This window comes from Oncorhynchus clarkii, chromosome 7 (assembly GCF_045791955.1).
Source record: "Oncorhynchus clarkii lewisi isolate Uvic-CL-2024 chromosome 7, UVic_Ocla_1.0, whole genome shotgun sequence".
Lineage (NCBI taxonomy): Eukaryota > Metazoa > Chordata > Actinopteri > Salmoniformes > Salmonidae > Oncorhynchus > Oncorhynchus clarkii.
The window spans coordinates 87,672,482-87,930,985 of record NC_092153.1 but is presented as its reverse complement, the minus strand read 5'-3'; the positions used below and the strand labels follow the sequence as shown (position 1 = coordinate 87,930,985).

Genomic DNA, 258,504 nt, shown 5'->3' with positions numbered 1-258,504 from the left:
ACACTTCTGGGGTGTATTCATTAGTCAGATTCCGTTGCAAAATGTTTATTAGTCTGTTGCGAAACCGTTTATTGTTGACGTTTACTATCTAGGAACCAAATTGAAGGAAACAGGATCTAACAAGGAAGGACCTACATTAATTTGTCCAATAGAAAGTCTTGTTTTCGTTTGAAGTAACAGTTTCCATTGCAACACATTTTGTAACAGACTAAACATTTTGCAACGGAAACCCGACTAATGAATACACCCTTGGGGTTTAAGAACCAAACAGAAGTAAAAATAGGAAAAGGAATGAAACGTGGCGGGATTAACCTGAATTTGTCCAATAGAAAACTCTTGTTTGCGTTTTCCTTTGAAGTAAATGGTTTCTGTTGTAAAAAACACTTTGCAACAGAATCGGGGTAATAATTACACCCCTGCGCCACAGATAGAACAACGATGTTTCACCAGATGTATAAATCTAAAGCATCCGGTTGGCGTTTCCACTCACTGCTAAATATGGTGAAGAGAGGAAGCCCAGTGGCGGGCCCATTGGAAACGACAGTCTGATACACTGGTGGCAGAATCTGTGTAGCTTGTTCTACAGGCTAAACCCAATGAGGTAGGCTGACGGCGACGTCGGAGAGTCGGAAATGGCGGGGAGTAGTGCGAATGAAATGGAGGAAATGGAGAACAAGTTGGTAAAGCAACAGCTGTGATGGAATGTGAACAATATGGGTGTCAGTTCTGATGGAGAAAAGGTTGAAGAGCAACATCTGTGATGGAATGTGACACGAGCCTACCAGACAAGCTAAATAACTTCTATGCTCGATTCGAGGCAAGCAACACTGAAGCGTGCATGAGAGCATCAGCTCTCCCGGACGACTGTGTGATCACGCTCTCCGTTGCCAATCTGAGTAAGACCTGGGCCTGCTGTCAGACTGATGGATCTTACATGGATGTACCTGTAGTAAGTGGGCCTGCTGTCAGACTGATGGAGCTGACATGGATGTACCTGTAGTAAGTGGGCCTACTGTCAGGACTGGTGCTTCTGATGGCCCTGGCATGGTTTGGAGACCTGTTCAGAAATCTGGTGCTCATGAATGTAGACTGTCAAAGGACACTTTGATAATGAATAAAGTTGACTTCATAGCCTTTATTGGTAAGGTTATCAATACGACTCGGGTTGTGGAAAGCAGAAATGCCAAGTCGAAGGTTATTGTGGAGAAGGCAAAGGAGATATTGGGGGTAACAGATATTACTGTTGAAATGATTGTTGACATGCTGAATAATCCTAAGGGTGGAGTTATTTGCAATGACGGCCTACCAAAGGGCAAAGGCCTCCAGCAGGGACGGGGGCTGGGATAATAAAAAAATATATATAAATATAGGACAAAACACACATCACGACAAGAGACAACACAACACTACATAAAGAGAGCCTTAAGACAACAACATAGCAAGGTAGCAACACATGGCAACACAACATGGTACAAACATAATTGGGCACAGACAACAGCATTACAGTACCTTTTTTGCTCATGTTTTGGTTCCCCGTGTCGATAACCTGAAATGTAAGAGAATGTGAGATATATGGTAGCCTAATCTTTGGCATTTTGTAATAATTTACAATATTGATAGTCAAGGGGTGTTGCTGCGCATGTTTCGGCCGGCAGGGGGAGCCGCTCGCTCCAGTGGTTGCCCTCACGAGTCTCCCTCTACAGTGGCTCGTGCTAACCTGACTAGTCAGTTTGAACAGGAGTGCCAAGCCATCTAAAAACAAAACATTTTAAACGTTGTCATTACGGTGAGCGAGTTAGAAAGCATAGGATATGACACCAAGTTAGGCGGAGTGTAATGATATGATTGTTGTTATTTCTTAATAATGTTTTCATAGTTCAATTCATTTATAAAAGTATGTTAGCATAAAAGCTAACGTCGGCTAAAATTAGCTCCAGTCAAGCTAGCCTGTCGTAGTCGTGGCGACAGAACCAACGAAAGTTCTCACAGTGTAAGCAAAGGGAAGCGTTGTAGCTTGCTGTTTTTAAGGATATGTTGAGAATTACATGATGAACATGTATCTATTAGATATGATAGTAAATAGTAAAAAAATAATAGTATAAAAAGTTGTTGTTGGCTATTTACAATTGTACAAGAGTAGTCAAGTCAGTTGAATGAGAGAGAACCAACTGAGAACTGTATTGAAGAGAGAAGCACCAGATGAACTATTTTAAATCGTCAAGGTTTCAGACTTTTGTGCGAAACCGCAACATTCAAAAGAGGCTACAAAGAAAACTAATGGGACTGTGTTGACTTCAAAATCGGGGGCGTGAACTAGGTTTCTATTCAAACGTTGATCGACATGGTAATGGCTCTATAGTATTGGAGAAAAAACGAACCCTCCGTTACTTCGGGACGTGTCATGTCGTAAAGTACAGCACGCATAAAGCAACTATTTCTGTCTTACAATCTCTCTCCACCAGGTGTAGCACTACTCTCATCCTTTCAAAACAAGAAATGGACAGTACCTAGTCATTTTTTGCGTCATCATTGCATGCGATCATCATTCTCAAAGCCGCTGTTTATTTCTAAGATCACTTTAGCACCGCCCTAAATACCCGATTCAAATTCGACACAAACTTTCAAATAGGTATGTAATGACACATTATATAAACTCTTTATAGTGTTTCATTTACATTTTAGAGGCGATAAGGTGATAAGTTGGACAGATCGAGTGATAAAAATCTATTTTCCCACACAACATCTCCTTCTCACTATCACGCATTAGTTTCGCTTCCCCACCTGCCATTTTTTTAAAGACCCGACGGGGCTCATTGCCTGCTTGAATTATGCAGAAACGGGCAGTGTTTAGGTCATGTAATTGATTCTGTTGGAAAGGGGAGAAATTGTGCTTTACAATGGTATTGACATTACAGTTGTTCTGGAAGTATTACGTTTTGGGGGCGCTAAAATAAGGGCAATTGTACGGACCAAGGCGATGTACGAGTTTACGTTACCATAAATTACTACGTTTTTGGTCACTTTATCTGAAAAACGGTGGGACACAGACCATCATAATACATTGTAAACAAATACCATGCTTTCATGTTTCACTACATGCTGGTAGTACAAAACAATGGTATATTTTAAAAAACTAACATTTTTGGTCAGTACCATAGCAGGAAAATAACATGGTACAGTGGGGGAAAAAGTATTTAGTCAGCCACCAATTGTACAAGTTCTCCCACTTAAAAAGATGAGAGAGGCCTGTAATTTCCATCATAGGTACACTTCAGCTATGACAGACAAAATGACAAAAAAAATCCTTAAAATCACATTGTAAGATTTTTTATGAATTTATTTGCAAATTAGGGTGGAAAATAAGTATTTGGTCAATAACAAAAGTTTATCTCAATACTTTGTTATACAGTGGGGCAAAATGTATTTAGTCAGCCACCAATTGTGCAAGTTCTCCCACTTAAAAAGACGAGAGGCCTGTAATTTTCATCATAGGTACACTTCAACTATGACAGACAAAATGAGCATTTTTTTTCTCCAGAAAATCACATTGTAGGATTTTTTATGAATTTATTTGCAAATTATGGTGGAAAATAAGTATTTGGTCAATAACAAAAGTTTATCTCAATACGAGGTCAAACGTTTTCTGTAAGTCTTCACAAGGTTTTCGCACACTGTTGCTGGTATTTTGGCCCATTCCTCCATGCAGATCTCCTCTAGAGCAGTGATGTTTTGGGGCTGTTGCTGGGCAACACGGACTTTCAACTCCCTCCAAAGATTTTCTATGGGGTTGAGATCTGGAGACTGGCTAGGCCACTCCAGGACCTTGAAATGCTTCTTACGAAGCCACTCCTTCGTTGCCCGGGCGGTGTGTTTGGGATCATTGTCATGCTGAAAGACCCAGCCACGTTTCATCTTCAATGCCCTTGCTGATGGAAGGAGGTTTTCACTCAAAATCTCACGATACATGGCCCCATTCATTCTTTCCTTTACACGGATCAGTCATTCTGGTCCCTTTGCAGAAAAAAAGCCCCAAAGCATGATGTTTCCACCCCCATGCTTCACAGTAGGCATGGTGTTCTTTGGATGCAACTCGGCATTCTATGTCCTCCAAACACGACGAGTTGAGTTTTTACCAAAAAGTTATATTTTGGTTTCATCTGACCACATGAGATTCTCCCAATCTTCTTCTGGATCATCCAAATGCTCTCTAGCAAACTTCAGACGGGCCTGGACATGTACTGGCTTAAGCAGGGGGTCACGTCTGGCACTGCAGGATTTGAGTCCCTGGCGGCGTAGTGTGTTACTGATGGTAGGCTTTGTTACTTTGGTCCCAGCTCTCTGCAGGTCATTCGCTAGGTCCCCCCATGTGGTTCTGGGATTTTTGCTCACCGTTCTTGTGATCATTTTGACCCCACGGGTTGAGATCTTGCGTGGAGCCCCAGATCGAGGGACGTTATCAGTGGTCTTGTATGTCTTCCATTTCCCAATAATTGGTCCCACAGTTGATTTCTTCAAACCAAGCTGCTTACCTATTGCAGATTCAGTCTTCCCAGCCTGGTGCAGGTCTACAATTTTGTTTCTGGTGTCCTTTGACAGCTCTTTGGTCTTGGCCATAGTGGAGTTTGGAATGTGACTGTTTGAGGTTGTGGACAGGTGTCTTTTATACTGATAACAAGTTCAAACAGGTACCATTAATACAGGTAACGAGTGGAGGACAGAGGAGCCTCTTAAAAAAGAAGTTACAGGTCTGTGAGAGCCAGAAATCTTGCTTGTTTGTAGGTGACCAAATACTTATTTTCCACCATAATTTGCAAATAAATTCATTAAAAATCCTACAATGTGATTTCTGGATTTTTGTTTCTCCATTTTGTCTGTCATAGTTGAAGTGTACCTATGATGAAAATTACAGGCCTCTCTCATCTTTTTAAGTGGGAGAACTTGCACAATTGGTGGCTGACTAAATACTTTTTTTGCCCCACTGTATAACCATGGTCGTTTTTTCATTGTACCACCATTGTACATTTTTGTAAGGGATAACTCGAAGTGGATTAGTGATGATTTATTGTTTTTCTTCAGTCCAGAGGGAGCGGGCGCTCCTGATCATGTGATTAGGGACAAGAAATTACTTGCTTTTCTCTCCAGAGCAGGAAGCCATTGAAAGGTGTGGTGATGGGGTGCCATTAAGTGTTGAGGAGGATCAGTTGAACAAAACAAAAGAGATAATTGTGGACTTCAGGAAACAGCAGAGGGAGCACCCCCCTATCCACATCGATGGGACAGTAGTGGAGAGGGTAGTAAGTTTTAAGTTCCTCGGTGTACACATCAAGAAACAAACTGAATTGGTCCACCCACACAGACAGCATCGTGAAGAAGGCGCAGCAGCGCCTCTTCAACCTCAGGAGACTGAAGAAATTTGGCTTGTCACCAAAAGCACTCACAAACTTCTACAGATGCACAATCGAGAGCATCCTGTCGGGCTGTATCACCGCCTGGTACGGCAACTTCTCCACCCACAACTGTAAGGCTCTCCAGAGGGTAGTGAGGTCTGCACAACGCATCACCGGGGGCAAACAGGAAGGCCATAAAGGCCATCAAGGACAACAACCACCCGAGCCACTGCATGTTCACCCCGCTATCATCCAGAAGGCGAGGTCAGTACAGGTGCATCAAAGCAGGGACCGAGAGACTGAAAAACAGCTTCTATCTCAAGGCCATCAGACTGTTAAACAGCCACCACTAACATTGAGTGGCTGCTGCCAACATATTGACTCAACTCCAGCCACTTTAATAATGGGAATTGATGTAAAATATATCACTAGCCACTTTAAACTATGCTACTTAATATAATGTTTACATACCCTACATTACTTATCTCATATGTATATGTATATACTGTACTCTATATCATCTACTGCATCTTTATGTAATACATTTTAAACTATGCCACTTTGTTTACATACCCTACATTACTCATCTCATATGTATGTACTGTACTCGATAGCATCTACTGCATCTTACCTATACCGTTCTGTACCATCACTCATTCATATATCTTTATGTACATATTCTTTATCTCTTTACACTTGTGTGTATAAGGTAGTAGTTTTGAAATTGTTAGGTTAGATTACTCGTTGGTTACTACTGCATTGTTGGAACTAGAAGCACAAGCATTTCACTACACTCGCATTAACATCTGCTAACCATGTGTATGTGACCAATACACTTGATTTGATTTGATTTAAAGTAGGTGGCGGTGTATGCACCTAAAAGTTGGATGCATTCAATTCCTAAAGAAGAAGAAGCCCAGGTGCCAGCAGTGGGAGAAGATGGAGCGAGATTCTGCACATTTTCTTATTAATTAAACATTTGATTTCCATACAGTTTTCTGTTCCCAAAACTAGAATCTGTTACGAACAGTGGACTGCGTTTTGTAGACTTGACCTTTTCCCAAAGTTTCTAAAAAGTGAGATGTTTAGAAGGTGTGCATGGGCGAATTGAGTTATTGCACACGCACATTTCACAGAGTAGGTGTTCCCTAACAGAAATATGCAAATACATGATAGAACGCGTCAATACGATCTCGCTAGCTCGTGCTTGGCTCTCCCCATTTCCTTGCTTATTCTGCCCAGTCTACATTGGGTTAGTTATAAAAAATCTTTGCCTGTACTCCTGCCTTGTCTTCTCTGGGTTTGCTCCTCCAACCCAAAGGGTTGCCAAAGGCAGTTTAACAAAGTACTGAGTAAAGGGTCTGAATACTTATGTACATGTGATATTTCTGTTTTTTATTTCTTATTTGCAAAAAAAAATCCTAAAACCGGTTTTTGCTTTTTCATTACGGGGTATTGTATGTATTTCTGCTGTTTCCCTGTCAATGTTAATTTAAATATCACCAGCTTTTCTGCTGTTTCCCTGTTAATGTTTATTTAAATATCACCAGCTTTTCTGCTGTTTCCCTGTTAATGTTAATTTAAATATCACCAGCTTTTCTGCTGTTTCCCTGTCAATGTTTATTTAAATATCACCAGCTTTTCTGCTGTTTCCCTGTCAATGTTTATTTAAATATCACCAGCTTTTCTGCTGTTTCCCTGTAAATGTTTATTTAAATATCACCAGCTTTTCTGCTGTTTCCCTGTCAATGTTAATTTAAATATCACCAGCTTTTCTGCTGTTTCCCTGTCAATGTTTATTTAAATATCACCAGCTTTTCTGCTGTTTCCCTGTTAATGTTTATTTAAATATCACCAGCTTTTCTGCTGTTTCCCTGTTAATGTTTATTTAAATATCACCAGCTTTTCTGCTGTTTCCCTGTTAATGTTAATTTAAATATCACCAGCTTTTCTGCTGTTTCCCTGTTAATGTTTATTTAAATATCACCAGCTTTTCTGCTGTTTCCCTGTTAATGTTAATTTAAATATCACCAGCTTTTCTGCTGTTTCCCTGTTAATGTTTATTTAAATATCACCAGCTTTTCTGCTGTTTCCCTGTTAATGTTTATTTAAATATCACCACTTTTATAATTCTACATTGTCATTCTTAATGTTGTATATTAAACAAAACAATTGAATAGCATAAATATATCCTTCTGTTTTCTTTAAAAAATGAGTTTTCAATTATTTCCATTTGTTTAACATTGTGTGGTTTGCATAATAATACAGACAGCAGTACTGTGAAGTTTTATTGGAAGTGTTATTGACAGGTATTTTATGACATTAACAACAAAACAAATGCATCATATAGCAAGTGAAACAAAGTACTACGATGTCCTTACTGTCAGTACTGTAGATAACATCAGAAACAGATGTCTTCAACTAGCAGGTTCTGTATATTTTACCGTATCTAAGACTCAATCAGATCAAATATTAACCGACATGCCACCAGAGGTCTCTTCCCAGTCCCCATGTCCAGAACAGACTATGGGAGGCACACAGTACTACATAGAGCCATGACTACATGGAAACTCTTCCACTTCAAGTAACTGATGCAAGCAGTAAAATTAGATTTAAAAAACAGATACAAATGCACCTTATGGAACACCGGGGACTGTGAAAAAACACAAACATAGGCACAGACACATGCATACACACACGTACACATGGATTTTGTGTTGTAGATATGTGGTAGTAGAGTAGGGACCTGAGGGCACACAAGGTGTTGTGAAATCTGTTTATATTGTAATGTTTTTACAATTGTATAACTGTCTTAATTTTCCTGGACCCCAGGAAGAGTAGCTGCAAATATAAACCGGGCCAAGCTTCCTGTCGTCCAGGACCTCTATACTAGGCGGTGTCAGAGGAAGGCCCTAAATATGGTCAAAGACTCCAGCCTCCCAATCCTAGGCTGTTCTCTCTGCTATCGCATGGCAAGCGGTACAGGAGCGCCAAGTCTAGGTCCAAAAGGCTCCTTAACAACTTCTACCCCCAAGCCATTAGACTGCCGAGCAGAGACTCAAGTTGCTACCCGGACTATTTGCATTCACCCCCTTTTTTAAGCTGCTGCTACTGGCTGTTTATTATCTATGCATAGACAATTTACCCCTACCTACATGTACATATTACCTCAACTACCTCGACTAACCTGTACCCCTGCACATTGACTCTGTACCTATACCTCCTGTATATAGCCTCGTTATGGTTATTTTATTGTGTTACTTTTTTAAATACTTTATTTAATTTTTTTATGTATTTTTGTAGCAAATATTTTCTTACTTAAAAAAAAAACTGCATTGTTGGTTACGGGCTTGTAGGTAAGCATTTCATTCATACCTGTTGTATTCGGCGCATGTAACAAAGACAATTTGATTTGATAGCCAACACTGATGCTTTGGTGGTGTTGGAGGTGGAGTTGCATTGGAGCTGTCAAATCGGTGAGCAGCTGCTCTTGTGTTCAATGTGGGGATTTGATTCATCTGGCTCGGGCGCCTGGGTTTTAGCCTGGGTTTTAGCCTGGGTTTTAGCCTGGGTTTTAGCCTGGGTTTTAGCTGTGTTTTGCACCGGATGAAAGTTGATTGCATTCATTCTGGGAACCAGGCTGCCTCCCGGGCGTGAGCCAGGTGCCCCATTCAAAGCCCATGGCAAAGACGGCTCAAAACAAAACTGAAGTAAATCATTTAATTAATTAATGGAGGAGTAAGTGATTGCTTTTGATAAAAACGCTTTATCTGCCTTCCCAATGAAAACCAGTTTGAAAATTCAAGCCTACATTTATATTTTATGTTAAATAGATGTATGTTTCTGGACAATGCACCACGCTGCCTTGTTGACTGAGTGGCGCAGATTACTGTTCCATTTGAGAAGGCCTCTCCTCCCTCATTTCTTTTGCCCGTTGACGTCACGGGCCATAGACCGGTGCCCCACGGCTCAGCATTATCAAATCCTCCCATTGTCACGAAGCCACACCCGTCCCACTTGCGTTAGAAGTTCAGAAGGAGAAAGTGTAGGCTATATAGAAATAATGACGCTCAAATTGAAAATCATGAAACTAAATAATGAGGATTTCTAACATCCTAATGGAGGTGTAGATTACATCTCACATTATAGTGTTGGAACTTGTAAACAAGACATGAGATATATCTCAATTGACTCTGCAGCAAATGGCAATGTCTGCTTTAGGTATAATGCCGGGAGCCGTTTTGGATTTGACAGCTCTAATGCAGTTCCATCTTCAACACCGTCAAAACATCAGCTAAAGTGAATCTGATTGAAATGGGCCTGGAGGTTCTAATGAGAATGCTGTAGTTAAAGGAAGAAAATCAACAGTTCTATAACTTCTCTTAACAGAGGCATAGAAAGGAACATGACAGATATACGGTACACTATATATACAAAAGTATGTAGACACCCCTTCAAATTAGTGGATTTGGCTATTTCAGCCACACCCGTTGCTGACAGGTGTATAAAATCGAGCACACAGCCATGTAATCTCCATAGACAAACATTAGCAGTAGAAGGGCCTTACTGAAGAGCTCAGTGACTTTCAACGTGGCACCGTCATAGGGTTCCACCTTTCCAACAAGTCAGTTAGTCAAATTTCTGTCCTGCTTGAGCTGCCCTGGTCAACTCTAAGGGCTGTTATTTAAAAAAAAAAAAATATTATTTTTTAATAATTACTTATTACAAAAAACACAGGGAAGGGGTAACATTAAAGTATTAGAACATGAAGGACAACCAATACAGCATCAAGACACTATCAAACATGTATCAGTCTTTCTGCAACAGAGCCATCCTAATGTGTGAGGGTGCATGTGCATGATAGTGATATAAAATAAATATCATATGTAATTTCCTTTTTCATGATCACAATCTGTGAAACCCAAACCCTCCAAGATCCCCCCACAGTTCCCCAATAGCTGTCCCTCAACCATTCGAGACCCCTCCCACAGTCCACCCCAGAAGAAAAAAATATATACAAAAAATATATACAATTGATACAAAAGACAGAAGAAAACAGCGAACAACAATGCAAAATAAAACAAAATAACTCATTTAAAACAAAGGACATCAAGGACAACTGAAATCATAACAGCAATGCCTACTTTATATGTTTTTGTGCATGTCTGGCACTATTACATGTATGTGTGTGTTCTTATATGTGTTTATTTGAATGAGAGTGTGTGTATATGCATGTGTACAAACACCTGCACTGCATCAGCCTCAGGCAAACCGGCATTAGTTGTAAAAACTCTGCCCCTCAGTGTCATTCAAATGTACTTTTATTATGTTTATTTAGACTTTTTTTCCCCTTTATCTTTTAACCATCATTCTATCTCTCACACAGCAACTCCACTCCCACTTGTCTCCAATTCCACATACCAACCCTCAGCTTCCCTCAGCCCATCCCATTTATCTCTGTTGGTCACCCACTTCGTGTTTCTACGCAACACATATCTTTCAACAATGCTATAATGTTTAACGTACAATTTCAGTCTATCTAATCGAATAGAATCTACAGATTGCGTGTTGAAGATAAATACTTTAACTAAGAGTATTAGTATATTAGTAATTAACTGACCCGGTCTCTCCAGATCTCCTAACAGTACTATTTCTAGGGTCAATTTTAGATCAGCCATTCCTGAACCAGAGACCAGAAACAGGGCTACCTGGGAGCAATACCAAAAAAAATGGTCTATTGATTCTGTATCCTCACAACAAAATATGCAGAGCTTCAATGATTTTATGCCCCAAATATTCAACATTTTGTTGGTGGCAAGAATTCTATGTAATAATTTTAGCTGAAAAGCACAAAGTCTTAAATCTTGCGTTTTATATATCAACTCATACTCATGGTACAACTGTGCCAAACAGATTGCAAATAGTTGGGAAGAGATTTTTGATGTACCGATTTCATGGTACAGGGTTTATGGCCCGTGACGTCAACGGACGTCAACGGGCAACGGACGTCAACGGGCATAAAATCGGTACATCAAAAATCTCTTCCCAACTATTTGCAATCTGTTTGGCACAGTTGTCAACATCCTGGTCCTCAAATGGAATTGGTATACTTTCCTATTTATGCTATTTTTATTCCTCCGCCAGTTTGATCCTTTATATTGGGCAGACAGATCAGTTGGCTACCTCCTCCCGCTGCCACCTGCCTCCTCCAGTTTTGATCCTTTATATTGGGCAGACAGACCAGTTCCCTACCTCCTCCCGCTGCCACCCGCCTCCTCCATTTTTGGGGCAATGCTGTACTCAATTGGTTGTACTCTTGGATTGAGCAGACCTTCCCGTACAATTCTGATAACTCCATGAAGGACATAACTCTTCCATTCCAATTTACAATATAATTTAAGAACAAAATACCCTTTTCAAACATCTTTCCCATAAATACAGGTATTTTATCAACCAGCACATTTGAGTTCAGCCATAATATTTGTTGTAATATTTGTTTTATCTTTTCAGGGGGAGGAAATTGAAATTGTAGCCAGCTCTGCAATGTTTGTTTGAAAAAGACAGATACTTTGAAAAAAGTATAATTTTCAATTAATCGAAAATGAGACATGGCAATCTGCACAAAGACAAAAATGCCATTTTTAAACAATGGATGAGCTTTTCTTATTAATCTACTTGAGAATTTAGGGTTAAAATAAAACTTTTGAATGAGTGAAGCTTTTAGAGAGAGGTTTAGTGCTTTTATATTTAATTATCTCAACCCACCCAATTCATATTCATTATATAGATAGGCACGTTATATTTTGTCTAGTTTAGCGTCCCAGATAAAGTGAAATATTTTTTGCTCATATGATTTGAAAAACGAATCATCAGGAGTAGGCAGCGCCATAAGTAAGTGAGTAAACTGAGATATGACTAAGGAGTTAATCAGGGCAATTTTTCCATAAATAGACAGGTATTTACCTCTCCATGGTTGCAGGATCTTGTCTATTTTTACAAGGTTTCTATTGAAATTCATTGTGGAAAGCTTATTTATATAAGCTTTATATAAGTCTACTTCACCATCAGCCCATTTTATAGGTAAGCTGCAAGGTAATGTAAAAGTTGTATTTTTTAAGGATCCAATACGTAATATTGTACACTTATCATAATTAGGTTTTAGTCCAGAGAGTGCAGAAAAGTTATCTAGATCTTTAATGAGACATTGCAGGGATCTAACTTAAGGACTTAACATAAAACTTGAGTCATCAGCATACATGGACACCTTTGTTTTTAAGCCTTGGATTTCCTCTAATGTTGTTATTGGATCTGATTTTAATAGCTAGCATTTCGATGGCCATTAACAAATAGATATGGTGACAGCGGACACCCTTGTTTAACTCCTCTTGACAATTCAAAACTCTATGAGAAGTAGCCATTATTTACTATTTTACACCTGGGGTTGCTATACATTATTTTTACCCATTTTATAAGAGAATTACGTAACTTGAAAAAATCTAGGCATTTATAAATAAAATCCAGTCTTACTTTATCAAATGCCTTTTCAAAATCTGCTATAAATACCATTCCTGGCTTCTTATATGTTTCATGATGTTCTATGATTTCTAGTAGTTGTCGTATATTATCTGCAATGTATCGTCCATGTAAAAAACCTGTCTGATCAGGATGAACAATACCTGGTAAAACCCTTTTAATTCTGAGTGCTCTGCATTTTGCTAGTATTTTTGCATCACAACATTGAAGTGTAAGGGGACTCCAGTTTTTTAGATAGACTGGGTCTTTATATTTGCCATCTGGGTCTTGTTTTAATAATAGAGAAATCAGACCTTCCTGCCGAGTACGTGACAGACTACCATTTCTATAGGAGTAGTTAAAACAATCTAACAATGGAGCTTTTAGTATATCAAAAAATATTTGATATACCTCTACCGGTATGCCATCAAGCCCTGGGGTTTTTCCAGACTGAAAGGATTTAATAGCCTCAAAAAGTTCTTCCTCTGTAATTTGGCCTTCACACTGATCTTTCTGTACATTTGTTCATTTTCCATTTTTTATATTATTTGGAAAGAATTCCTTACCATGATCTTCATTCAGTGGGAGAGGATGAGACGGAAAAGAGAACATCTGCCTAAAATAATTAGCTTCCTCTTTTAAAATATAATTTGGAGAATTATAGATGACTCCGTCTTCAGTAACGAGTTTCTGCAAATTATTTTTGTTAGTGTTCCTGTATTGGAGATTCAGGAATCATTTTGTGCATTTCTCTCCATATTCCATCCAGTTTGCTTTATTTTTGTAATAGATTACATTGGTTCGTTCTTGAATAAGTTCTTCAAGTTATTTTTGTTTTTTCTCTAACTTATTTTGTATCTCTGTAGTATCGTTTTTATTGCTATCTACCTGTACTATTAGTTCATGGATTTCCCTTGTTAGTCTTGTCTCTTTAGCCAGAAACTGCTTTTTTATTATTGATGAAAATTGAATTTAATGACCCCTGAAGGTACATTTAAAGGTATCCCAAACAATAAGGGGATTTGCTGAACCTATATTATACTGTATATATCTTATCCTATATATATTATTTTGTCTTAGTTAAAAATAAGTTGTCCTCCAGTAAACTTTGATTAAATTTCCAATATCTGGGTCCACGTGGAAAATCTACTAGTTATGTGAATGCCAATTAGATGATGATCTGATCGTATTCTGTCTCCTATTAAAAACTTTTTTTTAACCTTTGATGCAAGAGAGAAAGAGACAAGAAAGTAGTCAAGACGACTAGCTTGATTAAGTCTCCATGTATATCTCACTAGGTCGGGTTTTTTTTAGTCTCCAAATATCCACTATTTCTAATGTGTCCATAATATTTGTGATTTCCTTAACGGCACGGTGATGATAGTCTGTAGAGTGATTACCTTAACGGTCCATTGAGGTACTTGACACTGTTATTGTCACACCCTGGCCACAGAGAGGCTTTTATTCTCTATTTTGTTTAGGCCAGGGTGTGACTAGGGTGGGCATTCTATGTTCAGTTTCTATGTTTTGTATTTCTTTGTTGTTTGGCCGTGTGGTTCTCAATCAGAGGCAGCTGTCTACCGTTGTCTCTGATTGAGAACCATACTTAGGTAGCTTTTTCCCACATGGGTTTTGTGGGTAGTTGTTTTCTGTTTTGTGTCTTTCTGCACCAGACAGAACTGTTTCGGTTTCGTTCGTTCTCTTCATTGTTTTTTTTGTTAATCAGTGTTCAGTTCAAATAATAAAGATGAACATGTACCACGCTGCACCTTGGTCCTCCACTCCTTCCAACAGCCGTTACAGTTATAGTCTCCTACCATAAAGATTAGATAATTTGTTGCCTGTAAGTTCAATAAATTGGTATAAATGTTTTCGAAGAAGTGTGGATCATCCTGATTTGGACCATATAGATTAATGAGATTTTTCGGCCACTTTCATATACAAAAGGATCCACTTTCCTTGAGAATCAATCCTGATTATTTGCACATTCAGATTAAAATTTTTGTTAATTAATATCATCACACCCTTTGAGTTCCTTTGTACATGACAGAAAATTCATTTTTCTACGCAACTTCATCTAAGGATGTAGAGTGAGTTTCTTGTAAACAGTATATGTTATGTTCATTTTCATTTAGCCATGTAAAGACTGATCTTTTTTTATAATCTTCCAAACCATTACAATTATAACTAGCTATACTTATTTCACCCCTTACCATAAATAGATACTATTATCAGGCTAAATTGACCATAATTAGAGCTTGTAAAGTTATTGCCATCAGAGGTATTATGAAGGTCAAAACTAGAGCTTTCAAATGTCTGATATTTAGAAATAGGTTCTAGCAATATTTTTTTATTCCCTTGCCTGTTTGCCTGTGAGCCAATGCCACAATGTAAAAAAAAAATTAGACAAATTATGTGTGTAACAAATCTGAGTAGGTTGATGTGTATGATGTTGGATCTAATATAATGAGAGAGTAAGACTAGTATAAGAGTAAGACTATAATGTGTGATGTTCAAATAAATAACAACTCTGCCAATTTGCATGTTTGAGTGTCTATGTGTGTAACATGTAGTGTGTACAGCCTTAATATTCATAATTGTAATCCATATCGTATCACCATCATAGTTGCATCATAATTACCTTTAACATAATTGAAAAACACATCCCAGCATTTCCATAGCAATTTACGTTTCACATGATCATGAAAGAGACCTTGCATTACTCTAGAGACGGCTTCACTACAGTACAAATTTATTCCGTACAATATGTTATTATTCCCCAATGACCCTACTCTGATATCGTCCCCTTGCTTGTTGTAAACATATATAAACTTGTAGACAAATACATAAAAAAGATAGACAAACAATAAACACATTAAATTATAAAACAGTTCTCGACAATAGAGAGGGAGAGAAGAGAAAAGAGAGAAAGAGAGAGTGAGAGAAGAGAGCGAGATCAGGTGTGTGTGTATGTATAAGTCTGTATGTGTAAGCAAGCAAGTTGAGTACGTGTGTGTTCATATTCACTTCATAATGTTCAGATATTTTAAACAGTTCCCATACCTTTTTTTCGTAACCTGAAGTCCCTGTATAATTTAGTACAGCCATGGTGTTATCTCGGAGCTGTCTCGGAACAGCTGTCCATCTATAAAGAGTTTGTCCACAATGATAAAGGCACGCCTACCATCCTTCCTTTGTTGTCTTTGTACCGGATACAGTCTCTTATGACGTTCGTTTATATCCTTTGGAAATTGGTCATTGAGACTGAATTTGGTCCCTTTAAGCTCCCTTCCTCTGCTTTTGATCAGCTCCTTTTGTTGGTAGTGTTCAAATTTTGCGATGATCGGTCGGGGACCCTTGGTCTTGTAGCTCCGAGCTCCAAGTCTGTACCCGGTGAAAAGCCACCTTGTTTACAGTCTCTATAGGAAGTTGCAATGCGGATTTCATGAATTCTCTGATTGCGTCCTCAGGAATACCAGAAAAAAATAGATTTTCACGCTACGACTTTGTATGTCTAGTAGCGTCTCCTTCATCACCCTGTTTTCCCTGAGTAGACAATCCATGTTGGAATCGTGGATTTTTACCTTGGCTGTGAGTGTCTTGTTTTCTATTTGGAGCCTGAGAATTTCACCGGGCCTGAACTCCAAACTCCCCCTCAGCTCTGCTACCTCCTCACACAACTTTTCCATTGTTGCATAGATTCCAGCCAGAGCACTAGCCTCTATCTCAATGGTAAGTAAATCGTCCGTGTCTGTAGATGAATTTGTTTTTCTTTTTTTTGTTGGGTTAAAGTTATTTTGTGAGGTGGTCGGATCTTTCCACGAAGGAGTATGTTGTTCCTCCATAGCGTAAAGCTGTTGGTACTCGTAGATTCCCTCAGGATCTGCTTGGTATCCAGATTGGCTCTATACTGCAACCAGTTGTTTTACGAGAAGATAACAGTGAGTCTTTCCCACGACGATGACAGGTGTCTGTAGTACAGCCAGTTAGCACTCGTGGAATCCACGCAACAAAAAGGAGCACAAACTTACAGTCCCAGCCGTAAAGGCTAACTGCGTTGTAGAAAAGTTTTAATGTTAACAACAAACTGAGTGTAGACAGTACAGTGTCCTGTTGGGTGCTCTGATGACGTTTCTCTCTCATCAGCTAAGTGCTGTTATTGTGAAGTGGAAACATCTAGGAGCAATCATGGCAATAACAGAAGTGATAGACCACACAAACTCACAGAACGGGACTGCAAAGTGCTGAAGGGCGTAAAAATTGTCTGTCCTCAGTTGCAACACTCACCACCGAATTCAACATTTTCTCTGGAAGCAACGTCAGCACAATAACTATTAGTCGGGAGCTTCATGAAATGGGTTTCCATGGCCAAGCAGCCGCACACAAGCCTAAGATCACCATGCACAATGCCAAGCGTCGGCTGGAGTGTTGTGACGCTCGCCGCCAATGGACTCTGGAGCAGTGGAAACGCGTTCTCTGGAGTGATGAATCACGCTTCACCATCTGGCAGGCCAATGGATGAATCTGGGTTTGGCGGATGCCAGGAGAACGCTACCTGCCCCAATGCATACTTCCAACTGTAAAGTTTGGTGGATGAGGTATAATGGTCTGGGGCTGTTTTTCATGGTTCGGGCTCCTTAGTTCTAGAGAAGGAAAAGCTTAATGCTATAGCATACAATTACATTTTAGACAATTCTGTGCTTTCAACTTTGTGGCAACAGTTTGGGGAAGGCCCTTTCCTGTTTCAGCATGACAATACCCCCAGGCACAAAGCGAGGTCCATACAGAAATGATTTGTCGATAACGGAAGAACTTGACTGACCTGCACAGAGCCCTGATCTCAACCCCATCGAACACCTTTGGGATGAGTTGGAACAAAGACTGCAAACCAGGCCTAATCACACATCATCAGTGCCCGATCTCACTAATGCTCTTGTGGCTGAATGGAAGCGAGTCCTTGCAGCAATGTTCCAACATCTAGTGGAAAGCCTTCCAGGAAGAGTGGATGCTGTTATGGCAGCAAAGGGAGGACCAACTCCATACGGATGTCCATGGTTTTGGAATGAGATGTTTGATGAGCAGGTGTCCACATACTTTTGGCCATGTAGTGTAAATAATGCTGTACATTATGGTCTGACCAGGAACCAATTGTAGTTACTGAAGTTCCCCTGGGCGCTGACGTGAGAAGGCTTGGACCCTGGCATGGGGAAAATCTCAATTGCATGCGTCCTCTCTCGTCTCCTTCTCAAAACCTACTTGAGGAAAAGGTCAGAGGGGAGGGACATCTGGGTTTGTCAATCAATGGGTTTTGAGAAGGAGACGAGGAGAGAGGACGCAAGGAGTATGCAATTTAAATGTTTCCCATGCCAGGGTCAAAGCCTCTTCACCTCACAGCCCAGGGGAACTTCAGTAACTACTAGGGTTGTTCAGTAACTACTAGCGTTGTTGAGGGACTGTGTTCTCTCCAGAGGGTTGCTGAGGGAATGCGGTCTCTCCAGAGGGTTGCTGAGGGAATGAGTTCTCTCCAGAGGGTTGCCGAGGGACTGAGTTCTCTTCAGAGGGTTGCCGAGGGACTGTGTTCTCTAAAAAAGGTTGCTGAGGGACTGTGTTCTCTAAAAAAGGTTGCTGAGGGACTGTGTTCTCTTCAGAGGGTTGCTGAGGGACTGAGTTCTCTCCAGAGGGTTGCTGAGGGACTGTGGTCTCTCCAGAGGGTTGCTGAGGACTGTGTTCTTTCCAGAGGGTTGCAGAGGGACTGCGTTCTCTCCAGAGGGTTGCCGAGGGACTGGGTTCTCTCCAGAGGGTCGCTGAGGGACTGTGTTCTCTCCAGAGGGTTGCCGAGGGACTGGGTTCTCTCCAGAGGGTCGCTGAGGGACTGTGTTCTCTCCAGAGGGTTGCCGAGGGACTGGGTTCTCTCTAGAGGGTTGCCGAGGGACTGCGTTCTCTCCAGAGGGTTGTCGAGGGACTGAGTTCTCTACAGAGGGTTGCCGAGGGACTGAGTTCTCGCCAGAGGGTTGCCGAGGGACTGAGTTCTCGCCAGAGGATTGCTGAGGGACTGTGTTCTCTCCAGAGGGTTGCTGAGGGACTGTGTTCTCTCCAGAGTTCCGCTGGTGGTCAAGACCTCACAGGCAGCCAGCTCGTGGTACAGAGCATTCAGAACCTCCAGAATGTGGTCTTTCCCTGAGAGAGAGGAGATAGATGGTTTATATCTATGTTATTGGTTAAAGAGACTCTGTCTGAGAGAGAGAGGAGATAAAACATATATATATATATATATATATATATATCTCCTAAGGCAGTCTCTTTGTCCAATAAAATATACAGTAGTAGTCAAATGTTTCGACAAACCTACACATTCAAGGGTTCATTTTTTATTTGTACTATTTTCTACATTGTAGAATAATAGTGAAGACATCAAACTATGAAATAACACATATGGAATGATGTAGTAACCAAAAAAGAAACAGACAGAACCTCACCCAGAGAGCTGTGCATGTCAGTGTGTTAGACAGAGAGAACCTCACCCAGAGAGCTGCACATGTCAGTGTGTTTGACAGACAGAACCTCACCCAGAGAGCTGTGCATGTCAGTGTGTTAGACAGACAGAACCTCACCCAGAGAGCTGTGCATGTCAGTGTGTTAGACAGACAGAACCTCACCCAGAGAGCTGTGCATGTCAGTGTGTTAGACAGACAGAACCTCACCCAGAGAGCTGTGCATGTCAGTGTGTTAGACAAACAGAACCTCACCCAGAGAGCTGCACATGTCAGTGTGTTATACAGACAGAACCTCACCCAGAGAGCTGCACATGTCTGTGTGTTAGACAGACAGAACCTAACCCAGAGAGCTGTGCATGTCAGTGTGTTAGACAGACAGAACCTCACCCAGAGAGCTGCACATGTCAGTGTGTTAGACAGACAGAACCTCACCCAGGGAGCTGCTCATGTCAGTGTGTTAGACAGACAGAACCTCACCAAGAGAGCTGTGCATGTCAGTGTGTTAGACAGACAGAACCTCACCCAGAGAGCTGCACATGTCAGTGTGTTAGACAGACAGAACCTCACACAAAGAGCTGCACATGTCAGTGTGTTATACAGACAGAACCTCACCCAGAGAGCTGTACATGTCAGTGTGTTAGACAGAACCACACCCAGAGACCTGCACATGTCAGTGTGTTAGACAGACAGAACCTCACCCAGAGAGCTGCACATGTCAGTGTGTTAGACAGACAGAACCTCACCCAGAGAGCTGCACATGTCAGTGTGTTAGACAGACAGAACCTCACCCAGAGAGCTGCACATGTCTGTGTGTTAGACAGACAGAACCTAACCCAGAGAGCTGTGCATGTCAGTGTGTTAGACAGACAGAACCTCACCCAGAGAGCTGCACATGTCAGTGTGTTAGACAGACAGAACCTCACCCAGGGAGCTGCTCATGTCAGTGTGTTAGACAGACAGAACCTCACCAAGAGAGCTGTGCATGTCAGTGTGTTAGACAGACAGAACCTCACCCAGAGAGCTGCACATGTCAGTGTGTTAGACAGACAGAACCTCACACAAAGAGCTGCACATGTCAGTGTGTTAGACAGACAGAACCTCACCCAGAGAGCTGCACATGTCAGTGTGTTAGACAGACAGAACCTCACCCAGAGAGCTGTACATGTCAGTGTGTTAGACAGACAGAACCTCACCCAGAGAGCTGTGCATGTCAGTGTGTTAGACAGACAGAACCTCACCCAGAGAGCTGTACATGTCAGTGCGTTAGACAGACAGAACCTCACCCAAAGAGCTGCACATGTCAGTGTATTAGACAGAACCTCACCCAGAGAGCTGCACATGTCAGTGTGTTAGACAGACAGAACCTCACCCAGAGAGCTGCGCATGTCAGTGTGTTAGACAGACAGATCCTCACCCAGGGAGCTGCTCATGTCAGTGTGTTAGACAGACATAACCTCACCAAGAGAGCTGTGCATGTCAGTGTGTTAGACAGACAGAACCTCACCCAGAGAGCTGCGCATGTCAGTGTGTTAGACAGACAGAACCTCACCCAGAGAGCTGTGCATGTCAGTGTGTTAGACAGACAGAACCTCACCCAGAGAGCTGTACATGTCAGTGCGTTAGACAGACAGAACCTCACCCAAAGAGCTGCACATGTCAGTGTGTTAGACAGAACCTCACCCAGAGAGCTGCACATGTCAGTGTGTTAGACAGACAGAACCTCACCCAGAGAGCTGTGCATGTCAGTGTGTTAGACAGACAGAACCTCACCAAGAGAGCTGCACATGTCAGTGTGTTAGACAGACAGAACCTCACCCAGAGAGCTGCACATGTCAGTGTGTTAGACAGACAGAACCTCACCCAGAGAGCTGCACATGTCAGTGTGTTAGACACACAGAATCTCAACCAGAGAGCTGTACATGTCAGTGTGTTAGACAGACAGATCCTCACCCAGAGAGCTGTGCATGTCAGTGTGTTAGACAAACAGAACCTCACCCAGAGAGCTGCACATGTCAGTGTGTTAGACAGACAGAACCTCACCCAGGGAGCTGCTCATGTCAGTGTGTTAGACAGACAGAACCTCACCAAGAGAGCTGTGCATGTCAGTGTGTTAGACAGACAGAACCTCACCCAGAGAGCTGCACATGTCAGTGTGTTAGACAGACAGAACCTCACACAAAGAGCTGCACATGTCAGTGTGTTATACAGACAGAACCTCACCCAGAGAGCTGTACATGTCAGTGTGTTAGACAGAACCACACCCAGAGACCTGCACATGTCAGTGTGTTAGACAGACAGAACCTCACCCAGAGAGCTGCACATGTCAGTGTGTTAGACAGACAGAACCTCACCCAGAGAGCTGCACATGTCAGTGTGTTAGACAGACAGAACCTCACCCAGAGAGCTGCACATGTCTGTGTGTTAGACAGACAGAACCTAACCCAGAGAGCTGTGCATGTCAGTGTGTTAGACAGACAGAACCTCACCCAGAGAGCTGCACATGTCAGTGTGTTAGACAGACAGAACCTCACCCAGGGAGCTGCTCATGTCAGTGTGTTAGACAGACAGAACCTCACCAAGAGAGCTGTGCATGTCAGTGTGTTAGACAGACAGAACCTCACCCAGAGAGCTGCACATGTCAGTGTGTTAGACAGACAGAACCTCACACAAAGAGCTGCACATGTCAGTGTGTTATACAGACAGAACCTCACCCAGAGAGCTGTACATGTCAGTGTGTTAGACAGAACCACACCCAGAGACCTGCACATGTCAGTGTGTTAGACAGACAGAACCTCACCCAGAGAGCTGCACATGTCAGTGTGTTAGACAGACAGAACCTCACCCAGAGAGCTGCACATGTCAGTGTGTTAGACAGACAGAACCTCACCCAGAGAGCTGCACATGTCTGTGTGTTAGACAGACAGAACCTAACCCAGAGAGCTGTGCATGTCAGTGTGTTAGACAGACAGAACCTCACCCAGAGAGCTGCACATGTCAGTGTGTTAGACAGACAGAACCTCACCCAGGGAGCTGCTCATGTCAGTGTGTTAGACAGACAGAACCTCACCAAGAGAGCTGTGCATGTCAGTGTGTTAGACAGACAGAACCTCACCCAGAGAGCTGCACATGTCAGTGTGTTAGACAGACAGAACCTCACACAAAGAGCTGCACATGTCAGTGTGTTAGACAGACAGAACCTCACCCAGAGAGCTGCACATGTCAGTGTGTTAGACAGACAGAACCTCACCCAGAGAGCTGTACATGTCAGTGTGTTAGACAGACAGAACCTCACCCAGAGAGCTGTGCATGTCAGTGTGTTAGACAGACAGAACCTCACCCAGAGAGCTGTACATGTCAGTGCGTTAGACAGACAGAACCTCACCCAAAGAGCTGCACATGTCAGTGTATTAGACAGAACCTCACCCAGAGAGCTGCACATGTCAGTGTGTTAGACAGACAGAACCTCACCCAGAGAGCTGCGCATGTCAGTGTGTTAGACAGACAGATCCTCACCCAGGGAGCTGCTCATGTCAGTGTGTTAGACAGACATAACCTCACCAAGAGAGCTGTGCATGTCAGTGTGTTAGACAGACAGAACCTCACCCAGAGAGCTGCGCATGTCAGTGTGTTAGACAGACAGAACCTCACCCAGAGAGCTGTGCATGTCAGTGTGTTAGACAGACAGAACCTCACCCAGAGAGCTGTACATGTCAGTGCGTTAGACAGACAGAACCTCACCCAAAGAGCTGCACATGTCAGTGTGTTAGACAGAACCTCACCCAGAGAGCTGCACATGTCAGTGTGTTAGACAGACAGAACCTCACCCAGAGAGCTGTGCATGTCAGTGTGTTAGACAGACAGAACCTCACCAAGAGAGCTGCACATGTCAGTGTGTTAGACAGACAGAACCTCACCCAGAGAGCTGCACATGTCAGTGTGTTAGACAGACAGAACCTCACCCAGAGAGCTGCACATGTCAGTGTGTTAGACACACAGAATCTCAACCAGAGAGCTGTACATGTCAGTGTGTTAGACAGACAGATCCTCACCCAGAGAGCTGTGCATGTCAGTGTGTTAGACAAACAGAACCTCACCCAGAGAGCTGCACATGTCAGTGTGTTAGACAGACAGAACCTCACCCAGGGAGCTGCTCATGTCAGTGTGTTAGACAGACAGAACCTCACCAAGAGAGCTGTGCATGTCAGTGTGTTAGACAGACAGAACCTCACCCAGAGAGCTGCACATGTCAGTGTGTTAGACAGACAGAACCTCACACAAAGAGCTGCACATGTCAGTGTGTTATACAGACAGAACCTCACCCAGAGAGCTGTACATGTCAGTGTGTTAGACAGAACCACACCCAGAGACCTGCACATGTCAGTGTGTTAGACAGACAGAACCTCACCCAGAGAGCTGCACATGTCAGTGTGTTAGACAGACAGAACCTCACCCAGAGAGCTGCACATGTCAGTGTGTTAGACAGACAGAACCTCACCCAGAGAGCTGCACATGTCTGTGTGTTAGACAGACAGAACCTAACCCAGAGAGCTGTGCATGTCAGTGTGTTAGACAGACAGAACCTCACCCAGAGAGCTGCACATGTCAGTGTGTTAGACAGACAGAACCTCACCCAGGGAGCTGCTCATGTCAGTGTGTTAGACAGACAGAACCTCACCAAGAGAGCTGTGCATGTCAGTGTGTTAGACAGACAGAACCTCACCCAGAGAGCTGCACATGTCAGTGTGTTAGACAGACAGAACCTCACACAAAGAGCTGCACATGTCAGTGTGTTATACAGACAGAACCTCACCCAGAGAGCTGTACATGTCAGTGTGTTAGACAGAACCACACCCAGAGACCTGCACATGTCAGTGTGTTAGACAGACAGAACCTCACCCAGAGAGCTGCACATGTCAGTGTGTTAGACAGACAGAACCTCACCCAGAGAGCTGTACATGTCAGTGTGTTAGACAGACAGAACCTCACCCAGAGAGCTGTGCATGTCAGTGTGTTAGACAGACAGAACCTCACCCAGAGAGCTGTACATGTCAGTGCGTTAGACAGACAGAACCTCACCCAAAGAGCTGCACATGTCAGTGTATTAGACAGAACCTCACCCAGAGAGCTGCACATGTCAGTGTGTTAGACAGACAGAACCTCAACCAGAGAGCTGCGCATGTCAGTGTGTTAGACAGACAGAACCTCACCCAGGGAGCTGCTCATGTCAGTGTGTTAGATAGACATAACCTCACCAAGAGAGCTGTGCATGTCAGTGTGTTAGACAGACAGAACCTCACCCAGAGAGCTGCGCATGTCAGTGTGTTAGACAGACAGAACCTCACCCAGAGAGCTGTGCATGTCAGTGTGTTAGACAGACAGAACCTCACCCAGAGAGCTGTACATGTCAGTGCGTTAGACAGACAGAACCTCACCCAAAGAGCTGCACATGTCAGTGTGTTAGACAGAACCTCACCCAGAGAGCTGCACATGTCAGTGTGTTAGACAGACAGAACCTCACCCAGAGAGCTGTGCATGTCAGTGTGTTAGACAGACAGAACCTCACCAAGAGAGCTGCACATGTCAGTGTGTTAGACAGACAGAACCTCACCCAGAGAGCTGCACATGTCAGTGTGTTAGACAGACAGAACCTCACCCAGAGAGCTGCACATGTCAGTGTGTTAGACACACAGAATCTCAACCAGAGAGCTGTACATGTCAGTGTGTTAGACAGACAGATCCTCACCCATAGAGCTGCACATGTCAGTGTGTTAGACAGACAGAACCTCACCCAGAGAGCTGCACATGTCAGTGTGTTAGACAGACAGAACCTCACCCAGAGAGCTGTCCATGTCAGTGTGTTAGACAGACAGAACCTCACCCAGAGAGCTGCACATGTCAGTGTGTTAGACAGACAGAACCTCACCCAGGGAGCTGCTCATGTCAGTGTGTTAGACAGACATAACCTCACCAAGAGAGCTGTGCATGTCAGTGTGTTAGACAGACAGAACCTCACCCAGAGAGCTGCACATGTCAGTGTGTTAGACAGACAGAACCTCACCCAAAGAGCTGCACGTCAGTGTGTTAGACAGACATAACCTCACCCAGAGAGCAGTACATGTCAGTGTGTTAGACAGAACCACACCCAGAGACCTGCACATGTCAGTGTGTTAGACAGACAGAACCTCACCCAGAGAGCTGCACATGTCAGTGTGTTAGACAGACAGAACCTCACCCAGAGAGCTGCACATGTCAGTGTGTTAGACAAACAGAACCTCACCCAGAGAGCTGTGCATGTCAGTGTGTTAGACAGACAGAACCTCACCCAGAGAGCTGCACATGTCAGTGTGTTAGACAGAGAGAACCTCACCCAGAGAGCTGCGCATGTCAGTGTGTTAGACAGACAGAACCTCACCCAGAGAGCTGTGCATGTCAGTGTGTTAGACAGACAGAACCTCACCCAGAGAGCTGTACATGTCAGTGCGTTAGACAGACAGAACTTCACCCAAAGAGCTGCACATGTCAGTGTGTTAGACAGAACTTCACCCAGAGAGCTGCACATGTCAGTGTGTTAGACAGACAGAACCTCACCCAGAGAGCTGTGCATGTCAGTGTGTTAGACAGACAGAACCTCACCCAGAGAGCTGCACATGTCAGTGTGTTAGACAGACAGAACCTCACCCAGGGAGCTGCTCATGTCAGTGTGTTAGACAGACATAACCTCACCAAGAGAGCTGTGCATGTCAGTGTGTTAGACAGACAGAACCTCACCCAGAGAGCTGCACATGTCAGTGTGTTAGACAGACAGAACCTCACCCAAAGAGCTGCACGTCAGTGTGTTAGACAGACATAACCTCACCCAGAGAGCAGTACATGTCAGTGTGTTAGACAGAACCACACCCAGAGACCTGCACATGTCAGTGTGTTAGACAGACAGAACCTCACCCAGAGAGCTGCACATGTCAGTGTGTTAGACAGACAGAACCTCACCCAGAGAGCTGCACATGTCAGTGTGTTAGACAAACAGAACCTCACCCAGAGAGCTGTGCATGTCAGTGTGTTAGACAGACAGAACCTCACCCAGAGAGCTGCACATGTCAGTGTGTTAGACAGAGAGAACCTCACCCAGAGAGCTGCGCATGTCAGTGTGTTAGACAGACAGAACCTCACCCAGAGAGCTGTGCATGTCAGTGTGTTAGACAGACAGAACCTCACCCAGAGAGCTGTACATGTCAGTGCGTTAGACAGACAGAACCTCACCCAAAGAGCTGCACATGTCAGTGTGTTAGACAGAACTTCACCCAGAGAGCTGCACATGTCAGTGTGTTAGACAGACAGAACCTCACCCAGAGAGCTGTGCATGTCAGTGTGTTAGACAGACAGAACCTCACCAAGAGAGCTGCACATGTCAGTGTGTTAGACAGACAGAACCTCACCCAGAGAGCTGCACATGTCAGTGTGTTAGACAGACAGAACCTCACCCAGAGAGCTGCACATGTCAGTGTGTTAGACACACAGAACCTCAACCAGAGAGCTGTACATGTCAGTGTGTTAGACAGACAGAACCTCATCCATAGAGCTGCACATGTCAGTGTGTTAGACAGACAGAACCTCACCCAGAGAGCTGCACATGTCAGTGTGTTAGACAGACAGAACCTCACCCAGATAGCTGCACATGTCAGTGTGTTAGACAGACATAACCTCACCCAGAGAGCAGTACATGTCAGTGTGTTAGACAGAACCACACCCAGAGAGCTGCACATGTCAGTGTGTTAGACAGACAGAACCTCACCCAGAGAGCTGCACATGTCAGTGTGTTAGACAGACAGAACCTCACCCAGAGAGCTGTACATGTCAGTGTGTTAGACAGACAGAACCTCACCCAGAGAGCTGCACATGTCAAGGTGTTAGACAGACAGAACCTCACCCAGAGAGCTGCACATGTCAGTGTGTTAGACAGATAGTAAGACTAACCCTAACCCTAACCTCACCCAGAGAGCTGTGTACCTTTAACCACACTGCTAACCCTAATGCCTAACCCTAACCCTAATGCCTAACCCTAATCCTAATATCTAACTCTAACCTTAAATTAAGACCAAATAGCAAATGTTTGTTTTAATAATTTTTACAATTTTGACTTTGCAATTGGCCCATCTAGCAGAAATCGCTCAGTTCTGCCTCAAGGACAAGACTCATCCCAATAAACGTCAACCTGTGTATATTTGACTGTAACGTCCCACCTAGCCATCTTAAGATGAATGCACTAACTGGAAGTTGCTCTAGATAAGAGCATATGCTAAATTACCAAAATGTCAAATTTTATTTTTTTACATATAGATCTCATATTACTGTATTGAATACATTTTTTATTTAAAAAAATGTTAACGTCAAAAAGTATAATTTCTACAGTTCTTTATCAAAAATGTAGTGCAGGCGGATAAATAGCATTTAGCAAAAAAAACACAAGTATTTTACTCTGAAATGAAACCATCAATTGATCAATTTTAAACAAATACATGTCTGTCATTGAAAACCCCATGCCATGATTAATTAGTGAAAAAACACACTAATCCATTTCACAAGTTATTTAAACAATAAAAGCAAATTTACCAAATATACCATATTTCCATTCTGAAAATGGATATATAGATTTTCTGGGAAAAAACGCAATTTATAGTCAGTCCCTCCAGGATTCCGCAAAGATTTTTTTGATATCAGCGTGCTTAAATGCTTGATTTTACTGCTGCAATTATGACATTTTGCATGGCAATAAGCAATGATTCTGTCCAAATTGTCACGAAAATGTGCTGATGAGGGAAAAAGTTAGTTGCCGTGTACTGAACCATATTATGCGGTAAATGTGGGTTGATTGGTTGAAATTGCGAGCCCTCTTTTTGTACTGTGGCGATGGATCATGCAATAAAATTGCGATGATTAGACTCCTTCATGCTGAAATAGTTCGGTGATTGGTCAAAGATGCCCTTTCATAATATACGGGGAATTGTTGATTTTGTAAAAAACTTGGCAATCGCAGAGTCCTGGAGGAGTTTACTGCTTGTATTTCTCTTATTATTGATGTTTCACATGTTGTTATTGGTGTGTAGTAATGTTTCACATGTTGTTATTGGTGTGTAGTGATGTTTCACATGTTGTTATTGGTGTGTAGTAATGTTTCACATGTTGATATTGGTGTGTAGTGATGATCATGTTTCACATGTTGTTATTGGTGTGTAGTGATGTTTCACATGTTGTTATTGGTGTGTAGTGATGATCATGTTGTTATTGATGTGTAGTGATGTTTCACATGTTGTTATTGGTGTGTAGTGATGTTTCACATGTTGATATTGGTGTGTAGTGATGTTTCACATGTTGTTATTGGTGTGTAGTGATGTTTCACATGTTGTTATTGGTGTGTAGTGATGTTTCACATGTTGTTATTGGTGTGTAGTGATGTTTCACATGTTGTTATTGGTGTGTAGTGATGTTTCACATGTTGTTATTGGTGTGTAGTGATGTTTCACATGTTATTGGTGTGTAATGATGTTTCACATGTTGTTATTGGTGTGTAGGGATGTTTCACATGTTGTTATTGGTGTGTAGTGATGTTTCACATGTTGCTATTGGTGTGTAGTGATGTTTCACATGTTGATATTGGTGTGTAGGGATGTTTCACATGTTGTTATTGGTGTGTAGTGATGTTTCACATGTTGTTATTGGTGTGTAGTGATGATCATGTTTCACCTGTTGTTATTGGTGTGTAGTGATGATCATGTTTCACATGTTGTTGTTGGTGTGTAGTGATGTTTCACATGTTGTTATTGGTGTGTAGTGATGTTTCACATGTTGTTATTGGTGTGTAGTGATGATCATGTTTCACATGTTGTTATTGGTGTGTAGTGATGATCATGTTTCACATGTTGATATTGGTGTGTAGTGTTGTTTCACATGTTGTTATTGGTGTGTAGTGATGATCATGTTTCACATGTTGTTATTGGTGTGTAGTGATGTTTCACATGTTGTTATTGGTGTGTAGGGATGTTTCACATGTTGTTATTGGTGTGTAGTAATGTTTCACATGTTGATATTGGTGTGTAGTGATGATCATGTTTCACATGTTGTTATTGGTGTGTAGTGATGATCATGTTTCACATGTTGTTATTGGTGTGTAGTGATGATCATGTTTCACATGTTGTTATTGGTGTGTAGTGATGATCATGTTTCACAAAGCCAACATTGATGTTATTGGTGTGTAGTGTATCATGCAGCTGTAGAGACAGGGATGGAAATGAAGGGCTCTATTCAACCCGTATGGCCGAAGTGCAGCGCTATGGTAAGCTTGAAATGTAAAGGTAATTTTCGATTCATTCAAACCCACCATAGCAATGTTTGCATCCTGTGACCACACTTCTAATTCTGAAAAGTGAAAACACACTAACGTTCAAAGTTTGGGGTCACTTAGACATTTACCTTTATTTGAAAGAAAAGCAAAATTTTTTGTCCATTAAATAACATCACATTGATTAGAAATACAGTGTAGACATTGTTCATGTTGTAAATGACTATTGTAGCTGGAAACAGCTGATTTTTATGGAATATCTACATAGGCGTACAGAGGCCCATTATCAGCAACCATCACTCCTGTGTTCCAATGGTACGTTGTGTTAGCTAATGCAAGTTTATCATTTTAAAAGGCTAATTGATCATTAGAAAACCATTTTGCAATTATGTTAGCACAGCTGAAAACTGTTTTCCTGATTAAAGAAGCAATAAAACTGGCCTTCTTCAGACTAGTTGAGTATCTGGAGCATCAGCATTTGTGGTTTCGACTACAGGCTCAAAAAGGCCAGAAAGAAAGTATTTTCTTCTGAAACTCGTCACTCTATTCTTGTTCTGAGAAATGAAGGCTATTCCAAGTGAGAAACTGCCAAGAAACTGAAGATCTCGTGCATCGCTGTGTACTACATCTTTCACGGAACAGAGCAAACTGGCACTAACCAGAATAGAAAGAGGAGTGGGGGGCCCCGGTGTACATCTGAGCAAGAGGAAAAGTACATTAGAGTGTCTAGTTTGAGAAACGGACACAAGTCCTCAATATCTCAGACTGGCCAATAAAATAAAAGATTAAGATGGGCAAAATAACATAGACAATGGACAGAGGAAGTCAACTCCCAGAGTTGCCTCTTCACTGTTGACGTTGAGCCGTTTCCAAATACAATAGTCATTTACAACATTAACAATGTCTACACTGTAGACATTTCTAAGTGACCACAAACGTATGAACGGTAGTGCACCTGTGAGGGGTGTCACCCTGGTAGTAGTTGTAGGTTGTTATACAGTACCCAGTAGTAGTTGTAGGTTGTTATACAGTACCCAGTAGTAGTTGTAGGTTGTTATACAGTACCCAGTAGTAGTTGTAGGTTGTTATACAGTACCCAGTATTAGTTGTAGGTTGTTATACAGTACCCAGTAGTAGTTGTATTTCCACCATTCCCGTGGATTACCAGTAAAGCCCGGGCTACTTCGCGGCTACCGCACCGACCATATGACTGCAGGGATTGATCTTCTGCCTGGCACCACTCCGCCCCGGGGATGACTGTACCCTCTGTAGGGTCCGGAGACCAAGGATATGGAGACCTATATTGAGGACTCCCTAGCTGCTGGGTTCATCCGTTGTTCTGCCTCTCCAGCCGGCACAGGGTTCTTCTTTGTGGAGAAGAAGGACAAAACCCTGCGCCCGTGCATCGACTACCGAGGTCTCAACGACATCATGGTGAAGAACCGCTACCTGCTGCCTCTCATCTCCTCGGCCTTCGAGCCACTCCAGGGAGCCACCGTGTTCTCCAAGCTGGACCTACAGAACGCCTACCACCTGGTGTGGAGACGGGAAGGGGATGAGTGGAAAACTGCCTTCAACGTGGCCAGTGGTCACTAAGAGTATCTGGTCATGCTTTTTGGCCTCACCAACGCCCCTGCTGTGTTCCAGGCTCCAGGCTGGTTAATGATGTTCTCCGCGACATGTTGAACCGGTTCGTCTTCGTCTACCTCGATGACAACCTCGTCTTCTCCCGCTCCACCCAAGAACACTTCCGACAGGTTCTCCAACATCTCCTGGAGCTTTTTGGAAAAGCAGAAAAATGCGAATTCCATCGCTCCACCATCCCCTTCCTTGGTTACATCATCGCTGCAGGGAATGTACAGATGGATCCCAGGAAGGTGAGAGCAGTAGTTAGTGGATTGGCCCCAGCCTACATTCAGAGTACAGCTGCAGCGTTTCCTGGGATTTACAACTTTTACAGCCGCTTTATCCGGGGCTACAGACCCTGGCGTCCCCCCTGTCTGCACTCACCTCTCCTAAGGCTTTGTTCACATGGTCCCCAGCTGCTGAACGGTCATTCTGGCATCTCAAACACCGCTTCACCACAGCTCCCATCTTAGTTCATCCTGACCCGTCCCACCGGTTAGTGGTGGAACCGATGCTTCGAATGTCGGAGTGGGGGCTGTCCTGTCCCAGCGGTCGGCCCTGGACCTCAAGTTACATCCCTGCACCTTCTTCTCCCACCACCTTAACGCCACGGGGAGGAACTACAATATGGGGAATCGTGAGCTTCTCGCAGTGAAGATGGCGCTGGAGGAGTGGAGGCACTGGCTGGAGGGGGCGGAACATCCTTTCATTGTGTGGACCAACCACAAGAACCTGGAATATCTCTGTATTGCCAAGCGCCCCAATTCCAGGCAAGCTAGGTGGGCCCTACTGTTCACCTGGTTCAACTTCTCCCTCTCATACCATCCGGGATCCAAGAATGTCAAGCCGGATACGCTGTCATGCCGCTATAGCCCCACGGCTACTACCTCTGAACCATCCGTCCCACTTTGCGCCTGGCAACGGCACTCAGCTGGGGAATAGGGAAGCACGTTCGTGAGGCGCAGCGTTCCCAGCCGAACCCTGAAGGGGCCTTGATAACCTGACGCGGTCCCACTCCTCCAGGCTTGGGGAATAGGGAAGCACGTTCGTGAGGCGCAGCGTTCCCAGCCGAACCCTGAGGGGGCCTTGATAACCTGACGCGGTCCCACTCCTCCAGGCTTGGGGAATAGGGAAGCACGTTCGTGAGGCGCAGCATTCCCAGCCGAACCCTGAGGGGGCCTTGATAACCTGACGCTGTCCCACTCCTCCAGGCTTGGGGAATAGGGAAGCACGTTCGTGAGTCGCAGCGTTCCCAGCCGAACCTTGAGGGGGCCTTGATAACCTGACGCGGTCCCACTCCTCCAGGCTTGGGGAATAGGGAAGCACTTTCGTGAGGCGCAGCGTTCCCAGCCGAACCCTGAGGGGGCCTTGATAACCTGACGCGGTCCCACTCCTCCAGGCTTGCCTGCCACCCGGGCTCCAGTCACACCCTGGCTTTTGTGCGACAACGCTTTTGGTGGCCTACCATGGTCCCTGACATCTCGCATTCATCGCCGCTTGCATGGTTTGTGAACAAAACAAGACTCCTCAGCAAACTCCGACTGGTCTCCTCCAACCTCTGCCGGTCGCTCACCGTCCCTGGTCTCATATCCCCCTGGACTTTGTCACAGGTCTTCTCGCACCTGATGGCATCACCACCATCCTGACTGTGGTGGATCGGTTTTCCAAAGCCGCCCACTTCATTCCTCTCCAAAACTACCCTCTGCCAAAGAGACGGCCCAGTTCATGGTGCAGCACGTCTTCCGGATCTGAGTTAATTTGGGGTTCTATTTAATCTGTATCGCTGAAATGTTACAATTTAAAGGGAATTTCTGATTGAGCCGATATGCATCATTTCCCGTGAATGCAGTCTACTCTAATGCTGGAACATTTTCTTAAATGTCAATCAGGCTACAATGCAGAACTTCAGCTTTACAGATTGAATTGAGTCCCAGTAGAAAATGTGCCCAACTAGCCCGGGTGCCCAAAAAGTTATGGTCTACTGGCCTGGCTGGCCAGTCGATTCCATCTAGGTTCCATCTGTGGTATAGTAACTACAGTATAATTAATGTTACTACATCATGGTCACTACCTGATTTCAATGGGCAGTACTATTCTGCGTTGAGGGCTGTGGTATAGTAACTACTACTCACCATGTTGTGGGTCGCTGCAGGACTCCAAGGTTCTCAGTAAGATCTTCCCCAGGGAGCGTCGGGACACGTTCAGGTCTCTGAGCTGGTGGAGGAGCTGTAGAACATCCAGCAACTTCTCCTCCACTAGGGACAGACACACCTATAGGACCAACACAACAATTAAATATATGATATGTATGATGGACAGAAACATATCAATATGTTATAACAACAATATAAAGCATGTATACTAGACCTGTCTTCTCAGCTTATATACAGTGGGGCAAAAAAGTATTTAGTCAGCCACCAATTGTGCAAGTTCTCCCACTTAAAAAGATGAGAGAGGCCTGTAATTTTTATCATAGGTACACTTCAACTATGACAGACAAAATGAGAAAAAAAATCCAGATATTCACATTGTAGGATTTTTAATGAATTTATTTGCAAATTATGGTGGAAAATAAGTACCAGTCAAAAGTTTGGACACACCTAGGCATTCCAGAGTTTTTCTTTATTGTGTCTTTGTGAGACGTAGAGTAAGTGAAAGGATGATCTCTGCATGTGTCATTCCAACCGTGAAGCATGGAGGGGGAGGTGTGATGGTGTGAGGGAGCTTTGCTGGTGACACTGTGGGTGATTTATTTAGAATTCAAGGCACACTTAACCAGCATGGCTACCACAGCATTATGCAGCGATACGCCATACCATCTGGTTTGCACTTAGAGGGACTATCATATGATTTTCAACAGGACAATGACCCAACACACCTCCAGGCTGTCTAATGGCTTTTTGACCAAGAAGGAGAGCAATGAAGTGCTGCATCAGATCACCTGGACTCCACAATCATCTGACCTCAACCCAATTGAGATGGTTTGGGATGAGTTGGACCGCACAGTGAAGGAAAAGCAGCCAACAAGTGTTCAGCATATGAGGGAACTCCTTCCAGACTGTTGAAGCTGGTTGAGAGAATACCAAGAGTGTGCAAAGCTGTCATCAAGGCGGCTACTTTGAAGAATATAAAATATAAAATGTATTTTGATTTGTTTAACACTTTTTTTGGTTACTATATTTGATTTGATTTATACCACCTTTATGACCAGAAAGAAAGTACTTTCAGTCTGGAAGACAAGTACATTAGAGTGTCTATTTGAGAAACAGACGCCTCACAAGTCCTCAACTGGCAGCTTCATTAAATAGTACCCGCAAAATAACGTCAACAGTGAAGATCCGACTCTGGGATGCTGGCCGGTAGTGTATATAAAGTGCATTTAGAAAGTATTCAGACCCCTTGACTTCCAAATGTTGTTACGTTTATTCTAAAATAGATTAAAATGTGTTTTTTTCCTCATCAATCTACATACAATTGTTTTTATTTAACCTTAATTTAACTAGGCAAGTCAGTTAAGAACAAATTCTTATTTACAATGATGCCCTACCCTGGCCAAACTTGGACGACGCTGGACAATTGTGCTTCGCCCATTCAAGGCCAGTTGTGATACACTCTGGATTTGAACCAGGTTGTCTGTTGTAACCCCTCTAGCACTAGAGATGCAGTGTCTTAGACCACTGCACCACTTGGGAGCATTACCACATAAGGACAAAGAAAAAACAGGCTTTTAGAATTTTTTCCAAATGTAACAACACATCCACCACGCTAATCCTCACCAAAATACGTCATGAAGAGGGCACGACAACTCATCTTCCCCTTAGGAGGCTGAAAAGATTTGGCATGGGCCCTCAGATCCTCAAAAAGTTCTACAGCTGTGCCATAGAAAATATCTTGACTGGCTGCATCACCACTTGGTATGGCACTACATACGCTGCTCACACACACACACACACTACATACGCTGCTCACACACACACACACACTACATACGCTGCTCACACACACACACACACTACATACGCTGCTCACACACACACACACACACTACATACGCTGCTCACACACACACATGCATATTGGTGCCACACACACTCACACAGATACATTTCAGACTCTTTCATACTCACCATATACACTGCTGTTACTCTGTTTATTATCGATCCTGATTGTCTAGTCACTTTACCCCTACCTACATGTACATATTACCTACCCTACTGCCAACACTGCTGTTACTCTGTTTATTATCTATCCTGATTGTCTAGTCAATTTACCCCTACCTACATGTACATATTACCTACCCTACTACCAACACTGCCGTTACTCTGTTTATTATCTATCCTGATTATTTAGTCACTTTACCCCTACCTACATGTACATATTACCAACACTGCTGTTACTCTGTTTATTATCTATCCTGATTGTCTAGTCACTTTACCCCTACCTACATGTACATATTACCTACCCTACTGCCAACACTGCTGTTACTCTGTTTATTATCTATCCTGATTGTCTAGTCAATTTACCCCTACCTACATGTACATATTACCTACCCTACTACCAACACAGCTGTTACTCTGTTTATTATCTATCCTGATTGTCTAGTCACTTTACCCCTACCTACATGTACATATTACCTACCCTACCACCAACACTGCTGTTACTCTGTTTATTATCTATCCTGATTGTCTAGTCACTTTACCCCTACCTACATGTACATATTACCAACACTGCTGTTACTCTGTTTATTATCTATCCTGATTAACTAGTCACTTTTACCGCGATCTACATGTACAGTACATGCTGTATTACCCCATTACTACCTCGTACCCCTGCACATTAATTCAGTACTGGTACTCCTTGTATATAGCCTCATTACTACCTCGTACCCCTGCACATTAATTCAGTACTGGTTCTCCTTGTATATATCCTCATTACTACCTCGTACCCCTCCACATTGACTCAGTACCGGTACTTCTTGTATATAGGCTCATTACTACCTCGTACCCCTCCACATTGACTCAGTACCGGTACTTCTTGTATATAGCCTCATTACTACGTCGTACCACTGCACATTCATTCAGTACTAGTACTCCTTGTACAGTTGAAGTCGGAAGTTTACATACACTTAGGTTGGAGACATTAAAACTTGTTTTTCATCCACTCCACAAATGTCTTGTTAACAAACTATAGTTTTGGCAAGTCGGTTAGGACATCTACTTTGTGCATGACACAAGTAATTTTTCCAACAATTGTTTACAGACAAATTATTTCACTTAAAAATTCACTGTATCACAATTCCAGTGGGCTCGAAGTTTACATACACTAAGTTGACTGTGTCTTTAAATAGCTTGGAAAATTCCAGAAAATTATGTCATGGCTTTAGAAGCTTCTGATAGGCTAATTGACATTATTTGAGTCAATTGGAGGTGTACCTGTAGATGTATTTCAAGGCCTACCTTCAAACTCAGTGCCTCTTTGCTTGACATCATGGGAATATCAAAAGAAATCAGCCAAGACCTCAGAAAAAAATTGTAGACCTTCACAAGTCTGGTTCATCCTTGGGAGCAATTTCCAAACACCTGAAGGTACCACGTTCATCTGAACAAACAATAGTACGCAAGTATAAACACCTTGTGACCACGCAGCCGTCATACTGCTCAGGAAGGAGACGCATTCTGTCTCCTAGAGATGAACGTACTTTGATTTGAAAAATGCAAATCAATCCCAGAACAACAGCAAAGGACCTTGTGAAGATGCTGGAGGAAACAGGTACAAAAGTATCTATATCCACAGTAAAACAAGTCCTATATCGACATAACCTGAAAGCCCGCTCAGCAAGGAAGAAGCCACTGCTTCAAAACTGCCATAAAAAAGCCAGACTACGGTTTGCAACTGCACATGTGGTCAAAGATCATACTTTTTGGAGAAATGTCCTCTTGTCTGATGAAACAAAAATAGAACTGTTTGGCCATAATGACCATCGTAATGTGTGAAGGAAAAAGGGGGACGCTTGCAAGCTGAAGAACACCATCCCAACCGTGAAGCATGGGGGTGGCAGCATCATGTTGTGGGGTGCTTTGCTGCAGGAGGGTCTGGTGCACTTCACAAAATAGATGGCTTCATGAAAATGATGTGGATATATTGAAGCAACATCTCAAGACATCAGTCAGGAAGTTAAAGCTTTGTCACAAATGGGTCTTCCAAATGGACACTGACCCCAAGCATACTTCCAAAGTTGTAGCAAAATGGCTTAAGGACAACAAAGTCAAGGTAATGGAGTGGCCATCACAAAGCCCTGACCTCAATCCCATAGAAAATTTGTGGGCAGAACTGAAAAAGTGTGTGCGAACAAGGAGGCCTACAAACCTGATTCAGCTACACAAGCTCTGTCAGGAGGAATGGGCCAAAATTCACCCAACTTATTGTGGGAAGCTTGTGGAAGGCTACCCGAAACGTTTGACCCAAGTTAAACAATTTAAAGGCAATGCTACCAAATACTAATTGAGTGTATGTAAACTTCTGACCCACTGGGAATGTGATGAAAGAAATAAAAGCTGAAATAAATAATTCTCTCAATTATTATTCTGACATTTCACATTCTTAAAATAAAGTGGTGATCCTAACTGACATAAAACAGGGAATTTTTACTAGGATTAAATGTCAGGAATTGTGAAAAACGGAGTTTAAATGTATTTGGCTAAGGTGTATGTAAACTTCCGACTTCAACTTTATATATCCTCATTACTACCTCTTACCCCTCCACATTGACTCAGTACTGGTACTTTTTGTATATATCCTGATTACTACTTCGTACCCCTCCACATTGACTCAGTACTGGTACTTTTTGTATATATCCTCATTACTACCTCGTACCCCTCCGCATTGACTCAGTACCGGTACGTTTTGTATATATCCTCATTACTACCTCGTACCCCTCCACATTGACTCAGTACTGGTACTTTTTGTATATATCCTCATTACTACCTCGTACCCCTCCACATTGACTCAGTACTGGTCCTGTTTGTATATATCCTCATTACTACCTCGTACCCCTCCACATTGACTCAGTACTGGTCCTGTTTGTATATATCCTCATTACTACCTCGTACCCCTCCACATTGACTCAGTACTGGTCCTGTTTGTATATATCCTCATTACTACCTCGTACCCCTCCACATTGACTCAGTACCGGTACTTTTTGTGTATATCCTCATTACTACCTCGTACCCCTCCACATTGACTCAGTACCGGTACGTTTTGTATATATCCTCATTACTACCGCGTACCCCTCCACATTGACTCAGTACCGGTACTTTTTGTATATATCCTCATTACTACCTCAAACCCCTCCACATTGACTCAGTACTGGTCCTGTTTGTATATATCCTCATTACTACCTCGTACCCCTCCACATTGACTCAGTACCGGTACTTTTTGTATATATCCTCATTACTACCTCGTACCCCTCCACATTGACTCAGTACCGGTACGTTTTGTATATATCCTCATTACTACCTCGTACCCCTCCACATTGACTCAGTACCGGTACTTTTTGTATATATCCTCATTACTACCTCAAACCCCTCCACATTGACTCAGTACTGGTCCTGTTTGTATATATCCTCATTACTACCTCGTACCCCTCCACATTGACTCAGTACCGGTACTTTTTGTATATATCCTCATTACTACCTCGTACCCCTCCACATTGACTAAGTACCGGTACGTTTTGTATATATCCTCATTACTACCGTGTACCCCTCCACATTGACTCAGTACCGGTACTTTTTGTGTATATCCTCATTACTACCTCGTACCCCTCCACATTGACTCAGTACCGGTACGTTTTGTATATATCCTCATTACTACCGCGTACCCCTCCACATTGACTCAGTACCGGTACTTTTTGTATATATCCTCATTACTACCTCAAACCCCTCCACATTGACTCAGTACTGGTCCTGTTTGTATATATCCTCATTACTACCTCGTACCCCTCCACATTGACTCAGTACCGGTACTTTTTGTATATATCCTCATTACTACCTCGTACCCCTCCACATTGACTCAGTACCGGTACGTTTTGTATATATCCTCATTACTACCTCGTACCCCTCCACATTGACTCAGTACCGGTACTTTTTGTATATATCCTCATTACTACCTCAAACCCCTCCACATTGACTCAGTACTGGTCCTGTTTGTATATATCCTCATTACTACCTCGTACCCCTCCACATTGACTCAGTACCGGTACTTTTTGTATATATCCTCATTACTACCTCGTACCCCTCCACATTGACTAAGTACCGGTACGTTTTGTATATATCCTCATTACTACCGCGTACCCCTCCACATTGACTCAGTACTGGTTCTCCTTGTATATATCCTCATTACTACCTCGTACCCCTCCACATTGACTCAGTACCGGTACTTTTTGTATATATCCTCATTACTACCTCGTACCCCTCCACATTGACTCAGTACCGGTACGTTTTGTATATATCCTCATTACTACCTCGTACCCCTCCACATTGACTCAGTACTGGTCCTGTTTGTATATATCCTCATTACTACCTCGTACCCCTCCACATTGACTCAGTACTGGTCCTGTTTGTATATATCCTCATTACTACCTCGTACCCCTCCACATTGACTCAGTACCGGTACTTTTTGTGTATATCCTCATTACTACCTCGTACCCCTCCACATTGACTCAGTACCGGTACGTTTTGTATATATCCTCATTACTACCGCGTACCCCTCCACATTGACTCAGTACTGGTACTTTTTGTATATATCCTCATTACTACCTCGTACCCCTCCACATTGACTCAGTACCGGTACTTCTTGTATATAGCCTCATTACTACCTCGTACCCCTCCACATTGACTCAGTACCGGTACTTTTTGTATATATCCTCATTACTACCTCAAACCCCTCCACATTGACTCAGTACTGGTCCTGTTTGTATATATCCTCATTACTACCTCGTACCCCTCCACATTGACTCAGTACCGGTACTTTTTGTATATATCCTCATTACTACCTCGTACCCCTCCACATTGACTCAGTACCGGTACGTTTTGTATATATCCTCATTACTACCGCGTACCCCTCCACATTGACTCAGTACTGGTTCTCCTTGTATATATCCTCATTACTACCTCTTACCCCTCCACATTGACTCAGTACTGGTCCTGTTTGTATATATCCTCATTACTACCTCGTACCCCTCCACATTGACTCAGTACCGGTACTTTTTGTATATATCCTCATTACTACCTCGTACCGCTCCACATTGACTCAGTACCGGTACGTTTTGTATATATCCTCATTACTACCTCGTACCCCTCCACATTGACTCAGTACCGGTACTTTTTGTATATATCCTCATTACTACCTCAAACCCCTCCACATTGACTCAGTACTGGTCCTGTTTGTATATATCCTCATTACTACCTCGTACCCCTCCACATTGACTCAGTACCGGTACTTTTTGTATATATCCTCATTACTACCTCGTACCCCTCCACATTGACTCAGTACCGGTACGTTTTGTATATAGCCTCATTATTGGTTTTACTGTGTTAGTATTTCCTTTTTATTTAGCAAATGTAATTTTTATTTTTTTAACTGCGTTGTTGGGAAAGGGCTTGTAAAGTAAGTATTTCACTGTAAAGTCTACACCTGTTGTATTCGGCGCATGTGATCAATAAAATTTGATTTGATTTCTTAACACACTCAAACTGTTGCGCATGGCACTTACTACCATACCCCGTTCAAAGTAACTTAAATCTATTGTCTTGCCCATTTACCCTCTGAATGGCAGACACACACAATCCATGTCTCTATTGCCTCCAGGCTTAACAATCCTTCAACCCATCTCCCCCCTTCATCTACACTGATTGACATCAATAAGGGATCATAGCTTTCACCTGGTCACTCTATGTCATGGAAAGTGCAGGTGTTCCTAATGTTTTGTACACTCAGTGTATATAACATATATCCAACCTATAGATAACACAAAACAATGTACGTACTCTTTCTGTCTCCAGCATCTGTAGTTCTGTCTGTAGCAGCTGTAGTTCTGTCTGTAGCAGCTCTGCCTCCTCAGCTTTCTGTTGTAACACCTGGACCAGACTGTCTTTCATCTGGAAAATACATACATTTTACATTACATAGTGTACTAATAGCTTACTAAGCACCTAGTAGAACAGCTCCTATACTACATGGCCAGGTCTGACCCAATCATGTCAAATAAAGTATATGGTCCCACCTCACATGCAACCTAGAGTACCTACAGTATAATGCAAAACAGTACAGTACATGTCAACAGCCTACAGTATAGTATAGTACATGTCAACAACCTACAGTATAGTACAGTACAGTACATGTCAACAACCTACAGTATAGTACAGTACAAGTCAACAACCTACAGTATAGTATAGTACAGTACAGTACATGTCAACAGCCTACAGTATAGTATAGTACAGTACATGTCAACAACCTACAGTATAGTATAGTACAGTACAGTACATGTCAACAGCCTACCGTATAGTACAGTACAGTACATGTCAACAACCTACAGTATAGTATAGTACATGTTAACAACCTACAGTATAGTACAGTACAGTACATGTCAACAACCTACAGTATAGTACAGTACAGTACATGTCAACAACATACAGTATAGTAAAAGTACAATATAGTACCTACAATATAGTACATGTCAACAACCTGCAGTACCTACAGTATAGCACGTCAACAACAAAACTTCCTGTTCAGACTTCTGTTTATGTTAACCAAAGATGTTTATAACTAACCCAAGATAGACCAGAGCCTGTCATTTCCAATGAGAGCAAATTAATCATAGCAAGGTGGGCAGAGTCAAGCACGAGCTAATGAGATCCTATTGGTGCGTTCTAGCATTTATTTGCATATTTCCATTAGGGAACGCCTACTCTGTCAAGTGCACCCGTGCAAAACTCAATTTGCCCTTGCACTCCTTCTAAACAACCCAATTTTTTTGAAACATTTACAATGAGTAAAGTCTACAAAACGCAGTCCACTTGGTTAGTTTACATTTTTTACATTTTAGTCATTTAGCAGTTGCTCTTATCCAAAGCGACTTACAGTTAGTGTATTTATCATAAGATATACTATATATATATATACACATGTATGTGGACTCCCCTTCAAAGGATTGGATTCTTCTATTTCAGACACACCCATTGCTGACCAGTGGAAAAATCGAGCACACAGCCATGCAAGCTCCTTAGACAAACATTGGCAGTGGAATGGCCTTACTGAAGAGCTCAGTGGCTTTCAATGTGGTACCGTCATAGGATGCCACTTTTCCAACAAGTCAGTTCGTCAAATATCTCCCCTGCTAGAGCTGCCCTGGTCAATTGTAAGTGCTGTTATTGTGAAGTGGAAATGTCTAAGAGCAACAACGGTTCAGCCGTGAAGTGGTAGGCCACACAAGCTCACCAAGTGCTCACCGAGTGCTGTAGCAAGTATGTAGCATGTAAAAATCTTCTGTCCCCTGGTTGCAACACTAACTAACAAGTTCCAAACTGCATCTGGAAGCAAAATCAGCACAAGAACTGTTCGACGGGAGCGTCATGAAATTAGTTTCCATGGCCAAGCATCTGCACACAAGCCTAAGATCACCATACGCAATGCCAAGCGTTGGCTGGTGGTGTAAAGCTCGCCGCCAATGGACTCTGGGGCGTTGGAAAGACATTATCTGGAGGGATGAATCACACTTCACCATCTGGCAGTCCAATGGACAAATCTGGGTTTGGTGCCAGGACAATGCTACCTGCCCCAATGCATAGTGCCAACTGTAAAGTTTGGTAGAGGAGGAATAATGGTCTGGAGCTGTTTTTCATGGTTCGGGCTAGGCCCCTTAGTTCCAGTGAAGGGATATCTTAATGCCACAGCACACAATGACAGTCCAGATGATTCTTTGCTTCCAACTTTGTGGCAACAGTTTGGCGAAGCCCCTTTCCTGTTTCAGCATGACATTGCCCGCGTGCAGAAATGGTTTGTCGAGATCGGTGTGGAAGCACTTGACTGGCCTGCACAGAACCCTGACCTCAACCCCATCGAACACCTTTGACTACTTTTGACCACTTTAACGATGTCAACTAAACTATAGCAGAATCTTAAGTTTTATCGGGAAAGTGCCTCACGTACTTGGTTCTCATTCCCCAGATGAGTGCAGCCACCAGACACGAGGTAGGAAGGATGGTCTCGGGGTCCAAGGGTGTAGTAGCATGGCAATAGCGACGTGAAAGCGCATCCGTCTTAACATTCAGGGGGGAGAAGATGGTAATGTTGAACCGAGTGAAAAGCAGGGCCCATCGAGCTTGCCTGGAGTTGAGATGCTTGGCAGTGCAGAGATATTCCAGGTTCTTGTGATCTGTCCACACAAATAATGGATGTTCCGCCCCCTCTAACCAGTGCCTCCACTCCTCCAATGCCATCACCGCGAGTAGTTCTCGATTTCCCACATCATACTTCCTTTCCATGGCGTTAAGACGATGGGGAAAGAAGATGCAGGGATGCAGCTTTAGGTCCAGGGCAGAACGCTGGGACAGGACAGCCCCCACTCCGATGACCGAAGCGTCGACCTCCACCACGAACTGACAGGACAGGTCCAGATGGATTATTATGGAAGCTGTGGTGAAGCGGTGCTTTAGGTCCAGGAACGCCCGGTCAGCCACGTGAACAGGAATTTAGGAGAGGTGAGTGCTGAAAGGGGGAAAGCTAGGGTGCTGTAACCCTGGATAAAACAGAGATAGAAATGGGAAACCCCTGAAGAGTTGTAGCTGCACTTTGGAAGTGGGTTGAGGCCAATCCACCACCGCTCTCACCTTTCCGGAATCCATCTGCACATTACCAGCAGCGATGATGTTGTGGCGAAATCCTGCACGGAGCCTTCACTGTTCACTGCCACTTTAAGAGCGCATCAGCAGTAAAGAAGAAGGAAATAAAGACAGTTTTTTCAGCTCTTTGGGGAGGAGCTCTTGGTTGGCGCGACAGTTTGATTGTGTGTGCTGTGCTGCAGAAGTTTTGTTTATTTTCAGAGTGTGTAGTTTATAAAGTATTTAACTCAATCATCGGTGTGACAGTTCTAGGTCGTGGTTGTTTTCGTTTGGGACCGCGCCCGTTATGGATCGCATGGATTAGTAGCAACATTGTTGCGAAGCTTTGACATACAAACCAACAAACCATCGAAAGGTCAGACAGTACACCTACACGCCTGAAGACCACAGCTAAGATCTCTCTTGTTCTCTTTCTCTTCCCGCTATTGTTCCAGTGCTTTACCCTGCAACAGACTTTCTATTTTTTCAAATGCACTTCCCATTGAAGTTCATTAGAGCTGGACTATTATTGCCCTGCCAGAAGTATTTGGGTGGACATTTTAGTTTAAAGTGAGGTTGCTTGCCAGTTGTGTATTATTATTTGAACTGTATTGAGGTGGGGTGTACTAATGACATGTGGCCGAGAAGATTGTGGACATTTTTAAGGCCTTTGTGTCTATGAACACCCCCCACATTCATACCCTCTGCACTCCTCCACTGGACGATAATACAGATGATTGCAAATCCTCTGTTGATGACTGGGTTCTTTCTTGTATGAAGTTGCTGTTCAATTGCTCTGCCATTATTAGTATTATTATTATTGTATGAGGTATTCTTGTTGGGGTTACCCCTGTGCTGTGATGTGGGTTTTATAGGGTGTGTATTCTCTTTTCTCTTCACTGGCTATCTGGTAAACAGGCTACACTTTAGGCAGTCTCTTCTGCTGATGTGTGTGGATCTGGTAGTGGTACTCTCTCTATTCTACTATTTTCCTTTCGGCATGGTTAATACCTGCCGAACAAAATCTTTATCTTTACCCCTCTCAAATAAATACCACTACAATGTATCCTAGGAAGGAGATGATGGAGCGATGGAATTTGTATTTTTCTGCTTTTACCCAGCTCTGATACCAGGTTAGTGTCCATGAAACTCTCATCGACCCGAGTCAATGAGTACCCGGAGAGATTTCAACTGGTTGTCCCACAGCTGGACTAGCAGAATATTTTTTCTTCTTTCACGACTCTGACGAGCCCGAGGTGAAGGATATATGGCTCCCTCGGGAACAGGCCCCAAGCCCTGTGATCTGCGTGAAGAGGAGGCGGAGAAAGAGAGGCCGTAGAGCGGGCTGCCTTCTGAGGAGTCGGAGGCGATCGAATAAACCCCCACTTCCCTCAATTCTGCTAGCAAACATGCAATCTTTGGACAATAAAATGGAAGAGTTATTGTGAAGATTAAACTACCAACGGGACATTAAAAACTGTAACATCTTATGCTTCATGGAGTTGTGGCTAAACGATGACAATACCAACATACAGCTGGCTCATTATACAATGTACCTGCAACATAGAACAGTAGCATCTGGTAAGACAAGGGGCTGCGGTCTATGTATTTTTGTAAACAACAGCTGGTGCACGATATCTAAGGAAGTCTCAAGCTATTGCTCGCCTGAGGTAGAGCATCTCATGATAAGCTGCAGACCACATTACCTACCGAGTGTTTTCATCTATATTCTTTGTAACTGTTTACATACCACCATAGTCAGAGGCTGGCACTATAAGACAGCATTGAATGAGCTGTATTCTGCCATAGGCAAACAATAAAATCCTCACCCAGAGACGGCGCTCCTAGTAGCCAGGGACTTTAATGCAGGGAAACTTAAACCAGTTTTACCAAATTTCTATCAGCATGTTAAATGTGCAACCAGGGAAAATAACTCTGGACCACCTATACTCCACACACAGAGACGCATACAAAGCTCTCCCTCGCCCTCCATTTGTCAAATCTGACCATAATTCCATCCTCCTGATTCCTGCTTACAAGCAAAAATTAAAGCAGGAATCACCAGTGATTAGATCAATAAAAAAGTGGTCAGATGAAGCAGGTGCTAAGCTACAGGACTGTTGTATGTTACAGACTGGAATATGTTCCGGGATTCCTCAAATGACATTGAGGAGTACACCACATCTATCACTGCCTTCATCAATAAGTGCACCGATGACGTCGTCCCCACAGTGACTGTACGTACATACCCCAGCCAGAAGCCATGGATTACAGGCAGCACCCGCACTGAGCTAAAGGGTAGAGCTGCCGATTTCAAAAAGCGGGACTCTAACCCGGAAGCTTATAAGAAATCCCGGTAAGCCCTCAGACAAACCATCAAACAGGCAAAGCAATACAGGACTAAGATCGAGTTGTACTACACCGGCTCTGATGCTTGTCGGATGTGGCAGGAGCTGCAAACCATTACAGACTACAAAGGGAAGCACAGCTGAGAGCTGCCCAGTGACACAAGCCTGCCGGACGAGCTAAACTACTTCTATGCTCGCTTCGAGGCAAATGACACTGAAACATGCATGAGGACACCAGCTGTACAGGAAGACTGTGTGATCACCCTCTCCGCAGCCGATGTGAGTATGACCTTTAGACAGGTCAACATTCACAAGGCCGCAGGGTCAGACGGATTACCAGGACGTGTACTCAAAGCATGCGCTGACCAACTAGCAAGTGTCTTCACTGACATTTTCAACCACTCCCTGTTCGAGTCTGTAATACCAACATGTTTTAAGCAGACCACTATAGTCCCATGTGCCCAAGAACACAAAGGAAACCTGCCTAAATGACTACTGACCCGTAGCACTCACGTTTGTAGCCATGAAGAGCTTTGAAAGGCTGGTCATGGCTCACATTAACACCATCATCCCAGAAACCCTAGACACACTCCAATTTGCATACCGTCCCAACAGATCCACAGATGATGCAGTCTCTATTGCACTCCACACTGCCATTTCCCACCTGGACAAAAGGAACACCTATGTGAGAATGCTACATAAACTACAGCTTAGCGTTCAACAACATAGTTCCCTCAAAGCTCATCACTAAGCTAAGCACCCTGGGACAAACACCTCCCTCTGCAACTGGATCCTGGACTTCCTGACGTGCTGCCCCCAGGTGGTAAGGGTAGGCAACACATCCACCACACTGATCCTCAACACAGGGGCCCCTCAGGGGTGCGTGCTCAGCCCCCTCCTGTACTCCCTGTTCACTCATGACTGAATGGCCAGGCACTACTCCAATACCATCATTAAATTTGCAGATGACACAACAGTGGTTGGCCTGATCACCCACAATAACGAGACCGCCTATAGGGAGGAGGTCAGAGACATGGCTGTGTGGTGCCAGGACAACAACCTCTCCCTCAACGTGATCAAGACAAAGGGGATGATTGTGGACTACAGGAAAAAGAAGACCGAGCACGCCCCCATTATCATCGACGGGGCTGCAGTGGAGCAGGTTGAGAGCTTCCAGTTCCTTGGTGTCCACATCACCAACAAACTAACATGGTCCAAGCTCACCATGACAGTCGTGAAGCGGCACGACAAAACCCATTCCCCTTCAGGAGACTGAAAAGATTTGGCATGGGTCCTCAGATCCTTTAAAGGTTCTACAGCTGCACCATCGAGAGCATCCTGATTGGTTGCATCACTACCTGCTATGGCAACAGCTCGGCCTCCGACCGCAAGGCACTACAGAGGGTACTGCGAATGGCCAAGTGAATCACCAGGGCCAAGCTTCCTGCCATCCAGGACCTCTATACCAGGCGGTGTCAGAGGAAGGCCCTAAAAATTGTCAAAGACTCCAGCCACCCTAGTCATAGACTGTTCTCTCTGCTACCACACGGCAAACGGTACCGGAGCACCAAGTCTAGGTCCAAGTGGCTTCTAGACAGCTTCTACCCCCAAGCCATAAGACTCCTGAACATCTAGTCAAATGGCTACCCAGAATATTTGCATTGCCCCGTCTATAACTGTCTGCTCCCCCGTTTGATCCCTGTGTCAGCATTAATGTCGTTATGTGTTCTGGTCCAGACGCTGTCCTGTCCTGTTCCATGTCCGTTGATAATTAAATGTTCACTCCCTGTACCTGCTTCTCATCTCTACCAGCATCTATCCATACAAAGACTTGTTCTAGAGCTGGCCCGCTGGCACAAACTGAGCAATCGGTGTAGAGTGGCCTTGGTCAGGGAGGTGACCAAGAACACGATGGTCTCTCTGACAGAGCTCCAGAGTTCCTCTGTGGAGATGGGAGAACCTTCCAGAAGGACAACCACCAATCAGGCCTTTATTGTAGAGTGGCCAGATGGAAGCCACGCCTCAGTAAAAGGCACATGACAGCCCTCTTGGAGTGTGCCAAAAGGCATCTAAATGACTCTCAGACCATGTGAATCAAGATTCTCTGGTCTGATGAAACCAAGATTGAACTCTTTGGCCTGAATGTCAAGCATCACTCGGGAGGCCCATAGTTGACTTAGTTTACGTGCTATAGTTGACAAAGTTTACATAGTTAATCTGCTATAGTTGACATTGTTCATATGCTATAGTTGACATTGTTCATATGCTATAGTTGACATAGTTAATGTGCTATAGTTGACATAGTTTACGTGCTATGATTGACATCCTTAATCTGCTATAGTTGACATTGTTCATTTTCTATAGTTGACGTAGTTAATTGACTATAGTTAACATGCTATAGTTAACGTGCTATAGTTGACATCATTAACTATGTCAATTGTAGCAGATTAACTATCTCATCTATAGCACATTAACTATGTCAACTCTAGCAGATCTATATCAGCAATATCTCATGAACTATGTCAACTATAGCACATTAACTATGTCAACTATAGCGCGTTAACTATAGTCAATGAACTACATCAACTATAGCAAATTAACTATGTCAACTATAGCAGATTAAGGATGTCAATCATAGTTTACGTGCTATGTAAATTCTAGCAGATTAACTTTGTCATCTATAGCAGATTAACTATGTCAACTATAGCAGATTAACTATGTCAACTATAGCAGATTAACAATGTCAACTATAGCAGATTAACTATGTCAACTATAGCAGATTAACTATGTCAACTATAGCAGATTAACTATGTCAACTATAGCAGATTAACTATGTCAACTATAGCTGTCACGTTCTGACCTTAGTTCCTTTGTTATGTCTTTGTTTTAGTATGGTCAGGGCGTGAGTTGGGTGGGTTGTCTATGTTCCTTTTCTATGTTGTGTTTGCGTTAGGCCTGGTATGGTTCTCAATCAGAGGCAGGTGTTTTTAGTTAGTTGTCTCTGATTGAGAATCATACTTAGGTAGCCTTTTCCCACTTGTGTTTTGTGGGTGTTTATTTTCTGTCTAGTGTATTTTGTCACTTTACAGAACTGTTTCGGTTTTGTTTCTCTATCTTTATTATTTTGTTTAGTGTTCTGAGTTTAAATAAATATCATCATGAACACATACCACGCTGCGCTTTGGTCCTCACCTCATTCCAACGACAATCGTTACAATAGCAGATTAACTATGTCAACTATAGCAGATTAACTATGTCAACTATAGCAGATTAAATATGTCAATTTTAGCACTGAACTTGTTCTTAAAAAGTGGTCACCACTCACAGCAGATGGTTAACATGAACAGATGTTTAGGGCTGTTGCCTGTAGGTACTATAGACCTCAGAGATCAAATGTAAAGAACGCCTCATTTTCTCCAACATGTTGGGTGAAAACTCCAACAGGCTCTAACCAGCAGGAATCATTCTGCTCTAGCAGAAGGGTTTGAAGGGTGAAGGGTGTTTGTGGTCAACACACACAGGAAACCAGCTGTGCTTCAGTCAGGGTGGCTCAGTTCACTACTGGCTGGGGTTAGGGATGGGGTTTAAGGCTCAGGCTGGGAGGCTGAGGCTGGGGAGCTGGGCTGAGGCTGGGGGCTGGGCTGAGGCTGGGTGTCTGGGAGCTGGGCTGGGGCTGGGTGGCTGAGAGCTGGGAGCTGGGCTGGGGCTGGGTGTCTGGGAGCTGGGAGCTGGGCTGAGGCTGGGTGACAAAGAGCTGGGCTGAAGATGTGTGGATGAGAGCTGGTCTTAGGCTGGGGAGCTTGGAGTTGGGCTAAGGCTGGGTGGCTGGGAGCTGGGCTGAGGCTGGGTGGCTGGGAGCTGGGCTGAGGCTGGATGGCTGGGAGCTGGGCTGAGGTTGGGTGGCTGAGAGCTTGTAGTTGGGATAAGACTGGGTGGCTGAGAGCTTGGAGTTGGGCTAAGGCTGGGTGGCTGGGAGCTGGGCTAAGGCTGGGTGGCTGGGAGCTGGGCTAAGGCTGGGTGGCTGGGAGCTGGGCTAAGGCTGGGTGGCTGGGAGCAGGGCTAAGGCTGGGTGGCTGGGAGTTGGGCTGAGGCTGGGTAGCTGAGAGCTTGTAGTTGGGATAAGAATGGGTGGCTGAGAGCTGGGCTGAGGCTGGGTGGCTGAGAGCTTGGAGTTGGGCTGAGGCTGGGTGACTGGGAGCTGGGCTGAGGCTGGGTGGCTGAGAGTAGGGCTGAAGTTTGGCTGAGGCTGGGTGGCTGAGAGCGGGGTTGGGTGGCAAGGAGCTGGGCTGAGGCTGGGTGACTGATAGCTGGTAGTTGGGCTGAAGCTGGGTGGCTGAAAGCTGGGAGCTGGGAGGAGTCTAGGTGGCTGGGAGCTGGGCTGAGACTGGGTGGCTGAGAGCTGGGTGGCTGAGAACTGGGCTGAGGCTGGGTGGCTGAGAGCTGGGTGGCTGAGAACTGGGTTGAGGCTGGGTGGCTGAGAACTGGTTTGAGGCTGGGTGGCTGAGAGCTGGGAGGCTGAGAACTGGGCTGAGGCTGGAGCTTGGTGCTATTTGGAAGGAGGGCTGTGCCACTCTCTGCAGTCTTCTCCTCTTTGAAGCCCAAGTCTTCCATATCAACCTCCAGCAGGTTGTTTAGTTCCCAGTCTTTCATATTAACCTCCAGCAGGCTGTTCAGTTCCCAGTCTTTCATATTAACCTCCAGCAGGCTGTTCAGTTCCCAGTCTTTCATATCAACCTCCAGCAGGCTGTTCAGTTCCCAGTCGTTCATATCAACCTCCAACAGGCTGTTCAGTTCCCAGTCTTTCTTTCATATCAACCTCCAGCAGGCTGTTTAGTTCCCAGTCTTTCATAATAACCTCCAGCAGGCTGTTCAGTTCCCAGTCTTTCATATTAACCTCCAGCAGGCTGTTCAGTTCCCAGTCTTTCATATCAACCTCCAGCAGGCTGTTCAGTTCCCAGTCGTTCATATCAACCTCCAACAGGCTGTTCAGTTCCCAGTCTTTCTTTCATATCAACCTCCAGCAGGCTGTTTAGTTCCCAGTCTTTCATAATAACCTCCAGCAGGCTGTTTAGTTCCCAGTCTTTCATATCAACCTCCAGCAGGCTGTTCAGTTCCCAGTCTTTCATATCAACCTCCAGCAGGCTGTTCAGTTCCCAGTCTTTGCCTCCTCCTCTAGTCTTTAATACATTTTACACCAGAACCAACAGTCCTCAGAATGATGACAACGAACTGAGAGTCAAAACATCATGTATGCCGTGTCTTGGTTGTTCACGTCAGTGGCTCCAGTTGTACCAGTTGTAGCTCACCACACATGTTCTGCTTTGAGTGTGTGTACGTGCACGTGTGTGTACCTGGCCCATGTCCATCTGTAACTGTTGTGCCTGGGTCTCCTTCTGCTCCAACTTTTTATTCAGCCTCGTCACCTTCTCTAAGAGCTCTACCACCGCACTCCTCCTCTCCTTACTCCTCTCCTCCTCCTCCTCTCCTCCTCCTCTTGTGCTCTCCTCACTCCTCCTGGAACCACTGAAGAGGGACATCAGTTTCTTCATAGCCTTGTCATCACACCTAAGGGACAGGAGAGACAGAGGCAGGTCAATTACATACAGGTTAGGGTTATGGTCCCCATTTTTCACATAAACATGTGTGTGTGAGAGGCTAATGCGTGTGTGTTTATACCTATGTGTGAGTGCATGTGTCTATGCGTCTGTGTGTGTGCTTCTCTGTGTGTGTGTGTGTGTGTGTGTGTGTGTGCATTATCCTGTGTATGTGTGTGTGTGCTGTGTACCTGTCTCCGCAGCAGGACAGTCTGGTGAGGATCCTCTTCATTTCGTCCATCTGTCTCTGTTGTTCACCTGTCCCCAACACACATCAACATTAATTAACATTAATTAATACACACGTTTACATTTAACACATGTTCATGTGAAAAGCCATCCCAAACATGCACACACACTAAACCTGTTCTCACCTGTCCACTTTTCCTCGTCGTCGTCTGATGCTGCCTGGCCTTCTACTGACCGGAACAACTGCTCCTGACCTGGAGGACAGAACACACACATTAACACACATAGACGTCAGAAAAACAAACAAACCCCTCGTGGTGTCTTACTGTTATCTGGAGTTGTCTCAGAGCGGCCGGTGGGGGACCGGCGGTCCTGTTGGTTGTCTAGGCAACACCTCTGGACTGGTCCGCAGGCTCCGCCCACCTGCTTATTTGCCCTTGTGCACCCTGAGAGCTGTAATGTAGACACCTCCGACCTGGGAGAGAACAGTCAAAGTGATATAATATATATACAGAACAGAAATATAAATGCAACATGCAACAATTTATAATATTTTACTGAGTTACAGTTCATATGAGGAAATCAGTCAATTGAAATACATTCATTAGGCTGTAATCTATGGATTTCAGATGACTGAGAATACAGATATGCACCTGTTGGTCACAGATAACTTTTAAAAAGGTAGGGGTAAAGATCAGAAAACCAGTCGGTATCTGGTGTGATCACCATTTGCCTCCTGCAGCACGACACATCTCCTTCTCATATTGATCAGGCTGTTGATTGTGGCCTGTGAAATGTTGTCCCACTCCACTTCAATGCCTGTGTGAAGTGCTGGAAGGTGGTGGGAACTGGAACACTCTGTCGTACACGTCGATCCAGAGCATCCCGAACATGCTCAATGGGTGACATGTCTGGTGAGTGGGTGACAATGGGTGACAAGAACTGGGACATTTTCAGCTTCCAGGAATTGTGTACAGATCCTTGTGACATGGGTCCATGCATTGTCATGCTGAAACATGAGGTGATGGCGGCGGATGAATGGCACAACAATGGGCCTCAGGATCTTGTCACAATATCTCATTCAAATTGCCATCAATAAAATGCAATTGTGTTTGTTGTCCATAGCTTATGCCTGCCCATACCATAACCACACCATCACCCTGAGGCACTCTGTTCACAACGTTGATATCAGCAAACCACTCGCACACACGACGCCATACATGCTGTTTGCCATCTGCCCGGTACAGTTGAAACCAGGATTCATCCGTGAAGTGCACACTTCTCCAGCGTGCCAGTGGCCATCGAAGGTGAGCATTTGCCAAATGAAGTTGGTTACGATGCCAAACTACATTCAGGTCAAGACCCTGGTGAGGACAACGAGCACCCAGATGAGCTTCCCTGAGACGGTTTCTGACAGTTTGTGTGTGAAATTCTTCCGCAAACCCACAGTTTCATCAGCAGTCTGGGTGGCTCGTCTCAGACGATCCCGCAGGTGAAGAAGACAGACGTGGAGGTCTTGGACTGGAGTAGTTACACGTGGTCTTTGGTTGTGAGGCAGTTTGAACATACTGCCAAATTCTCTAAAATGATGTTGTAGGAGGCTTATGGTAGAGAAATTAACATTCATGGAGATTCCTGCAGTCAGCATGCCAGTTGCACATTCCCCCAAAACTCATTGTGTTGTGTGACAAAACAGCACATTGTGCACCTGTGTAATGATCACGCTGTTTCATCAGCTTCTTGATATGCCACACCTGGCAGATAATGCTCACTAACAGGGATGTAAACACATTTTGTGCATATGGAACATTTCTGGGATCTTTTATTTCAGTTCATAAAACATGGAACCAATACTTTACGTGTTGCGTTTATGTTTTTGTTCAGTATAAATATACACAGTGTAAATATATTCTGATTCTATTGCCACTTAGAATCAGGCTAGTACCTGCAGCTGAACAGATCTTCATGGAGCCATTGACTTAACACAGGCCCATTGGGCATAGTGAAGGAGAAAACATTGAACATTTTCTTGTACAGAACAAGAGCTCCGTATACATTGACACAATCAATCCAAGACATTGCCTGACATCAAAGAGGGTATTCCGTAACATGAGCATCTACAATCACCATCATCCTTTAATAGGAGCTGTGATATACTTAGCTCTTTATAGGGCTGCCTGTGATATACTGTAGCTAGCTATTTGATCTGGGTGGAGTACTATAATTGGGATAAGGTTTTCATCTTTAGTTGAAGGCGTTTTAGAAACTTTGTCTGCTAGAATAGTTTTGCTGAGGAGAGTTGTGAGGTTAAAAACAATGACATGAACTGGATCAAACTGAAAACCAGGAGAACACACAGACAACATGGTTAATCCAACCATCCATAAGGCTCTGTTTTAGTCTAACATGAAAACAACTTATCCAGCTAACAACCATTTAACCATCTAGTTGTTTTTCTTTACATTTAAACTCCAAATTCAAAGTGTCTTATTCAGAACACATTCCCACTACAGTTCTCTAGCATTCAGCATTTATTTACATTTTCCAGTTCTTTCTCTTTCTCTCTCTCTCTCCTTCTGTCTGGTGTTCTGTGTCGGAGGAAATCCGATAGGGGGCCTGGGAGAATCACTGTAAGTGTTTCCAGATGACAACGTCCTGCCGCGTGTGTGTGTGTCGGTGGGTGTGCATGTATGTGTCTTGCCAAGAACAAAATCAGAGAAAGCTGTTTCTCAGAAGCTTGGATATACAGCCTCCAGCCAGTTACCCAGCAAGCCAGTTACCCAGCAAGCCAGTAACCCAGCCAGATAGTTACCCAGCAAGCCAGTAACCCAGCCAGACAGTTACCCAGCAAGCCAGTAACCCAGCCAGACATTACCCAGCCAGACAGTTACCCAGGCAGTCAGTAACCCAGCAAGACAGTTACCCAGCAAGCCAGTAACCCAGCCAGACAGTTACCCAGCAAGCCAGTAACCCAGCCAGACAGTTACCCAGCCATCCAGCCTGTAACAAGGCCAGACATTTACCCAGACAGACAGTTACCCAGCCAGCCTGTAACCCAGCCAAACTGCCAGACAGTTAACCAACCAGCCAGCCTGTAACACAGCCAGACAGTTACCCAGCAACACAGACAGCCAGACAGTTACCCAGCCAGACAGCCTGTAACACAGCCAGACAGTTACCCAGCCAGCCAGCCTGTAACAGAGCCAGACAGTTACCCAGCCAGACAGTAACCCAGCCTGCCATCCAGTAACCCAGAAAGTAACCCAGCCAGCTAGACAGTAACCCAGCCTGCCATCCAGTAACCCAGAAAGTAACCCAGCCAGCTAGACAGTAACCCAGCCTGCCATCCAGTAACCCAGAAAGTAACCCAGCCAGCTAGACAGTAACCCAGCCTGCCAGCCTGTAACCCAGAAAGTAACCCAGCCAGCTAGACAGTTACCCAGCCTGCCATCCAGTAACTCAGAAAGTAACCCAGCCAGCTAGACAGTAACCCAGCCTGCCATCCAGTAACCCAGAAAGTAACCCAGCCAGCTAGAGTTACCCAGCCAGCCAGCCAGCCAGTAACCCAGAAAGTAACCCAGCCAGCTAGACAGTAACCCAGCCTGCCATCCAGTAACCCAGAAAGTAACCCAGCCAGGTAGACAGTAACCCAGCCTGCCATCCAGTAACCCAGAAAGTAACCCAGCCAGCTAGACAGTTACCCAGCCTGCCATCCAGTAACCCAGAAAGTAACCCAGCCAGCTAGACAGTAACCCAGCCTGCCATCCAGTAACCCAGAAAGTAACCCAGCCAGCTAGACAGTAACCCAGCCTGCCATCCAGTAACCCAGAAAGTAACCCAGCCAGACAGACAGTAACCCAGAAAGTAACCCAGCCAGCTAGACAGTAACCCAGAAAGTAACCGAGCCAGCTAGACAGTAACCCAGCCTGCCATCCAGTAACCCAGAAAGTAACCCAGCCAGCTAGACAGTAACCCAGAAAGTAACCCAGCCAGCTAGACAGTAACCCAGCCTGCCATCCAGTAACCCAGAAAGTAACCCAGCCAGCTAGACAGTTTCCCAGCCTGCCATCCAGTAACACAGAAAGTAACCCAGCCAGCTAGACAGTAACCCAGCCTGCCATCCAGTAACCCAGAAAGTAACCCAGCCAGCTAGACAGTAACCCAGCCTGCCATCCAGTAACCCAGAAAGTAACCCAGCCAGCTAGAGTTACCCAGCCAGCCAGCCAGCCAGGAACACAGGCAAACAGCCAGGCAGTTACCCAGCCTGCCATCCAGTAACACAGGCAAACAGCCAGGCAGTTACCCAGCCAGCCAGTAACCTAGCCAAACAGCCAGGCAGTTACCCAGCCTGCCATCCAGTAACACAGGCAAACAGCCAGACAGTTACCCAGCCTGCCATCCAGTAACCCAGAAAGTAACCCAGCCAGCCAGACAGTTACCCAGCCAGCCAGCCAGTAACACAGGCAAACAGCCATACAGTTACCCAGCCTGCCAGATCAATCATTCAGCATTTATTCAAATGTTCCAGTTCTTTCTCTTTCTCTCGCTCTCTCCTTTCATCTGGTGTTCTGTGTCAGAGGAAATACAATAGGGGAGCTGGGAGAATCCAGATGTCAACGTCCTGCCGCGTGTGTGTGTTGGTGAGTGTATGTGTCTTGCCAAGAACAAAATCAGAGAAAGCAGTTTCTCAGCAGCTTGGCTATACAAACACCAGTCTGTAACACAGCCAGACAGTTACCCAACCATCCAGCCAACCAGCGAGTAACCCAGCCAGACAGTTACTCTGCCAGCCACCAACACAACCAGGCAGTTACCCAGCCACCCAGACAGCCATCATGTAATTTTACTTACCTATTGTTCACCTAATACATTTTTTGCACCATTGGTTAGAGCCTGTAAGTAAGCATTTCACTGTAAGGTTACCCTGCCAGCCACCAACAGGGTTTGGACCAGGCTGACTCTATGCTGTAGGATCAGCCACAGTACAGAAACAGCCTGACTCTATACTGTAGGATCAGCCACAGTACAGAAACAGCCTGACTCTATACTGTAGGATCAGCCACAGTACAGAAACAGCCTGACTCTATACTGTAGGATCAGCCACAGTACAGAAACAGCCTGACTCTATACTGTAGGATCAGCCACAGTACAGAAACAGCCTGACTCTATACTGTGGGAACAACTAGGGAAAGATGTACAACTGAATGCATTCAACTGAAATGTGTCTTCCAGATTGAACCCAACCCATCTGAATCAGAGAGGTGCGGGGGGCTGCCTTAATCGACATCCACATCTTTGGCACCCGGGGAACAGTGGGTTAACTGCCTTGCTTAGGGGTAGAACGATAGACTTTTACCTTGTCAGCTCTGGGATCCAGCAATCTTTCGGTTACTGGCCCAACGCTCTAACCACTAGGCTACCTGCCACCCCTACTGTACAGCCACAGGGTTAGGGTTATATCCTGTTGGAACCAGACTGACTGTATGCTGTAGGATCAACTACAGTTGAAGTTGACTCTGTGGATATAAAACATTTTAATGTGTAGTTTAGAGCTAGGGCTCTGTGGATATAAAACATAGCATAGTGATGTGTAGTTTAGAGCTAGGGCTCTGTGGATATAACACATTTTAATGTGTAGTTTAGAGCTAGGGCTCTGTGGATATAAAACATAGCATAGTGATGTGTAGTTTAGAGCTAGGGCTCTGTGGGTATAAAACATAGCATAGTGATGTGTAGTTTAGAGCTAGGGCTCTGTGGGTATAAAACCTAGCAGAAAAACCTACTGATATTTCCAACTACTTTAATCACTTTTTCATTGGGATGGCAGGTAGCCTAGTGGTTAGAGCGGGGAGGCAGGTAGCCTAGTGGTTAGAGGGGGGAGGCAGGTAGCCTAGTGGTTAGAGGGGGAGGCAGGTAGCCTAGTGGTTAGAGGGGGGAGGCAGGTAGCCTAGTGGTTAGAGGGGGGAGGCAGGTAGCCTAGTGGTTAGAGGGGGAGGCAGGTAGACTAGTGGTTAGAGGGGGAGGCAGGTAGCCTAGTGGTTAGAGGGGGGAGGCAGGTAGACTAGTGGTTAGAGGGGGGAGGCAGGTAGACTAGTGGTTAGAGGGGGAGGCAGGTAGACTAGTGGTTAGAGGGGGGAGGCAGGTAGACTAGTGGTTAGAGGGGGGAGGCAGGTAGACTAGTGGTTAGAGGGGGAGGCAGGTAGACTAGTGGTTAGAGGGGGAGGCAGGTAGCCTAGTGGTTAGAGGGGGGAGGCAGGTAGCCTAGTGGTTAGAGGGGGGAGGCAGGTAGCCTAGTGGTTAGAGGGGGGAGGCAGGTAGACTAGTGGTTAGAGGGGGAGGCAGGTAGCCTAGTGGTTAGAGGGGGGAGGCAGGTAGCCTAGTGGTTAGAGGGGGGAGGCAGGTAGCCTAGTGGTTAGAGGGGGGAGGCAGGTAGCCTAGTGGTTAGAGGGGGGAGGCAGGTAGCCTAGTGGTTAGAGGGGGGAGGCAGGTAGCCTAGTGGTTAGAGGGGGGAGGCAGGTAGCCTAGTGGTTAGAGGGGGGAGGATGGTAGCCTAGTGGTTAGAGGGGGGAGGAAGGTAGCCTAGTGGTTAGAGGGGGGAGGCAGGTAGCCTAGTGGTTAGAAGGGGGAGGCAGGTAGCCTAGTGGTTAGAGAGGGGAGGCAGGTAGCCTAGTGGTTAGAGGGGGGAGGCAGGTAGCCTAGTGGTTAGAGGGGGGGGGGGGGAGCAGATAGCCAAGTGGTTAGAGGGGGGAGGCAGGTAGCCTAGTGGTTACACCAGACTCCTATAGAGACCACCCCACCACCAATACACCAGACTCCTATAGAGGCCACCACACCACCACCACTACACCAGACTCCTATAGGGCCACCCCACCACCACCCCACCACCACTACACCAGACTCCTATAGAGGCCACCCCACCACCACTACACCAGACTCCTATAGAGGACACCCCACCACCACTACACCAGACTCCTATAGAGGACACCCCACCACCACTACACCAGACTCCTATAGAGGCCACCCCCCCACCACCACTACACCAGACTCCTATAGGGGCCACCCCACCACCACTACACCAGACTCCTATAGGGGTCACCCCACCACCACTACACCTCCACTACACCAGACTCCTAGAAGGCCACCCCACCACCACTACACCAGACTCCTATTGAGAACACCCCACAACCACTACACCAGACTCCTATAGGGGCCACCCCACCACCACTACACTAGACTCCTATAGGGGCCACCCCACCACCACCACACAAGACTCCTATAGGGGCCACCCCACCACCACCACACCAGACTCCTATAGGGGCCACCCCACCACCACCCCACCTCCACTACACCAGACTCCTATAGAGGCCACCCCACCACCACCACACCAGACCCATATAGGGGCCACCCCAACACCACCACTACACCAGACTCCTATAGGGGCCACCCCACCACCACTACACCAGACTCCTATAGAGGCCACCCCATCACCACTACACCAGACTCCCATAGAGGACACCCCACCACCACTACACAAGACTCCTATAGAGGCCACCCCCCCACCACCACTACACCAGACTCCTATAGGGGCCACCCCACCACCACTACACCAGACTCCTATAGAGGCCACCCCACCACCACTACACCAGACTCCTATAGAGGCCACCCCACCACCATTACACCACACTCGTATAGGGGCCACCACACCACCACCACACCAGACTCCTATAGGGGCCACCCTACCACCACCCCACCTCCACTACACCAGACTCCAATAGAGGCCACCCCACCACCACTACACCAGACTCCTATAGGGCCACCCCACCACCACTACACCAGACTCCTATAGAGGCCACCCCACCACCACTACACCAGACTCCTATAGAGGCCGCCCCACCACCACTACACCAGACTCCTATAGGGGCCACCCCACCACCACTACACCAGACTCCTATAGAGGCCACCCCACCACCACCACTACACCAGACTCCTATAGAGGCCACCCCACCACCACTAAACCAGACTCCCATAGAGGCCACCCCACCACCACTACACCAGACTCCTGTAGAGGCCACCCCACCACCACCCCACCTCCACTACACCAGACTCCTATAGAGGCCGCCCCACCACCACTACACCAGACTCCTATAGGGGCCACCCCACCACCACCACACCTCCACTACACCAGACTCCTATAGAGGCCACCCCACCACCACTACACCAGACTCCTATAGAGGCCACCCCACCACCACTACACACTACACCAGACTCCTATAGAGGCCACCCCACCACCACTACACCAGACTCCTATAGGGGCCACCCCACCACCACCCCACCTCCACTACACCAGACTCCTATAGAGACCACCCCACCACCACTATACCAGCCTCCTATAGAGACCACCCCACCACCACTACACCAGACTCCTATAGAGACCACCCCACCACCACTATACCAGCCTCCTATAGAGACCACCCCACCACCACTACACCAGACTCCTATAGAGACCACCCCACCACCACTACACCAGACTCCTATAGAGGCAAACCCACCACCACTACACCAGACTCCTATAGGGGCCACCCCACCACCACTACACCAGACTCCTATAGAGGCCACCCCACCACCACTACACCAGACTCCTATAGGGGCCACCCCACCACCACTACACCAGACTCCTATAAAGGCCACCCCACCACCACCACTACACCAGACTCCTATAGAGGCCACCCCACCACCACTACACCAGACTCCTATAGAGGCCACCCCACCACCACTACACCAGACTCCTGTAGAGGCCACCCCACCACCACCCCACCTCCACTACACCAGACTCCTATAGAGGCCACCCCACCACCACTACACCATACTTCTATAGAGGCCACCCCACCCCACCACCACCACTACACCAGACTCCTATAGGGGCCACCCCACCACCACCCCACCTCCACTACACCAGACTCCTATAGAGGCCACCCCACCACCACTACACCAGACTCCTATAGAGGCCAGCCCAACACCACTACACCAGACTCCTATAGGGGCCACCCCACCAACACTACACCAGACTCCTATAGAGATAACCCCACCACCACTACACCAGACTCCTATAGAGGCCACCCCACCACCACTACACCAGACTCCTATAGAGGCCACCCCACCACCACTACACCAGACTCCTATAGGGGCCACCCCACCACCACTACACCAGACTCCTATAGAGGCCACCCCACCACCACCACTACACCAGACTCCTATAGAGGCCACCCCACCACCACTACACCAGACTCCTATAGAGGCCACCCCACCACCACTACACCAGACTCCTGTAGAGGCCACCCCACCACCACCCCACCTCCACTACACCAGACTCCTATAGAGGCCACCCCACCACCACTACACCAGACTTCTATAGAGGCCACCCCACCACCACCACTACACCAGACTCCTATAGGGGCCACCCCACCACCACCCCACCTCCACTACACCAGACTCCTATAGAGGCCACCCCACCACCACTACACCAGACTCCTATAGAGGCCACCCACCACCACAACACCAGACTCCTATAGAGACCACCCCACAGCCACTACACCAGACTCCTATAGAGGCCACCCCACCACCACCACTACACCAGACTCCTATAGGGGCCAACCCCACCACCACTACACCAGACTCCTATAGAGATAACCCCACCACCACTACACCAGACTCCTATAGAGGCCACCCCACCACCACTACACCAGACTCCTATAGAGGCCACCCCACCACCACCACACCAGACTCCTATAGGGGCAAACCCACCACCACCCCACCACAACTACACCAGACTCCTATAGAGGCCACCCCACCACCACTACACCAGACTCCTATAGAGGCCACCCCACCACCACTACACCAGACTCCTATAGAGGCCACCCCACCACCACTACACCAGAATCCTATAGGGGCAAACCCACCACCACCCCACCACCACTACACCAGACTCCTATAGGGCCACCCCACCACCACCACTACTACACCAGCCTCCTATAGAGGCCACCCCACCACCACTATACCAGACTCCTATAGAGGCCACCCCACCACCACTACAAAAGACTCCAATAGGGGCCACCCCACCACCACTATACCAGACTCATATAGAGGCCACCCCACCACCACTACACCAGAGTCCTATAGAGGTCACTCCACCACCTCTACACCAGACTCCTATAGAGGCCACCCCACCACCACTACACCAGACTCCTATAGAGGCCACCCCACCACCACTACACCAGACTCCTATAGAGGCCACCCCACCACCACAACACCAGACTCCTATAGGGGCAAACCCACCACCACCCCACCACCACTACACCAGACTCCTATAGAGGCCACCACACCACCAATACAAAAGACTCCTATAGGGGCCACCCCACCACCACTACACCAGACTCCTATAGAGGCCACCCCACCACCACCACACCAGACTCCTATAGGGGCAAACCCACCACCACCCCACCACCACTACACCAGACTCATATAGAGGCCACCCCACCACCACTACACCAGACTCCTATAGAGGCCACCCCACCACCACTACACCAGACTCATATAGAGGCTACACCACCACCACTAGACCAGACTCCTATAGGTGCCACCCACCACCAATACACCAGACTCCTATAGAGGCCACCCCACCACCACCACACCAGACTCCTATAGGGGCAAACCCACCACCACCCCACCACCACTACACCAGACTCATATAGAGGCCACCCCACCACCACTACACCAGACTCCTATAGAGGCCACCCCACCACCACTACACCAGACTCATATAGAGGCCACACCACCACCACTACACCAGACTCCTATAGGTGCCACCCCACCACCACTACACCAGACTCCTATAGAGGCCACCCCACCACCACCACTACACACTACACCAGACTCCTATAGGGCCATCCCACCACCACCCCACCACCACTACACCAGACTCCTATAGGCCACCCCACCACCACCCCACCACCACTACACCAGACTCCTAAAGGGGCCACCCCTCCACCACTACACCAGAGTCCTATAGAGGTCACTCCACCACCTCTACACCAGACTCCTATAGAGGCCACCCCACCACCACTACACCAGACTCCTATAGAGACCACCCCACCACCACTACACCAGACTCCTATAGAGGCCACCCCACCACCACCACTACACCAGACTCCTATAGGGGCCACCCCACCACCACTAGACCAGACTCCTATAGAGACCACCCCACCACCACCACACCAGAATCCTATAGGGGCAAACCCACCACCACCCCACCACCACTACACCAGACTCCTATAGAGGCCACCCCACCACCACTACACCAGACTCATATAGGGGCCACCCCACAACCACTACACCAGACTCCTATAGAGGCCCCCCACCACCACTACACCAGACTCCTATAGGGGCAAACCCACCACCACCCCACCACCACTACACCAGACTCCTATAGGGCCACCCCACCACCACCCCACCACCACTACACCAGACTCCTATAGGGGCCACCCCACCACCACTACACCAGACTCCTATAGGGGCCCCCCACCACCACTACACCAGACTCCTATAGAGGCCACCCCACCACCACTACACCAGACTCCTATAGAGGCCACCCCACCACCACTACACCAGACTCCTATAGAGGCCACCCCACCACCACTACACCAGAATCCTATAGGGGCAAACCCACCACCACCCCACCACCACTACACCAGACTCCTATAGGGCCACCCCACCACCACCACTACTACACCAGCCTCCTATAGAGGCCACCCCACCACCACTATACCAGACTCCTATAGAGGCCACCCCACCACCACTACAAAAGACTCCAATAGGGGCCACCCCACCACCACTATACCAGACTCATATAGAGGCCACCCCACCACCACTACACCAGAGTCCTATAGAGGTCACTCCACCACCTCTACACCAGTCTCCTATAGAGGCCACCCCACCACCACTACACCAGACTCCTATAGAGGCCACCCCACCACCACTACACCAGACTCCTATAGAGGCCACCCCACCACCACCACTACACCAGACTCCTATAGGGGCCACCCCACCACCACTACACCAGACTCCTATAGAGACCACCCCACCATCACTACACCAGACTCCTATAGGGGCCACCCCACCACCACCACACCAGACTCCTATAGAGACCACCCCACCACCACTACACCAGACTCCTATAGAGGCCACCCCACCACCACTACATCAGACTCCTATAGAGGCCACCCCACCACCACTACACCAGACTCATATAGAGGCCACACCACCACCACTACACCAGACTCCTATAGAGGCCACCCCACCACCACTACACCAGACTCCTATAAGGGCAAACCCACCACTACCCCACCACCACTACACCAGACTCCTATAGGGCCACCCCACCACCTCCCCACCACCACTACACCAGACTCCAATAGAGGCCACCCCACCACCACTATATCAGCCTCCTATAGAGGCCACCCCACCACCACTACACCAGACTCCTATAGAGGCCACCCCACCACCACTACACCAGACTCCTATAGAGGCCACCCCACCACCACTATACCAGCCTCCTATAGAGGCCACCCCACCACCACTACACCAGACTCTTATAGGGCCACCCCACCACCACCACACCAGACTCCTATAGAGGCCACCCCCCCACCACCACTACACCAGACTCCTATAGGGGCAAACCCACCACCACCCCACCACCACTACACCAGACTCCTATAGGGCCACCCCACCACCACCCCACCACCACTACACCAGACTCCTATAGGGGCCACCCCACCACCACTACACCAGACTCCTATAGGGGCCCCCCACCACCACTACACCAGACTCCTATAGAGGCCACCCCACCACCACTACACCAGACTCCTATAGAGGCCACCCCACCACCACTACACCAGACTCCTATAGAGGCCACCCCACCACCACTACACCAGAATCCTATAGGGGCAAACCCACCACCACCCCACCATCACTACACCAGACTCCAATAGGGCCACCCCACCACCACCACTACTACACCAGCCTCCTATAGGGGCCACCCCACCACCACTACACCAGACTCCTATTGAGACCACCCCACCACCACTACACCAGACTCCTATAGGGGCCACCCCACCACCACCACACCAGACTCCTATAGAGACCACCCCACCACCACTACACCAGACTCCTATAGAGGCCACCCCACCACCACTACATCAGACTCCTATAGAGGCCACCCCACCACCACTACACCAGACTCCTATAGAGGCCACCCCACCACCACCACTACACCAGACTCCTATAGGGGCCACCCCACCACCACTACACCAGACTCCTATAGAGACCACCCCACCACCACTACACCAGACTCCTATAGGGGCCACCCCACCACCACCACACCAGACTCCTATAGAGACCACCCCACCACCACTACACCAGACTCCTATAGAGGCCACCCCACCACCACTACATCAGACTCCTATAGAGGCCACCCCACCACCACTACACCAGACTCATATAGAGGCCACACCACCACCACTACACCAGACTCCTATAGAGGCCACCCCACCACCACTACACCAGACTCCTATAAGGGCAAACCCACCACTACCCCACCACCACTACACCAGACTCCTATAGGGCCACCCCACCACCTCCCCACCACCACTACACCAGACTCCAATAGAGGCCACCCCACCACCACTATATCAGCCTCCTATAGAGGCCACCCCACCACCACTATACCAGACTCCTATAGGGGCCACCCCACCACCACCACACCAGACTCCTATAGAGACCACCCCACCACCACTACACCAGACTCCTATAGAGGCCACCCCACCACCACTACATCAGACTCCTATAGAGGCCACCCCACCACCACTACACCAGACTCATATAGAGGCCACACCACCACCACTACACCAGACTCCTATAGAGGCCACCCCACCACCACTACACCAGACTCCTATAAGGGCAAACCCACCACTACCCCACCACCACTACACCAGACTCCTATAGGGCCACCCCACCACCTCCCCACCACCACTACACCAGACTCCAATAGAGGCCACCCCACCACCACTATATCAGCCTCCTATAGAGGCCACCCCACCACCACTACACCAGACTCCTATAGAGGCCACCCCACCACCACTACACCAGACTCCTATAGAGGCCACCCCACCACCACTATACCAGCCTCCTATAGAGGCCACCCCACCACCACTACACCAGACTCTTATAGGGCCACCCCACCACCACCACACCAGACTCCTATAGAGGCCACCCCCCCACCACCACTACACCAGACTCCTATAGGGGCAAACCCACCACCACCCCACCACCACTACACCAGACTCCTATAGGGCCACCCCACCACCACCCCACCACCACTACACCAGACTCCTATAGGGGCCACCCCACCACCACTACACCAGACTCCTATAGGGGCCCCCCACCACCACTACACCAGACTCCTATAGAGGCCACCCCACCACCACTACACCAGACTCCTATAGAGGCCACCCCACCACCACTACACCAGACTCCTATAGAGGCCACCCCACCACCACTACACCAGAATCCTATAGGGGCAAACCCACCACCACCCCACCACCACTACACCAGACTCCTATAGGGCCACCCCACCACCACCACTACTACACCAGCCTCCTATAGAGGCCACCCCACCACCACTATACCAGACTCCTATAGAGGCCACCCCACCACCACTACAAAAGACTCCAATAGGGGCCACCCCACCACCACTATACCAGACTCATATAGAGGCCACCCCACCACCACTACACCAGAGTCCTATAGAGGTCACTCCACCACCTCTACACCAGACTCCTATAGAGGCCACCCCACCACCACTACACCAGACTCCTATAGAGGCCACCCCACCACCACTACACCAGACTCCTATAGAGGCCACCCCACCACCACCACTACACCAGACTCCTATAGGGGCCACCCCACCACCACTACACCAGACTCCTATAGAGACCACCCCACCACCACTACACCAGACTCCTATAGGGGCCACCCCACCACCACCACACCAGACTCCTATAGAGACCACCCCACCACCACTACACCAGACTCCTATAGAGGCCACCCCACCACCACTACATCAGACTCCTATAGAGGCCACCCCACCACCACTACACCAGACTCATATAGAGGCCACACCACCACCACTACACCAGACTCCTATAGAGACCACCCCACCACCACTACACCAGACTCCTATAAGGGCAAACCCACCACTACCCCACCACCACTACACCAGACTCCTATAGGGCCACCCCACCACCTCCCCACCACCACTACACCAGCCTCCAATAGAGGCCACCCCACCACCACTATATCAGCCTCCTATAGAGGCCACCCCACCACCACTATACCAGACTCCTATAGAGGCCACCCCACCACCACTACACCAGACTCCTATAGAGGCCACCCCACCACCACTACACCAGACTCCTATAGAGGCCACCCCACCACCACTATACCAGCCTCCTATAGAGGCCACCCCACCACCACTACACCAGACTCTTATAGGGCCACCCCACCACCACCACACCAGACTCCTATAGAGGCCACCCCACCACCACTACACCAGACTCCTATAGAGGCCACCCCACCACCACTACACCAGAGTCCTATAGAGGCCACCCCACCACCACTACACCAGACTCTTATAGGGCCACCCCACCACCACCACACCAGACTCCTATAGAGGCCACCCCCCCACCACCACTACACCAGACTCCTATAGAGGCTACCCCACCACCACTATATCAGCCACCTATAGAGGCCACCCCACCACCACTACACCAGACTCCTATAGAGGCCACCCCCCACCACCACTACACCAGACTCCTATAGAGGCCACCCCACCACCACTATATCAGCCTCCTATAGAGGCCACCCCACCACCACTATACCAGACTGCTAAAGAGGTTACCCCACCACCACTACACCAGACTCCTATAGAGGCCACCCCACCACCACTATACCAGCCTCCTATAGAGGCCACCCCACCACCACTACACCAGACTCCTATAGAGGCCACCCCACCACCACTACACCAGACTCCTATAGAGGCCACCCCCCCACCACCACTACACCAGACTCCTATAGAGGCCACCCCACCACCACTATACCAGCCTCCTATAGAGGCCACCCCACCACCACTACACCAGACTCCTATAGAGGCCACCCCACCACCACAACACCAGACTCCTATAGGGGCAAACCCACCACCACCCCACCACCACTACACCAGACTCCTATAGAGGCCACCACACCACCAATACAAAAGACTCCAATAGGGGCCACCCCACCACCACTATACCAGACTCATATAGAGGCCACCCCACCACCACTACACCAGAGTCCAATAGAGGTCACTCCACCACCTCTACACCAGACTCCTATAGAGGCCACCCCACCACCACTACACCAGACTCCTATAGAGGCCACCCCACCACCACTACACCAGACTCCTATAGAGGCCACCCCACCACCACCACTACACCAGACTCCTATAGGGGCCACCCCACCACCACTACACCAGACTCCTATAGAGACCACCCCACCACCACTACACCAGACTCCTATAGGGGCCACCCCACCACCACCACACCAGACTCCTATAGAGTCCACCCCACCACCACTACACCAGACTCCTATAGAGGCCACCCCACCACCACTACATCAGACTCCTATAGAGGCCACCCCACCACCACTACACCAGACTCATATAGAGGCCACACCACCACCACTACACCAGACTCCTATAGAGGCCACCCCACCACCACTACACCAGACTCCTATAAGGGCAAACCCACCACCACCCCACCACCACTACACCAGACTCCTATAGGGCCACCCCACCACCTCCCCACCACCACTACACCAGACTCCAATAGAGGCCACCCCACCACCACTATATCAGCCTCCTATAGAGGCCACCCCACCACCACTACACCAGAGTCCTATAAAGGTCACTCCACCACCTCTACACCAGACTCCTATAGAGGCCACCCCACCACCACTACACCAGACTCCTATAGAGGCCACCCCACCACCACTACACCAGACTCCTATAGAGGCCACCCCACCACCACCACTACACCAGACTCCTATAGGGGCCACCCCACCACCACTACACCAGACTCCTATAGAGACCACCCCACCACCACTACACCAGACTCCTATAGGGGCCACCCCACCACCACCACACCAGACTCCTATAGAGACCACCCCACCACCACTACACCAGACTCCTATAGAGGCCACCCCACCACCACTACATCAGACTCCTATAGAGGACACCCCACCACCACTACACCAGACTCATATAGAGGCCACACCACCACCACTACACCAGACTCCTATAGAGGCCACCCCACCACCACTACACCAGACTCCTATAAGGGCAAACCCACCACCACCCCACCACCACTACACCAGACTCCTATAGGGCCACCCCACCACCTCCCCACCACCACTACACCAGACTCCAATAGAGGCCACCCCACCACCACTATATCAGCCTCCTATAGAGGCCACCCCACCACCACTACACCAGACTCCTATAGAGGCCACCCCACCACCACTATACCAGCCTCCTATAGAGGCCACCCCACCACCACTACACCAGACTCCTATAGAGGCCACCCCACCACCACTACACCAGACTCCTATAGAGGCCACCCCACCACCACTACACCAGACTCCTATAGAGGCCACCCCACCACCACTACACCAGACTCCTATAGAGGCCACCCCACCACCACTACACCAGACTCTTATAGGGCCACCCCACCACCACCACACCAGACTCCTATAGAGGCCACCCCCCCACCACCACTACACCAGACTCCTATAGAGGCTACCCCACCACCACTATATCAGCCACCTATAGAGGCCACCCCACCACCACTACACCAGACTCCTATAGAGGCCACCCCCCACCACCACTACACCAGACTCCTATAGAGGCCACCCCACCACCACTATATCAGCCTCCTATAGAGGCCACCCCACCACCACTATACCAGACTGCTAAAGAGGTTACCCCACCACCACTACACCAGACTCCTATAGAGGCCACCCCACCACCACTATACCAGCCTCCTATAGAGGCCACCCCACCACCACTACACCAGACTCCTATAGAGGCCACCCCACCACCACTACACCAGACTCCTATAGAGGCCACCCCCCCACCACCACTACACCAGTCTCCTATAGAGGCCACCCCACCACCACTATACCAGCCTCCTATAGAGGCCACCCCACCACCACTACACCAGACTCCTATAGAGGCCACCCCACCACCACAACACCAGACTCCTATAGGGGCAAACCCACCACCACCCCACCACCACTACACCAGACTCCTATAGAGGCCACCCCACCACCACTATACCAGCCTCCTATAGAGGCCACCCCACCGCCACTACACCAGACTCCTATAGAGGCCACCCCACCACCACTACACCAGACTCATATAGAGGCCACCCCACCACCACTACACCAGACTCCTATAGAGGCCACCCCACCACCACTACACCAGACTCATATAGAGGCTACACCACCACCACTAGACCAGACTCCTATAGGTGCCACCCCACCACCAATACACCAGACTCCTATAGAGGCCACCCCACCACCACCACACCAGACTCCTATAGGGGCAAACCCACCACCACCCCACCACCACTACACCAGACTCATATAGAGGCCACCCCACCACCACTACACCAGACTCCTATAGAGGCCACCCCACCACCACTACACCAGACTCATATAGAGGCCACACCACCACCACTACACCAGACTCCTATAGGTGCCACCCCACCACCACTACACCAGACTCCTATAGAGGCCACCCCACCACCACCACTACACACTACACCAGACTCCTATAGGGCCATCCCACCACCACCCCACCACCACTACACCAGACTCCTATAGGCCACCCCACCACCACCCCACCACCACTACAACAGACTCCTAAAGGGGCCACCCCTCCACCACTACACCAGAGTCCTATAGAGGTCACTCCACCACCTCTACACCAGACTCCTATAGAGGCCACCCCACCACCACTACACCAGACTCCTATAGAGACCACCCCACCACCACTACACCAGACTCCTATAGAGGCCACCCCACCACCACCACTACACCAGACTCCTATAGGGGCCACCCCACCACCACTAGACCAGACTCCTATAGAGACCACCCCACCACCACCACACCAGAATCCTATAGGGGCAAACCCACCACCACCCCACCACCACTACACCAGACTCCTATAGAGGCCACCCCACCACCACTACACCAGACTCATATAGGGGCCACCCCACAACCACTACACCAGACTCCTATAGAGGCCCCCCACCACCACTACACCAGACTCCTATAGGGGCAAACCCACCACCACCCCACCAACACCACTACACCAGACTCTTATAGGGCCACCCCACCACCACCACACCAGACTCCTATAGAGGCCACCCCCCCACCACCACTACACCAGACTCCTATAGAGGCTACCCCACCACCACTATATCAGCCACCTATAGAGGCCACCCCACCACCACTACACCAGACTCCTATAGAGGCCACCCCCCACCACCACTACACCAGACTCCTATAGAGGCCACCCCACCACCACTATATCAGCCTCCTATAGAGGCCACCCCACCACCACTATACCAGACTGCTAAAGAGGTTACCCCACCACCACTACACCAGACTCCTATAGAGGCCACCCCACCACCACTATACCAGCCTCCTATAGAGGCCACCCCACCACCACTACACCAGACTCCTATAGAGGCCACCCCACCACCACTAAACCAGACTCCTATAGAGGCCACCCCCCCACCACCACTACACCAGACTCCTATAGAGGCCACCCCACCACCACTATACCAGCCTCCTATAGAGGCCACCCCACCACCACTACACCAGACTCCTATAGAGGCCACCCCACCACCACAACACCAGACTCCTATAGGGGCAAACCCACCACCACCCCACCACCACTACACCAGACTCCTATAGGGCCACCCCACCACCTCCCCACCACCACTACACCAGACTCCAATAGAGGCCACCCCACCACCACTATATCAGCCTCCTATAGAGGCCACCCCACCACCACTATACCAGACTCCTATAGAGGCCACCCCACCACCACTACACCAGACTCCTATAGAGGCCACCCCACCACCACTACACCAGACTCCTATAGAGGCCACCCCCCAACCACCTCTACACCAGACTCCTATAGAGGCCACCACCCCACCACCTCTACACCAGACTCCTATAGAGGTCACTCCACCACCACTACACCAGACTCATTCACCTAGGTAGAACTGGACCTATAGTAGAGGAATAACATATAGAGTAACTGAAGCTTTTTTCCTGAAGGTACAGTCATGTTAACCTGTAGTAGAGGATCTCCTGCTCCAGCTGCTGGATGTGTCTCTGTAGGACTGGTACTCTGCTGACTTTAGCCTCCAGCTCTTTGACCTTCCCCATTCCACTGACCAGCGCCTGACGGGCATCCTCCACCTTCCTCCTCATGTCCCCCTGCTCCACCTGCAGTTGCCTGTTACACCCCTCTAACTCCGACACTGCCTCCCGCGACGACCTCAGCTCTTGCTCCAGCTTTTTATTAAACAGAATGGCCTCCTCCACCTGGCCAATCCGAGAGCTGTGGATCGGGTCAATCTCATGGAGGAGGCTCTGCAGGCTAGTGTACAGGCTACTGGTCTTCAGGCTAGAGTACTGGCTGGGGTCATGCTGGCTGCTGGGATTGCTGCTTTGGGTCGTCTTGATGTGGCTGAGGTTGTGGGTCTTGGTGTTCCCATGGCAGTTGTTGCTGCTGTGGGTCGTCCGGACAGAAAGTTTGTGATGAGCGATGAAGCAGCCGCCCTCTGATTCGTGTTTGGAGTGGCTCTTCAACAGTCCTACCTGGGAGGGGACAGACAGACAACAGTAGGCTATGGCCAGTTCAGTGATGGGGGGATAATAGCCTGCTAAAACATAGCTTTTCCAATGCCAACTTTCTCATAAACATATTCATTTGAAAGTGTCAGTGTCTCTATTCTAAAACTTCATGATCCTTTACAGGGCTATGTTTTGTTACAGACTCAAAGCCTCCCATCAACACATAATAATAACAATACCACTGATGCCCATCTGGATACCCTTACCTGTAGTGCCAGGGAGCGGGCATCACTGCTCTGTAGAGCCGCCCTCATATCCTCCACCAGCTCCCTCAGACTGGCATTCTCATCCTGTAGTTTAGTTATCCTTTCCTCTGCTTCCTCCAGAGCCACAATCTCCTCGTAACACTCCCGGGTGCAGGAGGCGCGCAGCTGCCGACAGCCGGGCAAATGTCTATCTGAGTTCGGTGACGATCCCCGGCTCTCTCTCCCACCGGTCCCCAGAGATAGCATCTTCTTTCGCCGCCTCAGAGGGATCCTCAGGCGGATCTGAGTCTCTATATGCTCGCTGTCTTTCCCGACCAGTAACCTCCCGTTCTCATACTGGGACCCAGCCTTGGTGCTGAAGTATCCGCAGAGTTTAGCGTGGAACTGCCTGAAGGTAAACTCACTGGGCAGATTATCCAGGACCCCCACACACTCCTCCGACTCAGAGTCTTTGTTCAACCCCAAGATCTCACACAGAATATTAAAGTCCTCCATGGATATCTTCCCATCTCCTGTACAGTCCATGTGGTGGAAGATCTCCTGCAGATACTGATCCAGTCCGGTCGCCAGAACTATAATTTCGTTCTCTACTCCCCGATCCAGTCCGTAGTGGTAAGCCAGGGTACTCGCTATCCATTGTGTCCTGCGGGCGGGTCGGCCGTACAGATCACAACTATCTTTAACCAATATTTTATCCATTCTTTTCAAATCAGTACAAATCCATTGATGAGAAGAAAACAAGTTGTGTATCAGTGATCATGTTGTAGCATCCTGTGTCCATGTTCTCTTTTCCGTGACTGAATAAAAGTGTATTTCTGCAGAGGAGCTCTTTGTGCGCGCAGGGCGTTTCTTTGAAGCGAGTTTTGGCTCAGCCCCTCAACACATATATACTGGGGCGACATTTGAAATGGTTTCCTCGAAAGTAGAGAAAAAAAATGTATGCTTTTCACGTTCACATCTTTCTAACGCAGGCTAGCCTACATTACACTATACTACAGAGTAGAACACATCATATTTTATAGAATAGAAAGCAAAATGAAATAAAATAATGGGATAGAATACAATACAATGTGCAATATCATATTGCGACCTGATAATAACGGTCCTGACATGTAGCTTATTTGAAACAATAGGGTTTAAACCAATCAACTGCTGTTCTATTGAGTTAGACCAGTTGATTAGCAGTTGGGACTGATGTCTGGTGGACCAACAGATATCAATGCGGCTTCATTGTTCTGTAATTGAGTCCTTGAGGGGGGTAATGGTTTGAAAAGCCTAAGTGGTATTCATGCACGAAACAAAATATTGAATGATTTAAAGATTTTGTTATAATAGTTTCTAACAGGTTGAAAAAAGTAATTGCTGAAAATAATGACAGTCTTAAATTACTAAAATATTGTGTGGGTTGTTTGTATTTTTTGTAAAAACATTGTTTGTTTTAGCATCAGAATAGTCTAGAATCTTTTATCTAGTTCATAATTATCAGGATAATAGCAATGCTTGATTCTTCTAATCTAATCGGGCTTTCAAAGTTTCAGTTCGTTCCGGATTGGCCATTGTGATAAATAATATCCATTTATTATGATATATTATGATGTCACAATGTAACTTTCACTCACCGCAACATTGTTACAAACAATTTGAGACACTGGCGATTGTAACGTTATCACGTTGTTGTCGCAACACTGGTTGCTAAGGTGACGTAAACAGTTCATGTGACATCCTACCGCATTTGATGTTATTCCGCCAAAGATGAAACCGTGATTCTACGTAATTATGAAAATAATTAGGCTATATACCATGTATCAGTGATGATATTGGTAAAAGATTTAAGGGACACAAACTGAAATAGCTGCCGAACTGCACCTCCAGTCTACCAAAGAGCTAAGGACTATTTCGTGTAGCGGTAAGTAGGAAGGTGATTCACAGAAAAGTTGACATGTAATTTTACTCAGATGATGTGAAAATGATGTGCCTGAAGGATCGGTAGGATCACCAACCCACACAGGCAAGCAGGACATTAAACGGTAGGCTTGTGCATTGTGAATTATGATTTTAAAAGTTGCATAATAATGTAGAGCTGTATCTTGTATTGTTGTATGCGTAGCATTTACTCATTGTTGTTAGGAGTGTAGAGCATGACATTTGTTATTTTAAGAATAAAATAATGAACATTTACTTTGTTTGGCTGCAACGTAATTTATTATATTTATTTATATTTATTTTTGACGAAGTTAGAAATAACAATATTTGTTCCCTTGGCAGGTCTGTTATTCAGTCAGTAACGTTACATTGTCTATTAACCAGATAAAGCTGTGACTGAACCATGGAGTCCAGATCGCTGTGTGAGGAACCAGACTCCAAGAGCTCTCTACCCTGTCCCTCTCCACCAGACTCTGATTTGGGGGAGGACACAGAGACAGAAGGGTGTGGGAGAGACAGGGACAGGGAGGACATGTTCCCAGGGGGACAAGAACATAGAGACCAGGACAGGTCATATTCGGAGTCCAGCTCACCTGTGGATGTCATCGTTACGACAGACAGCAAAGACATACCCGATGACCTGACCAGTACAAACAGCAAAGATGGCTCCCATGTCGTCAAATGGACTGTCAGCATTGTTATAGCCATTCCTAAAGGTACACTACCATATATTGGGACTATACATATTACGACAGGCAAGCACATTATAAATAGAAATGTCAACACAAAATACAGTAGCACCCACAAACACATTGGCAAACAGCAGAATTGCGCAGCATTTGAATTCACAAACATTAATTTTATAGAAAACAGAGAAGAAAATCAATGTTACTTGTTTATAGTTACTAAAATTATAGCATACACACAAGAGTCCTTGACATCACCCCTAACTGTCCCCTATATCATAGAGCTACATTACCCCTATTTGTATATCACCCATATCTGTCCCCTATCTGTCCCCTATATCATAGAGCTACATTACCCCTATATGTATATCACCCCTATCTGTCCCCTAACTGTCCCCTATCTGTCCTCTATACCATAGAACTACATTACCCTCTCTGTCCTCTATACCATAGAGCTACATTACCCCATTTGTATATCACCCCTATCTGTCCCCTATACCATTGACCTACATCAACCTCTCTGTCCTCTATACCATAGAGCTACATTACCCCTATATGTATATCACCCCTATCTGTCCCCTATCTGTCCCCTATATCATAGAGCTGCATCACCCCTATCTGTCCTCTATATCATAGAGCTGCATCACCCTATCTGTCCCCTATATCATAGAGCTGCATCACCCTATCTGTCCCCTATATCATAGAGCTGCATCACCCCTATCTGTCCCCTATCTGTCCTCTATATCATAGAGCTGCATCACCCCTATCTGTCCCCTATACCATTGACCTACATCACCCTCTCTGTCCTCTATACCATGGAGCTACATTACCCCTATCTGTCCCCTATACCATGGAGCTACATTACAACTATCTGTCCCCTATACCATGGAGCACATTACCCCTATCTGTCCCCTATACCATGGAGCTATATTACCCCTATCTGTCCCCTATACCATAAAGCTAAACTACCCCTATCTGTCCCCTGTACCATGGAGCTACATTACCCCTATCTGTCCCCTATACCATAAAGCTAAACTACCCCTATCTGTCCCCTATACCATAAAGCTAAACTACCCCTATCTGTCCCCTATACCATGGAGCTACATTACCCCTATCTGTCTCCTATACCATGGAGCTAAACTACCCCCATCTGTCCCCTGTACCATGGAGCTACATTACCCCTATCTGTCCCCTATACCATGGAGCTAAACTACCCCTATCTGTCCCCTATACCATGGAGCTACATTACCCCTATCTGTCCCCTATACCATGGAGCTAAACTACCCCTATCTGTCTCCTATACCATGGAGATACATCACCCCTCTGTCCCCTTTCTGTCCTCTATCCCATAGACACATCACCCCTATCTGTCCCCTATCTGTCCTCTATACAATAGAGCTACATTACCCCATATGTATATCACCCCTATCTGTCCCCTATATCATTGACCTAAATCACCCCCTCTGTCCTCTATACCATAGAGCTAAATTACCCCATATGTATATCACCACTATCAGTCCCCTATATCATAGAGCTGCATCACCCCTATCTGTCCCCTATCTGTCCTCTATATCATAGAGCTGCATCACCCCTATCTGTCCCCTATACCATTGACCTACATCACCCTCTCTGTCCTCTATACCATGGAGCTACATTACCCCTATCTGTCCCCTATACCATGGAGCTACATTACAACTATCTGTCCCCTATACCATGGAGCACATTACCCCTATCTGTCCCCTATACCATGGAGCTATATTACCCCTATCTGTCCCCTATACCATAAAGCTAAACTACCCCTATCTGTCCCCTGTACCATGGAGCTACATTACCCCTATCTGTCCCCTATACCATAAAGCTAAACTACCCCTATCTGTCCCCTATACCATAAAGCTAAACTACCCCTATCTGTCCCCTATACCATGGAGCTACATTACCCCTATCTGTCTCCTATACCATGGAGCTAAACTACCCCCATCTGTCCCCTGTACCATGGAGCTACATTACCCCTATCTGTCCCCTATACCATGGAGCTAAACTACCCCTATCTGTCCCCTATACCATGGAGCTACATTACCCCTATCTGTCCCCTATACCATGGAGCTAAACTACCCCTATCTGTCTCCTATACCATGGAGATACATCACCCCTCTGTCCCCTTTCTGTCCTCTATCCCATAGACACATCACCCCTATCTGTCCCCTATCTGTCCTCTATACAATAGAGCTACATTACCCCATATGTATATCACCCCTATCTGTCCCCTATATCATTGACCTAAATCACCCCCTCTGTCCTCTATACCATAGAGCTAAATTACCCCATATGTATATCACCACTATCAGTCCCCTATATCATAGAGCTACATTACCCCATATGTATATCACCCCTATCTGTCCCCTATGCCCCTATATCATAGAGCTGCATTACCCTATCTGTCCCCTATATCATAGAGCTGCATCACACTATCTGTCCCCTATATCATAGAGCTGCATCACCCTATCTGTCCTCTATATCATAGAGCTGCATCACACCTATCTGTCCCCTATACCATTGACCTACATCACCCTCTCTGTCCTCTATACCATAGAGCTACATTACCCCTATGTGTCCCCTATACCATGGAGCTACATTACCCCTATCTGTCCCCATGTACCATGGAGCTACATTACCCCTATATGTCTCATGTACCCTGGGGCTACATTACCCCTATCTGTCCCCTATACCATGGGGCTACATTACCCCTATCTGTCCCCTGTACCATGGAGCTACATTACCCCTATCTGTCCCCTATACCATGGAGCTACATTACCCCTATCTGTCCCCATGTACCATGGAGCTACATTACCCCTATCTGTCTCATGTACCCTGGGGCTACATTACCTCTATCTGTCCCCTATACCATGGGGCTACATTACCCCTATCTGTCCCCTGTACCATGGAGCTACATTACCCCTATCTGTCCCCTATACCATGGAGCTACATTACCCCTATTTGTCCCCTATACCATAAAGCTAAACTACCCCTATCTGTCCCCTATACCATGCAGCTACATTACCCCTATCTGTCCCCTATACCATAAAGCTAAACTACCCCTATCTGTCCCCTATACCATAAAGCTAAACTACCCCTATCTGTCCCCTGTACCATGGAGCTACATTACCCCTATCTGTCCCCTATACCATAAAGCTAAACTACCCCTATCTGTCCCCTATACCATAAAGCTAAATGACCCCTATCTGTCCCCTATACCATGGAGCTACATTACCCCTATCTGTCTCCTATACCATGGAGCTAAACTACCCCCATCTGTCCCCTGTACCATGGAGCTACATTACCCCTATCTGTCCCCTATACCATGGAGCTAAACTACCCCTATCTGTCCCCTATACCATGGAGCTACATTACCCCTATCTGTCCCCTATACCATGGAGCTAAACTACCCCTATCTGTCTCCTATACCATGGAGATACATCACCCCTCTGTCCCCTTTCTGTCCTCTATCCCATAGACACATCACCCCTATCTGTCCCCTATCTGTCCTCTATACAATAGAGCTACATTACCCCATATGTATATCACCCCTATCTGTCCCCTATATCATTGACCTAAATCACCCCCTCTGTCCTCTATACCATAGAGCTAAATTACCCCATATGTATATCACCACTATCAGTCCCCTATATCATAGAGCTACATTACCCCATATGTATATCACCCCTATCTGTCCCCTATGCCCTTATATCATAGAGCTGCATTACCCTATCTGTCCCCTATATCATAGAGCTGCATCACCCTATCTGTCCTCTATATCATAGAGCTGCATCACACCTATCTGTCCCCTATACCATTGACCTACATCACCCTCTCTGTCCTCTATACCATAGAGCTACATTACCCCTATGTGTCCCCTATACCATGGAGCTACATTACCCATATCTGTCCCCATGTACCATGGATCTACATTACCCCTATCTGTCTCATGTACCCTGGGGCTACATTACCCCTATCTGTCCCCTGTACCATGGAGCTACATTACCCCTATCTGTCCCCTATACCATGGAGCTACATTACCCCTATCTGTCCCCTATACCATGGAGCTACATTACAACTATCTGTCCCCTATACCATGGAGCACATTACCCCTATCTGTCCCCTATACCATGGAGCTATATTACCCCTATTTGTCCCCTATACCATAAAGCTAAACTACCCCTATCTGTCCCCTATACCATGCAGCTACATTACCCCTATCTGTCCCCTATACCATAAAGCTAAACTACCCCTATCTGTCCCCTATACCATAAAGCTAAACTACCCCTATCTGTCCCCTGTACCATGGAGCTACATTACCCCTATCTGTCCCCTATACCATAAAGCTAAACTACCCCTATCTGTCCCCTATACCATAAAGCTAAACTACCCCTATCTGTCCCCTATACCATGGAGCTACATTACCCCTATCTGTCTCCTATACCATGGAGCTAAACTACCCCCATCTGTCCCCTGTACCATGGAGCTACATTACCCCTATCTGTCCCCTATACCATGGAGCTAAACTACCCCTATCTGTCCCCTATACCATGGAGCTACATTACCCCTATCTGTCCCCTATACCATGGAGCTAAACTACCCCTATCTGTCTCCTATACCATGGAGATACATCACCCCTCTGCCCCCTTTCTGTCCGCTATCCCATAGACACATCACCCCTATCTGTCCCCTATCTGTCCTCTATACAATAGAGCTTTACCCCATATGTATATCACCCCTATCTGTCCCCTATATCATTGACCTAAATCACCCCCTCTGTCCTCTATACCATAGAGCTAAATTACCCCATATGTATATCACCACTATCACTACCATGGAGCTACATTACCCCTATCTGTCCCCTATACCATGGAGCACATTACCCCTATCTGTCCCCTATACCATGGAGCTATATTACCTCTATCTGTCCCCTATACCATAAAGCTAAACTACCCCTATCTGTCCCCTGTACCATGGAGCTACATTACCCCTATCTGTCCCCTATACCATAAAGCTAAACTACCCCTCTCTGTCCCCTATACCATAAAGCTAAACTACCCCTATCTGTCCCCTATACCATGGAGCTACATTACCCCTATCTGTCTCCTATACCATGGAGCTAAACTACCCCCATCTGTCCCCTGTACCATGAAGCTACATTACCCCTATCTGTCCCCTATACCATGGAGCTACATTACCCCTATATGTCCCCTATACCATGGAGCTAAACTACCCCTATCTGTCTCCTATACCATGGAGATACATCACCCCTCTGTCCCCTTTCTGTCCTCTATCCCATAGACACATCACCCCTATCTGTCCCCTATCTGTCCTCTATACAATAGAGCTACATTACCCCATATGTATATCACCCCTATCTGCCCCCTATATCATTGACCTAAATCACCCCCTCTGTCCTCTATACCATAGAGCTAAATTACCCCATATGTATATCACCACTATCAGTCCCCTATATCATAGAGCTACATTACCCCATATGTATATCACCCCTATCTGTCCCCTATGCCCTTATATCATAGAGCTGCATTACCCTATCTGTCCCCTATATCATAGAGCTGCATCACACTATCTGTCCCCTATATCATAGAGCTGCATCACCCTATCTGTCCTCTATATCATAGAGCTGCATCACACCTATCTGTCCCCTATACCATTGACCTACATCACCCTCTCTGTCCTCTATACCATAGAGCTACATTACCCCTATGTGTCCCCTATACCATGGAGCTACATTACCCCTATCTGTCCCCATGTACCATGGAGCTACATTACCCCTATCTGTCTCATGTACCCAAGGGCTACATTACCCCTATCTGTCCCCTATACCATGGGGCTACATTACCCCTATCTGTCCCCTGTACCATGGAGCTACATTACCCCTATCTGTCCCCTATACCACGAAGCTAAACTACCCCTATCTGTCCCCTATACCATGGAGCTACATTACCCCTATCTGTCCCCTATATCACGGAGCTAAACTACCCCTATCTGTCCCCTATACCATGGAGCTACATTACCCCTATCGGTCCCCTATACCATGGAGCTACACTACCCCTATCTTTTCCCTATACCACCGAGCTACATTACCCCTATCTGTTCCCTATACCATGGAGCTACATTACCCCTATCTGTCCCCTATACCATGGAGCTAAACTACCCATATCTGTCCCCTATACCATGGAGATTCATCACCCCTCTGTCCCCTTTCTGTCCTCTATCCCATAGAGATACATCACCCCTCTGTCCCCTCTCTGTCCTCTATCCCATAGAGATACATAACCCCTCTGTCCTCTATCTGTCCTCTATCCCATAGAGATACATTACCTCTCTGTCCTCTATCCCATAGAGATACATTCTCTCTGTCCTCTATCCCATACAGATACATCACCCCTCTGTCCCCTCTATGTCCTCTATCTGTCCTCTATCCCATAGAGATACATCACCTCTCTGTCCTCTATACATCACCCCTCTGTCCTCTATCCCCTAGAGATACATCACCCCTCTGTCCTCTATCTGTCCTCTATCCCATAGAGATACATCACCTCTCTGTCCTCTATCCCATAGAGATACATCACCCCTCTGTCCTCTATCCCATAGAGATACATCACCCCTCTGTCCTCTATCCCATAGAGATACATCACCTCTCTGTCCTCTATCCCATACAGATACATCACACCTCTGTCCCCTCTATGTCCTCTATCTGTCCTCTATTCCATATTGATACATCACCCCTCTGTCCTCTCTGTCCTCTATCCCATACATATACATCACCTCTCTGTCCTCTATCCCATAGAGATACATAACCCTTCTGTCCTCTATCCCATAGAGATACATCACCTCTCTGTCCTCTATCCCATAGAGATACATAACCCTTCTGTCCTCTATCCCATACAGATACATCACCCCTCTGTTCTCTATCTGTCCTCTATCCCATATTGATACATCACCCCTCTGTCCTCTATCTGTCCTCTATCCCATACAGATACATCACCCCTCTGTCCTCTTTCTGTTCTCTATCCCATAGAGATACATCACCCCTCTGTCCTCCATCCCATAGAGATACATCACCCCTCTGTCCTCTATCCCATATTGATACATCACCCCTCTGTCCTCTATCCCATCTTGATACATTAACCCTCTGTCCTCTATCCCATAGAGATACATCACCCCTCTGGCCTCTATCCCATAGAGATACATCACCCCTCTGTCCTCTATCTGTCCTCTATCCCATAGAGATACATCACCTCTCTGTCCTCTATCCCATAGAGATACATCACCCCTCTGTCCTCTATCCCATTAGAGATACATCACCCCTCTGGCCTCTATCCCATAGAGATACATCACCCGTTTCTCCTCTATCCCATAGAGACACATCACCCCTCTGTCCCCTCTCTGTCCTCTATCCCATAGAGATACATTACCCCTCTGTCCCCTCTCTGTCCTCCATCTGTTCTCTATCCCATATTGATACATCACCCCTCTGTCCTCTATCCCATAGAGATACATCACCTCTGTCCTCTATCCCATAGAGATACATCACCCCCCTGTCCTCTATCCCATAGAGATACATCACCCCTCTGTCCTCTATCTGTCCTCTATCCCATATTGATACATCACCCCTCTGTCCTCTATCTGTCCTCTATCCCATATTGATACATCACCCTTCTGTCCTCTATCCCATAGAGATACACCACCCCTCTGTCCCCTATCCCATATTGATACATCACCCCTCTGTCCTCTATCCCATATTGATACATCACCCTTCTGTCCTCTATCCCATAGAGATACATCACCCCTCTGTCCTCTATCTGTCCTCTATCCCATAGAGATACATCACCCCTCTGCCCTCTATCCCATAGAGATACATCACACCTCTGTCCCCTCTATGTCCTCTATCTGTCCTCTATCCCACATTGATACATCACCCCTCTCTCCTCTCTCTCCTCTATCTGTCCTCTATCCCATAGAGATACATCACCCCTCTGTCCTCTATCCCATAGAGATACATCACCCCTCTGTCCTCTATCCCCTAGATATACATCAACCCTCTGTCCTCTATCTGTCCTCTATCCCATAGAGATACATCACCTCTCTGTCCTCTATCCCATAGAGATACATCACCCCTCTGTCCCCTCTATGTCCTCTATCTGTCCTCTATCCCATATTGATACATCACCCCTCTATCTGGCCTCTATCCCATACAGATACATCACCTCTCTGTCCTCTATCCCATAGAGAAACATCACCCCTCTGTCCCCTCTATGTCCTATATCTGTCCTCTATCCCATATTGATACATCACCCCTCTATCTGGCCTCTATCCCATACAGATACATCACCCCTCTGTCCTCTATCCCATAGAGATACATCACCCCTCTGGCCTCTATCCCATACAGATACATCACCCCTCTGTCCTCTATCCCATAGAGATACATCACCGCTCTGTCCTCTATCCCATAGAGATACATCACCCCTCTGTCCTCTATCCCATAGAGATACATCACCCCTCTGTCCTCTATCCCATAGAGATACATCACCCCTTTGTCCTCTATCCCATAGAGACACATCACCCCTCTATCCCCTCTCTGTCCTCTATCCCATAGAGACACATCACCCCTCTATCCCCTCTCTGTCCTCTATCCCATATTGATACATCACCCCTCTCTCCTCTCTCTCCTCTATCTGTCCTCTATCCCATAGAGATACATCACCCCTCTGTCCTCTATCCCATAGAGATACATCACCCCTCTGTCCTCTATCCCCTAGATATACATCACCCCTCTGTCCTCTATCTGTCCTCTATCCCATAGAGATACATCACCCCTTTGTCCTCTATCCCATAGAGACACATCACCCCTCTATCCCCTCTCTGTCCTCTATCCCATATTGATACATCACCCCTCTCTCCTCTCTCTCCTCTATCTGTCCTCTATCCCATAGAGATACATCACCCCTCTGTCCTCTATCCCATAGAGATACATCACCCCTCTGTCCTCTATCCCCTAGATATACATCACCCCTCTGTCCTCTATCTGTCCTCTATCCCATAGAGATACATCACCTCTCTGGCCTCTATCCCATACAGATACATCACCTCTCTGTCCTCTATCCCATAGAGAAACATCACCCCTCTGTCCCCTCTTTGTCCTCTATCTGTCCTCTATCCCATAGAGATACATCACCTCTCTGTCCTCTATACATCACCCCTCTGTCCTCTATCCCCTAGAGATACATCACCCCTCTGTCCTCTATCTGTCCTCTATCCCATAGAGATACATCACCTCTCTGTCCTCTATCCCATAGAGATACATCAACCCTCTGTCCTCTATCCCATGTTGATACATCACCCCTCTATCTGGCCTCTATCCCATACAGATACATCACCTCTCTGTCCTCTATCCCATAGAGAAACATCACCCCTCTGTCCCCTCTTTGTCCTCTATCTGTCCTCTATCCCATAGAGATACATCACCCCTCTGTCCTCTATCCCATAGAGATACATCACCCCTCTGGCCTCTATCCCATAGAGATACATCACCCCTCTGTCCTCTATCCCATAGAGATACATCACCCCTCTGTCCTCTATCTGTCCTCTATCCCATAGAGATACATCACCCCTCTCTCCTCTCTCTCCTCTATCTGTCCTCTATCCCATAGAGATACATCACCCCTCTGTCCTCTATCCCATAGAGATACATCACCCCTTTGTCCTCTATCCCATAGAGACACATCACCCCTCTATCCCCTCTCTGTCCTCTATCCCATAGAGATACATCACCCCTCTGTCCCCTCTCTGTCCTCTATCTGTCCTCTATCCCATATTGATACATCACCCCTCTGTCCTCTATCTGTCCTCTATCCCATAGAGATACATCACCCCTCTGTCCCCTTTCTGTCCTCTATCCCATAGACACATCACCCCTATCTGTCCCCTATCTGTCCTCTATACAATAGAGCTACATTACCCCATATGTATATCACCCCTATCTGTCCCCTATATCATTGACCTAAATCACCCCCTCTGTCCTCTATACCATAGAGCTAAATTACCCCATATGTATATCACCACTATCAGTCCCCTATATCATAGAGCTACATTACCCCATATGTATATCACCCCTATCTGTCCCCTATGCCCCTATATCATAGAGCTGCATTACCCTATCTGTCCCCTATATCATAGAGCTGCATCACACTATCTGTCCCCTATATCATAGAGCTGCATCACCCTATCTGTCCTCTATATCATAGAGCTGCATCACCCCTATCTGTCCCCTATACCAATGACCTACATCACCCTCTCTGTCCTCTATACCATAGAGCTACATTACCCCTATGTGTCCCCTATACCATGGAGCTACATTACCCCTATCTGTCCCCATGTACCATGGAGCTACATTACCCCTATCTGTCTCATGTACCCTGGGACTACATTACCCCTATCTGTCCCCTATACCATGGGGCTACATTACCCCTATCTGTCCCCTATACCATGGAGCTACATTACCCCTATCTGTCCCCTGTACCATGGAGCTACATTACCCATATCTGTCCCCTATACCACGAAGCTAAACTACCCCTATCTGTCCCCTATACCATGGAGCTACATTACCCCTATCTGTCCCCTATATCACGGAGCTAAACTACCCCTATCTGTCCCCTATACCATGGAGATACATCACACCCATCTTTCCCCTACCCCATGGAGCTACATTACCCCTATCGGTTCCCCTATACCACTGAGCTACATTACCTCTATCTGTCCCCTATACCATGGAGCTAAACTACCCCTATCTGTCCCCTATACCATGGAGATACATCACCCCTCTGTCCCCTTTCTGTCCTCTATCCCATAGAGATACATCACCCCTCTGTCCCCTCTCTGTCCTCTATCACATAGAGATACATAACCCCTCTGTCCTCTATCTGTCCTCTATCCCATAGAGATACATCACCTCTCTGTACTCTATCCCATAGAGAAACATCACCCATCTGTCCCCTCTTTGTCCTCTATCTGTCCTCTATCCCATAGAGATACATCACCCCTCTGGCCTCTATCCCATAGAGATACATCACCCCTTTCTCCTCTATCCCATATAGACACATCACCCCTCTGTCCCCTCTCTGTCCTCTATCCCATAGAGATACATCACCCCTCTGTCCCCTCTCTGTCCTCCATCTGTCCTCTATCCCATATTGATACATCACCCCTCTGTCCTCTATCTGTCCTCTATCCCATTGAGATACATCACCTCTCTGTCCTCTATCCCATAGAGATACATCACCCCCCTGTCCTCTATCCCATAGAGATACATCACCCCTCTGTCCTCTATCTGTCCTCTATCCCTTATTGATACATCACCCCTCTGTCCTCTATCTGTCCTCTATCCCATAGAGATACATCACCCCTCTGTCCTCTATCCCATAGAGATACATCACACCTCTGTCCCCTCTATGTCCTCTATCTGTCCTCTATCCCATATTGATACATCACCCCTCTCTCCTCTATCTGTCCTCTATCCCATAGAGATACATCACCCCTCTGTCCTCTATCCCATAGAGATACATCACCCCTTTGTCCTCTATCCCATAGAGACACATCACCCCTCTGTCCCCTCTCTGTCCTCTATCCCATATTGATACATCACCCCTCTGTCCTCTATCTGTCCTCTATCCCATAGAGATACATCACCCCTCTGTCCTCTATCTGTCCTCTATCCCATAGAGATACATCACCCCTCTATCCCTTCTGTCCTCTATCCCATAGAGATACATCACCCCTCTGGCCTCTATCCCATAGAGATACATCACCCCTTTGTCCTCTATCCCATAGAGACACATCACCCCTCTGTCCCCTCTCTGTCCTCTATCCCATATTGATACATCACCCCTCTGTCCTCTATCTGTCCTCTATCCCATATAGATACATCACCCCTCTGTCCTCTATCTGTCCTCTATCCCATAGAGATACATCACCCCTCTATCCCTTCTGTCCTCTATCCCATAGAGATACATCACCCCTCTATCCTCTATCCCATGCAGATACATCACCCCTCTGTCCCCTATCCCATATTGATACATCACCCCTCTGTCCACTATCCCATATTGATACATCACCCTTCTGTCCTCTATCCCATAGAGATACATCACCCCTCTGTACTCTATCTGTCCTCTATCCCATAGAGATACATCACCCCTCTGTCCTCTATCCCATAGAGATACATCACACCTCTGTCCCCTCTATGTCCTCTATCTGTCCTCTATCCCATATTGATACATCACCCCTCTCTCCTCTCTCTCCTCTATCTGTCCTCTATCCCATAGAGATACATCACCCCTCTGTCCTCTATCCCATAGAGATACATCACCCCTCTGTCCTCTATCCCCTAGAGATACATCACCCCTCTTTCCTCTATCTGTCCTCTATCCCATAGAGATACATCACCCCTCAGTCCTCTATCCCATAGAGATACATCACCCCTCTGTCCCCTCTCTGTCCTCTATCTGTCCTCTACCCATACAGATACATCACCCCTCAGTCCTCTATCCCATAGAGATACATCACCCCTCAGTCCTCTATCCCATAGAGATACATCACCCCTCTGTCCCCTCTCTGTCCTCTATCTGTCCTCTACCCATACAGATACATCACCCCTCAGTCCTCTATCCCATAGAGATACATCAACCCTCTGTCCTCTATCCCCTAGATATACATCACCCCTCTGTCCTCTATCCCATATAGATACATCAACCCTCTTTCCTCTATCCTATAGAGATACATCACCCCTCTGTCCTCTATCCCATTGAGATACATCACCCCTGTGTCCTCTATCTGTCCTCTGTCCCATAGAGATACATCACCCCTCTGTCCCCTCTCTGTCCTCTATCCCATATTGATACATCACCCCTCTGTCCTCTATCTGTCCTCTATGCCATAGAGATACATCACCCCTCTGTCCTCTATCTTTCCTCTATCCCATAGAGATACATCAACCCTCTGTCCTCTATCTGTCCTCTATCCCATATTGATACATCACCCCTCTGTCCTCTATCCCATAGAGATACATCACCCCTCTGTCCTCTATCCCATAGAGATACATCACCCCTCTGTCCTCTATCCCATAGAGATACATCACCTCTCTGTCCTTCGTCCCATAGAGATACATCACCCTTCTGTCCTCTATCCCTTAGAGATACATCACCCCTCTGTCCCATATCTCTCCTCTATCCCATAGAGATACATCACTCCTCTGTCCTCTTTCTGTCCTCTATCCCATAGAGATACATCACCCCTCTGTCCCCTCTCTGTCCTCTATCCCATATTGATACATCACCCCTCTGTCCTCTATCTGTCCTCTATCCCATAGAGATACATCACCCCTCTGTCCTCTATCTGTCTTCTATCCCATACAGATACATCACCTCTCTGTCTTCTATGCCATAGAGATACATCACCCCTCTGTCCTCTATCTGTCTTCTATCCCATACAGATACATCACCTCTCTGTCCTCTATCCCATAGAGATACATCACCCCTTTGTCCCCTCTCTGGCCTCTATCTGTCCTCTATCCCATAGAGATACATCACCTCTCTGTCCTCTATCCAAAAGAGACACATCACCCCTCTGTCCCCTCTCTGTCCTCTATCCCATAGAGATACATCACCCCTCTGTCCTCTATCCCATAGAGACACATCACCCCTCTGTCCTCTTTCTATCCTCTATCCCAGAGACACATCACCCCTCTGTCCTCTTTCTGTCCTCTATCCCATAGAGATACATCACCCCTCTGTCCTCTATCCCATACAGATACATCACCCCTCTGTCATCTCTCTGTCCTCTATCCCATAGAGAAACATCACCCCTCTGTCCCCTCTCTGTCCTCTATCCCATAGAGATACATCACCCCTCTGTCCTCTATCCCATACAGATACATCACCCTCTGTCATCTCTCTGTCCTCTATCCCATAGAGATACATCAACCCTCTGTCCCCTCTCTGTCCTCTATCCAATACAGATACATCACCCCTCTGTCCCCTCTCTGTCCTCTATCCCATAGAGATACATCACCCCTCTGCCCTCTATCCCATAGAGATACATCACCCTCTGTCATCTCTCTGTCCTCTATCCCATAGAGATACATCAACCCTCTGTCCCCTCTCTGTCCTCTATCCAATACAGATACATCACCCCTCTGTCCTCTATCTGTCCTCTATCCCATATTGATACATCACCCTTCTGTCCTCTATCCCATAGAGATACATCAGCCCTCTGTCCTCTATCTGTTCTCTATCCCATATTGATACATCACCCTTCTGGCCTCTATCTGTCCCCTATCCCATAGAGATACATCACCCCTCTGTCCTCTATCCCAAAGAGATACATCACCTCTCTGTCCTTCGTCCCATAGAGATACATCAGCCCTCTGTCCTCTATCTGTCCTCTATCCCATATTGATACAGCACCCTTCTGGCCTCTATCATTCCCCTATCCCATATTGATACATCACCCTTCTGTCCTCTATCCCATAGAGATACATCAGCCCTCTGTCCTCTATCTGTCCTCTATCCCATATTGATACATCACCCTTCTGGCCTCTATCTGTCCCCTATCCCATAGAGATACATCACCCTTCTGTCCTCTATCCCTTAGAGATACATCACCCCTCTGTCCCATATCTCTCCTCTATCCCATATTGATACATCACCCCTCTGTCCTCTATCTGTCTTCTATCCCATACAGATACATCACCTCTCTGTCTTCTATCCCATAGAGATACATCACCCCTCTGTCCTCTATCTATCCTCTACCCCTAGAGATAAATCACCCCTCTGTCCTCTATCTGTCTTCTATCCCATACAGATACATCACCTCTCTGTCTTCTATCCCATAGAGATACATCACCCCTCTGTCCTCTATCTATCCTCTACCCCTAGAGATAAATCACCTCTCTTGCCTCTATCCCATAGAGATACATCACCCCTCTGTCCTCTATTCCATAGAGATACATCACCCCTCTGTCCTCTATCCCATAGAGATACATCACCCCTCTGTCCTCTATTTGTCCTCTATCCCATAGAGATACATCACCTCTCTGTCCTCTATTCCATAGAGATACATCACCCCTCTGTCCTCTATCCCATAGAGATACATCACCCCTCTGTCCTCTATCCCATACAGATACATCACCCCTCTGTCCTCTATTCCATAGAGATACATCACCCCTCTGTCCTCTATCCCATACAGATACATCACCCCTCTGTCCTCTATCCCATACAGATACATCACTCCTCTGTCCTCTATCCCATAGAGATACATCACCCCTCTGTCCTCTATCCCATACAGATACATCACCCCTCTATCCTCTATCCCATGCAGATTCATCACCCCTCTGTCCCCTCTTTGTCCTCTATCCCATAGAGATACATCACCCCTCTGTCCTCTATCCCATAGAGATACATCACCTCTCTGTCCTCTATCCCATAGAGATACATCACCCCTCTGTCCTCTATCTGTCCTCTATCCCTTATTGATACATCACCCCTCTGTCCTCTATCTGTCCTCTATCCCATAGAGATACATCACCCCTCTGTCCTCTATCCCATAGAGATACATCACACCTCTGTCCCCTCTATGTCCTCTATCTGTCCTCTATCCCATATTGATACATCACCCCTCTCTCCTCTATCTGTCCTCTATCCCATAGAGATACATCACCCCTCTGTCCTCTATCTGTCCTCTATCCCATAGAGATACATCACCCCTCTGTCCTCTATCCCATATTGATACATCACCCCTCTGTCCTCTATCTGTCCTCTATCCCATAGAGATACATCACCCCTCTGTCCTCTATCTGTCCTCTATCCCATAGAGATACATCACCCCTCTATCCCTTCTGTCCTCTATCCCATAGAGATACATCACCCCTCTGGCCTCTATCCCATAGAGATACATCACCCCTTTGTCCTCTATCCCATAGAGACACATCACCCCTCTGTCCCCTCTCTGTCCTCTATCCCATATTGATACATCACCCCTCTGTCCTCTATCTGTCCTCTATCCCATATAGATACATCACCCCTCTGTCCTCTATCTGTCCTCTATCCCATAGAGATACATCACCCCTCTATCCCTTCTGTCCTCTATCCCATAGAGATACATCACCCCTCTATCCTCTATCCCATGCAGATACATCACCCCTCTGTCCCCTATCCCATATTGATACATCACCCCTCTGTCCACTATCCCATATTGATACATCACCCTTCTGTCCTCTATCCCATAGAGATACATCACCCCTCTGTACTCTATCTGTCCTCTATCCCATAGAGATACATCACCCCTCTGTCCTCTATCCCATAGAGATACATCACACCTCTGTCCCCTCTATGTCCTCTATCTGTCCTCTATCCCATATTGATACATCACCCCTCTCTCCTCTCTCTCCTCTATCTGTCCTCTATCCCATAGAGATACATCACCCCTCTGTCCTCTATCCCATAGAGATACATCACCCCTCTGTCCTCTATCCCCTAGAGATACATCACCCCTCTGTCCTCTATCTGTCCTCTATCCCATAGAGATACATCACCCCTCAGTCCTCTATCCCATAGAGATACATCACCCCTCTGTCCCCTCTCTGTCCTCTATCTGTCCTCTACCCATACAGATACATCACCCCTCAGTCCTCTATCCCATAGAGATACATCACCCCTCAGTCCTCTATCCCATAGAGATACATCACCCCTCTGTCCCCTCTCTGTCCTCTATCTGTCCTCTACCCATACAGATACATCACCCCTCAGTCCTCTATCCCATAGAGATACATCACCCCTCTGTCCTCTATCTTTCCTCTATCCCATAGAGATACATCAACCCTCTGTCCTCTATCTGTCCTCTATCCCATATTGATACATCACCCCTCTGTCCTCTATCCCATAGAGATACATCACCCCTCTGTCCTCTATCCCATAGAGATACATCACCCCTCTGTCCTCTATCCCATAGAGATACATCACCTCTCTGTCCTTCGTCCCATAGAGATACATCACCCTTCTGTCCTCTATCCCTTAGAGATACATCACCCCTCTGTCCCATATCTCTCCTCTATCCCATAGAGATACATCACTCCTCTGTCCTCTTTCTGTCCTCTATCCCATAGAGATACATCACCCCTCTGTCCCCTCTCTGTCCTCTATCCCATATTGATACATCACCCCTCTGTCCTCTATCTGTCCTCTATCCCATAGAGATACATCACCCCTCTGTCCTCTATCTGTCTTCTATCCCATACAGATACATCACCTCTCTGTCTTCTATGCCATAGAGATACATCACCCCTCTGTCCTCTATCTGTCTTCTATCCCATACAGATACATCACCTCTCTGTCCTCTATCCCATAGAGATACATCACCCCTTTGTCCCCTCTCTGGCCTCTATCTGTCCTCTATCCCATAGAGATACATCACCTCTCTGTCCTCTATCCAATAGAGACACATCACCCCTCTGTCCCCTCTCTGTCCTCTATCCCATAGAGATACATCACCCCTCTGTCCTCTATCCCATAGAGACACATCACCCCTCTGTCCTCTTTCTATCCTCTATCCCAGAGACACATCACCCCTCTGTCCTCTTTCTGTCCTCTATCCCATAGAGATACATCACCCCTCTGTCCTCTATCCCATACAGATACATCACCCCTCTGTCATCTCTCTGTCCTCTATCCCATAGAGAAACATCACCCCTCTGTCCCCTCTCTGTCCTCTATCCCATAGAGATACATCACCCCTCTGTCCTCTATCCCATACAGATACATCACCCTCTGTCATCTCTCTGTCCTCTATCCCATAGAGATACATCAACCCTCTGTCCCCTCTCTGTCCTCTATCCAATACAGATACATCACCCCTCTGTCCCCTCTCTGTCCTCTATCCCATAGAGATACATCAACCCTCTGTCCCCTCTCTGTCCTCTATCCAATACAGATACATCACCCCTCTGTCCTCTATCTGTCCTCTATCCCATATTGATACATCACCCTTCTGTCCTCTATCCCATAGAGATACATCAGCCCTCTGTCCTCTATCTGTTCTCTATCCCATATTGATACATCACCCTTCTGTCCTCTATCCCATAGAGATACATCACCCCTCTGTCCTCTATCCCATAGAGATGCATCACCTCTCTGTCCTCTATCCCATAGAGATACATCACCCCTCTGTCCTCTATCCCATACAGATACATCACCCCTCTGTCCTCTATCCCATATTGATACATCAACCCTCCGTCCTCTATCCCATAGAGATACATCACCCCTCTGTCCTCTATCCCATACAGATACATCACACCTCTGTCCTCTATCCCATATTGATACATCAACGCTCTGTCCTCTATCCCATAGAGATACATCACCCCTCTGTCCTCTATCCCATACAGATACATCACCCCTCTGTCCTCTATCCCATATTGATACATAAACCCTCTGTCCTCTATCCCATAGAGATACATTACCCCTCTGTCCTCTATTCCATAGAGATACATCACCCCTCTGTCCTCTATCCCATAGAGATACATCACCCCTCTGTCCTCTATCCCATACAGATACATTACCCCTCTGTCCTCTATCCCATATTGATACATCACCCCTCTGTCCTCTATCCCATAGAGATACATTACCCCTCTGTCCTCTATCCCATACAGATACATTACCCCTCTGTCCTCTATCCCATGCAGATACATCACCCCTCTGTCCTCTATCCCATAGAGATACATTACCCGTCTATCCTCTATCCCATATTGATACATTACCCCTCTATCCTCTATCCCTTATTGATACATCACCCCTCTGTCCTCTATCCCATAGAGATACATTACCCCTCTATCCTCTATCCCATATTGATACATCACCCCTCTGTCCTCTATCCATTAGAGATACATCACCCCTCTGTCCTTTATCCCATAGTGATACATTACCCCTCTGTCCTCTATCCCATAGAGATACATCACCCCTCTGTCCGCTTTCTGTCCTCTATCCCGTACAGATACATCACCTCTCTGTCCTCTATCCCATACAGATACATCACCCCTCTGTCCTCTATCCCATACAGATACATCACCCCTCTGTCCTCTATCCCATACAGATACATCACTCCTCTGTCCTCTATCCCATAGAGATACATCACCCCTCTGTCCTCTATCCCATACAGATACATCACCCCTCTGTCCTCTATCCCATGCAGATTCATCACCCCTCTGTCCCCTCTCTGTCCTCTATCCCATAGAGATACATCACCCCTCTGTCCTCTATCCCATACAGATACATCACCCCTCTATCCTCGATCCCATGCAGATACATCACCCCTCTGTCCCCTCTCTGTCCTCTATCCCATAGAGATACATCACCCCTCTGTCCTCTATCCCATAGAGATACATCAAGCCTCTGTCCTCTATCCCATACAGATACATCACCCCTCTGTCCCCTCTCTGTCCTCTATCCCATAGTGATACATCACCCCTCTGTCCCCTCTCTGTCCTCTATCCCATAGAGATACATCACCCCTCTGTCTTCTATCCCATAGAGATACATCACCCTCTATCCTCTATCCCATGCAGATACATCACCCCTCTGTCCAATATCCCATATTGATACATCACCCCTCTGTCCTCTATCCCATATTGATACATCAACCCTCTGTCCTCTATCCCATAGAGATACATCACCCCTCTGTCCTCTATTCCATAGAGATACATCACCCCTCTGTACTCTATCCCATACAGATACATTACCCCTCTGTCCTCTGTCCCATAGAGATACATTACCCCTCTGTCCTCTATCCCATGCAGATACATCACCCCTCTGTCCTCTATCCCATATTGATACATCACTCCTCTGTCCTCTATCCCATAGAGATACATTACCCCTCTATCCTCTATCCCATATTGATACATTACCCCTCTATCCTCTATCCCAAATTGATACATCACCCCTCTGTCCTCTATCCCATAGAGATACATTACCCCTCTATCCTCTATCCCATACAAATACATTACCCCTCTATCCTCTATCCCATATTGATACATCACCCCTCTCTCCTCTATCCCATAGAGATACATCACCCCTCTGTCCCCTCTCTGTCCTCTATCTCATATTGATACATCACCCCTCTGTCCTCGATCTGTCCTCTATCCCATAGAGATACATCACCCCTATGTCCTCTATCTGTCCTCTATCCCATACAGGTACATCACCTCTCTGTCCTCTATCCCATAGAGATACATCATCCCTCTGTCCTCTATCCCATAGAGATACATCACCCCTCTGTCCTCTATCCCATACAGATACATTACCCCTCTGTCCTCTATCCCATATTGATACATCACCCCTCTGTCCTCTATCCCATAGAGATACATTACCCCTCTGTCCTCTATCCCATACAGATACATTACCCCTCTGTCCTCTATCCCATACAGATACATTACCCCTCTGTCCTCTATCCCATGCAGATACATCACCCCTCTGTCCTCTATCCCATATTGATACATCACCCCTCTGTCCTCTATCCCATAGAGATACATTACCCGTCTATCCTCTATCCCATATTGATACATTACCCCTCTATCCTCTATCCCTTATTGATACATCATCCCTCTGCCCTCTATCCCATAGAGATACATTACCCCTCTATCCTCTATCCCATATTGATACATCACCCCTCTGTCCTCTATCCCATAGAGATACATCACCCCTCTGTCCTTTATCCCATAGTGATACATTACCCCTCTGTCCTCTATCCCATAGAGATACATCACCCCTCTGTCCTCTATCTGTCCTCTATCCCATAGAGATACATCACCCCTCTGTCCCCTCTCTGTCCTCTATCCCATATTGATACATCACCCCTATGGCCTCTATCTGTCCTCTATCCCATATTGATACATCACCCCTCTGTCCTCTATCTGTCCTCTATCCCATAGAGATACATCACCCCTATGTCCTCTATCTGTCCTCTATCCCATACAGGTACATCACCTCTCTGTCCTCTATCCCATAGATATACATCATCCCTCTGTCCTCTATCCCATAGAGATACATTACCCCTCTATCCTCTATCCCATATTGATACATCACCCCTCTGTCCTCTATCCCATAGAGATACATCACCCCTCTGTCCTTTATCCCATAGTGATACATTACCCCTCTGTCCTCTATCCCATAGAGATACATCACCCCTCTGTCCACTATCTGTCCTCTATCCCATAGAGATACATCACCCCTCTGTCCCCTCTCTGTCCTCTATCCCATATTGATACATCACCCCTATGGCCTCTATCTGTCCTCTATCCCATATTGATACATCACCCCTCTGTCCTCTATCTGTCCTCTATCCCATAGAGATACATCACCCCTATGTCCTCTATCTGTCCTCTATCCCATACAGGTACATCACCTCTCTGTCCTCTATCCCATAGATATACATCACCCCTCTGTCCTCTATCCCATAGAGATACATCACCCCTCTGTCCTCTATCCCATAGAGATACATCACCTCTCTGTCCTCTATCCCATAGAGATACATCACCCCTCTGTCCTCTATCCCATACAGATACATCACCCCTCTGTCCTCTGTCCCATACAGATACATCACCCCTCTGTCCTCTATCCCATATTGATACATCAACTCTCTGTCCTCTATCCCATAGAGATACATCACCCCTCTGTCCTCTATCCCATACAGATACATCACCCCTCTGTCCTCTATCCCATATTGATACATCAACCCTCTGTCCTCTATCCCATAGAGATACATTACCCCTCTGTCCTCTATTCCATAGAGATACATCACCCCTCTGTCCTCTATCCCATAGAGATACATTACCCCTCTGTCCTCTATCCCATACAGATACATTGCCCCTCTGTCCTCTATCCCATGCAGATACATCACACCTCTGTCCTCTATCCCATATTGATACATCACCCCTCTGTCCTCTATCCCATAAAGATACATTACCCGTCTATCCTCTATCCCATATTGATACATTACCCCTCTATCCTCTATCCCTTATTGATACATCACCCCTCTGTCCTCTATCCCATAGAGATACATCACCTCTCTGTCCTTCGTCCCATAGAGATACATCACCCTTCTGTCCTCTATCCCTTAGAGATACATCACCCCTCTGTCCCATATCTCTCCTCTATCCCATAGAGATACATCACCCCTCTGTCCTCTATCTGTCCTCTATCCCATAGAGATACATCACCCCTCTGTCCTCTATCTGTCTTCTATCCCATACAGATACATCACCTCTCTGTCTTCTATGCCATAGAGATACATCACCCCTCTGTCCTCTATCTGTCTTCTATCCCATACAGATACATCACCTCTCTGTCCTCTATCCCATAGAGATACATCACCCCTTTGTCCCCTCTCTGGCCTCTATCTGTCCTCTATCCCATAGAGATACATCACCTCTCTGTCCTCTATCCAATAGAGACACATCACCCCTCTGTCCCCTCTCTGTCCTCTATCCCATAGAGATACATCACCCCTCTGTCCTCTATCCCATAGAGACACATCACCCCTCTGTCCTCTTTCTATCCTCTATCCCAGAGACACATCACCCCTCTGTCCTCTTTCTGTCCTCTATCCCATAGAGATACATCACCCCTCTGTCCTCTATCCCATACAGATACATCACCCCTCTGTCATCTCTCTGTCCTCTATCCCATAGAGAAACATCACCCCTCTGTCCCCTCTCTGTCCTCTATCCCATAGAGATACATCACCCCTCTGCCCTCTATCCCATAGAGATACATCACCCTCTGTCATCTCTCTGTCCTCTATCCCATAGAGATACATCAACCCTCTGTCCCCTCTCTGTCCTCTATCCAATACAGATACATCACCCCTCTGTCCTCTATCTGTCCTCTATCCCATATTGATACATCACCCTTCTGTCCTCTATCCCATAGAGATACATCAGCCCTCTGTCCTCTATCTGTTCTCTATCCCATATTGATACATCACCCTTCTGGCCTCTATCTGTCCCCTATCCCATAGAGATACATCACCCCTCTGTCCTCTATCCCAAAGAGATACATCACCTCTCTGTCCTTCGTCCCATAGAGATACATCAGCCCTCTGTCCTCTATCTGTCCTCTATCCCATATTGATACAGCACCCTTCTGGCCTCTATCATTCCCCTATCCCATATTGATACATCACCCTTCTGTCCTCTATCCCATAGAGATACATCAGCCCTCTGTCCTCTATCTGTCCTCTATCCCATATTGATACATCACCCTTCTGGCCTCTATCTGTCCCCTATCCCATAGAGATACATCACCCTTCTGTCCTCTATCCCTTAGAGATACATCACCCCTCTGTCCCATATCTCTCCTCTATCCCATATTGATACATCACCCCTCTGTCCTCTATCTGTCTTCTATCCCATACAGATACATCACCTCTCTGTCTTCTATCCCATAGAGATACATCACCCCTCTGTCCTCTATCTATCCTCTACCCCTAGAGATAAATCACCCCTCTGTCCTCTATCTGTCTTCTATCCCATACAGATACATCACCTCTCTGTCTTCTATCCCATAGAGATACATCACCCCTCTGTCCTCTATCTATCCTCTACCCCTAGAGATAAATCACCTCTCTGTCCTCTATCCCATAGAGATACATCACCCCTCTGTCCTCTATTCCATAGAGATACATCACCCCTCTGTCCTCTATCCCATAGAGATACATCACCCCTCTGTCCTCTATTCCATAGAGATACATCACCCCTCTGTCCTCTATCCCATAGAGATACATCACCCCTCTGTCCTCTATCCCATACAGATACATCACCCCTCTGTCCTCTATTCCCTAGAGATACATCACCCCTCTGTCCTCTATCCCATACAGATACATCACCCCTCTGTCCTCTATCCCATACAGATACATCACTCCTCTGTCCTCTATCCCATAGAGATACATCACCCCTCTGTCCTCTATCCCATACAGATACATCACCCCTCTATCCTCTATCCCATGCAGATTCATCACCCCTCTGTCCCCTCTTTGTCCTCTATCCCATAGAGATACATCACCCCTCTGTCCTCTATCCCATAGAGATACATCACCTCTCTGTCCTTCGTCCCATAGAGATACATCACACCTCTGTCCTCTATCCCATAGAGATACATCACCCCTCTGTCCTCTTTCTGTCCTCTATCCCAAAGAGATACATCACCCCTCTGTCCTCTATCCCATACAGATAGATCACCCTTCTGTCCGTTATCCCATAGAGATACATCATCCCTCTGTCCTCTATCTGTCCTCTATCCCATATAGATACATCACCCCTCTGTCCTCTTTCTGTCCTCTTTCCCGTAGAGATACATCACCCCTCTCCCCTCTATCCCATAGAGATACATCACCCCTCTGTCATCTCTCTGTCCTCTATCCCATAGAGATACATCACCCCTCTGTCCCCTCTCTGTCCTCTATCCCATACAGATACATCACCCCTCTGTCCTCTATCTGTCCTCTATCCCATAGAGATACATCACCCCTCTTTCCTCTATCCCATAGAGATACATCACCCCTCTGTCCTCTATCTGTCCTCTATCCCATAGAGATACATCACCCCTCTGTCCTCTATCCCATATTGATACATCACCCTTCTGTCGTCTATCCCATAGAGATACATCAACCCTCTGTCCTCTATCCCATAGAGATACATCAACCCTCTGTCCTCTATCCCATAGAGATACATCACCCCTCTGTCCTCTATCTGTTCTCTATCCCATATTGATACATCACCCTTCTGTCCTCTATCCCATAGAGATACATCAGCCCTCTGTCCTCTATCTGTCCTCTATCCCATATTGAAACATCACCCTTCTGGCCTCTATCTGTCCCCTATCCCATAGAGATACATCACCCCTCTGTCCTCTATCCCATAGAGATACATCACCTCTCTGTCCTTCGTCCCATAGAGATACATCACACCTCTGTCCTCTATCCCATAGAGATACATCACACCTCTGTCCTCTATCCCATAGAGATACATCACCCTTCTGTCCCATATGTCTTCTCTATCCCATAGAGATACATCACCCCTCTGTCCCCTCTCTGTCCTCTGTCCCATATTGATACATCACCCCTCTGTCCCCTCTCTGTCCTCTATCCCATAGAGATACATCACCCCTCTGTCCTCTTTCTGTCCTCTATCCCATAGAGATACATCACCCCTCTGTCCCCTCTCTGTCCTCTATCCCATAGAGATACATCACCCCTCTGTCCTCTTTCTGTCCTCTATCCCATAGAGATACATCACCCCTCTGTCCCCTCTCTGTCCTCTATCCCATATTGATACATCACCCCTCTGTCCCCTCTCTGTCCTCTATCCCATAGAGATACATCACCCCTCTGTCCTCTATCCCATACAGATACATCACCCTCTGTCATCTCTCTGTCCTCTATCCCATAGAGATACATCAACCCTCTGTCCCCTTTCTGTCCTCTATCCAATACAGATACATCACCCCTCTGTCCCCTCTCTGTCCTCTATCCCATAGAGATACATCACCCCTCTGCCCTCTATCCCATAGAGATACATCACCCTCTGTCATCTCTCTGTCCTCTATCCCATAGAGATACATCAACCCTCTGTCCCCTCTCTGTCCTCTATCCAATACAGATACATCACCCCTCTGTCCTCTATCTGTCCTCTATCCCATATTGATACATCACCCTTCTGTCCTCTATCCCATAGAGATACATCAGCCCTCTGTCCTCTATCTGTTCTCTATCCCATATTGATACATCACCCTTCTGGCCTCTATCTGTCCCCTATCCCATAGAGATACATCACCCCTCTGTCCTCTATCCCAAAGAGATACATCACCTCTCTGTCCTTCGTCCCATAGAGATACATCAGCCCTCTGTCCTCTATCTGTCCTCTATCCCATATTGATACAGCACCCTTCTGGCCTCTATCATTCCCCTATCCCATATTGATACATCACCCTTCTGTCCTCTATCCCATAGAGATACATCAGCCCTCTGTCCTCTATCTGTCCTCTATCCCATATTGATACATCACCCTTCTGGCCTCTATCTGTCCCCTATCCCATAGAGATACATCACCCTTCTGTCCTCTATCCCTTAGAGATACATCACCCCTCTGTCCCATATCTCTCCTCTATCCCATATTGATACATCACCCCTCTGTCCTCTATCTGTCTTCTATCCCATACAGATACATCACCTCTCTGTCTTCTATCCCATAGAGATACATCACCCCTCTGTCCTCTATCTATCCTCTACCCCTAGAGATAAATCACCCCTCTGTCCTCTATCTGTCTTCTATCCCATACAGATACATCACCTCACTGTCTTCTATCCCATAGAGATACATCACCCCTCTGTCCTCTATCTATCCTCTACCCCTAGAGATAAATCACCTCTCTGTCCTCTATCCCATAGAGATACATCACCCCTCTGTCCTCTATTCCATAGAGATACATCACCCCTCTGTCCTCTATCCCATAGAGATACATCACCCCTCTGTCCTCTATTTGTCCTCTATCCCATAGAGATACATCACCTCTCTGTCCTCTATTCCATAGAGATACATCACCCCTCTGTCCTCTATCCCATAGAGATACATCACCCCTCTGTCCTCTATCCCATACAGATACATCACCCCTCTGTCCTCTATCCCATACAGATACATCACCCCTCTGTCCTCTATCCCATACAGATACATCACTCCTCTGTCCTCTATCCCATAGAGATACATCACCCCTCTGTCCTCTATCCCATACAGATACATCACCCCTCTATCCTCTATCCCATGCAGATTCATCACCCCTCTGTCCCCTCTTTGTCCTCTATCCCATAGAGATACATCACCCCTCTGTCCTCTATCCCATAGAGATACATCACCTCTCTGTCCTTCGTCCCATAGAGATACATCACACCTCTGTCCTCTATCCCATAGAGATACATCACCCCTCTGTCCTCTTTCTGTCCTCTATCCCAAAGAGATACATCACCCCTCTGTCCTCTATCCCATACAGATAGATCACCCTTCTGTCCTCTATCCCATAGAGATACATCATCCCTCTGTCCTCTATCTGTCCTCTATCCCATATAGATACATCACCCCTCTGTCCTCTTTCTGTCCTCTTTCCCGTAGAGATACATCACCCCTCTCCCCTCTATCCCATAGAGATACATCACCCCTCTGTCATCTCTCTGTCCTCTATCCCATAGAGATACATCACCCCTCTGTCCCCTCTCTGTCCTCTATCCCATACAGATACATCACCCCTCTGTCCTCTATCTGTCCTCTATCCCATAGAGATACATCACCCCTCTTTCCTCTATCCCATAGAGATACATCACCCCTCTGTCCTCTATCTGTCCTCTATCCCATAGAGATACATCACCCCTCTGTCCTCTATCCCATATTGATACATCACCCTTCTGTCGTCTATCCCATAGAGATACATCAACCCTCTGTCCTCTATCCCATAGAGATACATCAACCCTCTGTCCTCTATCCCATAGAGATACATCACCCCTCTGTCCTCTATCTGTTCTCTATCCCATATTGATACATCACCCTTCTGTCCTCTATCCCATAGAGATACATCAGCCCTCTGTCCTCTATCTGTCCTCTATCCCATATTGAAACATCACCCTTCTGGCCTCTATCTGTCCCCTATCCCATAGAGATACATCACCCCTCTGTCCTCTATCCCATAGAGATACATCACCTCTCTGTCCTTCGTCCCATAGAGATACATCACACCTCTGTCCTCTATCCCATAGAGATACATCACACCTCTGTCCTCTATCCCATAGAGATACATCACCCTTCTGTCCCATATGTCTTCTCTATCCCATAGAGATACATCACCCCTCTGTCCCCTCTCTGTCCTCTGTCCCATATTGATACATCACCCCTCTGTCCCCTCTCTGTCCTATATCCCATAGAGATACATCACCCCTCTGTCCTCTTTCTGTCCTCTATCCCATAGAGATACATCACCCCTCTGTCCCCTCTCTGTCCTCTATCCCATAGAGATACATCACCCCTCTGTCCTCTTTCTGTCCTCTATCCCATAGAGATACATCACCCCTCTGTCCTCTATCCCATAGAGATACATCACCCCTCTGTCCTCTATCCCATAGAGATACATCACCCCTCTGTCCTCTATCCCATAGAGATACATCACCTCTCTGTCCTTCGTCCCATAGAGATACATCACCCTTCTGTCCTCTATCCCTTAGAGATACATCACCCCTCTGTCCCATATCTCTCCTCTATCCCATAGAGATACATCACTCCTCTGTCCTCTTTCTGTCCTCTATCCCATAGAGATACATCACCCCTCTGTCCCCTCTCTGTCCTCTATCCCATATTGATACATCACCCCTCTGTCCTCTATCTGTCCTCTATCCCATAGAGATACATCACCCCTCTGTCCTCTATCTGTCTTCTATCCCATACAGATACATCACCTCTCTGTCTTCTATGCCATAGAGATACATCACCCCTCTGTCCTCTATCTGTCTTCTATCCCATACAGATACATCACCTCTCTGTCCTCTATCCCATAGAGATACATCACCCCTTTGTCCCCTCTCTGGCCTCTATCTGTCCTCTATCCCATAGAGATACATCACCTCTCTGTCCTCTATCCAATAGAGACACATCACCCCTCTGTCCCCTCTCTGTCCTCTATCCCATAGAGATACATCACCCCTCTGTCCTCTATCCCATAGAGACACATCACCCCTCTGTCCTCTTTCTATCCTCTATCCCAGAGACACATCACCCCTCTGTCCTCTTTCTGTCCTCTATCCCATAGAGATACATCACCCCTCTGTCCTCTATCCCATACAGATACATCACCCCTCTGTCATCTCTCTGTCCTCTATCCCATAGAGAAACATCACCCCTCTGTCCCCTCTCTGTCCTCTATCCCATAGAGATACATCACCCCTCTGTCCTCTATCCCATACAGATACATCACCCTCTGTCATCTCTCTGTCCTCTATCCCATAGAGATACATCAACCCTCTGTCCCCTCTCTGTCCTCTATCCAATACAGATACATCACCCCTCTGTCCCCTCTCTGTCCTCTATCCCATAGAGATACATCACCCCTCTGCCCTCTATCCCATAGAGATACATCACCCTCTGTCATCTCTCTGTCCTCTATCCCATAGAGATACATCAACCCTCTGTCCCCTCTCTGTCCTCTATCCAATACAGATACATCACCCCTCTGTCCCCTCTCTGTCCTCTATCCCATAGAGATACATCACCCCTCTGCCCTCTATCCCATAGAGATACATCACCCTCTGTCATCTCTCTGTCCTCTATCCCATAGAGATACATCAACCCTCTGTCCCCTCTCTGTCCTCTATCCAATACAGATACATCACCCCTCTGTCCTCTATCTGTCCTCTATCCCATATTGATACATCACCCTTCTGTCCTCTATCCCATAGAGATACATCAGCCCTCTGTCCTCTATCTGTTCTCTATCCCATATTGATACATCACCCTTCTGGCCTCTATCTGTCCCCTATCCCATAGAGATACATCACCCCTCTGTCCTCTATCCCAAAGAGATACATCACCTCTCTGTCCTTCGTCCCATAGAGATACATCAGCCCTCTGTCCTCTATCTGTCCTCTATCCCATATTGATACAGCACCCTTCTGGCCTCTATCATTCCCCTATCCCATATTGATACATCACCCTTCTGTCCTCTATCCCATAGAGATACATCAGCCCTCTGTCCTCTATCTGTCCTCTATCCCATATTGATACATCACCCTTCTGGCCTCTATCTGTCCCCTATCCCATAGAGATACATCACCCTTCTGTCCTCTATCCCTTAGAGATACATCACCCCTCTGTCCCATATCTCTCCTCTATCCCATATTGATACATCACCCCTCTGTCCTCTATCTGTCTTCTATCCCATACAGATACATCACCTCTCTGTCTTCTATCCCATAGAGATACATCACCCCTCTGTCCTCTATCTATCCTCTACCCCTAGAGATAAATCACCCCTCTGTCCTCTATCTGTCTTCTATCCCATACAGATACATCACCTCTCTGTCTTCTATCCCATAGAGATACATCACCCCTCTGTCCTCTATCTATCCTCTACCCCTAGAGATAAATCACCTCTCTTGCCTCTATCCCATAGAGATACATCACCCCTCTGTCCTCTATTCCATAGAGATACATCACCCCTCTGTCCTCTATCCCATAGAGATACATCACCCCTCTGTCCTCTATTTGTCCTCTATCCCATAGAGATACATCACCTCTCTGTCCTCTATTCCATAGAGATACATCACCCCTCTGTCCTCTATCCCATAGAGATACATCACCCCTCTGTCCTCTATCCCATACAGATACATCACCCCTCTGTCCTCTATTCCATAGAGATACATCACCCCTCTGTCCTCTATCCCATACAGATACATCACCCCTCTGTCCTCTATCCCATACAGATACATCACTCCTCTGTCCTCTATCCCATAGAGATACATCACCCCTCTGTCCTCTATCCCATACAGATACATCACCCCTCTATCCTCTATCCCATGCAGATTCATCACCCCTCTGTCCCCTCTTTGTCCTCTATCCCATAGAGATACATCACCCCTCTGTCCTCTATCCCATAGAGATACATCACCTCTCTGTCCTCTATCCCATAGAGATACATCACCCCTCTGTCCTCTATCTGTCCTCTATCCCTTATTGATACATCACCCCTCTGTCCTCTATCTGTCCTCTATCCCATAGAGATACATCACCCCTCTGTCCTCTATCCCATAGAGATACATCACACCTCTGTCCCCTCTATGTCCTCTATCTGTCCTCTATCCCATATTGATACATCACCCCTCTCTCCTCTATCTGTCCTCTATCCCATAGAGATACATCACCCCTCTGTCCTCTATCCCATAGAGATACATCACCCCTTTGTCCTCTATCCCATAGAGACACATCACCCCTCTGTCCCCTCTCTGTCCTCTATCCCATATTGATACATCACCCCTCTGTCCTCTATCTGTCCTCTATCCCATAGAGATACATCACCCCTCTGTCCTCTATCTGTCCTCTATCCCATAGAGATACATCACCCCTCTATCCCTTCTGTCCTCTATCCCATAGAGATACATCACCCCTCTGGCCTCTATCCCATAGAGATACATCACCCCTTTGTCCTCTATCCCATAGAGACACATCACGCCTCTGTCCCCTCTCTGTCCTCTATCCCATATTGATACATCACCCCTCTGTCCTCTATCTGTCCTCTATCCCATATAGATACATCACCCCTCTGTCCTCTATCTGTCCTCTATCCCATAGAGATACATCACCCCTCTATCCCTTCTGTCCTCTATCCCATAGAGATACATCACCCCTCTATCCTCTATCCCATGCAGATACATCACCCCTCTGTCCCCTATCCCATATTGATACATCACCCCTCTGTCCACTATCCCATATTGATACATCACCCTTCTGTCCTCTATCCCATAGAGATACATCACCCCTCTGTACTCTATCTGTCCTCTATCCCATAGAGATACATCACCCCTCTGTCCTCTATCCCATAGAGATACATCACACCTCTGTCCCCTCTATGTCCTCTATCTGTCCTCTATCCCATATTGATACATCACCCCTCTCTCCTCTCTCTCCTCTATCTGTCCTCTATCCCATAGAGATACATCACCCCTCTGTCCTCTATCCCATAGAGATACATCACCCCTCTGTCCTCTATCCCCTAGAGATACATCACCCCTCTGTCCTCTATCTGTCCTCTATCCCATAGAGATACATCACCCCTCAGTCCTCTATCCCATAGAGATACATCACCCCTCTGTCCCCTCTCTGTCCTCTATCTGTCCTCTACCCATACAGATACATCACCCCTCAGTCCTCTATCCCATAGAGATACATCACCCCTCAGTCCTCTATCCCATAGAGATACATCACCCCTCTGTCCCCTCTCTGTCCTCTATCTGTCCTCTACCCATACAGATACATCACCCCTCAGTCCTCTATCCCATAGAGATACATCACCCCTCTGTCCTCTATCTTTCCTCTATCCCATAGAGATACATCAACCCTCTGTCCTCTATCTGTCCTCTATCCCATATTGATACATCACCCCTCTGTCCTCTATCCCATAGAGATACATCACCCCTCTGTCCTCTATCCCATAGAGATACATCACCCCTCTGTCCTCTATCCCATAGAGATACATCACCTCTCTGTCCTTCGTCCCATAGAGATACATCACCCTTCTGTCCTCTATCCCTTAGAGATACATCACCCCTCTGTCCCATATCTCTCCTCTATCCCATAGAGATACATCACTCCTCTGTCCTCTTTCTGTCCTCTATCCCATAGAGATACATCACCCCTCTGTCCCCTCTCTGTCCTCTATCCCATATTGATACATCACCCCTCTGTCCTCTATCTGTCCTCTATCCCATAGAGATACATCACCCCTCTGTCCTCTATCTGTCTTCTATCCCATACAGATACATCACCTCTCTGTCTTCTATGCCATAGAGATACATCACCCCTCTGTCCTCTATCTGTCTTCTATCCCATACAGATACATCACCTCTCTGTCCTCTATCCCATAGAGATACATCACCCCTTTGTCCCCTCTCTGGCCTCTATCTGTCCTCTATCCCATAGAGATACATCACCTCTCTGTCCTCTATCCAATAGAGACACATCACCCCTCTGTCCCGTCTCTGTCCTCTATCCCATAGAGATACATCACCCCTCTGTCCTCTATCCCATAGAGACACATCACCCCTCTGTCCTCTTTCTATCCTCTATCCCAGAGACACATCACCCCTCTGTCCTCTTTCTGTCCTCTATCCCATAGAGATACATCACCCCTCTGTCCTCTATCCCATACAGATACATCACCCCTCTGTCATCTCTCTGTCCTCTATCCCATAGAGAAACATCACCCCTCTGTCCCCTCTCTGTCCTCTATCCCATAGAGATACATCACCCCTCTGTCCTCTATCCCATACAGATACATCACCCTCTGTCATCTCTCTGTCCTCTATCCCATAGAGATACATCAACCCTCTGTCCCCTCTCTGTCCTCTATCCAATACAGATACATCACCCCTCTGTCCCCTCTCTGTCCTCTATCCCATAGAGATACATCACCCCTCTGCCCTCTATCCCATAGAGATACATCACCCTCTGTCATCTCTCTGTCCTCTATCCCATAGAGATACATCAACCCTCTGTCCCCTCTCTGTCCTCTATCCAATACAGATACATCACCCCTCTGTCCTCTATCTGTCCTCTATCCCATATTGATACATCACCCTTCTGTCCTCTATCCCATAGAGATACATCAGCCCTCTGTCCTCTATCTGTTCTCTATCCCATATTGATACATCACCCTTCTGTCCTCTATCCCATAGAGATACATCACCCCTCTGTCCTCTATCCCATAGAGATGCATCACCTCTCTGTCCTCTATCCCATAGAGATACATCACCCCTCTGTCCTCTATCCCATACAGATACATCACCCCTCTGTCCTCTATCCCATATTGATACATCAACCCTCCGTCCTCTATCCCATAGAGATACATCACCCCTCTGTCCTCTATCCCATACAGATACATCACACCTCTGTCCTCTATCCCATATTGATACATCAACGCTCTGTCCTCTATCCCATAGAGATACATCACCCCTCTGTCCTCTATCCCATACAGATACATCACCCCTCTGTCCTCTATCCCATATTGATACATAAACCCTCTGTCCTCTATCCCATAGAGATACATTACCCCTCTGTCCTCTATTCCATAGAGATACATCACCCCTCTGTCCTCTATCCCATAGAGATACATCACCCCTCTGTCCTCTATCCCATACAGATACATTACCCCTCTGTCCTCTATCCCATATTGATACATCACCCCTCTGTCCTCTATCCCATAGAGATACATTACCCCTCTGTCCTCTATCCCATACAGATACATTACCCCTCTGTCCTCTATCCCATGCAGATACATCACCCCTCTGTCCTCTATCCCATAGAGATACATTACCCGTCTATCCTCTATCCCATATTGATACATTACCCCTCTATCCTCTATCCCTTATTGATACATCACCCCTCTGTCCTCTATCCCATAGAGATACATTACCCCTCTATCCTCTATCCCATATTGATACATCACCCCTCTGTCCTCTATCCATTAGAGATACATCACCCCTCTGTCCTTTATCCCATAGTGATACATTACCCCTCTGTCCTCTATCCCATAGAGATACATCACCCCTCTGTCCGCTTTCTGTCCTCTATCCCGTACAGATACATCACCTCTCTGTCCTCTATCCCATACAGATACATCACCCCTCTGTCCTCTATCCCATACAGATACATCACCCCTCTGTCCTCTATCCCATACAGATACATCACTCCTCTGTCCTCTATCCCATAGAGATACATCACCCCTCTGTCCTCTATCCCATACAGATACATCACCCCTCTGTCCTCTATCCCATGCAGATTCATCACCCCTCTGTCCCCTCTCTGTCCTCTATCCCATAGAGATACATCACCCCTCTGTCCTCTATCCCATACAGATACATCACCCCTCTATCCTCGATCCCATGCAGATACATCACCCCTCTGTCCCCTCTCTGTCCTCTATCCCATAGAGATACATCACCCCTCTGTCCTCTATCCCATAGAGATACATCAAGCCTCTGTCCTCTATCCCATACAGATACATCACCCCTCTGTCCCCTCTCTGTCCTCTATCCCATAGTGATACATCACCCCTCTGTCCCCTCTCTGTCCTCTATCCCATAGAGATACATCACCCCTCTGTCTTCTATCCCATAGAGATACATCACCCTCTATCCTCTATCCCATGCAGATACATCACCCCTCTGTCCAATATCCCATATTGATACATCACCCCTCTGTCCTCTATCCCATATTGATACATCAACCCTCTGTCCTCTATCCCATAGAGATACATCACCCCTCTGTCCTCTATTCCATAGAGATACATCACCCCTCTGTACTCTATCCCATACAGATACATTACCCCTCTGTCCTCTGTCCCATAGAGATACATTACCCCTCTGTCCTCTATCCCATGCAGATACATCACCCCTCTGTCCTCTATCCCATATTGATACATCACTCCTCTGTCCTCTATCCCATAGAGATACATTACCCCTCTATCCTCTATCCCATATTGATACATTACCCCTCTATCCTCTATCCCAAATTGATACATCACCCCTCTGTCCTCTATCCCATAGAGATACATTACCCCTCTATCCTCTATCCCATACAAATACATTACCCCTCTATCCTCTATCCCATATTGATACATCACCCCTCTCTCCTCTATCCCATAGAGATACATCACCCCTCTGTCCCCTCTCTGTCCTCTATCTCATATTGATACATCACCCCTCTGTCCTCGATCTGTCCTCTATCCCATAGAGATACATCACCCCTATGTCCTCTATCTGTCCTCTATCCCATACAGGTACATCACCTCTCTGTCCTCTATCCCATAGAGATACATCATCCCTCTGTCCTCTATCCCATAGAGATACATCACCCCTCTGTCCTCTATCCCATACAGATACATTACCCCTCTGTCCTCTATCCCATATTGATACATCACCCCTCTGTCCTCTATCCCATAGAGATACATTACCCCTCTGTCCTCTATCCCATACAGATACATTACCCCTCTGTCCTCTATCCCATACAGATACATTACCCCTCTGTCCTCTATCCCATGCAGATACATCACCCCTCTGTCCTCTATCCCATATTGATACATCACCCCTCTGTCCTCTATCCCATAGAGATACATTACCCGTCTATCCTCTATCCCATATTGATACATTACCCCTCTATCCTCTATCCCTTATTGATACATCATCCCTCTGCCCTCTATCCCATAGAGATACATTACCCCTCTATCCTCTATCCCATATTGATACATCACCCCTCTGTCCTCTATCCCATAGAGATACATCACCCCTCTGTCCTTTATCCCATAGTGATACATTACCCCTCTGTCCTCTATCCCATAGAGATACATCACCCCTCTGTCCTCTATCTGTCCTCTATCCCATAGAGATACATCACCCCTCTGTCCCCTCTCTGTCCTCTATCCCATATTGATACATCACCCCTATGGCCTCTATCTGTCCTCTATCCCATATTGATACATCACCCCTCTGTCCTCTATCTGTCCTCTATCCCATAGAGATACATCACCCCTATGTCCTCTATCTGTCCTCTATCCCATACAGGTACATCACCTCTCTGTCCTCTATCCCATAGATATACATCATCCCTCTGTCCTCTATCCCATAGAGATACATTACCCCTCTATCCTCTATCCCATATTGATACATCACCCCTCTGTCCTCTATCCCATAGAGATACATCACCCCTCTGTCCTTTATCCCATAGTGATACATTACCCCTCTGTCCTCTATCCCATAGAGATACATCACCCCTCTGTCCACTATCTGTCCTCTATCCCATAGAGATACATCACCCCTCTGTCCCCTCTCTGTCCTCTATCCCATATTGATACATCACCCCTATGGCCTCTATCTGTCCTCTATCCCATATTGATACATCACCCCTCTGTCCTCTATCTGTCCTCTATCCCATAGAGATACATCACCCCTATGTCCTCTATCTGTCCTCTATCCCATACAGGTACATCACCTCTCTGTCCTCTATCCCATAGATATACATCACCCCTCTGTCCTCTATCCCATAGAGATACATCACCCCTCTGTCCTCTATCCCATAGAGATACATCACCTCTCTGTCCTCTATCCCATAGAGATACATCACCCCTCTGTCCTCTATCCCATACAGATACATCACCCCTCTGTCCTCTGTCCCATACAGATACATCACCCCTCTGTCCTCTATCCCATATTGATACATCAACTCTCTGTCCTCTATCCCATAGAGATACATCACCCCTCTGTCCTCTATCCCATACAGATACATCACCCCTCTGTCCTCTATCCCATATTGATACATCAACCCTCTGTCCTCTATCCCATAGAGATACATTACCCCTCTGTCCTCTATTCCATAGAGATACATCACCCCTCTGTCCTCTATCCCATAGAGATACATTACCCCTCTGTCCTCTATCCCATACAGATACATTGCCCCTCTGTCCTCTATCCCATGCAGATACATCACACCTCTGTCCTCTATCCCATATTGATACATCACCCCTCTGTCCTCTATCCCATAAAGATACATTACCCGTCTATCCTCTATCCCATATTGATACATTACCCCTCTATCCTCTATCCCTTATTGATACATCACCCCTCTGTCCTCTATCCCATAGAGATACATCACCTCTCTGTCCTTCGTCCCATAGAGATACATCACCCTTCTGTCCTCTATCCCTTAGAGATACATCACCCCTCTGTCCCATATCTCTCCTCTATCCCATAGAGATACATCACCCCTCTGTCCTCTATCTGTCCTCTATCCCATAGAGATACATCACCCCTCTGTCCTCTATCTGTCTTCTATCCCATACAGATACATCACCTCTCTGTCTTCTATGCCATAGAGATACATCACCCCTCTGTCCTCTATCTGTCTTCTATCCCATACAGATACATCACCTCTCTGTCCTCTATCCCATAGAGATACATCACCCCTTTGTCCCCTCTCTGGCCTCTATCTGTCCTCTATCCCATAGAGATACATCACCTCTCTGTCCTCTATCCAATAGAGACACATCACCCCTCTGTCCCCTCTCTGTCCTCTATCCCATAGAGATACATCACCCCTCTGTCCTCTATCCCATAGAGACACATCACCCCTCTGTCCTCTTTCTATCCTCTATCCCAGAGACACATCACCCCTCTGTCCTCTTTCTGTCCTCTATCCCATAGAGATACATCACCCCTCTGTCCTCTATCCCATACAGATACATCACCCCTCTGTCATCTCTCTGTCCTCTATCCCATAGAGAAACATCACCCCTCTGTCCCCTCTCTGTCCTCTATCCCATAGAGATACATCACCCCTCTGCCCTCTATCCCATAGAGATACATCACCCTCTGTCATCTCTCTGTCCTCTATCCCATAGAGATACATCAACCCTCTGTCCCCTCTCTGTCCTCTATCCAATACAGATACATCACCCCTCTGTCCTCTATCTGTCCTCTATCCCATATTGATACATCACCCTTCTGTCCTCTATCCCATAGAGATACATCAGCCCTCTGTCCTCTATCTGTTCTCTATCCCATATTGATACATCACCCTTCTGGCCTCTATCTGTCCCCTATCCCATAGAGATACATCACCCCTCTGTCCTCTATCCCAAAGAGATACATCACCTCTCTGTCCTTCGTCCCATAGAGATACATCAGCCCTCTGTCCTCTATCTGTCCTCTATCCCATATTGATACAGCACCCTTCTGGCCTCTATCATTCCCCTATCCCATATTGATACATCACCCTTCTGTCCTCTATCCCATAGAGATACATCAGCCCTCTGTCCTCTATCTGTCCTCTATCCCATATTGATACATCACCCTTCTGGCCTCTATCTGTCCCCTATCCCATAGAGATACATCACCCTTCTGTCCTCTATCCCTTAGAGATACATCACCCCTCTGTCCCATATCTCTCCTCTATCCCATATTGATACATCACCCCTCTGTCCTCTATCTGTCTTCTATCCCATACAGATACATCACCTCTCTGTCTTCTATCCCATAGAGATACATCACCCCTCTGTCCTCTATCTATCCTCTACCCCTAGAGATAAATCACCCCTCTGTCCTCTATCTGTCTTCTATCCCATACAGATACATCACCTCTCTGTCTTCTATCCCATAGAGATACATCACCCCTCTGTCCTCTATCTATCCTCTACCCCTAGAGATAAATCACCTCTCTGTCCTCTATCCCATAGAGATACATCACCCCTCTGTCCTCTATTCCATAGAGATACATCACCCCTCTGTCCTCTATCCCATAGAGATACATCACCCCTCTGTCCTCTATTCCATAGAGATACATCACCCCTCTGTCCTCTATCCCATAGAGATACATCACCCCTCTGTCCTCTATCCCATACAGATACATCACCCCTCTGTCCTCTATTCCCTAGAGATACATCACCCCTCTGTCCTCTATCCCATACAGATACATCACCCCTCTGTCCTCTATCCCATACAGATACATCACTCCTCTGTCCTCTATCCCATAGAGATACATCACCCCTCTGTCCTCTATCCCATACAGATACATCACCCCTCTATCCTCTATCCCATGCAGATTCATCACCCCTCTGTCCCCTCTTTGTCCTCTATCCCATAGAGATACATCACCCCTCTGTCCTCTATCCCATAGAGATACATCACCTCTCTGTCCTTCGTCCCATAGAGATACATCACACCTCTGTCCTCTATCCCATAGAGATACATCACCCCTCTGTCCTCTTTCTGTCCTCTATCCCAAAGAGATGCATCACCCCTCTGTCCTCTATCCCATACAGATAGATCACCCTTCTGTCCGTTATCCCATAGAGATACATCATCCCTCTGTCCTCTATCTGTCCTCTATCCCATATAGATACATCACCCCTCTGTCCTCTTTCTGTCCTCTTTCCCGTAGAGATACATCACCCCTCTCCCCTCTATCCCATAGAGATACATCACCCCTCTGTCATCTCTCTGTCCTCTATCCCATAGAGATACATCACCCCTCTGTCCCCTCTCTGTCCTCTATCCCATACAGATACATCACCCCTCTGTCCTCTATCTGTCCTCTATCCCATAGAGATACATCACCCCTCTTTCCTCTATCCCATAGAGATACATCACCCCTCTGTCCTCTATCTGTCCTCTATCCCATAGAGATACATCACCCCTCTGTCCTCTATCCCATATTGATACATCACCCTTCTGTCGTCTATCCCATAGAGATACATCAACCCTCTGTCCTCTATCCCATAGAGATACATCAACCCTCTGTCCTCTATCCCATAGAGATACATCACCCCTCTGTCCTCTATCTGTTCTCTATCCCATATTGATACATCACCCTTCTGTCCTCTATCCCATAGAGATACATCAGCCCTCTGTCCTCTATCTGTCCTCTATCCCATATTGAAACATCACCCTTCTGGCCTCTATCTGTCCCCTATCCCATAGAGATACATCACCCCTCTGTCCTCTATCCCATAGAGATACATCACCTCTCTGTCCTTCGTCCCATAGAGATACATCACACCTCTGTCCTCTATCCCATAGAGATACATCACACCTCTGTCCTCTATCCCATAGAGATACATCACCCTTCTGTCCCATATGTCTTCTCTATCCCATAGAGATACATCACCCCTCTGTCCCCTCTCTGCCCTCTGTCCCATATTGATACATCACCCCTCTGTCCCCTCTCTGTCCTCTATCCCATAGAGATACATCACCCCTCTGTCCTCTTTCTGTCCTCTATCCCATAGAGATACATCACCCCTCTGTCCCCTCTCTGTCCTCTATCCCATAGAGATACATCACCCCTCTGTCCTCTTTCTGTCCTCTATCCCATAGAGATACATCACCCCTCTGTCCCCTCTCTGTCCTCTATCCCATATTGATACATCACCCCTCTGTCCCCTCTCTGTCCTCTATCCCATAGAGATACATCACCCCTCTGTCCTCTATCCCATACAGATACATCACCCTCTGTCATCTCTCTGTCCTCTATCCCATAGAGATACATCAACCCTCTGTCCCCTTTCTGTCCTCTATCCAATACAGATACATCACCCCTCTGTCCCCTCTCTGTCCTCTATCCCATAGAGATACATCACCCCTCTGCCCTCTATCCCATAGAGATACATCACCCTCTGTCATCTCTCTGTCCTCTATCCCATAGAGATACATCAACCCTCTGTCCCCTCTCTGTCCTCTATCCAATACAGATACATCACCCCTCTGTCCTCTATCTGTCCTCTATCCCATATTGATACATCACCCTTCTGTCCTCTATCCCATAGAGATACATCAGCCCTCTGTCCTCTATCTGTTCTCTATCCCATATTGATACATCACCCTTCTGGCCTCTATCTGTCCCCTATCCCATAGAGATACATCACCCCTCTGTCCTCTATCCCAAAGAGATACATCACCTCTCTGTCCTTCGTCCCATAGAGATACATCAGCCCTCTGTCCTCTATCTGTCCTCTATCCCATATTGATACAGCACCCTTCTGGCCTCTATCATTCCCCTATCCCATATTGATACATCACCCTTCTGTCCTCTATCCCATAGAGATACATCAGCCCTCTGTCCTCTATCTGTCCTCTATCCCATATTGATACATCACCCTTCTGGCCTCTATCTGTCCCCTATCCCATAGAGATACATCACCCTTCTGTCCTCTATCCCTTAGAGATACATCACCCCTCTGTCCCATATCTCTCCTCTATCCCATATTGATACATCACCCCTCTGTCCTCTATCTGTCTTCTATCCCATACAGATACATCACCTCTCTGTCTTCTATCCCATAGAGATACATCACCCCTCTGTCCTCTATCTATCCTCTACCCCTAGAGATAAATCACCCCTCTGTCCTCTATCTGTCTTCTATCCCATACAGATACATCACCTCACTGTCTTCTATCCCATAGAGATACATCACCCCTCTGTCCTCTATCTATCCTCTACCCCTAGAGATAAATCACCTCTCTGTCCTCTATCCCATAGAGATACATCACCCCTCTGTCCTCTATTCCATAGAGATACATCACCCCTCTGTCCTCTATCCCATAGAGATACATCACCCCTCTGTCCTCTATTTGTCCTCTATCCCATAGAGATACATCACCTCTCTGTCCTCTATTCCATAGAGATACATCACCCCTCTGTCCTCTATCCCATAGAGATACATCACCCCTCTGTCCTCTATCCCATACAGATACATCACCCCTCTGTCCTCTATCCCATACAGATACATCACCCCTCTGTCCTCTATCCCATACAGATACATCACTCCTCTGTCCTCTATCCCATAGAGATACATCACCCCTCTGTCCTCTATCCCATACAGATACATCACCCCTCTATCCTCTATCCCATGCAGATTCATCACCCCTCTGTCCCCTCTTTGTCCTCTATCCCATAGAGATACATCACCCCTCTGTCCTCTATCCCATAGAGATACATCACCTCTCTGTCCTTCGTCCCATAGAGATACATCACACCTCTGTCCTCTATCCCATAGAGATACATCACCCCTCTGTCCTCTTTCTGTCCTCTATCCCAAAGAGATACATCACCCCTCTGTCCTCTATCCCATACAGATAGATCACCCTTCTGTCCTCTATCCCATAGAGATACATCATCCCTCTGTCCTCTATCTGTCCTCTATCCCATATAGATACATCACCCCTCTGTCCTCTTTCTGTCCTCTTTCCCGTAGAGATACATCACCCCTCTCCCCTCTATCCCATAGAGATACATCACCCCTCTGTCATCTCTCTGTCCTCTATCCCATAGAGATACATCACCCCTCTGTCCCCTCTCTGTCCTCTATCCCATACAGATACATCACCCCTCTGTCCTCTATCTGTCCTCTATCCCATAGAGATACATCACCCCTCTTTCCTCTATCCCATAGAGATACATCACCCCTCTGTCCTCTATCTGTCCTCTATCCCATAGAGATACATCACCCCTCTGTCCTCTATCCCATATTGATACATCACCCTTCTGTCGTCTATCCCATAGAGATACATCAACCCTCTGTCCTCTATCCCATAGAGATACATCAACCCTCTGTCCTCTATCCCATAGAGATACATCACCCCTCTGTCCTCTATCTGTTCTCTATCCCATATTGATACATCACCCTTCTGTCCTCTATCCCATAGAGATACATCAGCCCTCTGTCCTCTATCTGTCCTCTATCCCATATTGAAACATCACCCTTCTGGCCTCTATCTGTCCCCTATCCCATAGAGATACATCACCCCTCTGTCCTCTATCCCATAGAGATACATCACCTCTCTGTCCTTCGTCCCATAGAGATACATCACACCTCTGTCCTCTATCCCATAGAGATACATCACACCTCTGTCCTCTATCCCATAGAGATACATCACCCTTCTGTCCCATATGTCTTCTCTATCCCATAGAGATACATCACCCCTCTGTCCCCTCTCTGTCCTCTGTCCCATATTGATACATCACCCCTCTGTCCCCTCTCTGTCCTATATCCCATAGAGATACATCACCCCTCTGTCCTCTTTCTGTCCTCTATCCCATAGAGATACATCACCCCTCTGTCCCCTCTCTGTCCTCTATCCCATAGAGATACATCACCCCTCTGTCCTCTTTCTGTCCTCTATCCCATAGAGATACATCACCCCTCTGTCCCCTCTCTGTCCTCTATCCCATATTGATACATCACCCCTCTGTCCCCTCTCTGTCCTCTATCCCATAGAGATACATCACCCCTCTGTCCTCTATCCCATACAGATACATCACCCTCTGTCATCTCTCTGTCCTCTATCCCATAGAGATACATCAACCCTCTGTCCCCTCTCTGTCCTCTATCCAATACAGATACATCACCCCTCTGTCCCCTCTCTGTCCTCTATCCCATAGAGATACATCACCCCTCTGCCCTCTATCCCATAGAGATACATCACCCTCTGTCATCTCTCTGTCCTCTATCCCATAGAGATACATCAACCCTCTGTCCCCTCTCTGTCCTCTATCCAATACAGATACATCACCCCTCTGTCCTCTATCTGTCCTCTATCCCATATTGATACATCACCCTTCTGTCCTCTATCCCATAGAGATACATCAGCCCTCTGTCCTCTATCTGTTCTCTATCCCATATTGATACATCACCCTTCTGGCCTCTATCTGTCCCCTATCCCATAGAGATACATCACCCCTCTGTCCTCTATCCCAAAGAGATACATCACCTCTCTGTCCTTCGTCCCATAGAGATACATCAGCCCTCTGTCCTCTATCTGTCCTCTATCCCATATTGATACAGCACCCTTCTGGCCTCTATCATTCCCCTATCCCATATTGATACATCACCCTTCTGTCCTCTATCCCATAGAGATACATCAGCCCTCTGTCCTCTATCTGTCCTCTATCCCATATTGATACATCACCCTTCTGGCCTCTATCTGTCCCCTATCCCATAGAGATACATCACCCTTCTGTCCTCTATCCCTTAGAGATACATCACCCCTCTGTCCTCTATCTCTCCTCTATCCCATACAGATACATCACCTCTCTGTCTTCTATCCCATAGAGATACATCACCCCTCTGTCCTCTATCTATCCTCTACCCCTAGAGATAAATCACCCCTCTGTCCTCTATCTGTCTTCTATCCCATACAGATACATCACCTCACTGTCTTCTATCCCATAGAGATACATCACCCCTCTGTCCTCTATCTATCCTCTACCCCTAGAGATAAATCACCTCTCTGTCCTCTATCCCATAGAGATACATCACCCCTCTGTCCTCTATTCCATAGAGATACATCACCCCTCTGTCCTCTATCCCATAGAGATACATCACCCCTCTGTCCTCTATTTGTCCTCTATCCCATAGAGATACATCACCTCTCTGTCCTCTATTCCATAGAGATACATCACCCCTCTGTCCTCTATCCCATAGAGATACATCACCCCTCTGTCCTCTATCCCATACAGATACATCACCCCTCTGTCCTCTATTCCATAGAGATACATCACCCCTCTGTCCTCTATCCCATACAGATACATCACCCCTCTGTCCTCTATCCCATACAGATACATCACTCCTCTGTCCTCTATCCCATAGAGATACATCACCCCTCTGTCCTCTATCCCATACAGATACATCACCCCTCTATCCTCTATCCCATGCAGATTCATCACCCCTCTGTCCCCTCTTTGTCCTCTATCCCATAGAGATACATCACCCCTCTGTCCTCTATCCCATAGAGATACATCACCTCTCTGTCCTTCGTCCCATAGAGATACATCACACCTCTGTCCTCTATCCCATAGAGATACATCACCCCTCTGTCCTCTTTCTGTCCTCTATCCCAAAGAGATACATCACCCCTCTGTCCTCTATCCCATACAGATAGATCACCCTTCTGTCCTCTATCCCATAGAGATACATCATCCCTCTGTCCTCTATCTGTCCTCTATCCCATATAGATACATCACCCCTCTGTCCTCTTTCTGTCCTCTTTCCCGTAGAGATACATCACCCCTCTCCCCTCTATCCCATAGAGATACATCACTCCTCTGTCATCTCTCTGTCCTCTATCCCATAGAGATACATCACACCTCTGTCCCCTCTCTGTCCTCTGTCCCATACAGATACATCACCCCTCTGTCCTCTATCTGTCCTCTATCCCATAGAGATACATCACCCCTCTTTCCTCTATCCCATAGAGATACATCACCCCTCTGTCCTCTATCTGTCCTCTATCCCATAGAGATACATCACCCCTCTGTCCTCTATCCCATATTGATACATCACCCTTCTGTCGTCTATCCCATAGAGATACATCAACCCTCTGTCCTCTATCCCATAGAGATACATCAACCCTCTGTCCTCTATCCCATAGAGATACATCACCCCTCTGTCCTCTATCTGTTCTCTATCCCATATTGATACATCACCCTTCTGTCCTCTATCCCATAGAGATACATCAGCCCTCTGTCCTCTATCTGTCCTCTATCCCATATTGAAACATCACCCTTCTGGCCTCTATCTGTCCCCTATCCCATAGAGATACATCACCCCTCTGTCCTCTATCCCATAGAGATACATCACCTCTCTGTCCTTCGTCCCATAGAGATACATCACACCTCTGTCCTCTATCCCATAGAGATACATCACACCTCTGTCCTCTATCCCATAGAGATACATCACCCTTCTGTCCCATATGTCTTCTCTATCCCATAGAGATACATCACCCCTCTGTCCCCTCTCTGTCCTCTGTCCCATATTGATACATCACCCCTCTGTCCCCTCTCTGTCCTCTATCCCATAGAGATACATCACCCCTCTGTCCTCTTTCTGTCCTCTATCCCATAGAGATACATCACCCCTCTGTCCCCTCTCTGTCCTCTATCCCATAGAGATACATCACCCTCTGTCCTCTTTCTGTCCTCTATCCCATAGAGATACATCACCCCTCTGTCCCCTCTCTGTCCTCTATCCCATATTGATACATCACCCCTCTGTCCCCTCTCTGTCCTCTATCCCATAGAGATACATCACCCCTCTGTCCCCTCTCTGTCCTCTATCCCATATTGATACATCACCCCTCTGTCCCCTCTCTGTCCTCTATCCCATAGAGATACATCACCCCTCTGTCCTCTTTCTGTCCTCTATCCCATAGAGATACATCACCCCTCTGTCCGCTTTCTGTCCTCTATCCCGTACAGATACATCACCTCTCTGTCCTCTATCCCAGACAGATACATCACCCCTCTGTCCTCTATCCCATACAGATACATCACCCCTCTGTCCTCTATCCCATACAGATACATCACTCCTCTGTCCTCTATCCCATAGAGATACATCACCACTCTGTCCTCTATCCCATACAGATACATCACCCCTCTGTCCTCTATCCCATGCAGATTCATCACCCCTCTGTCCCCTCTCTGTCCTCTATCCCATAGAGATACATCACCCCTCTGTCCTCTATCCCATACAGATACATCACCCCTCTATCCTCGATCCCATGCAGATACATCACCCCTCTGTCCCCTCTCTGTCCTCTATCCCATAGAGATACATCACCCCTCTGTCCTCTATCCCATAGAGATACATCAAGCCTCTGTCCTCTATCCCATAGAGATACATCACCCCTCTATCCTCTATCCCATACAGATACATCACCCCTCTGGCCCCTCTCTGTCCTCTATCCCATAGTGATACATCACCCCTCTGTCCCCTCTCTTTCCTCTATCCCATAGAGATACATCACCCCTCTGTCCTCTATCCCATAGAGATACATCACCCTCTATCCTCTATCCCATGCAGATACATCAACCCTCTGTCCAATATCCCATATTGATACATCACCCCTCTGTCCTCTATCCCATATTGATACATCACCCCTCTGTCCTCTATCCCATAGAGATACATCACCCCTCTGTCCTCTTTCTGTCCTCTATCCCATAGAGATACATCACCCCTCTGTCCCCTCTCTGTCCTCTATCCCATATTGATACATCACCCCTCTGTCCCCTCTCTGTCCTCTATCCCATAGAGATACATCACCCCTCTGTCCCCTCTCTGTCCTCTATCCCATATTGATACATCACCCCTCTGTCCCCTCTCTGTCCTCTATCCCATAGAGATACATCACCCCTCTGTCCTCTTTCTGTCCTCTATCCCATAGAGATACATCACCCCTCTGTCCGCTTTCTGTCCTCTATCCCGTACAGATACATCACCTCTCTGTCCTCTATCCCATACAGATACATCACCCCTCTGTCCTCTATCCCATACAGATACATCACCCCTCTGTCCTCTATCCCATACAGATACATCACTCCTCTGTCCTCTATCCCATAGAGATACATCACCACTCTGTCCTCTATCCCATACAGATACATCACCCCTCTGTCCTCTATCCCATGCAGATTCATCACCCCTCTGTCCCCTCTCTGTCCTCTATCCCATAGAGATACATCACCCCTCTGTCCTCTATCCCATACAGATACATCACCCCTCTATCCTCGATCCCATGCAGATACATCACCCCTCTGTCCCCTCTCTGTCCTCTATCCCATAGAGATACATCACCCCTCTGTCCTCTATCCCATAGAGATACATCAAGCCTCTGTCCTCTATCCCATAGAGATACATCACCCCTCTATCCTCTATCCCATACAGATACATCACCCCTCTGGCCCCTCTCTGTCCTCTATCCCATAGTGATACATCACCCCTCTGTCCCCTCTCTGTCCTCTATCCCATAGAGATACATCACCCCTCTGTCCTCTATCCCATAGAGATACATCACCCTCTATCCTCTATCCCATGCAGATACATCACCCCTCTGTCCAATATCCCATATTGATACATCACCCCTCTGTCCTCTATCCCAAATTGATACATCAACCCTCTGTCCTCTATCCCATAGAGATACATCACCCCTCTGTCCTCTATTCCATAGAGATACATCACCCCTCTGTACTCTATCCCATACAGATACATTACCCCTCTGTCCTCTGTCCCATATTGATACATCACCCCTCTGTCCTCTATCCCATAGAGATACATTACCCCTCTGTCCTCTATCCCATGCAGATACATCACCACTCTGTCCTCTATCCCATATTGATACATCACTCCTCTGTCCTCTATCCCATAGAGATACATTACCCCTCTATCCTCTATCCCATATTGATACATTACCCCTCTATCCTCTATCCCATAGAGATACATTACCCCTCTATCTTCTATCCCATATTGATACATCACCCCTCTGTCCTCTATCCCATAGTGATACATTACCCCTCTGTCCTCTATCCCATAGTGATACATTACCCCTCTGTCCTCTATCCCAGAGAGATACATCACCCCTCTGTCCTCTATCTGTCCTCTATCCCATAGAGATACATCACCCCTCTGTCCCCTCTCTGTCCTCTATCCCATATTGATACATCACCCCTCTGTCCTCTATCTGTCCTCTATCCCATAGAGATTAATCACCCCTATGTCCTCTATCTGTCCTCTATCCCATACAGGTACATCACCTCTCTGTCCTCTATCCCATAGAGATACATCACCCCTCTGTCCTCTATCCCATAGAGATGCATCACCTCTCTGTCCTCTATCCCATAGAGATACATCACCCCTCTGTCCTCTATCCCATACAGATACATCACCCCTCTGTCCTCTATCCCATATTGATACATCAACCCTCTGTCCTCTATCCCATAGAGATACATCACCCCTCTGTCCTCTATCCCATACAGATACATCACACCTCTGTCCTCTATCCCATATTGATACATCAACGCTCTGTCCTCTATCCCATAGAGATACATCACCCCTCTGTCCTCTATCCCATACAGATACATCACCCCTCTGTCCTCTATCCCATATTGATACATAAACCCTCTGTCCTCTATCCCATAGAGATACATTACCCCTCTGTCCTCTATTCCATAGAGATACATCACCCCTCTGTCCTCTATCCCATAGAGATACATCACCCCTCTGTCCTCTATCCCATACAGATACATTACCCCTCTGTCCTCTATCCCATATTGATACATCACCCCTCTGTCCTCTATCCCATAGAGATACATTACCCCTCTGTCCTCTATCCCATACAGATACATTACCCCTCTGTCCTCTATCCCATACAGATACATTACCCCTCTGTCCTCTATCCCATGCAGATACATAAACCCTCTGTCCTCTATCCCATAGAGATACATTACCCCTCTGTCCTCTATTCCATAGAGATACATCACCCCTCTGTCCTCTATCCCATAGAGATACATCACCCCTCTGTCCTCTATCCCATACAGATACATTACCCCTCTGTCCTCTATCCCATATTGCTACATAAACCCTCTGTCCTCTATCCCATAGAGATACATTACCCCTCTGTCCTCTATTCCATAGAGATACATCACCCCTCTGTCCTCTATCCCATAGAGATACATCACCCCTCTGTCCTCTATCCCATACAGATACATTACCCCTCTGTCCTCTATCCCTTATTGATACATCACCCCTCTGTCCTCTATCCCATAGAGATACATTACCCCTCTATCCTCTATCCCATATTGATACATCACCCCTCTGTCCTCTATCCATTAGAGATACATCACCCCTCTGTCCTTTATCCCATAGTGATACATTACCCCTCTGTCCTCTATCCCATAGAGATACATCACCCCTCTGTACGCTTTCTGTCCTCTATCCCGTACAGATACATCACCTCTCTGTCCTCTATCCCATACAGATACATCACCCCTCTGTCCTCTATCCCATACAGATACATCACCCCTCTGTCCTCTATCCCATACAGATACATCACTCCTCTGTCCTCTATCCCATAGAGATACATCACCCCTCTGTCCTCTATCCCATACAGATACATCACCCCTCTGTCCTCTATCCCATGCAGATTCATCACCCCTCTGTCCCCTCTCTGTCCTCTATCCCATAGAGATACATCACCCCTCTGTCCTCTATCCCATAGAGATACATCAAGCCTCTGTCCTCTATCCCATAGAGATACATCACCCCTCTATCCTCTATCCCATACAGATACATCACCCCTCTGTCCCCTCTCTGTCCTCTATCCCATAGTGATACATCACCCCTCTGTCCCCTCTCTGTCCTCTATCCCATAGAGATACATCACCCCTCTGTCCTCTATCCCATACAGATACATCACTCCTCTGTCCTCTATCCCATAGAGATACATCACCCCTCTGTCCTCTATCCCATACAGATACATCACCCCTCTATCCTCGATCCCATGCAGATACATCACCCCTCTGTCCCCTCTCTGTCCTCTATCCCATAGAGATACATCACCCCTCTGTCCTCTATCCCATAGAGATACATCAAGCCTCTGTCCTCTATCCCATAGAGATACATCACCCCTCTATCCTCTATCCCATACAGATACATCACCCCTCTGTCCCCTCTCTGTCCTCTATCCCATAGTGATACATCACCCCTCTGTCCCCTCTCTGTCCTCTATCCCATAGAGATACATCACCCCTCTGTCCTCTATCCCATAGAGATACATCACCCTCTATCCTCTATCCCATGCAGATACATCACACCTCTGTCGAAATATCCCATATTGATACATCACCCCTCTGTCCTCTATCCCATATTGATACATCAACCCTCTGTCCTCTATCCCATAGAGATACATCACCCCTCTGTCCTCTATTCCATAGAGATACATCACCCCTCTGTACTCTATCCCATGCAGATACATCACCCCTCTGTCCTCTATCCCATATTGATACATCACTCCTCTGTCCTCTATCCCATAGAGATACATTACCCCTCTATCCTCTATCCCATATTGATACATTACCCCTCTATCCTCTATCCCAAATTGATACATCACCCCTCTGTCCTCTATCCCATAGAGATACATTACCCCTCTATCCTCTATCCCATACAAATACATTACCCCTCTATCCTCTATCCCATATTGATACATCACCCCTCTCTCCTCTATCCCATAGAGATACATCACCCCTCTGTCCCCTCTCTGTCCTCTATCCCATATTGATACATCACCCCTCTGTCCTCGATCTGTCCTCTATCCCATAGAGATACATCACCCCTATGTCCTCTATCTGTCCTCTATCCCATACAGGTACATCACCTCTCTGTCCTCTATCCCATAGAGATACATCACCCCTCTGTCCTCTATCCCATAGAGATACATCACCTCTCTGTCCTCTATCCCATAGAGATACATCACCCCTCTGTCCTCTATCCCATACAGATACATCACCCCTCTGTCCTCTATCCCATATTGATACATCAACCCTCTGTCCTCTATCCCATAGAGATACATCACCCCTCTGTCCTCTATCCCATACAGATACATCACCCCTCTGTCCTCTATCCCATATTGATACATCAACCCTCTGTCCTCTATCCCATAGAGATACATTACCCCTCTGTCCTCTATTCCATAGAGATACATCATCCCTCTGTCCTCTATCCCATAGAGATACATCACCCCTCTGTCCTCTATCCCATACAGATACATTACCCCTCTGTCCTCTATCCCATATTGATACATCACCCCTCTGTCCTCTATCCCATAGAGATACATTACCCCTCTGTCCTCTATCCCATACAGATACATTACCCCTCTGTCCTCTATCCCATACAGATACATTACCCCTCTGTCCTCTATCCCATATTGATACATCACCCCTCTGTCCTCTATCCCATAGAGATACATTACCCGTCTATCCTCTATCCCATATTGATACATTACCCCTCTATCCTCTATCCCTTATTGATACATCATCCCTCTGTCCTCTATCCCATAGAGATACATTACCCCTCTATCCTCTATCCCATATTGATACATCACCCCTCTGTCCTCTATCCCATAGAGATACATCACCCCTCTGTCCTTTATCCCATAGTGATACATTACCCCTCTGTCCTCTATCCCATAGAGATACATCACCCCTCTGTCCTCTATCTGTCCTCTATCCCATAGAGATACATCACCCCTCTGTCCCCTCTCTGTCCTCTATCCCATATTGATACATCACCCCTATGGCCTCTATCTGTCCTCTATCCCATATTGATACATCACCCCTCTGTCCTCTATCCCATAGAGATACATCACCCCTCTATCCTCTATCCCATACAGATACATCACCCCTCTGGCCCCTCTCTGTCCTCTATCCCATAGTGATACATCACCCCTCTGTCCCCTCTCTGTCCTCTATCCCATAGAGATACATCACCCCTCTGTCCTCTATCCCATATTGATACATCAACCCTCTGTCCTCTATCCCATAGAGATACATCACCCCTCTGTCCTCTATTCCATAGAGATACAGCACCCCTCTGTACTCTATCCCATACAGATACATTACCCCTCTGTCCTCTGTCCCATATTGATACATCACCCCTCTGTCCTCTATCCCATAGAGATACATTACCCCTCTGTCCTCTATCCCATGCAGATACATCACCCCTCTGTCCTCTATCCCATATTGATACATCACTCCTCTGTCCTCTATCCCATAGAGATACATTACCCCTCTATCCTCTATCCCATATTGATACATTACCCCTCTATCCTCTATCCCAAATTGATACATCACCCCTCTGTCCTCTATCCCATAGAGATACATTACCCCTCTATCCTCTATCCCATACAGATACATTACCCCTCTATACTCTATCCCATATTGATACATCACCCCTCTGTCCTCTATCCCATAGTGATACATTACCCCTCTGTCCTCTATCCCAGAGAGATACATCACCCCTCTGTCCTCTATCTGTCCTCTATCCCATAGAGATACATCACCCCTCTGTCCCCTCTCTGTCCTCTATCCCATATTGATACATCACCCCTCTGTCCTCTATCTGTCCTCTATCCCATAGAGATACATCACCCCTATGTCCTCTATCCCATATTGATACATTACCCCTCTATCCTCTATCCCAAATTGATACATCACCCCTCTGTCCTCTATCCCATAGAGATACATTACCCCTCTATCCTCTATCCCATACAGATACATTACCCCTCTCTCCTCTATCCCATAGAGATACATCACCCCTCTGTCCTCTATCCCATAGTGATACATTACCCCTCTGTCCTCTATCCCAGAGAGATACATCACCCCTCTGTCCTCTATCTGTCCTCTATCCCATAGAGATACATCACCCCTCTGTCCCCTCTCTGTCCTCTATCCCATATTGATACATCACCCCTCTGTCCTCTATCTGTCCTCTATCCCATAGAGATACATCACCCCTATGTCCTCTATCTGTCCTCTATCCCATACAGGTACATCACCTCTCTGTCCTCTATCCCATAGAGATACATCACCCCTCTGTCCTCTATCCCATAGAGATGCATCACCTCTCTGTCCTCTATCCCATAGAGATACATCACCCCTCTGTCCTCTATCCCATACAGATACATCACCCCTCTGTCCTCTATCCCATATTGATACATCAACCCTCTGTCCTCTATCCCATAGAGATACATCACCCCTCTGTCCTCTATCCCATACAGATACATCACACCTCTGTCCTCTATCCCATATTGATACATCAACGCTCTGTCCTCTATCCCATAGAGATACATCACCCCTCTGTCCTCTATCCCATACAGATACATCACCCCTCTGTCCTCTATCCCATATTGATACATAAACCCTCTGTCCTCTATCCCATAGAGATACATTACCCCTCTGTCCTCTATTCCATAGAGATACATCACCCCTCTGTCCTCTATCCCATAGAGATACATCACCCCTCTGTCCTCTATCCCATACAGATACATTACCCCTCTGTCCTCTATCCCATATTGATACATCACCCCTCTGTCCTCTATCCCATAGAGATACATTACCCCTCTGTCCTCTATCCCATACAGATACATTACCCCTCTGTCCTCTATCCCATACAGATACATTACCCCTCTGTCCTCTATCCCATGCAGATACATCACCCCTCTGTCCTCTATCCCATAGAGATACATTACCCGTCTATCCTCTATCCCATATTGATACATTACCCCTCTATCCTCTATCCCTTATTGATACATCACCCCTCTGTCATCTATCCCATAGAGATACATTACCCCTCTATCCTCTATCCCATATTGATACATCACCCCTCTGTCCTCTATCCATTAGAGATACATCACCCCTCTGTCCTTTATCCCATAGTGATACATTACCCCTCTGTCCTCTATCCCATAGAGATACATCACCCCTCTGTCCGCTTTCTGTCCTCTATCCCGTACAGATACATCACCTCTCTGTCCTCTATCCCATACAGATACATCACCCCTCTGTCCTCTATCCCATACAGATACATCACCCCTCTATCCTCTATCCCAAATTGATACATCACCCCTCTGTCCTCTATCCCATAGAGATACATTACCCCTCTATCCTCTATCCCATACAGATACATTACCCCTCTATACTCTATCCCATATTGATACATCACCCCCCTGGTCCTCTATCCCATAGTGATACATTACCCCTCTGTCCTCTATCCCAGAGAGATACATCACCCCTCTGTCCTCTATCTGTCCTCTATCCCATAGAGATACATCACCCCTCTGTCCCCTCTCTGTCCTCTATCCCATATTGATACATCACCCCTCTGTCCTCTATCTGTCCTCTATCCCATAGAGATACATCACCCCTATGTCCTCTATCCCATATTGATACATCACTCCTCTGTCCTCTATCCCATAGAGATACATTATCCCTCTATCCTCTATCCCATATTGATACATTACCCCTCTATCCTCTATCCCAAATTGATACATCACCCCTCTGTCCTCTATCCCATAGAGATACATTACCCCTCTATCCTCTATCCCATACAGATACATTACCCCTCTCCCCTCTATCCCATAGAGATACATCACCCCTCTGTCCTCTATCCCATAGTGATACATTACCCCTCTGTCCTCTATCCCAGAGAGATACATCACCCCTCTGTCCTCTATCTGTCCTCTATCCCATAGAGATACATCACCCCTCTGTCCCCTCTCTGTCCTCTATCCCATATTGATACATCACCCCTCTGTCCTCTATCTGTCCTCTATCCCATAGAGATACATCACCCCTATGTCCTTTATCTGTCCTCTATCCCATACAGGTACATCACCTCTCTGTCCTCTATCCCATAGAGATACATCACCCCTCTGTCCTCTATCCCATAGAGATGCATCACCTCTCTGTCCTCTATCCCATAGAGATACATCACCCCTCTGTCCTCTATCCCATACAGATACATCACCCCTCTGTCCTCTATCCCATATTGATGAATCAACCCTCTGTCCTCTATCCCATAGAGATACATCACCCCTCTGTCCTCTATCCCATACAGATACATCACACCTCTGTCCTCTATCCCATATTGATACATCAACGCTCTGTCCTCTATCCCATAGAGATACATCACCCCTCTGTCCTCTATCCCATACAGATACATCACCCCTCTGTCCTCTATCCCATATTGATACATAAACCTTCTGTCCTCTATCCCATAGAGATACATTACCCCTCTGTCCTCTATTCCATAGAGATACATCACCCCTCTGTCCTCTATCCCATAGAGATACATCACCCCTCTATCCTCTATCCCATACAGATACATCACCCCTCTGGCCCCTCTCTGTCCTCTATCCCATAGTGATACATCACCCCTCTGTCCCCTCTCTGTCCTCTATCCCATAGAGATACATCACCCCTCTGTCCTCTATCCCATATTGATACATCAACCCTCTGTCCTCTATCCCATAGAGATACATCACCCCTCTGTCCTCTATTCCATAGAGATACAGCACCCCTCTGTACTCTATCCCATACAGATACATTACCCCTCTGTCCTCTGTCCCATATTGATACATCACCCCTCTGTCCTCTATCCCATAGAGATACATTACCCCTCTGTCCTCTATCCCATGCAGATACATCACCCCTCTGTCCTCTATCCCATATTGATACATCACTCCTCTGTCCTCTATCCCATAGAGATACATTACCCCTCTATCCTCTATCCCATATTGATACATTACCCCTCTATCCTCTATCCCAAATTGATACATCACCCCTCTGTCCTCTATCCCATAGAGATACATTACCCCTCTATCCTCTATCCCATACAGATACATTACCCCTCTATACTCTATCCCATATTGATACATCACCCCTCTGTCCTCTATCCCATAGTGATACATTACCCCTCTGTCCTCTATCCCAGAGAGATACATCACCCCTCTGTCCTCTATCTGTCCTCTATCCCATAGAGATACATCACCCCTCTGTCCCCTCTCTGTCCTCTATCCCATATTGATACATCACCCCTCTGTCCTCTATCTGTCCTCTATCCCATAGAGATACATCACCCCTATGTCCTCTATCCCATATTGATACATTACCCCTCTATCCTCTATCCCAAATTGATACATCACCCCTCTGTCCTCTATCCCATAGAGATACATTACCCCTCTATCCTCTATCCCATACAGATACATTACCCCTCTCTCCTCTATCCCATAGAGATACATCACCCCTCTGTCCTCTATCCCATAGTGATACATTACCCCTCTGTCCTCTATCCCAGAGAGATACATCACCCCTCTGTCCTCTATCTGTCCTCTATCCCATAGAGATACATCACCCCTCTGTCCCCTCTCTGTCCTCTATCCCATATTGATACATCACCCCTCTGTCCTCTATCTGTCCTCTATCCCATAGAGATACATCACCCCTATGTCCTCTATCTGTCCTCTATCCCATACAGGTACATCACCTCTCTGTCCTCTATCCCATAGAGATACATCACCCCTCTGTCCTCTATCCCATAGAGATGCATCACCTCTCTGTCCTCTATCCCATAGAGATACATCACCCCTCTGTCCTCTATCCCATACAGATACATCACCCCTCTGTCCTCTATCCCATATTGATACATCAACCCTCTGTCCTCTATCCCATAGAGATACATCACCCCTCTGTCCTCTATCCCATACAGATACATCACACCTCTGTCCTCTATCCCATATTGATACATCAACGCTCTGTCCTCTATCCCATAGAGATACATCACCCCTCTGTCCTCTATCCCATACAGATACATCACCCCTCTGTCCTCTATCCCATATTGATACATAAACCCTCTGTCCTCTATCCCATAGAGATACATTACCCCTCTGTCCTCTATTCCATAGAGATACATCACCCCTCTGTCCTCTATCCCATAGAGATACATCACCCCTCTGTCCTCTATCCCATACAGATACATTACCCCTCTGTCCTCTATCCCATATTGATACATCACCCCTCTGTCCTCTATCCCATAGAGATACATTACCCCTCTGTCCTCTATCCCATACAGATACATTACCCCTCTGTCCTCTATCCCATACAGATACATTACCCCTCTGTCCTCTATCCCATGCAGATACATCACCCCTCTGTCCTCTATCCCATAGAGATACATTACCCGTCTATCCTCTATCCCATATTGATACATTACCCCTCTATCCTCTATCCCTTATTGATACATCACCCCTCTGTCATCTATCCCATAGAGATACATTACCCCTCTATCCTCTATCCCATATTGATACATCACCCCTCTGTCCTCTATCCATTAGAGATACATCACCCCTCTGTCCTTTATCCCATAGTGATACATTACCCCTCTGTCCTCTATCCCATAGAGATACATCACCCCTCTGTCCGCTTTCTGTCCTCTATCCCGTACAGATACATCACCTCTCTGTCCTCTATCCCATACAGATACATCACCCCTCTGTCCTCTATCCCATACAGATACATCACCCCTCTATCCTCTATCCCAAATTGATACATCACCCCTCTGTCCTCTATCCCATAGAGATACATTACCCCTCTATCCTCTATCCCATACAGATACATTACCCCTCTATACTCTATCCCATATTGATACATCACCCCCCTGGTCCTCTATCCCATAGTGATACATTACCCCTCTGTCCTCTATCCCAGAGAGATACATCACCCCTCTGTCCTCTATCTGTCCTCTATCCCATAGAGATACATCACCCCTCTGTCCCCTCTCTGTCCTCTATCCCATATTGATACATCACCCCTCTGTCCTCTATCTGTCCTCTATCCCATAGAGATACATCACCCCTATGTCCTCTATCCCATATTGATACATCACTCCTCTGTCCTCTATCCCATAGAGATACATTATCCCTCTATCCTCTATCCCATATTGATACATTACCCCTCTATCCTCTATCCCAAATTGATACATCACCCCTCTGTCCTCTATCCCATAGAGATACATTACCCCTCTATCCTCTATCCCATACAGATACATTACCCCTCTCCCCTCTATCCCATAGAGATACATCACCCCTCTGTCCTCTATCCCATAGTGATACATTACCCCTCTGTCCTCTATCCCAGAGAGATACATCACCCCTCTGTCCTCTATCTGTCCTCTATCCCATAGAGATACATCACCCCTCTGTCCCCTCTCTGTCCTCTATCCCATATTGATACATCACCCCTCTGTCCTCTATCTGTCCTCTATCCCATAGAGATACATCACCCCTATGTCCTTTATCTGTCCTCTATCCCATACAGGTACATCACCTCTCTGTCCTCTATCCCATAGAGATACATCACCCCTCTGTCCTCTATCCCATAGAGATGCATCACCTCTCTGTCCTCTATCCCATAGAGATACATCACCCCTCTGTCCTCTATCCCATACAGATACATCACCCCTCTGTCCTCTATCCCATATTGATGAATCAACCCTCTGTCCTCTATCCCATAGAGATACATCACCCCTCTGTCCTCTATCCCATACAGATACATCACACCTCTGTCCTCTATCCCATATTGATACATCAACGCTCTGTCCTCTATCCCATAGAGATACATCACCCCTCTGTCCTCTATCCCATACAGATACATCACCCCTCTGTCCTCTATCCCATATTGATACATAAACCTTCTGTCCTCTATCCCATAGAGATACATTACCCCTCTGTCCTCTATTCCATAGAGATACATCACCCCTCTGTCCTCTATCCCATAGAGATACATCACCCCTCTGTCCTCTATCCCATACAGATACATTACCCCTCTGTCCTCTATCCCATATTGATACATCACCCCTCTGTCCTCTATCCCATAGAGATACATTACCCCTCTGTCCTCTATCCCATACAGATACATTACCCCTCTGTCCTCTATCCCATGCAGATACATCACCCCTCTGTCCTCTATCCCATAGAGATACATTACCCGTCTATCCTCTATCCCATATTGATACATTACCCCTCTATCCTCTATCCCTTATTGATACATCACCCCTCTGTCCTCTATCCCATAGAGATACATTACCCCTCTATCCTCTATCCCATATTGATACATCACCCCTCTGTCCTCTATCCATTAGAGATACATCACCCCTCTGTCCTTTATCCCATAGTGATACATTACCCCTCTGTCCTCTATCCCATAGAGATACATCACCCCTCTGTCCGCTTTCTGTCCTCTATCCCGTACAGATACATCACCTCTCTGTCCTCTATCCCATACAGATACATCACCCCTCTGTCCTCTATCCCATACAGATACATCACCCCTCTGTCCTCTATCCCATACAGATACATCACCCCTCTGTCCTCTATCCCATAGAGATACATTACCCCTCTGTCCTCTATCCCATACAGATACATCATCCCTCTGTCCTCTATCCCATAGAGATACATCACCCCTCTGTCCTCTATCCCATACAGATACATTACCCCTCTGTCCTCTATCCCATATTGATACATCACCCCTCTGTCCTCTATCCCATAGAGATACATTACCCCTCTGTCCTCTATCCCATACAGATACATTACCCCTCTGTCCTCTATCCCATACAGATACATTACCCCTCTGTCCTCTATCCCATATTGATACATCACCCCTCTGTCCTCTATCCCATAGAGATACATTACCCGTCTATCCTCTATCCCATATTGATACATTACCCCTCTATCCTCTATCCCTTATTGATACATCATCCCTCTGTCCTCTATCCCATAGAGATACATTACCCCTCTATCCCCTATCCCATATTGATACATCACCCCTCTGTCCTCTATCCCATAGAGATACATCACCCCTCTGTCCTTTATCCCATAGTGATACATTACCCCTCTGTCCTCTATCCCATAGAGATACATCACCCCTCTGTCCTCTATCCCATAGAGATACATCACCCCTCTGTCCCCTCTCTGTCCTCTATCCCATATTGATACATCACCCCTCTGTCCTCTATCTGTCCTCTATCCCATAGAGATACATCACCCCTATGTCCTCTATCTGTCCTCTATCCCATACAGGTACATCACCTCTCTGTCCTCTATCCCATAGATATACATCATCCCTCTGTCCTCTATCCCATAGAGATACATTACCCCTCTATCCTCTATCCCATATTGATACATCACCCCTCTGTCCTCTATCCCATAGAGATACATCACCCCTCTGTCCTTTATCCCATAGTGATACATTACCCCTCTGTCCTCTATCCCATAGAGATACATCACCCCTCTGTCCTCTATCTGTCCTCTATCCCATAGAGATACATCACCCCTCTGTCCCCTCTCTGTCCTCTATCCCATATTGATACATCACCCCTATGGCCTCTATCTGTCCTCTATCCCATATTGATACATCACCCCTCTGTCCTCTATCTGTCCTCTATCCCATAGAGATACATCACCCCTATGTCCTCTATCTGTCCTCTATCCCATACAGGTACATCACCTCTCTGTCCTCTATCCCATAGATATACATCACCCCTCTGTCCTCTATCCCATAGAGATACATCACCCCTCTGTCCTCTATCCCATAGAGATACATCACCTCTCTGTCCTCTATCCCATAGAGCTACATCACCCCTCTGTCCTCTATCCCATACAGATACATCACCCCTCTGTCCTCTATCACATACAGATACATCACCCCTCTGTCCTCTATCCCATATTGATACATCAACTCTCTGTCCTCTATCCCATAGAGATACATCACCCCTCTGTCCTCTATCCCATACAGATACATCACCCCTCTGTCCTCTATCCCATATTGATACATCAACCCTCTGTCCTCTATCCCATAGAGATACATTACCCCTCTGTCCTCTATTCCATAGAGATACATCACCCCTCTGTCCTCTATCCCATAGAGATACATTACCCCTCTGTCCTCTATCCCATACAGATACATTGCCCCTCTGTCCTCTATCCCATGCAGATACATCACACCTCTGTCCTCTATCCCATATTGATACATCACCCCTCTGTCCTCTATCCCATAGAGATACATTACCCGTCTATCCTCTATCCCATATTGATACATTACCCCTCTATCCTCTATCCCTTATTGATACATCACCCCTCTGTCCTCTATCCCATAGAGATACATTACCCTTCTATCCTCTATCCCAAATTGATACATCACCCCTCTGTCCTCTATCCCATAGAGATACATCACCCCTCTGTCCTTTATCCCATAGTGATACATTACCCCTCTGTCCTCTTTCCCATAGAGATACATCACCCCTCTGTCCTCTATCTGTCCTCTATCCCATAGAGATACATCACCCCTCTGTCCCCTCTCTGTCCTCTATCCCATATTGATACATCACCCCTCTGTCCTCTATCTGTCCTCTATCCCATAGAGATACATCACCCCTATGTCCTCTATCTGTCCTCTATCCCATACAGGTACATCACCTCTCTGTCCTCTATCCCATAGAGATACATCACCCCTCTGTCCCCTCTATGTCCTCTATCTGTCCTCTATCCCATATTGATACATCACCCCTCTATCTGTCCTCTATCCCATACAGATACATCACCTCTCTGTCCTCTATCCCATAGAGACACATCACCCCTCTGTCCTCTTTCTGTCCTCTATCCCATAGAGATACATCACCCCTCTGTCCTCTATCCCATAGAGATACATCGCCTCTCTGTCCTCTATCCCATAGAGGCACATCACCCCTCTGTCCCCTCTCTGTCCTCTATCTCATAGAGATACATCACCCCTCTGTCACCTCTCTGTCCTCTATCCCATAGAGATACATCACCCCTCTGTCCTCTATCCCATAGAGATACATCACCTCTCTGTCCTCTATCCAAAAGAGATACATCACCCCCTGTCCTCTATCCCATAGAGATACATCACCCCTCTGTCCTCTATCCCATATTGATACATCACCCCTCTGTCCTCTATCTGTCCACTATCCCATAGAGATACATCGCCCCTCTGTCCTCTATCTGTCCTCTATCCCATATTGATACATCACCCTTCTGTCCTCTATCCCATAGAGATACATCACCCCTCTGTCCTCTATCCCATAGTGATACATTACCCCTCTGTCCTCTATCCCATAGAGATACATCACCCCTCTGTCCTCTATCTGTCCTCTATCCCATAGAGATACATCACCCATCTGTCCCCTCTCTGTCCTCTATCCCATATTGATACATCACCCCTATGGCCTCTATCTGTCCTCTATCCCATATTGATACATCACCCCTCTGTCCTCTATCTGTCCTCTATCCCATAGAGATACATCACCCCTATGTCCTCTATCTGTCCTCTATCCCATACAGGTACATCACCTCTCTGTCCTCTATCCCATAGATATACATCAACCCTCTGTCCTCTATCCCATAGAGATACATCACCCCTCTGTCCTCTATCCCATAGAGATACATCACCTCTCTGTCCTCTATCCCATAGAGATACATCACCCCTCTGTCCTCTATCCCATACAGATACATCACCCCTCTGTCCTCTATCCCATACAGATACATCACCCCTCTGTCCTCTATCCCATATTGATACATCAACTCTCTGTCCTCTATCCCATAGAGATACATCACCCCTCTGTCCTCTATCCCATACAGATACATCACCCCTCTGTCCTCTATCCCATATTGATACATCAACCCTCTGTCCTCTATCCCATAGAGATACATTACCACTCTGTCCTCTATTCCATAGAGATACATCACCCCTCTGTCCTCTATCCCATAGAGATACATCACCCCTCTGTCCTCTATCCCATACAGATACATTACCCCTCTGTCCTCTATCCCATATTGATATATCACCCCTCTGTCCTCTATCCCATAGAGATACATTACCCCTCTGTCCTCTATCCCATACAGATGCATTACCCCTCTGTCCTCTATCCCATACAGATACATTGCCCCTCTGTCCTCTATCCCATGCAGATACATCACACCTCTGTCCTCTATCCCATATTGATACATCACCCCTCTGTCCTCTATCCCATAGAGATACATTACCCGTCTATCCTCTATCCCATATTGATACATTACCCCTCTATCCTCTATCCCTTATTGATACATCACCCCTCTGTCCTCTATCCCATAGAGATACATTACCCTTCTATCGTCTATCCCAAATTGATACATCACCCCTCTGTCCTCTATCCCATAGAGATACATCACCCCTCTGTCCTTTATCCCATAGTGATACATTACCCCTCTGTCCTCTATCCCATAGAGATACATCACCCCTCTGTCCTCTATCTGTCCTCTATCCCATAGAGATACATCACCCCTCTGTCCCCTCTCTGTCCTCTATCCCATATTGATACATCACCCCTCTGTCCTCTATCTGTCCTCTATCCCATAGAGATACATCACCCCTATGTCCTCTATCTGTCCTCTATCCCATACAGGTACATCACCTCTCTGTCCTCTATCCCTTAGAGATACATCACCCCTCTGTCCTCTATCCCATAGAGATACATCACCTCTCTGTCCTCTATCCCATAGAGATACATCACCCCTCTGTCCCCTCTATGTCCTCTATCTGTCCTCTATCCCATATTGATACATCACCCCTCTATCTGTCCTCTATCCCATACAGATACATCACCTCTCTGTCCTCTATCCCATAGAGACACATCACCCCTCTGTCCTCTTTCTGTCCTCTATCCCATAGAGATACATCACCCCTCTGTCCTCTATCCCATAGAGATACATCACCTCTCTGTCCTCTATCCCATAGAGGCACATCAACCCTCTGTCCCCTCTCTGTCCTCTATCTCATAGAGATACATCACCCCTCTGTCACCTCTCTGTCCTCTATCCCATAGAGATACATCACCCCTCTGTCCTCTATCCCATAGAGATACATCACCTCTCTGTCCTCTATCCAAAAGAGATACATCACCCCCTGTCCTCTATCCCATAGAGATACATCACCCCTCTGTCCTCTATCCCATATTGATACATCACCCCTCTGTCCTCTATCTGTCCTCTATCCCATAGAGATACATCGCCCCTCTGTCCTCTATCTGTCCTCTATCCCATATTGATACATCACCCTTCTGTCCTCTATCCCATAGAGATACATCACCCCTCTGTCCTCTATCCCATAGAGATACATCACCCCTCTGTCCTCTATATGTCCTCTATCCCATAGAGATACATTACCCCTCTGTCCTCTATCCCATAGAGATACATCACCCCTCTGTCCTCTATCCCATACAGATACATCACCCCTCGGTCCTCTATATGTCCTCTATCCCATAGAGATACATCACCCTCTCTGTCCTCTATCCCATAGAGATACATCACCCCTCTGTCCTCTATATGTCCTCTATCCCATAGAGATACATTACCCCTCTGTCCTCTATCCCATAGAGATACATCACCCCTCTGTCCTCTATTCCATAGAGATACATCACCCCTCTGTCCTCTATCCCATACAGATACATCACCCCTCTGTCCTCTATCCCATACAGATACATCACCCTCTCTGTCCTCTATCCCATAGAGATACATCACCCCTCTGTCCTCTATATGTCCTCTATCCCATAGAGATACATCACCCCTCTGTCCTCTATCCCATAGAGATACATCACCCATCTGTCCTCTATTCCATAGAGATACATCACCCCTCTGTCCTCTATCCCATACAGATACATCAGCTCTCTGTCCTCTATCCCATAGAGATATATCACCCTCTCTGTCCTCTATCCCATAGAGATACATCACCCCTCTGTCCTCTATATGTCCTCTATCCCATAGAGATACATCACCCCTCTGTCCTCTATCCCATACAGATACATCACCCCTCTGTCCTCTATCCCATACAGATACATTACCCCTCTATCCTCTATCCCATGCAGATACATCACCCCTCTGTCCTCTATTCCATAGAGATACATCACCCCTCTGTCCCCTATCCCATATTGATACATCACCCCTCTGTCCTCTATCCCATATTGATACATCAACCCTCTGTCCTCTATCCCATAGAGATACATCAACCCTCTGTCCTCTATCCCATAGAGATACATCACCCCTCTGTCCTCTATCCCATAGAGATACATTACCCCTCTGTCCTCTATCTGTCCTCTATCCCATAGAGATACATCACGCCTCTGTCCTCTTTCCCATAGAGATACATCACACCTCTGTCCTCTATCTGTCCTCTATCCCATAGAGATACATCACCCCTCTGTCCTCTATCCCATAGAGATACATCACCCCTCTGTCCTCTTTCCCATAGAGATACATCACCCCTCTGTCCTCTTTCCCATAGAGATACATCACCCCTCTGTCCTCTATCTGTCCTCTATCCCATAGAGATACATCACCCCTCTGTCCTCTATCCCATAGAGATACATCACCCCTCTGTCCTCTATCCCATAGAGATACATCACCCCTCTGTCCTCTATCTGTCCTCTATCCCATAGAGATACATCACCCCTCTGTCCCCTCTCTGTCCTCTATCCCATAGAGATACATCACCCCTCTGTCCTCTATCTGTCCTCTATCCCATAGAGATACATCACCTCTCTGTCCTCTATCCCATAGAGATACATCACCCCTCAATCCTCTATCCCATGCAGATACATCACCCCTCTGTCCAATATCCCATATTGATACATCACCCCTCTGTCCTCTATCTGTCCTCTATCCCATAGAGATACATCACCTCTCTGTCCTCTCTCCCATATTGACACATCACCCTTCTGTCCTCTATCCCATAGAGATACATCACCCCTCTGTCCTCTATATGTCCTCTATCCCATAGAGATACATTACCCCTCTGTCCTCTATCCCATAGAGATACATCACCCCTCTGTCCTCTATTCCATAGAGATACATCACCCCTCTGTCCTCTATCCCATACAGATACATCACCCTCTCTGTCCTCTATCCCATAGAGATACATCACCCCTCTGTCCTCTATATGTCCTCTATCCCATAGAGATACATCACCCCTCTGTCCTCTATCCCATAGAGATACATCACCCATCTGTCCTCTATTCCATAGAGATACATCACCCCTCTGTCCTCTATCCCATACAGATACATCACCCCTCTGTCCTCTATCCCATACAGATACATCAGCTCTCTGTCCTCTATCCCATAGAGATACATCACCCTCTCTGTCCTCTATCCCATAGAGATACATCACCCCTCTGTCCTCTATATGTCCTCTATCCCATAGAGATACATCACCCCTCTGTCCTCTATCCCATACAGATACATTACCCCTCTATCCTCTATCCCATGCAGATACATCACCCCTCTGTCCTCTATTCCATAGAGATACATCACCCCTCTGTCCCCTATCCCATATTGATACATCACCCCTCTGTCCTCTATCCCATATTGATACATCAACCCTCTGTCCTCTATCCCATAGAGATACATCAACCCTCTGTCCTCTATCCCATAGAGATACATCACCCCTCTGTCCTCTATCCCATAGAGATACATCACCCCTCTGTCCTCTATCTGTCCTCTATCCCATAGAGATACATCACGCCTCTGTCCTCTTTCCCATAGAGATACATCACACCTCTGTCCTCTATCTGTCCTCTATCCCATAGAGATACATCACCCCTCTGTCCTCTATCCCATAGAGATACATCACCCTTCTGTCCTCTTTCCCATAGAGATACATCACCCCTCTGTCCTCTTTCCCATAGAGATACATCACCCCTCTGTCCTCTATCTGTCCTCTATCCCATAGAGATACATCACCCCTCTGTCCTCTATCCCATAGAGATACATCACCCCTCTGTCCTCTATCCCATAGAGATACATCACCCCTCTGTCCTCTATCTGTCCTCTATCCCATAGAGATACATCACCCCTCTGTCCCCTCTCTGTCCTCTATCCCATAGAGATACATCACCCCTCTGTCCTCTATCTGTCCTCTATCCCATAGAGATACATCACCCCTCAATCCTCTATCCCATGCAGATACATCACCCCTCTGTCCAATATCCCATATTGATACATCACCCCTCTGTCCTCTATCTGTCCTCTATCCCATAGAGATACATCACCTCTCTGTCCTCTCTCCCATATTGACACATCACCCTTCTGTCCTCTATCCCATAGAGATACATCACCCCTCTGTCCTCTATCTGTCCTCTATCCCATATTGATACATCACCCTTCTGTCCTCTATCCCATAGAGATACATCACCCCTCTGTCCTCTATCTGTCCTCTATCCCATAGAGTTACATAACCCCTCTCTCCTCTCTGTCCTCTATCCCATAGAGATACATCACCCTCTCTGTCCTCTATCCCATAGAGATACATGCCCCCTCTGTCCTCTATATGTCCTCTATCCCATAGAGATACATCACCCCTCTGTCCTCTATCACATAGAGATACATCACCCCTCTGTCCTCTATTCCATAGAGATACATCACCCCTCTGTCCTCTATCCCATACAGATACATCACCCCTCTGTCCTCTATCCCATACAGATACATTACCCCTCTATCCCCTATCCCATATTGATACATCACCCCTGTGTCCTCTATCCCATATTGATACATCAACCCTATGTCCTCTATCCCATAGAGATACATCACCCTTCTGACCTCTATCCCATAGAGATACATCACCCTTCTGTCCTCTATCTGTCCTCTGTCCCATAGAGATACATCACCTCTCTGTCCTCTATCCCATAGAGATACATCACCCCTCTGTCCTCTATCTGTCCTCTATCCCATATTGATACATCACCCCTCTCTCCTCTCTGTCCTCTATCCCATACAGATACATCACCTCTCTCTCCTCTATCCCATAGAGATACATCACCCTCTCTGTCCTCTATCCCATAGAGATACATGACCCCTCTGTCCTCTATATGTCCTCTATCCCATAGAGATACATCACCCCTCTGTCCTCTATCACATAGAGATACATCACCCCTCTGTCCTCTATCCAATAGAGACACATCACCCCTCTGTCCCCTCTCTGTCCTCTATCCCATAGAGATACATCACCCCCCTGTCCTCTATCCCATAGAGACACATCACCCCTCTGTCCTCTTTCTGTCCTCTATCCCATAGAGACACATCACCCCTCTGTCCTCTTTCTGTCCTCTATCCCAAAGAGATACATCAACCCTCTGTCCTCTATCCCATAGAGATACATCACCCCTCTGTCCCCTTTCTGTCCTCTATCTGTCCTCTACCCATACAGATACATCACCCCTCAGTCCTCTATCCCATAGAGAAATATCACCCGTCTGTCCCCTCTCTGTCCTCTATCTGTCCTCTACCCATACAGATACATCACCCCTCAGTCCTCTATCCCATAGAGATACATCACCCCTCTGTCCTCTATTCCATAGAGATACATCACCCCTCTGTCCTCTATCCCATACAGATACATCACCCCTCTGTCCTCTATCCCATATTGATACATCAACCCTCTGTCCTCTATCCCATAGAGATCCATCACCCTTCTGTCCTCTATCCCATAGAGACACATCACCCCTCTGTCCTCTTTCTGTCCTCTATCCCATAGAGACACATCACCCCTCTGTCCTCTTTCTGTCCTCTATCCCATAGAGATACATCATCCCTCTGTCCTCTATCTGTCCTCTATCCCATAGAGATACATCACCCCTCTGTCCTCTTTCTGTTCTCTATCCCATTGAGATACATCACCCCTCTGTCCTCTATCCCATACAGATACATCACCCCTCTGTCATCTCTCTGTCCTCTATCCCATAGAGAAACATCACCCCTCTGTCCCCTCTCTGTCCTCTATCCCATATAGATACATCACCCCTCTGCCCTCTATCCCATAGAGATACATCACCCTCTGTCATCTCTCTGTCCTCTATCCCATAGAGATACATCACCCCTCTGTCCCCTCTCTGTCCTCTATCCAATACAGATACATCACCCCTCTGTCCTCTATCTGTCCTCTATCCCATAGAGATACATCACCCCTCCTTCCTGTATCCCATAGAGATACATCACCCCTCTGTCCTCTATCTGTCCTCTATCCCATAGAGATACATCACCCCTCTGTCCCCTCTCTGTCCTCTATCCCATATTGATACATCACCCCTCTGTCCTCTATCTGTCCTCTATGCCATAGTGATACATCACCCCTCTGTCCTCTATCTTTCCTCTATCCCATACAGATACATCACCTCTCTGTACTCTATCCCATAGAGATACATTACCCCTCTGTCCCCTCTATGTCCTCTATCTGTCCTCTTTCCCATACAGATACATCACCTCTCTGTCCTCTATCCCATAGAGATACATCACCCCTTTGTCCCCTCTCTGTCCTCTATCTGTCCTCTATCCCATAGAGATACATCACCTCTCTGTCCTCTATCCCATAGAGATACATCACCCCTCTGTCCTCTATCCCATAGAGACACATCACCCCTCTGTCCTCTTTCTGTCCTCTATCCCATAGAGACACATCACCCCTCTGTCCTCTTTCTGTCCTCTATCCCATAGAGATACATCATCCCTCTGTCCTCTATCTGTCCTCTATCCCATAGAGATACATCACCCCTCTGTCCTCTTTCTGTTCTCTATCCCATAGAGATACATCACCCCTCTGTCCTCTATCCCATACAGATACATCACCCCTCTGTCCTCTTTCTGTCCTCTATCCCATAGAGATACATCATCCCTCTGTCCTCTATCTGTCCTCTATCCCATAGAGATACATCACCCCTCTGTCCTCTCTCTGTCCTCTATCCCATAGAGAAACATCACCCCTCTGTCCCCTCTCTGTCCTCTATCCCATAGAGATACATCACCCCTCTGCCCTCTATCCTATAGAGATACATAACCCTCTGTCATCTCTCTGTCCTCTATCCCATAGAGATACATCACCCCTCTGTCCCCTGTCTGTCCTCTATCCCATAGAGACACATCACAACTCTGTCCTCTTTCTGTCCTCTATCCCATAGAGATACATCATCCCTCTGTCCTCTATCTGTCCTCTATCCAATAGAGATACATCACCCCTCTGTCCTCTATCCCATACAGATACATCACCCCTCTGTCATCTATCTGTCCTCTATCCCATAGAGAAACATCACCCCTCTGTCCCCTCTCTGTCCTCTATCCCATAGAGATACATCACCCCTCTGCCCTCTATCCCATAGAGATACATCACCCCTCTGTCCTCTTTCTGTTCTCTATCCCAAAGCGATACATCACCCCTCTGTCCTCTATCCCATACAGATACATCACCCCTCTGTCATCTCTCTGTCCTATATCCCATAGAGAAACATCACCCCTCTGTCCCCTCTCTGTCCTCTATCCCATAGAGATACATCACCCCTCTGCCCTCTATCCCATAGAGACACATCACCCTCTGTCATCTCTCTGTCCTCTATCCCATAGAGATACATCACCCCTTTGTCCCCTCTCTGTCCTCTATCTGTCCTCTATCCCATAGAGATACATCACCTCTCTGTCCTTCGTCCCATAGAGATACATCACCCTTCTGTCCTCTATCCCATAGAGATACATCACCCCTCTGTCCTCTTTCTGTCCTCTATCCCATAGAGATACATCACCCCTCTGTCCCCTCTCTGTCCTCTATCCCATATTGATACATCACCCCTCTGTCCCCTCTCTGTTCTCTATCCCATAGAGATACATCACCCCTCTGTCCTCTATCCCCATCACCCCTCTGTCCTCTATCTTTCTTTATCCCATAGAGATACATCATCCCTCTGTCCCCTTTCTGTCCTCTATCCCATACAGATACATCACCCCTCTGTCCTCTATCCCATAGAGATACATCACCACACTGTCCTCTATCCCATACAGATACATCACCCCTCTATCCTCTATCCCATACAGATTCATCACCCCTCTGTCCCCTCTCTGTCCTCTATGCCATAGAGATACATCACCCCTCTGTCCTCTATCCCATACAGATACATTTCCCCTCTATCCTCTATCCCATGGAGATACATCACCACACTGTCCTCTATCCCATAGTGATACATTACCCCTCTGGCCTCTATCCCATACAGATACATTACCCCTCTGTCCTCTATCCCATGCAGATACATCACCCCTCTGTCCTCTATCCCATGCAGATACATCACCCCTCTGTCCCCTATCCCATATTGATACAACACCCCTCTGTCCTCTATCCCATAGAGATACATCAACCCTCTGTCCTCTATCCCATAGTGATACATCACCCCTCTGTCCTCTATCCCATAGAGATACATCACCCCTCTGTCCCCTCTCTGTCCTCTATCCCATATTGATACATCTCCCCTCTGTCCTCTATCTGTCTTCTATCCCATACAGATACATTACCTCTCTGTCTTCTATCCCATAGAGATACATCCCCCCTCTGTCCTCTATCCCATAGCGATACATCACCCCTCTGTCCTCTATTCCATAGAGATACATCACCCCTCTGTCCTCTATCCCATACAGATACATCACCCCTCTGTCCTCTATCCCATAGAGATACATCACCTCTCTGTCCTCTATCCCATAGAGATACATCACCCCTCTGTCCTCTATTCCATAGAGATACATCACCCCTCTGTCCTCTATCCCATACAGATACATCACCCCTCTGTCCTCTATCCCATACAGATACATCACTCCTCTGTCCTCTATCCCATAGAGATACATCACCCCCCTGTCCTCTATCCCATACAGATACATCACCCCTCTATCCTCTATCCCATGCAGATTCATCACCCCTCTGTCCCCTCTCTGTCCTCTATCCCATACAGATACATCACCCCTCTGTCCTCTATCCCATACAGATACATCACTCCTCTGTCCTCTATCCCATAGAGATACATCACCCCTCTGTCCTCTATCCCATACAGATACATCACCCATCTGTCCTCTATCCCATGCAGATTCATCACCCCTCTGTCCCCTCTCTGTCCTCTATCCCATAGAGATACATCACCCCTCTGTCCTCTATCCCATGCAGATACATCACCCCTCTGTCCTCGACCCCATGCAGATACATCACCCCTCTGTCCCCTCTCTGTCCTCTATCCCATAGAGATACATCACCCCTCTGTCCTCTATCCCATAGAGATACATCACCCCTCTATCCTCTATCCCATGCAGATGCATCACCCCTCTGTCCAATATCCCCTATTGATACATCACCCATCTGTCCTCTATCCCATATTGATACATCACCCATCTGTCCTCTATCCCATATTGATACATCAACCCTCTGTCCTCTATCCCATAGAGATACATCACCCCTCTGTCCTCTATTCCATAGAGATACATCACCCCTCTGTACTCTATCCCATACAGATACATTACCCCTCTGTCCTCTGTCCCATATTGATACATCACCCCTCTGTCCTCTATCCCATAGAGATACATTACTCCTCTGTCCTCTATCCCATGCAGATACATCACCCCTCTGTCCTCTATCCCATATTGATACATCACTCCTCTGTCCTCTATCCCATAGAGATACATTACCCCTCTATCCTCTATCCCATATTGATACATTACCCCTCTATCCTCTATCCCATATTGATACATCACCCCTCTGTCCTCTATCCCATAGAGATACCTTACCCCTCTATCCTCTATCCCATACAGATACATTACCCCTCTATCCTCTATCCCATATTGATACATCACCCCTCTCTCCTCTATCCCATAGAGATACATCACCCCTCTGTCCTCTATCCCATAGTGATACATCACCCCTGTGTCCTCTATCCCATAGAGATACATCACCCCTCTGTCCTCTATCTGTCCTCTATCCCATAGAGATACATCACCCCTCTGTCCCCTCTCTGTCCTCTATCCCATATTGATACATCACCCCTCTGTCCTCTATCTGTCCTCTATCCCATAGAGATACATCACCCCTATGTCCTCTATCTGTCCTCTATCCCATACAGGTACATCACCTCTCTGTCCTCTATGCCATAGAGATACATCACCCCTCTGTCCTCTATCTGTCCTCTATCCCATAGAGATACATCACCCCTCTGTCCCCTCTCTGTCCTCTATCCCATATTGATACATCACCTCTCTGTCCTCTATCTGTCCTCTATCCCATAGAGATACATCACCCCTCTGTCCTCTATCCCATAGAGATACATCACCCCTCTGTCCTCTATCCCATAGAGATACATCACCTCTCTGTCCTCTATCCCATAGAGATACATCACCCCTCTGTCCTCTATCCCATATTGATACATTACCCCTCTGTCCTCTATCCCATACAGATACATTACCCCTCTGTCCTCTATTCCATAGAGATACATCACCCCTCTGTCCTCTATCCCATACAGATACATCACCCCTCTGTCCTCTATCCCATACAGATACATTACCCCTCTGTCCTCTATCCCATATTGATACATCACCCCTCTGTCCTCTATCCCATAGAGATACATCACCCCTCTGTCCTCTATCCCATACAGATACATTACCCCTCTGTCCTCTATTCCATAGAGATACATCACCCCTCTGTCCTCTATCCCATACAGATACATCACCCCTCTGTCCTCTATCCCATACAGATACATTACCCCTCTGTCCTCTATCCCATATTGATACATCACCCCTCTGTCCTCTATCCCATAGAGATACATTACCCCTCTGTCCTCTATCCCATACAGATACATTACCCCTCTGTCCTCTATCCCATACAGATACATTACCCCTCTGTCCTCTATCCCATGCAGATACATCACCCCTCTGTCCTCTATCCCATATTGATACATCACTCCTCTGCCCTTTATCCCATAGTGATACATTACCCCTCTGTCCTCTATCCCATAGAGATCCATCACCCCTCTGTCCCCTCTATGTCCTCTATCCCATAGAGATACATCACCCCTCTGGCCTCTATCCCATAGAGATACATCACCCCTCTGTCCTCTATCTGTCCTCTATCCCATAGAGATACATCACCCCTCTGTCCCCTCTCTGTCCTCTATCCCAAATTGATACATCATCCCTCTGTCCTCTATCTGTCCTCTATCCCATAGAGATACATCACCCCTATGTCCTCTATCTGTCCTCTATCCCATACAGGTACATCACCTCTCTGTCCTCTATCCCATAGAGATACATCACCCCTCTGACCTCTATCCCATAGAGATACATCACCTCTCTGTCCTCTATCCCATAGAGATACATCACCCCTCTGTCCCCTCTATGTCCTCTATCTGTCCTCTATCCCATATTGATACATCACCCCTCTATCTGTCCTCTATCCCATACAGATACATCACCTCTCTGTCCTCTATCCCAAAGAGACACATCACCCCTCTGTCCTCTATCCCATAGAGACACATCACCCCTCTGTCCCCTCTTTGTCCTCTATCTCATAGAGATACATCACCCCTCTGTCCGCTCTCTGTCCTCTATCTGTCCTCTATCCCATATTGATACATCACCCCTCTGTCCTCTATCTGTCCTCTATCCCATAGAGATACATCACCTCTCTGTCCTCTATCCAATAGAGATACATCACCCCCTGTCCTCTATCCCATAGAGATACATCACCCCTCTGTCCTCTATCTGTCCTCTATCCCATAGAGATACATCACCCCTCTGTCCTCTATCCCATAGAGATACATCACACCTCTGTCCCCTCTATGTCCTCTATCTGTCCTCTATCCCATATTGATACATCACCCTCTCTGTCCTCTATCCCATAGAGATACATCACCCCTCTGTCCTCTATATGTCCTCTATCCCATAGAGATACATCACCCCTCTGTCCTCTATCCCATAGAGATACATCACCCCTCTGTCCTCTATTCCATAGAGATCCATCACCCCTCTGTCCTCTATCCCATAGAGACACATCACCCCTCTGTCCCCTCTTTGTCCTCTATCTCATAGAGATACATCACCCCTCTGTCCGCTCTCTGTCCTCTATCTGTCCTCTCTCCCATATTGATACATCACCCCTCTGTCCTCTATCTGTCCTCTATCCCATAGAGATACATCACCTCTCTGTCCTCTATCCAATAGAGATACATCACCCCCTGTCCTCTATCCCATAGAGATACATCACCCCTCTGTCCTCTATCTGTCCTCTATCCCATATTGATACATCACCCCTCTGCCCTCTATCCCATATTGATACATCAACCCTCTGTCCTCTATCCCATAGAGATACATCACCCCTCTGTCCTCTATCCCATAGATATACATCACCTCTCTGTCCTCTATCCCATAGAGATACATCACACCTCTGTCCCCTCTATGTCCTCTATCTGTCCTCTATCCCATATTGATACATCACCCTCTCTGTCCTCTATCCCATAGAGATACATCACCCCTCTGTCCTCTATATGTCCTCTATCCCATAGAGATACATCACCCCTCTGTCCTCTATCCCATAGAGATACATCACCCCTCTGTCCTCTATCTCATAGAGATACATCACCCCTCTGTCCGCTCTCTGTCCTCTATCTGTCCTCTCTCCCATATTGATACATCAACCCTCTGTCCTCTATCTGTCCTCTATCCCATAGAGATACATCACCTCTCTGTCCTCTATCCAATAGAGATACATCACCCCTCTGTCCTCTATCTGTCCTCTATCCCATAGAGATACATCGCCCCTCTGTCCTCTATCTGTCCTCTATCCCATATTGATACATCACCCTTCTGTCCTCTATCCCATAGAGATACATCACCCCTCTGTCCTCTATCCCATAGAGATACATCACACCTCTGTCCCCTCTATGTCCTCTATCTGTCCTCTATCCCATATTGATACATCACCCTCTCTGTCCTCTATCCCATAGAGATACATCACCCCTCTGTCCTCTATATGTCCTCTATCCCATAGAGATACATCACCCCTCTGTCCTCTATCCCATAGAGATACATCACCCCTCTATCCTCTATTCCATAGAGATACATCACCCCTCTGTCCTCTATCCCATACAGATACATACCCCTCTGTCCTCTATCCCATACAGATACATCACCCTCTCTGTCCTCTATCCCATAGAGATACATCACCCCTCTGTCCTCTATATGTCCTCTATCCCATAGAGATACATCACCCCTCTGTCCTCTATCCCATAGAGATACATCACCCCTCTGTCCTCTATTCCATAGAGATACATCACCCCTCTGTCCTCTATCTCATAGAGATACATCACCCCTCTGTCCGCTCTCTGTCCTCTATCTGTCCTCTCTCCCATATTGATACATCAACCCTCTGTCCTCTATCTGTCCTCTATCCCATAGAGATACATCACCTCTCTGTCCTCTATCCAATAGAGATACATCACCCCTCTGTCCTCTATCTGTCCTCTATCCCATAGAGATACATCGCCCCTCTGTCCTCTATCTGTCCTCTATCCCATATTGATACATCACCCTTCTGTCCTCTATCCCATAGAGATACATCACCCCTCTGTCCTCTATCCCATAGAGATACATCACACCTCTGTCCCCTCTATGTCCTCTATCTGTCCTCTATCCCATATTGATACATCACCCTCTCTGTCCTCTATCCCATAGAGATACATCACCCCTCTGTCCTCTATATGTCCTCTATCCCATAGAGATACATCACCCCTCTGTCCTCTATCCCATAGAGATACATCACCCCTCTATCCTCTATTCCATAGAGATACATCACCCCTCTGTCCTCTATCCCATACAGATACATACCCCTCTGTCCTCTATCCCATACAGATACATCACCCTCTCTGTCCTCTATCCCATAGAGATACATCACCCCTCTGTCCTCTATATGTCCTCTATCCCATAGAGATACATCACCCCTCTGTCCTCTATCCCATAGAGATACATCACCCCTCTGTCCTCTATTCCATAGAGATACATCACCCCTCTGTCCTCTATCTGTCCTCTATCCCATACAGATACATCACCTCTCTGTCCTCTCTCCCATATTGATACATCACCCCTCTGTCCTCTATCTGTCCTCTATCCCATAGAGATACATCACCCCCTGTCCTCTATCCCATAGAGATACATCACCCCTCTGTCCTCTATCTGTCCTCTATCCCATATTGATACATCACCCCTCTGTCCTCTATCTGTCCTCTATCCCATAGAGATACATCGCCCCTCTGTCCTCTATCTGTCCTCTATCCCATATTGATACATCGCCCTTCTGTCCTCTATCCCATAGAGATACATCACCCCTCTGTCCTCTATCCCATAGAGATACATCACACCTCTGTCCCCTCTATGTCCTCTATCTGTCCTCTATCCCATATTGATACATCACCCTCTCTGTCCTCTATCCCATAGAGATACATCACCCCTCTGTCCTCTATATGTCCTCTATCCCATAGAGATACATCACCCCTCTGTCCTCTATCCCATAGAGATACATCACCCCTCTATCCTCTATTCCATAGAGATACATCACCCCTCTGTCCTCTATCCCATAGAGACACATCACCCCTCTGTCCCCTCTTTGTCCTCTATCTCATAGAGATACATCACCCCTCTGTCCGCTCTCTGTCCTCTATCCCATAGAGATACATCACCTCTCTGTCCTCTATCCAATAGAGATACATCACCCCCTGTCCTCTATCCCATAGAGATACATCACCCCTCTGTCCTCTATCTGTCCTCTATCCCATATTGATACATCACCCCTCTGTCCTCTATCTGTCCCCTATCCCATATTGATACATCACCCCTCTGCCCTCTATCCCATATTGATACATCAACCCTCTGTCCTCTATCCCATAGAGATACATCACCCCTCTGTCCTCTATCCCATAGATATACATCACCTCTCTGTCCTCTATCCCATAGAGATACATCACACCTCTGTCCCCTCTATGTCCTCTATCTGTCCTCTATCCCATATTGATACATCACCCTCTCTGTCCTCTATCCCATAGAGATACATCACCCCTCTGTCCTCTATATGTCCTCTATCCCATAGAGATACATCACCCCTCTGTCCTCTATCCCATAGAGATACATCACCCCTCTGTCCTCTATCCCATAGAGATACATCACACCTCTATCCTCTATTCCATAGAGATACATCACCCCTCTGTCCTCTATCCCATACAGATACATACCCCTCTGTCCTCTATCCCATACAGATACATCACCCTCTCTGTCCTCTATCCCATAGAGATACATCACCCCTCTGTCCTCTATATGTCCTCTATCCCATAGAGATACATCACCCCTCTGTCCTCTATCTGTCCTCTATCCCATATTGATACATCACCCCTCTGTCCTCTATCTGTCCTCTATCCCATAGAGATACATCGCCCCTCTGTCCTCTATCTGTCCTCTATCCCATATTGATACATCACCCTTCTGTCCTCTATCCCATAGAGATACATCACCCCTCTGTCCTCTATCCCATAGAGATACATCACACCTCTGTCCCCTCTATGTCCTCTATCTGTCCTCTATCCCATATTGATACATCACCCTCTCTGTCCTCTATCCCATAGAGATACATCACCCCTCTGTCCTCTATATGTCCTCTATCCCATAGAGATACATCACCCCTCTGTCCTCTATCCCATAGAGATACATCACCCCTCTGTCCTCTATTCCATAGAGATACATCACCCCTCTGTCCTCTATCCCATAGAGATACATCACCCCTCTGTCCTCTTTCCCATACATATACATCACCCCTCTGTCCTCTATCCCATACAGATACATCACCTCTCTGTCCTCTATCCCATAGAGATACATCACCCCTCTGTCCTCTATTCCATAGAGATACATCACCCCTCTGTCCCCTATCCCATATTGATACATCACCCCTCTGCCCTCTATCCCATATTGATACATCAACCCTCTGTCCTCTATCCCATAGAGATACATCACCCCTCTGTCCTCTATCCCATAGATATACATCACCTCTCTGTCCTCTATCCCATAGAGATACATCACACCTCTGTCCCCTCTATGTCCTCTATCTGTCCTCTATCCCATATTGATACATCACCCTCTCTGTCCTCTATCCCATAGAGATACATCACCCCTCTGTCCTCTATATGTCCTCTATCCCATAGAGATACATCACCCCTCTGTCCTCTATCCCATAGAGATACATCACCCCTCTGTCCTCTATTCCATAGAGATCCATCACCCCTCTGTCCTCTATCTCATAGAGATACATCACCCCTCTGTCCGCTCTCTGTCCTCTATCTGTCCTCTCTCCCATATTGATACATCAACCCTCTGTCCTCTATCTGTCCTCTATCCCATAGAGATACATCACCTCTCTGTCCTCTATCCCATAGAGATACATCACCCCTCTGTCCTCTATCCCATAGAGATACATCACCCCTCTATCCTCTATTCCATAGAGATACATCACCCCTCTGTCCTCTATCCCATACAGATACATACCCCTCTGTCCTCTATCCCATACAGATACATCACCCTCTCTGTCCTCTATCCCATAGAGATACATCACCCCTCTGTCCTCTATATGTCCTCTATCCCATAGAGATACATCACCCCTCTGTCCTCTATCCCATAGAGATACAGCACCCCTCTGTCCTCTATTCCATAGAGATACATCACCCCTCTGTCCTCTATCTGTCCTCTATCCCATACAGATACATCACCTCTCTGTCCTCTATCCCATAGAGATACATCACCCCTCTGTCCTCTATTCCATAGAGATACATCACCCCTCTGTCCCCTATCCCATATTGATACATCACCCCTCTGTCCTCTATCCCATATTGATACATCAACCCTCTGTCCTCTATCCCATAGAGATACATCACCCCTCTGTCCTCTATCCCATAGAGATACATCACCTCTCTGTCCTCTATCCCATAGAGATACATCATCCCTCTGTCCCCTCTATGTCCTCTCTGTCCTCTATCCCATATTGATACATCACCCCTCTATCTGTCCTCTATCCCATACCTATACATAACCTCTCTGTCCTCTATCCCATAGAGATACATCACCCCTCAGTCCTCTATCTGTCCTCTATCCCATAGAGATACATCACCCCTCTGGCCTCTATCCCATAGAGATACATCACCCCTCTGTCCTATATCTGTCCTCTATCCCATAAAAATGCATATTGGTGTGTTGTAATGTAATTCTTTCCCCTTTTGTCCCCTAGGTGAGATGCATCACCCCTCTGTCCTCTATCTGTCCCCCCTTTTGTCCCCTAGGTGAGATACATCACCCCTCTGTCCTCTATCTGTCCCTCCTTTTGTCCCCTAGGTGAGATACATTTATATCACAGCCTTGTGTTTAATTATATTCCCTGTTTAACTATAGGTGAAGAACCCTGTCCTGTAGGTGAGGTCTTAGTGGAGAAGGCCAAGAAGAAGCCCAAACGTGTTCTGTCCGGTGGAGTGGTGGAGGCCCCTAAGGCCCAGACATACTACCGTATAGAGTACAACATGCTGCCTGGTGACCAGGACCCTGTTAAAGTAGATCTGGTGATGTTCGGTCTTGCTGCTAAGATCTACATGGAGAATGAGACCAAGGTAATGCCATCAGTGTGTTAGCCTGCTGAACTGAGACAAGTCTTTATTATGAACTCTGGGAAGGCCTTATCACAGTGCTGTGCACTTGAGAAGCTCTGTGTGTGTGTGTGTGTGTGTGTGTGTGTGTGTGTGTGTGTGTGTGTGTGTGTGTGTGTGTGTGTGTGTGTGTGTGTGTGTGTGTGTGTGTGTGTGTGTGTGTGTGTGTGTGTGTGTGTGTGTGTGTGTGTGTGTGTGTGTGTGTGTGTGTGTGTGTGCGTGTGCGTGCGTGTGTGTGCGTGTGTGTGCGTGTGTGTGCGTGTGTGCGCGTGTGTGTGTGCGTGCGTGCGTGCGTGCATAGATTTTGTACGAGTGTAACAGAGGAAGCCATGCCAGCTGAGCTGAGTTGGTTTAGATAGACATGTATTAACCATTAACTGTCAATCAAATCAAATCAAAGTTTATTTGTCACGCGCGCCGAATACAGTGAAATGCTTACAGGCTCTAACCAATGGTGCGAAAAAAAGGTGTGTGTGTGTGTGTGTGTGTGTGTGTGTGTGTGTGTAGGTAAGTAAAGAAATAAAATAGTAAAAATACATTTGAAAATAAGAGGAGGAAGGCTATATACAGTAGAGAGGCTATATACAGTAGAGAGGCTATATACAGTAGAGAGGCTATATACAGTAGAGAGGCTATATACAGTAGAGAGGCTATATACAGTAGAGAGGCTATATACAGTAGCGAGGCTATATACAGTAGAGAGTCTATATACAGTAGAGAGGCTATATACAGTAGAGAGGCTATATACAGTAGAGAGGCTATATACAGTAGAGAGGCTATATACAGTAGAGAGACTATATACAGTAGAGAGGCTATATACAGTAGAGAGGCTATATACAGTAGAGAGGCTATATACAGTAGAGAGTCTATATACAGTAGAGAGGCTATATACAGTAGAGAGACTATATACAGTAGAGAGGCTATATACAGTAGAGAGTCTATATACAGTAGAGAGGCTATATAAAGTGACTATGCATACATGATGAACAGAGAGTAGCAGCAGCGTAAAAGAGGGGGGGGGGCACAATGCAAATAGTCCAGGTAGCCATCTGGTTACCTGTTCAGGAGTCTTATGGCTTGGGGGTAAAAACTGTTGAGAAGCCTTTTTGTCCTAGACTTGGCACTCCGGTACCACTTGCCATGTGGTAGTAGAGAGAACAGTATATGACTGGGGTGGCTGGGGTCTTTGACAATTTTTACGTCCTTCCTCTGACACCGCCTGGTGTAGAGGTCCTGGATGGCAGGAAGCTTAGCCCCAGTGATGTACTGGGCCGTACGCACTACCCTCTATAGTGCCTTGCGGTCGGAGGCCGAGCAATTGCTGTACAAGGCAGTGATGCAACCAGCTCTCGATGTTGCAGCTGTAGAACCTTTTGAGGATCTCAGAACCCATGCCAAATCTTTTCAGTTTCCTGAGGGGGAATAGGCTTTGTCGTGCCCTCTATACGTGCCCTCTACATCTACACCTGTCAGTCTGGGGTAATACCTGTCTATCTATACCTGTCAGTCTGGGTTAATACCTGTCTATCTATACCTGTCAGTCTGGATTAATACCTGTCTATCTATACCTGTCAGTCTGGATTAATACCTGTCTATCTATACCTGTCAGTCTATGTTAATACCTGTCTATCTATACCTGTCCGTCTGGGGAAATACCTGTCTATCTATACCTGTCAGTCTATGTTAATACCTGTCTATCTATACCTGTCAGTCTGGGGTAATACCTGTCAGTCTGGGGTAATACCTGTCAGTCTGGGATAATACCTGTCTATCTATACCTGACAGTCTGGGGTAATACCTGTCTATCTATACCTGTCAGTCTGGGTTAATACCTGTCTATCTATACCTGTCAGTCTGGGTTAATACCTGTCTATCTATACCTGTCAGTCTGGGGTAATACCTGTCAGTCTGGGTTAATACCTGTCTATCTATACCTGTCAGTCTATGTTAATACCTGTCTATCTATACCTGTCCGTCTGGGGAAATACCTGTCTATCTATTCCTGTCAGTCTATGTTAATACCTGTCTATCTATACCTGTCAGTCTGGGGTAATACCTGTCAGTCTGGGGTAATACCTGTCAGTCTGGGGTAATACCTGTCAGTCTGGGGTAATACCTGTCAGTCTGGGTTAATACCTGTCTATCTATACCTGTCCGTCTATGTTAATACCTGTCTATCTATACCTGTCTGTCTGGGGTAATACCTGTCTATCTACACCTGTCAGTCTGGGTTAATACCTTTCTATCTATGCCTGTCAGTCTGGGGTAATACCTGTCTATCTACACCTGTCAGTCTGGATTAATATCTGTCTATCAAAACCTGTCAGTCTGGGTTAATACCGTCAGTCTGCATTATTACCTCTCACTCTGGGGTAATACCTGTCAGTCTGGGGTAATACCTGTCAGTCTGGATTAATATCTGTCTATCAAAACCCTGTCAGTCTGGGTTAATACCGTCAGTCTGCATTATTACCTCTCACTCTGGGGTAATACCTGTCAGTCTGGGGTAATACCTGTCAGTCTGGGTTAATATCTGTCTATCTATACCTGTCTGTCTGGGTTAATACCTGTCTATCTATACCTGTCAGTCTGGGTTAATACCTGTCTATCTACACCTGTCAGTCTGGATTAATACCTATCAGTCTGAGTTAATACCTGTCTATCTATATCTGTCAGTCTGGGTTAATACCTGTCAGTCTGAGTTAATACCTGTCAGTTTGGATTAATACCTGTCAGTCTGGGGTAATACCTGTCTATCTATACCTGACAGTCTGGGGTAATACCTGTCTATCTATACCTGTCAGTCTGGGTTAATACCTGTCTATCTATACCTGTCAGTCTGGGTTAATACCTGTCTATCTGGGGTAATACCTGTCAGTCTGGGTTAATACCTGTCTATCTATACCTGTCAGTCTATGTTAATACCTGTCTATCTATACCTGTCCGTCTGGGGAAATACCTGTCTATCTATTCCTGTCAGTCTATGTTAATACCTGTCTATCTATACCTGTCAGTCTGGGGTAATACCTGTCAGTCTGGGGTAATACCTGTCAGTCTGGGGTAATACCTGTCAGTCTGGGGTAATACCTGTCAGTCTGGGTTAATACCTGTCTATCTATACCTGTCCGTCTATGTTAATACCTGTCTATCTATACCTGTCTGTCTGGGGTAATACCTGTCTATCTACACCTGTCAGTCTGGGTTAATACCTTTCTATCTATGCCTGTCAGTCTGGGGTAATACCTGTCTATCTACACCTGTCAGTCTGGATTAATATCTGTCTATCAAAACCTGTCAGTCTGGGTTAATACCGTCAGTCTGCATTATTACCTCTCACTCTGGGGTAATACCTGTCAGTCTGGGGTAATACCTGTCAGTCTGGATTAATATCTGTCTATCAAAACCTGTCAGTCTGGGTTAATACCGTCAGTCTGCATTATTACCTCTCACTCTGGGGTAATACCTGTCAGTCTGGGGTAATACCTGTCAGTCTGGGTTAATATCTGTCTATCTATACCTGTCTGTCTGGGTTAATACCTGTCTATCTATACCTGTCAGTCTGGGTTAATACCTGTCTATCTACACCTGTCAGTCTGGATTAATACCTATCAGTCTGAGTTAATACCTGTCTATCTATATCTGTCAGTCTGGGTTAATACCTGTCAGTCTGAGTTAATACCTGTCAGTTTGGATTAATACCTGTCAGTCTGGGGTAATACCTGTCTAGCTGGGTTAATACATGTCTATCTATACCTGTCAGTCTGGGTTAATACCTGTCAGTCTGGGTTATTACCTGTCAGTCTGAGTTAATACCTGTCAGTTTGGATTAATACCTGTCAGTCTGGGGTAATACCTGTCTATCTATACCTGACAGTCTGGGGTAATACCTGTCTATCTATACCTGTCAGTCTGGGTTAATACCTGTCTATCTATACCTGTCAGTCTGGGTTAATACCTGTCTATCTATGCCTGTCAGTCTGGGTTAATACCTGTCAGTCTGGGTAATTACCTGTCAGTCTGGGTTATTACCTGTCAGTCTGGGGTAATACCTGTCAGTCTGGGTTAATACCTGTCTATCAATGCCTGTCAGTCTGGGTTAATACCTGTCCGTCTGGGTTATTACCTGTCAGTCTGGGGTAATACCTGTCAGTCTGGGGTAATACCTGTCTAGCTGGGTTAATACATGTCTATCTATACCTGTCAGTCTGGGTTAATACCTGTCTATCTATACCTGTCAATCTGGGTTAAAACCTGTCTATCTATACCTGTCAGTCTGGGTTAATACCTGTCTATCTATACCTGTCAGTCTGGGTTATTACCTGTCAGTCTGGGGTAATACCTGTCTAGCTGGGTTAATACATGTCTATCTATACCTGTCAGTCTGGGTTAATACCTGTCTATCTATACCTGTCAGTCTGGGTTAAAACCTGTCAGTCTGGGTTATTACCTGTCAGTCTGGGGTAATACCTGTCGGCCTGGGTTAATACCTGTCTATCTATACCTGTCAGTCTATGTTAATACCTGTCTATCTATACCTGTCCGTCTGGGGTAATACCTGTCTATCTACACCTGTCAGTCTGGGGTAATACCTGTCTATCTATACCTGTCAGTCTGGGTTAATACCTGTCTATCTATGCCTGTCAGTCTGGGGTAATACCTGTCTATCTACACCTGTCAGTCTGGATTAATACCTGTCAGTCTGGGTTATTACCTGTCAGTCTGAGGTAATACCTGTCAGTCTGGGTTAATACCTGTCTATCTATACCTGTCAGTCTGGGTTAATACCAGTCTATCTATGCCTGTCAGTCTGGGTTAATACCTCTCAGTCTGGGTTATTACCTGTCAGTCTGGGTTATTACTTGTCAGTCTGGGGTAATACCTGTCTATCTACACCTGTCAGTCTGGATTAATACCTGTCAGTCTGGGTTATTACCTGTCAGTCTGAGGTAATACCTGTTAGTCTGGGTTAATACCTGTCTATCTATACCTGTCAGTCATGGTTAATACCAGTCTATCTATGCTTGTCAGTCTGGGTTAATACCTGTCAGTCTGGGTTATTACCTGTCAGTCTGGGTTATTACTTGTCAGTCTGGGGTAATACCTGTTTATCTACACCTGTCAGTCTGGATTAATACCTGTCAGTCTGGGTTATTACTTGTCAGTCTGGGGTAATACCTGTCAGTCTGGGTTAATACCTGTCTATCTATGCCTGTCAGTCTGGGTTAATACCTGTCAGTCTGGGTAATTACCTGTCAGTCTGGGTTATTACCTGTCAGTCTGGGGTAATACCTGTCAGTCTGGGTTAATACCTGTCTATCAATGCCTGTCAGTCTGGGTTAATACCTGTCCGTCTGGGTTATTACCTGTCAGTCTGGGGTAATACCTGTCAGTCTGGGTTAATACCTGTCTATCTATACCTGTCAGTCTGGGTTAATACCTGTCTATCTATACCTGTCAGTCTGGATTAATACCTGTCTATCTATACCTGTCAGTCTGGATTAATACCTTTCTATCTATACCTGTCAGTCTGGGTTAATACCTGTCAGTCTGGGTTAATACCTGTCGATCTATACCTGTCAGTCTGGGTTAGTACCTGTCTATCTATACCTGTCAGTCGGGGTTAATACCTGTCAGTCGGGGTTAATACCTGTCAGTCGGGGTTAATACCTGTCAGTCTGGGTTAATACCTGTCAGTCTGGGTTAATACCTGTCAGTCTGGGTTAATACCTGTCTGTCTGGGTTAATACCTGTCAGTCTGGATTAATACCTGCCAGTTTGGGTTAATACCTGTCTATCTACACCTGTCAGTCTGGGTTAATACATGTCTATCTATACTTGGTTTAATACCTGTCTGGTTTAATACCTGTCTGTCTGGTTTAATACCGGTCTGTCTTGGTTCATACCTGTCCGTCTGGGTTAATACCTGTCAGTCTGGGTTAATACCTGTCAGTCTGGATTAATACCTGCCAGTTTGGGTTAATACCTGTCTATCTACACCTGTCAGTCTGGGTTAATACATGTCTATCTATACTTGTCAGTCTAGGTTAATACCTGTCTATCTATACCTGTCTGTCTACACCTGTCTGTCTGAGGTAATACCTGTCTTTCTGGGTTAATATCTGTCTGTCTGTGTGTCTGTGTGTGTTAAGGTGCTTTGTGTTGCTACTTCCTCCACTCTGACAGACAGACAGACAGACAGACAGACAGACAGACAGACAGGTATAGTCAAAGACAGGTATTAACCCAGACAGACAGACAGTTATTACCCCAGACAGACAGGTATAGACAGACAGACATGTATTAACACAGACAGACCGGTATAGACAGACAGATGGGTATTAAGCCAGACAGATGGGTATTAAGCCAGACAGACGGGTATTAAGCCAGACAGACGGGTATTAAGCCAGACAGACGGGTATTAAGCCAGACAGACCGGTATAGACAGACAGACGGGTATTAAGCCAGACAGACAGACAGACAGCTAAAATCTACATGTAGAATGAGAGGAAGTTAGTGTGTGTGTGAGAGAGACCAAGATAATGCTGTGATTGTGTTAGCCTGCTGAGCTAAAGCGAAGTTAGACGGACGGACGGACGGACAGACAGACCAAGGTAATGCCATGATTGTATTTGCCATGACACTACCGGTACCCTCTATATATAGCCTCGCTATTGTTATTTTACTGCTTCTGTCTAATTATTTGTTACTTGTTATTTTTAATTTAACACTTATTTTTTTCTTAAAACGTCTTAAAGCATTGTTGGTTAAGGGCTTGTAAAGTAAGCATTTCACTGTAAGGTCTAAACCTATTGTATTCAGCGCATGTGATTTGATTTTCTGAGTAAAGCCAAGGCAGACAAACAAACAGACCAAGGTAATGCCATGATTGTGTTAGCCTTCTGAGCTAAAGCTAAAGCAGACAGACAGAAAGACAGGCATGGCATGGCATGGCATGGGCATGTAATCCCACTCAATCTCAACACAATGACACACCCTCCTTTTCTCTCGTTGAATATAATGGTACTCAATGTAGAGTCCTCAAACTGACCAGGCACATTATGTCCAAAGGTGTATAACGGACCATGTGGTGTGTGTATGCATCTCCCCAGGTGTTGAAGCCGTGGCTTGAAGGGGACCAGGTGTGGTTAGGCTGGTCTCAGTCTGTAAAGGTTAGAGTCACCAGAGAGCTGCTCATTAAACTGGTGTCTCATAAAATCACCTTCAAAATCTGGGACACCAAGGACAGGATCTCTGCTAAAGCCAGGTATTGTTCCACTCACACAGATTACAGACTAAAGACAGGCATTGTACCACTCACACAGATTACAGACTAAAGACAGGCATTGTCCCACTCACACAGATTACAGACTAAGGCATTGTAGGACATATTAAAGACAAGACCAGGTATTGTACCACTTATTACAGACAAGGCCAGACATTGTACCACAGATTATAGACCATGGCCAGGTATTGTAACACTAACTAAGGCCAGGTATTGTAACACAGATTATAGACTAAAACCAGGTATTTTACCACAGATTATAGGCTAAGGCCAGGTATTGTACCACAGATTATAGACTAAAACCAGGTATTGTACCACACATTACAGACTAAGGCCAGGTATTGTACCACATATTACAGACAAGGCCAGACATTGTACCACAGATTATAGACCATGGCCAGGTATTGTAACACTAACTAAGGCCAGGTATTGTAACACAGATTATAGACTAAAACCAGGTATTTTACCACAGATTATAGGCTAAGGCCAGGTATTGTACCACAGATTATAGACTAAAACCAGGTATTGTACCACACATTATAGACTAAGGCCAGGTATTGTACCACAGATTATAGACTAAAACCAGGTATTGTACAACAGATTATGGACTAAAGCCAGGTATTGTACCACAGATTATAGACTAAGGTCAGGTATTGTGAAACAGATTACAGACTAAGGCCAAGAAGTGTACCACAGATTATAGACTAAAACCAGGTATTGTACCACAGATTATGGACTAAAGCCAGGTATTGTACAACAGATTATGGACTAAAGCCAGGTATTGTACCACAGATTATAGACTAAGGTCAGGTATTGTGAAACAGATTACAGACTAAGGCCAAGAAGTGTACCACAGATTATAGACTAAAACCAGGTATTGTACCACAGATTATGGACTAAAGCCAGGTATTGTACAACAGATTATGGACTAAAGCCAGGTATTGTACCACAGATTATAGACTAAAACCAGGTATTGTACCACACATTACAGACTAAGGCCAGGTATTGTACCACATATTACAGACAAGGCCAGACATTGTACCACAGATTATAGACCATGGCCAGGTATTGTAACACTAACTAAGGCCAGGTATTGTAACACAGATTATAGACTAAAACCAGGTATTTTACCACAGATTATAGGCTAAGGCCAGGTATTGTACCACAGATTATAGACTAAAACCAGGTATTGTACCACACATTATAGACTAAGGCCAGGTATTGTACCACAGATTATAGACTAAAACCAGGTATTGTACAACAGATTATGGACTAAAGCCAGGTATTGTACCACAGATTATAGACTAAGGTCAGGTATTGTGAAACAGATTACAGACTAAGGCCAAGAAGTGTACCACAGATTATAGACTAAAACCAGGTATTGTACCACAGATTATGGACTAAAGCCAGGTATTGTACAACAGATTATGGACTAAAGCCAGGTATTGTACCACAGATTATAGACTAAGGTCAGGTATTGTGAAACAGATTACAGACTAAGGCCAAGAAGTGTACCACAGATTATAGACTAAAACCAGGTATTGTACCACAGATTATGGACTAAAGCCAGGTATTGTACAACAGATTATGGACTAAAGCCAGGTATTGTACCACAGATTATAGACTAAGGTCAAGTATTGTACCACAGATTATGGACAAAAGCCAGGTATTGTACCACGGATTATAGACTAAAACCAGGTATTGTACCACAGATTGTGGACTAAAGGCTCAATTGAATCTAGAGTACTGAAGAACTGCATTACAGCGCGTTAGAAATGTTAAATCAACGTTCCTGGTTCAGTGGTAAATGCTGCATATCTTTGCTCAATCTGATGTTAACTTTAGATTTCAAAAGTGATATAATGCTGAACCTCAGCGATACGGATTGAACTGAGCCCCAACAATGAATAAGTATGTAAACCTGTTGTTCAATGTAAGTGTGGATCAAAGTGTCTGCTTGCTTATTTATTGATCCAGATATGACCGACCCAAAACCTTCCGACTGCCACAGGCCAAACCAGGGGAAGACAATGATCTAGGTAAGAGCTGCGGTTTTAACCTGTTTTAAATTCTAATAACATCACTGGGAATCATTTACATTTCCCAAACTCAGATAGTTGTGTGTTAGATTTGTTTTGGCCTACCAAGACTTTCAACAGACTTTTAGTGTTCAGTTGTCAATATTATTTTATACTGATGTTGTGCTACATTAATATAAGTGTGCTGGAGAATGTGTTCATGTTAATAACCGTCTTGAGGTATCTATCTGATGTCTAGGAGTAAACCTAGACTGAGGCAGCCAGAAGTAATCAAATAAACAATCATCATCTGTGACCTGAGATCTGGGCTGGGGCAGGGCACTGGCCTTAGCTAAGCATAGACATAATACAATCTCCATCTGTGACCTGAGATCTGGGCTGGGGCAGGACACTGGGCTTAGCTAAGCATAGACAAAACACAATCATAATACAATCTCCATCTGTGACCTGAGATCTGGGCTGGGGCAGGGCACTGGGCTTAGCTAAGCATAGACATAATACAATCATACTACAATCTCCATCTGTGACCTGAGATCTGGGCTGGGGCAGGGCACTGGGCTTAGCTAAGCATAGACATAATACAATCATACTACAATCTCCATCTGTGACCTGAGATCTGGGCTGGGGCAGGGCACTGGGCTTAGCTAAGCATAGACATAATACAATCATAATGCAATCTCCATCTGTGACCTGAGATCTGGGCTGGGGCAGGGCACTGGGCTTTGCTAAGCATAGACATAATACAATCATACTACAATCTCCATCTGTGACCTGAGATCTGGGCTGGGACAGGGCACTGGGCTTAGCTAAGCATAGACATAATACAATCTCCATCTGTGACCTGAGATCTGGGCTGGGGCAGGGTACTGGGCTTAGCTAAGAATAGACAAAATACAATCATAATAAAATCTCCATCTGTGACCTGAGATCTGGGCTGGGGCAGGGCACTGGGCTTAGCTAAGCATAGACATAATACAATCTCCATCTGTGACCTGAGATCTGGGCTGGGGCAGGGCACTGGGCTTTGCTAAGCATAGACATAATACAATCATACTACAATCTCCATCTGTGACCTGAGATCTGGGCTGGGGCAGGGCACTGGGCTTAGCTAAGCATAGACATAATACAACCATCATCTGTGACCTGAGATCTGTGCTGGGGCAGGGCACTGGGCTTTGCTAAGCATAGACATAATACAATCATACTACAATCTCCATCTGTGACCTGAGATCTGGGCTGGGGCAGGGCACTGGGCTTAGCTAAGCATAGACATAATACAATCTCCATCTGTGACCTGAGATCTGGGCTGGGGCAGGACACTGGGCTTAGCTAAGCATAGACAAAATACAATCTCCATCTGTGACCTGAGATCTGGGCTGGGGCAGGACACTGGGCTTAGCTAAGCATAGACAAAATACAATCTCCATCTGTGAGCTGAGATCTGGGCTGGGCCAGGGCACTGGGCTTAGCTAAGCATAGACATAATACAATCATACTACAATCTCCATCTGTGACCTGAGATCTGGGCTGGGGCAGGGCACTGGGCTTAGCTAAGCATAGACATAATACAATCTCCATCTGTGACCTGAGATCTGGGCTGGGGAAGGGCACTGGGCTTAGCTAAGCATAGACATAATACAATCTCCATCTGTGACCTGAGATCTGGGCTGGGGCAGGGCACTGGGCTTATCTAAGCATAGACATGAAAGATTCCTAATTTCCAGTCGCTCTCCGCTTCCCTGTAAGTTTGTATTGGCGGGTTGCTTTAACCAGGACACTGCGGAGCAGGAGTGTGATATTGGTCTCAAAATTTACCTCAATTCAGGAATGGGAGATTGCCTTGTACTCCTAATTGACCCATTATTCAAAATACTACATAAAGAAGACTGAAATACCTCAAGTTTTTCATAAAACTGCCCCTTTCGTCCTCGTGCGAACTAATAGAAGCAACAGCAGACAGCAGACATTTTGGCAGTTGCGTTTAACAACTAAGGATAGTCAGCCAATCAGGTCCTTTGATGTTCAATGCGATGTGCCATTCCATAATGGCTGCTGTGCCTAAGCTATCTATCATGAGGACAGTTTACTTAAAAAACAGGAGTATTTCAATCTTCTCGGTGTAGCATTTTGGATAATGGGTGAATTAGGAGTACAACGCCATCTCCCATCACTGGATTGAGGTACGTTTTCAGACCCATATCTCACACCGGCTCCGCGGTGTCCTGATCAAAGCCTTACAGGGAAGCATACTTACAATGACCATAAGGTCAGAAACTTATCATGGCTAAGCACTGGAAAACTGGCCCTGCCTGGGCCCCTCCTAATGCAGTGTTTCCCACTCATCTCCTGTAGCACCCCAGACAATTCCACTTATTAGGTCCAGAACTAGCACACCTGTTTCAACTAATCAAGGGCTTGATGATTGGTTGACCAGTTTAATCAGGTGTGCTGGTATTGGGGAAGATAAGTGAAAGGTCTGTTGGTTGTAGAGGAGAGGTTTGGGAAACACTTTCTCTACTGCAGGCATTTTATTTTGATGATAGCTACACAGCTACATTTCTTCATAACGATGTGCGTAGCTAGCTAGCACAGCCTCAAAACATGCAGGTGTCTTAGAATCATAATATAAGTTTTATTGAAATGTAAACAAACATTCTCACTGTGGCGATTCTTTAAACAAATGTTTAGGCCCTAGATTCAGTCAGTTACTAGTGTGGTGATAAATCAAATCAAATTTGATTGCACACATACAAATATTTAGCAGATGTTATTGCGGGTGCGGCAAAATGCTTGTGTTCCTAGCTCCAACAGTGAACTAGTATCTAACAGTACAGAGCTGGTGTAACTGAGTCAGGTTTGTAGGCCTCCTTGCTCACACACACTTATTCAGTTCTGCCCACAAATTGTCTATAGAATTGAGGTCAGGGTTTTGTGATGGCCACTCCAATACCTTGACTTTGTTGTCCTTAAGTCATTTTGACACAACTTTGGAAGTATGCTTGGGGTCATTGTCCATTTGGAAGACCCATTTGCGACCAAGTTTTACCTTCCTGACTGATGTCTTGAGATGTTGCTTCAATATATCCACATAATTTTCCCGCCTCATGAAGCATCTATTTTGTGAAGTGCACCAGTCCCTCCTGCAGCAAAGCACCCCCACAACACCCCCATGCTTCATGTTTGGAATAGTGTTATTTGGCTTGCAATCCTTCCCCTTTTTCCTCCAAACATAACAATGGTCATTATGTCCAAACTGTTCTATTTTGTTTCAGTAGACCAGAGGACATTTCTCCAAAAAGTAGGATCTTTGTCCCCATGTGCATTTGCATACCGTAGTCTGGCTTTTTTTGTGGCGGTTTTGGAGCAGTGGCTTCTTCCTTGCTGAGCGGCCTTTCAGGTTATGTCGATATAGGACTCGTTTTACTGTGGATATAGATACTTTTGAACCTGTTTCCTCCAGCATCTTCACAAGGTCCTTTGCTGCTGTTCTGGGATTTATTTGCACTTTTCGCACCAAAGTACGTTCATCTCTAGGAGACAGAACGCGTCTGAGCAGTATGACAGCTGCGTGGTCCCATGGTGTTTATACTTGCGTACTATTGTTTGTACAGATGAATGTGGTACCTTCAGGCATTTGGAAACTGCTCCCAAGGATGAACCAGACTAGTAGAGGTCTACAATTTTTTTTCTGAGGTCTTAGCTGATTTCTTTTGATTTTCTCATGATTTCAAGCAAGGAGGCACTGAGTTTGAAGGTAGGCCTTGAAATACATCCATAGGTACACCTCCAATTGACTCAAATGATGTCAATTAGCCTTCTAAAGCCATTACATAATTTTCTCGAATTTTCCAAGCTGTTTAAATGCACAGTCAAGTGAGTGTATGTATACTTCTGACCCACTGGAATTGGGATATAGTGAATTCTAAGTTAAATAATCTGTCTGTAACAATTGTTGGAAAAATGACTTGTGTCATGCACAAAGTATATGTCCAAACCGACTTGCCAAACTACAGTTTGTTAAACAGAAATTTGTGGAGTGATTGATAAATGGGTTTTAATGACTCCAACCTAAGTGTATGTAAACTTCCGACTTCAACAGGACATATGAGATTAGTAAAGCAATATGTAAACATTATTAAAGTGACTAGGGTTCCATTATTAAAGTGGCCAGTGATTCCATGTCTATGTATATAGGGCAGCAGCCTCTAAGGTACAGGGTTGAGTAGCCGGGTGGTAGCCATCTAGGGATGGATATTTAACAGTCTGATAGCCTTGAGATAGAGATAGAAGCCTTGAGATAGAAGCTGTTTTCAGTCTCTCGGTCTACTACTGTTCCATCGATGTGGATAGGGGGGTGTTCCCTCTGCTGTTTCCTGAAGTCCACAATCATCTCCTTAGTTTTGTTGATGTTGAGTGTGAGGTTATTTTCCTGACACCACACTCCGAGGGCCCTCACCTCCTCCCTGTAGGCCGTCGTAGGGCAGGCAGTGTGACTTCAGGGATGCGTTGTGCAAACTGTACCATCCTCTGTAGAGCCCTGCGATTGCGGGCGGTGCAGTTTCCGTACTAGGTGGTTAAACAGCCCGACATGATGCTCTCAATTGTGCATCTGTAAAAGTTTGAGGGTCTTAGGGGCCAAACCAAATTTCTTCAGCCTCCTGAGGATGAAGAGGGGCTCTTGTGCCTTCTTCTTCACCATACTGTCTGTGTGGGTGGACCATTTCAGATCATCAGTGATGTGTACGCCGAGGAACTTAATGCTCTTCACCTTCTCCACTTCGGTCCTGTCGATGTGGATAGGGGCATGCTCCCTCTGCTGTTTACTGAAGTCCACAATCAGCTCCTTTGTTTTGTTGACTTTGAGAGAGAGGTTCTTTTCCTGGCCTCACTCTTCCAGCGCCCTCACCTCCTCCCTGTAGGTTGTCTCGTCATTGTTGGTAATCATGCTTACTACTGTTATGTCGTCTGCAAACTTGATGATTGAGTTAGAGGCTTGCGTGGCCACGCAGTCATGGGTGAACAGGAAGTACAGGAGAGGGCTGAGCACCCTTGTGGGGTCTCTGTGTTGAGGATCAGCAAAGTGGAGGTGTTGTTTCCTACCTGCACCAACTGAGGGCGACCGGTCAGGAAGTCCAGGACCCAGAGGCACATGGTGGGGTTCATGTCTTACTCACATCCCATAGTTCTTTGGGATTGGGCTGCGTCGGTGGCGCTGAGTTATCTTCAAAGTCTGCAAAGGTGTTTAGCTTGTCTGGGAGCAAGACATAGGTGTCCGCAACGGGGCTGGTTTTCCCTTTAATCCGTGATTGTCTGTAGACCCTGCCACATACGTCTCGTGTCTGAGCCGTTGAATTGCGACTCTACTTTGTCTCTATACTGACGTTTTGACTGTTTGACTGCCTTACGGAGGGAATAACTACACTGTTTGTATTTGACCATATTCCCAGTCACCTAACCATGGTTAAATGAGGTGGTTTGCGCTTTCAGTTTTTTACGAATGCTGCCATCTATCCACGGTTTCTGGTTTGGGTAGGTTTTAATAGTCACCATGGGAACAACATCCCCTATACACTTCCTGATGAACTCAGTCACCGTGTCAGTGAAAGCGTCAATGTTATTCTCAGAAGCTACCCGGCACATATCCCAGTCCATGTGATCAAAACAATCTTGAAGCATGGATTCTGATTGGTCAGACTGGCGTTGAATATCCCTTAGCACGGGTACTTCCTGCTTGAGTTTCTGCCTATAGGAAGGGAGGAGCAAAATGGAGTCGATATCTGAATTGCCGAATGGAGAGCGAGGGAGGGCACTGTAGGCATCTCGAAGAGACGAGTAGCAGTGATCTAGTGTTTTTCCTCTACAGTTAAAGTGTTGATAGAACTTCGGTAGCATTTTCCTTAAATTTGCTTTGTTAACTAGTTGGATATAGAGGGCGCTCTTTTAATTTTTGGATGAAAAACGTTCCCGTTTTAAACAAGATATTTTGTCACGAAAAGATGCTCGACTATGCATATAACTGACAGCTTTGGAAAGAAAACACTCTGACGTTTCCAAAACTGCAAAGATATTGTCTGTGAGTGCCACATAACTGATGTTACAGGCAAAACCCAGATAAAAATCCAATCAGGAAGTGCCGCATTTTTTGAAACCGCCTCAAGCCAATGACTCCTTATATGGCTGTGAAGGAGCTAGGAGTCAGCTTACGTTTTCCACGTTTTCCCCAAGGTGTCTACAGCATTGTGACGTCTTTTTAGGCATTTCCATTGGAGAATGGCTGTAAGAGACCATATAGGGCGAGTGGTCGCATGGTGTCTCCCGGAGAAAACCTTGCTTAAAATACTGAGGTAGCCATTTTTCCAATCGTTTCTTATGAGAAACCAACTGCCTCGACGCATATATTATCGAATACATATGTTAAAAACACCTTGAGGATGGATCCTAATCAACGTTTGCCGTGTTTCTGTCGATATTATGGAGTTAATTTTGAAAAAAGTTTGGCATTATAGTTGAAGTCTTTTTCGGTCGATTTCTCAGCCAAGCAGGATGAACAAACGGGACGTTTTTCGCCTACAAAAATATTATTTTTGGAAAAAAGGAACATTTGCTATCTAACTGTCCTGAGTGAAAGCATCTGAAGTTCTTCAAAGGTAAATGATTTAATTTGGTTGCTTTTCTTATTTTTGTGAAAATGTTGCCTGCTGCCAGCAGAGCTAGCATAGCATTATGCCATGATAAACTTACACAAATGCTTGTCTAGCGTTGGCTGTAACGCATATTTTGAAAATCTGAGATGACAGTGTTGTTGACAAAAGGCTAAGCTTGTGTTTGAATATATTTATTTCATTTCATTTGTGATTTTCATGAATAGGAAAAGTTGCGTTATGATAATGCACTTGAGGCTATGATTACGCTCCCGGATACGGGATTGCTCGTCGCTAGAGGTTAAAATCGCCATCTACAATAAATGTGACCTAAGGATATGTGGTTTCCAGTTTGCATGAAGTCCAGTGTAGAAATTTGAGGTCCGTCATGGTATCGGCTTGCCATATACATGGCTGTGCCTATAACCGAAGAGAATTCTCTTGGGAGGTAATACGGTCTGCATTTGATTGTGAGGTATTCTAGGTTGAGGAAACAAAAGGACTTGAGATTCTGTATTTTATCACAAATCACACCATGAGCAGTTAATAATGAAGTATTCAGGCAGGGCCTTTCTTCTTCACGGAGAATTCTTTATTCCTGTCTGCGCGATGAACTGAGAACCCAGCTGGCTGTATGGATGGGGACAGTATATTCCGAGAGAGCCATGATTCCATGAACCAGAATATGTTACAGTCTCTGGTGTCTTTCTGGAAGGAGATTCTCGCCCTGAGCTCGTCTACTTCATTGTCCAGAGACTGAACATTAGCGAGTAATATACTCGAAAGCTTTGGATGGTGTACACGCCTCGGACTAGAGGTCCATTCTGAATATCTCTTCTCCACTGGCAACGCTTTGGAGCAGCCTCTGGGATAAGTTCAATTGTCCTGGGGGATACAAACAAAGGATCCAATTCTGGAAAGACGTGTTCCTGTTCGTAATTCTGGTGAGTTACCGCCGCTCTGATATCCAAAAGTTATTTCCGGCTGTGTGTAATAACCCAAAAAACTTTCGGGGCTAATAATGTAAGAAATAACACACACAAAAATGAATACTGCAAAGTTGCTTAAGAGCTAGAAGCAGAGCTGCCATGTTTGTCGGCGGCACCTTATACTGATGGTTTGATGGTTTGTACGGTTGTGGCTAAATCAAGTACAGCTATGGATAGAAGTGACTTTAACAATCAGCATGGATCTCAAACCATGCTACAATATTAAAGCAGATTGTCAGGCAGGTTTCTTCTAGCTCCCTCTCTTCCCACTTCCCACCAGTGGACTTTGTCTCATCAACAGAAGTTCTATAAACAGATGCTTCAGATTGTTACATCCTGTGAGAGATCTGGCTCCTTCTTTTATCAGTGGTGTAACTGAGTTGGAGCTGTCAAATCAGTGAGCGGCTGCTCATGTGCTCATTGGGCAGGTTCATTTTGCATGGCCTATTGTCCTGGGTGGGCGTGGAGTTTGCACATATTAGACCATTCCATTGGTTCTTAACATTTCCACCCATCCGGGGCACTAGGCCATGCAAAACAAATTGGCCCATTGTCACAAAGCTGCCCACACCCTTCCCAATCGCACTAGAAGTTCACGATGAGAAAGTATGTTTTATGGAAGACATGACACTCAAATTTAAGATCATTAAAATAAATAATGAGGATTTCTGTCAGTCTAAACGAGATTTAGATTACACCACATGCTCCAGTGTTTGAATTTGTAAACACAGCTGCATGGTATTTCTACTAATGTGACCCCATGCAGCCAATGGCAATGCTTGCGGTGGGTATAACACCGGGAGCCTCTTGTGAATTTGACAGCTTCCACCTCAGACACAATCAAAACAACAGCTATACGGGAGAAGGATAGCAAAAATTTGAGCAAATAGTCGATTTCAGATGATGTTTGCTTTCAGGTGGGATAAAGAGCATGGTGTACAAGTTGAGAACAATGTTTGAGAAGAAGAATCCCAGGACCAGATCATCCAATAAGAGAGGAGATGCCTTGTCCACGGACTTCAAGAGGTTCTCTGAGCTCAACTGTGTTACAGGTACAGGACTTTCATCAGTATCCATAACGTGAACACAGGGTATACATACAGTGTAACATGATGTTAACATTACCTACCAGTTGAGCCATAGCCTACAATGTAACATGATGTTAACATTACCTACCATTTGAGCCATAGCCTACAGTGTAACATGATGTTAACATTACCTACCAGTTGAGCCATAGCCTACAGTGTAACATGATGTTAACATTACCTACCAGTTGAGCCATAGCCTACAGTGTAACATGATGTTAACATTACCTAACAGTTGAGCCATAGCCTACAGTGTAACATGATGTTAACATTACCTACTATTTGAGCCATAGCCTACAGTGTAACATGATGTTAACATTACCTACCATTTGAGCCATAGCCTACAGTGTAACATGATGTTAACATGACCTACCAGTTGAGCCATAGCCTACAGTGTAACATGATGTTAACATTATCTACCAGTTGAGCCATAGCCTACAATGTAACATGATGTTAACATTATCTACCAGTTGAGCCATAGCCTACAGTGTAACATGATGTTAACATTACCTAGCAGTTGAGCCATAGCCTACAGTGTAACATGATGTTAAAATTATCTACCAGTTGAGCCATAGCCTACAGTGTAACATGATGTTAACATTACCCACCAGTTGAGCCCAAGGCATCCACCACAGAGGTCTCCTCCTCAGCTGCCCTCAACACAGGATCGCTGGTCTCAGACACAGAACAATGTGGAGCCAGGTCACGCACTCACACGCACACGCACACACACACACACACACACACACACACACACACACACACACACACACACACACCAATATTCCATGCCAAGCTTGACAAACTTTCCCATTATTCTGTGATGTTTTAGATCAGGGGAACAGGACCTGCAGTCAGTTGACTCAAAGAGTGCCAAACCTGATGGCCCAGTGGAACAGGAGAAAGAGAAGGATTCCGCTTCATCAAAACCAGCCCAGAAGAAATCAGCCCTGGACCAGTCTTCCAAAGCCGTAAAAGAAACCAGCAAGACAACCATTCGTACGTGACTGGTCTGGAGGCGCTGTTTGAACCTGTTTATTTCTATAGAAATCCTGTCAATATCAGCTGACACATACAGTATAAAGTCATGTGTTTCTCTCACCTCAGCTCCTATGAAGGCTGGTTCAGTGAAGGACAAGTTGGTGGTGCCTAGGAAGAAGGCTCTCGTCAAGTCGACCCTGGAGACTGCTTCTCACATTGAGCACATCAGGAGGAATGGAGTGGCATCACTAGAACTCAGCTACATATACCTCCTGGCAGGTGAGATAGGAGAGACTGGGATGGAATATAATGCAAATAAATTGATCAAATGGAATGGGATGGAAATAGAAATGGGATAGAATGGAATGGAAAGAAAGGGGAAAATAAATGGGAAAGAATAGAATGGAAGGACAGGAAAATGGGAGGGAATGGAAGGAAAGGGAATTGGAAGGGAATGGAAGGAAAGGGAAATTGGGATAGTATCAAAAGGAAGGACGTGGAAATGGGATAGTATCAAAAGGAAGGACAGGGAAATGGGATAGTATCAAAAGGAAGAACAGGGAATTGGGATCGAATGGGGGGAAAGGGAAATTGGATAGTATCAAAAGGAAGGACATGGAAATGGGATAGTATCAAAAGGAAGGACGTGGAAATGGGATAGTATCAAAAGGAAGGACAGGGAAATGGGGGGGAAAGGGAAATGGGATCGTATCAAAAGGAAGGAAATGGGATAGTATCAAAAGGAAGGACATGGAAATGGGATAGTATCAAAAGGAAGGACATGGAAATGGGATAGTATCAAAAGGAAGAACAGGGAATTGGGATCGAATGGGGGGAAAGGGAAATGGGGTAGTATCAAAAGGAAGGACGTGGAAATGGGATAGTATCAAAAGGAAGAACAGGGAATTGGGATCGAATGGGGGGAAAGGGAAATGGGATAGTATCAAAAGGAAGGACATGGAAATGGGATAGTATCAAAAGGAAGGATGTGGAAATGGGATAGTATCAAAAGGAAGAACAGGGAATTGGGATCGAATGGGGGGAATGGGAAATGGGATAGTATCAAAAGGAAGGACAGGGAAATGGGTTAGTATCAAAAGGAAGGACATGGAAATGGGATAGTATCAAAAGGAAGGACAGGGAAATGGGTTAGTATCAAAAGGAAGGACATGGAAATGGGATAGTATCAAAAGGAAGGACATGGAAATGGGATAGTATCAAAAGGAAGGACGTGGAAATGGGGGGGAAAGGGAAATGGGATCGTATCAAAAGGAAGGAAATGGGATAGTATCAAAAGGAAGGACATGGAATAGGGGTAGTATCAAAAGGAAGGATGTGGAAAAGGGATAGTATCAAAAGGAAGGACATGGAAATGGGATAGTATCAAAAGGAAGGACGTGGAAAAGGGATAGAATCAAAAGGAAGGACGTGGAAATGGGATAGTATCAAAAGGAAGGACGTGGAAATGGGATAGTATCAAAAAGAAGGACATAGAAATGGGATAGTATCAAAAGGAAACACAGGGAAATGGGATAGTATCAAAAGGAAGGACATGGAAATTGGATAGTATCAAAAGGAAGGACGTGGAAATGGGATAGTATCAAAAAGAAGGACATAGAAATGGGATAGTATCAAAAGGAAACACAGGGAAATGGGATAGTATCAAAAGGAAGGACATGGAAATGGGATAGTATCAAAAGGAAACACAGGGAAATGAGATAGTATCAAAAGGAAGGACGTGGAAAAGGGATAGTATCAAAAGGAAGAACAGGGAAAAGGGATAGTATCAAAAGGAAGGACATGGAAATGGGATAGTATCAAAAGGAAGGACGTGGAAATGGGATAGTATCAAAAAGAAGGACATAGAAATGGGATAGTATCAAAAGGAAACACAGGGAAATGGGATAGTATCAAAAGGAAGGACATGGAAATGGGATAGTATCAAAAGGAAACACAGGGAAATGGGATAGTATCAAAAGGAAGGACGTGGAAAAGGGATAGTATCAAAAGGAAGGACATGGAAATGGGATAGTATCAAAAGGAAGTACAGGAAAATAGGATAGTATCAAAAGGAAGGACATGGAAATGGGATATTATCAAAAGGAAGGACAGGGAAATGGGTTAGTATCAAAAGGAAGGACATGGAAATGGGATAGTATCAAAAGGAAGGACGTGGAAATGGGGGGGAAAGGGAAATGGGATATTATCAAAAGGAAGAACATGGAAATGGGTTAGTATCAAAAGGAAGGACATGGAAATGGGTTAGTATCAAAAGGAAGGACAGGGAAATGGGTTAGTATCAAAAGGAAGGACATGGAAATGGGATAGTATCAAAATGAAGGACGTGGAAATGGGGGGGAAAGGGAAATGGGATCGTATCAAAAGGAAGGAAATGGGATAGTATCAAAAGGAAGGACATGGAATAGGGATAGTATCAAAAGGAAGGACATGGAATAGGGATAGTATCAAAAGGAAGGATGTGGAAAAGGGATAGTATCAAAAGGAAGGACATGGAAATGGGATAGTATCAAAAGGAAGGACGTGGAAAAGGGATAGTATCAAAATGAAGGACATGGAAATGGGATAGTATCAAAAGGAAGGACAGGGAATTGGGATCGAATGGGGGGAAAGGGAAATTGGATAGTATCAAAAGGAAGGACATGGAAATGGGATAGTATCAAAAGGAAGGACAGAGAAATGGGATAGTATCAAAAGGAAGGACAGGGAAATGGGATAGTATCAAAAGGAAGGACATGGAAATGGGATAGTATCAAAAGGAAGCACAGGGAAATTGGTTAGTATCAAAAGGAAGGAAATGGGATAGTATCAAAAGGAAGGACATGGAAATGGGATAGTATCAAAAGGAAACACAGGGAAATGGGATAGTATCAAAAGGAAGAACATGGAATTGGGATCGAATGGGGGGAATGGGAAATGGGATAGTATCAAAAGGAAGGACATGGAAATGGGATAGTATCAAAAGGAAGGACATGGAAATGGGATAGTATCAAAAGGAAGGACATGGAAATGGGATAGTATCAAAAGGAAGGACGTGGAAATGGGGGGGAAAGGGAAATGGGATCGTATCAAAAGGAAGGAAATAGGATAGTATCAAAAGGAAGGACATGGAATAGGGATAGTATCAAAAGGAAGGATGTGGAAAAGGGATAGTATCAAAAGGAAGGACATGGAAATGGGATAGTATCAAAAGGAAGGACGTGGAAAAGGGATAGTATCAAAAGGAAGGACATGGAAATGGGATAGTATCAAAAGGAAACACAAGGAAATGGGATAGTATCAAAAGGAAGGACATGGAAATGGGATAGTATCAAAAGGAAGGACGTGGAAAAGGGATAGTATCAAAAGGAATGACATGGAAATGGGATAGTATCAAAAGGAAGGACATGGAAAAGGGATAGTATCAAAAGGAAGGACATAGAAATGGGATAGTATCAAAAGGAAACACAGGGAAATGGGATAGTATCAAAAGGAAGGACATGGAAATGGGATAGTATCAAAAGGAAACACAGGGAAATGGGATAGTATCAAAAGGAAGGACGTGGAAAAGGGATAGTATCAAAAGGAAGGACATGGAAATGGGATAGTATCAAAAGGAAACACAGGGAAATGGGATAGTATCAAAAGGAAGGACATGGAAATGGGATAGTGTCAAAAGGAAGGACGTGGAAAAGGGATAGTATCAAAAGGAAGGACATGGAAATGGGATAGTATCAAAAGGAAGGACGTGGAAATGGGATAGTATCAAAATTAAGGACAGGGAATTGGGATCGAATTGGGGGAAAGGGAAATGGGATAGTATCAAAAGGAAGGACATGGAAAAGGGATAGTATCAAAAGGAAGGACATGGAAATGGGATAGTATCAAAAGGAAGGACATGGAAATGGGATAGTATCAAAAGGAAGGACGTGGAAATGGGATAGTATCAAAAGGAAGGACAGGGAATTGGGATCGAATGGGGGGAAAGGGAAATTGGATAGTATCAAAAGGAAGGACATGGAAATGGGATAGTATCAAAAGGAAGGACAGGGAAATGGGATAGTATCAAAAGGAAGGACAGGGAAATGGGATAGTATCAAAAGGAAGGACAGGGAAATGGGATAGTATCAAAAGGAAGGACATGGAAATGTGATAGTATCAAAAGGAAGCAAAGGGAAATTGGTTAGTATCAAAAGGAAGGAAATGGGATAGTATCAAAAGGAAGGACATGGAAATGGGATAGTATCAAAAGGAAACACAGGGAAATGGGATAGTATCAAAAGGAAGGACATGGAAAAGGGATAGTATCAAAAGGAAGGACGTGGAAATGGGATAGTATCAAAAGGAAGAACAGGGAATTGGGATCGAATGGGGGGAATGGGAAATGGGATAGTATCAAAAGGAAGGACATGGAAATGGGATAGTATCAAAAGGAAGGACATGGAAATGGGATAGTATCAAAAGGAAGGACATGGAAATGGGATAGTTTTAAAAGGAAGGACGTGGAAATGGGATAGTATCAAAAGGAAGGACGTGGAAATGGGGGGGAAAGGGAAATGTGTTCTTATCAAAAGGAAGGAAATGGGATAGTATCAAAAGGAAGGACATGGAAATGGGATAGTATCAAAAGGAAGGACATGGAAATGGGATAGTATCAAAATGAAGGACATGGAAATGGGATAGTATCAAAAGGAAGGACGTGGAAATGGGGGGGAAAGGGAAATGGGATCGTATCAAAAGGAAGGAAATCGGATAGTATCAAAAGGAAGGACATGGAAATGGGATAGTATCAAAAGGAAACACAGGGAAATTGGATAGTATCAAAAGGAAGGACATGGAAATGGGATAGTATCAAAAGGAAGGACATGGAAATGGGGGGGAAAGGGAAATGGGATAGTATCAAAAGGAAGAACATGGAAATGGGATAGTATCAAAAGGAAACACAGGGAAATGGGATAGTATCAAAAGGAAGGACATGGAAATGGGATAGTATCAAAAGGAAAGACAGGGAAATGGGATAGTATCAAAAGGAAGGACAGGGAAATGGGATAGTATCAAAAGGAAGGACAGGGAAATGGGATAGTATCAAAAGGAAGGACATGGAAATGTGATAGTATCAAAAGGAAGCAAAGGGAAATTGGTTAGTATCAAAAGGAAGGAAATGGGATAGTATCAAAAGGAAGGACATGGAAATGGGATAGTATCAAAAGGAAACACAGGGAAATGGGATAGTATCAAAAGGAAGGACATGGAAAAGGGATAGTATCAAAAGGAAGGACGTGGAAATGGGATAGTATCAAAAGGAAGAACAGGGAATTGGGATCGAATGGGGGGAATGGGAAATGGGATAGTATCAAAAGGAAGGACATGGAAATGGGATAGTATCAAAAGGAAGGACATGGAAATGGGATAGTATCAAAAGGAAGGACATGGAAATGGGATAGTTTTAAAAGGAAGGACGTGGAAATGGGATAGTATCAAAAGGAAGGATGTGGAAATGGGGGGGAAAGGGAAATGTGTTCTTATCAAAAGGAAGGAAATGGGATAGTATCAAAAGGAAGGACATGGAAATGGGATAGTATCAAAAGGAAGGACATGGAAATGGGATAGTATCAAAATGAAGGACATGGAAATGGGATAGTATCAAAAGGAAGGACGTGGAAATGGGGGGGAAAGGGAAATGGGATCGTATCAAAAGGAAGGAAATCGGATAGTATCAAAAGGAAGGACATGGAAATGGGATAGTATCAAAAGGAAACACAGGGAAATTGGATAGTATCAAAAGGAAGGACATGGAAATGGGATAGTATCAAAAGGAAGGACATGGAAATGGGGGGGAAAGGGAAATGGGATAGTATCAAAAGGAAGAACATGGAAATGGGATAGTATCAAAAGGAAACACAGGGAAATGGGATAGTATCAAAAGGAAGGACATGGAAATGGGATAGTATCAAAAGGAAAGACATGGAAATGGGATAGTATCAAAAGGAAGGACATGGAAATGGGATAGTATCAAAAGGAAGGACATGGAAATGGGATAGTATCAAAAGGAAGCACAGGGAAATTGGGATCGAATGGGGGGAAAGGGAAATGGGATAGTATCAAAAGGAAGGACATGGAAATGGGATAGTATCAAAAAGAAGGACGTGGAAATGGGATAGTATCAAAAAGAAGGACATAGAAATGGGATAGTATCAAAAGGAAACACAGGGAAATGGGATAGTATCAAAAGGAAGGACATGGAAATTGGATAGTATCAAAAGGAAGGACGTGGAAATGGGATAGTATCAAAAAGAAGGACATAGAAATGGGATAGTATCAAAAGGAAACACAGGGAAATGGGATAGTATCAAAAGGAAGGACATGGAAATGGGATAGTATCAAAAGGAAACACAGGGAAATGGGATAGTATCAAAAGGAAGGACGTGGAAAAGGGATAGTATCAAAAGGAAGAACAGGGAAAAGGGATAGTATCAAAAGGAAGGACATGGAAATGGGATAGTATCAAAAGGAAGGACGTGGAAATGGGATAGTATCAAAAAGAAGGACATAGAAATGGGATAGTATCAAAAGGAAACACAGGGAAATGGGATAGTATCAAAAGGAAGGACATGGAAATGGGATAGTATCAAAAGGAAACACAGGGAAATGGGATAGTATCAAAAGGAAGGACGTGGAAAAGGGATAGTATCAAAAGGAAGGACATGGAAATGGGATAGTATCAAAAGGAAGTACAGGAAAATAGGATAGTATCAAAAGGAAGGACATGGAAATGGGATATTATCAAAAGGAAGGACAGGGAAATGGGTTAGTATCAAAAGGAAGGACATGGAAATGGGATAGTATCAAAAGGAAGGACGTGGAAATGGGGGGGAAAGGGAAATGGGATATTATCAAAAGGAAGAACATGGAAATGGGTTAGTATCAAAAGGAAGGACATGGAAATGGGTTAGTATCAAAAGGAAGGACAGGGAAATGGGTTAGTATCAAAAGGAAGGACATGGAAATGGGATAGTATCAAAATGAAGGACGTGGAAATGGGGGGGAAAGGGAAATGGGATCGTATCAAAAGGAAGGAAATGGGATAGTATCAAAAGGAAGGACATGGAATAGGGATAGTATCAAAAGGAAGGATGTGGAAAAGGGATAGTATCAAAAGGAAGGACATGGAAATGGGATAGTATCAAAAGGAAGGACGTGGAAAAGGGATAGTATCAAAATGAAGGACATGGAAATGGGATAGTATCAAAAGGAAGGACAGGGAATTGGGATCGAATGGGGGGAAAGGGAAATTGGATAGTATCAAAAGGAAGGACATGGAAATGGGATAGTATCAAAAGGAAGGACAGAGAAATGGGATAGTATCAAAAGGAAGGACAGGGAAATGGGATAGTATCAAAAGGAAGGACATGGAAATGGGATAGTATCAAAAGGAAGCACAGGGAAATTGGTTAGTATCAAAAGGAAGGAAATGGGATAGTATCAAAAGGAAGGACATGGAAATGGGATAGTATCAAAAGGAAACACAGGGAAATGGGATAGTATCAAAAGGAAGAACATGGAATTGGGATCGAATGGGGGGAATGGGAAATGGGATAGTATCAAAAGGAAGGACATGGAAATGGGATAGTATCAAAAGGAAGGACATGGAAATGGGATAGTATCAAAAGGAAGGACATGGAAATGGGATAGTATCAAAAGGAAGGACGTGGAAATGGGGGGGAAAGGAAATGGGATCGTATCAAAAGGAAGGAAATAGGATAGTATCAAAAGGAAGGACATGGAATAGGGATAGTATCAAAAGGAAGGATGTGGAAAAGGGATAGTATCAAAAGGAAGGACATGGAAATGGGATAGTATCAAAAGGAAGGACGTGGAAAAGGGATAGTATCAAAAGGAAGGACATGGAAATGGGATAGTATCAAAAGGAAACACAAGGAAATGGGATAGTATCAAAAGGAAGGACATGGAAATGGGATAGTATCAAAAGGAAGGACGTGGAAAAGGGATAGTATCAAAAGGAATGACATGGAAATGGGATAGTATCAAAAGGAAGGACATGGAAAAGGGATAGTATCAAAAGGAAGGACATAGAAATGGGATAGTATCAAAAGGAAACACAGGGAAATGGGATAGTATCAAAAGGAAGGACATGGAAATGGGATAGTATCAAAAGGAAACACAGGGAAATGGGATAGTATCAAAAGGAAGGACATGGAAATGGGATAGTATCAAAAGGAAGGACGTGGAAAAGGGATAGTATCAAAAGGAAGGACATGGAAATGGGATAGTATCAAAAGGAAGGACGTGGAAATGGGATAGTATCAAAATTAAGGACAGGGAATTGGGATCGAATGGGGGGAAAGGGAAATGGGATAGTATCAAAAGGAAGGACATGGAAAAGGGATAGTATCAAAAGGAAGGACATGGAAATGGGATAGTATCAAAAGGAAGGACATGGAAATGGGATAGTATCAAAAGGAAGGACGTGGAAATGGGATAGTATCAAAAGGAAGGACAGGGAATTGGGATCGAATGGGGGGAAAGGGAAATTGGATAGTATCAAAAGGAAGGACATGGAAATGGGATAGTATCAAAAGGAAGGACAGGGAAATGGGATAGTATCAAAAGGAAGGACAGGGAAATGGGATAGTATCAAAAGGAAGGACAGGGAAATGGGATAGTATCAAAAGGAAGGACATGGAAATGTGATAGTATCAAAAGGAAGCAAAGGGAAATTGGTTAGTATCAAAAGGAAGGAAATGGGATAGTATCAAAAGGAAGGACATGGAAATGGGATAGTATCAAAAGGAAACACAGGGAAATGGGATAGTATCAAAAGGAAGGACATGGAAAAGGGATAGTATCAAAAGGAAGGACGTGGAAATGGGATAGTATCAAAAGGAAGAACAGGGAATTGGGATCGAATGGGGGGAATGGGAAATGGGATAGTATCAAAAGGAAGGACATGGAAATGGGATAGTATCAAAAGGAAGGACATGGAAATGGGATAGTATCAAAAGGAAGGACATGGAAATGGGATAGTTTTAAAAGGAAGGACGTGGAAATGGGATAGTATCAAAAGGAAGGACGTGGAAATGGGGGGGAAAGGGAAATGTGTTCTTATCAAAAGGAAGGAAATGGGATAGTATCAAAAGGAAGGACATGGAAATGGGATAGTATCAAAAGGAAGGACATGGAAATGGGATAGTATCAAAATGAAGGACATGGAAATGGGATAGTATCAAAAGGAAGGACGTGGAAATGGCGGGGAAAGGGAAATGGGATCGTATCAAAAGGAAGGAAATCGGATAGTATCAAAAGGAAGGACATGGAAATGGGATAGTATCAAAAGGAAACACAGGGAAATTGGATAGTATCAAAAGGAAGGACATGGAAATGGGATAGTATCAAAAGGAAGGACATGGAAATGGGGGGGAAAGGGAAATGGGATAGTATCAAAAGGAAGAACATGGAAATGGGATAGTATCAAAAGGAAACACAGGGAAATGGGATAGTATCAAAAGGAAGGACATGGAAATGGGATAGTATCAAAAGGAAAGACATGGAAATGGGATAGTATCAAAAGGAAGGACATGGAAATGGGATAGTATCAAAAGGAAGGACATGGAAATGGGATAGTATCAAAAGGAAGCACAGGGAAATTGGGATCGAATGGGGGGAAAGGGAAATGGGATAGTATCAAAAGGAAGGACATGGAAATGGGATAGTATCAAAAGGAAGGAGAGGGAAGTGGGATAGTATCAAAAGGAAGAACAGGGAAATGGGATAGTATCAAAAGGAAGGACATGGAAATGGGATAGTATCAAAAGGAAGGACATGGAAATGGGATAGTATCAAAAGGAAACACAGGGAAATGGGATAGTATCAAAAGGAAGGACATGGAAATGGGATAGTATCAAAAGGAAGGACATGGAAATGGGATAGTATCAAAAGGAAGGACGTGGAAATGGGGGGGAAAGGGAAATGGGATCGTATCAAAAGGAAGGAAATGGGATAGTATCAAAAGGAAGGACATGGAAATGGGATAGTATCAAAAGGAAACACAGGGAAATTGGATAGTATCAAAAGGAAGGACATGGAAATGGGATAGTATCAAAAGGAAGGACATGGAAATGGGGGGAAAGGGAAATGGGATAGTTTCAAAAGGAAGAACATGGAAATGGGATAGTATCAAAAGGAAACACAGGGAAATGGGATAGTATCAAAAGGAAGGACATGGAAATGGGATAGTATCAAAAGGAAGGACATGGAAATGGGATAGTATCAAAAGGAAGGACACGGAAATGGGATAGTATCAAAAGGAAGCACAGGGAAATTGGTTAGTATCAAAAGGAAGGACATGGAAATGGGATAGTATCAAAAGGAAGGACATGGAAATGGGATAGTATCAAAAGGAAGGACACGGAAATGGGATAGTATCAAAAGGAAGGACATGGAAATGGGATAGTATCAAAAGGAAGAACAGGGAAATGGGATAGTATCAAAAGGAAGGACATGGAAATGGGATAGTATCAAAAGGAAACACAGGGAAATGGGATAGTATCAAAAGGAAGGACGTGGAAATGGGATAGTATCAAAAGGAAGTACAGGAAAATAGGATAGTATCAAAAGGAAGGACATGGAAATGGGATATTATCAAAAGGAAGGACATGGAAATGGGTTAGTATCAAAAGGAAGGACATGGAAATGGGATAGTATCAAAAGGAAGGACGTGGAAATGGGGGGGAAAGGGAAATGGGATCGTATCAAAAGGAAGGAAATAGGAGAGTATCAAAAGGAAGGACATGGAATAGGGATAGTATCAAAAGGAAGGATGTGGAAAAGGGATAGTATCAAAAGGAAGGACATGGAAATGGGATAGTATCAAAAGGAAGGACGTGGAAAAGGGATAGTATCAAAAGGAAGGACATGGAAATGGGATAGTATCAAAAGGAAGGATATTGAAATGGGATAGTATCAAAAGGAATGACATGGAAATGGGATAGTATCAAAAGGAAGGACATGGAAAAGGGATAGTATCAAAAGGAAGGACATAGAAATGGGATAGTATCAAAAGGAAACACAGGGAAATGGGATAGTATCAAAAGGAAGGACATGGAAATGGGATAGTATCAAAAGGAAACACAGGGAAATGGGATAGTATCAAAAGGAAGGACGTGGAAAAGGGATAGTATCAAAAGGAAGGACATGGAAATGGGATAGTATCAAAAGGAAGTACAGGAAAATAGGATAGTATCAAAAGGAAGGACATGGAAATGGGATATTATCAAAAGGAAGGACAGGGAAATGGGATAGTATCAAAAGGAAGGACTTGGAAATGGGGGGGAAAGGGAAATGGGATCGTATCAAAAGGAAGGAAATGGGATAGTATCAAAAGGAAGGACATGGAATAGGGATAGTATCAAAAGGAAGGATGTGGAAAAGGGATAGTATCAAAAGGAAGGACATGGAAATGGGATAGTATCAAAAGGAAGGACGTGGAAAAGGGATAGTATCAAAAGGAAGGACATGGAAATGGGATAGTATCAAAAGGAAACACAGGGAAATGTGATAGTATCAAAAGGAAGGACATGGAAATGGGATAGTATCAAAAGGAAGGACGTGGAAAAGGGATAGTATCAAAAGGAAGGACATGGAAATGGGATAGTATCAAAAGGAAGGACGTGGAAATGGGATAGTATCAAAATTAAGGACAGGGAATTGGGATCGAATGGGGGGAAAGGGAAATGGGATAGTATCAAAAGGAAGGACATGGAAAAGGGATAGTATCAAAAGGAAGGACATGGAAATGGGATAGTATCAAAAGGAAGGACATGGAAATGGGATAGTATCAAAAGGAAGGACGTGGAAATGGGATAGTATCAAAAGGAAGGACAGGGAATTGGGATCGAATGGGGGGAAAGGGAAATTGGATAGTATCAAAAGGAAGGACATGGAAATGGGATAGTATCAAAAGGAAGGACAGGGAAATGGGATAGTATCAAAAGGAAGGACAGGGAAATGGGATAGTATCAAAAGGAAGGACAGGGAAATGGGATAGTATCAAAAGGAAGGACATGGAAATGTGATAGTATCAAAAGGAAGCACAGGGAAATTGGTTAGTATCAAAAGGAAGGAAATGGGATAGTATCAAAAGGAAGGACATGGAAATGGGATAGTATCAAAAGGAAACACAGGGAAATGGGATAGTATCAAAAGGAAGGACATGGAAAAGGGATAGTATCAAAAGGAAGGACGTGGAAATGGGATAGTATCAAAAGGAAGAACAGGGAATTGGGATCGAATGGGGGGAATGGGAAATGGGATAGTATCAAAAGGAAGGACATGGAAATGGGATAGTATCAAAAGGAAGGACATGGAAATGGGATAGTATCAAAAGGAAGGACATGGAAATGGGATAGTATCAAAAGGAAGGACATGGAAATGGGATAGTATCAAAAGGAAGGACGTGGAAATGGGATAGTATCAAAAGGAAGGACATAGAAATGGGATAGTATCAAAAGGAAACACAGGGAAATGGGATAGTATCAAAAGGAAGGACATGGAAATGGGATATTATCAAAAGGAAGGACATGGAAATGGGTTAGTATCAAAAGGAAGGACATGGAAATGGGATAGTATCAAAAGGAAGGACGTGGAAATGGGGGGGAAAGGGAAATGGGATCGTATCAAAAGGAAGGAAATAGGAGAGTATCAAAAGGAAGGACATGGAATAGGGATAGTATCAAAAGGAAGGATGTGGAAAAGGGATAGTATCAAAAGGAAGGACATGGAAATGGGATAGTATCAAAAGGAAGGACGTGGAAAAGGGATAGTATCAAAAGGAAGGACATGGAAAAGGGATAGTATCAAAAGGAAGGACATAGAAATGGGATAGTATCAAAAGGAAACACAGGGAAATGGGATAGTATCAAAAGGAAGGACATGGAAATGGGATAGTATCAAAAGGAAACACAGGGAAATGGGATAGTATCAAAAGGAAGGACGTGGAAAAGGGATAGTATCAAAAGGAAGGACATGGAAATGGGATAGTATCAAAAGGAAGTACAGGAAAATAGGATAGTATCAAAAGGAAGGACATGGAAATGGGATATTATCAAAAGGAAGGACAGGGAAATGGGATAGTATCAAAAGGAAGGACTTGGAAATGGGGGGGAAAGGGAAATGGGATCGTATCAAAAGGAAGGAAATGGGATAGTATCAAAAGGAAGGACATGGAATAGGGATAGTATCAAAAGGAAGGATGTGGAAAAGGGATAGTATCAAAAGGAAGGACATGGAAATGGGATAGTATCAAAAGGAAGGACGTGGAAAAGGGATAGTATCAAAAGGAAGGACATGGAAATGGGATAGTATCAAAAGGAAACACAGGGAAATGTGATAGTATCAAAAGGAAGGACATGGAAATGGGATAGTATCAAAAGGAAGGACGTGGAAAAGGGATAGTATCAAAAGGAAGGACATGGAAATGGGATAGTATCAAAAGGAAGGACGTGGAAATGGGATAGTATCAAAATTAAGGACAGGGAATTGGGATCGAATGGGGGGAAAGGGAAATGGGATAGTATCAAAAGGAAGGACATGGAAAAGGGATAGTATCAAAAGGAAGGACATGGAAATGGGATAGTATCAAAAGGAAGGACATGGAAATGGGATAGTATCAAAAGGAAGGACGTGGAAATGGGATAGTATCAAAAGGAAGGACAGGGAATTGGGATCGAATGGGGGGAAAGGGAAATTGGATAGTATCAAAAGGAAGGACATGGAAATGGGATAGTATCAAAAGGAAGGACAGGGAAATGGGATAGTATCAAAAGGAAGGACAGGGAAATGGGATAGTATCAAAAGGAAGGACAGGGAAATGGGATAGTATCAAAAGGAAGGACATGGAAATGTGATAGTATCAAAAGGAAGCACAGGGAAATTGGTTAGTATCAAAAGGAAGGAAATGGGATAGTATCAAAAGGAAGGACATGGAAATGGGATAGTATCAAAAGGAAACACAGGGAAATGGGATAGTATCAAAAGGAAGGACATGGAAAAGGGATAGTATCAAAAGGAAGGACGTGGAAATGGGATAGTATCAAAAGGAAGAACAGGGAATTGGGATCGAATGGGGGGAATGGGAAATGGGATAGTATCAAAAGGAAGGACATGGAAATGGGATAGTATCAAAAGGAAGGACATGGAAATGGGATAGTATCAAAAGGAAGGACATGGAAATGGGATAGTATCAAAAGGAAGGACATGGAAATGGGATAGTATCAAAAGGAAGGACGTGGAAATGGGATAGTATCAAAAGGAAGGACGTGGAAATGGGGGGGAAGGGAAATGTGTTCTTATCAAAAGGAAGGAAATGGGATAGTATCAAAAGGAAGGACATGGAAATGGGATAGTATCAAAAGGAAGGATATGGAAATGGGATAGTATCAAAAGGAAGGACATGGAAATGGGATAGTATCAAAAGGAAGGACGTGGAAATGGGGGGGAAAGGGAAATGGGATCGTATCAAAAGGAAGGAAATCGGATAGTATCAAAAGGAAGGACATGGAAATGGGATAGTATCAAAAGGAAACACAGGGAAATTGGATAGTATCAAAAGGAAGGACATGGAAATGGGATAGTATCAAAAGGAAGGACATGGAAATTGGGGGGAAAGGGAAATGGGATAGTATCAAAAGGAAGAACATGGAAATGGGATAGTATCAAAAGGAAACACAGGGAAATGGGATAGTATCAAAAGGACGGACATGGAAATGGGATAGTATCAAAAGGAAAGACATGGAAATGGGATAGTATCAAAAGGAAGGACATGGAAATGGGATAGTATCAAAAGGAAGGACATGGAAATGGGATAGTATCAAAAGGAAGCACAGGGAAATTGGGATCGAATGGGGGGAAAGGGAAATGGGATAGTATCAAAAGGAAAGACATGGAAATGGGATAGTATCAAAAGGAAGGAGAGGGAAGTGGGATAGTATCAAAAGGAAGAACAGGGAAATGGGATAGTATCAAAAGGAAGGACATGGAAATGGGATAGTATCAAAAGGAAGGACATGGAAATGGGATAGTATCAAAAGGAAACACAGGGAAATGGGATAGTATCAAAAGGAAGGACATGGAAATGGGATAGTATCAAAAGGAAGGACATGGAAATGGGATAGTATCAAAAGGAAGGACGTGGAAATGGGGGGGAAAGGGAAATGGGATCGTATCAAAAGGAAGGAAATGGGATAGTATCAAAAGGAAGGACATGGAAATGGTATAGTATCAAAAGGAAACACAGGGAAATTGGATAGTATCAAAAGGAAGGACATGGAAATGGGATAGTATCAAAAGGAAGGACATGGAAATGGGGGGAAAGGGAAATGGGATAGTTTCAAAAGGAAGAACATGGAAATGGGATAGTATCAAAAGGAAACACAGGGAAATGGGATAGTATCAAAAGGAAGGACATGGAAATGGGATAGTATCAAAAGGAAGGACATGGAAATGGGATAGTATCAAAAGGAAGGACACGGAAATGGGATAGTATCAAAAGGAAGCACAGGGAAATTGGTTAGTATCAAAAGGAAGGACATGGAAATGGGATAGTATCAAAAGGAAGGACATGGAAATGGGATAGTATCAAAAGGAAGGACACGGAAATGGGATAGTATCAAAAGGAAGGACATGGAAATGGGATAGTATCAAAAGGAAGAACAGGGAAATGGGATAGTATCAAAAGGAAGGACACGGAAATGGGATAGTATCAAAAGGAAGCACAGGGAAATTGGTTAGTATCAAAAGGAAGGACATGGAAATGGGATAGTATCAAAAGGAAGGACATGGAAATGGGATATTATCAAAAGGAAGGACAGGGAAATGGGATAGTATTAAAAGGAAGGACTTGGAAATGGGGGGGAAAGGGAAATGGGATCGTATCAAAAGGAAGGAAATGGGATAGTATCAAAAGGAAGGACATGGAATAGGGATAGTATCAAAAGGAAGGATGTGGAAAAGGGATAGTATCAAAAGGAAGGACATGGAAATGGGATAGTATCAAAAGGAAGGAAGTGGAAAAGGGATAGTATCAAAAGGAAGGACATGGAAATGGGATAGTATCAAAAGGAAACACAGGGAAATGGGATAGTATCAAAAGGAAGGACATGGAAATGGGATAGTATCTAAAGGAAGGACGTGGAAATGGGATAGTATCAAAAGGAAGGACAGGGAATTGGGATCGAATGGGGGGAAAGGGAAATTGGATAGTATCAAAAGGAAGGACATGGAAATGGGATAGTATCAAAAGGAAGGACAGGGAAATGGGATAGTATCAAAAGGAAGGACAGGGAAATGGGATAGTATCAAAAGGAAGGACAGGGAAATGGGATAGTATCAAAAGGAAGGACATGGAAATGTGATAGTATCAAAAGGAAGCACAGGGAAATTGGTTAGTATCAAAAGGAAGGAAATGGGATAGTATCAAAAGGAAGGACATGGAAATGGGATAGTATCAAAAGGAAACACAGGGAAATGGGATAGTATCAAAAGGAAGGACATGGAAAAGGGATAGTATCAAAAGGAAGGACGTGGAAATGGGATAGTATCAAAAGGAAGAACAGGGAATTGGGATCGAATGGGGGGAATGGGAAATGGGATAGTATCAAAAGGAAGGACATGGAAATGGGATAGTATCAAAAGGAAGGACATGGAAATGGGATAGTATCAAAAGGAAGGACATGGAAATGGGATAGTATCAAAAGGAAGGACGTGGAAATGGGGGGGAAAGGGAAATGGGATCGTATCAAAAGGAAGGAAATCGGATAGTATCAAAAGGAAGGACATGGAAATGGGATAGTATCAAAAGGAAACACAGGGAAATTGGATAGTATCAAAAGGAAGGACATGGAAATGGGATAGTATCAAAAGGAAGGACATGGAAATGGGGGGGAAAGGGAAATGGGATAGTATCAAAAGGAAGAACATGGAAATGGGATAGTATCAAAAGGAAACACAGGGAAATGGGATAGTATCAAAAGGAAGGACATGGAAATGGGATAGTATCAAAAGGAAAGACATGGAAATGGGATAGTATCAAAAGGAAGGACATGGAAATGGGATAGTATCAAAAGGAAGGACATGGAAATGGGATAGTATCAAAAGGAAGGACATGGAAATGGGATAGTATCAAAAGGAAGGACGTGGAAATGGGGGGGAAAGGGAAATGGGATCGTATCAAAAGGAAGGAAATCGGATAGTATCAAAAGGAAGGACATGGAAATGGGATAGTATCAAAAGGAAACACAGGGAAATTGGATAGTATCAAAAGGAAGGACATGGAAATGGGATAGTATCAAAAGGAAGGACATGGAAATGGGGGGGAAAGGGAAATGGGATAGTATCAAAAGGAAGAACATGGAAATGGGATAGTATCAAAAGGAAACACAGGGAAATGGGATAGTATCAAAAGGAAGGACATGGAAATGGGATAGTATCAAAAGGAAAGACATGGAAATGGGATAGTATCAAAAGGAAGGACATGGAAATGGGATAGTATCAAAAGGAAGGACATGGAAATGGGATAGTATCAAAAGGAAGCACAGGGAAATTGGGATCGAATGGGGGGAAAGGGAAATGGGATAGTATCAAAAGGAAGGACATGGAAATGGGATAGTATCAAAAGGAAGGAGAGGGAAGTGGGATAGTATCAAAAGGAAGAACAGGGAAATGGGATAGTATCAAAAGGAAGGACATGGAAATGGGATAGTATCAAAAGGAAGGACATGGAAATGGGATAGTATCAAAAGGAAACACAGGGAAATGGGATAGTATCAAAAGGAAGGACATGGAAATGGGATAGTATCAAAAGGAAGGACATGGAAATGGGATAGTATCAAAAGGAAGGACGTGGAAATGGGGGGGAAAGGGAAATGGGATCGTATCAAAAGGAAGGAAATGGGATTGTATCAAAAGGAAACACAGGGAAATTGGATAGTATCAAAAGGAAGGACATGGAAATGGGATAGTATCAAAAGGAAGGACATGGAAATGGGGGGAAAGGGAAATGGGATAGTTTCAAAAGGAAGAACATGGAAATGGGATAGTATCAAAAGGAAACACAGGGAAATGGGATAGTATCAAAAGGAAGGACATGGAAATGGGATAGTATCAAAAGGAAGGACACGGAAATGGGATAGTATCAAAAGGAAGCACAGGGAAATGGGTTAGTATCAAAAGGAAGGACATGGAAATGGGATAGTATCAAAAGGAAGGACATGGAAATGGGATAGTATCAAAAGGAAGGACACGGAAATGGGATAGTATCAAAAGGAAGGACATGGAAATGGGATAGTATCAAAAGGAAGAACAGGGAAATGGGATAGTATCAAAAGGAAGGACACGGAAATGGGATAGTATCAAAAGGAAGGACAGGGAATTGGGATCGAATGGGGGGAAAGGGAAATTGGATAGTATCAAAAGGAAGGACATGGAAATGGGATAGTATCAAAAGGAAGGACAGGGAAATGGGATAGTATCAAAAGGAAGGACAGGGAAATGGGATAGTATCAAAAGGAAGGACAGGGAAATGGGATAGTATCAAAAGGAAGGACATGGAAATGTGATAGTATCAAAAGGAAGCACAGGGAAATTGGTTAGTATCAAAAGGAAGGAAATGGGATAGTATCAAAAGGAAGGGCATGGAAATGGGATAGTATCAAAAGGAAACACAGGGAAATGGGATAGTATCAAAAGGAAGGACATGGAAAAGGGATAGTATCAAAAGGAAGGATGTGGAAATGGGATAGTATCAAAAGGAAGAACAGGGAATTGGGATCGAATGGGGGGAATGGGAAATGGGATAGTATCAAAAGGAAGGACATGGAAATGGGATAGTATCAAAAGGAAGGACATGGAAATGGGATAGTATCAAAAGGAAGGACATGGAAATGGGATAGTATCAAAAGGAAGGACATGGAAATGGGATAGTATCAAAAGGAAGGACGTGGAAATGGGATAGTATCAAAAGGAAGGACGTGGAAATGGGGGGGAAAGGGAAATGTGTTCTTATCAAAAGGAAGGAAATGGGATAGTATCAAAAGGAAGGACATGGAAATGGGATAGTATCAAAAGGAAGGATATGGAAATGGGATAGTATCAAAAGGAAGGACATGGAAATGGGATAGTATCAAAAGGAAGGACGTGGAAATGGGGGGGAAAGGGAAATGGGATCGTATCAAAAGGAAGGAAATCGGATAGTATCAAAAGGAAGGACATGGAAATGGGATAGTATCAAAAGGAAACACAGGGAAATTGGATAGTATCAAAAGGAAGGACATGGAAATGGGATAGTATCAAAAGGAAGGACATGGAAATGGGGGGGAAAGGGAAATGGGATAGTATCAAAAGGAAGAACATGGAAATGGGATAGTATCAAAAGGAAACACAGGGAAATGGGATAGTATCAAAAGGAAGGACATGGAAATGGGATAGTATCAAAAGGAAAGACATGGAAATGGGATAGTATCAAAAGGAAGGACATGGAAATGGGATAGTATCAAAAGGAAGGACATGGAAATGGGATAGTATCAAAAGGAAGCACAGGGAAATTGGGATCGAATGGGGGGAAAGGGAAATGGGATAGTATCAAAAGGAAGGACATGGAAATGGGATAGAATCAAAAGGAAGGAGAGGGAAGTGGGATAGTATCAAAAGGAAGAACAGGGAAATGGGATAGTATCAAAAGGAAGGACATGGAAATGGGATAGTATCAAAAGGAAGGACATGGAAATGGGATAGTATCAAAAGGAAACACAAGGAAATGGGATAGTATCAAAAGGAAGGACATGGAAATGGGATAGTATCAAAAGGAAGGATATGGAAATGGGATAGTATCAAAAGGAAGGACGTGGAAATGGGGGGGAAAGGGAAATGGGATCGTATCAAAAGGAAGGAAATGGGATAGTATCAAAAGGAAGGACATGGAAATGGGATAGTATCAAAAGGAAACACAGGGAAATTGGATAGTATCAAAAGGAAGGACATGGAAATGGGATAGTATCAAAAGGAAGGACATGGAAATGGGATACTATCAAAAGGAAGGACATGGAAATGGGATAGTATCAAAAGGAAGGACACGGAAATGGGATAGTATCAAAAGGAAGCACAGGGAAATTGGTTAGTATCAAAAGGAAGGACATGGAAATGGGATAGTATCAAAAGGAAGGACATGGAAATGGGATAGTATCAAAAGGAAGGACACGGAAATGGGATAGTATCAAAAGGAAGGACATGGAAATGGGATAGTATCAAAAGGAAGAACAGGGAAATGGGATAGTATCAAAAGGAAGGACACGGAAATGGGATAGTATCAAAAGGAAGCACAGGGAAATGGGATAGTATCAAAAGGAAGGAGAGGGAAGTGGGATAGTATCAAAAGGAAGAACAGGGAAATGGGATAGTATCAAAAGGAAGGACTTGGAAATGGGGGGGAAAGGGAAATGGGATCGTATCAAAAGGAAGGAAATGGGATAGTATCAAAAGGAAGGACATGGAATAGGGATAGTATCAAAAGGAAGGATGTGGAAAAGGGATAGTATCAAAAGGAAGGACATGGAAATGGGATAGTATCAAAAGGAAGGACGTGGAAAAGGGATAGTATCAAAAGGAAGGACATGGAAATGGGATAGTATCAAAAGGAAACACAGGGAAATGGGATAGTATCAAAAGGAAGGACATGGAAATGGGATAGTATCAAAAGGAAGGACGTGGAAATGGGATAGTATCAAAAGGAAGGACAGGGAATTGGGATCGAATGGGGGGAAAGGGAAATTGGATAGTATCAAAAGGAAAGACATGGAAATGGGATAGTATCAAAAGGAAGGACAGGGAAATGGGATAGTATCAAAAGGAAGGACAGGGAAATGGGATAGTATCAAAAGGAAGGACATGGAAATGTGATAGTATCAAAAGGAAGCACAGGGAAATTGGTTAGTATCAAAAGGAAGGAAATGGGATAGTATCAAAAGGAAGGACATGGAAATGGGATAGTATCAAAAGGAAACACAGGGAAATGGGATAGTATCAAAAGGAAGGACATGGAAAAGGGATAGTATCAAAAGGAAGGACGTGGAAATGGGATAGTATCAAAAGGAAGAACAGGGAATTGGGATCGAATGGGGGGAATGGGAAATGGGATAGTATCAAAAGGAAGGACATGGAAATGGGATAGTATCAAAAGGAAGGACATGGAAATGGGATAGTATCAAAAGGAAGGACATGGAAATGGGATAGTATCAAAAGGAAGGACATGGAAATGGGGGGGAAAGGGAAATGGGATAGTATCAAAAGGAAGAACATGGAAATGGGATAGTATCAAAAGGAAACACAGGGAAATGGGATAGTATCAAAAGGAAGGACATGGAAATGCGATAGTATCAAAAGGAAAGACATGGAAATGGGATAGTGTCAAAAGGAAGGACATGGAAATGGGATAGTATCAAAAGGAAGGACATGGAAATGGGATAGTATCAAAAGGAAGCACAGGGAAATTGGGATCGAATGGGGGGAAAGGGAAATGGGATAGTATCAAAAGGAAGGACATGGAAATGGGATAGTATCAAAAGGAAGGAGAGGGAAGTGGGATAGTATGAAAAAGAAGAACAGGGAAATGGGATAGTATCAAAAGGAAGGACATGGAAATGGGATAGTATCAAAAGGAAGGACTTGGAAATGGGATAGTATCAAAAGGAAACACAGGGAAATGGGATAGTATCAAAAGGAAGGACATGGAAATGGGATAGTATCAAAAGGAAGGACATGGAAATGGGATAGTATCAAAAGGAAGGACGTGGAAATGGGGGGGAAAGGGAAATGGGATCGTATCAAAAGGAAGGAAATGGGATAGTATCAAAAGGAAACACAGGGAAATTGGATAGTATCAAAAGGAAGGACATGGAAATGGGATAGTATCAAAAGGAAGGACATGGAAATGGGGGGAAAGGGAAATGGGATAGTTTCAAAAGGAAGAACATGGAAATGGGATAGTATCAAAAGGAAACACAGGGAAATGGGATAGTATCAAAAGGAAGGACATGGAAATGGGATAGTATCAAAAGGAAGGACATGGAAATGGGATAGTATCAAAAGGAAGGACACGGAAATGGGATAGTATCAAAAGGAAGCACAGGGAAATGGGTTAGTATCAAAAGGAAGGACATGGAAATGGGATAGTATCAAAAGGAAGGACACGGAAATGGGATAGTATCAAAAGGAAGGACATGGAAATGGGATAGTATCAAAAGGAAGAACAGGGAAATGGGATAGTATCAAAAGGAAGGACACGGAAATGGGATAGTATCAAAAGGAAGCACAGGGAAATTGGTTATTATCAAAAGGAAGGACATGGAAATGGGATAGTATCAAAAGGAAGGACATGGAAATGGGATAGTATCAAAAGGAAGGACATGGAAATGGGATATTATCAAAAGGAAGGACGTGGAATTGGGGGGGAAAGGGAAATGGGATCGTATCAAAAGGAAGGAAATGGGATAGTATCAAAAGGAAGGACATGGAAATGGGATAGTATCAAAAGGATACACAGGGAAATTGGATAGTGTCAAAAGGAAGGACATGGAAATGGGATAGTATCAAAAGGAAGGACATGGAAATGGGGGGGAAAGGGAAATGGGATATTATCAAAAGGAAGAACATGGAAATGGGATAGTATCAAAAGGAAACACAGGGAAATGGGATAGTATCAAAAGGAAGGACAGGGAAATGGGATAGTATCAAAAGGAAGGACAGGGAAATGGGATAGTATCAAAAGGAAGGACAGGGAAATGGGATAGTATCAAAAGGAAGGACAGGGAAATAGGATAGTATCAAAAGGAAGGACGTGGAAATGGGGGGGAAAGGGAAATGGGATAGTATCAAAAGGAAGGACAGAGAAATGGGATAGAATGAAATGGAAGGATTGTGAAGGTATATAATTAAATGGAAGGAATGTGATGGGATAGAATGGAAGGAAAAGGGAAATAATGGAATGTAAGCAGGGGAAATTGGACAGGTTGCAATGGATGGAAATGGAAATTGGATTGAATTGAATAGAAGGAAAGGGAAATGGGATATAATGGAATGGAAAGAAATGGAAATGGAATGGAATGGAAAGAAATGGAAATGGGATAGAATGGAAGGAAAGGGAAATAGGAGAGAATGGAATGGAAAGGAAAGACAGGAAAATGGGACAGAAATAATGGAAAGGGTATGGGATCGAATGTAGGGAAAAGGAAATGGGAAGAATGGAAGGAAAGGTAAATGGTTTAGAAAGGAATAGAAGGAAAGGTAAATGGGATAGAATGGAATAAATGGAAATTGAATAGAATGGAAGGAAAGGGAAATGGGATAGAATGGAATAAATGGAAATTGAATAGAATGGAAGGAAAGGGAAATGGGATATAATGGAGACGAAGGAAAGAGAAATGGTATTGAATGGGTTGGAAGGAAATGTGATAGAATGGAAGGAAAGGGAAGTGGGAGGGAATGGAATGGAAGGAAAGGGAAATGGGATAGTATAAAAAGGACAGAAAGCTAAATGAGATTGAATGAAATGGAAGGAAAGGGAAGGGATAGAATGGAAGGAAAAATAAATGGGAGAAATGGGACTGAATGAAATGAAAGGAAGGGAAAATGGTATATAATGCAATGAAAGGGAAATGTAATAGAATGGGATGGAAGGAAAGTGAAATGGGATATAATTTAATGGAAGGGAAGGGGGATAGAATGGGATGGAAGGAAAGGGAATTGACAAACAGAAAACACTGGTATAAGTACACAGGGGATAATGGGGAAGATGGGTGACACCTGTAAAGGGGTGGAGACAAGCACAAAGACAGGTGAAACAGAGCAGGACATGACAATGGTAGGAAATGGAAATGAGATAGAATGGAAGGGAGAGGAAGTGGAATAGAATTAGATGGAAAGAATGGGAAATGGGATAGAACGGAATGAATGGGAAATTGTATAGAATGAAATGGAAAGAAGTAGAAATGGGATAGAATGGAATGAATGGGAAATGGGATAGAATTTAAGGACATGGAATGGGATAGTATGGAAAGAAATGGAGTGGAATGGAAGGACATGGAAATTGGATAGTATGGAAGGAAATGGGATAGATTGGAAGGAAAGAGAAATGGGAAGGAAATGGAGTGGAATGGAAGGACATGGAAATGGGATAGTATGGAAGGAAATGGGATAGATTGGAAGGAAAGAGAAATGGGAAGGAAATGGAGTGGAATGGAAGGACAGGGAAATGGGATAGTATGGAAGGAAATGGGATAGATTGGAAGGAAAGAGAAATGGGAAGGAAATGGAGTGGAATGGAAGGACATGGAAATGGGATAGTATGGAAGGAAATGGGATAGATTGGAAGGAAAGAGAAATGGGAAGGAAATGGAGTGGAATGGAAGGACATGGACATGGGATAGTATGGAAGGAAATGGGATAGATTGGAAGGAAAGAGAAATGGGAAGGAAATGGAGTGGAATGGAAGGACATGGAAATGGGAGAGTATGAAAAGGAAGAAACAGGATATGTGATAGAATGGAATAAAAGGAAAGTGAAACAATGGGATAGAATGGAAGGAAAGGGAAATGTGATAGAATGGAGAGAAGGGGTAATCTAACAGAAAGGAACAATAGGGAAATCGGATGGAAAATAATGTAAGGAAAGGGAATTTGGATAGAATGGAAGAAAATGGAAATGGAAAGGAATGGAGGGAGTGTCAAATGGGATTGGGGGAAATGAAAAGAAAGGGAAATGGGATAGAATAACAGGGAAATGAGAGATTGGAATGGAAGGAAATGGTAATTGGGCACAATGTAAGGACAGTGAAATTTAATAGAATGAAAGGGAATGGGAATGAATGGAATGGAATAAAAGGTGAATGGGAATGAATGGAATGGAAGAAAAGGTGAATGGAATGGAATAAAAGGTACATGGGAATGAATGGAATGGAAGAAAAGGTGAATGGAATGGAAGAAAAGGTAAATGGAATGGAATGGAATAAAAGGTAAATGGGATAGAATAATAGGGAAATTAGATAGATTGGAATGGAATGAAATGGTAATTGGGCACAATGTAAGGACAGTGAAATTGAATAGAATGAAAGGGAATGGGAATGAATGGAATGGAAGAAAAGGTAAATGGGAATGAATGGAATGGAAGAAAAGGTAAATGGAATGGAATGGAAAGAAAGGGAAAGGGTATATAATGGAAGTAAATGGAAATGCGATAGAATGGGATCGAAGGAAAGGGAAATGTGATAGAATAGAATGGAAGGAAAGGGAAATGGGGTAGAATAGAATGAAAGTAAAGGTAAATGGGGTAGAATAGAATGGAAGGAAAGGGAAATGGGGTAGAATAAAATGAAAGTAAAGGGAAATGGGGTAGAATAGAATGGAAGGAAAGGGAAATGGGGTAGAATAAAATGGAAGGAAAGGGAAATGGGGTAGAATAGAATGGAAGGAAAGGGAAATGGGGTAGAATAGAATGGAAGGAAAGGGAAATGGGATAGAATGGAATGGAAGTAAAGGGAAATGGGGTAGAATAGAATGGAAGGAAAGGGAAATGGGGTAGAATAGAATGGAAGGAAAGGGAAATGGGGTAGAATAGAATGTAAGGAAAGGGAAATGGGGTAGAATAGAATGGAAGGAAAGGGAAATGGGGTAGAATAGAATGGAAGGAAAGGGAAATGGGATAGAATAGAATGGAAGGAAAGGGAAATGGGATGTAATAGAATGGAAGGAAGGGGAAATGGGTTAGAATAGAATGGAAGGAAAGGGAAATGGGGTAGAATAGAATGGAAGGAAAGGGAAATGGGTTAGAACAGAATGGAAGGAAAGGGAAATGGGGTAGAATAGAATGGAAGGAAGATGAAATGGGATGTAATAGAATGGAAGGAAAGGGAAATGGGGTAGAATAGAATGGAAGGAAAGGGAAATGGGATAGAATAGAATGGAAGGAAAGGGAAATGGGATAGAATAGAATGGAAGTAAAGGGAAATGGGGTAGAATAGAATGGAAGGAAAGGGAAATGGGGTAGAATAGAATGGAAGGAAAGGGAAATGGGGTAGAATAGAATGGAAGGAAAGGGAAATGGGGTAGAATAGAATGGAAGGAAAGGGAAATGGGATAGAATAACAGGGAAATTAGAGATTGGAATGGAAGGAAATAGTAATTGGGCACAATGTAAGGACAGTGAAATTTAATAGAATGAAAGGGAATGGGAATGAATGGAATGGAATAAAAGGTAAATGGGAATGAATGGAATGGAAGAAAAGGTAAATGGAATGGAATGGAATGGAATAAAAGGTAAATGGGAATGAATGGAATGGAAGAAAAGGTGAATGGGAATGAATGGAATGGAAGAAAAGGTGAATGGAATGGAATAAAAGGTACATGGGAATGAATGGAATGGAAGAAAAGGTGAATGGAATGGAAGAAAAGGTAAATGGAATGGAATGGAATAAAAGGTAAATGGGATAGAATAATAGGGAAATTAGATAGATTGGAATGGAATGAAATGGTAATTGGGCACAATGTAAGGACAGTGAAATTGAATAGAATGAAAGGGAATGGGAATTAATGGAATGGAAGAAAAGGTAAATGGGAATGAATGGAATGGAAGAAAAGGTAAATGGAATGGAATGGAAAGAAAGGGAAAGGGTATATAATGGAAGTAAATGGAAATGCGATAGAATGGGATCGAAGGAAAGGGAAATGTGATAGAATAGAATGGAAGGAAAGGGAAATGGGGTAGAATAGAATGAAAGTAAAGGGAAATGGGGTAGAATAGAATGGAAGGAAAGGGAAATGGGGTAGAATAAAATGAAAGTAAAGGGAAATGGGGTAGAATAGAATGGAAGGAAAGGGAAATGGGGTAGAATAAAATGGAAGGAAAGGGAAATGGGGTAGAATAGAATGGAAGGAAAGGGAAATGGGGTAGAATAGAATGGAAGGAAAGGGAAATGGGATAGAATGGAATGGAAGTAAAGGGAAATGGGGTAGAATAGAATGGAAGGAAAGGGAAATGGGGTAGAATAGAATGGAAGGAAAGGGAAATGGGGTAGAATAGAATGTAAGGAAAGGGAAATGGGGTAGAATAGAATGGAAGGAAAGGAAAATGGGGTAGAATAGAATGGAAGGAAAGGGAAATGGGATAGAATAGAATGGAAGGAAAGGGAAATGGGATGTAATAGAATGGAAGGAAGGGGAAATGGGTTAGAATAGAATGGAAGGAAAGGGAAATGGGGTAGAATAGAATGGAAGGAAAGGGAAATGGGGTAGAATAGAATGGAAGGAAAGGGAAATGGGTTAGAATAGAATGTAAGGAAAGGGAAATGGGGTAGAATGGAATGGAAGGAAAGGGAAATGGGGTAGAATAGAATGGAAGGAAAGGGAAATGGGATAGAATAGAATGGAAGGAAAGGGAAATGGGGTAGAATAGAATGGAAGGAAGATGAAATGGGATGTAATAGAATGGAAGGAAAGGGAAATGGGGTAGAATAGAATGGAAGGAAAGGGAAATGGGATAGAATAGAATGGAAGGAAAGGGAAATGGGATAGAATAGAATGGAAGTAAAGGGAAATGGGGTAGAATAGAATGGAAGGAAAGGGAAATGGGGTAGAATAGAATGGAAGGAAAGGGAAATGGGGTAGAATAGAATGGAAGGAAAGGGAAATGGGGTAGAATAGAATGGAAGGAAAGGGAAATGGGGTAGAATAGAATGGAAGGAAAGGGAAATGGGATAGAATAGAATGGAAGGAAAGGGAAATGGGATGTAATAGAATGGAAGGAAAGGGAAATGGGTTAGAATAGAATGGAAGGAAAGGGAAATGGGGTAGAATAGAATGGAAGGAAAGGGAAATGGGATAGAATAACAGGGAAATTAGAGATTGGAATGGAAGGAAATAGTAATTGGGCACAATGTAAGGACAGTGAAATTTAATAGAATGAAAGGGAATGGGAATGAATGGAATGGAATAAAAGGTAAATGGGAATGAATGGAATGGAAGAAAAGGTAAATGGAATGGAATGGAATGGAATAAAAGGTAAATGGGAATGAATGGAATGGAAGAAAAGGTGAATGGAATGGAATGGAATAAAAGGTAAATGGGAATGAATGGAATGGAAGAAAAGGTAAATGGAATGGAATGGAATGGAATAAAAGGTAAATGGGATAGAATAACAGGGAAATTAGATAGATTGGAATGGAATGAAATGGTAATTGGGCACAATGTAAGGACAGTGAAATTGAATAGAATGAATGGGAATGGGAATGAATGGAATGGAAGGAAAGGGAAATGGGAATGAATGGAATGGAAGAAAAGGGAAAGGGTATATAATGGAAGTAAATGGAAATGCGATAGATTGGGATCGAAGGAAAGGGAAATGTGATAGAATAGAATGGAAGGAAAGGGAAATGGGGTAGAATAGAATGAAAGTAAAGGGAAATGGGGTATAATAGAATGGAAGGAAAGGGAAATGGGGTAGAATAAAATGGAAGGAAAGGGAAATGGGATAGAATAGAATGGAAGGAAAGGGAAATGGGATGTAATAGAATGGAAGGAAAGGGAAATGGGTTAGAATAGAATGGAAGGAAAGGGAAATGGGGTAGAATAGAATGGAAGGAAAGGGAAATGGGGTAGAATAGAATGGAAGGAAAGGGACATGGGGTAGAATAGAATGGAAGGAAAGGGAAATGGGATAGAATAGAATGGAAGGAAAGAGAAATGGGGTAGAATAGAATGGAAGGAAGATGAAATGGGATGTAATAGAATGGAAGGCAAGGGAAATGGGGTAGAATAGAATGGAAGGAAAGGGAAATGGGGTAGAATAGAATGGAAGGAAAGGGAAATGGGGTAGAATAGAATGGAAGGAAAGGGAAATGGGATGTAATAGAATGGAAGGAAAGTGAAATGGGATAGAATAGAATGGAAGGAAAGGGAAATGGGGTAGAATAGAATGTAAGGAAAGGGAAATGGGGTAGAATAGAATGGAAGGAAAGGGAAATGGGATAGAATAGAATGGAAGGAAAGGGAAATGGGGTAGAATAGAATGGAAGGAAGATGAAATGGGATGTAATAGAATGGAAGGCAAGGGAAATGGGGTAGAATAGAATGGAAGGAAAGGGAAATGGGGTAGAATAGAATGGAAGGAAAGGGAAATGGGGTAGAATAGAATGGAAGGAAAGGGAAATGGGTTAGAATAGAATGGAAGGAAAGGGAAATGGGATGTAATAGAATGGAAGGAAAGGGAAATGGGATAGAATAGAATGGAAGGAAAGGGAAATGGTGTAGAATAGAATGTAAGGAAAGGGAAATGGGATAGAATAGAATGGAAGGAAATGGAAATGGTTTAGAATAGAATGGAAGGAAAGGGAAATGGGATGTAATAGAATGGAAGGAAAGGGAAATGGAAGGAAATGGAAAATGGGGTAGAAAGGAAGACAAGTGAAATTGAAAGGAATATAATGGGTATAATGTATAGAAAGGGAAATCTGACAGAAACAAACCAAAGGGAATGGGATAGAATTGAAGGAAATGGAAAGGGAATGGAATGAAATGGAAATGGTATAAAATGGAAAGGACAGGTAAATGAGATTGAATGGAAGGAAAGGAAAGGAAAATGGGATAGAATGGTAGGAAATGGAAATGGAGTAGAATGGCATGGAATGAAAGGGAAATTGAATATAATTAAATGGAAAGAAGGGAAATGGGATAGAATAGAATAGAAGGAAAGGGAAATGGGATGTAATAGAATGGAAGGAAAGGGAAATGGGTTAGAATAGAATGGAAGGAAAGGGAAATGGGGTAGAATAGAATGGAAGGAAAGGGAAATGGGGTAGAATAGAATGGAAGGAAGATGAAATGGGATGTAATAGAATGGAAGGCAAGGGAAATGGGGTAGAATAGAATGGAAGGAAAGGGAAATGGCGTAGAATAGAATGGAAGGAAAGGGAAATGGGGTAGAATAGAATGGAAGGAAAGGGACATGGGGTAGAATAGAATGGAAGGAAAGGGAAATGGGATAGAATAGAATGGAAGGAAAGAGAAATGGGGTAGAATAGAATGGAAGGAAGATGAAATGGGATGTAATAGAATGGAAGGCAAGGGAAATGGGGTAGAATAGAATGGAAGGAAAGGGAAATGGGGTAGAATAGAATGGAAGGAAAGGGAAATGGGGTAGAATAGAATGGAAGGAAAGGGAAATGGGATGTAATAGAATGGAAGGAAAGTGAAATGGGATAGAATAGAATGGAAGGAAAGGGAAATGGGGTAGAATAGAATGTAAGGAAAGGGAAATGGGGTAGAATAGAATGGAAGGAAAGGGAAATGGGATAGAATAGAATGGAAGGAAAGGGAAATGGGGTAGAATAGAATGGAAGGAAGATGAAATGGGATGTAGTAGAATGGAAGGCAAGGGAAATGGGGTAGAATAGAATGGAAGGAAAGGGAAATGGGGTAGAATAGAATGGAAGAAAAGGGAAATGGGGTAGAATAGAATGGAAGGAAAGGGAAATGGGTTAGAATAGAATGGAAGGAAAGGGAAATGGGATGTAATAGAATGGAAGGAAAGGGAAATGGGATAGAATAGAATGGAAGGAAAGGGAAATGGTGTAGAATAGAATGTAAGGAAAGGGAAATGGGATAGAATAGAATGGAAGGAAATGGAAATGGGTTAGAATAGAATGGAAGGAAAGGGAAATGGGATGTAATAGAATGGAAGGAAAGGGAAATGGAAGGAAATGGAAAATGGGGTAGAAAGGAAGACAAGTGAAATTGAAAGGAATATAATGGGTATAATGTATAGAAAGGGAAATCTGACAGAAACAAACCAAAGGGAATGGGATAGAATTGAAGGAAATGGAAAGGGAATGGAATGAAATGGAAATGGTATAAAATGGAAAGGACAGGTAAATGAGATTGAATGGAAGGAAAGGAAAGGAAAATGGGATAGAATGGTAGGAAATGGAAATGGAGTAGAATGGCATGGAATGAAAGGGAAATTGAATATAATTAAATGGAAAGAAGGGAAATGGGATAGAATAGAATGGAAGGAAAGGGAAATGGGATGTAATAGAATGGAAGGAAAGGGAAATGGGTTAGAATAGAATGGAAGGAAAGGGAAATGGGGTAGAATAGAATGGAAGGAAAGGGAAATGGGGTAGAATAGAATGGAAGGAAGATGAAATGGGATGTAATAGAATGGAAGGCAAGGGAAATGGGGTAGAATAGAATGGAAGGAAAGGGAAATGGGGTAGAATAGAATGGAAGGAAAGGGAAATGGGGTAGAATAGAATGGAAGGAAAGGGAAATGGGATGTAATAGAATGGAAGGAAAGGGAAATGGGATAGAATAGAATGGAAGGAAATGGAAAATGGGGTAGAAAGGAAGACAAGTGAAATTGAAAGGAATATAATGGGTATAATGTATAGAAAGGGAAATCTGACAGAAACAAACCAAAGGGAATGGGATAGAATTGAAGGAAATGGAAAGGGAATGGAATGAAATGGAAATGGTATAAAATGGAAAGGACAGGTAAATGAGATTGAATGGAAGGAAAGGAAAGGAAAATGGGATAGAATGGTAGGAAATGGAAATGGAGTAGAATGGCATGGAATGAAAGGGAAATTGAATATAATTAAATGGAAAGAAGGGAAATGGGATAGAATAGAATGAATGGGAAATGGTATAGAATGAAATGGAAGGAAAGGGAAATGGGATTGAATGGAATGGACAGAAAAAGGAAACGATATAGGATGGAAGCAAAGGGAATGTACCGGTACAGAGTCAATGTGGAGGCTATATACAGGGGGTGCCAGTACATGTCCATTTTATTTGTCGCATTTGATTCAGAAAAACACCAGTTCCAACTCGCCCAACATGACTACAAATTATCTAAAAAGTTACCTGTAAACTTGGTCCAAACATTTAAAACAACTTTACTAATCCAACTTTAGGTATTTTAAAACGTAAATAATCAATCAAATTTAAGACGAAATATTCTGTGTTCAATAGCGGATAAAATGAAAGTGGAGCGAGCCCCAGGTCGTGTGCCCCAAACAAAACAGTCCACTTGGCTCGACACCCAGAAACGAAAGGGCTACTTCTTCATTATTCAAAAGAAAAACATCAACCAATTTCTAAAGACTGTTGACATCTAGTGGAAGCCATAGGAACTGCAACCAGATGCCTCAGAAATTTCGATTCCCATAGAAAACAAATTGAAAACACAGTCACCTCAAAAAAAAAATCCTGGATGGTTTGTCCTCGGGGTTTCGCCTGCCAAATAAGTTATGTTATACTCACAGACATAATTTGAACAGTTTTAGAAACTTTAGAGTGTTTTCTATCCAAATATACCATTATATAAATATCCTAGCTTCTGGGCCTGAGTAGCAGGGAGTTTACTTTGGGCACGCTTTTCATCCGGATGTGAAAATAGTTCCCCCTAGCCTGAAGAGGTTTTAAGGAAGCGGAAATGGAAGGAAATGGACGGAAAATTAAATGGGATAGAATAGAAGGAAAGGGAAGTGGGATAGAATGGAAGGACAGGTAAATGGGATAGAGAGGAATGGAATGGAAGGATAGGGGAATGGGATCAAATGGAAGGAAAGGGAAATGGGAGTGAATGGAATCAAAATAAATGGGATGGAATGGCATGAAATGAATGGGAAATGGGATAGAATCAAAGGAAAGGGAAATGGATATAATGAAAGGAAACGGAAATGGAATGGACGGAAAATGAAATTGGAAAGAATTGAATGGAAAGAAATGTGATAGAATGGCGTAACAGCATTTCCCACGGAAATGGGATAAAATGGTCGGAAAGGGAAATGGGATTGATTGGAAGAAACGGGACTGAGTTAGAAAGCAAGGAAAAGGAAACAGGATAGAATGGAAGGAAATGGAAATGGAATGGAAGGAAAGGGAAATGGGTTAGAATGGAAGGGAAATAGGATAGGTTGGAAGGGAAATAGGATAGGTTGGAAGGGAAATGGGTTAGAATGGAAGGGAAATAGGATAGGTTGGAAGGGAAATAGGATAGGTTGGAAGGGAAATAGGATAGGTTGGAAGGGAAATGGGTTAGAATGGAAGGGAAATAGGATAGGTTGGAAGGGAAATAGGATAGGTTGGAAGGGAAATAGAATAGGTTGGCAGGGAAATTGGTTAGAATGGAAGGGAAATAGGATAGGTTGGAAGGGAAATAGGATAGGTTGGAAGGGAAATAGGATAGGTTGGAAGGGAAATAGGATAGGTTGGAAGGGAAATGGGTTAGAATGGAAGGGAAATAGGATAGGTTGGAAGGGAAATAGGATAGGTTGGAAGGGAAATAGGATAGGTTGGAAGGGAAATGGGATAGGTTGGAAGGGAAATGGGATAGGTTGGAAGTGAAATGGGATAGGTTGGAAGGGAAATAGGATGGGTTGGAAGGGAAATAGGATAGGTTGGAAGGGAAATGGGTTAGAATGGAAGGGAAATAGGATAGGTTGGAAGGGAAATAGGATAGGTTGGAAGGGAAATAGAATAGGTTGGCAGGGAAATGGGTTAGAATGGAAGGGAAATAGGATAGGTTGGAAGGGAAATGGGATAGGTTGGAAGGGAAATAGGATAGGTTGGAAGGGAAATAGGATAGGTTGGAAGGGAAATGGGTTAGAATGGAAGGGAAATAGGATAGGTTGGAAGGGAAATAGGATAGGTTGGAAGGGAAATAGAATAGCTTGGCAGGGAAATGGGTTAGAATGGAAGGGAAATAGGATAGGTTGGAAGGGAAATAGGATAGGTTGGAAGGGAAATAGGATAGGTTGGAAGGGAAATAGGATAGGTTGGAAGGGAAATAGGATAGGTTGGAAGGGAAATGGAATAGGTTGGAAGGGAAATGGAATAGAATGGAAGGGAAATGGGATAGATTGGAAGGGAAATGGAATAGAATGGAAGGGAAATGGGATAGATTGGAAGGGAAATGGAATAGAATGGAAGGGAAATGGAATAGAATGGAAGGGAAATGGGATAGGTTGGAAGGGAAATGGAATAGAATGGAAGGGAAATGGGATAGATTGGAAGGGAAATGGAATAGAATGGAAGGGAAATGGGATAGAATGGAAGGGAAATGGGATAGGTTGGAAGGGAAATGGAATAGAATGGAAGGGAAATGGGATAGATTGGAAGAAAAGGGGATTGGTTAGAAAGGAAGGAAAGAAAAATTGGATAGAATGGAAGGGAAAGCCAGTTCGTTGGGCTCCGACGCCTCAGCCAGATCGTCAGGCTCCCACGCCTCTGCCGGATGGAAGGTTTCTTCCTAAGTTCCCACCTTTCAAGGGAGTTTTTCCTAGCCACTGTGCTTCTAGATCTGCATTGATTGGTGTTTGGGGTTTTAGGCTGGATTTCTGTATAAGCACTTTGTTACATCTGCTGATGTAAAAAGGGCTTTATAAATACATTTGAGCCCTTCACTGGAGCCCTATTACAAACTTCACAAGGCAATAAGTTACCTGACGTAGCAGGCTCAAAATAACTGCCTGAAACTAAATCCCCTACATACTGGTCGTGACAAGAAAAAAAAAACTGTCTGGAGTTTTTCTTCTGCACTGTTCAACCAATCCAGTAAATGTTGAGGAGGAGTTAAGATGGAGTGTCGCCTTGCTAACACCTAAAAGCTCAATTTTCCCTGAAAAACAAAACACCCGGTTGGTGGGCAAAGGCTAGCCAATTAGAAACATCTGCAGCCCCTCCCAAAATCCCCCAGTTACAACTACACTGCTAAACACAGTATCACAACACCAAAGAAAAGACACATAAAATGTTTTACTATTGGCATGGCAAAGTTAATGTAGTTCTAAAACGTAGATGAAGAACAACAGTTTTGTTGTAAAGTATGTCAATCTTTTCATTTGTGTATGTTAGGAGACCGGTGTCTGACTGACTGCCTGGAGACGTATTCCTCTGGGGTGTACGAGGGTCTGTGTAACATCACACTTGACCGACCTCTGATCTCTGAGAAGCTGAAGGCTGAACTCAACCCTCTAGTCATCACCATCCTGTCAGCCTCCTCCCTGCCATCATCCCCTGTCCCCTTCCATGTCTTAGAGGTAATATACCCCAACTCTTGACCTCTAACATGACCCTCCCAGCCTGCCCCCTTCCACACTGTAGGTACTAACACTACACTGTCTCAGCTGACCCCAAACATCCTTTCCTCTTCTACTACATCTTCTGTCAGGAGAAGTGTCTGCCAGTGTACTGCCAGTACCAGTTCCATAACACTTCTAAGCACCGGACCAAAGGCCAGGAACACAGGACTAACGTTTACTTCAATGACGTCAATGTCATCATGACAGGTGGAGCACTGTCAAACATGCCCTTAAGAATTTGTTTACTGTCACTATTCATATCATCGCTATCGCTAAATGCAGTTATCGCTTTATCTATCATTAGCTCTAAAGCTATCGCTAAAGCTAATGTTACTGCTACAGCTATTACTAAATCTGTCTATTGTTGGAGCTTTTATTATTGCTAGCTCTACCTAATCCAGGCTTGCTAAGTCCCGGGGAGCTGTTGGAGGTCCTGCGAGGTCCTCCGCTGGAGATTGAGGTCCACGACAGAGACAGGAAGTTGGAGAAGGTGTCGACCAGCCCCGCCCTGTTTGGGACATATCCCAATGATGACAAGCTAAGCAGTGTCGTCCCTGTCTCTGGGAAACGGACCAATCACCACCCCTTCAGAGAGAACAGCAAACACTATGACCCCTGTGGCCTCGCCAAGCTTAACCTCAACGACCTGCTACAAGGACAGAGGAGTCTGAAGGTGAAGCTAGCATTGATCAAGGAAAAACAAGACTGTTCACTGTTTTTATTGTCATGTGCACAAGTACAGTGAAATGCCTTTCTAGCTCTTTCCCAAGGAAGCAGTAATCAATATCACAATATAACAACATTGCTTTGACTCAGATTTTGTGCTACTCACTTAAACCTCAGTGGGAAAATTGTGGCAGACATTTGTCATTTTTCTAGTACATTCCTCCATCTTTCTTTTCAGCACCAGTACCAGTTGGATGGGAATATTTAGTGTTCTTTCCCATTCCATGACCAGGTGAACCTGCCGATCCGCTGTTCCCCACCGCCCCAGCTGTTGAGTAGTGAGAGGAGTGACTGGGAGAGGAAAATGGCCTCCATGCCAGGGACAGAAGGGGTGGATGGGCCAGAGCAACAGCCTGGACACTACTTTGATGCAAATTCACAGCTCAAGGTATAGTAGTAGTAGAATAGTAGAAGTAGTAGTAGTAGTAGTAGCAGTAGTAGTAGTGGTGGTAGTATTAGTAGTAGTGGTAGAATTAATATTAGTAATAATAGTAGTAGTGGTAGTAATAGTAGTAGTACTAATAGTAGTAATAGTAGTCTTAATAGTAGTAATAGTAGTGGTAGTAGTAGTGGTGGTGGTAGTAGTAGTACTAGTAGTAGTGGTAGTAGTAGTAGTAGTAGTAGAAGTAGTAGTATTAATAGTAGTAGTAGTAGTAGTAGTAGTGGTAGTAGTATTAATAGGTGTATTGTTAGTAATGGTAGTAGTAGTAGTAGTGGTAGTAGTATTAATAGTAGTAGTGGTAGTAGTATTAATAGTAGTAGTGGTAGTAGTGGTAGTAGTATTAATAGTAGTGGTAGTAGTAGTGGTAGTAGTAGTAGTGGTATTAGTAGTGGTAGTAGTAGCATTAATAGTAGTAGTAGTAGTGGTGGTAGTAGTAGTCGTAGTGGTAGTATTGATAGTAGTAGTGGCAATAGTATTAATAGTAGTAGTGGTAGTAGTATTAATAGTAGTAGTGGTAGTAGTATTAATAGTAGTAGTGGTAGTAGTGGTAGTATGAATAGTAGTAGTGGTAGTAGTGATAGTAGTAGTGGTAGTAGTAGTAGTAGTAGTAGTAGTAGTAGTGGTAGTAGTGGTAGTAGTATTAATAGTAGTAGTGGTAGTAGTAGTAGTAGTAGTGGTAGTAGTAGTGGTAGTAGTAGTAGTAGTGGTAGTAGCATTAATAGTAGTAGCAGTGGCAGTAGTAGTAGTAGTAGTAGTAGTGGCAGTAATGGTAGTATTAATAGTAGTAGTGGTAGTAGTATTAATAGTAGTAGTGGTAGTAGTGGTAGTAGTATTAATAGTAGTAGTGGTAGTAGTAGTAGCAGTAGTGGTAGTAGTATTAATAGCAGTAGTGGTAGTAGTATTAATAGTAGTAGTGGTAGTAGTATTAATAGTAGTATTAATAGTAGTAGTGGTAGTAGTAGTAGTGGTAGTATTAATAGTAGTAGTGGTAGTAAAATCAAATCAAATCAAATCAAATTTTATTTGTCACATACACATGGTTAGCAGATGTTAATGCGAGTGTAGCGAAATGCTTGTGCTTCTAGTTCCGACAATGCAGTAATAACAAGTAATCTAACTAACAATTCCAAAACGACTGTCTTGTACACAGTGTAAGGGGATAAAGAATATGTACATAAGGATATATGAATGAGTGATGGTACAGAGCAGCATAGGCAAGATACAGTAGATGGTATCGAGTACAGTATGTACAAATGAGATGAGTATGTAAACAAAGTGGCATAGTTTAAAGTGGCTAGTGATACATGTATTACATAAGGATACAGTCGATGATATAGAGTACAGTATATACGTATGCATATGAGATGAATAATGTAGGGTAAGTAACATTATATAAGGTAGCATTGTTTAAAGTGGCTAGTGATATATTTACATCATTTCCCATCAATTCCCATTATTAAAGTGGCTGGAGTTGAGTCAGTGTCAGTGTGTTGGCAGCAGCCACTCAGTGTTAGTGGTGGCTGTTTAACAGTCTGATGGCCTTGAGATAGAAGCTGTTTTTCAGTCTCTCGGTCCCAGCTTTGATGCACCTGTACTGACCTCGCCTTCTGGATGATAGCGGGGTGAACAGGCAGTGGCTCGGGTGGTTGATGTCCTTGATGATCTTTATGGCCTTCCTGTGACATCGGGTGGTGTAGGTGTCCTGGAGGGCAGGTAGTTTGCCCCCGGTGATGCGTTGTGCAGACCTCACTACCCTCTGGAGAGCCTTACGGTTGAGGGCGGTGCAGTTGCCATACCAGGCGGTGATACAGCCCGCCAGGATGCTCTCGATTGTGCATCTGTAGAAGTTTGTGAGTGCTTTTGGTGACAAGCCAAATTTCTTCAGCCTCCTGAGGTTGAAGAGGCGCTGCTGCGCCTTCTTCACGATGCTGTCTGTGTGAGTGGACCAATTCAGTGATGTGTATGCCGAGGAACTTAAAACTTGCTACCCTCTCCACTACTGTTCCATCGATGTGGATAGGGGGGTGTTCCCTCTGCTGTTTCCTGAAGTCCACAATCATCTCCTTAGTTTTGTTGACGTTGAGTGTGAGGTTATTTTCCTGACACCACACTCCGAGGGCCCTCACCTCCTCCCTGTAGGCCGTCTCGTCGTTGTTGGTAATCAAGCCTACCACTGTTGTGTCGTCCGCAAACTTGATGATTGAGTTTGTAGGCGTGCGTGGCCACGCAGTCGTGGGTGAACAGGGAGTACAGGAGAGGGCTCAGAACGCACCCTTGTGGGGCCCCAGTGTTGAGGATCAGCGGGGAGGAGATGTTGTTGCCTACCCTCACCACCTGGGGGCGGCCCGTCAGGAAGTCCAGTACCCAGTTGCACAGGGCGGGGTCGAGACCCAGGGTCTCGAGCTTGATGACGAGCTTGGAGGGTACTATGGTGTTGAATGCCGAGCTGTAGTCGATGAACAGCATTCTCACATAGGTATTCCTCTTGTCCAGATGGTTTAGGGCAGTGTGCAGTGTGGTTGAGATTGCATCGTCTGTGGACCTATTTGGGCGGTAAGCAAATTGGAGTGGGTCTAGGGTGTCAGGTAGGGTGGAGGTGATATGGTCCTTGACTAGTCTCTCAAAGCACTTCATGATGACGGATGTGAGTGCTACGGGGCGGTAGTCGTTTAGCTCAGTTACCTTAGCTTTCTTGGGAACAGGAACAATGGTGGCCCTCTTGAAGCATGTGGGAACAGCAGACTGGTATAGGGATTGATTGAATATGTCCGTAAACACACCGGCCAGCTGGTCTGCGCATGCTCTGAGGGCGCGGCTGGGGATGCCGTCTGGGCCTGCAGCCTTGCGAGGGTTAACACGTTTAAATGTCTTACTCACCTCGGCTGCAGTGAAGGAGATACCGCATGTTTTCGTTGCAGGCCGTGTCAGTGGCACTGTATTGTCCTCAAAGCGGGCAAAAAAGTTATTTAGTCTGCCTGGGAGCAAGACATCCTGGTCCGTGACTGGCCTGGATTTCTTCCTGTAGTCCGTGATTGACTGTAGACCCTGCCACATGCCTCTTGTGTCTGAGCCGTTGAATTGAGATTCTACTTTGTCTCTGTACTGGCGCTTAGCTTGTTTGATAGCCTTGCGGAGGGAATAGCTGCACTGTTTGTATTCGGTCATGTTACCAGACACCTTGCCCTGATTAAAAGCAGTGGTTCGCGCTTTCAGTTTCACACGAATACTGCCATCAATCCACGGTTTCTGGTTAGGGAATGTTTTAATCGTTGCTATGGGAACGACATCTTCAACGCACGTTCTAATGAACTCGCACACCGAATAGTAGTATTAATTGTAGTGGTAGTGGTAGTGGTAGTAGTATTAATAGTAGTAGTGGTCGTAGTATTAATAGTAGTGGTGGTAGTAGTAGTGGTAGTAGTATTAATAGTAGTAGTGGTAGTAGTAGTAGTGGTAGTAGTGGCAGTAGTAGTAGTAGTGGCAGTGGTAGTAGTGGTAGTAGTGGTAGTATTAATAGTAGTAGTGGTAGTAGTAGTAGTAGTAGTAATAGTAGTAGTATTATTAATAGTAGTAGTGGTAGTAGTAGTGGTAGTAGTAGTAGTAGTAGTAGTAGTAGTGGTAGTAGTGGTAGTGGTGGTCCTATTAATAGTAGTAGTGGTAGTAGTATTAATGGTAGTAGTGGTAGTAGTATTAATAGTAGTAGTGGCAGTAGTAGTAGCAATAGTGGTAGTAGTATTAATAATAGTAGTAGTGGTAGTAGTATTAATAGTAGTAGGGGTAGTAGTAGTAGTAGTGGTAGTAGTGGTAGTAGTAGTAGTAGTAGTAGTGGTAGTGGTAGTAGTGGTAGTGGTAGTCCTGTTAATAGTAGTAGTGGTAGTAGTATTAATAGTAGTAGTGGTAGTAGTATTCATTGTAGTAGCTGTGGTAGTGGTAGTAGTATTAATAGTAGTAGTGGTAGTAGTAGTAGTGGTAGTAGTATTAATAGTAGTAGTGGTGGTAGTGGTAGTAGTATTAATAGTAGTAGTGTCAGTAGTATTAATAGTAGTGGTGCTAGTAGTGATAGTAGTATTAATAGTAGTAGTGGTAGTAGTGGTGGTAGTATTAATAGTAGTATTGGTAGTATTGATAGTGGTAATTGTAGTAGTATTAATTGTAGTAGCGGTGGTAGTGGTGGTAGTATTAATAGTAGTAGTGGTAGTAGTAGTAGTGGTAGTAGTATTAATAGTAGTAGTGGTGGTAGTGGTAGTAGTATTAATAGTAGTAGTGGTAGTAGTATTAATAGTAGTGGTGCTAGTAGTGGTAGTAGTATTAATAGTAGTAGTGGTAGTAGTGCTAGTAGTAGTGGTAGTGGTAGTAGTAGTGGTAGTAGTAGCAGTAGTAGTGGTAGTAGTGGTAGTGGTAGAAGTCGTAGTGGTAGTAGTCGTAGTGGTAGTCCTATTAATAGTAGTAGTGGTATTAGTATTAATAGTAGTATTGGTAGTAGTATTAATAGTCGTAGTGGTAGTAGTGGTAGTAGTATTAATAGTAGTAGTGGTAGTAGTAGTAGCAGTAGTGGTAGTAGTATTAATAGTAGTAGTGGCAGTAGTATTACTAGTAGTAGTGGTTCTAGTAGTAGTGGTAGTATTAATGGTAGTAGTGGTAGTAGTATTAATTGTAGTAGCGGTGGTAGTGGTAGTAGTATTAATAGTAGTTGTAGTAGTGGTGGTATTAATAGTAGTAGTGGTAGTAGTATTAATAGTAGTAGTGGTGGTAGTGGTAGTAGTATTAATAGTAGTAGTGGTAGTAGTATTAATAGTAGTAGTGGTAGTAGTGCTAGTAGTAGTGGTAGTGGTAGTAGTAGTGGTAGTAGTAGTAGTAGTAGTAGTAGTGGTAGTAGTGGTAGAAGTCGTAGTGGTAGTAGTCGTAGTGGTAGTCCTATTAATAGTAGTAGTGGTATTAGTATTAATAGTAGTATTGGTAGTAGTATTAATAGTAGTAGTGGTAGTAGTGGTAGTAGTATTAATAGTAGTAGTGGTAGTAGTAGTAGCAGTAGTGGTAGTAGTATTAATAGTAGTAGTGGTAGTAGTATTAATAGTAGTAGTGGTTCTAGTACTAGTGGTAGTATTAATAGTAGTAGTGGTAGTAGTATTAATTGTAGTAGCGGTGGTAGTGGTAGTAGTATTAATAGTAGTTGTAGTAGTGGTGGTATTAATAGTAGTAGTGGTAGTAGTATTAATAGTAGTAGTGGTGGTAGTGGTAGTAGTATTAATAGTAGTAGTGGTAGTAGTATTAATAGTAGTGGTGCTAGTAGTGGTAGTAGTATTACTAGTAGTAGTGGTAGTAGTAGTGGTAGTAGTAGTAGTAATAGTAGTATTAATAGTAGTAGTAGTAGTAGTGGTAGTGGTAGTAGTGGTAGTAGTATTAATAGTAGTAGTGGTAGTAGTATTAATAGTAGTAGTGGTGGTAGTGGTAGTAGTATTAATAGTAGTAGTGGTAGTAGTAGTAGTAGTGGTAGTAGTAGTGGTAGTAGTAGTGGTAGTAGTAGTGGTAGTAGTGGTAGTGGTAGTAGTCGTAGTGGTAGTCCTATTAATAGTAGTAGTGGTAGTAGTATTAATAGTAGTATTGGTAGTAGTATTAATAGTAGTGGTGCTAGTAGTGGTAGTAGTATTAATAGTAGTAGTGGTAGTAGTGCTAGTAGTAGTGGTAGTAGTAGTGGTAGTAGTAGTGGTAGTAGTAGTAGTATTAATAGTAGTGGTGCTAGTAGTGGTAGTAGTATTAATAGTAGTAGTGGTAGTAGTGCTAGTAGTAGTGGTAGTAGTAGTAGTAGTAGTAGTAGTGGTAGTAGTGGTAGTGGTAGAAGTCGTAGTGGTAGTAGTCGTAGTGGTAGTCCTATTAATAGTAGTAGTGGTAGTAGTAGTAGCAGTAGTGGTAGTAGTATTAATAGTAGTAGTGGTACTAGTAGTAGTGGCAGTATTAATAGTAGTAGTGGTAGTAGTATTAATTGTAGTAGCGGTGGTAGTGGTAGTAGTATTAATAGTAGTAGTAGTAGTGGTAGTATTAATAGTAGTAGTGGTAGTAGTATTAATAGTAGTAGTGGTGGTAGTAGTATTAATATTAGTAGTGGTAGTAGTATTAATAGTAGTGGTGCTAGTAGTGGTAGTAGTATTACTAGTAGTAGTGATAGTAGTGGTAGTAGTAGTGGTAGTAGTAGTAGTGGTAGTAGTATTAATAGTAGTAGTAGTAGTAGTGGTAGTGGTAGTAGTGGTAGTAGTATTAATAGTAGTAGTGGTAGTAGTATTAATAGTAGTAGTGGTGGTAGTGGTAGTAGTATTAATAGTAGTATTGGTAGTAGTATTAATAGTAGTAGTGGTAGTAGTAGTAGTAGTGGTAGTAGTAGTAGTTTATTGATCCCAACTTGGGAAATTGATTGATTTATTGATTTAGGTGCATGTGGAGATTGCCTGTCCTCTGACGGGAGGAGGTGTGGCCAGTGACGGGGCATGGGACTGCCCGTTCGGACGCATCATATACCTGTTCAAGTACGCTAATGTCCCGGTGATGTCACGGCTTAGGGCGGAGCTACTAAGGATCAATGCTGTGGCGTTCCATCTGGAGGACCAATCAGAGGAGACTGTGGAGCGGGCATTGTCGTGTTACAAGATGGCGGCGCCGGAGAGGGAGAGCCGTGACTTGGACGTGGTGACGGGGTTCCACCTGCTAGATAAACAAATCCACCTTTTTGTTCTGGAAGGACTGAAACATAAAGGTGTCAGGAGACTCTGGGAGACAGTCTCCATACAGTAAGTTATATAGAGACTGTCTCCATACAGTAAGTTATATAGAGACTGTCTCCATACAGTAGTTATATAGAGACTGTCTCCATACAGTAAGTTATATAGAGACTGTCTCCATACAGTAGTTATATAGAGACTGTCTCCATACAGTAAGTTATATAGAGACTGTCTCCATACAGTAAGATATATAGAGTTATAAAGTTATATAGAGAGTCTCCATATAATAAGATATATATATATATAGACTGTCCCCATACATTAAGATGTATATAGACGGTCTCTATACAGTACGTTACATATATAGACTGTCCCCATACATTAAGATGTATATAGATGGTCTCTATACAGTACGTTACATATATAGACGGTCTCTATACAGTACGTTACATATATAGACTGTCCCCATACATTAAGATGTATATAGACGGTCTCTATACAGTACGTTACATATATAGACTGTCCCCATACATTAAGATGTATATAGATGGTCTCTATACAGTACGTTACATATATAGACGGTCTCTATACAGTACGTTACATATATAGACTGTCCCCATACATTAAGATGTATATAGATGGTCTCTATACATTACGTTACATATATAGACTGTCTCCATACAGTACGATACATATATAGACTGTCCCCATACATTGAAATGTACATAGACTGTCTCCATACAGTAAGTTATATATATAGACTATCCCCATATAGTAAGTAGTAGTACAGTAAGACATATATATATATATAGTGCCTTGCGAAAGTATTCGGCCCCCTTGAACTTTGCGACCTTTTGCCACATTTCAGGCTTCAAACATAAAGATATAAAACTGTATTTTTTTGTGAAGAATCAACAACAAGTGGGACACAATCATGAAGTGGAACGACATTTATTGGATATTTCAAACTTTTTTAACAAATCAAAAACTGAAAAATTGGGCGTGCAAAATTATTCAGCCCCTTTACTTTCAGTGCAGCAAACTCTCTCCAGAAGTTCAGTGAGGATCTCTGAATGATCCAATGTTGACCTAAATGACTAATGAGGATAAATACAATCCACCTGTGTGTAATCAAGTCTCCGTATAAATGCACCTGCACTGTGATAGTCTCAGAGGTCCGTTAAAAGCGCAGAGAGCATCATGAAGAACAAGGAACACACCAGGCAGGTCCGAGATACTGTTGTGAAGAAGTTTAAAGCCGGATTTGGATACAAAAAGATTTCCCAAGCTTTAAACATCCCAAGGAGCACTGTGCAAGCGATAACATTGAAATGGAAGGAGTATCAGACCACTGCAAATCTACCAAGACCTGGCCGTCCCTCTAAACTTTCAGCTCATACAAGGAGAAGACTGATCAGAGATGCAGCCAAGAGGCCCATGATCACTCTGGATGAACTGCAGAGATCTACAGCTGAGGTGGGAGACTCTGTCCATAGGACAACAATCAGTCGTATATTGCACAAATCTGGCCTTTATGGAAGAGTGGCAAGAAGAAAGCCATTTCTTAAAGATATCCATAAAAAGTGTTGTTTAAAGTTTGCCACAAGCCACCTGGGAGACACACCAAACATGTGGAAGAAGGTGCTCTGGTCAGATGAAACCAAAATTTAACTTTTTGGCAACAATGCAAAACGTTATGTTTGGCGTAAAAGCAACACAGCTGAACACACCATCCCCACTGTCTAACATGGTGGTGGCAGCATCATGGTTTGGGCCTGCTTTTCTTCAGCAGGGACAGGGAAGATGGTTAAAATTGATGGGAAGATGGATGGAGCCAAATACAGGACCATTCTGGAAGAGAACCTGATGGAGTCTGCAAAAGACCTGTCACGTTTCTTCAAAATCGAACCCAGAAGCAGACCAGGACAAGGAGAGTAGGAAGAAGGTGAGTATTTATTTACAAGTGAAAGTGAATGGGTAGATATATCCAGGTGGCGTAGCGGGCAGCGGTGGTGAGTTGATGGGAGTAAATAGGTGGATCCAATGGGGAAGCGGAATCCTCCGACGACCAGGCGGGAATGGGATAAATGATCCGGGTGAGTAACTGAAGACAGAACAAACGGAGGTAAGTTTAAGGCAAGCAATACGTTAAAAAAAATTTAAAAAAAAATTCTATCCAACTTGAGGCTGATACTATGGCACAACATACTGTTCATGGCTAACGATCTGGCAGGGAATGGATGTCAGGTCCGGGCTTATGAAGAGGAGAGATGATGATCAGGACCAGGTGTGCAGATAGCTGATGGGATACAGGTGCGGGTAATCAGAACTCCCAACTGGCTACATTGCCCGGCAACAAGACAGGGTGCGTTCCAGGACGCCGGAAAAAACACTCCAGGACAGAACACAGGCAAAAACAGACTCAGGAACCGGGATTCGTGACAAGACCTGAGACTGGGACGGAGATTTGTCTTCCAACAAGACAATGATCCAAAACATAAAGCAAAATCTACAATGGAATGGTTCAAAAATAAACATATCCAGGTGTTAGAATGGCCAAGTCAAAGTCCAGACCTGAATCCAATCGAGAATCTGTGGAAAGAACTGAAAACTGCTGTTCACAAATGCTCTCCATCCAACCTCACTGAGCTCGAGCTGTTTTGCAAGGAGGAATGGGAAAACATTTCAGTCTCTCGATGTGCAAAACTGATAGAGACATACCCCAAGCGACTTACAGCTGTAATCGCAGCAAAAGGTGGCGCTACAAAGTATTAACTTAAGGGGGCTGAATAATTTTGCACGCCCAATTTTTCAGTTTTTGATTTGTTAAAAAAGTTTGAAATATCCAATAAATGTCGTTCCACTTCATGATTGTGTCCCACTTGTTGTTGATTCTTCACAAAAAATACAGTTTTATATCTTTATGTTTGAAGCCTGAAATGTGGTAAAAGGTCGCAAAGTTCAAGGGGGCCGAATACTTTCGCAAGGCACTGTATATATATATATATATATATATATATATATATATACTGCTCAAAAAATAATAAAGGGAACACTAAAATAACACATCCTAGATCTGAATGAATGAAATATTCTTATTAAATACTTTTTTCTTTACATAGTTGAATGTGCTGACAACAAAATCACACAAAAATGATCAATGGAAATCAAATTTATCAACCCAAGGAAGGTCTGGATTTGGAGTCACACTCAAAAACCACACTACAGGCTGATCCAACTTTGATGTGATGTCCTTAAAACAAGTCAAAATGAGGCCCAGTAGTGTGTGTGTGGCCTCCACGTGCCTGTATGACCTCCCTACAATGCCTGGGCATGCTCCTGATGAGGTGGCGGATGGTCTCCTGAGGGATCTCCTCCCAGACCTGGACTAAAGCGAGACATGATGTCCCAGATGTGCTCAATTGGATTCAGGTCTGGGGAACGGGTGGGCCAGTCCATAGCATCAATGCCTTCCTCTTGCAGGAACTGCTGACACACTCCAGCCCCATGAGGTCTAGCATTGTCTTGCATTAGGAGGAACCCAGGGCCAACCGCACCAGCATATCGTCTCACAAGGGGTCTGACGATCTCATCTCGGTACCTAATGGCAGTCAGGCTACCTCTGGCGAGCACATGGAGGGCTGTGCGGCCCCCCCAAAGAAATGCCACCCCACACCATGACTGACCCACCGCCAAACCGGTCATGCTGGAGGATGTTGCAGGCAGCAGAATGTTCTCCACGGCGTCTCCAGACTCTGTCACGTCTGTCACATGTGCTCAGTGTGAACCTGCTTTCATCTGTGAAGAGCACAGGGCGCCAGTGGCGAATTTGCCAATCTTGGTGTTCTCTGGCAAATGCCAAACGTCTTGCACGGTGTTGGGCTGTAAGCACAACCCCCACCTGTGGACGTCGGGCCCTCATACCAGCCTCATGGAGTCTGTTTCTGACCTTTTGAGCAGACACATGCACATTTGTGGCCTGCTGGATGTAATTTTGCAGGGCTCTGGCAGTGCTCCTCCTGCTCCTCCTTGCACAAAGGCGGAGGTAGCGGTCCTGCTGCTGGGTTGTTGCCCTCCTACGGCCTCCTCCACGTCTCCTGATGTACTGGCCTGTCTCCTGGTAGCGCCTCCATGCTCTGGACACTACGCTGACAGACACAGCTCGCATTGATGTGCCATCCTGGATGAGCTGCACTACCTGAGCCACTTGTGTGGGTTGTAGACTCCATCTCATGCTACCACTAGGCGGTGAAAGCACCGCCAGCATTCAAAAGTGACCAAAACATCAGCCAGGAAGCATAGGAACTGAGAAGTGGTCTGCAGAACCACTCCTTTATTGGGGGTGTCTTGCTAATTGCCTATAATTTCCACCTGTTGTCTATTCCATTTGCACAACAGCATGTGAAATGTATTGTCAATCAGTGTTGCTTCCTAAGTGGACAGTTTGATTTCACAGAAGTGTGATTGACTTGGAGTTACATTGTGTTGTTTAAGTGTTTGAGCAGTGTATATATATATAGACTGTCCCCATACATTAAGATGTATATAGACTCTCTTCATACAGTAAAATATATATATAGACTGTCTCCATACAGTATGTTACACTGCCTCCATACAGTAAGTTATATATATAGACTATCCCCATATAGTAAGTTATATATAAATAAATATATGACTGTCCCCATACATTAAGATGTATATAGACTGGCTCCACACAGTGAGTTTATATATATATATATATATATATATGACTGTCTCCATACAGTAAGTTAGACTGTCTCCATACAGTAAGTTATATATACAGTCTCCATGCAGTAAGATAAATATATAGACAGTCCCCATACATTACGATGTATATAGACTGTCTCAATACAGTAAGTTTTTTATATATATATACACTGTCTCCATACAGTAAGTTAGACTGTCTCCATACAGCAAGATATATAGACACTGTCTTCATACAGTAAGATATATCAAATCAAATTTTATTGATCACATGCATGCGCCGAATACAACAGGTGTAGTTTTTACCGTGAAATATTTCTTTACAAGCCCTTAACCAACAGTGCAGTTCAATAAATAGAGTTAATGAAATATTTACTGAATAAACTAAAAATAGATCTAATCAATAAGTAACACAATACATCTACATAGTAATAATGGGGCTGTATACAGGGGGTACCGATACTGAGTCAATGTGCGGGGCTATAGGTTAGTCGAGGTAATTTGTAAAGTGACTATATATACAGTCGTGGCCAAAAGTTTTGAGAATGACACAAATATACATTTTCAAAGTCTGCTGCCTCAGTTTGTATGATGGAAATTTGCATATACTCCAGAATGTTATCAAGAGTGATCCCTCTTTGCCATGCAAATGAACTGAATCCCCAAAAAACATTTCCACTGCATTTCAGCCCTACCACAAAAGGACCAGCTGACATCATGTCAGTGATTCTCTCGTTGACCAAGATGTGAGTGTTGACAAGGACAAGGCTGGAGATCACTCTGTCATGCTGATAGAGTTTGAATAACAGACTGGAAGCTTCAAAAGGAGGGTGGTGCTTGTTCTTTCTCTGTCAAGCATGGTTACCTGCAAGGAAACACGTGCCGTCATCATTGATTTGCACAAAAAGGGCTTCACAGGCAAGGATATTGCTGCCAGTAAGATTGCACCTAAATCAACCATTTATCGGATCATCAAGAACTTCAAGGAGAGCGGTTCAATTGTTGTCAAGATGGCTTCAGGATGCCCAAGAAAGTCCAGCAAGCGCCAGGACTATCTCCTAAAGTTGATTCAGCTGCAGGATCGGGGCACCACCAGTACAGAGCTTGCTCAGGAATGGCAGAAGGCAGGTGTGAGTGCATCTGCACGCACAGTGAGGCAAAGACTTTTGAAGGATGGCCTGGTGTCAAGAAGGGCAACAAAGAAGCCACTTCTCTCCAGGAAAAACATCAGGGACAGACTGATATTCTGCAAAAGGTACAGGGATTGGACTGCTGAGGACTGGGGTAAAGTCATTTTCTCTGATGAATCCCCGTTCTGATTGTTTGGGGCATCTGGAACAAAGCTTGTCCGGAGAAGAAAAGGTGAGCGCTACCATCAGTCCTGTGTCATGCCAACAGTAAAGCATCCTGAGACCATTCATGTGTGGGGTTGCTTCTCAGCCAAGGGAGTTGCTCATTCACAATTTTGCCTAAGAACACAGCTATGACTAAAGAATGGTACCAAAACATCCTCCGAGAACAACTTCTCCCAACCATCCAGGAACAGTTTGATGACGAACAATGCCTTTTCCAGCATGATGGAGCACCTTGCCATAAGGCAAAAGTAATAACTAAGTGGCCCGGGGAACAAAACATAGATATTTGGGTCCATGGCCAGGAAACTACCCAGACCTTAATCCCATTCAGAACTTGTGGTCAATCCTCAAGAGGCAGGTGGACAAACAAAACCCCTCAAATTCTGACAAACTCCAAGCATTGATTCTGCAAGAATGGGTTGCATTCGGTCAGGATGTGGCCCTGTCTCTGTCTCTGTCTCTCTCTGTCTCTGTCTCTGTCTCAGTGTGGTTACAGTAGGCTAACGTATGTCAACGGTTTAAGGAACAGCAGTAACATCGTGCAGGATTTAGGCTACCAACTGCCTAGCCAGTTGTAGCTCAATCTTGGGTGCAATGATCACGTTCCGGCACTGACTGACTGTGTGGAGGCTCATTAATTTAACGTTACGTTAGCCTACATCCTACACTAGTAAGTTAAAGTTATAAATTATATAGCTGTCGGCTATATTAGCCACAACTTACTCTTCTTTGTGCAGCTTCAAATGTCGAAACTGCGCCTCCGTCTGCCTCCGTCTGTAATTTTCTTCCTGCATGTTTTGCAAGTAGCAATCCGTTTTTTCTTGATGCAGCGTGGTCTTTATATACGAAAATAATAATTTTGGGTATCATCTTTCCAAGGGCTCCATCTGAATTCACCCGCCAACGCTCCTCTGCACTGCCACGCGCAACTTTTTGTAAGCTGGCACAATTTGATTGGCTGCTGTCCGATTCAAACTGTAATCCGTTAAATGAAGAGTTGATGCCCTGCACACTTATTTTAATAGCATCATTTTTAATATTGGGGCTTGGGGAGGGTGTCAGGTCGAGTCGGTTAGCGCAGTGCGCAGTGCGCGCTAACCAAGGTTGCCAGGTGCACGGTGTTTCCTCCGACACATTGGTGCGGCTGGCTTCCGGGTTGAATGCGTCTCTCCCGAGCCCGTATGGGAGTTGTAGCGATGAGACAAGATAGTAGCTACTAAAAAAACAATTGTAGAGAACAGTTCATATTGATTATCCTTCCTTATTGTAGAGCACAGTTCATATTGATTATCCTTCCTTATTGCAGAGCACAGTTCATATTGATTATCCTTCCTTATTGCAGAGCACAGTTCATATTGATGATCCTTCCTTATTGCAGAGCACAATTCATATTGATTGTTCTTATTGTAGAGCACAGTTCATATTGATTATCCTTCCTTATTGCAGAGCACAGTTCATATTGATTATCCTTCCTTATTGCAGAGCACAGTTCATATTGATTATCGTTCCTTATTGCACAGCACAGTTCATATTGATTATCCTTCCTTATTGCAGAGCACAGTTCATATTGATTATCCTTATTGTAGAGCACAGGTCATATTGATTATCCTTCCTTATTGTAGAGCACAGTTCATATTGATTATCCTTCCTTATTGCAGAGCACAGTTCATATTGATGATCCTTCCTTATTGCAGAGCACAATTCATATTGATTGTTCTTATTGTAAAGCACAGTTCATATTTATTATCCTTATTGTAGAGCACAGTTCATATTGATTATCCTTCCTTTTTGTAGAGCACAGTTCATATTGATTATCCTTCCTTATTGCAGAGCACAGTTCATATTGATTATCCTTCCTTATTGCAGAGCACAATTCATATTGATTGTTCTTATTGTAGAGCACAGTTCATATTGATTATCCTTATTGTAGAGCACAGTTCATATTGATTATCCTTCCTTATTGCAGAGCACAGTTCATATTGATTATCCTTCCTTATTGCAGAGCACAGTTCATATTGATTATCCTTCCTTATTGCACAGCACAGTTCATGTTGATTATCCTTCCTTATTGCAGAGCACAGTTCATATTGATTATCCTTCCTTACTGTAGAGCACAGTTCATATTGATTATCCTTCCTTATTGTAGAGCACAGTTCATATTGATTATCCTTCCTTATTGTAGAGCACAGTTCATGTTGATTATCCTTCCTTATTGTCGAGCACAGTTCATATTGATTATCTTTCCTTATTGTAGAGCACAGTTCATATTGATTATCGTTCCTTATTGTAGAGCACAGTTCATATTGATTATCTTTCCTTATTGCAGAGCACAGTTCATATTGATTATCTTTCCTTATTGCACAGCACAGTTCATGTTGATTATCCTTCCTTATTGCAGAGCACAATTCATATTGATTGTTCTTATTGTAGAGCACAGTTCATATTGATTATCCTTATTGTAGAGCACAATTCATATTGATTATCCTTCCTTATTGCAGAGCACAGTTCATGTTGATTATCCTTCCTTATTGCAGAGCACAATTCATATTGATTGTTCTTATTGTAGAGCACAGTTCATATTGATTATCCTTATTGTAGAGCACAGTTCATATTGATTATCCTTCCTTATTGCAGAGTACAGTTCCTATTGATTATCCTTCCTTATTGCAGAGCACAGTTCATATTGATTATCCTCCCTTATTGCAGAGCACAGTTCATATTGATTATCCTTCCTTATTGCAGAGCACAATTCATATTGATTGTTCTTATTGTAGAGCACAGTTCATATTGATTATCCTTATTGTAGAGCACAGTTCATATTGATTATCCTTCCTTATTGCAGAGCACAGTTCATATTGATTATCCTTCCTTATTGCAGAGCACAGTTCATATTGATTATCCTTCCTTATTGCACAGCACAGTTCATGTTGATTATCCTTCCTTATTGCAGAGCACAGTTCATATTGATTATCCTTCCTTATTGTAGAGCACAGTTCATATTGATTATCCTCCCTTATTGTAGAGCACAGTTCATATTGATTAACCTTCCTTATTGCAGAGCACAGTTCATATTGATTATCCTTCCTTATTGTAGAGCACAGTTCATATTGATTATCCATCCTTATTGCAGAGCACAGTTCATATTGATTATCCTTATTGCAGAGCACAGTTCATATTGATTATCCTTCCTTATTGTAGAGCACAGTTCATATTGATTATCCTTATTGCAGAGCACAGTTCATATTGATTATCCTTCCTTATTGCAGAGCACAGTTCATATTGATTATCCTTCCTTATTGCACAGCACAGTTCATGTTGATTATCCTTCCTTATTGCAGAGCACAGTTCATATTGATTATCCTTCCTTATTGTAGAGCACAGTTCATATTGATTATCCTCCCTTATTGTAGAGCACAGTTCATATTGATTAACCTTCCTTATTGCAGAGCACAGTTCATATTGATTATCCTTCCTTATTGTAGAGCACAGTTCATATTGATTATCCATCCTTATTGCAGAGCACAGTTCATATTGATTATCCTTATTGCAGAGCACAGTTCATATTGATTATCCTTCCTTATTGTAGAGCACAGTTCATATTGATTATCCTTATTGCAGAGCACAGTTCATATTGATTATCCTTCCTTATTGCAGAGCACAGTTCATATTGATTATCCTTCCTTATTGCACAGCACAGTTCATATTGATTATCCTTCCTTATTGCAGAGCACAGTTCATATTGATTATCCTTATTGTAGAGCACAGTTCATATTGATTATTCTTCCTTATTGTAGAGCACAGTTCATATTGATTATCCTTCCTTATTGTAGAGCACAGTTCATATTGATTATCCTTCCTTATTGTAGAGCACAGTTCATATTGATTATAACAGTAAGATACATATAGACTCTCCAGACAGTAAGATACATAGAGACTCTCCATACAGATACATAGAGACTCTCCAGGCAGATACATAGAGACTCTCCAGACAGTAAGATACATAGAGACTCTCCATACAGTAAGATGTTATAGATAAATGTAAAGTGTGATGTTAATGTTGTTTCAGGTTAACAGGCGGTGAGGAGGACCAGGTGATGGTTCTCTATAACTCTGGTCTGAGTTTCTCTAAGCGTCTATATACCCGTCTGGATGTCAGCTTTACTCCCATCCACCTACACCAACCCCTGGAGACCATCATGAGACAACCTCTGGTCTACGTCAGAGACATGGTGCCTCACACCTGCTTCCAGGCCATGTCACGGTACTACACCTGTCTGTCTGTCTGTCTGTCTGTTACACCTGTCTGTCTGTCTGTTACACCTGTCTGTCTGTCTGTTACACCTGTCTGTCTGTCAGCCTGGATTCGAACCAGGGACTGTAGTGACGGTTTTACGGTTTTATGGTTATGGTTGTATGTGGTTAATATAGTTGTATATGGTTAATATAGTTGTATGTGGTTAATATAGTTGTATATGGTTAATATAGTTGTATGTGGTTAATATAGTTGTATATGGTTAATATAGTTGTATGTGGTTAATATAGTTGTATATGGTTAATATAGTTGTATGTGGTTAATATAGTTGTATGTGGTTAATATAGTTGTATATGGTTAATATAGTTGTTTATGATTCTTCAGGTTGAGCCTGCTGATAGTATGTGTTATAGTTGTATATGGTTAATATAGTTGTTTATGATTCCTCAGGTTGAGCCTGCTGGTCCAGCTGAGGAAGATGAAGGACGTTGTCCAGAACAATCTGTTCCCGTCGGCTGAGATGGTCCTCTCCATGACCAAGGAGTTTGGAGCGGTGCACCCTGGGAGGTGGCAGCAGAGGCTGCTGGGTAGTGGTGCAGCAGAGGTTGATGTGTTGTCACACCATGGCTCAGAGAACACACAATGCCACGTGGATACACACAATGCTCCCTATTTACAGTGGAAACATTACCTCTCCAACCAGCAGATGAACAAACTCACCAAAGATTTTATACAGGTTGTGGTGTCTTGTGTTATGTTATGCTATACTATCCCTGTTTATGCTATGTTATGTTATGCAATGCTATGCCTTTTTAAGCTATTTTATGTTATGATATAATATGTTATGTAAAAGCAATATTACGCTATGTTATGTTATTCTATTTTTGTCATTTTATGTTATGCTACATTATGCTATACTAATCAATATTATGTTGTGCTATATTATGCTATGCTAATCGCTATTATGTTATGCTATATTATTCTATTTTATATTCTGTTATGAAATATTATGCTATGTTATGCTATATTATGTTATGCTATATTATATTATGTTATGCTGTATTATGTTATATTATTATATCATGCTATATTATATTATGCTATATTATGTTATGCTATATTATATTATGTTATATTATTATATCATGCTATATTATATTATGCTATATTATATTATGCTATATTATGCTATTTTATATTCTGTTATGTTATATTACGCTATGTTATGTTATGCTATATTATGCTATATTATGTTATATTACGCTATGTTATATTATGCTATATTATGTTATATTACGCTATGTTATATTATGCTATATTATGTTATGCTATATTATGTATTATTATATTACGCTATATTATGTTATATTATGTCATGCTGTATTTTGTATTATTATATTATGCTATATTATGTTATATTACGCTATATTATGTATTATTATATTATGCTATATTATGTTATATTACGCTATATTATGTTATATTATGTCATGCTGTATTATGTAATATTATGTTATACTATATTATGTATTATTATATTATGCTATGCTATATTAGTTATATTATGCTATATTATGTTATGTTATGCTATATTATGTTATATTATGTCATGCTGTATTATGTAATATTATGTTATATTATGTTATACTATATTATGTATTATTATATTATGCTATGCTATATTAGTTATATTATGCTATATTATGTTATGTTATGCTATATTATGTTATATTATGTTATGCTGTATTATGTTATGTTATGCTATATTATGCTATATTATGTTATGCTGTATTATGTTATGTTATGCTATATTATGCTATATTATGTTATGCTGTATTATGTTATGTTATGCTATATTATGCTATATTATGTTATGCTGTATTATGTTATGCTGTGCTAATCGCTATTATGTTACGCTATATTATGCTATATTATGTTATGCTGTACTTTCTTATATCATATTATGCTGTGCTAATCCCTATTATGTTATGCTATATTATGCTATGCTGTATTATGTATTATATTATGCTTTGCTACATTATCTTCTTAGGGCTGAAATCCATATTCAAAACAACAAAAATCTCATAATTAAAATTCCTCAAGCATACCAGTATTTTACACAATTTCAAAGATAAAATTCTCATTAATCCATCCACAGTGTCTGATTTAAAAAAGGCTTTACAGCGAAAGCACTGCAAACGATTATGTTAGGTCACCACCAAGCCACAGAAAAACACAGCCATTTTTCCAGCCAAAGAGAGGAGTCACAAAAATCAGAAATAGAGATAAATTAATCACTTACCTTTGATGATCTTCATCAGATGACACTCATAGGACTTCATGTTACACATAAAGTGTCTGTAGAGAAGCAATGGAACAGAGCTCGCTCTCACGTGAGCGCGAGAGACTGATCTCGAGGCTGCTGCCAGACCTCTGACTCATTCCCCTCTCATTTGGCCCCAACTCACAGTAGAAGCATCAAACAAGTTTCTAAAGACTGTTTACATCTAGTGGAAGCCTAGATGTAAACAGCAACATCTAGCAACGTAACCAATATCCCACTGCATCTTCGATAGGGGCTGAGTTGAAAATCGACCAACCTCAGATTTCCCACTTCCTGTTTGAATTTTTTTGTCAGGTTTTTGCCTGCCATATGAGTTCTGTTATACTCACAGACATCATTCAAACAGTTTTAGAAACTTCAGAGTGTTTTCTATCAAAATGTACTAATGATATGCATATATTAGCAACTGGGACCGAGTAGCAGGCAGTTCACTCTGGGCCCCTTATTCATCCAAGCTACTCAATACTGCCCCCAGCCATAAGAAGATGTATGCTCTGTTATGCTATGCTATATTATGTTATTTTATGCTATATTATTCTATGCTATATTATGTTATGCTCTATTATAATGTATTATGTTATTATATGCTATATTATTTTATCTATGCTATATTATGCTATGCTATATTATGTTATGCTATATTATGCTATGCTATATTATGTTATGCTATATTATGCTCTGCTATATTATGATATGCTATATTATGATATGCTATATTATGATATGCTATATTATGCTATGCTATATTATGTTATGCTATATTATGCTGTATTATGTTATTATATGCTATATTATGCTCTGCTATATTATGTTATGCTATGCTATATTATGCTGTATTATGTTATGCTACATTATGTTATGCTATATAATGTTATGCTATATAATGTTATGCAATATTATGTTATGCTATATTATGCTATTCTATATTATGCCATATTATGCAATTCTATATTATGCTATATTATGTTATACTATATTATGTTATGCTATGTTATGTTATATTATGTTATGCTATATTATCATAATACAGCATAATGTTATGCCATATTACGCAATTCTATATTATGCTATATTATGTTATGTTATATTATCCTATATAATGTATGCCATATTATGCAATTCTATACTACGCTATATTATGTTATACTATATTATGTTATGCTATGTTATGTTATATTATGCTGTATTATATTATATTATGCTTTATTATGTTATGCTATGTTATGTTATATTATGCTATATTATGTTATGCTATATTATGTTATGCTATATTATGTTATACTATATAATGCTATGCTAAATTATGTTATATTATGCTATATTATGTTATATTATGCTATATAATGTTATGCTATATTATATTATGCTGTATTATATTATATTATGCTATATTATGTTATGCTATGTAATGTTATATTATGTTATATTATATTATGTTATGCTATGTTATGTTATATTATGCTATATTATATTATGCTGTATTATATTATATTATGCTTTATTATGTTATGCTATATTATGTTATGCTATATAATGCTATGCTAAATTATGTTATATTATGCTATATTATGTTATGCTATATAATGCTATGCTATATTATGTTATATTATGCTATATAATGTTATGCTATATTATATTATGCTGTATTATATTATATTATGCTATATTATGTTATGCTATGTAATGTTATATTATGTTATATTATGCTATATTATGTTATGCTATATAATGCTATGCTATATTATGTTATGTTATGCTATATTATATTATGCTGTATTATATTATATTATGCTATATTATGTTATGCTTTATTATGTTATGCTATGTTATGTTATATTATGCTTTATTATGTTATGCTATATAATGCTATGCTATATTATGTTATGTTATGCTATATTATATTATGCTGTATTATATTATATTATGCTATATTATGTTATGCTATGTAATGTTATATTATGTTATATTATATTATGTTATGCTATGTTATGTTATATTATGCTATATTATATTATGCTGTATTATATTATATTATGCTTTATTATGTTATGCTATGTTATGTTATATTATGCTATATTATGTTATGCTATATTATGTTATGCTATATTATGTTATGCTATATAATGCTATGCTAAATTATGTTATATTATGCTATATTATGTTATGCTATATAATGCTATGCTATATTATGTTATATTATGCTATATAATGTTATGCTGTATTATATTATATTATGCTATATTATGTTATGCTATGTAATGTTACATTATGTTATATTATGCTATATTATGTTATGCTATATAATGCTATGCTATATTATGTTATGTTATGCTATATTATATTATGCTGTATTATATTATATTATGCTATATTATGTTATGCTTTATTATGTTATGCTATATTATGTTATGCTATATAATGCTATGCTAAATTATGTTATATTATGCTATATAATGCTATGCTATATTATGTTATATTATGCTGTATCATATTATATTATGCTATATTATGTTATGCTATGTAATGCTATGCTGTATTATGTTATATTATGCTATATTATGTTATGCTATATAATGCTATGCTGTATTATGTAATCTTATGTTATGCAACGCAATTATGTACAGTATAGCCTGGTACCAGATCTCCATATGTAGGAGAGAGAGTGTGAGAGAGAGAGAGAGCAAGAGGAGTACATGTGTGAGAGAGAGAGGAGTGAAAGTGTGTGTGTGTGTGTGTGTGGTAGTTTAGAGAGTGTGTGAAGGAAAGAAAACAATCATCAGAGGAGTTGGTACATCAAGGTCTGAACCAGGCTAATAGTGATTAAATAATTGCCCTGTCACGTGATCTGTTTGTGCTGTCTTGCCAAATGCTATGGACACAATTTGGTCTCAGAGCAAAATATATATTTAAATATTTGCGCCACTCCATTTAGTATGATATGTTACTCTACGTTACATTACATTGGCCTACCAATGCAATAGCAATCGTGAAATACTGTGCACTCGGAAAGTTCAGACCCCTTGACTTTTTCCACTATGTTAGCCTTAATATAAAATGGATAACATAGTTTTTCCCCCTCATCAATCTAAATACAATACCCCATAATGACAAAAGCAAAAACAGTAAAAAAAAAAAAAATGAAATTGCAAATGAAATTGTATTTGTCACATGCGCCGAATACAACAGGTGTACATTGAAATTCTTACTTAGAAGCCCTTAACCAACAACGCAGTTTTAATAAAATAAGTAGTTCAAACGGACAGCTCAACAGGTCAATACCACAAATACAAGAAGAAACCAGATAAAAGATCAGATTCGCATTGTACATAATACAAAGGATCTTCCATGCAACCCATCTCCACTAACACACTTTAACCAGTTGCTGAAGTTTCAGACAAAGGCAAAACACCCTCCAAAATGAAGGACTGGGCTGCCCCAATGTCTCACAGTATCTTCTCCGGCTGCTTACCAGCATCTCCCCTCTGCAGAGACACAAACCCATCTGAAACAAAGGGTTCATACATATCTGATCCAAAATCTTGTTATGGAGATAGACCAGACTTAATGGGCTGGACTGCTCCCATAAGAAGGTTTTTTTTCTCAACGTAGGACACAGAGACAATTTCTCACGGCAGTAATGACAAACTGGCGGAGACAAAACAAACAGTGTTCTGCAGAGTCACTGAGCAAACCCTAAATGAAACAGGAGGGGTTTTCAGAGGGCTTCTGAAAGACACTCATGGGGGTGTCCACTGACAGTTGACTAGCAATAACAACTAGAACCTAAAAGACACCCACACATAAAGACAGGAATCAGACCAAAAAGTGGAGCAAAGAGGAAAACAGGGAAGATCAGATAAAGAATTGTTTGTCTAGAAATCAAAATAGGGAGCGCCAACTGAAGGTGTTAACCCTCCACATCTCTCAAGACAACTGGAGCACTGGGCCAGACACTTAAATAACACCTCAACCAGCACAGGTGAAACACCTTCCCACTAAAGAGGTGACAAACCAGCACAGGTGTAACACATTATGACTAACGAGGTGACGGCAATCGGTGCGTCCAACCTTAAAATATAAATATAAATGGAAAAACCAAAGCCTGTAACACATACTAAATAGATTTTAGTAAGATATAATACGTTTTGCTCTGAGACCAGACTAATGGACAGCACAAACAGATGTAGGACCAGGCTAAATAAATAAAGTTGCCAAGGGGCATTTCGCTATACCTGCTAAACGCATGTACTGTATGTGTCCAATAAAATGTGATTTGATTAGATGTTTTTTTTTAACAAATACCATTTCATTGCAGTAACTCTGATCCAACCCATCCATATGTATTCTCAGGCCAACATTGCGGAGGTGCAGCAGGCCAGTCTTCAGCTGCAGAGGGCCAGACCTGCAGTACTGCTAGCTCCACTGGATGATGAAAAACACAGCATTCAGACCACAACGCAGGTATGGAGCAGGATGTGGTACAGGGTAGAAACATGCTACACTGGGATGGAGCAGGATGTGGTACAGGGTAGAAACATGCCACACTGGGATGGAACAGGATGTAGTACAGGGTAGAAACATGCTACACTGGGATGGAGCAGGATGTAGTACAGGGTAGAAACATGCTACACTGGGATGGAGCAGGATGTTGTACAGGGTAGAAACATGCCACACTGGGATGGAACAGGATGTGGTACAGGGTAGAAACATGCCACACAGGGATGGAGCAGGATGTAGTACAAAGTACATTGATTCTACACAGGTATGGAGCAGGTTATGGTACAGAGTAGATTGATTCTACACAGGTATGGAGCAGGTTATGGTACAGAGTAGATTGATTCTACACAGGTATTACAGACAGATACCATTATAAGTAACAGAGAGAACATTACAGAGGTAACGTTACATGGTACATTACAGAGATGTAACATTATAGAGAGACAACATTACAGGTAACATTATAGAGAGATAACATTACAGGTAACATTATAGAGAGATAACATTACAGGTAACATTATAGAGAGGTAACATTACAGGTAACATTATAGAGAGATAACATTACAGGTAACAGTATAGAGAGATAACATTACAGGTAACATTATAGAGAGATAACATTACAGGTAACATTATAGAGAGATAACATTACATTAACATTATAGAGAGACAACATTACAGGTAACATTATAGAGTGCTAACATTACAGGTAACATTATAGAGAGATAACATTACAGGTAACATTACAGAGAGACAACATTACAGGTAACATTATAGAGAGACAACATTACAGGTAACATTATAGAGAGATAACATTACAGGTAACACTATAGAGAGATAACATTACATTAATATTATAGAGAGACAACATTACAGGTAACATTATAGAGAGATAACATTACAGGTAACATTATAGAGAGATAACATTACAGGTAACATTATAGAGAGACACCATTACAGGTAACATTATAGAGAGATAACATTACAGGTAACATTACAGGTAACATTATAGAGAGACAACATTACATGTAACATTATAGAGAGATAACATTATCTCATTGGACTGAAGCCGGTACCTGGATGTGAGGCTGACCGTGATCCCCAGCTTCTCCATGAAGGCTCTCCATTCACGTGACTTGAATTGGGGACCGCGTTGGAGATGATATCCTCCGAAAGGCCATAGTGCCGGATGACATGCTGAAACAGTGTCTCAGCGACCTGGAAAGAGGGATAAAACTACTAGATTTGGAGTATCTGTCCACAACAACCATAAGAGTGGTGAAACCATCAAACGGGAAGATCAGTGAAAATCTATCGACAGATGGATCCAAGGCCGCTGAGGCATGGGGAGGAAAAGTAGTTTCCTTGCTGGTGACTTGGTTTGGGTACTGTCGTGTCTTTACTATCATTATTAACTGAAGACTTTTAGTTTTTATCAAAGATTCTCTGTAATTAGCATTTCGTGATGAACTAATCAGGCAAATGTAATTAACTAGGAAGTCGGGGCACCAAGGAAGATATTCAGATTACAAAGTTATAATTTTCCTAATACAACTTTTCAGATATTTTAATATCGGATCAATTTGTCTTCTTAATTAATGAATTATTTATTTTACCTCACGTTAGTCTCATTCCAAATGTCGTAAATTGTTGCTTATCTGCACAAACCCAGTCTTCACTATGAGTCATCCATACATCAATCGTCTTAAAATCTTTTATTTACTAACTAAGTAACTCACAGAAATGCATAAAAACTTATGTTGGAGAGTCTGTCCGCCCTCTCTCTATTTCTGTCTGTCGTGGCTAGAATGGATAGTTCAGAGTGACATTCATTCATGTTGTTATAGAATAGATTTTTTGGCGGTTGTCGGTCTTCGCGTTCAATGATACCGAATTTCTAGCTGCAGACTAGTAATTAATATCAAAGACTTATTCTTATTCTGTTGGTATCGATTAGTCTAAGAGTTTAACCATGTGGTATGGTTAAAAGATTCAGCCATCTACTCAAACCTTGGCCCTCTCGTTATCGAGGTAAGCTGGTCTGCAACCTTTGTCCTCTTGTGATTGAGAGAAACACAGTTTGTTGAGAAATTCTCAAGGTGGGGGTTTTATTCGGAAGAGCAGAAAGGGGCCTGTCCCAGGATGCCAGACCATAACTAACTGTGCTCATGGGCAGTCCTCTGATTTAGTTAAACTCCAAAGGGAATAGGAGTTTCCTTCATTAAACAGTCCAAAATCACATTACACAATTTCACAAACAGTATCATCCTCACTCATTCATCTTATACAACAATTAGATGTAAGCCTCATATCTGAGGCTATTGTATAAACAGCATTATGGTAATGTGGCCGTATTGGCTCCCATGAGTTTCATGAAATTGTACCAAATGGACCAGTTCGTAGCTGGATTCTTCACCAATCTTTTATACCTTCTCCAGAACATAAATGTTGTTCGGACCTCAAGTTCCGTGAGGTGGAAGAAATTCCTTTGTTCTCTATGAAAACTCACTCTCTCTCTATACTGTGGCCATGAGGAGATAATTTCCTCCAGGAATTTACGACCTGAGGTCACAGCAGCCTGAGTGTAGGAGACAGAGGGAGGGGGATGGTGCTCGCTGTTCCCAAAGAGGGCAACGTCATGACAGTACATACGGAGCAGGAGTTGACGTAGCAGGAGACGTCTTGCGCCAAGGTGGGTTACCAGTACTTAATGGAGATGGATTGAGTGGTGCGGGTGATACCTGGGTGTTCAGCGACAAGGGATGATTGCACCCAGGTCAAAAGTCAATCCCTTACCTCAGTGGGAACGTAGGTGCGCTCTGGAGGACAGGTAGCCGGTGCGGGTTCCCTCTCCAGAGCCTGGCGGATGTTCGGATTCAGCTGCCTCGCTGTCCGTATGTACTCCAAGTTCCGGTGGTTGATGAGGATGAGAAACGGGTCCGTGGTGCCGGTGTCTCCACTCCTCTAATGCCAACTTCACCGCCAGGAGCAATCGATCACCGAAGTCATAGTTCCTCTCTGCAGGGGACAGTTTTTTTAGAGTAGTATGCACATGGATGCAGTTTTTGTTGATTACCCTGACGTTGTGACAGGACAGCTCCCACGCACAAAGGGTAGCGTAGGATCTGGGTGTTTCAGCAACGGGGCGTGTGGAAAAGTGTTGGTCCCATGTTTCATGAGCTGAAATAAAAGATCCCAGAATTGTTCCATACGCACAACAAGCTTATTTCTGTAATGTAAATGCAGGGAGTCAGGAAGCAAGTGCAGTTAGTGAGTTTAATGACGAAGAACATTGAACGATACAAAACAAGAAAAGCGTCTAAAGTACAAAACAAGAGTACTGTAAGGCGTCGTGTGGGCAAGCGATTTGCGGATGTCAGCGTTGTGAACCAAGTGCCCCATGGTGGCAGTGAGGTTATGGTATGAGCAGGCATTAGCTACGGACACAATTGCATTTTATCGATGGTAATTTGAATGCACAGAGATACCGTGACAAGATCCTGAGGCCCATTGTCGTGCCCTTCATTCGCCTCCATCACCTCATGTTTCAACATGATAATGCACTGCCCCATGTCTCAAGGATCTGCACACAATTCCTAGAAGCTGAAAATGTCCCAGTTCATCCATGGCCTGCATACTCACCAGACATGTCAACCATTAAGCATGTTCAACAGCCTGATCAACTCAATGCAAAGGAGATGTGTCCCACTGAATGAGGCAATTGATGGTCACACCAGCTACTGACTGGTTTTCTGATCCACGTCCCTACTTTTTTAAAGAAAGGTATCTGTGACCAACAGATGCATATCTGTATTCCCAGTCATGTGAAATCCATAGATTAGGTCCTAATGAATGTATTTTAAAACACTGCATTTCTTATATGAACTGTAACTAAGTAAAAACCTTTAAATTGTTGCATGTTGTGCTTATATTTTTGTTCAGTGTACTTCCATTGTCTTCTAAGAGGGGCTAAATATACTCGCTTCCTCTCCCTATGCAGTCTTTAGGGCAGAGGTGGCCCTACAACCAGCAGTACCACAGCGCTACAGTCGACCCCCAGGAGGTAGAGGCTGAGCGGAAGGCTAGGGAGGCCCAGAGGAGGGCAGCCTGGAGGACCCACGATGGCTTCCTCTACCCAGGCTTCAGGAGTTCCATCGAGGCCAACGAACACCCCAAACACCCCGATGAGGCCCGCAGGGACGAGCTCAGGAAGGTGATATCATAGATAGCCCAGAGGTTAGGGGTCAGAGGTCCGGTTACAGCAGGGTCACATTCATTAAGGCACATTCATTCACATTCATTAAGGCACATTCTTTCAAATTCATTAAGGCATATTCATTCACATTCACAACCCAGGTTTCAGCAGGCTTCACCATCACCAGTATGTTCTGCAACTGAAAACAAGACTTCTCATTCATTCAATCAATCAAATGTATTTATAAAGCCCTTCTTACATACCCAGCCTAAAACCCCAAACAGCAAAGCAATGCAGGTGTAGAATCAAGGTGGCTAGGAAAAACTTCCTAGAATCAAATCAAATCAAAGTTTATTTGTCACTTACAGGCACTTACAGGCACTTACAGGCTCTAACCAAATGTGCAAAAAAGGTATTAGGTAAACAATAGGTCAGTAAAGAAATAAAACAACGGTAAAAAGACAGGCTATATACAGTAGCGAGGCTATATACAGTAGAGGGGCTATATACAGTAGAGAGGCTATATAAAGTAGAGAGGCTATATACAGTAGAGAGGCTATATAAAGTAGCGAGGCTATAAAAGTAGCGAGGCTACATACAGACACCTGTTAGTCAGGCTGATTGAGGTAGTATGTACATGTAGATATGGTTAAAGTGACTATGCATACATGATGAACAGAGAGTAGCAGTAGCGTAAAAGAGGGGTTGGCGGGTGGTGGGACACAATACAGATATCCCGGTTAGCCAATGTGGTTGGTCAGCCCAATTGAGGAAGTATGTTCATGAATGTATAGTTAAAGTGACTATGCATATATGATAAACAGAGAGTAGCAGCAGCATAAAAATAGGGGTTGGGAGGGGCACACAATGCAAATAGTCTGGGGAGCCATTTGATTACCTGTTCAGGAGGCTTATGGCTTGGGGGTAAAAACTGTTGAGAAGCCTTTTTGTCCTAGACTTGGCACTCCGGTACCACTTGTCATGCGGTAGCAGAGAGAACAGTCTATGACTGGGGTGGCTGGAGTCTTTGACAATTTTTAGGGCCTTCCTCTGACACCGCCTGGTGTAGAGGTCCTGGATGGCAGCCAACTTAGCCCCAGTGATGTACTGGGCTGTACACACTATCCTCTGTAGTGCCTTGCGGTCAGAGGCCGAGCAATTGCTGTACCAGGCAGTGATGCTCTCGATGTTACAGCTGTAGAACCTTTTAAGGTTCTCAGGACCCATGCCAAATCTTTTTAGTTTCCTGAGGGGCAATAGGCTTTGTCGTGCCCTCTTCACGACTGTCTTGGTGTGTTTGGACCATTCTAGTTTGTTCTTGATGTGGACACCAAGGAACTTGAAGCTCTCAACCTGCTCCACTAAAGCCCCGTCGATGAGAATGGGTGTGTTCTCGGTCCTCCTTTTCCTGTAGTCCACAATCATCTCCTTAGTCTTGGTTATGTTGAGGGATAGGTTGTTATTCTGGCACCACCCGGCCAGGTCTCTGACCTCCTCCCTATAGGCTGTCTCGTCGTTGTTGGTGATCAGGCCTACCACTGTTGTGTCATCTGCAAACTTAATGATGGTGTTGGACTCGTTTCTGGCCTTGCAGTCGTGGGTGAACAGGGAATACAGGAGGGGACTGAGCACGCACCCCTGTGGAGCTCCAGTGTTGAGGATCAGCGTGGCAGATGTGTTGCTATCTACCCTCACCACCTGGGGGCGGCCCGTCAGGAAGTCCAGGATCCAGTTGCAGAGCGAGGTGTTTAGTCCCAGGATCCTTAACTTATTGATGAGCTTTGAGGGTACTATGGTGTTGAACGCTGAGCTGTAGTCAATGAATAGCATTCTCACATAAGTGTTCCTTTTGTCCAGGTGGGAAAGGGTTGTCCATCCCTCAAAGCTCATCATGTTGAAGAACATTGGGAGAATGTCATATGGTCAGATGAAACCAAAAAATCATTTTTTGGTAAAAACTAATCTCGTAGTGTTTGGAGGACAAAGAATGCTGAGTTGCATCCAAAGAACACCATGCCTACTGTGAAGCATGGGGGTGGAAAAATCATGCTTTGAGGCTGTTTTTCTGCAAAGGAACCAGGACGACTGATCCGTGTAAAGGAAAGAATGAATGGGGCCATGTATCGTGAGATTTTGAGTGAAAACCTCCTTCCATCAGCAAGGGCATTGAAGATGAAACGTGGCTGGGTCTTTCAGCATGACAATGATCCCAAACACACCGCCCGGGCAACGAAGGAGTGGCTTCGTAAGAAGCATTTCAAGGTCCTGAAGTGGCCTAGCCAGTCTCCAGATCTCAACCCCATAGAAAATCTTTGGAGGGAGTTGAAAGTCCGTGTTGCCCAGCAACAGCCCCAAAACATCACTGCTCTAGAGGAGATCTGCATGGAGGAATGGGCCAAAAGGCCAGCAACAGTGTGTGAAAACCTTTTGAAGACTTACAGAAAACATTTGACCTCTGTCACTGCCAACAAAGGGTATAAAACAAAGTATTGAGATAAACTTTTGTTATTGACCAAATACTTATTTTCCCCCATAATTTGCAAATAAATTCATTAAAAATCCTACAATGTGATTTTCTGGATTTCTTTTTCTCATTTTGTCTTTCATAGTTGAAGTGTACCTATGATGAAAATTACAGGCCTCTCTCATCTATTTAAGTGTGAGAACTTGCACAATTGGTGGCTGACTAAATACTTTTTTGCCCCACTGTACCTCTATAGGGTTATGGTTAGTGATATATACCTCTATAGGGTTAGTGATATATACCTCTAAAGGGTTATGGTTAGTGATGTATACCTCTATAGGGTTAGTGATATATACCTCTAAAGGGTTATGGTTAGTGATATATACCTCTATAGGGTTATGGTTAGTGATGTATACCTCTATAGGGTTAGTGATATATACCTCTATAGGGTTATGGTTAGTGATGTATACCTCTATAGGGTTAGTGATATATACCTCTATAGGGTTATGGTTAGTGATATATACCTCTATAGGGTTAGTGATATATACCTCTAAAGGGTTATGGTTAGTGATGTATATCTCTATAGGGTTAGGGTTATGGTTAGTGATGTATATCTCTGTAGGGTTGGGGTTATGGTTAGTGATGTTTTTAAAACAGCTATGTGTGGCATCTTAATGTGTAATGTCTCTACCTCCATAGCCTTGGAGAGAGAATGTGCTCCATGGCAACACCCAGAGACCCACACTGCCTCAGAGAGACATCCGACCCTGGCTACACCGCTACAATGACATGGAGCTCTACATCACACCCCCACCAGTCTTGAGTCCTGTCCCCCCTGTTACTATACACCTGGCAGGTAACACACCTTCAGCCCTGTTACTATATACCTACCAGGTACCAGACCCCCACCCCGTCTCTGTAGTTACTATACACCTACCATGTACCAGACCCCCACCCCGTCTCTGTAGTTACTATACACCTACCATGTACCAGACCCCCACCCCGTCTCTATAGTTACTATACACCTACCATGTACCAGACCCCCACCCCGTCTCTGTAGTTACTATACACCTACCATGTACCACACCCCCACCCTGTCTCTACAGTTACTATACACCTACCATGTACCAGACCCCCACCCTGTCTCTGTAGTTACTATACACCTACCATGTACCAGACCCCCACCATGTCTCTGTAGTTACTATACACCTACCATGTACCAGACCCCCACCCTGTCTCTATAGTTACTATACACCTACCATGTACCAGACCCCCACCATGTCTCTGTAGTTACTACACACCTACCATGTACCAGACCCCCACCCCGTCTCTGTAGTTACTATACACCTACCATGTACCAGACCCCCACCATGTCTCTGTAGTTACTATACACCTACCATGTACCAGACCCCCACCCCGTCTCTATAGTTACTATACACCTACCATGTACCAGACCCCCACCCCGTCTCTGTAGTTACTATACACCTACCATGTACCAGACCCTCACTCTGTCTCTACAGTTACTATACACCTACCATGTACCAGACCCCCACCCCGTCTCTGTAGTTACTACACACCTACCATGTACCACACCCCCACCATGTCTCTACAGTTACTATACACCTACCATGTACCAGACCCCCACCCCGTCTCTGTAGTTACTATACACCTACCATGTACCAGACCCCCACCCTGTCTCTACAGTTACTATACACCTACCATGTACCAGACCCCCACCCCGTCTCTGTAGTTACTATACACCTACCATGTACCAGACCCCCACCATGTCTCTGTAGTTACTATACACCTACCATGTACCAGACCCCCACCCCGTCTCTACAGTTACTATACACCTACCATGTACCAGACCCCCACCCTGTCTCTACAGTTACTATACACCTACCATGTACCAGACCCCCACCCCGTCTCTATAGTTACTATACACCTACCATGTACCAGACCCCCACCCTGTCTCTATAGTTACTATACACCTACCATGTACCAGACCCCCACCCTGTCTCTGTAGTTACTATACACCTACCATGTACCAGACCCCCACCCCGTCTCTGTAGTTACTACACACCTACCATGTACCAGACCCCCACCCCGTCTCTGTAGTTACTATACACCTACCATGTACCAGACCCCCACCCCGTCTCTGTAGTTACTGTACACCTACCATGTACCAGACCCCCACCCCGTCTCTACAGTTACTATACACCTACCATGTACCAGACCCCCACCCCGTCTCTGTAGTTACTATACACCTACCATGTACCAGACCCCCACCCTGTCTCTGTAGTTACTATACACCTACCATGTACCAGACCCCCACCCCGTCTCTATAGTTACTATACACCTACCATGTACCAGACCCCCACCCCGTCTCTGTAGTTACTATACACCTACCATGTACCAGACCCTCACCCTGTCTCAACAGTTACTATACACCTACCATGTACCAGACCCCCACCCCGTCTCTGTAGTTACTACACACCTACCATGTACCACACCCCCACCATGTCTCTACAGTTACTATACTATATACCTACCAGGTACCAGACCCCCACCCCGTCTCTGTAGTTACTATACACCTACCATGTACCAGACCCCCACCCCGTCTCTACAGTTACTATACACCTACCATGTACCAGACCCCCACCCCGTCTCTACAGTTACTATACACCTACCATGTACCAGACCCCCACCCCGTCTCTGTAGTTACTATACACCTACCATGTACCAGACCCCCACCCTGTCTCTACAGTTACTATACACCTACCATGTACCAGACCCTCACCCTGTCTCTACAGTTACTATACACCTACCATGTACCAGACCCCCACCCTGTCTCTGTAGTTACTATACACCTACCATGTACCAGACCCTCACCCTGTCTCTATAGTTACTATACACCTACCATGTACCAGACCCTCACCCTGTCTCTGTAGTTACTATATACCTACCATGTACCAGACCCCCACCCTGTCTCTGTAGTTACTATACACCTACCATGTACCAGACCCTCACCCTGTCTCTATAGTTACTATACACCTACCATGTACCAGACCCTCACCCTGTCTCTGTAGTTACTATATACCTACCATGTACCAGACCCCCACCCCGTCTCTGTAGTTACTGTACACCTACCAGGGTAGTTTACCATAACCGTATTCAGCTCTGTCCTACCTTTCACCATCCACTTCACAAGTAGGGACCAGGTAGGGACCGCTCCACACCAGGGCCATTTATAGTATCAGTCCATGGTTTGGACACACCTACCCATTCAAGGGTTTTTCTTTGTTTTTTACTATTTTCTACATTGTAGAATAATAGTGAAGACATCAAAACTATGAAATAACATATGTAATCATGTAGTAACCAAAAAAGTGTTAAGGGCTTTTTGACCAAGAAGGAGAGTGATTGAGTGCTGCATCAGATCCCCTGGCCTCCACAATCACCCAACCTCAACCCAATTTGGGATGATTTGGACCACAGAGTGAAGGAAAACCAGCCAACAAGTGCTCAGCTTATGTGGAAACTCCTTCAAGACTGTTGTAAAAGCATTCCAGGTGAAACTGGTTGAGAGAATGCCAAGAGTGTGCAAAGCTGTCATCAAGGCTAAGGAAGGATGGCTACTTTGAAGAATCTAAAATCTAAAATATATTTTGATTTGTTTAGAACTTTTTTGGTTACTACTTGATTCCTTCTGTGTTATTTCATAGTTACCAGGGCCATGTAGTAGTAGGGCACAGTGTTAAGTAGTGCACTGCGTTCAGTATGGCCCAGTGTTCAGTAGGATACAGTGTTCAGTAGAATACAGCATTCAGTATGGCCCAGTGTTTAGTAGGTTACATTGTGCAGTAGGATACAGCATTCAGTATAGCCCAATGATCAGTAGGATACATACAGCGTTCAGTAGGATACAGCATTCATTAGGTTGGTTTGTTCAGTAGGATACAGCGTTCAGTATGGCCCAGTGTTCAGTAGGTTGCATTATTCAGTAGGATACAGCATTCAGTAGGATACAGCATTCAGTAGGATACAGCATTCAGTAGGATACAGCGTTCAGTAGGATACAGCGTTTAGTAGGATTTCAGCGTTCAGTAGGAATCAGCGTTTAGTAGGATACAGTATTCAGTGGGATACAGTGTTCAGTAGGATACAGCGTTTAGTAGGATACAGTATTCACTAAAGCCCAGCATTCAGTAGGATACAGCGTTCAGTATGGCCCAGTGTTCAGTAGGTTGCATTATTCAGTAGGATACAGCATTCAGTAGGATACAGCATTCAGTAGGATACAGCGTTCAGTAGGAATCAGTTTTTAGTAGGATACAGTATTCAGTGGGATACAGTGTTCAGTAGGATACAGCGTTTAGTAGGATACAGTATTCACTAAAGCCCAGCATTCAGTAGGATACAGCTTTCAGTATGGCCCAGCGTTTAGTAGGATACAGCATTCAGTAAAGCCCAGCATTTAGTAGGATACAGTAATCAGTAGGTTACCATGTTCAGTAGGATACAGCGTTCAGTAGGTTAGAGTTCAGTAATACACAGCATTCAGTAGGATATTGCTTTTAGTAGAACACAGGGTTTAGTAGGTCACAGTGTTCAGTAGGGTACAGAGTTCAGTAGGATAAAGCATTCAGTAGGATACAGCGTTCAGTATTGCATAGCATTCAGTAGGTCAGTGTTCAGTAAGATACAGCGTTCAGTAGGTTACAGTATAGCCCAGTGTTCAGTAGGATACAGCATTCAGTAGGTTACAGTATAGCCCAGTGTTCAGTAGGATACAGCATTCAGTAGGTTGCAGTGTTCAGTAGGATTCAGCATTCAGTAGGATACACCGTCCAGTAGGTTAGTGTTCAGTAGGTTGCAGTGTTCAGTAGGATACAGCATTCAGTAGGTTACAGTATAGCCCAGTGTTCAGTAGGATACAGCATTCAGTAGGATACACCGTCCAGTAGGATACAGCGTTCAGTAGGTTGCAGTGTTCAGTAGGATTCAGCATTCAGTAGGATACACCGTCCAGTAGGTTAGTGTTCAGTAGTATTCCGTGTTCAGTAGGTTACAGTGTTCAGTATGGCCCAGCTTTTAGTAGGTTACAGTGTTCAGTAGGGCACGGCATTCAGTATGGCACAGCGTTAGCAGGATACATTATTCAGTAGGATACAGCGTTCATTATGGCCCAGCGATTAGTAGGAGTCAGCGTTCAGTAAAGCCCAGCATTTAGTAGAACACAGTTTAGTAGGTCACAGCGTTCAGTAGGATACAGCGTTCAGTAGGTCAGTGTTCAGTAAGATACGGCGTTCAGTAGGTTACAGTATAGCCCAGTGTTCAGTAAGATACGGCGTTCAGTAGGTCAGTGTTCAGTAAGATACGGCGTTCAGTAGGTTACAGTATAGCCCAGTGTTCAGTAGGATACAACATTTAGTAGAATACACTGTTCAATAGGATACAGCATTCAGTAGGATACACCCTTTAGTAGGTTAGTGTTCAGTAGTATTCAGTGTTCAGTAGGATACAGTGTTCAGTATGGCCCAGCTTTTAGTAGGTTACAGTGTTCAGTAGGATACAGTTTTCAATAGGGCACGGCGTTCAGTAGGTTGCAGTGTTCAGTAGGATTCAGCATTCAGTAGGATACACCCTTTAGTAGGTTAGTGTTCAGTAGTATTCAGTGTTCAGTAGGATACAGTGTTCAGTATGGCCCAGCTTTTAGTAGGTTACAGTGTTCAGAAGGATACAGTTTTCAATAGGGCACGGCGTTCAGTAGGGCACGGCATTGTGAAACATTCATTATAATATGCTCCTACCTGTGTTCCCTCCCCCAGGAGAGCGTCTGCAGAGGGAGCAGCTGCAGGGAGCCCAGTCTCAGTACTACCGCTGGCTGAGGAAGGTGCTGCCTGACGCAGGACACACTCCCGAGCCAAACTGCAGCCACGTGCGAGTCCCACAGTTCAGCTGCCACATGGGCGGTGCCGACCCAGGGAAGCTGCATGATATACTGAAGGATCGACCAATGAAATACTCTCTCAGGAAACCTGGCCTCACCCTCAAGGTAGGGAACAGGAGTAGGTACAGGAGATTTACCTGTTCAGGTGAACACTGCTTCAGGAAACCCTCCTGCCCCCATTAATAGACAACAACAGAAAAACTAAAGTAATGTTGAGGAGGAATTACAGAACATGACATCATGTTCTTCCCCTGAAATACAGTGTGTTCTCTTGCTCCTTGAGCCAGAGATGTGTGATACCGTGTGTGTCAGACACGGCCGTACTCCCTCATTTCAAGCTCAGATTCAGCATCTTGAGAGAATACTGTAAGAAGGCACATTTAGGGACCTGTTGTGTAGCCTAAACATGCAATTTCTTTCAGTGAAATAAAAGCTGACAGTATAGAATTTTTCATCACATAATGTGCATCCAAGACGAACTGATATACTACCAGAATGTTGGATTTTTTTTAAACTTAAAACCGGTCCAATTGATGTCATTTGGACATTTTGCACAAAAAATCTCCCCACTCCCTAAGCGTCATCGCTCCACTAGAGAAGCAGAAATGAAAGACAAAACTTGACCAATGTCAACTACACTGAACTAAATTTAAAATGCAACATGTAAAGTGTAGGTCTCATGTTTCATGAGCAGAAAAAAATATCACAGAAATGTTCAAAATTTTGTGCACAAATTTGTTAACATCTCTGCTAGTGAGCATTTCTCCTTTGCCAAGATACTCCATCCACCTTAGAGGTGCACCTTGTGATGGGAACAATAAAAGGCCTCAGAAAAAAGTTGTGGACCTCCACAAGTCAGGTTCATCCTTGGGAGCAATTTCCAAATGCCTGAAGGTACAACGTTCATCTGTACAAACAATAGTACGCAAGTATAAACACCATGGGACCACGCAGCCGTCATACCGCTCAGGAAGGAGACGCGTTCTGTCTCCTAGAGATTAACATACTTTGGTGCGAAAAGTGCAAATTAATCCCAGAACAACAGCAAAGGACCTTGTGAAGATGCTGGAGGAAACAGGTACAAAAGTATCTATATCCACAGTAAAACAAGTCCTATATTGACATAACCTGAAAGGCCGCTCAGCAAGGAAGAAGCCACTGCTCCAAAACCGCCATAAAAAAGCTAGACTACGGTTTGCAACTGCACATGGGGACAAAGATCATACTTTTTGGAGAAATGCCCTCTGGTCTGATGAAACAAAAGTAGAGCTGTTTGGCCATAATGACCATCATTATGTTTGGAGGAAAAAGGGGGAGGTTTGCAAGCCAAAGATCACCATCCCAACCGTGAAGCACGGCATCATGTTGTGGGGGTGCTCTGCTGCAGGAGGGACTGGTGCACTTCACAAAATAGATGGCATCACGAGGTAGGGAAATTATGTGGATATATTGAAGCAACATCTCAAGACATCAGTCAGGAAGCTTGTTTGCAAATGGGTCTTCCAGATGGACAATGACCCCAAGCATACTTCCAAAGTTGTGGCAAAATGGCTTAAGGACAACAAAGTCAATGTACTGGAGTGGCTATCACAAAGCCCTGATTTCAATCCCATAGAAAATTTGTGGGCAGAACTGAAAAAGCGTGTGCGAGCAAGGAGGCCTTACAACCCTGATTCAGTTACACCAGCTCTGTCAGGAGGAATGGGACAAAATTCACACAACTTATTGTGGGAAGCTTGTGGAAGGCTACCCAAAACGTTTGCCCCATGTTAAACAATTTAAAGGCAATGCTATCAAATACTAATTGAGTGTATGTAAACTTCTGAACCGCTGGGAATGTGATGAAAGAAATAAAAGCTGAAATAAATAATTCTCTCTACTATTATTCTGACATTTCACATTATTTTAATACAGTGGTGATCCTATCTGACTGAAAACGGGGATTTTTACTAGGATTAAATGTCAGAAATCGTGTTTAAATTTATTTGGCTAAGGTGTATTGTAAAGTTTTGACTTCAACTGTAAACTGAACAAGTTCCACAGACATGTGACTAACAGAAATTGAATAATTTGACCGTGAACAAAGGGGGGTCACTATCTGGTGTGGCATTGTCATGCTGGAGGGTCATGTCAGGATGAGCCTACAGGAAGGGTACGACATGAGGGAGGAGGATGTCTTCCCTATAACGAACCGTGTTGAGATTGCCTGCAGTGACAACAAGCTCAGTCCGATGATGCTGTGACACACCGCTCCAGACCATGACGGACCCTCCACCTCCAAATCGATCCCGCTCCAGAGTACAGGCCTCGGTGTAACGCTCATTCCTTCAACTAGTTAGGGTTAGGGTTAGCGAATCCGACCATCATCCCTGGTGAGACAAATCCACGACTCGTTAATGAATAGCACTTTTTGCCAGTCCTGTCTGGTCCAGCAATGGTGGTTTCGTGCCCATAGGCGATGTTGTTGTCGGTGATGTCTGGTGTGGACCTGCCTTACAACAGGCCTACAAGCCCCCTGTCCAGCCTCTCTCAGCCTATTGCGGACAGTCTAATCACTGATGGAGGGATTGTGCGTTCCTGGTGCAGGTGTTGTTACACGTGGTCTGCCACTGCGAGGACGATCAGCTGTCCGTCCTGTCTCCCTGCAGCACTGTCTTAGGCGTCTCACTGTACGGACATTGCAATTTACTGCCCTGGCCACATCTGCAATCCTCATGCCTCCTTGCAGCATGCCTAAGGCACGTTCACGCAGATGAGCTGGGCTCCTGGGCATCTTTCTTTTGGTGTTGGAGTCCGTAGAAAGGCCTCTTTAGTGTCCTAAGGTTAACTGTGACCTTAATTGCCTACCGTCTATAAGCTGTCTTAATGACCGTTCCACAGGTGCATGTTCATTATGGTTCATGGAAAACAGTGTTTAAACCCTTTACAATGAAGATCTGTGAAGTTATTTGGATTTGTATGAATTATCTTTGAAAGACAGGGTCCTGAAAAAGGGCCGTTTCTTTTTTTGCTGGGTTTATTTGCTGTATTCTATTCTACTGTATTTTAGTCAATGCCACTCCGACATTGCTCGTAGTCATATTTAAAAATGTCTTAATTCCATAATTTAACTTTTATATTCATGTGTATTGTTGTGAATTGTTAGATATTACTGTTGGTGCTAGGAACATAAGCACTTTGCTACGCCTGCAATAACATCTGATAAATATGTGTATGTGACCAATAACATTAGATTTGATTTATTTAGTATTCAACAGCATCAAGTAATGACAGAAGAGAAGCATCCACAAACCTTCTAAATGTCGGAAATTATAAGCAGAAAATGATCAAACATAGTAAAAAAAAAATTGCCCAATTGAAAAATCCTTCCACCATCACTTGTGTTTGTATGGTAATGGTTGTGTGTGTGTACTTACTGTATGACAATGTGTGTGTGTTGTATCACAGCCCATGCCGGTACTGTCAGTACTGCAACAACCCCAGCAGGTATCCAGGTCAGGACGTATGGCGGTGGTGAGAGAGGAGAGCTCGTCCTTCGCCCCGGGACCGTTCCCGGACCACAGTCTGAGCTGGGATAAGAACACCATCCCCCGACAACCCTCACACTACAACAAGTACCACTTTACGTAAGTTACCATGACCACCCTCACTACAACAAGCAACACTTCACATACATTACCACGACAACCATCACACTACAACAAGTAACACATTATGTACAGTATGTTACCTAAAACTAACACTTCTCCCCTAGCCTAACCCCTAACCCTCCTGACACTACAACAAGTACCACTTTATGTATGTTACCTAAAACTAACACTTCCCCCCTAGCCTAACCCCTAACCCTCCTGACACTACAACAAGTACCACTTTATGTATGTTACCTAAAGCTAACACTTCCCCCTTAGCCTAACCCCTAACCCTCCTGACACTACAACAAGTACCACTTTATGTATGTTACCTAAAGCTAACACTTCCCCCCTAGCCTAACCCCTAACCCTCCTGACACTACAACAAGTACCACTTTATGTATGTTACCTAAAACTAACACTTCCCCCCTAGCCTAACCCCTAACCCTTCTGACACTACAACAAGTACCACTTTATGTATGTTACCTAAAGCTAACACTTCCCCCTTAGCCTAACCCCGAACCCTCCTGACACTACAACAAGTACCACTTTATGTATGTTACCTAAAGCTAACACTTCCCCCCTAGCCTAACCCCTAACCCTCCTGACACTACAACAAGTACCACTTTATGTATGTTACCTAAAGCTAACACTTCCCCCTTAGCCTAACCCCGAACCCTCCTGACACTACAACAAGTACCACTTTATGTATGTTACCTAAAGCTAACACTTCCCCCCTAGCCTAACCCCTAACCCTCCTGACACTACAACAAGTACCACTTTATGTATGTTACCTAAAGCTAACACTTCCCCCCTAGCCTAACCCCTAACCCTCCTGACACTACAACAAGTACCACTTTATGTATGTTACCTAAAGCTAACACTCCCCCCCTAGCCTAACCCCTAACCCTCCTGACACTACAACAAGTACCACTTTATGGAAGTTATCTAAAGCTAACACTTCCCCCCTAGCCTAAACCTACTGACACTACAACAAGTACCACTTTATGGAAGTTACCTAAAGCTAGCACTTCCCCCCTAGCCTAACCCCTAACCCTCCTGGCACTACAACAAGTACCACTTTATGTATGTTACCTAAAGCTAACACTTCCCCCTTAGCCTAACCCCTAACCCTCCTGACACTACAACAAGTACCACTTTATGTATGTTACCTAAAGCTAACACTTCCCCCCTAGCCTAACCCCTAACCCTCCTGACACTACAACAAGTACCACTTTATGTATGTTACCTAAAGCTAACACTTCCTCCTTAGCCTAACCCCTAACCCTCCTGACACTACAACAAGTACCACTTTATGTATGTTACCTAAAGCTAACACTTCCCCCTTAGCCTAACCCCTAACCCTCCTGACACTACAACAAGTACCACTTTATGTATGTTACCTAAAGCTAACACTTCTCCCCTAGCCTAACCCCTAACCCTCCTGACACTACAATAAGTACCACTTTATGTATGTTACCTAAAGCTAACACTTCCCCCCTAGCCTAACCCCTAACCCTCCTGACACTACAACAAGTACCACTTTATGTATGTTACCTAAAGCTAACACTTCCCCCCTAGCCTAACCCCTAACCCTCCTGACACTACAACAAGTACCACTTTATGTATGTTACCTAAAGCTAACACTCCCCCCCTAGCCTAACCCCTAACCCTCCTGACACTACAACAAGTACCACTTTATGGAAGTTACCATGACGACACTTACTTAAACAATTAACACTTCACGTATTTCTCTTTGTTGGCTATGCATATTTTAACCCCCCCTCCAAGAAATCGAATTAGCAAAATAAAAACAATCCGTTTTTTTGCTTTGGATGCGTCTCAATGCCCTGCATCCACATATGTAACACTTCCATATCTGTGGTGAAAGCTGGCCGAGCTATAGCGGTGATTGTTAGACCATGAGACTTACCTTATCCTAACACTCCTGACTCTAACCCTAACCTTAACCCTAACCCTAACACTCCTGACTCTAACCCTAACACTCCTGACTCTAACCCTAACACTCCTGACTCTAACCCTAACCCACTGCATCCACATATGTAACACTTCCATATCTGTGGTGAAAGCTGGCCGAGCTATAGCGGTGATTGTTAGACCATGAGACTTACCTAACCCTAACACTCCTGACTCTAACCCTAACCTTAACCCTAACCCTAACACTCCTGACTCTAACCCTTACCTAACCCTATTACTCCTGACTCTACAAGTACCAGTTCATGTATGTACCTCACAATCTTTATTACCATACACACTAACATTAGTCACAACAGAATCTCAGATTTTACAAATGTAGTAAATAACTGTATAGATACTCATCTATATCACTGTCTTGTAGTTGTATTTAGTGAAAAAATAAATAGAGGCCCTAGCTGAGAGCTATAGGTGCCACAGATTTGTTTTAAAGGACCATGAAACATAAGTGTGATGTCACTTCCTGAAGGGAGTTCCTGAGGCAGAGGTCGTTCCAGTACAAGAGGTCAGCTCCTCCCCTAACAGACAAAGAGAGGCGTATCCACGTTTTCCAGAAACACCCAGCCCCCTATGACACCAGACAAACTGCTAGAACCAGCCAATTACAGCCAGCCCAGAGCATCGTAGAGACTCGGACCTATAGGGATGTCACCCTGCACATCAACTGAGGATAACCCCTTGTGTGAGTCCCAAATGGCACCCTATACAGTGCACTACTTTGACCACACGTTGGTACTGTATAGGGAATCGGGTGCCATTTGAGATGTAACCTCGGACTGAAACCACACCACTGCACTATGGATGACAAATGTGAAAAATCAACACTTTAATATAATAAATGGCGAGTATGTTCCAACCACCACTGTTCATTTCATTACAACCTCTTCAGTAGTGTCAGTAGAATCATCAGTACTAAAAGAAGAGTAGCATCCCAAATGGCACCCTATATGCTATGTAGTGCACTACTTTTGATCTGGGAAACAGGGTGCAATGGGACCCAGGTAAGGTCATTATAGTCACTTGTGTGTGTTATTATAAATGGTATATACAGTATTAAATGAACATCCCTGGTGATTTTCTTGAGAGAATCTGGAACCAATAGAGCTTCATTACATACAAACATCCACTACATTCATTCATCTAATAAAACAAGAGTTTTTTCTGGATCAAAAAAGGGTCTTAGGCGGCACGCCCAGAAAACCCCTGCTCTCTGAATATGTTGAGTAACTGGCACAAAGCATATGACATGTCAGTAATTAAAATAGCTTGTATAATGTGGCAATATGGCATGCGATGATGTGGCTGACTGGTGGGATTTCTGCAACACATGCAACTCTGCTGTAGTGATGAGCTGTAAAACTCTACTGGCTGTTAACAATTAGCCTCCCATGTTTTCTGTTCTACCCACTCTTCTGCAGCTGAGTCATCCAGTAGTTGTTCTTGAAGAATGCGTTGGTGCAGAACGTGTTAGGCAGCAGCACCTAGAACAATAGAACACAACACAGCCGTATAACAACAGAACACACCCGTAGAACAACAGAACACTTCCGTAGAACAACAGAACACACCCGTAGAACAACAGAACACACCCGTAGAACAACAGAACACACCCGTAGAACAACAGAACACTTCCGTAGAACAACAGAACACACCCGTAGAACAACAGAACACACCCGTAGAACAACAGAAAACACCTGGACAACAACAGAAGACACCCGTAGAACACACCCTTTCACTTAGTTCGTCACGGTACAGAATATATTAGAGATATAAAAAATGGAAGAAATAAATATTGAGGAAAGGTTCCGGTGGCATGCATTGAAGCGAGTGGCCTTTTCATGGCTTTCTTTTGCAACCTGTCAATACTAAACATCATATTAAGATGTGGGACAAGAAATAACTAGCAGGTCTATTACGCTCCAGCAGCTAGAATTTCTCTGTCCACAATTCAACAGCGGGAACATGGCGGCTCTCAACACCAACAGAAAGAGTTGAAAACTACTATACGAGAGAATATTTGTCAGGGATTACCTATGCCTTCGATTTACAATTAAAACTGGTAATTGGAAGTGCTCACTGCTAACGTGGATACCTATTTAACCAAAGTGGAACGTCTGGAAAAGACAGCCAATGTGACATAAAGTACCAGTCAAAAGTTTGGACACACCTACTCATTCCAGGGTTCTAGAACACCTAGTCATTCCAGGGTTCTAGAACACCTACTCATTCAAGGGCTTTTCTTTATTTTTACTATTTTCTACATTGTCGAATAATAGTGAAGACATAGAATCATGTAGTAACCAAAAAAGTGTAGTAACCAAAGAATTAAAAATATATTTCAAATTCTTCAAAGTAGCCACCCTTTTCCTTGATGACAGCTTTGCGCACTCTTGGAATTCTCTCAACCAGCTTCATGAGGAATGCTTTTCCAACAGTCTTGAAGGAGTTCTCACATATGCTGAGCACTAGTTGGCTGCATTTCCTTCACTCTGGTCTGATGAGTCCAAATTTGAGATTTTTGGTTCTAACCGCTGTGTCTTTTGAGATACAGAGTAGGTGAACAGGTGATCTCCGCATGAGTGATTCCCACCGTGAAGCATGGAAGAGGAGGTGTGATGGTGTGGGGGTGCTTTGCTGGTGACACTGTCTGGGATTCACTCTGCAGTCCAACTCATCCCAAACCATCTCAACTGGGTTGAGGTCAGGTGATTGTGGAGGCCAGATCATCTGATGCAGCACTCCATCGCCCTTACACAGCCTGGAGGTGTGTTGGGTCATTGCCCTGTTGAAAAACAAATGATAGTTCCACTAAGAGCAAACCAGATGGGATGGTGTATCTCTGCAGAATGCTGTGATAGACATGCTGGTTGTGCCTTGAATTCTAAATAAATCACATACAGTGTCACCAGCAAAGCACCTCCATGCTTCACGGTGGGAACCACACATGCAGAGATCATCTGTTCACCTATTAAAGTAAAGACACAGAGATAAGATAATTGTATATCTTACACTACAGTTGGTGCACTATGGCAAAGTCATTCTGCTTTGAAAGTTGATAAACTTGTAACCTCACTTTTGAGAAAATGTCCCTTGAATGTTTTGGAGAGCTGTTCTTTACATGTTAGTCATTTAGCAGAAGCTCTTATCCAGAGTTACTTACAGTAGTGAGTGCATACATTTTCATATTGTCTTTCCTTTGTCTACACCCATTCAGCATTGTTCACACCCTCTTAAGCCTTAGCCCCACTCATCTCTTTAAGGATTCACATGTGAGGCCATGTGCTAAACAGAGTGCACTAAAAAAACTAAAATGTTAATACTAAAGGCTGCTTTACTACACTACGCCTATCAACGTGTCTGTAGACAGTTGTCGCTATGAAAAAGTAGAAACACAAAAACAACAGGATGCATGGTGGTCCAAAATAGCATAATTGGTGTATTTTATTAACACCA

At 44.6% G+C, this 258,504-nt stretch overlaps 3 protein-coding genes across 3 annotated transcripts; 2 read left to right on the top strand and 1 right to left on the bottom strand.

Moving 5' to 3' along the window:
• Positions 1–18,543: 18,543 nt before the first annotated feature.
• On the bottom strand, positions 18,544–74,341 carry LOC139412707 (EF-hand and coiled-coil domain containing 1). The gene is made up of 10 exons (XM_071159366.1): positions 73,643–74,341; positions 72,871–73,400; positions 52,668–52,833; positions 52,544–52,604; positions 52,361–52,427; positions 51,927–52,140; positions 41,396–41,506; positions 33,485–33,623; positions 18,934–19,076; positions 18,544–18,870 (listed from the first exon to the last, which is right to left on the bottom strand). The coding sequence occupies exons 1-10, from the start codon at positions 74,339–74,341 to the stop codon at positions 18,544–18,546; spliced, it is 2,457 nt and encodes an 818-aa protein (XP_071015467.1).
• Positions 74,342–75,968: 1,627 nt separating this feature from the next.
• LOC139412706 (uncharacterized protein CFAP92-like) lies at positions 75,969–171,450 on the top strand. The gene is made up of 5 exons (XM_071159365.1): positions 75,969–76,281; positions 157,312–157,523; positions 164,669–164,823; positions 166,819–166,880; positions 171,350–171,450. The coding sequence occupies exons 1-5, from the start codon at positions 75,969–75,971 to the stop codon at positions 171,448–171,450; spliced, it is 843 nt and encodes a 280-aa protein (XP_071015466.1).
• Positions 171,451–175,462: 4,012 nt separating this feature from the next.
• On the top strand, positions 175,463–255,909 carry LOC139412705 (cilia and flagella associated protein 92 (putative)). The gene is made up of 17 exons (XM_071159364.1): positions 175,463–175,562; positions 176,207–176,297; positions 176,428–176,594; positions 176,703–176,855; positions 211,541–211,725; positions 211,857–211,974; positions 212,169–212,440; positions 212,726–212,881; positions 219,359–219,714; positions 229,792–229,986; positions 230,428–230,713; positions 236,672–236,782; positions 240,816–241,028; positions 244,174–244,330; positions 249,306–249,532; positions 252,875–253,053; positions 255,521–255,909. Exons 1-17 carry the CDS (start codon positions 175,463–175,465, stop codon positions 255,717–255,719), a joined length of 3,165 nt encoding a protein of 1,054 aa, XP_071015465.1. The 3' UTR covers positions 255,720–255,909.
• Positions 255,910–258,504: the final 2,595 nt, after the last annotated feature.

Excerpts from the sequence above, each read along its gene's own strand:
- LOC139412707 (XM_071159366.1), bottom strand. The coding sequence starts at position 74,341 with ATGGATAAAATATTGGTTAAAGATAGTTGTGATCTGTACGGCCGACCC. Across the intron at positions 52,605-52,667 it reads ACAGTAAGACACCACGAGGG|CAGTTGTTCCGGTCAGTAGA; the intron begins GTTTGTTTGTTT and ends CCAGGTCAGGAG. Across the intron at positions 52,141-52,360 it reads CTGTCCTGCTGCGGAGACAG|GTGTGATGACAAGGCTATGA; the intron begins GTACACAGCACA and ends CCTGTCCCTTAG.
- LOC139412705 (XM_071159364.1), top strand. The coding sequence starts at position 175,463 with ATGTTTGAGAAGAAGAATCCCAGGACCAGATCATCCAATAAGAGAGGA. Across the intron at positions 211,726-211,856 it reads TCCCCTTCCATGTCTTAGAG|GAGAAGTGTCTGCCAGTGTA; the intron begins GTAATATACCCC and ends ATCTTCTGTCAG. Across the intron at positions 253,054-255,520 it reads TACAACAAGTACCACTTTAC|GGAGTTCCTGAGGCAGAGGT; the intron begins GTAAGTTACCAT and ends CACTTCCTGAAG.
- LOC139412706 (XM_071159365.1), top strand. The coding sequence starts at position 75,969 with ATGGAGTCCAGATCGCTGTGTGAGGAACCAGACTCCAAGAGCTCTCTA. Across the intron at positions 157,524-164,668 it reads ACATGGAGAATGAGACCAAG|GTGTTGAAGCCGTGGCTTGA; the intron begins GTAATGCCATCA and ends GCATCTCCCCAG. Across the intron at positions 164,824-166,818 it reads AGGATCTCTGCTAAAGCCAG|ATATGACCGACCCAAAACCT; the intron begins GTATTGTTCCAC and ends TTATTGATCCAG.